General features: G+C 39.9%; 6 protein-coding genes across 33 annotated transcripts in view; 2 read left to right on the forward strand and 4 right to left on the reverse strand.

The window, feature by feature from the left end:
• Positions 1-6,059: 6,059 nt before the first annotated feature.
• LOC112992399 (cortexin-3) lies at positions 6,060-13,870 on the reverse strand. Its single transcript, XM_026115421.2, has 2 exons — positions 13,595-13,870; positions 6,060-7,063 (listed from the first exon to the last, which is right to left on the reverse strand). Exons 1-2 carry the CDS (start codon positions 13,623-13,625, stop codon positions 6,723-6,725), a joined length of 372 nt encoding a protein of 123 aa, XP_025971206.1. The 5' UTR covers positions 13,626-13,870; the 3' UTR covers positions 6,060-6,722.
• A 1,874-nt stretch (positions 13,871-15,744) lies between these two features.
• Positions 15,745-80,888, reverse strand: LOC112992367 (protein PRRC1). 17 transcript variants are annotated; one of them, XM_064500528.1, is made up of 13 exons: positions 80,488-80,585; positions 79,864-80,084; positions 72,892-73,011; positions 71,513-71,539; positions 69,952-70,335; positions 68,526-68,689; positions 64,619-64,721; positions 60,209-60,372; positions 58,235-58,338; positions 55,603-55,705; positions 47,858-47,944; positions 22,514-22,617; positions 15,745-15,992 (listed from the first exon to the last, which is right to left on the reverse strand). In XM_064500528.1, exons 3-13 carry the CDS (start codon positions 72,989-72,991, stop codon positions 15,905-15,907), a joined length of 1,428 nt encoding a protein of 475 aa, XP_064356598.1. In that variant the 5' UTR covers positions 72,992-73,011; positions 79,864-80,084; positions 80,488-80,585; the 3' UTR covers positions 15,745-15,904. The 17 variants fall into 17 exon arrangements, with proteins under 17 accessions (XP_064356598.1, XP_064356595.1, XP_064356596.1 ...); XM_064500525.1 differs by lacking the exons at positions 79,864-80,084; positions 80,488-80,585 and adding an exon at positions 80,631-80,888; XM_064500526.1 differs by lacking the exons at positions 79,864-80,084; positions 80,488-80,585 and adding an exon at positions 80,709-80,887.
• Positions 80,889-91,117: 10,229 nt separating this feature from the next.
• On the reverse strand, positions 91,118-195,469 carry LOC135324171 (multiple epidermal growth factor-like domains protein 10). 3 transcript variants are annotated; one of them, XM_064499866.1, is made up of 25 exons: positions 195,301-195,469; positions 168,249-168,381; positions 164,997-165,098; positions 163,572-163,672; positions 154,710-154,802; positions 140,393-140,639; positions 139,634-139,754; positions 137,661-137,797; positions 134,269-134,481; positions 128,693-128,867; positions 127,654-127,774; positions 124,622-124,785; positions 121,879-121,981; positions 111,755-111,901; positions 109,532-109,666; positions 108,953-109,081; positions 105,487-105,615; positions 103,720-103,848; positions 101,006-101,134; positions 100,238-100,474; positions 98,761-98,888; positions 98,465-98,588; positions 96,682-96,726; positions 94,899-95,105; positions 91,118-93,908 (listed from the first exon to the last, which is right to left on the reverse strand). In XM_064499866.1, exons 2-25 carry the CDS (start codon positions 168,362-168,364, stop codon positions 93,748-93,750), a joined length of 3,393 nt encoding a protein of 1,130 aa, XP_064355936.1. In that variant the 5' UTR covers positions 168,365-168,381; positions 195,301-195,469; the 3' UTR covers positions 91,118-93,747. The 3 variants fall into 3 exon arrangements, with proteins under 3 accessions (XP_064355936.1, XP_064355938.1, XP_064355937.1); XM_064499868.1 differs by lacking the exon at positions 195,301-195,469 and adding an exon at positions 194,642-194,704; XM_064499867.1 differs by lacking the exon at positions 195,301-195,469 and adding an exon at positions 174,654-174,750.
• Positions 195,470-199,209: 3,740 nt separating this feature from the next.
• On the reverse strand, positions 199,210-242,226 carry LOC135323534 (TIMELESS-interacting protein-like). Of its 7 annotated transcripts, none has more exons than XR_010385541.1 (10): positions 242,088-242,226; positions 239,003-239,105; positions 237,557-237,719; positions 210,721-210,783; positions 209,704-209,805; positions 208,647-208,802; positions 206,801-206,891; positions 204,785-204,860; positions 203,146-203,470; positions 199,210-201,799 (listed from the first exon to the last, which is right to left on the reverse strand). XR_010385541.1 is itself a non-coding variant. In XM_064499893.1 (9 exons), the coding sequence occupies exons 6-9, from the start codon at positions 208,798-208,800 to the stop codon at positions 201,677-201,679; spliced, it is 444 nt and encodes a 147-aa protein (XP_064355963.1). In that variant the 5' UTR covers positions 208,801-208,802; positions 209,704-209,850; positions 210,721-210,783; positions 237,557-237,719; positions 239,003-239,105; positions 242,088-242,207; the 3' UTR covers positions 199,210-201,676. The 7 variants fall into 7 exon arrangements, 1 of the variants encoding a protein (XP_064355963.1); XR_010385540.1 differs by having other exon boundaries at positions 209,704-209,841; XR_010385536.1 differs by having other exon boundaries at positions 209,704-209,850.
• LOC112992388 (glutaredoxin-like protein C5orf63 homolog) lies at positions 234,086-245,494 on the forward strand. Of its 2 annotated transcripts, none has more exons than XM_026115406.2 (4): positions 234,086-234,223; positions 239,823-239,943; positions 243,200-243,256; positions 244,035-245,494. In XM_026115406.2, the coding sequence occupies exons 2-4, from the start codon at positions 239,827-239,829 to the stop codon at positions 244,212-244,214; spliced, it is 354 nt and encodes a 117-aa protein (XP_025971191.1). In that variant the 5' UTR covers positions 234,086-234,223; positions 239,823-239,826; the 3' UTR covers positions 244,215-245,494. The 2 variants fall into 2 exon arrangements, with proteins under 2 accessions (XP_025971191.1, XP_025971192.1); XM_026115407.2 differs by having other exon boundaries at positions 234,222-234,322.
• Positions 245,495-251,375: 5,881 nt separating this feature from the next.
• The window catches only part of LOC135323522 (E3 ubiquitin-protein ligase MARCHF3-like), a 79,692-nt gene continuing 42,709 nt past the window's right edge, over positions 251,376-288,358 (forward strand). The window contains exon 1 of one of the 3 annotated variants that reach the window (XM_064499889.1): positions 251,376-251,495. The gene's annotated coding sequence lies outside the window, so the exon portion shown is untranslated. The other 2 variants (XM_064499890.1, XM_064499891.1) reach the window with 2 other exon arrangements.

The raw sequence follows: 288,358 nt of genomic DNA on the forward strand, positions 1-288,358 counted from the left end.
TACTTTAGGATTTTATGTTGTTAGCTATCTTCTTAGAAAAACTTGCCTCTATACATTATGCCATAGCACTGTCTCTTGAGGTAGTACTATCACATGTTTAGTTCCCTGTGATTAACCTCATCTTTCTTTACGTAAATGCACTGTATCCTTTTGCATTTGTACAGTCAGGGAAAATTAAGTCTTTTGACAAATACAAGTTGGAACAGACCACAAGCATTTCAAAGCATGTAAGCTACTTTCAGCCAGCTACAGCTACTCTAAAATTAAGGAAGTACTTACCCTAGATGCTAAATAAGTTTTTAAAATGTGTTAAGTAGCATGTGTGCATAATTGTTTTCTAAACACACTGCATTATCCTTGTCTTGATATACCATCCTATAATCGTATTTCTATGTTATCCATCTGTTTTAGGCAAGAACTTCCTCAGTCTATGGTTTAATCTTCATGATATATGTAGGAAATTGCAATGTGGTTTACTATTTCTGTGTCTGCTGCTGTGTGACCAGCTATACATGGGCCAACAAGTATTTACTATCAATCAAATTCCACATAGCTACTCATTTTAGTCACCTCAAAACTTCCATTGTTGCTGTTGTACATATAAGCACTCTTCTACTTTCATAGCTGCCATTTTCTATATGGGCAAGAGAGAAGGTCTGGAAAAGTTGGAAACGTTGCATCATGTAGTAACCTTACACCATATTATGATACTTGCCAGCGGGATGTGTGTCACCAACATATCACAGTACTTCACAGGGAAGAAGGAAGCTGCGTTTTTGAACACGAGTGTGTGACAATGTCTTTTGAAGTTAAGAATGGTGGAAGCAATTGGTTCATATCTACATTAGGAGCTGCAATGATTAAAAATGATATCATTGACCAGGTAGCCCCTAACCTAAACCATGGGGAGAGGGAGAACAGAAATAAAAAAAAATCACAATTTGACAGTTTTAAAGCTCTGACTGCTGCAATACTTTGACTGCATGTTTTGTTACCTTGGCCGCTGCAACACCACTTCTTGCATGACTACGCTTTGAAATGACCCTTTCCCAGGGCAGTGAAGCTTTGGCAGCAAGCAGACAGAGGGAACAGAGCTGGGATTCCCAAACAGACGAAAGAACTGCAGCAGAGAAACTAAGGCCGAAAGATCTGAAATGACAATTTAGGAAGAGAAAAAGTGACCAATCATTTTTAAGAGAAATAGCAATGTGTAACACAAAGTCTCCCGACACCAAGAAATACAGGCAGTAAAACAGAGGAGACATACCATTTTGCACATCTTGCATTTACACAGTTATGTTTTTATGGCTAACTTTTGCTGGTTATCAAACTCTCTTCATTTTCCCATTCATCATAAAAGACAAAATATCAGAGAGATTTTTTGAACAGCTGATTAAATTTTACACAAGTGAATTTTTTTTTTAATCTATCAAAATTGATTAGAGGGCACCGGCAAAGCTGGTCCAATAACCACAAATCAAGCTTCTTAAAGAAACAGGATAGTTTTCAAGTCTTTGCCAAAAACTGACCAAAGTTTAAACAAATCAAAAACAAACAAACAAACCCAAGCAAACAAAAATCTCAACTGATGCTAATGCCTAGCCAGAAGCAAAATGACAGAATAATTGTGCTATAAATGGTAAATCTAATGCCTGCTCCCTTAACTAGCAGTCAAACATCACAAAGAAAACTGTATTCTGCCATGTCAGAAAGCCTATGGAAGTGTGTTATCATGAGGAGAATGTTATGGTATTTGGGGAATCTATTGAAGCTTAACATCTAAGGATGTTACTTCCTAAAAGCTAGCTGATAAAAAAATACTGACTGCACATGTGTTAAACAGCAGTGCAGCCCAAGCAATTCTTTGAGGCAACTGTACGTATTTAGAAGCTCGGAGCCTGACTCCTAGCTACGCTGCTGTAAATCTAAGGCAGTGCAGCGGAAGGCAGTTGCATTAAGCCAAGGCAGCAGCAAAGCAGCTCTTAAGAATGTGACCCACCGACTACAGAAGCTTCACAGATGTACTGCTTTTTCTGTAGCAAGAATACCGTGACTGATATCCCAAGATTAAAGCTCTGTAAGTCTGCTTTGATTTACACTGGAGTCTGACGTGATCACCAGAATCAGTCACAGAATTACAAAGATTTGGCATTTGACGTTATGTGCAACTCTTTCTCCTCTCTTGGACTAGGGGCTAGTAAATGTGCTCTGCTCTAAGTAATCCCTAGAAGTCTGCCGTGGTTTCGGTTTTTATAAAGCAGTTCTCTGCTTAGATGTTACTATCTAATTTTCAGTATCACTTTTTATGTATTTAAAACCCCTGATACCAATTCTAAGAAGCAAAGCAAGAATTTAAACCAGTGCAGATGATGGTGGAGAATCTTAACAATCTTCCTGAAAATCAAATCCATAAAATGGATGTGTGTTCTAGTTCAGGCACAGGTTATTATGGATTGGTCCTTAACCTGTCACTCCCTGCTCCTTCTTCTAGGTCATGACGATAATGATGCAGACCCCTGAAGGCATGATGGAGATGGATTAGTGGGTGAAAAGGGGGAAAAAGAATTCCTATAAAGTGTCAGCTGCTTTTATGGTGACACTCACCCAAGAGTCACTGCAGCCTTACATATCAATGCTGCAGGAATGATACCAAATTTATATATTAAAAAACCAAAAATTTTGCTGCAAAAAAATCAGTTCTGAAGTGCTGTAGAGCTCCAGAAGCATGGAGAATAGGATGTAAAATGTGGAAAACAACTGGCTTTATTTTCATGCTAACTGCATCAGCATCAATAGACACTTGCTGTGATTTACAGACTCAGCATATTTCAATAAACCAGGGTGACCAAAATGAGATTTTGTGTTGGAATAAATACTGGTCATGGCCACAGACCCAGTCATGCTATAGATGAATGGGTTTTGGCTTCTTGCCTGTAGCCCTGGAGAGCCTGTGGACTGCTTCACAGTGGTCACTGACACGGGCAAGTTTGTTGATCTTTGCACCAAACTTACTGAGTGAAATTCCTGCCAAATAGTCTATGGATCAAAATAGAGATTGTAACTCCTGAGTTAGGCCTCTTGAAGGTGCCCTGTGAAACCACAGCTCACATGTGTGGCTCTGGTACCTCTGCACAGATCTCCAACCTGCTAAATCCCTGTGTACCAATCCCATCAGGCCCACAGGTCCAGCTCTACTTGGGACCTACAAGCCTTCTTCTAGGGGCATGTGTGGCAAAAGCTGACTAAAATGACTTGCAGACAGCTTCTTCAAAATCAAGCATTTGCTCAGAGTACATAGCAGGCAGAACAAAGGGTAAAAATAAGACAAGTTAATATTCATATTTCCTCTTATTTACACCAGAATACCTTCTTGCAAACTTGAACAAGTCCATTCAGTTCTGTAAACACTGTCTCTGGTGAGGGAGAGGAAGCTTGCCCTGCTGCAGACTACATCAGTCGGTTGCTGGGGTTTCTCTTTTCTCCCTTTCTATTAACACAGCTGTGCTTGTGGATCCCAAATAGACCTACCTTTGAAAGAGCGAGCTCTGGACCTGTGTGGCAATAGCAGACACATACCAGTGCAGGTCCAGTACAGGAATTTGCATGCAGCAGCAACCACCACGTGGCTCTTGCAGGTTGCACAGAGCTGTGAATGTCTGACTATATCACTCCTGACACCCGAGCTAGTTCAAACAAACTCACATCTGCACGAGTTACACCCAAACCCAACTGCAGTGGAGAAACAGCATTGGGGCTGCTCTTGCACGCATACACCCTGCACATCGCTGAGCGCAGGCTCCCATCTCAGCTCCCCTTTCTAGGCCGGGAGTTTAATTCGATGGTCATGACTGAGATGTATTGAGTCTTGAGATCCTGGTTGCAGTGAAAGATTCCCTCCCTGCTGCCTACCACTAAAGAGTATTCTCTCTGTCATTATTTAGCTTTCTCTGCCCCCCAGTAGCCTCCTGACTTGAACTCCTTGCAGTTAGACTCTCAAACAAACTAACATAAATGTGGCATTTATAAAGAAAAAATACACAATTCCTTCTTTCTCTACATTATGCAAAAGTGTATTTGCTTAGCCTATATCCAGGAATATCGGAATTTAGAAGCGTTTTTAAAGATTGCATGGGATTTTCTTCAGAGACCAATGTAATAAAGAAAAGCCTACACCAGCATGATGCAGCGCTGCAGAGCTGCCTGAGCACAACTGCATTAGCGCACAGATCCTTTCTTTCCAGTCTTATTAAGATTTCAGGTCATTCCATAGCGAACACCTCCTCTTAGGAGGCACAGCAATATGCAGGGGCTGCTTCGCGGGCTGGAGTAGCGCTCTTTCCATCCAAAGCCTGGCCTGCTTTCTCTGGACAAAGGGAAAGTAACCTAACCCACAGCTGAACTGCCAGCATGTCTTTATCAGACTTTTGTTAGACGTTAAGGCAAATTTCTTTGCTATGCTAGGGGAATGCATATGAATTTCTGTCTTTGGGATAGTCACCTAAAAGTAATTTTGCAATATGCAAAGATGGGATGAGTTAGTGTGACTGCCCAACAGCATTAAATTGTCCTTAGTAGGCTTATCCCAGCAGTTTACAAAAATATCTCCTTGGACTGCTGCCGAACATAACAGAGAGGCTGGCCGGCAAAGTCTCCAGAATAGCCCTCAAGGAGGACCTTCCCAGCCCCACACAGGAACCATATTACATCATGTGAACACTCTATTCCTCGATCAGGGACATCACCTCCCTCTTTAAGTGTAATTACAAAGAAAAGTGTTTTTCTTTTAAAAGGAAACAAATTTGTAGTGTCTTCAATCCACTTTCGTAGCAAATCAGCAGACCCTGACAGAGAGAGATCATAGGCCTGAGGGAGAAACATGCTGCTGCCACTTCATAAATATTGAGAACACATTACTTGAGGCAGCACTGACTCAACAACAGGAACATTTCTTGCATTCAGCACCATTGCTGCCTTTGGGAAACAATCCAAAAGCTTGGGTTTGCTTTAATCTAGGTACCCTGGTACCGACAAACAAGTAGCTAAAGCCGGTCTGTCGTGACTTTTGGCAAACTTAGTTGTGTCACCATCCCCTTCTGCCTGTTCCATCTCTAAAAACTGCCGCCCTTGCAACGGAGAGAAGCAAAGCTGTGCTCGTACATCAGCCGCTGCCGATCATAGCCCTGCTTCTTTCTTTGAACTCATGGTGAAGCCGAGCTTGCTCTAGTCGCCATCCCATGACGCATGCTAGTCGATGTGCAGAGCCACCCCTCGTTCTGCTGCCGCTGCTGCAAATAGCTGCAACCTTTGAGCAAAGGGGAAATCAATAGCTGTGTGCGCCATGGCCAGAGTCAGAGGCTCAGCCTGGGTGAGTCAGCTCCGCTCCAGCTGTACCAGCTACGGCACTGGCTTGGCTCCTCCATTTAGGGGCTGCAAGCCAAAGCACAAAGGGAGAACTTCCCAGCTGCCTGTCGTTATTGTAGTGTAAAGATAGCTAAATCTAAAGCCTTGTCTTAAAACAGGCAGTGTGCTCCTTCCCTTTCCCATGCCATGAAACGTTTAACAAGCTGGCTAGCAGTAGGACACTTTTCAAGATTTCTGGCTGTTCAGGAGTCTGGCCTTTACCCACCTGGCAGTTTATCAAATGTTGTTACCACAATGGTATTTCAGTACCACTGAAAAAATGCTTACAAACATCCATTTGGACTCTCAGTTGTTCTCTACATTTTATGCAATCTTTTAAATCTTTATCAATCATGCACATCGGTTTTTGTTTACATTGACTTGTAGGAATGGTTTGGCATTGCACAAATTCATTCAGATATTTGTGTGTAAAGCTGGGTGGTTATTCATTGATTCTTAGCACTGATATTTCAATCACCCAACTGAGAAGCAAAAACAATGAAATGCGACTTACACACCAGACAAACAGGCTGACTTAATGCTTGAAATACGCACTTTAAAATACATATAGACTGAAATTTGCTTGCATAAGCTCTTTTAAGAACAGTGCAATAACCTATCCATTAGTGGAAATCAGTTTTGGTACAAAAAGACAAAGATAGGCCAAAATCATTACATATTTTATTCACAATCAAGATTACAGCCAGTGGTTTGTCACTAATAAGCAGCTTATTCACTGTTTAATGCTGAGAAAGAGCATCTTCTTGAATGCATGGGAGAACACGAAGGAACTTTTTCTCCTGAGGTTTTCTAGAGCTCTAAGCCTCATCTTATAGTATGGGACACTTCCTTATCTGTCTTCAAAGCATGGGAAGTAGCACAAAAAGAAAGTCTTGTGGGGCTTGAAAAGTTTACCACATACAGATCATAAAATCATATTCTTACCTTATTTATAAGAGACCTTTCTCCACAGACTTTTGTTTAATGATAAAAAGGCTACCCTAGAAAAGGCTTGCTCTAGTATCTGCAAATCAAATATTGAGTTATAAGATATCACACATGCTGTGTATCGTGAAGCAAAATTCTGCTAATGCAAGCTCTGTCTTTTTTTTCCCCCATGAGGAAATTCACTAATCTACTTTCAAAAATTTAACTTGCTTTGGCATTTAATTTAAAAAAAATCAAATCAGTGGTGTGTTTGTTTATATGTTGCAACTCTTATAATATCTGGAAAAAAAAAACACAAAACAAAAAGGGAGAGACATTCCAGGATTTTTCTTTCATTATCGGTGTGCTAAATAAGCCTCCATAATTCTCAGTCTCTAAGCAAGAGCATAATCAAACTGGCCTTTCTCCAGTCCATCAAGTCCATCAGCCCAGGTTGAGGTCGGCATACTCCGGTAGGGGTCGAGGAGAATTCGGAAGCAGCGAACAATGAGGATTCCCAAGAAAACAAATAACAAAATCACAAAGACAAAGGTGGTTTTCTGTTCCAGAGTCATGCTAGAATCTGGTGGCATGCTCCCGGGTGGCACCAAAGTGGCAGCAAATATCTCTCCCTCCATCATCCAGGAAAGCTGAAAGGAATAATCCCACAGTCTCCTCCTTTTCATCATCAGTTTGCTGCAGTCGGAGTTGAGGCCATTTAAATGCACTTGGTCACCTGTAGGGCAAGGGGAAGCAATGTTAACTGTGAATGGCCCTTTTCTTTGGTTATTTCTGTACAACTTCCTTTTAATGGAGAAAAATGAGATGGAAAAGAACTTGACAGCAGTTCTGCTTGCCTCTCTGTCACATACTAGAGATCCGTTAGAAATCCCAAACGGTTCTGCTGGCAATATGGAGACCAGCCACTGGTACCAAATGTACCTGGACCCTGAGCAGGGGGCTACTGTATCATTTGGGTTAGAGTAGAACATTTCTTTTCTGCAAAGAGGAAAATGAAGGTTTTAATCACACTGTTCCAACTGATAAACTACAGAAATGGCAGGTGTGAAGCAAACTGTGTGCTTTTTGGCATGACAGAAGAACTGCAGCTGAGATACTGGTTTGAGAAGCGGGGTGAAAAACGGAATGTGATTACAGTTTTATCCATGATGACCAAAACTGTTTTGAAGTGGGATGAACCAGGATCTGCTGTAGGCCAATGAAATGCATGCATCTCCAAGTGGGAAGACGGACACCATTCAGTGCCCATAACACTGCAGCATTTACAAAGGAAAGACATAAATAATGTGTGTTTGAAATGAGAGGAAAAATTTTTAGGAAGGCACCCTGAAATAAGTACTAATTACTACCATTACTCCCTCCTTCCTTACACATCGGATTTTCCTTCTTGGGAAGAAAGCACTGCTGGATGCCACAGTTTAGATCTGGTCATTGATGCCATTGAAATCACCTGCAAAAGTCTGCTCAGGAAAAGAAAGCGTTCAAACCTGGCTGAAACAGAACTGCCATTGCCATGGCACTGCCTGCCATACTTCATCTCCTACAAATCATCCCCAACTACTGACCAAGCCTAATCTCTCCCGATTTATGAAATCCATGTGGGGGGTAATGGCTACATACAGGCTTTATCCTGCATTGAACACAATGGGGTCTCAACCGATCATATTTCATTAATGGTAAGGGGTGGGGGGAAGGAACAGAAGAACAGAATAAAGCATGCACAAGCAAAACTTTCAAGTAATTATAAATGATTTGTCACTGGACTGGGGTCAGTAATGATTTATAAGTGTGCGTCAGTAAAAAGAGTTAGTATAAGTGGATTAAGAGAGCACAGTCATACTGGTATATCGCTAGGATTATTCTAAAAGCCACACTTCAAACAACATAGAGAAAGTATTAAAGCAATACAGATATCAGAACTGCACCGCTACTATTGCCTGATTCAGTTTATGGCTGAAATGACAGGAAGATGCAAAAGATGTTAATTTATAATCCTTTGAGTGTTTCAGCTACCAGCTGATAAAAGTGCAGAGGACTGTCCAACACAGAAAGCTAAAACTTTAGGAACAACCAGTTCATAAGGCTGCCAGATTTTCTATGATGCTGGTGAGGGAAATAGTGAATTCTGATGATAAATAATCTTGTTATAAAAAGGAAAAATGCATAGAAACTGGGACAGGAGTGCAACGTTGTTGCAGTGATGCTACAACAAAAGTCAAAGATAACCATACCCTCTTCTAAAAAAACCTGTTAGTCTGATTTCAGAAAACACTTCAGCATGCACATTATGTCATGGATTTCAATGCTATTTAAGCATGTTCTCTCAGCTATACACATACTTTGGTTATTAACATGAAGACACTTAACAGTCTTTCCTAAAACTGCAGTTTCAAGATACAGTGTATTATTCTTGCTCTCAGCACAGATCCCAGCATTTTAGAAAAGCTTTTCCTGACATCTTTCTAGGCATTACCTAAATGCAGTTAGAAACTGTGGGAGAAAATGCAGAAGATGGAAAATCTGTGACTGTCAAGAATGATCAACTTTTGACATGCTGGTTTTAAATTCCAAAGTTAGAACATACGTATGACTCAGTACACAGTTTCTCTGCAGCTTTTGAAGAAACTAGATTTAAAAAAGATATGCATAATTTGTGACTGAGTGATAAGCCAACACAGCTTGTTATTTTCCTTTAGGATCTGAACAGGAACCTAAGTGGGATAATGCAGAGAAGAGCCACACTGATCTTCATACCAGTGAGCACTATCGACTGATTTTATGAATCAGCAGAGATGTCAGATTATTTTGCACTTAGCAACTTTTCACATTCAGACTGCTAATTATCACACTACAGATGATATGCGGCAAAATAATAGGACTGCATTGCAAGGCTGAAAGGAACTTAGTTTCTAGGCTTTGGGCTTCCAGACAGCCTTGTGAGGAGGCTCATTACGCTGTATGATCCTAAGCTTTCGGGGGCAAGCAATGTGCGTCCGTAAGATGGTGTACCCAGCATAACAGCATCTTTTGTCCAGTGCGGACCACTTCTCCTGCAAGTTAAAACTTAAATGAGACCATTAACAGTATCCTAAGTGACAAGATGATGTTTAACTGTCCCCACTGAAGCAGCACACAGCTACTTGAAAACAGGAGCTAAAGACTAACTGGGTGTAGCTAAAGGCACAAGCAAGTAGTTGACTTTCGAAACACTTCACCCACAGCAGTGTGGGCTTCCATGGCCCTCATTTACCCTGCATTGAGAAAGCACAGCCAAGCAAATACACACACGGGCCTCATAATGTCCACACAGCCAGCAAACAAACCAGTCCTTCAACCTCATGTGACCTCTGGGGCAACTGGGGCAAGGGAGTCCCCAAGTCCCAAGCCCTGCTCTCTGCCAGTCACCTTCTGCCATGGCAGCAGAGCTCCACTGGAGCTGGGCACCGCTGCCTCTTTCTGGCTGAAACTGTCTCCTGACTAGGGAAATATATAGAAATGACAACATAATCTTAAACTGTATTATGCTGCCTGAGAAACTCTGCAGTCCTCATAGCAGTTCCTCTAGTCTGCCTGGACTCCATCCCACCTCTGTGGTACTGACTCAAGGCTGACAGAAGACAGGAAACTGGAAGAGGGTGCGAAGTTGCTGCAGAGGTAGCCGAAAAAAGCCCTTTTCAGTATCAGAGAGATTTCTGCTTCTAATCCACCTCTAATGCAGATTCCAAGGGGCAAAAGATGAATTCATAAGCATGAAGCACATTATAGGTATCCCCATTTTAGCATATATGTATCTATACAGCCAAAAAAAACCCCTACAGATCATAACAAGTGAAGTGGTAGAAACCAGATATTAGTAATAACAATACACAGCCTGAAAGTGCTTCTTTTTAGCTTGTTCCAATCACTTAAAAATCTAGGCCAGGTTATTGTATGGGTGGAAAAGCCTCAAGGATGTTTAAAAGGAAAAGCTGGGGTAACCAAGGTCCCTCCAGGTGCTGAGCTGCTTTTTTTTTTCTTTTTAACGTCTAAGATAAAATTATAACTGATAGAACAAACGGATTATCCTTCAACTGAAGGACTAGCCCTGCTTCCTTTGAATGCAGAGATGCCCAATTCAATTACTTGCAGTAATGGGTTCCTTGCAGGTGCAGCTAATGCTTTGTTTAATGAGCACACAGTTGCACATCATTCTGTCCACATCAGGTTGCTATTATCATTTCTCCTTGCCAGTGTGCACTCATCCATTAGGTAGTTTGATTATAGATCTCCTTGGGGTGGTGCTTACAATCTGAGTTACTTAATTTGTAAAGAAACACAGAAAGAGGACTAAACCTGCATATTATTAATAGCATTAGACAGACAGGTTTGTCATTGGCACATCCTGGGGCTTAATATGCTTCATATAGTTTCAGGAGCCCATTTGCAACCGGTAGCTGAGCTATTAGCATAGGACCTGGTCAAATGTCACCAAAAAGCAGGCTTTCTCGTGGAGCCACTAAGGTTTTTGAAGTTAAAATTTCATTGAATTAATTAGTTGATAGTGCTAGCTACACTTTGACAGGAAAGATGCAAATTTTCAGGACTCTGAAGAGTTAAACTTGTTCAAAGCACCTTTTCTGTGCTTTCAGCATTTCATTTGTTTCTGAGTTGACTTTGATTAAAATTTGCTCTGTTGAAAGGATTTCCTTGCACTCACAGTTTAAAGCTTCTTGTTTTGAAAGCAATAGGACTAATGAATCATTCTAAGATCTGCTTCTCTTGTAACAGCATATTTACAATTAAATTGAGCTTCACTGTTGTTTAAGTTGCCCCATTTATTACCATATATGACATAAATAGCATTTTGTATCAATGCCCATATGTATATGTTCTTATAAGAAAAGACTATTGCACATCTGTGAGCAGCCAAAGTCAAGGAGACTGTAGGAAATCACATTTTCTCAGTTTGCTGAGTAGAATCTCACTTCTACCATTTTCCCAATTCTTCCATCCTACATGTTCATAAACTCTCCAGTGATCCTGTTCATGTAACTGCAATATAGCATGAGTAATACTCTGTGACAAGTGACAGAAATTCTGGAATTTATCTTCAATTAGCATAAATTATTCCAATATAGTCTGACGTACACACAGATTAGCATTACTGGTCCTTCATCTTTCAAAAATACTGAGGAACTGGTAACTCAACAAGTTATTGAAGGCATCCAAACTAAAATGTGACACATACAATCCAAGTGTACATGGATTTAAAATAAAAAATAAATACATTAAGAGTGAAACACCATATAGTATGTCAGCATCTGTTTTTGCTATTGCTTGACAAATCATTAGCTCTACAATAGTTCTGTGTAAATTACGTAAAACATACAGAAAAGTATTTGAAATGAGCAGGTTCAAAGGAGGAATGTGACCTGCAAAAAGCTCCTTGAGTCACAGGGATGAACAGTTTAGTGTGTTTGACCTGATGACTAGACACGAGGCCAGATTTTCTGCTACTGCAACTAGCTACAGCTCCCCTGACTTAATTGCCGTTGTACCTGCTTACACTTTTGGCTCTGTAAAATTCAAGTGGCAAAAATTACAATCACGCAATAGATGCATCAAGACTAAGATTAAACAGCGTATTTTCCTGCTTTTCTTTTTTTTTCTTTTTTTTTTTTTTCCCCTAAATCAACACCTGGGGACTTTCTTTTGCCCTTCTTATTCACTCTGGAGAGCAGAATGTGGGTTTATGTCTTCACCAGTGCTTAGCAATATATGCCTGATATGTAGGTATCCCATATTAGTGGAGCAATTGGGTTTCCATTATGGAATATCTCATGGAATGTAGCAGGCACACAATTGTGCCAAGCCCATGTGCATGATTTTCCTATACCACCCATACTAGTTTCACTGATTAGTCACTTCCTTAGCTACAAAAATACATGGCAAGTTCCTTCAGGCTCAGACATCTGTACACAAACTAGTCCTGCAAAGATATTTCCGTTCACTCACAGCTCAATTGCTGTGATAGACATTTTAAACCTACCTTAAATAAACAAAACTTCATTACAAAAAGGTACCAGGCTAACAAACAAAATTACATGTGCCCTACCCTTATATCCAAATGTGCCTCACATTCCTCTCTGCTGTATCCTGCACTGTTGCTGCCAACAGTCACTGCACAGTCTAAATGGGAATACTAGCAATGCTCTCTTTGCCTACACTTCATCCTTTTCATCTCAAAAATTTGAGATCAAACTGTCATTGCCCTTTCCCTGCAGACACATAATCTCATCCTCTTCTCAACAGCTTTTAAAAACAGGTCTTTGTGTGGGAAAAGACCACTTGGTGCTCCATTCTGCTGTTGACAGTGTTAAAGCAAGTTGATGGGGTTAACATCAGCAATAAAACAGTGCTAGAAAGGGATCTGCTCTTTTTTTCCATAGAGTTTCTCCAATACCATGTAACCTCAATTTTACTTTGTGCCCTCTGGAATGCTTAAAATACAACTTTACCTTTGAGGGGCACATACAGTATTTGGAATTCCTGTGCCTAAGTTGTGTAAGGAAGATATATACACGGAAGAGGTCAAAGCTACTATAGAAGCTTGAATTACTCCCTGCATTTGCTGAAGTATCTGCTAGCTTTATGGGATACTAGATGTGAAGATCTGAAGGTATGGATCTGCAAAGCATCAATATATTTACACTATCCAGGAATCTGTGTGATGGTTTGAAATAGGCACACAAACTCCATGCACTCTTCTTGCCAAAAGAGAGATTACAGATATACAGATATCAGTATTGCAACTCTTCTCTTCAATGAATATCTTAAGTGTGTAATAGTAATAAGATAACCAAAAATGCTAACGCTTTGAAAGCTAATAATGCGCTTAATATCTTTATAGGCTGGATCCCACATGAATCAGCAGGTAGAATTTGTTCTCTTAACAGTCACAAATCTTTACAAAAAAAACTATCTGCAACTCAAAATGACATGAGATGTATTTTATACCTCCTTTTCTTGCAGTACTAAAAGATGAATTGTAATGTACTTTCCAGAAAGAAAAAAGGGAATATACAACGATCTGATCAGTACTTAATTCATTTAATTGTTGTAGATATTAAATCTCAATGTCATTATTCCTGACCTGCCATGCAGGAGGTACTGTATATAGACAGTATTACTCAGGCATATGCAATATAAAGGTTATAACTTTAAGCAATAAATAAGTAAAATTAGACAATTTCTGTTAAACAAATACCTTCATCTAGTCGAGAGAGAACTTGACCCATTTCCCACTGCAGCAGTTACAGGTAGTTACAAGTATCTTTAGTTTCCATTCTTCTGCACCTTCCTTGAATTTCTAAGCATAAAGGATCAGGGACTGCCAAGGAACTCGGGAACACCCAAGTTCTAAAGCTGCCTTTAAAGGCTCAGAATTTCACACAAAAAACAAAGTTGAATGAGAATCTTATTTGTGTGCTAGAAGTAATTAGCTGACAATACTGTCGTTTCTTTAAAGTGAGGCTGTAATTTCGGTTCTGCCTCAGCAACTCTTCAATGGATTCTGCCTCACTGAGTGCAGCAGTAGCCTCGCAGCCTGTCTGAAACCATCTTCAGCAGAACATTAACATTCAAAAGGTGTACCAAAAGAGGGGGAAAAAATTACAGGGTATTCCCGTACCTTTGCAAAATCAAAGCTATAAATCTACTAGTGTTTCTCTCTTCTCTATTGACTGTTGTCAGCGAGCTGTCTTTCTAATGCCAATTAACACTCTTTTTATCAGCCAATCTGAATATTGATTACAATTTGTGACCTTCAGCCAAATACCTTCATCCCTTAGGAAAAAAGCAGTGGGTCTTATGGATGCCAATGGTATGCTTTCTTTAGAAATAAACTGACCTTGCAAAGGGAGAGGATATATTCACCAGCATTTACTACTGGGTTCTGGACTTATAGCTACAGTTTTTTGCCCTGGGAGTTGCATTTGTTTCCAGGTACTAAAACTACCCTTAATATAGCTGCTTTTTATGTTAAGGGAAAATAACTCACTAAAGCAAAAAGGTTCCTTTTTTCCTTTCCCTGAAGAAAAAAGAAGTTGGTTTAAAATATCATTCAGATAGACTGATTAAAAAATACACACACACACACACCCAATTTTCTACTTAACAGCAAGCAAAGACACACGCATACACCAAACCATTTTAGGGTGAGAGAGTGTTTTGATCATATGTTTTGATCTCTCCCAGTGCAACTGAGTTTCTAGACACTCCATATTGCCATAACCCCCCTCCAAAAAGTACATGGGATATTCTTCACTTCTCATTCTTTAGGCTTCTGATACGGACAATAGATTTGAAGGTCAAATCCCATCAATTATCTTCTTTTCTCTGCCCCTTGCAGATTCTCCTGTCGGTTTAGAGTTACTTCTCTCAGGGGGAGGAAGGATGGCCATGGGAAGCATCCTTTATTTTAAAACGGTAAGCCTGCCAACCCTATTGTGGAGCGCAGAGGCATGCTTTGTGTATGAAATAGCACAAAATATGCTTTCAGAGATGATGCAAAGCCACCTCCCAGACCACCACAACACAGACACCTCAGGCTGTAGACACCCACGCGGAACCCCAGAGACACCCACGCACCCTGGTAGGGCTGTCTTAAACCTATTCACAGTCTGGCTTTTCAGGCTTTATACGGTTATAAACAAGGAGAAAAGGAACACCTCTCACTGTCACAAAATCCTCTACACAGGGCTCCCTATGCCCTCATCCCTTGCAGGGTAAGCAGGTAACAGGGGCTGTCCAGAGACCCAGGCCTGGTGCACACACTAGTTCTGCACTAGTGCGATCATTTCGGTTGCCAGCATGCTTCTCCGCAGAGTACTCACACAAATACACGCCTCAGTACAAACCACAAGGTACTTCACTTAGGAACGTGTTTTCGCTCACAACCGGGTATTCCTCTGCCTCTACAGAAATGAATTTCAGAGAGGATTTTTCAGTTCCTTAGTCTCCTTGGCAAACACGGGCATAGGTGAGAGCCCAGTGCTGAGCACTGTATCCTCCAAGTCCCTGAGGATCTCAGTCCTTCAGATTAGCTTCAGAAAGGATCTTAGCCCCTCTCAACCACTTTCCTCAGTCCCATCAGAATTTCTCATTTCCCTGACTTTAAAGATCCAACCTATAATTTCTCTTTTTAATTTTTCCACTTTCTTTATTTTTTCCACTTTCTCATCCCAAAATCCTTCAGGTAAACTAGATTTGATCCATTCCTTTGTTACAGCAAGCAACCTCTCAAAGGATAATGATCAAGGTTGAGCAACCCTTCCCCCCTCCCAGTCTGGAAGATTCATGACAAGACTTGACAAAAGAGGCTGGATCACATTCCCAGAAGATTTCATGACAGAAGGATTTCATAACATCAGGCAGAAGTTTTTATTTTGCATTTAAGCTCACACATATCAAAGTCTTACAATCTTTCCAGCACATTACTACAGCACCACTGCTCTGTGATGAAGACAAGCTGATGTGCATTATAGGGGGTACCTTTGCGTCATGAAGAAACTCTTCATCACAGAGTTCCTTTTAAATAATTCTCCTTGTGATACAAGTTTTCATCTTGAACTTCAGTCCACACGGTACCAAGAAGCTGAGGAAGTCTGCAAGAAAAGAAGGCATAATTCATTTCTTACAGGAAGACAGATCATAAGAGCATGAATCCATAACCCATGAGGGCACTCCCACGGAAGGGAAGATTTGCTCCTGTCACTCTTTATGCATTTTATATTAAATAGCCATTGGATTAAAAAAAAAAATCAGAAATCGTTCTGGGAGCATAAAAGCTGGATGCTGCTGCCTCACTATTTGAGCTGGGCCCCAGAGAAGGCTTATGCAGTGCTTTTCGTAAGATCTGGTCCCAACAAGGGACAAGCAGGAACCAGGAATTAAGCAGAATAGCCCAGAGCTACGCGACACAGGCCCACAAGTGGGTCAGAGAGGGAAGACAGGCAGAGAGCCTCGTGAGCTCAGGCAGATGTTAGGCAGGGAACATCAGGGCTCTATCAGCTTTAATGGATGCTGTAGGTCAGTCTCCTAAAGCTTGCAGCGAGTGCACCACATTCCAGCTTCCAATCCCAGGGACTGCAAACTCTTCCATTTTTATTTGATTTAAAAATAGGATGCTAAGCATATGCCTTTTAATGGAAATAAAACTGATTTCTGAAGTAAATATCAGAAACACTGGTATTTCAGCTAATTTCCTACAGCACTAGTAATTAGATTCATTTGCATCTTCAATTATTTAATAGGAAAGTTCCTTTAGTGCTCTTCAAAGAAAGTTTTTCTCAGCCAGTATCATTAAAATATTTTCCATAGCCTTGATTTGCTTTGCTATAAAGTTGTACTTTACTCTTGATAACTTTTTGAAAAAGGAGACTTGAAGATAATTATGTTTAATATTTACATGGGTTTCAGTTCCAAAATCTATATCCATTTTGAAAAGTGTAAATAAAGGCAACCTCTCAGGAATCAGCCAGATTTTGATTAAAAGCCATAAATGCAATGCTGAGACATTCACTGCAACTCAAAGACATTTCTGCCAACTTTTTAATGTGCTTCTAGTTTTGTCTGCTCACAGATCTGTGACTTACTTTCTGGGGAAAGGGCTGGGGGGAGTCATCCGGTGCTGCTTCCCCCCTTGTACAAGCAGCAGGCAGGTGCCCCTTACGCAGAAGCAGGCGTCCCGCTTGCAGATCCTCTTCCTTGCACCCTGCAGCGCTCTCAGGAGTCCAGGAGGCTGGTGCTGCCATCATACTTACGGAGAGGAGAAAGGACGATGCCAACAAACTTCCCTTTTCCTCCAGAAGTTGCTGTCCCAGATCTTTTATTGAGCTCCCCTAGCCCTCCTAGCTGATGGCACAACTTGCCTTTCTATGTCAGGCCAGGCAAGATGATGCAGAGGAGAAAGCTCGCAGCTGTTTTGGCAGCATTCACACAGCCCAAACAGCCTTCCTCTTCTCCCCTGGGAAATGGAGGCAGGCCAGATGGATTTGGTCCACAGGCCACCAGTTAAGTGGCCTGAGTCTCTTTTCTGCAGTTGGCTTTAATTGCCACTGGCACCTGCAGGCATCCTTCCCTATCCCATATTTGGCTGGTCATATGAGCAGCTCCTAGCAGATGCATCACAAATGCTATAAACACCTTGCTTGCAGACGCAGAGACAGATCAGGAATCTCTTGGAGATCATGGAGAACCTCATTCCTGCTCCTTCTTCCCAGACCCTGCAGCACTACTGCTCGCACTCCCTCACATCTATCACAAAAGACATTTTGAAAAATAACTCCACTTAATACATTCATGCATCTTCTCAGTCAACTCTTCCATCCTCTCAGGGAAACTCCACTGCTTTTCTTGTTTTGTGGCCCTTGGGGAACTTTTCGTTGGCGGGCAGGTGAAGGTGCCTGAATATCCTCCTTAACACAGGTAATTCCAGAATAACAATGTCGTTTAAACATTTTCAGAACAGAAGTAGTAGGCAAGCAAAAGGACTCTTAACTCCTTAGTAAAACTATCTAGAGCACAGATTGCTCCCTGACAGTAACCTCAGAAGTAGGCCTTCACGCAGCATGACCTTCTCAGACTCTGCCTGCCCTATCTATTTAACATGCTTCTATGCTGGAGTTTCATCTGTGTCATCCAAGTATTAGCCAGCTTTTCCCATGGCAGTGGCTTGAGCAGCCCCATACATGTTCAGTTTGGCACATTAAAACTATTTTTGCAGGACTAAATAAAATGAAAATAATTTAAAGCCCAATCATTTCTAAATAGTTTCTCAGTCTACATGACAGCAAACCTCTACTGTTGCCAGGGCAAAGTGGGAATGATAAAATGTTCACGTCTGAAGTAGAAGTCGTATTTTGACTGAGATTACTCTGACTGTATAGCTTCCCTGTTCTCCTGTCCTAACCCAAGTGGTTATCTGATGTTAGCATCTGATGTTAGCATCTTTAACGCCAGCCAGCACACAGAGATCAAATCGGGGAGGCTGGGATCTCAACTTGGCCAGAGAAAACGGAGAGGTTTAGTTTTGCATTCAGTGTAAATACCATTCCTAGTCCGACCGGCAATGTCCACATCTGTTTAAATGATCCGCAGTTGCAAAGGCTTAAAATCTGGCTGAGGACAGGGTGGAAATAGCACTTTTCTCTTGGGGGAAGGGAAGTTCCAGAGAAAGTGAAGGGGAAAAAAGTGAACACTGATAGATTGTGGGTGACGGCACCGCATCTAGAGGTAACTAAAGTATCAACATGATATCAATAGCTGTAAATCAAGCTCTCCCATTCCTATTTGTCTGGTTTAGTTTTATGCAACTATGCCCCTTGGGGCCAATTCAGACCCTTCCCAAGCACTTCCATGATGATTTGGCCACAAAAGCTGACAAAAGCCTTCCTGCTTCAAACTGTTCTGAAGTGCAAATCGAGTCACTCTCCTCAGACTGACGTGGAAGGCTGCCAGCACTGGGGTGCCACCACAGTGGAGTTCAATGTCACACAAAGTGCCACATGCCCCAGCATCTTAAACCAGAGGTGGCATTCAAATACTAACTCATTGTACCCTGCTATTTCAGACTCTGTGTTTGCAGATGATATTGCGCTAATATTGATTTATTTTTTTCCTTGATTTGTATTCTTTAGTTTGCACTGCGGTGATACAAAAAAAGTAAAAATCTCCAACATTTACACAGTTCTTCAGAAAAGCCAAGATTTCAAAGCGAATTTACTTTCTTTGCATTTTTCTCCAGTTTTCCATTTTATCTTACTGCATCCCAGACGTGACACCTGACATAACATGACAGCACACTTCTGCTGTCACAACATAAATGACTGTAAAAATAAAAGTTTTCTACCTCCCTCCCTATATTTGATTTACGCAGGCAGCTGTGTAAAATTCTGATGGTGAGATAGCAGTGAGAGATGCTGCCTGCATGTAAGAGTATAGATACCTTTGTGACAGGCAGCATTAGAAAAACAACAATTTAAAGTTATAGCTCATATAGACGCAGCAGAATAAGAGTACAAATAGCTCTATCTTTAATCCATTTTACTGGATTAGCCATTAAATGAGCAATGTGCCATTTTATTACTATAATTCTGAAAATTAAAAGACTGAATTAGGATATACAGCCTTTCAAAAGACATCAGTGCAGTAAATAGGAACTGTCATTTGGTCTAAAGCATTTCAGCTATGTCAGTCAAGGAACATTTTTATGTCTAAGTCACATTTAAAAAAAATACAGAGTAATCTCACTGCACAGATTTTATTGTTTAAGAAATCAGAAACCCCATCTAATATTCCCATTCCCACATTAGTTAGCCTGCCTTAAAAGTCATCCCAACATAAACAAAAACAGAACAACATAAAGAGCTTTAAAGTGATGAAAATGAAAATATGTGAGACAGCTTAATGAGCAGAACCTGGGCTTTTTTGCTGTTTGATTTGGTCATGATTTTCAGGAACTTTGTGTAACTGGGAGCTACTGCTGAGGAGTGAGACAGGACTGTCTCAGTAGAGAGGCTGAGCGATACAAATGCTGACCTTGAGAGCAATTTAGAGTGATGAGTGGGCTTTTCCCTTCCAAGAACCTGGCTTCCGTCACAAAAGCTGCCCCTTTTCACAGAGATGTCATCTTCTGAGCGTGTGTCATCAAGCAAGAGGCAGATCCCTTAGATAAAGCCATGCAGTTAGGCTTTTCTATATACAAGGTGCTATGTAATTCCAGCTGAGGAAGCTGGTAACGCCCAAATGACTCTTATCGGCTGTTGTGGTTACATTGGGACCTTCAAAGGCATGACACTCAGCTTGCTGGCTAATCCAGAAATGCCAAAGGCCATAGTGCTTTTTCAGTAAAAATCAGAGAACTTCTATAATGAATATTTTACACTCTAACAGTACAACAGGTCACACTGACACAGCTGAAATAGGAGCTTTTCTCCCCACAGCTAATACTACAGTGCTGCCATTGATATACTATACACAAATGTCATGCATTTATATCAGAAAATAATAGAATATAATAGTAAGTAATTTAAGTAATTGTTCCTAATGATCGTTTAAAATGAGAGAATACTATTTGCACAAAGGCTGCAAACAATACATTTTAACTGTGAGCATAAGGAATTTCATGTGACAAATGATTAGTTATGCAATTCTTTTTTCCAACTAGCATAACAACTAATGTATCGTAATTACACCTCTTACAGCTCTGTCTCATGGAATTTATAATTCTTTGAAAATAAAATTAGTCTCCTTAATTAAAGCTAAAAGCCTGTGAGCCCACACAGAAACACAGACAGACAAAAGAGCTATTTAACACTGCTCTTAATTTACATTCGGTATAAATTTGTATTTTCCATAATTCGGGCAGTAGATTAAATTCTATTTTAAAAGTTGATAACAAATGTAATAGCTTTCTTTTTAAAAGGCCCTTAATGCATTAATTAATCTGAAGGATTCTGTACAAAAGGTAGGATGTTCTTGAGCTGCGACAAACAAAGGAAAAGTATGCCAGGTTCTCAAAAGTACATTGAAAAAGATATCTCAAAAGCAAGGAAGCTTTCTTATGCATTACTGCCTTTTTATATACCAATGAATTTGTCATTAACTAATAGAAATACACGTAAAAATTTATAACCTTCAACTTGAATCATATTATTACCACTAATATATCAATGAAAACCACATACATTGCTCTTCTGAAAAGCAACTGACTGCATAGCCTTCACTTTCAGTTTAGGCTAATATTTCAGTAACCTGCAATGGACTCAAATGGCACCATTTTTCTCAGCCTTTTTTACTTCACCTTAAAGTAAAAAAGTAAAGTTACCGGAATCACAAAAAGCATCCAAGTTGTTTTTGTCTGCTTTGGGATAGGCAGCAGTGAAAGGAAGGTAACCCTCCTCCTTTCCACTCACTCCCACAGTCATCAAGGTTGCCGGCAGCACTTGCTACTTTCTTTCCATTGCAGCCACCAAGCCTAAGGAACAGATAAGCTTTTCTCCTAGCGAAAATCTGTAGCCAGCCTTTTATTTTCCTAATTTTTGCTTTAAGAGAGCGGCTTCACGCTGCAGCAAAGCTGGTATGTGAGCTGGTATGTGTTTTGCCAAAAAAGGGCAAACTTGCTCCCCCACCTCTCTTCCAGCCCTGAGCATTCCCACCACTTCTTTGCATCAGGCACAGCTATCGTGCAACTATAGCATAAATCAAGTATGGAAAACTCATCTGGGGGAAGAAAAAAAAAGGAAAAGAAAAAAGCTCTAATCAGATCAGTCAGCATCTCAGGAGAGAGGGGTGCAGAGGGGAACATGAAGGAAGCAGAGCAACATCACCCCTTTCAGCAGCAGCTCATTACTAGCTTGGCTTAGCTGCAATGTGAAACTGCATCCTAAGCCTTCCTGCAAAGCTGGGGAGAAAAAACAGCCATGCAAGCACCTCTCCTTAGAGGCAGAGGAAGAAAGATTAAAACAGATGAGGAGGATCCGCGGGTGCGCCAGTGGGCTCTGGTTACCTTGAGGAGCAGATACGCAGGGTAACAGATTGGACTGTAATGGATCAAGGTTGAAAGGGACCTGGTCACAGATGGATCGGAGTGACTTTAGTGGCTTTGCAGACGAGCTGCATGCATGAAGAGAGGTGAAAAGAAGCTTTAGGAGGAGATAGGGAAGCAAAGTTGCAAGAAAGAAGGCTGAAGAGGGAGAGGATTTGAAAGAGAGCTGCAAAATGACAGCTTCTGTGCGATGCGCACAAAAGCAAGTGGAGAGTTGAATGGCTGAAACAAAGGAACAGGAGTATTTTAGGCATCAGGGTACTAGGGAAGAAGCTATAGGAAAATACTAGCTAGCAGGAGGTGTGTGTATATATACATACACACACACACACAGATATATAGTATAGTACTCAGCTAATAATCATGCTATAAGCTGAAGACATTTCTGGTAAAGAAGCAGAAATAACAGAGCAACCTACAAGGCCCCTAGCCACCCACGGTCATATTTCTCTGCACCATCTGGGTACTCCCTGTCAGCGCCAGCAGTCGCACCCATGCAGCTGTGAAGTCCTGGGGTCTCAGTGGGGCTCTGCCTTCACTTCTGCTACCACGCAAGAGAATAAAGAGACAGAAGCTCACCTTCTCCTACAGCCCCCATTTTTCTTAGATTCTCCCTGCAAGTAGGAAACTCGGGGAAAAACCCCGTGCCAGAGTCTGGGGGAGGTAGCTTCTCTATCGCATACCTGCAGAGTGGAAAACAGTTTTGTATTAGTTTTAAGCTTAATGTGATATACTAAAAGCCTCAGAAGGTTCCTTTCTCCCTTTAAAGAGAAACTAAAGGGAATAAAAGCGCCTCCTGTTCTCTACCTTTCTTAATTTACTTTGATTAAAAAAATGGAAGCTATTTGATACATCTGACATGCCCGAGATTAAAAACCAAAAACAAACAAAACAGAACAAAAGAGAAGGACAACAATGCCTGTTCTGGGAGATCTTACAACACATCATAAAGCTGCAAAAAATATCCCTAACATTTTTAAAATGTTTTTCAATACACTAAAATTGTTCTGATCAGTCTCAACCTCTACACGATATAGGACTTCAAGACTTCCAACATTTTACCCTTCAGCCTTGTTAAAGGCAGACTGTGGTCTAGCTAAAAGCAGGAACAGGCAAGGTATCGCAGCAGATTTTTGACTGTGGCTGACTGCAATGAACACTGAAAATGCTATCAAAAGAGTGTTTCATTGCTTTCTATCACACAGCCTTCAGGAGCACAAGCATTTATCAATAAAGCATTTTGATGACACAAGAACTTCATAGCCCTCAGGGCTTTCCAGATGATAAAACCACACTTAACACAAATTTCATTTAAACTTTAGATATAAAATAATACTAAAACAATTGTAAAACTTGTGAAAGAAGCTGACTTAACAGAACTGGAGACCGCAATTTTTTGTTTCTCAGGCTCTGCAGTGGTATGACAGTGTCTCTCCCATGCTGCCTATCAATGTGCCTTTACTCTGGCCTGACGGGACATCTGACGAAAAAGACAAGAGTTAATATTGATTCATTCACTCCTTAACCTCCAATTCGGTCCTTTACTGCCAACAAGCTGAGCAAGACAAATGATACATTTCACAAAATCCTTATATGATTTCAAATGGAGACCTCCATTTTATTTAAGATACTCATTTGGCTACATTCTGCATAACCAATAGCATGAATCTCTCAGAAGGTAATATAATAGCTAGTTTATTTGACAAATGTAGTCTTTTTTCTACTGACAGAAATTACTTGATATGTTTCCTTTTGAAGGGGTGAGCAAGAACAACTCGCAATTTAGCTGCACTCAGCTGTATATCATTGTCTCTTGTCCCAAACCCCAAGCACACACAGAGGTAGAGTTTCTGCCCTCTGAGCAGTCTACACACACTGTGATCATCCCTCCATGGGGTTTTCCTATTACTCATTCAAAATAACAAATCTATTAATCTTACTTTCCATTTTCTCCCTATGCCCAGTCATTCCTACAATCCGCACGCATAAACCTCCACGTCACACCCTGCTATTCTACCTCCCCTAGCATCGAAGAAGTGCTGTGTGCCACAGTTCCCATCAGAAGGTGATAATTAACCTGCTTTCCTCTGCAAAATTTTACCACTTGCAATTGCATCGTCCTCTAGTCAACAGAGACACTTTATCACCCTGTTGGTCTATGTCTTTTGCAGAGAATCACTGCAAAATAGCTACACTCAGATAGGTGTCCCCCCCCCCCAGTTTATCCTAGCTTGATTGAGTGCAGCCATCCTGGAAAACAAGCAATCTGCTGTTTTCCCATCGGCACGGCATTCCCATACAGGAGATGAAGAGGGTGCCTTCACAGCACCAACACTGCAGCACACCTCGCAGGGTACCTGAGCTTCCTTGGGGTAAGCGCTGAGGGAGACAGTGCAGCTACACTGCGAGCAGCTCACGTGAACTGATATTCTCTGACTCTTAGCAAGGCAATGCCCTTACACCACAAAATACAACCTCGATTATCTTTGCTTTGCCATGGCTGCAGTAACTTCAAATATTAGAAACAGTTGCAAAATCATCCATTGCTCTTGTTTATCCTACTGCACTGCTTGCCAAAGCGCCCATCATTTCAGTGAATTCTATATGCTAACTACACACAGAAATATCTTCTCTTTGCTTTACATTTAACGTCTTCAAGTTTTACCCAATCCTTTATCACTATTTAGGGGACATATTAAGATGTTCTCCCCGACTATTTTTCAGTTCCATCAGAAAAACCTGCTATGCAGGTTTCTTCACAGACTTCACATTTCATTTTTCTGCATGCAGTCTTAGCAAAATGTCAGAGAGGGGGCCTCTCCTGTGAGAAGGAAAAGAGAGTCCATTTTGACAGGCCATTTATAATGAGCAACTCAAACTGTGTAAGGAGTATATAGCAAATGTCTCTGGAACAGAAATTTAATTTACTTTTACAAATTTAATTTACTTTTACTTTATGAGAATTTTATGTCCTGAAGAGAATTTTGATTCTGCAGATACTGCATTTTCCACTGAAATGCACTTCCTTGAAAATTCTCCACAAGTTTTCAAAACTATTCCTTCTTCAAAACATAAAAATAGGGATGCCCGTCTTATTGTCCCATTCACACCCTATTCCCATAATTATAAACAAAATTTGAAACTGGTGTCTTTTCAGTCCCATTATTTGAAGCCAATATGAGCTTATCCCAAGGCAAAAGCAATTACACCAAAATTACTCATGCAGATGTTCATCTAACATTCAGCAAAGCATGCTCCCTCTCCTCAACCTCTTTCATTTACTGAGCCAGTAGGATGCATTTGGATGCCACTTGCCTGCTTCTCCCTGCATTTTGATGGCTAGAATCTTCCTTTTTCTTTTAGTGGAAGCTGAAATTCTCACACTATCACATGCTGGTAGAACTGGGCTTTAAATAAGACATCAAATAGTCATAAATAGACTGCAGGAGTTGGCAGCATTGTCCTTCAGAGTTAGCTTCCTGAGAAAGAGATGTAGGAAAGTTTCTGAGTAGTCAGAAGCCCTCAAGCTATGTTCCAACTTGCACAGAGGGAGGTCCTGACCACTGCTCCTCATTTTGAGAGCTTCTCTTTGCACCTTCATCTAATTTGGCAGTCCTGGGGCTCAGCTGGTTTTCAGAAGAGCAGTGTCATAAATCACTGTTATTACCACCCTCAATCACCAGGAAACAGAGGCAGCACATTAAGAAGCTACATTACAGTGCTTCTTTAGATACGAGTTTGTTCAGCAGTCCTTTAAATGTCACATCAAAAATCCTTTATGGTAACACAGGCAAGCTTCACACAATTGCTTAAAGAGCAGCAGTACTTACCCTACCCTTACTACTTACCTAAACCACTGAACCGGTGCCTGACTTCAAGATGCAGTTGCGGTGCTCTCATTAAAACCACTATATGTTTCTGCTAAGATATCCAGTGGTTAAAATATTCTGCAAACATGCTCTCTATTTCCCAGTATCCTCACGACCAAAAGTAACAAGATAATTTTGGACTTGTATGAGTTTTAATCATCACTTCCAGAAGAGTAAACAATTGGAAACAAAATTAGAAAAGGTTCACTCAGAGGAAAGAGCAGAAGAAATCAATGTAGAGAAAACACAATGTATATTAAAAGACCCAACAGGTTGAAGGAAAGTAGATGTTGGTGGAGATGGGTATAAGAAGAAATGTGAGGTTTTTTGAGGTTTATATGGAAGAAGAAAGGAATAAAATGAGTAAGAAAATGGCTGCAAGTCAGAAAGAATGAAGAGTGTGCACAGTGCATGCACATTCAAATCTACTTTGCATAAGACAGAAAATTGAAAATGCAAAGCTAATAATAATGTATTCCACATTCAGCTACTGCATGTTGCATAAAGCAAAAGCTGACATTTTCTCAAATATTATATTCTTGTTTAAAATTCCACAGACATCTTATTCAATTAATGTGAGATTGTTTTCTACCTTCTTTTGAGAAGGTAAACTCTTCAGCTGCAAATCATTTCACACAGTGAAATTTTACATAAATGTTGTAATACTTTTTCCTAGAAGTCTACCTGTCAGAACAAGAAATATGGAGCCAGCCTTTAAAGAAAATGACATCATTTCTTGGGATTTAGGGACAAAGAAAACAATAAAGACTGCTAAGGCAGCACAATACAAAGAGGTTAACTGGATGCAGATCCTGCAGGACATATGTCAACTTGGAGCAGGTACCTGATAAAGCTGCTCTTTCATGTGAACACACTGAAGTTCATAGGCTCCACTGAGATCAAAATACAGCAGGAGACGATAGTAAACCAGATATGGGCTTGCAGATGTGATGGAGACAAAGACAAGACTAACTACACAGGCACCATCTCATCTGCAGACATCTGCTGAATCAGGGGACTTTCAATACAAGACAATAAACAGAGAAAATTACTTGAGAGATAAAAACCGATCACAAAGTCAGAGAAAAATAAAATCCCAAACAAAGCAGGGAAACAGCTTGTGTTCTCCTAAGAAGCAACAAAAGACAAAGTTATATAGCAAGGAAGAAAAGAAAGGAAGTAAATCCTGGGAAAGCAGGGGCTAGGGCTCAAGAAAAGAAGAACCAGGCAGACAAAGTCTCAAGAGAGACTGCAACACAAAACAGTCTGGGAAAGAAGAACTAAGAAACAATCTAAAGTAATCTTCTGTTTTCCGTTCTATATCACATACCCTTACCAAAGGCAAGCGTAAGGACTATGGCCTTTTGCTGGCATAATAGGTTTGGTGAAGAATAAAACTGGATATAAACTCTAGGAATAATTGGGCGTGATAGTACTAGTAGCATTTCTTCTCCAGTCCGTATCTGAGAAACGGTAAAAACAGGCAAAAAAAATATGCTGATAAAATACAAAAATAGGAGAGACAGCACAAAGACATTGAGAAATAGAGACAGCACAAAGACATTGAGAAATAGAGAAGAGACAAGATGTCACATAAGAAGTGGGTAAGACTGAAGACTGAAGTAACAAACGGGAAATTCATTCTAGAAGTAGAGATCAAGTCATGCACTCAGAGACTAATAAAAACTTATTTGAAGCTGAGGATTCACAAACAAGAGAAAGGAAAGACCTGAATGCATCTACCTGATCAGGCAGGATGAGTTCAAGTGGCCGGAACTGAGAAAAAATGCCATTGTGACTCTAGTATATTTAGGATATCAGTATTTCCAGGAGAAATCAGGAAGTAGTGAAGTAGAACCCCAGTAAAAACTCATCTGGAATATTCTGGTGTAGTCATGCTACTTTACTTTAGCTGTTAACTAAGGTACTGGAATTAGGAAGCACATTACCTTTACCATACATAGTTAATACAAATTTTCCTCCAATGATTTAGAGCAGTTAAATTAGGTTCTGAGTGTCCTTTATGGGGCTATCCATCTCCAGAGAGCACAAGCAGGCCTCCGAGTCCCACGACCAAGGGTCACGGTTGTTGGTTATGAGGGAGCCCAGCATCAAAATCTCATTCCATTGTTTACTTTACTCAATCAAATTTTATGGATATCTGCAGGAGGGGGGAAAAAAAATGAAACCAACCCAGAAAAACATGTGCTATAAATCTTGTCAGTAGCTACACCAATTCCTCATTACTTACTACTTCTTTAGAGTCTGTGGAGCTCTATAAAAACACAAGACGACCCGAGAAAAACATGGTTCTAACTTAATATGGAAATGTGGGCTAAACTTCTGCATTTGACTATGGTAATATTTGATTGATAGATGTTTTCTTGGAAAATCTTGTTTGACATAGCCCATACCAAATGTTGTATTCTGTAAACATTAAATGTGGTCATTGGAGGTTACTCTGTCTCCCTGGTATCAAAACAGAAAGTTTTCAATATAAATAACTATAAATATATAAAAACAAATACAAATTTGTATATGGTGGCTTCTCAGCTTCTAAGTGCTGTACTTATTTTTGTGACATGCAAAACATGTTTGTTAAAAACATGTAGATGTCATGAAGTTGAGACTTCAAATACATCAATTACCTTGTCTTTGTCAACTCCTTGCACTGATTCACCTTATCCACTAAAAGTATAGCAAAATCTACCTAAAAATGACTCCAAGTATATTACAAACATTTTCTGAAAGCCATCCTCTCTAGTTCCCACAGGGTATCCCAGGTGTTTCCTCTTTATTATAAACTAGTCTGATTTTTTCATTTTTGCCTATAAAATCAGTTGGAATTCAGACTGCGAATTTACCATGTTGAAATTTAATGTCTACGTTTACTGTGTTAAAAGTAAGCTAACATAAAATTGAAGATGAGATGCAGATTTGTGCATTCTAATTTAGTTATCGTTGCAAGTGAATCTTATTTCAAAAATTCTGAAGAGTGTGAACATGTTAAAAACAGTAATTTTGGGATTGCATAGTTGCTACTTTCATTTTAAAATGCTGTAAAAATTACTTCTTCTTCATATTTTCCTGGTTTAAAATACCGGAATCATATTACTCCCATATTTAGCATTTCTTATTCACGGTAATATGAAGCCACCAATATTCAATTTCCAATGACAAACTATAAAGAAATTCCAGAGAAATAGGATTTTACCTCTTTGTGAAATAGTTTCTGGGCTAAAAGAAAGTGTGCATAACAGGGTATACCCAAATTCATTAGTACAGGTATATAAACAACAATAGACTGGATCAGTTAACTTATGATGGCACAAAATTCTGCCAGAATACAAAATTTATAGCAAAATTCAGCTGTCTTCATATATTTTGCTTACATTTATTTTAGAAGATTTCTCTGACATGTATTTTTCCCCAAAACTTTTCCTCTGTGTTTCCCCCCTAGAATTTTCCTCACCATCCTCCCAGCAGCTCTTCTCTTTTGTGTTGGATCAAGAAAAAAAAAGACAGCAAGGTTTTCAAAAAAGCATCTATGTGACACATGATTAAATTCTTTGTGAGAGAGAGGGTGTTCCCTCTGGAAAAATTAGCTCTCAAGTATGCGACCAGTGGCATTTTTCCCCTTAAGGATAATGTTAGAAATAGGGTTTCCTCACAACCACTTTGGGCTCACGCAACCTCTGAGCATTTGTCCTGAAGGGACAAGAGTCGCGTGTTTCCTTGCCAGCTGCGCTTGCATCCAGGTGTTTCCTCCTGCTCAATGACTGTATTGTGACTGTTTGTTAACTATAACTTACATTTTCACGGCAGTGACAGGATGGGAGTAAATATCACAGTGCCTGGAACGGTCATTTGTGTGTTGTTTCCCAAGAATCCCAGTCAACATGGAAGGAAGTGGAAGTTTTTAATCAAAGGTTTCATTCCTGAGCAGGAATAGGTATGGAGTTAATAGGAACAGAAAGTAATCTGATACTTATTTTATTTTAACAGAGAAAGAATTAACTAGGTTGATGACTAAGCTCTGAATAACATTACCAGCTAAATGTAGTCAAGTGAAATGAATGGGCTACCTCTAAACTAAATGCATGCTATCTATCTAAATGTCTTTGCAAACAGTCTGAGCACAGAGACATACTGGTCTTTGGAAGATACTAAACATCCTTGCCTTTTCCAATACTATTTGTAAAAATACTGAAAGCTGGTAACATTTTCTTTTCCTTCTGGTTTGAAGGATACGGACAGATATTCTCTGTTATATAATACTTAGAGAAGATTTTTGCAAATTTTTACGTATGATTTGACTTACAGGAAAAACCTTGTTGACATTGCGAGTTGTGAGGCTGACATCATCGCGGCAGATCCGATTTGGGGTCAATGTTGGAAAACACAGAAGAGATACTGATAAATATAACTAGTGGAAATAATGGGCACAAATCTTCTCTGCTATAGCCTCCATTTAAGAGCTTCCAGTAAATAAGCATTATTTCCAGTATTTCCTCCAGGAGCCTAAAACCACTTGTGAAATACTCAGTTGTTGTAAATTCATTATGCTTCCCTGATTTTACATGGATTTAAACTATCTAAAGACCTACAGGGCTGTACTTCAGAGTTAAATCTTAAATACAGAGAGATATTAAAAACAGCTGTTTTTAATTAAATTCTTTCGTTAAAAATACCTACCATTTTAATGCAGTAAGTTTCAACTTCTTTAGAAGCATATACTAAAAAGGCCAACAAAAAAAGAAGAAAAAAGAAGAAAAAACATTTTCAAGGCTTTAAAAAGACCTGAATGTTTCAATTAAAAGCAGCAGGAAAAGATTCCCTCAGGCAAGGAAGGATAAAGGATTGGAAGATTTCCTGTAGGTAGGAAGTGGTATGATGTTGGGGGAATGATCTTTTTGATTTTTTTTTTAAATCAGAGTTTTTTGGTTTATTTAAAGCAAAGCTGACTAAATTTAAAAGCCAATTTTACCACAAGACTCCCATGAGCTGATTAAAATTATCTGCCCAAATACCTTCAGTATTTTCATGTCTCTTTTGACAAAAATTACTCTACAAAAATGCAAGCGGGAAACAACTTTTGAAACACAAAGAGTTATGCAGAAATTACTGTACTACTAACATTAAAAGATGCTAAATGTACTTTTTCATTACCATTACTGAGCTCTTCCATTCAAACTCATGGCTGACCAGGAGATCTCAGATTTTGAGGAATCTGTCTTACAGTCAAAAAAATTGTATCTGCTCTCTCTACAAATGCATGTGTGTGAATTCTTATTTCTGCTTATATAGAGAATTAAGCAACTTATGCAATGCAGCAGTACTGTATTTATAAATGCAAGTTTCAGGTAATAATTGCACCAGTTTGAAAGTTCTATTTAGTCTTGGCTAAGTTTTCAAATGTTTCCACATTCAGAGTCTTTATGATAAAACACTTATGTTCAGAAAGTCATAGCTCCCCCTGTTCCAAGCCACTAAGGTGTTAGCCAGCTGTGGACTGGAAGGTAACTGTTAACACAAAGTCATACCAGATCTGTCATGGCTAGCTAATAAAGGCAAATAGATGCCCAAATCACTAATTTTCATGCTCCATTTAAAATGCAGCATTAGCACATTTATCTGCATTTTACACATACGCAGGCATTCTGCATGCAGGCAAACACAGACTTTTCATTTATGTACCTCACGTCAGCCTTAAAATCAGTATCTTTCTGGCTGCTTTTTTTCCTATACTGCCTTCACAAACAATTCAGACCTTGAGGGAGGGGTGAAGGGGGCAGACTCCTTGCGTTCCCCAAGTGTCTGAAACCAGTCACCAAAATGAGAGAGAGAGAAAAAAAGAAAGAAGAAAGGGAAAAAAAAGCTGAAGAGAGATTTATTTTTCCCAGACCTGCAAAAATAATTCGGAAGTACACTCAGACACATCTTGAAACTCCTCACATAAAGATTATTACCTCAGACTGCAGTATAAAATTATTTTAACTTTGCTCCAGAGTAGACAATCAAGTAAAATGTATCCTGGATCATTTTAACAGAGGTAGTGCATAAATGGCATCCTCTTACATAATGTAAACTTGTTATTGTTGAAGCAGTAAAAGTAGCAGCATTTTCCTTATAATGGAATACCTCACCTAAATAAGAGCAGAAGCCGAAACAAGTTTTCAAAATATCCAGGATCTAATCTAAACCTGCAAGAAAAACAAGATAAAGATGTGGTTTTGAAAATGTGAGAGTACCAACAGCTTCACTGAATCAGATCTGAGAATCCCCAATCTGAGAATTTTCTTTTTATTCAGACATTTCTTTTTATTCACGTGTGCATGGTTAGACCGATATTGTTGCACTTGTATAAACACATATCAAGGTATTCGCTTCTGGGCGCCATGCCTAAGAGCCAGTCTTTAGTCATTAGGGATATATAGTATTGCAATTGCAATACTTAAGGCAAGGTTGCCTTTTGTCACGGTGTCAGAGAACTTTCCTCCTTAACGTGGGTTACTGAAAGTCATTTATTGCTCACAGGGCTGGACCCCGTGGTCCCAGCTGTCAGCCAGTGCCATCATGTGGAGACACGAACCGTTACCCTCCGCGTGCCCAAAGTGCACTGGGGAACGCTAGTCCAGAGGCCCAGTACTTTGGCTTTGGAGACGTGGAGATCCTCAAAAATGGATCTTTTTTGGCTGCCAGATCTTCCAGACTTATCTTTATCACTAGCCAAGACATGAGGATAAAGTAGTACATTCACTTAAAAACTTGTATTTGCAGTAATAAAACCAGTCTGAAAAACAACAGTTCACATTAATAAGGCAACTGACAATAAAAATCTTCCTTATTCATTAAGATCATCCTCAATGCTAGAGAGAGCTGCCGTGTCTCCCTTTGAGGCTAAACTACAATGCCCATTCCTTAATTCAAGAAGGAGCCTCTCCTGCTCGCAATGTCTAAGAGGCTGTGAAGGGAGCATGCTCTGGAGCTCTCCAGCTAGGACATTTTTCAGTTGCTTTCTGCAAGGAAGTCAAAGACAAATCAGTTTATTTTCTCGACAGACAAGATAACGCCATGCCGTGAAACCAAAGCACGACTCTCTACTGCTTTCTGTAGATGCATGCTTCTCCAAATAGATGAATTTAATAAGGTATCCACTCCTTTTATTGCTTGAATCCACAGAGCGGCAAAGACAGCAGCAAGCTGCCAACAACCGTTCTGTCATCCTGCTTCTGTCTTTCCCTAAGGAAGCTTTAGCTTCTAACTCGCACCAGGAGCAGCTATAAAGATGGAAACTGATTGACCTTCCTTCCTTCCCAGAGAAATGAATAGATTAGCTAACTGTTTTCTTTTTTTCCAGAAGCCCAGAGGCTAAAGATTACTTCTTCAAGAAAAAAAGAACTTATTTGTTGTGCGAGTGTGCGTGTGTGTGTGGGGGGGGGGGGGGACTTTTTTTTTTTTTTAATTTTTTTTAAACCCTCAGTCAGGATTTGGGGGAGATGCTGAGCTTATTGTGGTCACTGGGCATTTTGACCTTCCTGGGCCAGGCTTTTGGCCTGTGAGTGTCCCAAAGTGAGGGCCCAAAGACAGATCTCTGAAGAAATGAATGAGTCAGCTTGTGCTTACTTCCAAACTGTCAGAAGCTGTGTTTCATAAGTCTCCTACAGCAACAAAAGAATAAATTGGGATAGTCAGGTGAAGGGCTAGAAAATACAGGTGTGAGTTGAATCTTCTATCAGCAAGTGTCAAGGAGACACTGCTACAGGTGAACTTTTCCTGGCCCATACATTTCCTGGCAGAGAAAATACACATTTGGCTTTTGCATAGCAAGGCATTCTTTTAGGGAGGTCAAAGTGACCTTCACACAAGCAAGCCATCAGTATTCCTTTAAACTAGATCCAATATGGCTTTTCTTGTCAGAATGCATTACAGAGACCAGCAACAGCGTGCACCTCTATTCAAGCTGATAGCCTGTGGTCCGCCTCCTCGCTATGGCTCAAACATTCAACTGAAAGATATAAACCAAGGAAAATGAATGGTTATGCTTCATCAAGTGTCAAAGAAAGGGCTGAAGGCTCACAAAGCAACCACAATTTGCCACATGACTTTGGCAAGATTTCTTTTAATTAACAAGAGAATGAACTAGGGTAAAAGTCTTTATATTAGGGAAAAAAAAAAAAAAGAATTCTGAAATTTCTACAATGCTTTCTACTTTCCCAGGACACTCCGGTATGTTCTATTAAGTTATCAAGCCTCTAAGCAGAATATGCACTGGGATGAGAAGTAGTAATTCCACATTTGGCTTCTTTTTCTGCAGATATTAACAGTATCTCTCACATCAGAAGTAATCACAGAAACAAGGTATCACCCCATTTTGCAAAGAGCCAGCCTAGTGTGACACTTTCAAGACAAGTCATTCTCGCAGTGCCCAACACCGTTGGTATGTCTGTGCTAGCCTGGTTTAACAGAAAAAAAGAAACAGAACAAATCTGGCTCTCCTTCCAATCTGCAGGAAGTTAATTTCTGCTGGAGCCAGTGGAGCCCTGAAAGGTTCTGCTACAGTTTAGCACTTTCTATACAGTGCTAATAGCCTTGGAGGCAGGGGTGGAAAGCAAGACATTGACATGAGAAAGGGTTCATTTCCCCCCTCTTTATATGTATATACATTTGTATAATCCTATATACAATATATTAAATAATTATTTAAATTATAATTATTTTTCTGTCAAATTAATAAGAAAAGAAACAACCCTACTTCTGTTGAGAAGCCCGTTTCTGCTCTGTTTTGCCCAAGCTGCTTCATTGCAATGGTGTTGCTTAGCCAGCTCTCACTTCTTCCACTGCTGGACTAGCTTAAGGCAGGTGAGTAGCTACCAGCAACTCCAGTTTATGTCAACAGTGAATAGCTTGAGAGGGTTCTTTGTCAGAGAAGCATCAGTGAACTGGTCTTTTGCCTATGTTTGTATTAGTAAATAAACAGGACCAAGGAAGAGGCTGAAGCACTGCCCTGCAGTGTGTTTAAGCACTAGCATACCTGCGAGCATGGTTTTGGCAACATACTCTGCCCCACAAAGCCCAGCGCAGCTTGGGACTAGCATGTGTGAGGGCCTATCTCAAGAAGCGATTGGGATATGACCACTCTGTTTGGGCCTAAGTGAAGCCTTGAAATATCATTTTAAGGCTGAGCTTGACGAACGTATGAACGAGCTCACGCAGTGTGACCGCAGCTAGATACAGAGGTTGGACCCAGCAGTTCCAATGTCACTTTAGGTTGTGTTCCTACGTGGCCACGAAGAGATGGCAATCCTCCCTGCACCGCGTTCCCAGAGGGGGATCCCTGACCAGCTCTCCAAGTGTCTGTCCTCCTACAGCCCCTGCGCTCCCTCCCGCCTCCTCCTCCTGCCTCAGAGTTGTGCTACACTTAAGTCTGCACACGCAAGGGGGAGTTCTGTTAAACTTCAGTAGAAATAAAATTAAGCGATGTACACTTTTCTTCTTCATCTCCTAGTCTGTCCCTGAGCTGGCTTCTCCAGTCCAAAGCCACTTAAACCTTTTTCACCTCTCCCCACCCCAGTCTTGTCCACATTTCTTTCTCCCACCAAAAACTCTTGGTTAAGTCACCTAACTCAGTCTGCTTGCCTGCGGTTTGGTATCAGACCTGCATTTATCCTCATTTTCTTTATTCTATACCATGTTTTATTTACTCTTTAATACTGCAGTCATCATGCTGATGCCAGTCTTTTGGCAGTCCCGTCTGATGAATACGTTTCCTTGAACACTTACTTTTACGATAATTTACTAGGCCTGGACAATATTTTCCTCTGCTTATTGAGCAAGCAACTGACAGATCAAGACAAGTCCATAACGATTGCAATTTAGGCCAGTTTAGAGAAGTGGCACTGCTGAAAATAAAGAGCTGGATTTGCAGTGCAACAGACAGCTCAAATAGTTCCCCTCCGCAATAAAATGAGGACAGGGCTGCCTCTTGGAGCTCATCTCATAAAATCCCACTGGAAATAGCAACTGTTCCTTCACTTGATCTTCAGGCAACAAAGCTTCTTTCCAGTCCACCAGTAAATCTCCACCCACAGTCCAAATCCTGCAGGGATCTTCGATCCAAGGGAAATCAGAAGTGACCTAAAACCGCCTTTACCTCAGCACACTCCTTTCCGTAGAGTTTTTAGTTGTTCTCTCTCTGGAAAGCGTCTGGGCATACAGGGATAAAAAAACAGGATTTCAGGTATGGGCAGGAGGCACTTGATAGTAGGAGGCAAAAGGGTGAGGGTGAGAAAAGAAACAGCAGGAAACCATGAGGCATTTGTTTTCAGAAAAAAGAAGAGAAATAAGTGACTCTACACAAGAGTACAGATATTTTGCAGAGTGCAGTAGAGTTGCAGGAAGTAAACACCTATTAGCTTCTTAGTCACTTTGGAATAAGAGCCAGAAAATAGGCTGGATGAACATTTGAGTATTAATTTTCAAGAAAATGGAGAAATGCTTGATAGCCCCCTTTATACGTCAACGCCTAAAGAGTCTTTGAGGATTTTATCAGTGGCTGTCTTGGAGCAGGAGATAAGAACACAACAACTGTGCTGGGTCAGTGCGAAGACCCCCCCGGCTAGGCACCCTATTTCTGACGGTGGTCATGAGCAGACTCGCAGGGAAATAACACAAGAACGGGTCAGCATGCAGTGATGCTTCCCTTGCTAAGGCCTCCCATTTTCTAGCAGATGCAGTTTAGAGATATGGTTGTATTTGCATCTTTGTGCAGATATACTTCTCTATTTTATACTTCTCTATTTGCCTCTTCTTCAATCCCTTTATACTTTTGGATTTGCCAAGATTTAGCCTATGAATGAATGCCGGTACAGCTGATACGTATTGCAGTGGGGCTGGCTAGTGCTTTTCTTGCAACATACTAGCACCACCACAAACCCTGTGACACTATTTCAACCCTAAAAACATTTCTAGAACAATAGTTTTTCTTAAGCTGGGTACAGTTTTCCACTATATTCTCTATGATTCAAACATGTATAAGACCTGCCACATTCTGCATCTCTTATCTCAGCTTGAGCACAAAGATTTCTTCCTTAAAGTTAAGGGAACACAAACCAACAAAACAACGCAAACACTAATGAAGTGCTTGAGGGAGGTCTCTCTCTCTTCAGCTCTTAAAAACTTCCATGCTAAAGAGATGACAGCAAAATGCCAAGTTGAGGAAAAAATACCATGCTATAAAAGGAACCCTTTACACTAAGGGGATTTCACAAACCAGTCTGTCTTTAATCAGCAAGGATACAGAATAAATGTGCTGACTTTCCCTTTTAATCACTTCCTTTGCCTGATTAACTTAAAATCCAATCCAGTGCCTCTGTGCTGAGCCTAGGTATTTCAGCTGGTCTGAAATGCAGTGACAGAAGGGAGTAAGTCCTATTATCGCTAGTATAGAGCTGCTTTGTAGTCTCATTGCACCTCAATTTCTTCAAAGAGGACAAATGTGCAACAGATGTTGTGTGTGAGGTTAAATAGATACTTTAGCATGAAGAAAATGCCACAAGACAGCTTAGTTTTAAAGGCACATATATATCTAAATACCCCTATGCTATCAATCATAGGATCCATGTGGCATGTATCAACCTACTCTTGAGTTTTTAAATAACTAAAACATATGATACAATTTTATTTTAAACAAATGCTGCAGTCTCTCTCAGAAAATTCCTTCTGCCAAGAATTGCACACTTCTGCTTTTGGAAGTTAAGTGATATGCAAGCAGGGGAAAAGGACTAGACTGGCAATCCTGGAATATGAGCAGCCCCTTGACTCTCAGCTTGGTCAGGCCGTGTGATTAGATGCTCTCTTCACTTCATTAGGCAGGAAACATTGCCTTTGGGGATGGTGCCAACTGAGACATTCTTCAAGGGAAGAACATCTTTGCTTCAGAAGATTGGTGAGGTCCCTGTTTTAAAGGGCCAAGATCTGACACAAAAACTGCAGTATATCAAAGTAGTGAGCAAACTGAAGCTAAATGTTGCTGCCGCTCCTTTACAGGTGGAAAGTCCACCTTAGAAAGATTCTGAGCCCAAAGTAAGCATCTAAATTAGGAAACAAGGATTTCTCTATAAACTCGAGAGAGTGAATCACACCCTGGAGAAGCTTAACCTAGATTCTTGCTTTGGATTGCTCTCTGAAGCCCTCCTCTTACCATCAAATACAGCAGGAGCCTGATCTTTCAGCTTTGGCAAATAACTGCCTAAAGTTGGGTCACACAAATAAACCCCTCAAACAGAGCATAAAGCAGTGCTGTTCACTGGACTGGATGCTTCTCCATTGTACCTCCCACCACTTGCTCCACACGCTCTCCCTGCTTGTTTCCAGTACAGAATGAGAAGAATAAATTTGCTATTTCCATTAAAAAAAAAAGAGAGCAAATTAAGTGAACCATCAGCTAAAGAGGAATTTGCAGCCTAAAATTCTATTCACCTCAATCATTTAGGCTCTGCACTCACACTCTTTCTGTTGAAAGATCCTGTTGAAAAGTATATCTTTACAGATACCAGCAACTGTTACAGTACTCTCTCCCCAAACCCCCCCCCCCAAACACACACACACCCCTCAAAACACATACTGCCCTGCCCATCACTTTAAGGATTATTTTCCCTTATTCTTGTGAAGCACAGAATCATTTCCTAGACTGAATTTAGAGAGAGGTTTTTTTCCTTATCACTGTTTTTGGAGAAGGGCTAAACTGTAGTTTTATAAAAAGGATGCCCCGTGCATTAGAACATAGTTCTGCAGGCTGCAAAGCCACAATATAACTTGAGACATGTTACTGATTCAACAACAAAACAAAACCAAAACATAACTCTTCCTCCTACCTTTACTTTAAAAAAAAAAAATAATAACTTACAAGAACGATTTAGAAAATAGCAACATTCAGCTTGTGCACTTATTTTCATGGTAACTAAAATAGATGGCAAGCATTTGGCTCAAAAAATGTCTAGGTAGAGACCTATGTACATCTACCCTGGAAATCCTCAGGTTTTATCTTCCAATAGTTCACTTGACAGGTTTGAAGCCCACGAGCCAACCACCAGCAGGAAATGAGTGAACACAATAAAAACATTCTGAAAATGAGGTTTTGAAATGAAAGGCACTTTCTAGACCAGAGCCTCATACAGTCTCTGGTGAATGCTGTACCACAGAGGTTACTGTGTGTGCAAGTGTCCTCCTCTGCAGGCAACCACAACTCTTCAGCTGCAGGTCTGGCTCTTTGTCTTCTGAGCAGCAGTAGTTCCTTGCTATATTTGAAGACCTCTCCAAGAAGATGACAGAAAACATCACACGGAGGATAAAAAACACGAGGAAGACCTGAAGCATTAAGTATGTATCAGTGACTGCCAGACCAGTACTCCTCACTGATAACAAATGCTGGATGCAAAGGCAGAGGGCAGAAAGGGCAAGCAGCATTGACCAAGTTGTTCCTCCAAGAAGAAGGACAAGGTGACACATTAGCAAAGGCAGGAGGAATCAGAAATTTCCTAACGGCATCCAGGGAGAGGATGAAAGACCTATGGCAGCAGTGGGACTTCCCTGAAATGCAGGTGAGCCAAGAAAACTAATGAAGAGAATTAAAAGAATTGGAGGTGAAGTGAGGGAGTGTCAGTGCATCAGAGTAGGCTGAGAAGAAATGAATAAAGAGCTGGACTAGGATGGCTGAAAAAATACAGATCAGGAGAGGAGAGTTAAAAGCACGGCAAAATCTGTTAGAAGCACAGCAATTTTTTTCTTTTTCCTGTGTTCTGCTCCTCGTTAAAGATGTTTGCAAATAAAAACTATTTAAAACCATCTCTAATACAGGGAATAACTATACAAGTTATATGCAAAGTCCCTACAAAACAAAACCCACAAAATCCGCCCCCCAAAAAAACCCCAACAGACAACCAATAAAATCAGCAGTGCTTCATGTTGACACAGTGTAACAAGTATGAGAAAGTTAAGAGTCAGGAAGAAAGTACATCCACATAACCTCCACATGTAACACATGCCTTACTTTGTCTTTATTTTCACATTTTCATCAGCTGGTCTTGCAAAATAAAACCAATATCCAACCAAAACAGAAGAAAACACACAGTGATAGATTACACATCCAAAATTTAAAAGGCCAGCTGCTTTCAGTCCTGCACCTGGTGTGTGCAACTCAACAAGTGATGAAAAGCAGACCTTCGAAGACTAGTCCCTGCTCAGCACACTGCTGTGAGATGCTCTGCCTGTGGTCAGAGGAAAGCCCAGGGAACTAGACTTGGTTTGTTGCATGAAACTGTGTGAACCTCAATGCTCTTATCTGAAAAATTCATATAAAAGTACAGCACTGAGGCTGTCACATGGTGCTACACTAAATGCAGCAAAGAAAAAAGGAAGTGAACGTAAACATCCACTCCATGTGAACTCATCATCACTCAAACAAGAGTCTAGTCAAACTGGAAGGGATTGCTGTTGTATGCACAAGTGATCCAGTTTGCTCAAACAGCCCCACAATCTGTTAGAAGAAAGTCTAACTTTTGGATACCTTTAATCTTGACTTCTCAGGAATATTACGTCTTCACTGTATGAAGTAAGAGACAAAGAAGAAAAGCCTTTAATGTGTTAGATCTCACAAGGTTCTCAAAAGGGTCCATGGGAATGACTATACATAAATACCTGGACAGATACACCTTCCCTTTGTTCTGATATTTTTGCAAGTGATTGTCACTTTTACACAGTTATCTTAGTTAGTGTGTGCAAAACCATATGGTGTTTATGACTGCTTTGAAGAGACTGAAGTTTCCAGAGGACCATTATGTTTTCCGTCTGTGTCTGAGCATTCTCCCTACAATGCCTACTGCACTGAATATATGCAGAATATACAATTACATTCTTTACCAACAAATCTTTCCCCTCACTACACAAAAATAACTAAACAAAAAGATATACACTGGAACTGTCTTATTTTAACTGTTTCTTTCATACCACCCTACTAACAATTTGCCAGAATTTCCACTACAACTCAGTTTTCTGATTAGATGCTTTGGTCACCTTCAAAAAGCAACAGAAATATGCCTTTATTTTAACAGAAAGTGAAAATAAAGGTAATTAGGCAACTCTACAGTTAGAAGGATGCTATGCTGGCAGGGGCAGATGTTCTGCTCAACACATGTTTTTAGGATGAAGTTGACAGTGACTGCAGAGATCTGTTCTTACAGAACAATGTTTATTCAGTCCCTGTTTAATACCAGATGAATTCAGTTAGCGCTACACGGGAAGGGTGGTTTTGATCACAGCCAATGAGTAGCCAGACTCATTTCAGAGGCCACAAAATACCAGGCAACATATGAAGTCTTTTCAGTTCCCCAAACTATGAGAAGTTTGCAAGCTTTGGTTTCTGTGGGTTTCATTCAACTTTTATATCTCTGGATTCGAACCCAGTATGTTTTGGTTTTGCCATAAGTCAAAAGTCAGAACAAACTGACAAGAAAACATTTTATTCTCTTCAACGAATTGCATGGAAGCAATGGTTTGGTTTTATTCAGTTTGCAGAACTTTGAAAAGTATCTAATGGCCTGCTGTTGTTTAAAGTTTCATTATGAAACCAAATCAAAACCATAAAAATGTGGGCCTACCTACCTCACCAGCCTGTACAAACTGCTACGCTTCCACTTATGTTAATAAAACACTGATGTATGCCAGCAAAAAAATCTGGAGCTTGACTAAAAACAGCCATGTTTTCATCGAACAAAAATGGGAGAGGGAAAAGGGCTCATGCATCAAGAAAACAGAGAGCAAGTTCTAGGTAATATAAACATGCTGCAATGAGTGGTAACTAAAATTAGCAAAACAAATTAAATAGACGACTCAGAAGTGTAACAAAAGTCTTCTGTGGGCAAAGTGACAAAACTTTCCCTTTCATACCGACAGAAATAGTTCTACCGGGAAAGAAAAGGGAGCACTGTTTGCTTTTGTCTGTTTTGCCTAGAACTCCTTGCACTCACACAAGTATTGTACAGGCTTTGCTGGCACTGCTCCAAACACATCACATAATAGTTAGTCTTTATTCTGTCTCATGTGTCAATCCAATATGCAAATATACACCTTTTACCATTTCCCATGCAGTATTGGACAGTCTTCCAAAAACACAGAACAAAAGCAAAATCCCTAGCACAGCATTTTCCAAACTTAGTTTGGATGCTTACGGTGGCAACATCAGAAATGGTGTCAGGTACCACAGCGAAGAATAGCAGCACTCTGCCCCTGCTCCGACCCACATGCTTCTATCCTCCCATCCTTCACGCTCTTGGTCCTCAAAACACAACTCCATCTCCATGCTTTCATGCATCCTCACCATTTTACTGTACACACCACTCCCTCCTTAACTTAAGCTACATCCCTCCTTCCACTACGTATTTCATCATTGTTTGGGTCTTCCCAGCTTCCCAGAGCACAAGTACAGTTCCCACGATAGACAGATTCCTTCAAACGCTAACAGGAAGGGGAAAACAAATGCCTAAATCTACCTGAAGTCAGGGCATTTACAGACACGAGCTTTTTTCCTCTTGTTTGCACTTGAGAACCCAGAAAGCAGAAAGAAATGAGGAGCTAACTCCCAAGCTAACAGGCTCCAGGTGGTTCGCTTACCACTAGCAATACACATATTAGTATGAGAACATCCGCTCACAGATTCATGGGATTTCTGGCACTTGATTTTTCTGAGTAGAAAAAAACAAAAAACCTTACCTCCAGTTATTTGATTAGATTTATCAATTTAAGACCACATTTTGTATGTCTGATATTACTGAGTTGAAGGTGGCTACAACATCCAAAAGAATCGGCTCTGCAGATACAAAGACTTATGGGTTGCATCTACATGGCAAAGAGTGCCGTATCAATGCTTAGGACATACTGCTTACAACCTTACAAGCATTAGGATGTCCACTTTTATAAAGATCTGCAAAGAACTATGTAACACTGCAATTATTACATTAGCAGTAGTTCACATTACATTAAAATAAATTATTCTCCTGTCCTTTCCTCTCAGGCACAGTTTTTCTTGTTTTTAATAGGTTTTACTAAAAAACAAATCATAGTATTTGTCTTGCAGATGCATAACTATATTAATTTATCCCACAGCAACATACCAAGCACACTCAATGATTTGCGGGGTAAGCTCTTATGGGGAGACTTTCTAGACCTGTTGCTCTGTAAGAATTCTATTTTCACCTCTTTTTGGATAGCATAGCTATCTTGGGAATCCCACTACTGGTCAAAATACAGCTTCTTTAGTGCCTGCTCTGCACATTCCCAGGGACTCCTGGTGCAGTCACCACTTATTTGCAGCAGTTGTTCCTGCAATTGTAAGAATTTGATCATGAAGACGATCCTGATATACTATGGATTCATGTATGGTCTATCATAAAACGATAGAGAACAGCTCTCTGTATGATCCTTGAGGAAAAAATAAATTAGCGTTTCTCATTGCAGTTAAATAACATTCCTTTGCCATTCCAGGCATTGGGACATGCCTGTCCCAGATTGGTAAATACAGCTGATCAAGAGTTTAGTCAAGCCTGTACCTCATATCTCCTCATTTTCTCACCAGGAGACAAAATTAATCAATTTTTAGCACACAAGCAGGGTAACATCTACTCAATTTTGTTAGAGTTGAAAGGAAAAATTCCCACTAGTTTCCTTTTAGATGAGAAAAGTGTCTTCCTTCATTAGGAAACCATGTCTCAGAATTCAGAGTAGAATTGATTCAGCTGCACGAGATGTGAGGCATGAGCTTATGGATACTCAAGCTTTTTCAAGAGAAAACTTCAACTTTGTAGGACAATTTTTGATAGAATACAAGGGAAGCTGAGAGAATAGTTTGACTCAGTGGTTCAATGCATTGTTGACAAAGTTGGTGCATCAGTTAATTTTAAAAGTGTGGTCTTTTTCAAACACATACTGTTTGTTTTATCTGCCAGAAACAGATTAAAAGAAGTTTGAGTCTTGATGCATCATTACTAGCACCAGATTTTAAAGTCTGTTCACTCCTATCATGGAGTGTACTTTTACAGTACTATAGAAAACACGCTTTTGTGATGAAAATCAACAAAATCTGGACACAGAACTGAATTCTACTTTTTTTTTTTTGTACTGAAGACAGCCAACATAGCATTGGAAAACTGATTCAGCTGCTCTCTCCTCAACTATGAGATACTTTGCTATTTCACAGGAAGCCCATGGTTACATTCATTCACACCTGTGAAATGCCAAGATGGTTGGAAATCACTTCCTCAACAAAACTGTATTTCTACATTTGCCTGTCACCTTTTTCAAGCTACATTTACTTTGATTCCAAGTTATGAAAAAAATCATTACATTAGTTCAGAAGCAGCAGTTGAGTGTTTTTGGATCTGTCATTCCTCTGCAGCACTGTGTATTCACAATTTAATTGCCATGTCATATTCTGGCTGCTTTACAAAGTCAAATAGATGGAATTTCTGAAGCTTTGACAGAATTCTGCATAATGAGATGATAAATCAAAACGATTGGCATTTTTTCCTTTTAGGAACTGTAGCTCTATACACTATTAATTTTATGCAAATAGTTTTCCCTTAATTGTAACTACGGATGGGACAGAGCCATGAAGTTAAGGCCAAATAGCTCCAAGATTCAGTATGTCAAAATGTGAGTTTTTGATGGATTACGAACAGACTTAGTTGTTGAAGTTAACATCCACGTTGGAAAACTAATTAAAGTTTGAGGGTATTTTATACTGGTTTTCAACTCTTAACAACTTTTGATAGGATACAGAATGTTCTCATTTTGCTATTCGTTCCAGTATCTGTTAACAGTAAGAAGAGAAGAGCAGCTTTTTAAAAGTTTGCTTAGTCTAGCATTATCAAAGGAGAAACGTAATCAGAAGCTGGACTCAAGAGCTTTGGCTTTCACAGTGAACGCTGCTTAGAGATAAAATCCAGATTTTCCATCTACAAACTCTACATCATACTATTACAAAAAAAGATGCTTACAGTACTAACTACTTTTACAAATACCCTGAAGTATTAAAATTCCAGATTTCACAGGTTTATACTGGTAGAAGTTCTTCAAAAGCTTCCCCCTTGAAAAACACACACTGAAAAACCTAGCCTAGGCTGCATGCAAAGGCAAACACCAAGGACAACTTGGTAACTTCATTAAATGCACATGTTCAGTCACAATTATGCTGCCCATCTCTAGTAGAAGACTCGCATGTACATATTGATGCTCTTCCAAAACTAGTCAAAAGCAGAAGACATGTAAGTTATTTTTTAGAAGCTTTTGGGAACAACACCATGTTTCTGTGAGCTTTCTCTGCTACCTTCTATTTCCTGCAGTCAGTGCACCAAATAGCTCTTTTCAGAAGGCAATTTTGCTGCTGTACCTTTTATATCTTAGCCCTCCTCCGCTCCTAGTTGAACATTTCTACGACTTTGCTGTTTTTTCTGACTTCTTTCATTCTTTCACTTTTCATTCCTTTCTTTGTCCTCTTCTGCTGTTTCTCACTATCTCAATCAAATTGAGCAAGTATCTTTAAAGAAAAAAAAAAAAAGGATGACTGACATGGGACAGCATTTCTAAAAAGCTTTTGTTAGAGCAGAGCATTTTGAAAAGTATATGGGTCAGTCAGAACACTGGGGTCCTCATCAAGGCTTGAAGGCAATTTGGTTTGGATTTTGGATCAAGATGTTCCACCAAAACAAATTACATTTGCTGTTTTAGCAGGCCCTACATATCCCATCCTCCCTCCACAGACATTTAGGGCAAATCTTTTATGGCAAATCTTAAGAGGGCAGTTAGCTGAAAGTTATCCAGACTAGTTTCAACAAATGGTGAAGAGTTTTATAACCAACATCTTTCTAACAAAATGGTGTGGTTCTGAATGGTGCTGTGATGAAAAAACTGAGGCCAGGCCAAGAGCAGTAACCTTCCAACTCAGCTTAGCTGCAGCCAAAACAGCGCGTGAAAGCAGCCCCAGATAACTTCAGCTGATCGTGAGCAGAGCGCACTTACTACTACCCGTTCTGCTAGAGACCTCTCAGCAGGGGCAGAAACCTCCACCAATGGGGCTATAATATCTTTAGCCCTTACAACTGCTTGCAAAGTCACTATCTGACTAAGATCACAGGGTGAGAGCAAGAGCTAGGGTAACTACACAGCCTCCAAGCCAAAAAGTGGGTCAAAGAGACTGCAGATTTCAAAAGTCCAGAAGAGGGCTTTTTTTAAAAAAGCAAAGCAGTTTTTGCACACTTAAACTTCTAGCACTTCTCTACTGATAAACCCAGTCACACCCTCCTTCAACATCCTCATTTGTGGCATCGTATCTAAAATTGATGTATGTAATCTTACAGAGTGAGGGCACACCAGTATATTTGTTCTAGGAAGTACTTTAACACATTAACAAGTTGGAAAGAATAAGTAACTACTATTTGCTCTTACTCACAGCTGCTGTAACTTCAGTGAAATCAATTAAATTGCAACAGGGCTGAATCTGACCCTGGCATGTATTCATCGCATACACCTCTTTTCTAATCTTTGTGCAGTCTTCTGAGCCATATATATTCCTAGGGTAGGTCCAGATAACAAGATGAAGGTAGAAATGCAGCACAAGTAGCCATACTTGTGCCACCTGTACCTTAGCACAATTAACAATCATTAAAAGTGGTGCCAAGGGCTTTGTCACAAATTAACAACCAGTCCAAACTTCCCCCGACCCTAATTAAGCCCTTGTATTTTTCTTTCTGCTGCCTCCTGTACTAACAAGAATAAAGGTAGCACATGTAAGCCTATTTCTGTTGCAACCCCATGAACATGTTGCTTCGCAGGTATACTCTTAAGTGGCAGGTATTAGTTCCTCCTCTTGAGAATACTATACTGAGATAGATATCTGTCTTTTCCCAAAGCTTTCAGCTTGGATCTCTGTCAGGTATTGATCATGCAGGCTACAGGTGTTCCCAATAATACAGGGTATTCTGTTTCAGCACATAACTATATACAGAAAATATCTGAGTGACACACAATGTCATTTTAACATGATGCTTGTTTAAAAACCAGTTGGGTATTTTTCCTCAAAAATATTAATTAGTCTAAAAAAACTGGAACAGTATCTTTAGGTTCTTTCTGATCCACTAGAATACTTGCAGAAAGAAACTGGAAAACTCTCACTCTTAGAGCTGGCATCACACACACACACGCGTTTCAAATTCTTCAACACACTTGCCAGAAGGAGCCAGCTCCCATTTCCTTACGGGAATGCATTAAGCCCATAAACTGTATTTTTCAGCCTCAGAACAAAATATCCAGCATTTCTCCTATCCAAAAAATCCTTATGAAGATTTCTTTTTTCAGAACACTGACCCTTCTCTTACTAGTATGTACAATTCAACCTGAATTTAGCACAGCCCTGTTAATTTTTATTTTCCACAGCAGCTACTAAAATGCTGCCATTTTACAACCCACAAGTGGCCTAAAAGAGACACCACCTTAACCCGTACAAAGCACTTAAATGCTTGGCACAATAAGAGGAGCTGCACAAAAACAGCACAGAAGCAGCGAGTGTTGCTGCTCCATAGGATACCAGGAAGCTCTGAAGTTCATGGGCAAGCCCTGGCATTTTTAAGATTTAGCCTCAATTTAAGGGTCTGTACCTGTATTTAAAAGTCTGCTTCAAGTTAACATAAGCTGGAAGGATTGGGATTTGTCTAAATAAACTCTTTGGAACAGCAATGCATTGGACTTGAGCATATTCTAACATGCATACAGGCATATCAAGGTTTTTAATCAGGGCATCTCAGCCAAGGTCCTGAAATAGCTATTCGGCAGTGCTGCTGAGAGGCACTAGCGCAATCACCTGCCATATTCCAGCCTCAGGGTCCTCAACATACCACACGCTGGTAGTGAACAAAGTTACGGCATCGTGGTAAAGATGTGCAGCAAAAGCAATCAGTGCCCCCAACAGTATAGCAGAGCATGCAGTTAAGACCATACTTTGCCTTACCCGCAGATGAAGACTCATCTCTTGCAGCCTGATCTTACGCTCCATGCTGGTTACGGTGCTGTAACTTTGGTCGCAATGAGGCAGGAGCTACAATAGAAGCAGGTCATGCCAAATTATGTGCTTTTTACAATGCTATTTAGCAGTACGCATTTCCCGCTGGGAAAACAGTACCATCCTTGAGGCAAGTATCTCCAAAACATCGTAGAAGTATTGTCCTCTGGAAAAAAACAATGTCATGAAAAAAAAATATTAGCAGCACTGTTTGCTACAAAAAATAAACAACCAGCAACAGCAACTCCAAATCTGGAACTAAAGCACAACACCTCTGCCACCCTTATGCAGCTGGTCTCCCTTCTTTCTGGAGGGACACTGGAGGGAAAACACTCGCAAGTGTTTTCTGCATTCTCCCATATCCTCCCTCTCCAAATGCAGGAGCTCTCCTGGATCTCCTTTCATTTCTCATGACACTCACATTTGAGCAAACTTACCCATTCGCAAAGCAGCAGAAATGGCTTCTGCAGCTGTAGCTACAGTGATGATCGACAGTTAAGAATTATCTTTACATATCCAAACGTCTCCTGACATCTGCTTTTCTAAGTTGATTTCAGCCTAAATTTAACATAGTGATGTCAGTGTCCTATCTGCTGAGCTTTCTCTACCATCCCGTTCACAACACTACCCAGCAGATGGTTCAGAACCTGAATATAACTTCAACTCACTCTATAATTCACTTATGTCAATGTGGCTCAGACTCTGGAGAGGGCCTTCACTCAGATGGGAAGTAATTTAGAATTTCATCAGCTTTGCAGAGCATACCACAGGCACTTATGCTTTCCTTGGCCTTTAAGGGCAGAAGCTGAACTCCTGGCCCTCATATGAGAATGTTATTTTACATACACATGAACAAACAATGCTCAGTAAAGGGAGGGAACTAATCAAAAATTATCAAATCAAGGCATTCTAATTCTCAGCTGATGACTCAGAACCACAGCAAAAGCCCTTCACAGAGCCAGAGATCTTGAATGGAGAAAGACTATCTTGCCTGACCATGCCATATCCCAGCACCCAACTCCAAGGAGAAAGTACACAGAAGAGGGGCAGTCTCCCATTTTGGAATAAAGAAAGTAAACTCCTAGAGGAGGAGGAGGAAAGATTAGAGCCCTAAAAATTCTCCAGCAAAGGTGAGGACACCTGTGGAGCTTGTCCTATTAGCAGCCTCACAACAGAGCTGGAAGACTGGTTCACTGCAGTGACACTGGCTGTTCCAGGTGCTGCAAGATCAGAAGCTTCTTCTGCCTCCAGTTATCACCTGTGAAAAACAATAAAAGCCAAGCCCAGGCAAGGGAGAAGGAAAAAAGAAATTCCACTTCAATTTTAATTTTAATTCATACCAGCACACACAAACCTACTGACTAGTTTGCTTCCTCTTCCATTATATCATCAAAGATGCTGTAGCGGGGGGGAAAAAAAGTCAAAAAAAAAGTCAAAAAAAAAAAAAAAAAAAAAAAAAAAAGCATTTCACATATTATACACCGCAAACTGAAATTACAATAAAACAAGCTGAAGAGCAAACACACCTTTACTGACAAACAGAAGTCCCTGTACCACCCTTTTAGTTTATGATACAAAGAGCAAAAGTGCTCCTAAAGAGAGACCTCAAGACTAAAAGAATCAGGTTCAGGGCTTGGTAATTTTCAGACAAGACAGACAGTTGGAGCATGTGCCAAATAAGTAACTGGACCAGGTAAATGTAATTCCAATAAACACTGTACACCAGCTATATTAAAAGATAGAGCTTTAAAATAGGTACAATCATCTAGAAAAAACATTTATTCAACTAATTTACAGAGGAAGCCAATTAAGGCAAAATATATTACTTGGAAATAGACAGGCTTTCACTGGGTACAAATACAAGCTGGCTTAACAGTATATTGTATATAAAAGTGTCCTTTGAAAACATTTAAGAAAGGTAAAGGCAGAGCAATATAAGCTGAAAAGGTTGCTTTTTTTTTTTTTTTTTTTTAAAGGCAAACAAAAATTATTTGTTCTTTGTTTAAAAAAAAAAAAGTATTTTACCAAAATATTTTCTCTCACAATTACTTCTGTATTTCTGAATAAAGATTTAAGATTGTGTGAGCATAGATAAAGGGCATTCTTAGCTATGAAAAACAGACACCAACGAAGACCTACATGAGAAACAATGAACCCATGACATCAAGAAAGGCATTTAAGATTTATAAATGTTTTAGAAAATCCAGGATAGCTAAGCAAGTGGTATAAATGCCACCATTTTCCACATTAACTTGCTGATACCCACAACTTCATGGAAGAAATTACATAATTCCATATAAAATATAAAGTTTGGAAATACCGGAGAAAATTATGTTGCTGGAACTGCAATGCTGAGATAATTTCTTGTGTATATGGTACCTGATCTAAAACCCACTGAAACAACTTGAAATTGGTCTAGTGTTTCAAAGGGAGATGAATTTTATCTCTGCTACAGAAGATCCATATATAAAAAGATGCAGCATGGAAAATAAAAATTCAGAATTATTTGCCCAGACTTCATTCAACCAGCTGAGCATGGATTTGTGCTCTTCCTCAGCAGCTCACTGTTAGATGTTTTAAAAACTCCTCAGCATCAGTCCTGAGAACTTATATACAGACGCCAAACCTGTCAGGTGTAAAGTACCACCTATGCACAGACCCAAAGAAAATATCTAACACAGAAGGTAGTCCCTCTGGATTGAAATGCATGTATCAGATATACGTTATGTTGTCAACATGTTTATATTACTAATACAGTAGTAACAGCTAAACAATAGACCCCTTCTTTAAAAACATACTGAGTAAATAAAATATTTAATATCTCAGCAAATGCCTATCAAGGTGTCAAACAACAGCACATCCCGTTTTACAAACTGTAATGCTATTTGTCCCAGTTATAAACATATCTGTTTGCTCTAATTTCCTCTTTTGTGAATCATATTGGAAATCACCCGGTTATTAAAAATTGGAACTGCTCATTTCCACTACTGGAAAGTACCTTCAATTCTTAAAAAGTAATATACAGTTACAGGTAGGTTACAAATCTGTGTTGTATCCACTGAGGATTAGAATACGTAGCTTTCATTTCCACTCCAGAAACAAAAACAGTGTTCCTTAGTGTCATGGATCAGTCTTCTTTCAAACGGTCCTGGGTGGCAAGCGTTGTTTGTACATCCCTGCTAGAGCCTTGGCTGCGCTGTAGATCATCTGTCGACGGGACATGCCAGTGAATACCATATGCCAATCAGTCCGGTTGACATTCAGTAAATTCTTCTCAAGCACTTCACCCACTGTCACCAACAGGCCTGACCATCTCAGGTTGTAGTCCTGAGGAGTGAGACTCTGAGCCTGGGTAACATTTTGAGAAGAGATTATTAAATGACAAAGAAATGAATAGTTTTGTTTCCATCTTCATCACCAGCAAGTTTTATCAGTAATCATACTCATATCAGCAGGACTACATGTGAAATAAGAGGGTATTGGAATGTAAATGTTTTTACACCATAACTTGGCTAGCCAATACTTCTTTTTGGATTTACATGCAACATGATCCAAGAGAGATCTGAACAGTTCAGAACTGAAATACGACACACTTGAAGTAAAGTCATTCTGTCATTATCAGGAAATAGTTTTCTCTTTTAAAGTATCCAACAGCTGGAATCGATAATGATACATATTCATACAATGACTCTCACCTTCCAAAGGTTTTAAAAGTGGTTAAAATGTCCCTGTGAAATAGACAAGTAACCAATGGCAACAGGAAAGCTGAACTTGGCAGAAGAGGAGACCAAGTTATTTGCATGAGATCACAGAGGAAGTGTACTGAAGTGGGCAGTAATTCCACAGAGGACTGAAGTTGGGAACAGTGGGGGAAGTATCACTGCATTTGTCTGTTCTTATGCTCATCCTAGGCATCCACCTCCAGCCACCCTTGTATACAACGAAGGGGGAGATGACTTTCAGCCTCAGTAATGCTGTTCTTAGGATTACTCAGTTCTTCATAGCAATACAGTATGGACCAAATTCTTCATACAGATCTTATTTCGACAAAGATCCCAGTTAGTCTCTTTCTGTTGTACATATGGCAGACCAAAGTTGAACAGTGTGTTCCAGCCTTGCTAAAGGCTACTGTCTTGCAGCAATAACAGCATATAGGTTTGTTAGAATACACACCCTACTCCAATATTGACATGCTTTGTTATTGACAAGATGTACATAAAAGGCAGACTTCCTAAGAAAGAGGAGAGGAAATTCAACATTTCTCTTCACTACTCAGAACATACTAGTAGTAAGAAGTAGATGATAGAGTGCATTTCACTGCAAGAGGGAACTGAATATGATTTATAATTCCCCATTATGATCCACAACTGCATGCAACTTCATAGAGGAATAATTTCAAATTTTTCACTGCTAAAAAAATCAAGTAAACTTCAAATAGAAAAATTTTGTAGTAGTTTCTCATTGCAGTTGCAACCTCTGGCTCAAAGATGACACCAGATCTCTTAACAGAAAACAGTTCTCAACATAAGCCCTCAAATACACCTTTGAAAAGCATGCAATATTTGCTTAAGAGTTACAGACAGTCACAAGTCCCACATTATGTGCTCAGAAAACTTTACATTATTGATAAAGACACATCCTCTCCACATTAACAGTGTCTGGTCACTACAGCATTTTTAGGTGACCTTGTTCACAAGTCTTAAAATCACCACTCAGATATCATCTGAATATAGCCCAGCTTCACTACGCCTTCTTTGAATATATGATGTTGAAATACCTGTATTACCCTGGAGAGCATGTAGCGAAAGGTATACTGTTGTATTAACCCATTAACAAAAATATTATCTACTCTATACAGGTGGTTTTGCCATTATTTCCATTCTATAAAGCAACAAAATATGTAGCTAGCAAGAATTTCTACAAACATAATTGCTTTTAATTTGCAATATAAAAGACTTAATATAGGCAACATAACAAAACATTTGTTGTCCAATATAAATTTCTTCTCTGTTCTCAGTCAGAAATATGAAAAACTGTTCAGTTACTGATTTTTTTTTCCCTGTAGTAATTTGGATTTTGATTAAAGATGTTGGACTTGGATTTAAAGAAATGCATGTTTCTCGCATGTTCTTAAGAGAAGTCTACTGTGATTCTAGAAAGGACCGAGTGGTAACAAAGATAACTGAAGCAACAACCAAGAGCATGATGATTGTATGAGTCACCACCACGTTACGCACAGATCAACTGAAACACATAACAGCAAGACTAAAAAGTTTAACTCTGAAGATACAAAACACAGCTAATTTTCACTGTTGACATATAGAGATAGTTTTCTTCAGACAGAGCAGAATTTGATCTAATTCAAGTTTAAAGATTTACAGTTCCACTGAATCCATATCATACACCAAGTTATATTTAATAAGTTGCATGTAAGTTAAAACAAGAATGCTTTCTGCTATTACAAGGTTAACACCACTTCTCAAAATTTTGAGTATGCTCAAAGTATGATCGAAGTCAACTGTAATCAAGAGTTAACTCTAGCTTTTAAATAACCAAATGAAGTGCAGTATGTGAAACCAAAAATTGAAGACAGCTATTATACTTAGTGTTAAAATATATATATAGATTAGTTCACATCACTGCTCCACAGAGATGGTGACAATTATTTAAGTAGCAAATTCACATTGCTATGCTTATTTCTAGGTGGATTGGCCATGGCTCTCAAAGAAGTTGCATCTGTTTAATTATTTTTTCCTGTAGCTTCACATCTTTTCTACACTCTTTCTGAGAACACTGTGGAACACAGAGATTGCTCCTGATTTCTCCTTTTGCCACTCATCAGCTTTTCAAAGTTGTAAGAGCTCTAAAAAATAAAAACTAAAAGCAATTCCTCAAGTGTTCACGCTCTTGGAATTGATATTTTTTAAAAAAAAGTAAAGCAATTAATATTTGTTTTCTCAAAACAACCCCCTGAGGAACAAACCCTAAACAGTTTTGTTTTTAAATTCTTCACAGAACCACACATTTAAAAAGAGATTTCAAACCAGAGTCAACTAATGTATGACTCATATCTGCCATCAGGCAACAGGCAGTGGCTGGACTTGGGAGCCATTCCCAGTGCATGCCCAAAAAAATTGTAATCTCACAAAGATTTCTACTGCCTATATTTAAGAAGTGCACAGTACTGTGTTATTTTCAATGGGATGAACCATGATATTTCCAAGATTTAATTTTTACATTTCAGAAACTCTAAATCTTTGTCAGAATAGCACAATCAGAAGAGGAAATCCACCTTGCCTTTTAGGTAAGGGTCCACATGTTCATGCTGGAATTAAACCCACACAGATTTGGAGAAAAGGTATCTGCTATTTATTAGGAATGAGTTTTAGGTACACTAACAAATGCAGCGTGCTATCACCTTGCTGGTAAGTAACAAGTATCTAGGTTTTACGAGCATTATTAAAATCTGAGCGATGAGATCTCAATTTATAAACTTGGGCCAAAATGAAACGTAAGCTACTTCATTGAATGGCTAATATGTACGTGTGCACACACATACACACTTCACCAGTACATCACTTTGCTGACCTTAGCTGAAACTCAATACATATGTGAAGTAAGGTAAGGAAAGGAATACAAGCCTCTACTTGGGTAAGAGTGCTTTCTGCACTCAGTGCACTTGGTTAAGGCATTACTTAAGCTGCAAAGATTTCTTCACCTGAGGAAGAATGAGTATTCTCATTTTATCTGTTTCAATATTTGTGAGGGCTTATTTTGAAACACTGGAATGGACGGATGGAAACGTTACATTGATTAAAATAATATTCCCCTTTTGAAGGATTTTGGGGGGGTGGGGGGAAATGTTAATAGAAAACTATAGCTAGTGCTACCAAGTGCAGCGATTTGCAAATGAGAATCTTGAGCAAAAATCACTTTGCCATGAATGCCTAAAGATTTTTAATTAATACAAAAACATGACTTAAAATTCAATACAGAACCTATTATGTATAATCTAACCCAAGCATCTGCGTTAGGCTACTGGAAGTGAAGTAGGCTGCATTTTGATTCCTTCTCCCCTCCCCTCTATTTACCATCTATAGCAAAATTGAAGCTGCAGCCTAGAGTGCCAATACATTCTTCTTAATCCATCCAAGTCTGTTACAACTCAGAGACTGCCATCCTTCCCAGCAAGGCAAAGAAAATGATGAGAAAATATAATGAATCAGCAATAACCTGAAAACTGTATTTTAATAATTTCTTTCAAACACTTTTTTTTTTTTTTAAACAGAGAGCAATTGTGTTTCTCATACACACTCTAGAGCATGATAAAAGTTGGCTTTTAGCAGTAGTAATTCAAATTTAAGACCAGCATTTATATCCTTTATGAAATCATATTTTCAAACTACCATGCACCTACATGTTCCCAGGCTATTTTTCATATTTTTAATTTTAAAAGTTAAAAAATTTTCTATAATGATGTTTTTCTTGAGAAAGTGGTTAAGAGCAGTTAAAAGCAGTTAATAACTACCTTTCATATTTACAGTGAGGTAGCTTTTATCATCATTTCATAAATTAAAAAATTTCAGGTGGAGCACCAGCATCACCAACAAGAACTGGCATCATAAATGAAATTAAAACCTAAGTCTTAGGCCTCAACTGGTAATTCTATGTTAGTAAGAAATCAGAAAACTCACCTGCTGAACATATTGTAAAGGCACTGGTGTTGCTTGGGTAAAAGCCTCCAGATGAATTCCATGAACTGGATCCTCAATAATCAGACATCCTATGTCAAACCACCTGCAAGAACATGCAAGTTACTTCTGAGCAGTACTGAGTATTACCTGATTGAAGAACAACAAGTTAGCAGTTGAATTCTGACTTGCCCGTTTTACAAAACTTCAGTAGGAACTCCACAAACACGCAGACATATGTAATAGTAAGTTTCAATGTGTTCTGATACTTTTTCAACTAATATAAGAAAAATATTGCAATATACATTTATTTAAAATACATGCAGATGACAAGGAAGCAAGGGAAGCTGGTGAGGGTATATACAGATAAATTCTTTCAGACATTATGCCACAGTCTTCAGGCAATCTTTGTATGAGTAAGTATTTCTCGTTAAGATAACCTCTAACTTTCAAAAAACCCTATTTTCCATTAATGTTCTATATTCAGAAGATGTTATTGCTATGTCTAATCTTATTACAATCATTTAAATGGTCTATTCAGAGAACAGTTATGCATCTTTCAGAAAAGACAGTGCATGTTCCAGTAAAGGCTACTGAAACAGTATCTGAAATGTTTCCCTGTCTAGCTTGCAGAAACATTAAATCATTCCTCCCTATCAACAAACACTGACATGATCCAAACAAAACCAAAGCCAATGCATCATCATTAACTTATTTTATTCAATTCCCATAACAGAGTTTTACAGCTGAGATGCCACAGGAGAAATATTGTCCAGGGAAAGCACAAGCACAAAAACAAGACCAGGAATCATTATAAGATTTAGAAAGGAAAATATTATCGCAGCTGTTATTTTATACATACTATATACGTGTGCCCATATGAATGGTATTTTATTCTTTAAAATGCCGGAAGCTGGCTGCTGCTATTATGAAAAGAAATAGGAAGAATCCAATTTTAGTAAATGATTGGCTGTGTCACATTAGAGTAAGTGCTCAGCAAAGTCAGACAGGAAGAAGTATTTACTCGCATCTTTGCAGGGAACAGAGCACTGGAATGCTCTGTGACAGAGGACTACTCTTGCATGCAACTAAGAAAGACTGCTGAGAAAGGTTCATGGTTACAGAAAAGTTGCTTTGAATTAATAAAGGAATTAAACTCTAAAGGGAAGTATACACATAAAAGACTTCGCAACCTTCTTTGCAAATATATTTGGGATATGAAATTGGAAGGAGAAGTAATAGCCTTCAGATAGCTGAAGCACAACTGACAAGTTCAGCTGCGAGTAGTGACTGATGCATTAAGTGTTAGGCAAGGGAGCTCTTAGGACTGGTGGGTAGTTACCTGAAAACTCTTTCCATCAAACATGCATAAGTACAATCAAGAATATAAATAAAACACAGACTGAATCCCCAATATTAAGACTGTAACACTACAACACCCATTTCAGAATCACTGTTAATCACTTACTAGCACCATGACCTATCATTTCTTTGCAGAAGCAAAGGGTCAAAAATACTCCAATTGTTTTTCATAACACTAGGCAAGGAAAGTTTCAATATCTTCTGTCATATGAAAAATCAAATCATGCATTAAGTTACTCTTTGTTTCTATTGTAATTAGGACCAAACTTAGAAGATTCTTGGGGCCTGTAATCTGTGGACAGAAGAGCTAGCATTCCTTCCAATGAGATCAAAGTCCTGGGTCAGCTCCTCCATTTTGACTACTTTAGACAACATTTTTAGATTTACAAACAAGTAAATTCAAAGGAAGAGAAAATTATTTTGAAACACAGATCTTGTTGTAATAGTTACTCCTTTGTGGAAATAGGACAAAACATCTAAATCAGACTGGAACATGGAAATAAATACTAAACAGAAAAATTAAAACACTTCCTAATTCCATTTACTTCAGAAAATCCACTATTCATTTCCACTGAGGATACTAAATGTACCTTCAAAAATGGAGCAAGAACACAGTAAGTGTTAAAAAAAAAAAAAGAAAAATGCAAAGATTAAAAATATTATTTAAGTTTGTGTTTTAAAAAAAATGGTATTAAGAAAAACATGATGTTGTCCTAAATGTTTTGGAAATTGATTACAAAACTTCAAGAATTGTCTGTCAAAAAAGGTGTTAAGAAATCAAGCTGTCATATGATATTTGAAAAAACAATTATGTCTGTGCAGGAAAAATGAAAATAGTACATACTTGGTGAAAGGAAAACGGATCATACATTATCTGAAAAAACCACGTTACTACAAATGCCAGAACATCTCCCAAAATACTTTCTGAATTGAATACAATTTGAGAGAGAGTGAGTAAAAGAGCGAGCTACTAGCCAATTTCCAATTTTTACAAGTTCTTACTTTTGTCAGTTCTGTATAACTTCATCATGTTTTCATACTGTGAATCCTGATAAATCTGACAGAATTTTGTTTACTAAACTGTCAAGACTCTCCAGACAAAGAGCTGAACACCACCACCAAAATCAAGTCTGCCAAAGCAGTACCGTAGACAGGCTGTTTCTCTCCTTTCTTCTGCCTAAAGTGATACTGCTAACAACTGTTCGTAGGCCCCCTGAGCCAATAAAGAATACTTCTTTTCCTTCCCTCCCAGGAAAATATGCAAGGTTCTCACTTGTCAGGAAGCAATTCCTCAATGAAGTTTTCTACGGATACTGCAGGCTGTTTTTCATGTATTACTCCTGTCCGACGCAAGCTGTCTATTCTTTCTTGGGCTCCCTAAATGATAACATAAGCTGTTAGACAACGTTCTCTTTGAAATCCAACGCAGTACAATACTTAAAGCAGCAGAAATTTAGAGGAACGTACTTTTCATGTTAAGCAGAACATATATATCAGAGATTTGGAAAAATGACTCTTATTTTGAAGTAAAACAAAAGAAGTATGAAAACACAGCTCATTCTGGAATTCCAAACACACACACGGAAGGATAAAACTAATTAAATATTTCTAGCTTGTTATTTTTTCCATGACAGAGACTTAGATTTGCATGCAAAGAATTCCCAATCTGTAACTGTACCAAGTTGCACTATCAGTTAAAGTGTCAGGATATATTTCTGTTACTCACACAGACATTCTTATAGTTTACGATTTGGCTGTTTTCAATCCTTTACAATGCGACAGCTTTGGATCAGCTTTGTAACACTAGAGAGAATCTCTTTGTCTCTCCAAATAAGGTTTAAGAATCATTCACCCCAAACCTGTTGTCATCTGAAGTTGTAATAGCGATACTACTACCACAAAGAAATGGCCAGACTGGTCCGGAAATGTATACGTTATTCTCCTTTACCTCGATACAAAATCCGATTGGCTAACACACTATCACGTGGATGGGGTTAACCGAACACTGCCCCAGCTACTAGGAGAATATACTTCCTTGCAAACCTTTAAGTGATTTGCTTGCATTTAAGAATCAGGATACTAAGTAGCTTTTGCAGGTTTTTCTGGCTATTGGCCTGGAGGCGGTTGCACTTAAGCATACCCAAGGAACATCAACTTTTTAAAAGGCTTAGTGAAACAGCCTTTGCTAACCTCTGCTCTGAGCCAGCACAGCTGTTTGTGCAGTTGTGCAGCAAGTTCCTACTTTTCAGGATTACACCAGTTCCATAACCCACTTTACCCTTGCAGCCACACAACCAGCAGTGACAGGAGACTGCAGAAGGCAACGAAAGGTAGGAAAAAGCAGTCAGAAAACATAACAGACTTCGGCTTTGCCACTGAAGAGACACTGTTTGAATCACTGTTTGACATGCTTGTTCCTGGAGTAAGATCCTATCCAGAGGAAGCAAAACTCAGGGGAAGGACCAGATCTCAGCTACAAAAAACTGTGCATGCATTTTAACAGCTTCCCCCCGCCCCTCCTCTGTATATCTGTTTCTGAACCTGATAATTCTGAAAATCTTGCACTATAGTAAAATACATTAGTTTTTACCTATACCCTCACACATGTCTAAAGGTAAAAAGGAAATCAGGGTGACTATCAAAACACAGGTATTCAATTCTCATTAAACATTCCATAAAACAAGGGCTTTCATCAACTTTTCTCCGTGTCCGTTCACATGCTGATATTACAAACCAGCCATAACTTCATTAAATTACAGGGTCACTTTACAGACTGGTAATATAGCTCTGTTTCAAAAGACCCTTGTGACAAGCCTTGCAACAAACTATGTTAGGTCTACAGAATTAGTGGGGAGACAGTCTGAACCTCAGGGTCTCCTCAAGTTTCTAGTAATCCCAACACACTGCGCTGACAACAGATTGACAAGAAGTCTAATATACTTTGAAACTACAGTATTATGACAAAATATGCTAAATGGAGTGGCAATCAACGACAGTACAAAAATGATGACATATTTCCACTCTTCATTTGCTGTGAATGAGTTTGCAGCAAGAAATAAACCATTTCAAAAAGCAGCTTCAAAGAGATCCAATGATCCAGATGGCACAAAAAGGAAAGATTTACTATTCCTCTAAACTGATTTTCCTTTTATGGAAAATATGATTCCTCTGGGTGAACTTTTCCACACTATTTGCATTGGAGCTATTGTCTTTTCAATGCCTTTAGTGGTGCTATATGTCTACTTACTTTTAATCCAGCAGCATAGCCCACAGGCTGTGGTGCAATGTTAGACTGCGCAGCCTCTCCAGTAACAACAGCCATTCCAAAGACTTCTTGAAAGGCATCTCTAATTGCTGCAACTTTTACTTCTTTATTAGAAGTAACCACTATGTCTAGTTCTCCCCCAGTTCCTGTAAAAAAGATAAACAAGTATATTTATCTATAAAAAATGGAATGGAGGAAATATATATTATTTTATTACATTATACAAACACACACACTCCCTTGTTTCAGTTACAAAGCTAGTTCAAATACATTCTGTACCTTAAATTATGCTTCAGTTGGTCTCTCTCATGTACCATACAAAACTTATTTCATGAAGCAGAAGTAACTAAAGTTAAGAAGCAAAAGTGAGGTGACTAGTTAGATGATTTATACATTGAAAGACAACAGGAACTTAGGGTTGCTCAACATTGAGGGAAAAAAAGGGGTGTGGGGGGGGTGTGTGGGGGGACACAAAAAGCCAAAAGCCAGACCACTGATTTGAGAAGGCAATTCATGACTTTAGGAAATAACTTTTGCATCCACTTCTGAAGGTTCTGTTTTCATACTCTGCAGAGTGGTAATGAGTGTTGGTGATACAGAAACTCTTCCTTATGACAGAGACCAAGAACACAGATTCATTTCACAGAAGACCAGAAACAACTGTCAAATTCCAAAAGCTCATATTACTGTCTAGATGTCCTTGGACTGTTAATTCTGTATCATTTTATTGCTTTTCTGCCTCTCTAAAGATTCCACAACTTTGTGCCCCCTCCCCCCCCCTTTTTTTTTTTTTAAGACATGAAACCAAAAAATTGACAGTATTTCCAAACATATTGAACCGTAAAGAAGGAAGAGTTTTTATTAAGCTTTTTACCATAAAACGTAAAAGCCCATAAATTAAGAAAAATCTAACACTACTCCAAAAGACTCAAACTCAACTGTAATGCACATTCGTCTATATTACAGTTGGATCATTTTTACTGTCAAACTAAACTTATTTTATCCAAAAATCTTGGAAAACATTGCATTTAAACTCTGATTGTCCTTGCTGTGACAAACTATTTCTCGAGAGCAGCTTAAACATTTTTCAAACATAGAATATGTCACCACAAAAAGTTCCGTAAGCAGATTAGGAATCAGACAAATTCATGAGCAACAAGTTCACAAACAGGTACTAAGAGTAATAGGTAGGGATGTACCCTTTATCATCCCCTGCCCAACGACTGTGGATGAAGGAGGAGTCCAAGCAGAACGGACTACAAGAGCCACCAGATTGACCAATATTTCCTAAATAGCATCTCCTGCTGCTGGAAACAGAATACTGAGCTACAAGAACCACTGATCTGACCCAATAGGGCATTTCTTATGTTTTCACAGTGCATTTGATACTGTTTAAACGGTGAAATCAACATTTTGACAGAAGTAGCAGACCACTAAAGAATCAGTCTTTTAACCTGTTATTTCTCAGGCCCTCTAAACATATAAAAACAAGTTAAGCTACATCTTAAAGAAAAAAAAGGACAAAAGAGACCAGTGGTTTTGCTTCTATACACTAACACTCCATCTAATTACACCTGCTGATGAAATCTACAGTATTTATCCCAATCTAAGAAAAATTCCCATGTTGGTAGTAATAAGCCTGAATCTTACATTCTAAAGAAAAGAACAATTTACTCTTTAGCTCATATTATTCAGCACACCTCGATTTCAGGAAAGATTTTCTTTTTACTAAGAATTACCAGAGGCATGACAGAACAGTAATAAGACATTATGCAGGGGGTTTTAGGTTTTTAAGTATCAATTGCTTTGCTGAATGGAGTTGCACGTACACATCGTTGAACATTGGACGATTACTTTAAATACTGAAGCAATAGAACAAAAAAGCAATACAGAAATTATTGCAACTATCTCTTTTCACCAATTCCTTCACGATAAAACCAAGACAGTTAATGTAAGTAAATAAATGCTTAACATTGGCCAACTTTTTTTCTTAAGTTAATCTTGTTTGAGTGCCCTAGGACAGAAACCGCTAAGAATTTTTAAGGCAACTAAAAACTAACTCGTAACATACATAAGAATGGTAACTCCATCCCTACTTTCTGTTCTGCACTAGCAGAACATAATCTACATTCTTCTGAACTCAGGATCGCCACATATCAAAAGCATGCCTTCTTTCATCACAGATACTACAGATGAGGAAGGAAGGTATTACATGCACAAAAAAATTTCCGACTGGATCTGTCAGGCACTATGGTAATACAGAAATACTAAAACCTAAAATATATGAATTAGATACTTATAAATTCAGTTGTCACATCAAGTTAAGCTGTTTCCTGAGCATGGGATTTCATTACACCTTAGATATTGTAAGTTGAAATGACAGCTCCACATATAATTCAAGATTCACTGTCCCCTTTCATTACAAAGGCATTAGTTTTTATGTTTATGCTGTAACTAAACTTCTTCTGTGCAAACCAAAGTCTTCCAGTCCAGGTGCCTGCCTCAAACTGAAATCCTCGCAACGTGACATAGAGAAAAGTTCAGCTGTTTTCAGAAAAGAGATTTCAGAAAAAATATTTGCTCACATTAAAACTTTCTTTCAACCACCTCATCCAGAAGCTTTAGTGCTTCCAGGCTTTGGTGTTAGGAATCTGAGATTTGTTCAGAAACGCAGCAGCGGTGAGAGAAGGGAAAGAAGCCAAGTCATTTGCTATAGAGGACATGACCTTTGCTGATCCCAGAAATGTTTTCTGGGAGGAAGTGAACACTAAGTTTTTGAATCTCTGCCCTACTCCCACAGCCTGCAATTAAAAACTAAATGCAGTATACTAACAGTCAAGATGTATACAGCAGCTTTCATTTTCAACATGACTTGAGAAACTTTGAGAAAACCACAGAATTCACTTACTTGAACCGAATCTTACAAGCAAAGCATTTTATTAAAGACTTCCTACTTTAGGTAATGCTATCCTGTCTGATGAATACTGTGTCAAACTACCCAAAGATCTCTCATCCGATTGTGAAAAATCCTACTTCAAAAAGCAACTGTTAAGGCAAATGTTAACTACAGTTCCCTGAGCTGTGCATAATCAACATTTACTGTAGCTTTGCATTGTCCCCAGCTCCTCCTGTCAGCAAATACTTTCTCAATTGTTGGCTGGCCTTCTCAGTGACTTCATATCCCACTATCTCTCCATTAGCAAGCTGCTGGGATGTTTTCACTTAAATTTAAGACCATTAACTACTATTCAGTAATTAGGTCACCTGCCCCTTTTATTTCACATATTGTCTGCTGCATTAGTATGATAGTGCAGCCACATAGTTGGCTGGATCACAAAATAGGTCCAGCTGAAAAACTGCCCAGAAAAACAAAAAACAATAAAAAAAGTTATAGTTACTTCTCAGCCAAATCAGTTTCCTGATCTGCTTCACTTGCATCCAGACAAAAGGCTGTACTGGCACAACTAAGAGGGAGGACTGCTTACACTAGTACTTACAGGGTAGGGAGCCACTCTGGTCAAAGTACGCCTTTACTTCCATGTATTAATGAAGCAGCAATCTCAGATCACTTCTAAAGTGACATAGAATATATTCTAATCACACACACACACACACAAAGTACTGAATACTACAGCTTCTCCTTCCCAGAAATTTTCAAGCTGTAATGGAAATGCAGTGCTTTTCCCTCCCAGCTCAATGCTCGGCAATGCTTCAGACTTCATCACACTGTTTTAAAATTTACAACTATTCTATATATATAAAATCAGGTACTATTTCAGACTTGCCAAATTTCCTAAAAATATTATAAATACTATCGGACTAGAAAAGTGGAGCAGCTGCAAGACAGTTGGAAGCCTCAAAAGCAAGGTAAATACCTCTGCCCTATGCCTCTCTGAGCTTGTCTACTGCCTTTTGGATTCTTTTAATCTTAATGTGGTGACCCACACAGTAGTATTCAAGCAGGCCATCTGATAAGATTGATTGAGATGATGTATTTTAAACTCAACATTGTAAGATGACAACAGGCTCAGATGGAGCAACTGTGGGAGAAAGGTAAGAGTATGGAACTTAGAGGCAAGATCTCTTCACTGTTTTTCTTTAGAATTTCCTCATTTTTCACAAATTGTACTAAAGGGGTAAAACTGTGCAACTGTCTAAATTGCAGTGAACACAGAAACCAAATGAACTTTAAGAGAAAGTGGAAGAGCAGTAAGCCTTTACTAGAGTGATGAGTTGGAAAATACACTTGAGAAATCAATACAATATTGTGACTTCAAATCGACACACCACATATGCAAGTGTACAAGTACTGTGACCTATTTATCATTTACTATTACTTTGACCTATTTATGATTTACATTTGTTACTCAATGGTTTGTCACAAATACTTACTGATATATGGAACCATGCCAGGATCCAGCGTTGTGATCATGGTCTCTACTGAATGTTTGGTTTTATCAAGAACAGACTTCACCATGGGATTCCCAGCTACACCCTAAATTTAACAAACAGATTTGCATATTTAATCTGCCTTTTCCCCAGAATCCTAAAAATATTAGCACCAAAAAAAGCCCACCCCCACCCTTCAAATATCAAGCTGCTTTGGGTTTTCCTCACCACATGCACACTCTGTAGCACCTATTGTATGGCGCTCCTCAGCACAAGTGTCCAGGAGGTGACTATCACTCTATATGACTCTTCAGTTAGAACACATAGTTCAAACGTCATCTTTATTATCTTCTGCATTAACACATTACTTCATAAACAAAACATCCCTGTCAATGATAACAGTCAGCACACTTGATCTAGTCATATTCTGGTACCAGAAGCCTCAAGCATAAAGTTGTAGGTTCCCAATATTCCCAACACTAACTATAGGTATCATCAGGTTAAGAGGCTGGATCTAGTCACTGCTAACTTAAGTTGAAGAGTCTCTTTTTTAACCTTTTTGAAGACAATAGGATCTATTTTTGAATGGCCCATTACTAACAAATATTTCTGGAGTAACAGAGCTGAAAGTTCTCAATTTATAAATAGGTTCTAAACAATACTGGAAACATGTCCTATACTCTTCAGCCAAATCGTAGGTGGAGCTGCTGACAGACTTAAAAGTTCATTAAATACGAATACAAACACTGTCCTGTGTCTTGCAAATAATCCTAATGAATGTCTGTATCTCTTCACAACAGTTTATGTAAACTCAGATAAGATCACAGGGTGAAAGAAGAAAGACACCAACACTGAATCACTAAGACATAAGGCACTGGAACCTGTTTTAGAGAAAAATTTTTTATATAATTTCTTCAGTAAATAGATTGCTTTAAATCTCATATTAAAACTACATATGCTTATATTTGCTTAACTAAAGGGCAAACATTACACAGGAGAGCACTGTACACATACATTTTTCTGCAAAGTGCTTACTTAGTATACCTACACAATATTTCAGGGAACAGCAGAATTAGAGAAGCTATTTTGAGATAATTAAAACTGCCGCTCAGCAAAGCTTCCCCCCACCCCATAAGTATGAATGTTTTCTATTTCTTTGTTGCAAGTTTAGCAAACAAAAAAAAACGCACATTCATAAAACTAGCGAGATATTTTATAGCTAGTAATAAGGATTATCATATCTCATGCCTCACATTGAAATATTTTGCTACTGGATCCAGGTATTCTTCTCACCATTGTGCAGAGCACTAAGCTTGAGGGCCCAATTTGGTAAAGAAAACTAAACAATTACTAATCTTACCATAATTATGCTTTTTCAAGCCAGACCCCCCCTGCAGGCACTCACTCCTCACGCACACAACCCCCAAAACTTTTCTGAAGGGCAGCATTCACTGCATAATACACATATTCTTGTGGTGTCCCATATCATTCTCACACACAGGAGGCCATTGAGCACAGGGTAGTTACATCCCTCCTTCAGTTCTCTCACAATTTGAAGTCTGCCTGTTATTTGAACAGAAACCAAGGGCATGCAGTGCCCTCAGCCTCAGCGAGATCCACAGCATCAGTGAAATTAGGAAGCTCCAGCTCTAGCAGCTATCCAACAACGCAAAGGCAAGCACTACTCCAGTTATCGCTTCCAGCCTGGCTGCCTAACTAATCAAAAGTATGTTGTTACACATCTCCCAGATAATCAGGTTCCTGAGCAGCTGGAAAATGCTTCTTCTCCCTGTGGAAGATGCCTTCATATTCATTAGCCTACCACAAGGAGGCAGAAATAATCTATTTGATACCAATGCAAAAAATAAAGTTATTGCAGCATTGCGAGCTGATATAAATCCAAACTTCAAATTCAAATGGAGAACGCTTCCATGTTGGCAGACTGCAAGCACAAATCTTTTGGAACTTGGGTCCTGACTACCTCCTTTCCTCCAATGGTCAAGTATAGCATCACTATCCAAGCTTCTCTTTGATGTTATTATGCCTAAGCAATTTTGGAACTGCTGTGAGACTGCTTAGCCATCCTTGACAAATCCAAGGTACTGAGACTGCCTCATTCAATTCTAGTCCACTCACTTGTCAATTTTAGGCTTTCAGAGTCTTGGATATTACCTAGATTGAAGGAAATCTGGAATAAAGATTTATAATTTCTTAAGAATGGGGGGGGGGGAGGGGGGAAGAAAGGGTGTTCAGATTATTTCAGGAGTAGAAACAAGGCTAACTGTGCTAAAAACTTTAATATGCAAGTTACTCAATGAGGAATCCAGGATGAATTTCTGCACTGAGTACTAGTTGGTCTCCTAGATTCTGGCCGATCTTTGGAAGATGCAGCATCTGATATGTGCTGATTACACACATCAAGAACCTGATGCCTTCAGTGTAATTAACAATTCCTCATTCTCCCACCCCGGAATTTTCAAAAAAGAGGTCAATGAACACTCCAAAGTGGAATGCTTAATACTTAAACCCAAATTTAGTTTTTAGTACTGATGTTCAAGATATGCATTTTCTCAAAGAATAAAGACAAGATACCTTTTGAATCTTACTGGTGTCTGGGCAACAGTAACGTGGATAGGATTGGCTTGTCAACTAATTTGTAATTGTGAGCGCTAGTACTTTCAACAGGGCAACAGAATCATGTCACAAGAACAATGTTCCCTTGTGGAATGTCACCATTCACTGCAAACATCAAGGGCAAGATGATGATTGAGAGAAATATTCTCTCTTCTATTAGCATCAACCACAAATTTCAAGAGAACATTATTAGAGGAAGAAATAACATATATTTTCATTATCATGAGAAGACATCTCTCCCTGAAAAGTGCAGTGTGACAACTGTGCTCTCATTGTACTGATGAAAGATTTATTTAGCTCTTTAAGACTGTATCATTGTCAAGAGATGTACTGCTGAAGCCAGGGCTAACAGTCTACCACATCAAAAGCAGCTCTTTCTCTCAGCTTTGCACATTCTAAAGGTCTTGAAAGTCCCTCAAAGACTTTGCATTCCTGTTGGGACATCAATCTTTATTCTCCCTTCACATTTAGTATGAGTTAGTACACAAAATGCTGTTGCTTTCGAACACAATTCAGTGTTCATGCATAGCCCTTAGATCTTTTTGCCACAGCTTTCATGATACTACTCGTAGGTGTCATTTGTCACAGCTCCAAATAGGTAAGGCCGATGGAATTCTACTAGTAAATTTTGCTGTTTGTTTCCTCAGGATGATTAAACTGCACTGTAAGGAGTATCTGCTTTGTACTCTATAATTCATGCCTTCTAGTAGAGGAGAACAATCTTAGAACATATCTTAGACACTTTCCACGTAAACTTCCTTTTGGCAGAAGAGATATTTATTTGTCTCCCACTGAGGAGATTGATCTGCAACAGAATAGGAAGGACTTGTATCCCACAGAAATCAACTTAAGTTCACTAGGAAGTGATAAATAAATATCTAAAGAAATCTGACCAGGTAAATCAGCTTACTTCACAGTGACTGGATTCACTAAAAGATAAGAATTAGTTCTTAGAGTCTTCTAGAACCTTAAAGAGTTTCTAAAGCTTCATCTGATTTAAGAACCAGTGATAGAACCTGTTAAGTATGCCTATCTTCTTGTCACAAGCACTAAAATGAACCTAGAACATCTATATTTATGCAGTCCTTCTTCCATACAGAGGAAGGGCAAAAGCACAGCCTCAGCGAACACTACTATTAAAAAACAGCCGCCTTGCACATGAGGCATAAGAAAAAATAGGACTGATAGACACACACACAAAAAAACCCCAACTATGTCCTATTACAGTCTGTAAAAAGTGGTGTTTGCTTGTGAACAGTAACAGATTTTAAAATACCTTTATAAATCCCCACAGTCCTCCACCAGGAGCTCCACTCTGGGCTGTAGATATTCTGGGGTCTTCATGCTCCTCAGGAAAAGTGATTGCAGAACCACTCGCAGTTCCAGGAGCCAAAGGTGATGAGAAAGTTGCTTGCTGAGTAACAGGATCTGCCAGAACACCTAGTAAGAGAAATAAAGCACAAGTGTTCATTTATTTTACTGAATTTAATTTCTATAACGAAGCAATGTGCAATTGTTTAAGAGGAAAACGAGCAGGAAGAATAGAAGAATACTGGGCTGATTCATTTTCGTTTCTTGAAGGACCCAGAACAATTCTGCATGTTAAAGGTTAGCAGATTTAACTACTGTAAACAAACTAGACAATATCTACTAACAGAACTGAGACTGCCCTGCCTGCACATTATGTATAAAATAAAACATTATTTTCTTAGCAGGTTAGTTTAAGAGTGGTGCTTTTTACTGTATTCACATTTTAAGAATAATAATTCCTCCACAGAGGAATGGGTTGCTCTCTAAACAAAGAAATAGGAATGTTCTTATATACAATAAAAAGAGAGAAGCAGGAAATGTTCTAAGCCTGAGTGCTGAAAATTAGCAGGAACAGAAAAGGGAGCAAACAAATGAAAAGATTTACTCATTTTAAAGGGAAACAAAAGAAACTCAAATACTAGAAAATTTAAGCATGAGCCTTTACCCCATTACTCAGACCTATTTTAATAGTTTTTCCAACACTAGCCTTAATTGGGAGTTATTTTTTATTTTACACTGCACAACTGATAGACCTTTTCAAACACCTTCCTAATACAGACCACTTCAAAGAGGTATCACTAGTAACAGTAAAAGCCTAGCCCAATCACTACTGCACAGACAAGTTTCCATCCCATTAGCAGAAAGTGACATCAATTCAGCAACTACAGCAATGGCTTGCATGGAAGGCATGTATTTTTAGCGGTCCTAAGGCAATTTAGTGGCTGGAAAAAAGGAAATAGAAACTGGTGTCATGTGACAGGCGGTCTGCTGTAGATAAACAAAAAACTGAAAATGATGAGATTATGGCCTAAGGCATCATATCATACTACAGAAATATAATGGCTGAACTTTACTCTCTGTTCTAAACAAAAGATGTATACATAAGTACAGTTGGGCTCTCCTGGGTAAGTTAATCAAAAATACAGCTCACAAACCAAGATATTTCTGTAAGCCCAGACCGTGGGAGAACTCTCTTAAAGGAGAATCTCTATCCTAGATCATGACTGTATTTTAAAGGCTACTCTCACTTCTGTGTGCAGTTACATTAACCAGATGTACCTGGAACAATACAGCAGTTGAATTTGCAGGAGTCTAGCACAAAGGCAGAATCAGCCACCCAAGAGATCCCTCATCCTCTCTCACAAACACAGAGAGCATGAACAAAAGGTTACCTGTGACCGGAGGTGCAGAAAACGATGGCATCAGTGGGCTCTGTGGTGCTCGACCAGAATGACCTCTGGTAATGTCATAGGTTGAACTCAGGGAAAATCCTGAAATGGGGGGACCAGTAGGTGGTGCAGGGAGACCAGGACCAGGAGTAGAGCTTAACGGAGGTGGTGCAGAGAACCGGGACACAGAGGTACTAAAAGCTGAAGGGGCAGCAGGAGTTGGGGCAGGAGTCAGAAGTGGTGCAATAGTAGAAATGGTTGCCGAAGGCACAAATGGAAGAGGAGCGGAAGTCATCATAGGAGGAACTGGAGACACTGCAGCTGGTAAGGGTGGAGAGTATGCAGAAGACGACGACATGCTTGGTGTAGCAAGGGGACTAGACAAAGCTGGCAAAAAAAAAAAAAAAGGCATTTTAGAAAGGCTAAGACTTAATCTCAGAAATCTAAAATATCTGAGTAAAAATGTCAGTTTTGCTCTAGCCTGCTTCCCCTGCCCCCCTTAAAATGAATTTCAATTCTGCTTAAAGTCGCATACAGCACTGATTCCACTCAATTTTTGGTGATAATATCTTGTAAGCCATGTCCCTTTCTTGCATGACCCTATTTGTCATAAGCTAAAAAAGAACAAGATGAGTCAACGTTTGACTACTGAATTCATAGTAGCTAAAGTCTGCCTAGAACTTTCTGGTTAGTACCACTCTCTCTGAGTCACTGCTGAATAAATAGGAATTATGATGATGGAGGAAGTACCATCCATAATAAGAATATTATGACTTACTTTTCGATTAGTGCTGAGATGGAATAGTCAAAGAAATCTCATCTAAACAGAAGCTACCTGAATTTCATTTAAGCTTATAAGTATGATGTATACTGCTGTATGTTCTGTCTTGGACTTCTAGACAGTATTGTCATAATGTTAACTGTTGCCGTGTTTCACTTCAGTGACTTTTATTTCAATACTGCAGAATAATTACTCTTCATATGAATGCCATAAAAATATTAATATACAGAAGAACTATAAAAACAGTAAAAGGTGACTTCAGTGAAGATCTTACAGTTGAAAAATAGTTGAAAATGCACATATCTGAGACAGCTGAAGATTTAATTGGGAAAAGGCAGTGTCATTAAGGAGCTCATGATTGTGCCTAGTATCATGACCTCTACTTCTGTACTGAACTGCAGTCTCCACACTTTTTCAGACACCATTTCATTTTTCTCTCCATAAAGTGAGCTCAAAAGCAGTGAAGAGGTGGGAAGAAAGTCTAGTACTTTAATGAGACTGAATGATGGAGGACTGTTACAATTTGAGATTTCATTAAACTATCATTGACCAAAGACCTGGCCAAATCAAAACAGGTCCTGTCAAATTGGCAAGGGATCGCTTAGTTGGTATCTTTGACCATCTGATGACAACTAAAGGTCAAGAGTTTTGAAGTTTTGTTTTCACACCCACACGCACAAAATATATGCCAAGGTTATTCAACTATTTCTCCAACACATCTGCTAAAGCCAAGGCAGAGGAACTTGCTGCAGAATCCAAGAGACAAGCAAAAATCCTGCTCACCAGATTCAGGTGAATCTTCAAGGACTCCTAAAAGAAATACAGGGTACAGCAAGGAGCATAGCATGGCATTTAGATATCTGTCACTTATCTAAATCATGGATAATTCTCTTTTGTAATCTATGAATAAAGTACACATTTCATTAGAAACACCTTTCCCCCCCCCCCTTCTTTTAAATGGTGTATCGGTTTGCTTTAACCAAAGAAAAATGCCCACTAGAATAGCCAGGGTCAGAGATCTAGGAAAGTGGGAGGAAGTAGGGAGAATGTGGGAGAAAAATCTACTTTTTGGTGTCCAGTAGTTTGATCACAGGCTAGCTCAAAGAAGGGAGCTATAAAAAGCCAAAAAATACACCTCCTATATCCTGGGCAAATCACCTGGGCTGCTGTGTGAAAGGAGAATGCATTTGGGCAGGATGTGTGTGTACCATGCACACTGCTGACATCATGAATAATTATTCAGAGAAGGACACCAGCTTACCTCCTCCAAATTAACAATCAGAACTACATACTTTCCTAAAAATTAACAAACTTCCTTTTCTATATATTTGGAAAAATATAATATATACTCCTATGTTATCTACAGGGTTGGGGGAAAGAGGGGGAGTTACTTCAAGGATGTGGTTGTCTGAGATAGGCTGAGCACTTCTCATCTCCTGGCACCCAGCTTCGTATTCTCATTCCTTTCTCTGTTTCAGTCTAGCCTCAGCTGATCCTTGGATGAGGCAATTTTGCTCACTAAACAAAATTTAACCAGAAAATTAAGCCAGAAAAACAAAAACAACTATTTTTCATCATAGTAATGTTTGATAGGCTCAAACATCTCACAGGTCACAGTCTGAACATCAACTACAGAATCAATCTGTAGAGTCATACTAGTGTAACCGGAGGTAACATAATACCAGATGTGTCAGAAAATGAAACATTTGGTATTCAAAGTCAGCTGTCTATATTCTTGAAAAATCAGGCCAAGTAGCTGCATAGCTTTGATCTCCACCCACAATATTTGAAAAAAGCGATTACCCAGGTTTACTGCTATTCCCTACAACAGTGTAATTTGTTTTCTTTTTATTCTTCATCTATGCTCACCATCTAAGCGTGCACTGTAATGAGAGGGATTAATTCTTTGGTCCCCCATCCTTAAAAAAAGCACAAATGCACCCACATAGCTTCATTAAAAAGTTTTAAGAAATGAATGTTTTAAAGTATTCAGGTAGTTAGATAAAAAAGCACACTTCCACAATTAAGAAACAATTTAAAATTTTCAAATTAGTCTGGAGAACAGCAATGCAATTATACTGATTACAACAGTTTTTGGATGAATTGCTGTGCTTCAATACACGTGAACAAATGCAATCAAGTTGATGTGGAAGTTTCTGTACCTAGTGAGACGGGTGTAACAGAGGCAGCAGCAGCCGCCCCTCTTGTGCTTGGTGGGGGCGTGCCAGGTGGAGTTGTCTCTATTCCACTCTCTTCCATCATTTTCCTTCAGCTACAAAAACCTGCAAGGAAAAAAAAAGTCTATCTTGAGAAACAAGACAGAAGATTTTTAATTAAAGCATGAAGCTCACACAGCACAGTGATCTATATTCCTCAACAGGACTGGTGAATCAAATACAAACCTGGGGGGAGAAGAAAAAAGATCTGAGTGGCTTCAAGCACAGTATGTCTCAGTTCCTCTGTGTCTTCCCTTCATTTTTAGCACTGTGACAATATTTCAAACTCCAAGCCTCTTTCTAAAAATCTTACTGCACACGCTTAGTTACTGTTACTAATATATTCTGGTGGTATTTAGATGAGCAACACTAGAGAAGTAATTACACATCACAAAATCCAATCCCATTTTAAGGAAAATCTAATACCTGGGTATTTTGTTGCATTAGTGAACTGTAGCAATTTGAACGCTAATGTGATATTTTCAGAGACAGGGCATGGAAGGATGCAAGCTATGACAAAAGGCAAGAGAGGACCAAAGCCTCCCTCTTCTGGCAGCAGAGAACCACAAGACGCTCTACTACCCAGGAAGCTGCAGCCTTCTAAGGCCTTGCAACTTCACCAGATGCTGCTGGACACCACACCTCCAGGCCCCAGCACCTCACGAAACATCACGAATAGCCTCAGCAGCACAGCTGGAAACCAGTCCAGGAGTCCTGACTTTGACCTAACCTTTAATCAGGACCTTGCCTACCTTAAAGCAGCAGTGCTTCTGGGTCAGCTATATTAATCCCCAGAAATGCCACAATGAAACCAGCTGAAATTCATTTTAAACATGAATAAAATTGCACTGAAATTGATTTAACATGAAGGGCTAAGAATATCACACTGAACGAGTTAAGTTTGTTCAAGTCTTCCATACAGACGATTCCTATGAAATCCAAATACCTTACTAACCTAGCAACAGCATAAGAAATTAAAACAAATGAAAAATTCAGGTTTTGTTTTGCAGGCCACATTATGGTGGCAGTATCTTAACATCTTAGAGAAATCCACTGCTGCTAAAAAAAGTAAGGCTATATGCTTATTTTAAAAAATGAACATATAAAGGTGTGGGTGGAAAAAAAAAGGGAGAGAAAAAAATGAAGACTTTTTTTCATTAACACCTGGAGATTTTTGTTCTTCAGTGCAGAGGCCGCAAACAAGAAATCCTGCCTCCTCCCAAATTTTGTAAACTGGACAGCAGTGATTTAGACCCCATCCGGAGGTAACAATTCTTAAGGGAATTCTAATGAAATAAAAATCCTATATAAAATAATTATATGTAGGAAAAATAGAGAGGCTCAATAAACATTTCCCACAATATCCATTACGTCAGTGGCCACTGAGGACTGCCAGCTTATTCCTTTAACAATTTAAAGAGGAAAAGGCTTAGATAATGTTCTGAGTAAAAATACCCGTGTGTGTATATATATATAAAAAAACACCACTTTAAAAAAAAAATTAGTTTTTTTCCTCTCTCTGACAAAAAAATCCTCATGACCAAAGGTTTTTTTTTTGGCTGTTGTTGTTCTAAACATATATGCAGCTTAAGTTTAACCTGAAAAAAAAGTTCATACTGTTGTTACCACACTGAAAAAGGCAAACAGTAGGATGTCATTAATAGTATGCATTACAAAAATCCTCAAAAACAAATGAAAGCATCAAAACCACATAGAAGCAAATTCTAATCCCTCTGACAAGTATACTTTGCATAAGTGATTCAAGATTAAATGTTTGAGCCAAGCCCCATGAAGCAAGTAGGTACAGCTTATGTGCAGTACCTTTCATGTAAGCTCTATGACAGATAGATTTTAGGTTGCAAGAACCTCTTAAAGTCCATTTAAAAGCTTCTCTTCAAACAGGATGGATTGAAGGAAGGGTCAGTAATTGCCTTGTGGGGAATGGATTGTTGTTTCAGGATTTGTACATCTGTCTTATTACACCCCCCTAGTAAGGAACTGCACTTGGTCTTCCATTAAACTTTACTAAGCAGAAGAATTTGTAATGATAAGATTGTCTTTTTAATCAAATTACATGAGTTTACATTCCCCCATAAAAGCATTTCTAAAGCCATTTTTCTTCCAATTATGCACTGCAAAGCAAGAAAGAATTTTCCATTGTGCTACTGAAGTCATCACTGACCAAAAACTCCTAGGAACATTTTATTTTATCAACGCTCCATGATCTGTTACTTAGTTTCAGCTAATGCCATGATTAAAAGCTGTTGATAGGTGCTCGCTTCTTAAAATAAATACTGTGTCTACGTGGAATGACCGAAAAGACTCCATGGAGCCACTTTTCAAAAATTCCACACGGAAACTTTTTCAAAGCTTCCTAGAGAAATTAGAGGTTCAAGGTCTGGCCAGCCTCCACCCCAAAATCCCCCCCGCCCCAAAACTGACAGCTGGAAAAATAGGAACAAGTAGAAATGTAGCTAGACTCTGCAGTTCCCTTTCTCTTTTGCCTTTAACAGAAGAAAAGTGAAGTGAGTATTAAATAGATACAGCACTACCCACCCCAAATGCGCAAAATTTGGAGTCAGTTTCTAAAATACAACGATTAAAAAAAATCATGGAACTGACTTAGGAGTTCAAATTAAAAAAAAATGATAGTTTCATATTTTCCTCTCTCATTTGTAAGCCTTTGTAGGAAAGTGCAGCCCAGCGAGGATGTGGAAGGCCGAGAGGGGAATCCCAGCAACTGCGGGGCCTACTTCTGTTCTCTTGGACTTGGCAGCTCTGGGTACGCAGCACCGGGCAGCGTCGCCCAGTAAGCTGGGGACATTCAGAACAGTGTCCAGCCAGAAAGGTATGTTGTCTCCCTACTGTCTTACATTTTATCCTTTAACCCTAACACACAACTTCATGTGCTGTCCAATACATTTGTTTTTTCCCCAGTAGCTGGGGAAGAGAAGACCTTTCCCTACCCTTCAGGTGGAAGGGCTTACAGATTCCTTTGCTCTCTCAAGTAACTAACACACAACCACACTAGCCTGTAATATTTTCCTCCCTCTCTCAACCTTCTTCCTTCATTCATTCATTTCCCTTTCCATCCCTCCACTCCAATTAGAGGTCCCTGAAGCCTAAACCCTCTTTATGTTCTTCCCCATTTAGCTTACCCACCATCTTGTATTTTCTATCAGCTCCTATTCCTTGATTCACCCCTGCCCCAAGATACTCTTTTGCACCTCTTTAAGCAGTTTTGAGATAGAAAAACCACAGTGAGTGATGGATACAGAGAAATGAAGATCTTTGAGAAACTTCAGGCACCAATCAAACGCATAGTACAGTTATGAGCTGGCAGGAACTAACACTGAACCCACACAAATAACAGGTTTCTAAGCACAGAATTCTCAACATAAGACATTCGTAGTTTGCATGTTCCCCATGAACAGACAAACAAGTCTAAAAAATAAGGTTAAGGAGAAAGACAAGTCATAGGAGAGGGGAACACATGAAAGTAAAGGAAAGCAAAGAGTACAATTAATGTAACTGATAGCTAACAGCCTCACAATGTCAAAAGAATTCAGCATTATATACCATTAAAACCAGTTCCGCAGGATATATGGCTTAGCACCTAAGTCTAAGCAGGCTACCCAAATCCAGTTATATGCGAGAGAGATACTGGGAAGCATAACGGTGGGAGAAGACAAGGAAGAGAACAAGCAGACCGCAGACTTAAAGTATTCAGCCCACAACAAAGTTTCCAATGAGGATCCTTAGGGGAGCTGCAGAGAAGAAGTTGCCCAGTTAAGTTCAGCCTCCAAATCCTTAGTGAGTGCTGGGTCTGGAGCTGGCCTGTCGTTTTAATGATTTCATCTCAAAAAGCGTATCATTCTTATTACCCCAAGCCACAAACACATAATTAGCAGCCACTAGCCTCTGAAAATTAAACTTCACTTCTTAAGGAGGTGAAGCCTTTAAACACTGTGATTCCTTAAGTCTTTACAGAAAGGCACAGTAAGAGTTTCTGGTTTTATACAAAAAAAGGTTTTTATTGCTTCTAACTTACTGCAAAACATTGTTCATTATAGCCAGCCACGCTACAAGTCTGCAATCTACTTTGTTTAGTCAAAAAACACTGAATTTCTTTGTTAACGTTCAACTTGCCAAATTCTTAGTTATTTCTCCCTTTCTCATTAATGCTGCTTTTTTTGTCACCAATGATTTTCGAACAAATATTGTCACTTAATGTAATAGATACAGGTGTAAAACTGACTTAAAGCCAAAAAGCCAAAAAAACCAGAGTCCCTTGTCGCCAACTAGAAAACCTCAACTTACTAAATTCAAAAGACAAAAGATTGAAAATCTGAGAGGAGCAAATTGAAGCATGTACAATGAGGTGAAAATTAGAGCAGCACTGCCACCTACTGATCTGTGATCGGAAGTTCATGAGTTTGATAAATCTCACATTTAACTAGAAGAAAATCTTGTCTTATGCTTATATGGAAGTAAAAAAGAAGGGATATGGTAAACAATAATAGAAAAACAGAGAAAAAGCACATTCCAACTAATTACTCACCCTTAAAATAATCCCTTTAAGCAGAAGAAGCATGAATTTTGCTAGGCTTCCATCAATTAGTTGGCAAAAAAATCTGTCAGTACTAATGAAGATGCACTAGGGATGACGTTTAACCTTCCCATTACACTAAGAAATACGCCCTATGGACAAGGTTGCACTGATAACTATATTTTAATGATTCTCACCAGCCGAATTTCGGTCATAACTCTACTTGTCAGAAGTGGAACCTGCGTACACTCAAGGAGAAAAACAGGCTAAAGTTCAGACTGGAAAAGTTTAATAGAGATTGTATTAAAAGCAGAAAAGAAATAATTTGATTTAGAGACTAAATGGCTGAACTGGCAATTATTCCTCTTTTGATTTCGGTTTAATGTGAAGTGATTAAATTTGCTCTAATATTTTGCAGTAATCTCAATGACATAACCATACTTCAAAAGCATTCTTCAGGTTATTACTCTAAAATATAGAAATTGACAGTTAACAATAAGATTACTCACAAATGAAGATTAGCAGATTTCACAGGGATAAAAAGTACACCATCTACAAATCAGTCATACTTCCCAGTTTACGGTGAGGCCATATTTTCAACAGTCATCTTTAATTAACCCCTTTTTGTATTTTAATAGATGTTCCCGCTAATAAAAACTCACAATAATCTTAAGAGCCCTAAGAGGCAAAATTATTCTCCAAACAGAAAGAGATGGAAACGGACAGGACAAGACAGAAAAAACACAGAAGACTAAATTAAAATGCTGTTAAATTTCTCATCTTTCATCGTAACAGCATAACTGAATTAAACAGAAGTGCAAAACAGTACTGCTTACACAGTCTGGTAATGGCTAAACAGAAGTTGACAGCTTGCCAGACTAAGCAGCAATCATGTATTTATTTATTAGAACAAATCAACTGTTAGGAGCCATTCCCAAAGCAGCAGCCACTTCAAATAAAATGTTATGTCCTAGGTCACAATAACTCAGAGATAGGTCCAGAGTCACGTACTTCCAGGGAACAGGAGAGAAGTCAGAGAGGGGGAAAAAAAGCCTAATGTATAAGATGTCAACAAGAGAGACTTAAAACAGTTACCCAGAAGAAAGCAAGAAAGAAAGCAGACAAAAGAAGATAGCAGCTATTAAAGATAATGTGAAGCTGACTGCCAATCAAAGAGGCAACATGCACATGCATACACACAAAGAGCCAAACTGTTAGTATATTAAAGTTTCATGTGGAAAACCTTCACACTGGTTTGTTGTATTTTAAAATGGGACAGAACAAAGCAGGGGATAAAACTTTCTTCAGCTTCTTGTCTGTCAAACACAGGCACATCCCAGGGAATACACAAAGCCTCACGGAAGCCAAAGGACATACAGAGATCATTGGTTTCACCACCTGGTGACTTGTCCTAAAGTCCAAAGCCTTAAAGAGAAGCAGAATAAAGTGAGAGCAAAATCTTCCTATATTAGTTCTATTTTCGTAGCATATATGATGTTTAGTTGAGACACCCACAACACAGTTTTTTTGAAAGGTGTCAGTTTACTAAACATTATCCAGTAGGCCTTAGACCTATGACAGTACTAGGAAAACCTGAAACACCGGAATACCAGAATGACTTGTCCCTTTCTCAAAGACTATTACAATCAGAGATATCATAATTTATAGCTAAAAACTAGAAGTTCAATTTCAAGGGATATACAAATTAGTTATTTTTACATTTCTAAAAGCTTCCTAATCTGAGAATTATTTTATTTCCAAGATTTTTTCCCAAGTACCACATCCAATGTTCATGACTTGTTCCAGATCGCACGCACATTTATTACCAAATTTTTACTGGGCAGTATCACAAAGATGATTTGGCTACATTGACCACTTCGTTCCAGAAAGTTGATGACTGCAGTTAAAGAACTGCTGATTTAGTATACAACAACATCACGTATGACTCTACATTATACTATCAAAGAAGCAGCTAAACAAAACCATGTACAACCTACCAATTTGCAACAATAGCTATACCACATCATGTGATGTTACAGCTTCAGCACTTTCAGGTTTTCTCTCCCCCCCCCCAACACCTTTTTTATGTGCCAGTGAAAATTTTGAATGGATAAATCAAGGGCAAAATCACTTCAGTGATGCCTCCAGAGTCCAAAATAAACCTGCTGAAGCATCGCTTCTATCAGATACCAATAAATCCTCGAAGGCAAGAACTTCCACTGTCAATCACACAAGCTGAAACCGCACGGGTTTAGCAGGATCAGCACTTCCGTGCTTAGCTGCGAGGCAGGAGCGCAGCCCCAGGGCCAGGCATCCAAGCTCTCCACACAGCGCCCGGAGGAAGTTACATAGTTCACAAGGTGACTCACAAGAGCAGAGCAAGATACCCCGCCTAGCAGGATGCCACGAGTAGCCAACGGGAAGTTCTGAAGAGGGCAGATATGGGCGTTTGCAATGCCACCACGCACTGAGGCAGCGAGGAGACGTGCCCCGCTGCAAGGGGTCAGACCTCCACTCACAGCCCCCAGCCTTACGACAAGCCCCTAAATGCGCTCTTTCAGCCAGGAGGACAGGGGTTGCTGCTTCCCTTCTGAAGAAAAAAGAGACGGGTCATAACAGGAATAAAACAGAGGGCCCGGGGCAGGGGCAGGCCCCGGTCCTCCCCTCCCTCCAGGGGGCACAGCGAGGGGCACAGCGCCCAGCGGAGCTCCCAGCACGGCGCCCGGGGCCTCTACACCCGCGCTGACACACGCAGAGCCGGGCCAGCGCGGCCCCCCGCCGTCCCGGGCCCCAACGGCTAAGCAACGGCCACGCCAGCACCCCGCGCCCGGCACCGGCACCGCCGCGCGCCGCCCGGCCGCCCCCTCGCCGCCGCCCGGCCCTCCCCGCTGCTCCCTCCCTGCCTCCGCCGCGGCCCCGCAGAGCCGCCGCGCCGCGGCGTCTCCCACCCCAACGGCCCGAGCGGCCGCGCTCGCCTCGCGATGGAGCCGCACCCCAGGCGCCGCCGGCAATGAATGAGGCGCCGACCAGCTCCGCCGCGGACTACAGCCCCCAGCAGCCGTAGCGCCGGCGCGCACGCGCACCGCAGCGCCGCCACCGCGCCACGCACTGCCACGTCTCCCGCCGCCCGGCGTACCTAGCGACGCGGCGGCCGCCGGCCCCGGCCCCGGCCCCGCCTCGCCGCTGCCTGTCCCGCCGCGCTGCCGCCGCGCACCTGGGTGCCCCGGGCTGCGGGTCCTTCAGCCCCAGGGAGGCGGCGGTGGGAGGCGCCGCGCCGCGGCCAGCGTGTCCCCGGAGCCGCTCGCTCCCTCCCTGCTTCCAAGATGGCGGCGGCGGGGAGCAGGACGCCCCTTTTGCCACGTTCGCGGGCGGTGCCGGGGAGGGGCCGCGGTGCGCGCGGCGGTGGCGAGGGACGCCCGGCGCGCGGGGGGGCGGAGGGGCCCAACAGACACTGCGCGGCGCGTGGCGGGGGGGCGGCCCAACGGCCGCTGCCACGGCGCGCGGGGGGGGCGGGGCGGCCCAACGGCCGCTGCGTGGCGTGCGCCGGCTGTGCCCCCCACTAGGGTCCCAACCCCCGTCCCAAATGCAGGGGGGGATACCGGCACGGAGCTGCCGAGAGGTGGGGACCGGGTGTGGTAGCTGAAGGGAAGCTGGGGCTGGGCACCGAGGAGAGCCTCTGGCGACTGAGGATGGCCTTGCGGGCCCCGGTACCTCCGCGTCAGCTAGGCCGAGTGGCGGCGGGGAGCTGTAAGCACACCTGGAAGAAGTGCTGGCGTGGATAGGGAAGAAATCTCCGCAAAGCTCCTCTGAGGGAACGTGGAGAGGAGCTTGGAAGGGAGAAACATCCTGTTGAAGTGCCTGAGCAGCAAACTCCTATTTCCCAGTGGCAGTTCGAGGCGTTGTGCCAACAAGCATTTAGTTAATGCAGACATGAAAAGTCTTTCTTACATTAGTCTTACCTTAGCTCATACCTAGATAATGTCAACTTCATGCATTTAAGTAGCCCCAATGCCTCCTTTCTCCCACTTCCAGTTGCACAAAATTAGATGATGCAGTTGAATTTTACAGCTGCTATAACAAATCATCAGACACCTTATATTTTACTTGCATTCTAATTATGAGAAATTAAATTTTAGTTATTATCGTGGAAAAATATAACCATGGACGGTTGCATAATCTAATATGTGAATAATGAGATACTAAAATTATATCTGAAGAGCCTCTTTGCTGTGTCTCATCAGTAACACAGCTTGGACATGTGCCAGCCGCCCTTTGATTTGAATTGCAGTTCTGTGTAACTTTCAGCAGTGGGGCATAATTAATGTTGATCTTCCATGTTGAGTTCTGAAAGGCTGGAGAAGGATATCCCTTGCTAGATTGCTACACAGTAAGGTAATAGGAGGCCTAACAATTTGGTAAAAAATTTAACTCATTGCCTAGTCTGCTAGAAGTTTGTAAAAACTATTGGTTTTAATCGGAAAAAAATAAATATTGCCACTGCGGATATTCCTCGGAAAAAGACTGAGGAATCTGGAGCCATTGAACCAAATGAAAATCTTAACATACTTTTTATTTCTGTAAGAATTGCCATTACTTGTTCTATCTTAGTTCAGTAATAAAAAACTAGCAATGTGCATCAGTGGAACTAAATTTTACTTACTCCGTGAATATTTCCCTTTTTTTGTCTGAATCAAATTGTGTCTGTCAAGTGGAAAAGAGGATGCAAAAATATAGTCTTCCTTACAAATGCTATATGGAAAATCCTGTATTGTATACAGAGTTTTAAGGGACAATTCTCTGCCTCTCAGTTCAAAGCTTGCCCTTCGACTTTGCCCTAGCCCCTGAGAACTTGCTCTCTCACTTTTTTTCTGAGGACTGACTATCAGTGCTTTTGTTACTATCTCATGTGTCCAAGCTGTTTTTTCTGTTGTCTTCCATACCCCCGCTCCCCCTTGGCAGAAGGCCAGTCAGTCAAGAGCCACTGAGTTGAATTCACCCTTGTCTTTGGCTGCAACTTGCCAGTATTTTAGCTAATCGCTAAATAAAAGGCCATTTAATTACTTCCTCATTTAGCCTAAAGGGAAGGCATGCCTATCATTTTTCAGCATGCTTTGTGATTATTCAAAGGTTAAGTATAAACTCACCAGGAACTTCCCAGAATTCATCATGACATTGATGAGATGACTGAATAAAATAATTTTGTAAATCAGGACTTTGCACACTACATTTTTAGGAAACCATTCCTAAATCTTTTATTTGATCACCCTAGATCTGTCTCTCTATCAACTCTTTGGTAACCAGTTTAATTAACAGCATGTCCTTGAAACAATTTCCAGCATTAGGAATGTAACTCTTAAATTTGCTTAGTGTAGTTTTCTTCAAAATTGCTTCCATACTTTGGAACTTATCTTCATAAGTCTTGTCATTCCCATTATGAAGTGGTATAGTGAACACAAAAAGAAATGGTTATGATTAACTCTATAAAGTACTTCACAAAAACCGTACCCTAGGGCAACTATCAATTAAATGGTTCAGGAAACATCTTCCCTCCCCTTCTCCCCCAGTATCACATTTTTTTCTTTGATTTGCTCTAATGCAAGCAGGCTCTTCAGTACTTTGATGACAATGGTTTTGTGATGGTCCAGATATTTTGTGGGAATGAAAAAATACAAAAGCTAACTGCCACTCTGTCTAAACCGCTTCAAGAGATAAAGCACTGTATGTTTGTGTTAGGTGCTGCTCATAAATGCAGATACACAGCTGAAGGAATGACCTAAGCAACATCCCTCCATGCTGCGTGGCCTCCCACATCTCGATGCCAGGGCTTCCCTCTCTCCTCCCAGTGAGCGGATGGAACATAACCGGAATGGTCAGAAGGACAGCGGCTCTGACGCCTCAGCAACGCACCCCCCAGCACAGCTGGCACAGGCTGAGGTATTCTCTTACCTTCCCAAAGCAAGTCGATGAGGGGAGCTAGAAGAGTACTTAACTGATGATTGTGTCATCTGTCTTGATTTTATGCGATAGACTGTAATTTCAGACTGGAGCCTTTAGAGATTTGACATTATTTCCTTCATTGCAGCAGTTGAATGCCTCCCATCTTAGTTGGCCTGGGACAATGATATTCCTCATGGACTTAACTTAGTCTTTGGCTCTCCTTGCTCCTCTGGTCATCGGAAGCTTGAAGCATAATCAATTAAGTATTCAGGAGGATATTTTAAAGCCGTTAATTTAGCACATTTTTAAACACACCAAAAGCTATAAAAATACGATCTTTTTCAATATGTTTGTTTGCCGTTCTGCTCTGTAGAGGGAGCTTATGTTTTTTTCCTTCTCTTTCTGCCACTGTTTACATTAGTGGTTCTGCTATTGCAGCTCAGAGGAAGAAGCCTCAACTGCTTCTTTAGCAGTCTCTATCAACTTGTATTTTCATTCTTAGCAGAAACATTGAAAACTGTCCCACCGAATTAATTAGTGCATGGTTCTCTAACGTTTGGTTAACAGTCTTCTGTTTTATTTTAATGAGGCACTCTTAAAGAAATCTAGAACATATTTTTTTAAGTTCATTCATAACATCAAAATATATACAAGGCAGTGAGATTTGTTGAAACATAAACTATCCTGCTGACCACATGGAGCTGCAGAAATATCTCAAGGAAAGTTGGGTCAATGATGTGGGCAAGTGCAGAGGAAAAAAATTTACCTCAAAAACCTCTAACAGAATCTCTAGGCAAATTGTTAGAAAATAAAGTTATATGCTACTGTAAAATATGGCATGAGTAGATTGCATAGTACTAGATGAAATATAGCTTGAAATGGGAAAAGAATCCTGTTATGTTCACAAAATGACAAAACAAGTAATGATTTAGAATTTCTAATTTTAGAGAGAATATTATTTTTTTGCAGTTTCACTTCACTCCTGTCCAAGGGTTGGACTGCATGGTTAGTATAGCCATAGAAGAAGGCCATACATTCTTCTCTAGTTCTTGAGTCTTCCTCAGATAAATACTCTGCTTTTATTTAGAATATATTACAGGTTCTCTTGAAGGAACACAACTGTATTTTCAGATTCATTTGCATTTCATTTTCATTCACTTGGTAGTTATTTATATTTGTAAGCCATTGAGAGATGATTAGGTGCTGTATGCTGTATTATCTAGACTGACTTTGGAATAAAAGATTGTAGAAAAGCCATTTATTTCAGTTTCATTTGTAAACATATCATTTGGAAGTATTTACATGAACCGATTAAATAGATGTATTTGTGTGTGTGTGTGTGTGTGTGTGTGTGTATGTATATATACACACACACATCCATACATACCTATTTAATTGCCTTCTATGCCCTAAATTCATTGCAATTTCTTTAAGCGTGGCATTACTCTTAATTAAAGGGATGAAGGCATCAAGGTTGTACTTCTGCAGATAAGAAAGCAATAAAAAATAAGGGAATGTGACTAGAGTCCTTGGTGACTGGAGAGAAATTGAGGATGAAGTAGAACAGTTGTTTTTGGATGTTGAGGAACTGTGATGAGTCATGAATCATTAGGAGTCTTCTTTAGCTAGAATCCATTTTTAGAGAGCTGTCATATATTCTAAATATAATCTAAATAAGTGCATATACTATTGGTGTTAGGCCCTAACCATCAGCTGTTCCACTCTACACACCTGCTGTGATTGCACTATGCTACTCGCCAATGCAGACATTTCCAGGGTTTTTGCTAAACTACTTCAGTTTATAGCTTACAGAGGAATACTTAATTTTTGGTCCAGTTAGTTTTTTGTTGGATTAATTAGCTAATTGAACAGTCCAAGGATGGCATGAGAACTGAAAATAATTTTGTCTTTTAGCTTGAATGGTTAGCAAATATTCATAGATTTGCTAAGAGGTTTCCCTTTGGAGGAATAGAGGATTGAGACTACAAAACAGGGAAGTTTTGATGCAAGAAACATAAGAACAGCATTTCTTTAAATATAGTGAGATTAAATACCTGGAGCTTGTTTAATTGCTTTCAGATCTAAGCCTCCTTTCCACCTTCACCTTACCCAGAGAAGTTCCTGCTATGGTTCTTCCCATGGCCAAACATCACTCACTCAAATATGGCTCACTTTTTCCTACAGTTCTAGACCAGTCTGCCTCTGGCTCACAGAGGCATGAAGATGCCACTGAACTATGCTCTTAACCGTGCACGTGCAGTCAGCCGAGGGCAGTCGTGCTGGGGGTGGGAGGGCGATGACAACCTTGGCAGGTGTAGCAGCTCCGCACGTGCTGGAGCATGTGCCTGTGCTGTCCCTGAGGAGCTACTGCTCAATGAGTCGCCAAGTCAGTCTGCGCTTGCCAGCCAAGGAAAACCTTTTTTAGTCTCACCCAGTCCAGTGCCATGGGCAAATACTTCTATTTTTAGCCTTCGCCCTAAACAAAGTAGAATTCAACTGCTATTTTTATTTCAGGCTAAGGGAAGTATCAGTAGCACGTAGCCATCAGCTTCCAAGCCCGTGATAGCTGTTGATCAAAGACATGCCTGCTGGTATCTTCTAACACCCACTAATACAATAAGAGTTTCTTGCAGAAATCAGCCCATGCCAAGGAATAGATAAAAATACTGTTTTCTCATTTTTAATGAATTACTGCACTTTACATTCTATTTTGTGTACAACTTCTGCAAGATCAGTATCATCTTTGCATGAGGTAAGAGTGATGGTAGCAGTGTCTTCATACAGAATAGTTATAAAAAAGCAAGTAGAAAATTACAATTTTTAACCTAGGTCTCAGCTGAAGTTTGGAATGCAAGATGGAAAACCATTCAATGGGCGTTTAGAAGGCTGCTCACATTTATATTGAGTCATTTGCTACATGAAATAAGCGTTTTATAGTTCTGCTGAGAATTAATGTGAAATGGAGAAGTATTTTCATGAGATAAAAAGAAAATATGAAAATATACTCTGGCCTTGAAGTTTTTGTGACCTGCCTTTAATGTGAATTACTTGCATTCGGACTCATGAATTACATGAATATCAGTAACTCAATGAAATTTCATCAGATATTACTTAAGAATATTCAGTGACTTTTTCCTATTTAACTATATGTTAAATATAGTGTTATTTAACTATATGTTAAATATAGTGTTAAATATATGTTTCCTATTTAACTATATGTTATCGAATAACTTCCCTCACTTAATCAAGCTCACTCATGGGAGATCAAATAGTAAGTTGTGCTATAGAAGTTATGGCTATCTTTTTATTTTGAAGAAAAGAAGAAAGTGCTTTTCTAGATCATAGCTGGTTAATACCTTAATTTCCAGGTAATTTTTGCTACTTGTTTTCAACTTCTTCATTTTGTTTTCCAAGTGTAAGTAGGAGAACATATTAGGCACAGATCAGTTTCTCTCTCTTCTCTCCACTACTTCAGTGCCAAAGTTAACTCTGGGACAATTCATATGTGGAATAGGTATCAATCGTGGGTTTTGTGCTTCGCTAGCTTTCAGTTGGTGTATTGTCCCTGGATAGTTTGCTCACAGATTAATTTATATTGGGATCAGTACAGCTCAGCCACAGATTCAGTCATAATCTATTACTCGATGTTCACTTCTCTCAAATCTAGCACAAAAATGAATCTCAACATAAATAAGCAATTTCAGCAACCATGAAGGACAACTGGGAGAGCTAAAGATAGGGAGCTTAAACATACAAAGTGCTTCTTTGTACAGAAAGAGCAAAGTTGTTTCCCAGAGCTATTCAACTAGAGCCTGCTTCAGAAACATATGACCTTTAGTTTACATACTAATTTCCCTAACTATCAAAGGTATAGGAATTATGGTCCCAGGAAACTTTAATCAACCATGCAGTGTTACATGGTACCTCAGAGCAGTCAGTACAGATCACTTCAAATATTGATAAAATATATCCTTTATGCATTCACAGTTGCTTAATACAAAATAGTAAAGAGAAACCATTTCATGATGCCCTGAAATTGCACCCTGAAGCCTAAATACTGCGTAATTACTGAGTACACTAATAAGTATATTAATAGCTGATAAAATGTGTCTTCAGTACTCAGGACACATTTTATCAGCCATTAATGTGGCTGTATAAACAATATTTTTCAAATTTTCTGAAATTCGTGACAAATTCTCCATTTATTCTACTAGTTTCTAATAGTCATCTACAAACTACCTGTAGTTATGATTTGTACACTTATTTTGAAATAACCCACATAGCTGAATCAGCACAGTAACTTCGTAAGGCGGGTATGTTTTTAAACTCAACCATGCATCTCCCTACAGTAACATTTTACATAGGAAAAATAAGATTTCATTTTCTTGTTAAGCCAGCCAAGACATCACAGGTCTTAGGATCCAAATTCAGCTGTTGACTTTTAACTTGGAAAACACTTAGATGAATGATGAAAGAAATCTTCACAGAGTACAAGCCGTGTATTGGTCCATGCCAAGTAATCCTATGAAAGAAGTAGGCCTTAACCTTAGTAGTGCACAGAAATTGCTTGTATTCTTCAGAAGAGAGCAGCATACCTTCTGCATTGCCATCCATTAATGCTGATGGTTTCGCAGACTTGTGACTGCAAATTTGAAGGATAGCTCTTGATGTTCACATGCCTTGTAGAGCATATATCAGTCACTAACTCCATGGCAATAAAATAAACACACTGCTAGAAAAAGTTTGTATCCTGTCTGTTTCCTTGTGTCGCTGCAGTTTTCAAAGTGTATCTTTCCCAGTTTTCATTTAAAAATGCAGTTTATGTGGAACAAAATCCTACACACACAAATCCCACACAAGAAGAACATGAATGGAAATAAAGTTTTCCTTGCATTGTCTCTGATAATTATTGTTGATGAGAAGGGAAGAGCCAGAGGTTGTCCTAAATAGGACAGTTGTTCAAGTACAGTTGATCTGTGTGAAAAATTAACCTTGAAACGCTGTCGAGGTCAGCTATGTTTTGGCTGATTTGCAGTAGAAATGCTGATAACAAAATTAAGATGCTAAAGAGGTAAATTAAATCACTCAAATGTTTCAGGATCCTATCATTTTTTGAAAATACATGAAAGGATGTTTAAGGTGTTCCTCTTCTGTTGCTCTTTATGGATAGAAAATGCTTTTACTATAAAAAATCCGCTATCCTGTTGAAGGTTTGTTCAAAGCTCTCAATAGGACTAGAGCATCCATTTCCTTTCCCTTCATAGGCAGACTTTGTAAGCTGTGGTGTAACCCATGTAATTACTCACACCTCTAGGACGTGATCCTTAGATTAGATGTCATGATAACTAGGCTACTACTTCTGTGCTTAAGGGCATAATGTAATTAATTAAGTCCTGAAGAATCCTTTGGGGGATGTAACAGACTTTTCCATTAGTACTTTATGCCAAATCCTTCATCTCTGAGCAAACTGCAGTAGTAAAGAACCGTTTCCTACGCCATCTATCTATAGCTAATGTTTTAGATCTGTCTTAGATCCATCAAACTTACAAAACAGAAATGACAATATATTATCTGCTTTCTTCCCCCATGTTTGTACTTTTTTTTTTACTAGCTTTTTAATGGTCAGTCTAAGGCTGCTGTTATCCTGCAAAAAAAGGAGAAATGCCTTGCTTTTGGCAACTTGTCGCCCCATCTTTCTCAAGAGTAAAGCCTTGAACTGTCAAAAATTCCTTTTGCCTATTTCCTTGAAGGAATCACCCAGACTATGGAATTAAATCCTGCTGGATCTGACAGTAGTCAAAAGCTCAGCATTTTCAAATCCAAAATCAGCTTTGATTTTCCACAAAGCATCTCAAAGTTCTTACTTTTTAGATGAAGGAAAGTAACATACATTACTTACTGGTCCAATATATGTGGAAAGAAAACATTATTTACATTTCCAATGCTACTTCAATATGCATCCTGAGAGAATGGAAACAAAGCAAAAAAATTCAAAGCATTTTTCCATCTTTCATTAGAAAGTTTATTACATTAACCTACAAGTATGTGAAGTGAAATAAATGGTAGTGAAGGGCAAAATGATGAACATCAGTCATCTTTGGAAAATAAAAATATTTTTAACAACAAAACACTTTTTTGTTACAGCTAAGAAAAAAAAGCCAGACATACTTGGTAGGTTTTCTTTAAAAAATATATTACAATTCAATCATATCAAAGTGAAGTCTTGTGGGCTAAAAAACTGAAAATAGAAGAGTTAGGTCCAGTGCTCTAGCACTAGTATAAGTGTACCAAACACGGCAAGGTTTTTCTGTACAGTAATTAATAAACACGCACCCATTCATTTTCAGTCATTTAAACTACTATATATACAATCTTTAATATAAAGCATTTTTGTCAAAATTAGCTCTGTATTCTTCAGTCTGGATTTTACAGCTGCAGTGTAGAGATTGTTATTTGGAAACATACCTAATCAAAAATCCAATTTTAGTCACAGTACTTTGAAAATCCAATACATTTTAAATAACACATTCCCCACTTTTGATTTTTATTCTAACTTCACTTCAATATTAATTTGACTTTGCAGATTGTCTCAGCAGAATGTACGAGTACAATGTAATCTGCTTTCCCCTGTAATCTGCATGCGCATCTACAATTAAGATTAACGGGAGTTCTCTGGGTACATCAAGTTGAGGACAAAGTTTATGTGTAACGGTGTGTTGTGATTAAAACAAAAATCTTTGACAAAGAACCTTGAGGTTCATTATGCTTCTAAGTGGCCAGAATTAATATGCCTATATTATTTAAAAGCTCAAAGTTTATCATCTCTACATACTTTAAAATCAGCTATTGACTTTGTGCTGAATTTTGCACTTTATTAAACTGTAAGTTGCTAGGGGATAGCCATCTCAGTTTTAAATGCTGTATTTCTCTCAATTGTAAAGTGAACATATAGAGACATAGGGAGTCTCTTTCCATTCACGGCTGTGGTGAAGCCAGTTCTCTATGTAGATAATCATTACTAAATTATTACATCAGCTTATTTATGAAGTTTGCACCAGACATAGTATGCATGTTGAGAAATGTTTAAGTTCTTTGAAGAGCATACTACGATTTACGAAAAGAGGTTTGAGTTGTGAGTCTCTGCCGAGTTAAGAGCAAAGTTTACTCCAAAAGAAGCCTATCGCCCACACAGGAGACAGGGGGATGGCTAACTCAAGTCCAATGTGCCTTTTCTCTCTCAAATGATACATAGATATCATTTAACAAGACTATATTACCCCTGCAGGCAATCGGTTTTCACTGAGCATCTATCTAGATGTATTACAAATACAGCGCTGATATATGCAGACATTACTTACACTGACTACACAGCAAGAGTTGTACCCAGGTATAGATGGCTGACTTTGGTTGTGTGTTTAATTAGAACATATGCAATAGGCAAAATTATCAGAAACTTATCTGTTCTCTTGCGTATTTGGCTGAATATATCACTTCAGGATGTGACCTACTGGAAATTTTCAAATAAGTTAAAAATCATTTATTCAGCTCTTCACCACTGTATATCCAAAAGGACTGTTTATATTATGAAGAATACTTGACCTAGTGGTCTCCAAATTACACACAGAGCAAGAAAATAAATTTTTGTGAGCCCACAATTGCTAAGTACAGCATTTTCTATTCACGGCATCAGAGAAGAAAGGTTTTATTTTAAAGTCCGTCTCACACAGTACAAACACATGTATATATCAGTAGCACTACATGTACCTATGTGCACACAAACCCAGTCAATACTTTGTCTTAAGGAGGGATTAAATGGTGGTTGGCTTTTGAAATCTTGTAGGTAATTTCTATAATTGCAAAGTCCAAAGCTCATCAAACATCTGTCCAAGGATGTGCAGGGATTTCCTAGGGAATTGCAAAGCAGCCACTGCTTATGTCCATCAGGAACAAAGAACATCAAGGGGCGCTTCATATAGCCACGTATGTTCTCAGCCTTGAGCACGCCCACAGTGATGTCTTCAGATGCAGCACTCTCATTTCTCACCACTTTAATGATAACAAACAAATGCAAACTGCATTGTATTTCCATTTCAGCCCTGTGACTCTTTTTCAAACAAGAAGGGTTTTTTTAGTTTTTCTTACAGTTAATCCTCTGTGATGCAGTTACCATTCCAAAAGTAACTGGTTCTGATTTTCCTAGGAATATGTCAACGCCATCACAATAATAATGATAATTCTTTGTCTCAGACTGTATTGCAATCCAGACTTTCAGATAAAAGAACTGTTCTGGCACTCCTTGTGCTGAGCTGGAGAGCACATACACCAAAACGTTGACGTATCATCTGCCCTTTACATCATATATATCAGAGTTCTGATGTGCCAGAACGCAACCCCAGTGCAGAAAGGAGGGAGGACTAATAGGACTTTATGCTTCCCATTATATGCAATCTCCCATATCCTATCCCAATCAGTCAGGGATGCACCAAGCCTTGGGAGAACCTACTGATGACAAGTGACAGAGTTACCACCTGGGCAAGGTGGAAAAGGCTGCTGGGGCTGTGCTGCAAGCACGCTAGCAGATAGCCTCACTGACATTATCAGCAGTTGGAACCAGTACTGCCACAGCTTAGACTTATTTTTAGGTTTCTAAAGGTAACTTCCCACTGAAAGAGAATGGCCGGTTCAAAAAAAAAACCATTATATTTTGGGGCTGCTATTTTTGATGCAAAATTTTGCGTTAAGGGTGAATTCCTTGGCAAATTACATTTCCACTGAATTGCACAGATCACAACTGGAGAGAGGAGACAGAGAAAGGAGCCTCTTGGAAGGATGGGCTCCATCCACGTAGTCCACAGAATGAGCTAAACTTTAAAGACAGAGTCTGCTCTTTCCTTTTCTTTTGCTTTCTTGTTATTATCCTTAACAAAAACATCTTGCAGTTTTATTTTTATTCCAATTAATTCATTAATTTAAGCTATTATGTATTTGCTAACCACCTGACAGATATTAGTATTACATTAGTCCTTACTTTAATCCTCTCCCTCCCCGCTCAGAGGGCTCCTTAACCAGACAAAATAAAGGCCAGTTGGCCAAAATGAGGGGAAAAAAAAAAGAAAAAAGAAAAAAACAGGACACACAGTAAAATATTTTTGCAATTATAAGCTAGGTCACTCGAAACATAGATGCACAGTTTAAAAAGGGAGATACAAGTTAATGAAGAATGGGGTACATGTGTCACATTATTAGCAATGCAAAAGACCAGCTTAAGCATATTTTTCCCTACATCAACTATAAAAAAGGTGCCTTTTTAGCAAATATGCACAGAGATTGCTTAGTTGTTTCTAAGAAAAAAAACCAGAACATTTTACTATTTTTATCTATGTTACAGTCCATATTACTACCTGTTTATAAAATTTAAACCGTTCCTTGCACTTCAGATTTACAGCATTCATCATCTTTGCCCTTTCACACTCAGTCCATGCTGACAAAAATAAACTGATTTATTTTACATATTTTATGAAGTAGTTACTGATATGATATGGATTATTAGGTGTGTATGGCAGAAGTAGCGGTCAGAACTGCAACATATGGAGCTGAAATGTAGCAAATGATTTGCTGAGGACTGGTGCTGGGCCTGGAGTACCCAGTGATCTTGAGGCATCATATAATATTGATGTATGTAATGCTTTTATCATCTTCAAACCTATTCAAGCAAGGTATTCCCACAACCAGTAACAGACAAAAATCTGATGATGGATTTCCCAAACAACTGCAGTATTGGGCTTTGCTGTACTGCATCCGATCTTGTTGCTTAATGTCTTGACTAAAGATCAGAATGGAAGGCAAAGTTTGGCAACACAGTTTTTCTTCTACATAACTGTGAATCAGATCACCTGTATGAAGTGGCATTTGGTAAACTGCACTGTCCTGCGAGTTCTACTCTGAAAACATGACAAAGTAAATTATAAGCATGAAGTCCGTATTTAAAGTAGCTGAAATGGGAGCTGTTACCAGAATTGATCTGCAAACTAATATTTTTAAGCCAACATATTACAGTTTAAATGTGTTGCATACCTGTCTCTCTAAAATTAACTGCCATGAAAAAGAAACTGATCAGGATCTCCCCAATGTGGCATCTGTCCATCTGTCACTTGTATATACAATGCAAACCTCATCTTGAGATTTCCGGTTAATGTATAGCAATTGTCTACTGGACAGATTAGGAGCCAAATATGATGGTAAATTAGAGGAAGGGGCATAAACCACGCCACTGTTCTCCTTGAGAGTCCCACTGGGCTACACATTAGCTTTTGGGGTCATTCACTGCCGACCTCCTTCGTAGAGGACGTGGGGCTATCTCGAACCGGTAGCAAGTCATAGTGACATGGAATGTGGCTGTTTTTTGGAAGATCATAAGGATCCTGGCTGAAATGTCCACTGTTACTGAACGCTTCCTGGACAACGCTCACCGTAGGTTCTGCGGCAAAAGAGAACACGTACACTGAGCAAGAGAAAAGGCAAACAGAAGGCAAGCAGAGCATTTTAGGTCAGATTGCGTTACAAAATATTCTCTCCCTGCTGCTTAAATATAAGGATTCTTTGTCATGCTGAGTCCTGAAATGAAACAAAAGTTGATGTTCAAGTGTCTTGGCTTTATTCCAAGTAACACCTGTGAGCTGGCATCAGGGCTCTGCCATGAGTGTATTTAATGATAGAACCAAGCAGAGTAGCATCTGTGCTTGGTGTGCAAACAAACTAAAAAAGCCATAATTTTGGCTACATTGGCCCAAATTTGGGGCTTTTAATCAAGATCTTACGAAAAATCCTTAGCACCACAATGGAGATCCTGATGGATTCCAGAGGAATCTCTAATTGGGAACAGAAATAGAAAATGAAACGCTATAATACGTGTGCCATGCAGGTTATTTCAGTCCAGAGATCATTAGGATAATTACCATTTCACAAGAACCCCAAAGATTTCTCAATAATGCAGTAACTACACAGGACCCACATCAGTAAAATACCACTTTTGTGGGTGAAGATGCTGTTTTTTCTGATCAAGGAGAGGAAAGAGAGCTCTTCTATCCCTCATGTACACCTAGTTCAGCAGTTAGTTCAGCAGTATTCAGTATTTCACAGCCTAATCCAGGGCTGAATTATACTGCAGTTAAATGCTGAGCATATCTTCTGCTGTTGTTTAAAGAAAGGCTTTCAAACCAGGGAAATTTAGAGGTGCCTTTTGGTTATAGAACAGAACTGAAGGTATTTCAAACTATCTTCATGTGAATTACACCGCTTTATCTCAGAACAATGAGTTTGTTATAGCTTTTGAGGAAGAGTTAGAATCTGAAAGCATCAACATTTTTTAGTGATTTTCCATGTGTTTTGACTAAACTGATTCAGAAGAAAAGTCTTGTATTCTTTTTGTCATTAAATTTCACAATCTAAAAATACAATTTGTACTTACCAACTTCATAAACATTCTTATTGGCTGAAGCAGAGTTGGCAATTTCAGCGTATGGGGAATCCCTGCGTGCTGGTGACTTCATTTCAACATATCCACATTCTGAATTTTTTGGCACAAGAGCTGGTGGGTCTTTTATAGTAGCATATGGGTTTTCAGAACTACTTAATGAGCAATTACTTAAATTGTACTCCGAGTTCTTCACTAGATCTGAAAGAGAAAAACGCAGTACTCTCAGATGTGCTACTTAAATATGGACATTGCTACTAAACAGAGCAAAATGCATTTTCATTTCTAAGAACACTGCTGTTCTACAGACCTCCTGTAATTTTGAGTTCTAGAAAGTCACTCATGAATGAGTATTTAAATGGCAACTAGTCACAATGCTTCAAAAATTGTCTTACACAGCAATTAACAAAGGCACCTCTACCTCTCTGCTCTTTTACAGGCCTGATCTTGCCACAGGCAAATTCTTGTTACAAAGTTTGAGCACCTTCAGTTCCCATTAAATACAGGTAATTTGCAGAATCAGGTTTTAATAGGCACTTCAGAATATTTTTTGCCTTTGCAAGTGCTAGATTCAGGACACTATTAAAATAGCTGATCTAACAGACTGCTCCCAATAGTAATGGCTAGGCTGGTAAGGTGACTTCTAGGAATGACCCCAAGTTTGAGTATGCAGCCATTAAAACACATTAACCAGAAACCAGTTCCTCTTAAGTTTCCATAAGGCTACGCATAGGCGAGTTGAGAAGGAAATGTCACATGGCTTGTCATTTTGGGATTTGACTGAAAGACAGATAACTGTGGTTTGAGAGGTATTTTCTCATGCTGGGAGGAGATTTTATAGTATCCTGCGTTACTTTGTATTCTGTGTTATTTTGCAATATTCTATGTTATTTCAGCTTTAAAGCTGGGACTTTCTCAGCTGGTTCCTGCTTCTGAATATCCAGCTCAAAATTGACTTTGAGGAACTGGTCGGTAAATGTTTGCTTATAACTTTATGACACCTTTAAGGTATTTGAAATTAGGCTTCCCCTAATCCTCCAAAACCAGGGAATGTCAGGTAGCAGTTGCTACATATTTAACGCATTATTCTTTCAGATTTAGCTACACTTTTTTCACTGTTTGGATACCTAGACATTCTAGTCACCCTGGCATACCTGAATCATGTAACAAAAATAGGGACACGCACCAGTACAGTCCAGTATAAAGTCTCATGCAAATGATATAACTAGAAAGACCAAAAATATCATCGCTTCCCTGAATTTCCTGAGCTTTTCACTCCTCTCTATACAGTCATACTTTGATATACTTTCCAGAAGCCCACACTGAGCTCCGTGAAGCACTGCAGCTTGTGGCGGCACAGGCCTCCATGAACCATGCCAGCTGCAAGAGGAATTGGCTCTCCCCTCAAGCCTTTCATCAGAGGCAGCATGAATCCCTACCTGGCTGACTGGGTTGAAGTCCAGGGCTGTCCCCCTTCTGCTAGTCAGAATACAGCTATTTTGTGATTTGGATAGTACACAAATGGATCGTGTATGGAGAACGAGGGGCTTAGAAAGGCTTTTTTTTTTTTTAAGGGAAAAAAACAACAAAAACACCCTCTCCCCTCAAAAACAAAGCGACCCCCCCAAAATAACCCTTAATGCATTGATTCAGTGACTAGGTACAATTTAGTCCAAAATTATTTTATATTCTCTGCACACAGAAACCAAAGATGATTCAGAAGATGAACTTAAATATCTGTATCATTTCATTTAAATACATCAGAAAATACACTCACCTTTCAGGGATTTTCCCAAATATCCCCTATCAAGTCCAAAAGCACCTGAGAAAAATGGTATCAAAAACATAGCAGTTTTAAAATCAAAGTAAAATGAGTAGGTAACAGCTCCAAACCCTTTAAAAAATTGCTTTGTGGTTAATTTCTACCCTGACAGATGAATGCTCCTATAAGGACTGTGCTACCCAGTACAGGGTTACAAAAGCATTGGCATTACGTGCTTGCACATTTTCACATAGTAGCTCCCTGTGCAAGGAAGGTGTTTAAGGTCATAAAGGACTATTAAATTATCTAGTTTGACCTCACATATGTCACAGGCCATTACATTTCACCCTGTTACTCTTCAGTGAGCCCAATAACTGCTTTTTGATTAAAGCATATTTTTTGTCTGAATAAAACGTATCTACTAGAAAGGCTTCCATCCTGACCTGAAAATCTCAGGGTATGGCAAGTTCACTGCAATTCTTGGTACTTTGCTCCCAAGGTCAATTAATCCTGCTGTATTTTCCAGGGTCACTCTTTTCCAGTCCTCTGGCCTAAAGAAATGGCCTAAAACTCTTTATGTCTAGGTCTACAGCTTTGCAATTGTCTGTTATTAACAGATTTCTCTCAGTATAAATCCCAATATAAACATCAGCAATCAGCAACGACCGACAACTGGCTTTGGAGATCTGGCACTTATCTGGTTGCTAATCCATTCAAATAGCTTTAACTGATACTGTAAAGCGCTAATTTTTTTAATCAGAATGTATTGTGGTACTATGTTAAAAGCCTTATAAAGCCTAAAACTATGATATCTAATACAGTATCTTTATCAACAAAACTCATACTGACCAAGAACAAAATTATGTTATTTGAGAACATCTATTTTCAATAAAACAATTGGCATAAATTGTATTCCTGTCCCATACATCTTTATTAATTAGATGCCACATCAGCCGTTCTCTTGTTTTTGCCTGGGCTAATGCCGAGGTAACCAGCTCAGAGTTACCCAAGCCATCCCTTTTGCTCTTTTGGAAAACCAGCATGTCATCAGCATTCATCCAGTTCTCCGGAATCTCCCTGTTACTCCATGATTTATTACAACAGGTTAACCACAGCCAACTCTCTTAGAAGTTTTGAGTAGTAGGACAAATACTCTAAGGAAATGTAGAGTTGACTCTCATTATCACGACTTTGGGGAAATTTCTCATCATAAGAACAGTGCTCTGTCTCTTGGCAAACAGGAGTCTTAACTTGGAAGATGCTTTTAGAACTTATACCTAAAGCAGTTTAGATGATTAGAAGCCATTTTTTTACGCATCAATTCTGTATGGTGGGGACTAAAACAAGAAAAAAAGAAAAAACCCCACAGAACTATGCAATCTCTCATTGGTTTAATAAGAATCTGTGTAATTTTGCCAGAGTAGATCATTACTGCATAATACCCACTGTCTTACAAAATAATTAATAAGCAAATGTTTTTATCAAAATACTGTGTTATTTTGCATATCGTATCTACACTGGGCATCAGACTGGTTCACTAGTCCTTTCAAGCAGTTGTATTTTGTCTGAGGGTACTGCCTTAAAGGAAGGTCAAACCCCATAACCCTGATCTTCACACACTGCCTGACAAACCTGGCACTGCAGGTTTTGCTATTTTCTGTGACATAGTGTCACAGAAGAACCATTTTGATAACACCTGACTGGAGCACCAACCCTATACAGGCAAACAAATCTCTGCTTTCCAATCCATCACAACCACAAAGAATAACATGCACTTTGTCCTACGTTTTTTCCTTACCAAGCTCATTGAGGTAACCACCGTGTTTCCAGTCTGCAGGCAACGTTCCCGTGTAGTCCATGACAGTGCCTCGCTTTCCAGGTTCCACATTTTTGAGATTCACAAACAGCTGGTTGGGTTTTGACTATTTCAAAGAAAGAAAGATAACAGAAACTGAAAATGATAAAGGGTTGCTGAATTTCTACAAGGTGATAATCAGTGAAAGTAAAAATAAATTCAATATAAGACATTAGGGAAGAAAGTAAAAGAAATCAGAGGCTCATCTACACAGAAGCATTTAGATTTTTATGTTTTACCTTTGCCAGGGTCAGTCTGTTCATGTTGTTGACATGAGGTGGGGTGGTGCACTGTGTTAGAGTATGATAACTAGGGTTGGAGAAGTAGTGACTGTTAGCATTTCCACCATTACCATGAGGGATGGTTTCTGAAAGGAAAGAGAAAGGAAAATGAACAACCTAAAATAATGTGCCGTGTCCTTTTAAAGATGTGTTCTTGATAGTGCTGCATTAATTTCAGCATTTGCTCCAGAGTTTCTTGAAAAACTGAATTCTAAAAATTTTGCCCCCATTTAAATAAATTAAATATACAGAGCAATAGCTGAGTATCCATGACTTCACTTTCAGCAAAGAGCATTCTCAGGCGTTACTGGCTGGCGTCCCTTTCTGCTGTGGTCCCTTGCTCTCTTTTGCCTCCAGTGTCTGTAGCTGTGGCATTGTCCTGATTGTAGACACTTTTCTCACCAAGGCCACAGCATTTTTTGGTGCTTCTACTGCACCACCACCTCTGCTGGTATTTTCAAAAGATGTCTTTCTCTGCTCTGACAACTGCTTCTGCTGGCTTCTTTACCTGCCCACTTCCTTAACAGCTGGGTGCAAAGGATAGCATTGCCTGAAGGTTCATTTAACCCTCTCATCCCAATTCACACGCACCTTCATAGGCTGAAAACTCCTGTTTTGGGAATGTAGCTCCTTCCCTTCATTGGTTTCAAACTCTGTCATCCACTGATCTACAGAATCTTACCATAGCTAATGTGAAATTCTAATTTTCTATAGCTATAGCAGTCTTCCTGTATTCAAGCTATTGGCACTGAATTTAAAATCTCAGCACAAACCATGTTTTGCCACACTTTCCAGTTCTGTTTAAAAATAGGCATGGAGAAATAGAAAACTCTATACTCCCACTGTTTAATGCAGAGAAACATTTGGGGGTGCAAAATGTTACACAGTAAAGCAAGGTGTCCGTATGGTCAGCTTATTCCTTTACTCAGCAGGAAACATTTTATCAGTGTAAGCCAGCTTTATAGCGTCAAATGCAGAGGTTAAAAGACTGTGATACAGAGCAAACTAAATGGCTATAGATGCTGGGCCAGCATCCTTCTGCACTCGGATGAGCCACCTCTGCTAGCTGAGAGGCAAGCACACAAGCCTGCCCTTGCACCCCACGGGCCTGGTGTGCCAGTGGCACTGCCAGCAGGGTTCCAGTGGCTGCTGTCCTGGAAAGGGGCACTCATAGCCGCAGGTCTCAGCCTTCCTCCTCTTCAAGAGGGAAAGCCTCCTCTGCCTCTCCTTCCAGTGAGGCTTTCAGGGCAGAATTTCAGACACTCTCTCTGGAGTCAAATATGCTCCTGCTCACAGCAGCTCTCGCTAATGCAAAGAGGTTCAATGTGCACACTTAAACACTGTTAGGGCCAGATGTGAACCTCGGTTAAAAGCACAAAGTCAAGGGTGGGGGGAAACGCTCTGTTCTAAAATCCCTGCACAGGTTTGCACTTACCTGCAATGGAGTAATCTGCATTGATGACCCTCATAGCAGGGGTATAGGTCACTGCGGGCATATGTGTTTCTTTCCCTTTCTGCTTGTGTCTGTAGATGATGAACAGCACTAGCAGGAAAAGCACAACCAGGACAAGAATGATGATGCCTGCTATAGCCCCTATCTGGTAAGAATCAGCAGGGATCGCAGTGCTGGTACGGCTTAAACTGTTCAAGTTTCCCACTATAATTACACCAGCTGAAATACAAGAAGAAATGGAAAATACAGAATAAATGCATGCAGAGGCTCATGTGTCAGGAGTAGAGGACAGTATTTCACTTCTAAATCTTTCTGCTAATTCTAATTGTATTTAATAATGCAGAAATAGAACTATGTCAGAAACCAATGTAAAGACAACCCTAGTCTTAAGGAAAAGCTTTCATCTTCTTTATAGAAAGAGGTATTTCATGGATTTGAAAAAGACAGACCATTCTCTAGGCAAAAAATATGGAGCAGATAAAGCACATGCTCTATCAGCAACTTTGGACAGCACTACACTCTAAAAGATTTCATGCAATCTGCACTTGCATGTGTTACTCCAATAAACTATCACCAAGGCATCTAATCTTTAAAAATCTACAGAGTACATCTAACTTAATAAAACAGACTATTTAAACACACATAACTTATCAGGTTAAATTAACGACTGATATAGACATGACATCTAATAGATTGATCCTGTTTTTAGAGAACCCAACCACAACAATTTTATTGCGTCTAGGCTTTTACCTTGATCACACCTGGCCCCCTTCCAGCCTGGGCTGCAGTAACACGTTCCTGTGATGTGGTCACACGTTGAGTTGTTCAGACAGTCGCATAGCTGCCGGCATCCATACCCATAGGTACCTTGAGGGCATTCTGCACAAAATAAGATGTAGATGTAAGTTAGTGTTTCTGAAATGTTTTGGTATTACAGACCTACAGCATCTTATATGCCAGCACATGACCTTGTCAAACCAGGTATGTTTTTCTAAGTGACCACCAGGTGGCAATATGTTATCACTGGTAGAGCTCTGTTGAAAATATTTGCACAAGACAAGGGTGGGTGGGTGGGTGGACGCGTGCATGTGTACATGCACACACACGTGCAAAAGGAGACGGGCAATTATATTCAGAAGTGATTTTCCATTATCCATAATCTTGGTGCCTCTAAGGAAGTGAATATGACATCAGAAAAACACAGATTAACAGGGTAGAAGACAGGGAAAAAATGGACAAAATATGACTAAAGTGCCAGTTTTACATCAGAATGTCAGGTCTCCCAAGTTACCCAAACCCAATGCTCGAAACATGATGTAACCATGTAAGTGGTGTCAGATATGTAGCTGGTGTCATTTTGTATCACAGATGTGCTAATGTGGTAATAGAGCATAGAACCATAAGAATGAGTCTAATATGCACCATATATTTATAAAAAAAGAATGAAACTCATCCTACACTGTCTATAGCATATTTTGATATCATAAAGAGAAACTACCACTGAGAAAAATGTGAAAAACTTATGAAAAGTAACCCAACTGGAAGAGTTTTACAGGAACTTGTCTCTCCCCAAATGATTTGCATTACAATAATTAATTACTGATCAAAGTTTCTGCTTCACCATGTAATTAATATGGTAGAGAATTATCCTACACTGATAACAATGATTCTTTTGTATTGCCACCTCTGTTAACATGTGGCTTGTTGCATTACTGTACTACAGATGGTTTGAAGAAGTGTGGTGTTTCTTCTCCTCCTGAGACTCAATTTTCTGAATCTCTCAGGGGTTTTGTAATTGGATTGATTTGTTTTCCTTTTCTTTTTTTTTTTAACAATCTAACTCATCTTTTATTTATTCCTACATTAGAATAATTTACAAGATAATGCAACACAATAGGTGCCAGAGAAACTTTTCTGCAGTCTTGATAAAACCAGATACAAGTGCAATTTCATGCTTATCCTTCTCTTGGTTTCGTTCAGTAAAACAAGATTAGCACTGCTGAAGACCATGGCTGGCCAAAAAACATTGTTCCATAGCATATTTTGGCATTTTGAAATCTGAATTGGAATGAAAAGTCTATTTTTTTTAAACTAAAATTCCAATTCAGAAATATCAGAACATTTTAATATTGTTGAATCATTATCAGATCATAGGATAAAATACCAAATCCGTGAAATATAATAATAAATGTAGATTTGCCAAAATATTCAAATAAGTATTTTGATTTGACAACATCAAAAGATCTTGCAAAACAGTTTATCTAAACATTATTGCTCTTTTGAAGTTAAACATTTTGAAAACAGAGTGGAGCAAGAAAATTTAAATATCTCATTGTAACATGTTGCCAGCTATTATTTCATTGAAATAGATATATTCCTCTAAAACGTTCCAATTTTGTTGTAACTGTATTTTTCTAAGGAAAAACACCACTTTGATATTTTTAATGGTTCTAACATAAATGCCTGTTAGTCTTAGAAAAGCAACACGTGCTGCAGCTGGGGCTAGACTCACAGCTGAGGGAATAAAGTGTGCCTACAGCAGAGAAGTTTAGTATATGGTAATGCCCCCCAGCCCCTTCTGTTCCAGGGCTGCCAGGTGTGGCGCCTGCTATCCTGGCCACCGTGCAGCCCTTCAGATCAGACGCAGCTAAACCAGCCCTGGTTGTAGGTGATAGGGACTGTGCTCCGCGCTGCCCCGTGCACACTGCTGATGCCAAAGACCCATTAAGCCTTCAAAATAGTAATTAAGTACAACATCCGGGGCACGTAGGCCTTGTGCTGAACAGATTGCTTTGCAGTGCAGTGTAATGTGTGAAGTATGGGAGCACCATTCAGTAATCTTAACAAAAGCTGGACTACCCGGATTCTCTGCCTAGGACCCTATTAGTCTTTTAGTGTTTTATAACATCACACCATCATTGATTTCAGCGGCATTACTCTTGATTTAGTGTTATGCAACTGGTAAAAGAACCACCCATGTACGAAAACAAAATGCCATTTGCTGTCCTGTTATAATCCAACTGTATTATAAAACCACATTACAAAGAATTTTATCCACTAGGATTGATGTGGTACATCTAATTGTTAGTTTTCTAACTATTAATTTTCATTGTGGTTTATGCTAATGACAATTACTTGGATTCATCTGTTACTTTTACATGTCAGGGTTGTTGGAGTTTTTTTAGCATTATGCCCAAAGAAACTAGAATGTAGTGCAAATGTCTTTCAATTTATAGCCACATTTAAAAAGAACAGCCATCACAATCATAATCAGTCTCAATAATTAATTCTGTGGGTTTTTATGTTTGGATAAAGCCTTGGACCAATTCCTGAAGCTCCTGCTCAGCCAAAATTCCCACTGAAGCCAAGAGGCTGTATGAGACACAGGCCAAAACAACAGAAACTTGGCTCAAGATTTTAATATTTGCTGTTATCAAGCATGACCAATTCCAGTTGCTACTTACTCTGCTCACAGTGTTTCCCCATGAATCCCGTGCGGCAGGTACACTGCCCCGTTATGTGGTCGCAGTCAGCCCCATTCTGACATTGGCAAATCAAGGCACAATCCTTCCCATAAAACCCGAGGGGACATCCTGCAACACAAGGAGAGGGACGGAAAACAGTGAAAAAAATGCTCTAGAAATAACACTCGAATATTATTACTAAATATGTTATTGAAAAGTCTTTTCTGTAGACCTGCTATGCAACATGGCGTTCTACAAGCACAACAGATTAAGACCTACCCTATTCTAAGCGGTTTAAAATACATATTAGACAAACAACTATACAAAAACGAGAATGGGAACTTGTGGGGACAGCAGATGAAGGTAGCAAGAAGGGCTGCTTGAAGAAATGGGTTTTATGGAGATATCTGAAGGAGGAGAAAGAGGGCACTTTGTGAACCAGTACAGGGAATCTGTCTAGTGATGAATGGATCTTTGGACATATTTTCAGCACAGTCGATGTTGAAGCATAAAGAGTAAAAATAATAACATATTGTATCTCCATTCCTCACAAAGATGCCATTTCAGTATGAAGAAGACATATTGCTGCAAAGAGATCATTATTCACCAGCAGGAAGCAAAATAACCACGCTAGCTGACAGCTAACCAGTATAGCAAATGTCTTCCAGAGCTGCATCCATAGGGCCCTATAATATATGTGTTATTTCCTGCAACTATGACATTGTTCAGTTGAAAAAGGAGAGTTGTGACTTTATGAAAACTGTGTATTTAAACACTGAAGGCAAAACAGTTACCTATTTTTTTTTGAGTTCAAAGATAATACTTGTGCCTGGATTGCAAACAGTGGGGATGCTTGGATTGAAGATAAGCCAGATAGGAGCCATAAATACAACTATTTATGATAAAGATAGTAAGAAACCAACTTTTTCTCTATCCATATCTAAATTTTTCTCTCTCAAACTTTGTATGAACTATTACCCAGCATATGAGTGCCATATACCTATTTCCAGTCCCTGCACTGCTGGTATTTTTTGTTCTAATGAAGAAGTCTTAGAAATGTCAGTAATTTAATGTATTAATTACACAAAGAAAATGCCAAAATAAATGATGAAATAACAACCTCATAAAGTTTGGCTTCTAAATTCTAGATAAAATAGTTTCTATATCGGTATTTGAACTAAACGTGCTGAGTGAGAGCTGTTGTTGCAGTCCCCTCTGGGACATAACAATTACAGATAAGAGACGGACAACATGATCACTTTGCAGTGCTGACAGGGACTGTGCCTCAGTAGAGCACAGCCACGGCTAAGGCAGAAGTTATCCTCATGGCTTCAGTCGGCTCTGTGTCATGTAATAATCTTGGTTACCGCATCCCCAAAGCTGGACTGTTTCCTGGGGAGGTTTCAGAGAGGGAAGGACTTGCACGGTACCAGCACGCTGCCTGCACAGCTAACGGTGTCCACGCTGTACCTAGGGCCACAAATGCAGTGGTGACACATGGGGACACCTGGCTGCAGCCAGAAGTTGCCTTCCTCTGCAGGAATGCCAGGGAGGAGCCTGAACGCAAACGCACGGTCGAAGATCTGCTGGGGCTTACAGGTGTACCTCCCCAGTGACCACAGAGGCAATGCAGTACACCTCCTGGGTGTGAAAGGGTCAGCAGCGTGGGAAGAAATCAGTGAATAAAGTGGTTAAAACACCAAAAGAAAACTCTGTCACTGATTTGCAGGCCATTAAGAGCATGAATGGACAAGAAGGATCACTTACTCTGGGTACAGTAAAGGCCAGTCCATCCCGGGGTACATTTGCACTCCCCGTCGTAGGCACTGCAGTAAGCTCCGTTGTGGCAGTTGCACGTGTGGATGCAGTTGGGACCCCAGTGAGAAGGTGGGCAAGCTAAAATAACAAATCAATTAATCTCATATGACAAGGATCCTCACTGCTCATTAACATAGAGCATTCATTCAAATAGGAGCATTGCTTGGTTTTTAGGGTTTTTTTTTTTAATATCTATTAGGCTGCTCCATTCTGAGCAGACAGACAAACACAGATTTTGTTTTTTTTAAAAACTAACGAGTCATTTTACTGTAGATAAAAAGTGCTGAAAAAGATTAAATATGTGAAAGAAACCAGTGGTACATATTTGATACTAGGTAACTAGGACACTGTTATCTTATACCAGCTTTCTCATAGATCAGATGACAGAGCAACAGAAGTTTCTTTTCTTGACTGAGTTTTTCATGTGAAGACAGTTCAGCTGCACACCATCATGGAGTAATAAGCATTTTAAGTCACAAATGTGAAGAGGAACGGAGAAGGCTGAAACGTATCTTGTAGCCTGACACAATAGTAAGGTTACTTCCTGTATTTCCATTGTTAGATTCTGTATTGTTGCCTAAGTGTGGCACACAACTTAAGGTACAGTTTCTTGACCTAATAAGGCTTCTGATTTACTCAGTTGTTCCCATAGGTCCACTGATCAATGTATTTCTGATAAACAAGCAATTATAAATGAAGGAGGAGATTTTTTTCACTCATAATCATGTCTAAAAATGCTGAGTTGCAATTTTAGTGATTACTTTGAAAATGTCATGGTGAATGCATCTGATACCGAATGCTAACATTACAATAGTGAAGTAATCCCAAAATGCTAATTATTATTCAGAGACAGCATCAGAAAATTTTCTCTATGTCAGAATACCACTAAGTGCAGACGGTGCTCTAAGAATTGCTCCTTTCTGTGAAAACTTAGGATTTACGTCTTAAGGTTTTTTGTTTTGTTAGTATAGAGTTGTGACATTCAAAAACAGTTTTTTGGCAGATAAATTGAGTATTTTACAGTAGAAGAGAAGCAGGCTAGATGCTAAAGTGTGATCCTTACTTCTGTATTAGTTTAAAAAGACTGATCTCTCCTCATGATTGTACACTGGATTTGGTTGTCCAGAGACTTGTCTTGGGAGCAAGAGAAACTTTTTGATCCTTTAAATGTTTGCATAAGCAAAGTGATTCATATATGTGTGGTCTGTACTCTTGCAAAGCGTTACCCTTGCCCCAAATTCACTCTGCGAAGAAACATATTGCATTTTATTGAAAAAACACATTTTATAATAAGTTTGTTGTTGTTGTTTCAATTTTAGTTGTGATTTACAATGATTTTTATTACTGTTATTTGTTGTATGATATTAGTGGTCAACCAAGAAAGAATGTAAATCACATACAGAAAAAAGGTTAGGTGTTTCAAGAAGGTCAGTAGTTCCAAAAGAAATTAATGGAATCATTATTTTTCATGGGAACGAAAGGCTGTTATATAAAGCAAATAAACTTCCTCTCCTATAGTCCATGAACACAGCCTTAGCAGAAGCCTCCATTCATACTGCTGGCACCATTTTCTTATATTGATTCAGTGATTAAGTCTCTCCTCTTCCCAAATACTCCTGTACTGCTACTCTTCCAACAACCTACTTATTTTATCATAAAAATATGGACCCACCACCTGTGTTGCTACTGGCTTCCACAGGAACAGACCCAAAATTTATTTTAATCTCACACAGAGTTGTGGATGCTAATCACTTCTCAGAATTTAGCCAGCAAAGAAGGTTTTTTTCCAAACTGACCAGATGTTACATTGCATTGGTACAGAGCCAGTTAACCTGGACCAGTCAAACTGTGAATGATAGAAACCAATGAGGCATGTTATTAGGAAATGCACCTCCCTGGAAACCCTAGCGCAATGTCTTTTGAATTTTGATGTATCAGGGTCTGATATAACTACATTTATTCATAAAAGCAGATTGACTGAAGTTTTTGCACACATTGCAGGACTATGTGCATTGTAGTACTTTATGGAATTGGTTATGCTTCCTTTGAGAATTTTGTTTCAGGTATTTGTTTCTTGTTATTGTTAATTCAGGTTGACCCAGGAATGTATCAGGACAATGCATTATTATTTAATAAAATAACTCTGTGAAGCAGAAGAAAATTAGGGCCAAGTCCTTTTCCTTTTCAAGTTAGGAACAGTCTTCACTTATTTTAGCATAGCAAGACCATATGTAAATCAAGTGGAGTGTAACAACACTAAAAATGTGCATCTCTGAAAATTATTTTTAAAAGGAAGGAGAAAAATCTGTTAAAAAGTGGTAAGTAATAATAAAAAGTCATAATGCAAGAAATTCTTAACAAGAAAACTTAAATGTTTGACAAGAAAAAGTGTGCTCCTGCAGTCAGAGCACTAGCTTGGGTCTTGGAAAATTGCGACTTTGTTGTGAGCCTTGCCAATAACTCTCTGTATGACTGCAGTCAAAACAACCCAGTATCTCAGTGCCTCAGTTTAAGAAGAAAGCATCTGTAAAATATTACCTCTGTCATTCGTAAGTGTCCTGTGGATAGAAGCTGTGCCATATTCATAACACTATTGCGACAAGGCTACAAAATTACACAGACAAGCAAACAACTAGTCATGAAGCCACTATGCAAAGAAAGACTGATGGCATAGCAGAATACTGTAGGCTGGAAGAGAGCAGTTAACAACTCCTCAGATAAGGTTTTACAAAGGAAAAAAAGATTAAGCAACATAAAATGCTCAATAATTAGGGATCAAAAGTTGGGCATAAGTGATGGCTGCTTACAGAGACCTGGTACTGAATGAAGCTTCGTGGACCTAGGATACACTTCCTGTGGAGCATAAGATGGATATAATCGTAGTCTCTGCTATGGCAAATCCAACAACACCCAGAAGAAAATCACATGAGCTAGAAATATACACACATAGGCAAAATGTTGGAGACTTCTTATGCAGAATTTTGAACTCTTATCCTTCTTCCCACCAGCAGAGCCACAGGCACTACTGATCTGGGTCGCAGGCTTCAGAAAGAAATAAAGAACTTCACTTCTGGCAAAACTGCCATAGCAACAGAAGAAGTTTACAAATAATAACAAAAAGCAGTTGCTCTTCTCTGTAACACTTCTTTGGGTAGTGGAAGAGTGCAACTAGATGCCCCTTGGCCTCTCCTTGCATGCCCTATGCTCCAGCCCCCTAACCTTCTTAGAAAATTCACAGTACAAATGAGTGTGTAATAATACAAATGAAATGCAAAAAAGTGAATCTCTCTTCATTATACACAATGAAGTCTTCACTTCTCACTTAGAAAGCATTTTTTATCAACAAGTAGAGAATTTAAAACAATTAGTCAGAGTTCAGCTATTGAAAAATAATGGAAAAAATGTTGATACTTACGCTGAGAGCAGTCACTACCAATCCAGCCAGGGTAGCACTGACAAGACCTGTCAATAGGATTACACGTGCCATTATTGGTGCAGGTGCAGATTCCAATGCAGTTCTTGCCAAATCTGCCACTGGGACACACTGAGAACAAGATATCAGTATTAGAATTCTTTAGGAATTAGCACATAGATTGTATCTTCTTTATTTTAAGAAAAAACAATGGATGTTTGGATCGAGAAAAGTATTTATTTATATTTATTATATTTATATTTTTATATTATTTATTTAGTATAATACTGTAATACTGAAGCAAGGCATTATAGATTCTGGTAAGCCCATTTCAATTACTCATTTTACAGAGAATACATAGAAGAATAGAGTGTTGGTTTAAAGAGAGGCACTTTTCACACTTTCCATAAATTTTCAAAAAGCTTAAATCTGCTTAACATTCTACATTTATAAACTTTACATACTACAACAGAAACCATTTTTGGTCTAATAGGTATCCAATAGATAAAATGAGAATTATTAGAATTCTTGGCGCCTACCAAGCATTGTAGTAATTACAGGAGTATTAATTAGCGCTTGTACCTTCATTACAAAGGGCTCCTGTAAATCCAGGTAAGCAGTCACATAATCCAGTAATGTGGTGGCAGGGACCACTGCTGTGTACGCACTGGGGGCATGTTTGGCTGCAACGGTGCCCATAAAACCCAGGGGAACAAACTGGAATCAGAAAGAACAAACTGTCATTGTCTCCTGCACTATCTGTACAGTCATGAACTACTCTTCAGTGGGTTCATTGCTAACTTCAATTAGCTCTACTTCCTAAATCCACAAGGATTGCAATGGTGGCGCTTATTATTCATATAGTTCCAATAAACGTAGAATGCTTTACATGCATATAAAGGAGATTTGTGTATTATGCGTCTTCTATAGCATGAACGTATTTTAAAAACATATTTGAAGAAAAATACATTCCAAAAAAACAGGGTGATAGTTTTATCTGTAGATGAGTAGGGTCACCTTAGACTTCAACTTCTTATGCATCTTCTAGCTCGGTATACAAATCTAGACCACTTTAGCCATTACTTCACTGAAAAAAACGTATTAATGTTTTCAAGCCATCCTTTCGGTTAAGTATTCACTGTACTCATTACATAAGACAGCTACACATCACCTCCCTAGCTTTTACAGAACTTGAGACCAGAAAAATATAGTCCTCCACTTAATTCCTGTGCCAAAGGCACTAGTCCCTTCTTATGCAGAACACCACTATCAGCCAAATAAACAGACAGAAAAAAAAAGGCTGTTGCATGTAATCTCTTTGTTTCTCTAATCCCTTTGGGCATTCTTTTTTTCCTGATAAATTACAGTATTATATAAAGCTTCAAGTGAAATATCTCTTGCACAGCAGCAATTAGCACTCACGAAAACTAACCTCGTATTTTTTCAATATTTTAATTTCATTCACAATTCAGCCTTTCAATTATATGTTTGATATAAGTTATGTTGTCAGATCTCTCTAGAGATCTCAACTTTTCCAAGTGAAACAGTGCCGTAAGATCTTCCTGTTTACTGAAAAGGCATTTTCTGATTGGGATCCAAACTATTTGTATGACCTCCTGGCCTCAGGACCGTGCACGAGAGACTGGCTCCGAAAGCCATTGGAGGGGAAGCCGCTTGCCTTCGTTAGACGCATTAGTTCCAAGGCACAAGGAAGTATTACATTTAGTCTACCTTCGGATTAGCTGATTAACTGTAAAGCCTTCAGAGATTAGATAGTGAGAATAATTACTGCACTTAGTTAGAAATGCTTAAGGGAAACTAATGCTACAGTAATGCATTTAGTAGTACCAGAGGCAACCACACTCTTCACTCTGAAATGCTGCCATGCCTGGACTCCTCTGGTTCTCCCACCTTTTGGTAATCATTTGCCAGGTCCTTCTTCCTTTTCTGCCTCTTTTGGAGGACCCAGTAGCCTCTCTGCTTGGCCTTACTCCACCTGCTTCTTGACTCTGTTTCTGGGAGACCTCCTCTGGAAACAGGGCTGGCCTCCCAGCGTGGAGGAGCCGTGTTGCTTTGCTCTGGCCACCTTGCCCTCCTATCTGCCACAATGCGAACTGAGCACAACTGGGCAACTGGCAAGCTGTGACAAATCCTCTTGGATAGGTGGATATTTTGCACATCATCTTATTTTTGTCTCCCTGTTTCTGGTATGATTTGCCTCAGTTCATCTCTCTTCTCCTGGTAACATTTAAATTTTACAGAGACGAATTTTTAAAATCCAAGTGTGCGTACATATGATGCCTTTTATCTGCAGTGAGGCCTGATCTTATCGGCCATTCTTTGCTGCCTCAAAAGAAATGTTAAATAAAAGCAATAATTAAGCTAATGATTCCTACCAAATTCAATGGGAAGCTAAAGTTTCTGACTTCTGAAACTTAGGCACACTTTAAGTAGCTACCAAAACGTGTATTAAAAAAATGTTGGTCAACCACATTTGGAAATGTTAGCCTTAGAAAGGACTCCCCTACTGTATTTGTTTCTTATAAAGTCATACGCACAACTATGTCACTGCACAAATAGTAAATAGAAGTAAAATCATGCAATAACTAGAAGAGGACTGTTAGTTGAAACACTGTTAACTCCAGGTAAGACTTATTTCTGTACACTCGTACATTCTGACCATTAAAATGTCCAGTCAAGAACTATTTCACAGTACAGTTAACACAGTACTACAGTATTATATCATACATATTCCAAATAGGGGAGAAAGAAACTGAGATTTTAAGGCATGTATTTTGTGCTTACTCCTCTGACAAGTGGTGCCTCTGTACCCCGGCGCGCACTCGCAGATGCCGTCATCGGGAGAGCACGAGGCTCCGTTTTTGCAGTAGCAAGACAAGGAGCAGTTTGGGCCCCACTGTCCCTCCGCACACACACTGTCACAGTGTATGCCTGCAACCAGAAATAAAGAGAATGGTCATCACTGGTATATCAAGAGCTCTTATTAAGTCATGGCATGCGCAGTTAGTTTAAAACTTTGGTTCTCAGAAGGACTGATACTTAAAACCCTGCTAACGAAAACTATTTATTAATACATCACTAACATCAGGAGAATAAAATAAGAACAAGGTAAACTTGCATCTCTGCTCCTGCCTTCCCTGGATCCCAGAACAGTGAACTTTTCAAATTCCAGTTTTGAGGAGAAGTACATAAGGACTGATCCTAAGCTCTGTAACAGGAAAGCTTTTCTGTAGCCAATTCACGTGGGAAAAAAGAGCTCCATGGGATTCTACCTCCAGGCTTCTTGCCTGCTGATATTTTAAGTTCTACAAAGATGAATGCAAACCCCTCAATATTATAAATATCTCAATCATTTTCCAAGAATTTTTTATATATCTATATCTATATATATCTCCCTGTATTCATCTCACTTTCACCATTGGTATATGCTATTTAACAGCTATAAACAGAAACGAAAAGCAGAAAATAATTCAAACACAGCAAAAGAACGGCTTTTGCTTGCTCCATAGCGGCTATTTCAAAACAGCAAAAGCGTATTCTCAACTTTGTTGTGCGGGGAATACATGACAAAGGGTACTGCAGAAACTTTTCCTTCTGAATGTAAAAATTCTTAAGGTCTGAGATAATTTAATGTAATAATGGGCAGCAGGATGCAGAATGACTTCTAATTAGTAGTGAGCTGATTACTGCTAAGCCTCATACCAAATGGAAAAATGTAGCGGGCACAAAAGGCTCGCAGACCCACCATGTGAGCATTCCAAAACGCTGAGCCGCCACGGTGTTAAGGATGCCGGTCAGTCGCTGTTTTGTCTAACCGCTTTTGGCACAAAATTGATTATCAGATCACCATGACCTCAACCCCTATACATCAATCATAATGCATGCTGTGGATTGGAATTGCCCAATCGTGGGTTGTTTTTTTTTTCTTTGCAAGGCAGCAGTGTTAAATATAACTTTCTTGTTTGTTTTTTCCATTAGCCGCTTTTTTTAAAGTACGGTGCATGCTAAATGCCAGCAAGCACCACTGTGGCACTCAGACCGTATTGTGTCTACAGTACTTTGCATTAACAATTAAGTATTATTGTAGTGCCTCTACTGAATGAAGCACTTCGCTAAGGGAAAAGTGGACTGAATCCAACCACAAGTATGACCTGCTTTGTAAGTATTTCCAGCAAAATATGCCACAGGTTCACTGGCTGACAGAGTCTTAGAAAAGCAAAACAGTTTCACATGTGACAAGAAAAATAACCTCTCAGCTTTGAAGAGCAAAACCCAGCATTCGTAAAAACACTGAAAAATAAATTATCCTGTTTATTCATAGACCTGACTCGGAGGTAATTCCCCAACCCCCACTGCCTTGTAAAGCTGCCTATAGCCAAAGACCAAGTCTTTAATTAGAGAAAAGGTGAAACTCCAAACTCTTAGATTGTTTGTTTCTTTGTGAGACAATCAACAGCTTGCATCATTGAACCGAATATGTGATTCAACAGATCGCACCAAATAATGCCAACGATAGAGAAAACATTTGGGTTTTAGAATCCACATATTGAGCGGCAGCTGACAGTACAGAGGTCACCTACCAGCCCTCCAGGGACACTGATCATTTGGTTAATACTAACCTGAAATGAATTGATCGTCAAAAAAAGAGAGGCTCCTTATATTGTTATTAACCTTTTCATTTTTGCCCATAAGAGGGAATGTCATTCTCTCCTTACCCACATTTAAGGGACAACATAAACCTACTTCTCAATAGCTTGTGTTGACTTTTCAATTTCAGGTACTTAAGTCCCTATTTGTGCAAAAATAAATAAAAAAGAGTGGTCTGAGAGATGCTGATGTTCCCCTGGTGAAGCACGTGAGCAGGATGAGATTCTTGCATTTTTTTAAACTTATTTCAGATGCTTAAAATTGCTCTGCTTGAGGTTCCCAAATTTGAAAACTTGTGTTTTTAAGCCCGTGAAAACACAACTTCATACATTCATGGGATTTCAGAATTGAGCCTGACACTCTGTTCGCGTGAGTATTATTTGTCATATCATACATAGCTTCGCTCAGTGAACCCTGCTAGAGAAAAGGCATTTTTCACTCAGTTTTAATGGGTTTCTGTGGTGTTCAATATACAATGGTCACTATTAACAAGTCAGCAGTTGCCAAGAGTTACCATAGTGCATTATCTGAGATTATGTAGAGCAGTGACATACAATAACACCAGGCTCAATTATATCGTCTTGATCTGTGCACAGAGGATGCTTTATGACAGTGCAGTGTCAAAGGGTGATACTGGGCGCACTGGCATAGAAAAGACAATGAGCCCCATGCTACTTAGGACCGTGATGCTTAAAAGAGCCAACTACACCATTAAAAATGAGAAAGAAGCAAGCTCCTCTGGTACCCATCAGGGAAAATCCTCCATAAAGGAAACTGAAAAAAAAAGATCATCTCTTCTTCACTTCCACACCTCATGAGGAGGTAGTCAGGTGAAGAATGATATTCCCCTGCTTAGCAAAAGGAAAATGCATCCTAAATACCACTGCATAATTATTATGGCAATCTAATGTACTCAAACAGTGCTGAATATTGCATCCTTTTCACTATAAAAGGGATTTTATTATATCTGCTGTTGATCACAAGCACTCTCAATTTCACCCGGTGCGCAAGAGTGTGTCGGGAACAACTGTGGCAGAGCAGCAATACAGACTGGTTCAGTGACACAGCGTATCTCTATATAAACAGTTTTAAATCTCGTTCACTCACTATTATTTAGATAAGCCCAAAAAGCACTTATAAATGGAAAACTGTTTCACATTTTATAGCTGTAAAAATTAAATACATATGCTTTCTTGAGAAAGAGTAGGTCAGAAATATTAAAAGGATTAAAAAGCAGAAAACGAATTTTCCAGAGCCAGATGCTTTATATTAAATTTCAGCAGGGAAAGCTATGCTTTTACAGAAAAGCCAGAAATTAGCAAGGGCGGGGGTGGGAGGGGGGATTTTTACCAAAACTTGGAAAGGAAGATTTGGCTCGGCCTTTACAACAACGTCACCAACGGCGCACTAGCGTATCATCGCCACGATTTTAAGTAAGTATTAATTTCTTCTGTGATAAAACTACTTTTGAAAAGTTTGCATGTTGATTTTGCTACTGATAAGGAGATGTGTGAGGAAGTGTTTTTGCCAGAGCCGGGGACAAAGAGCTCTTTGACGGCCTCCCCAAGTTGCTAGGCAATCGCTGAATGGGTATGATAAACTTCAGCTAAGCTGCTCTGGAGAAATGCTCATGCATTTAATGCCCAGTGCTTTATGCCAGGGGCCTCGCATCTAAATCAGCATTCCCCCGGCATCTGTAATTGCATGAATGAAGCAAAATAATTCTTGAGGGATACCAGTGTTTCTACCCATGCTAGCAGAGTGTTTACGTACTTCCTACGCTATATATTTAATATGTTGAGACTCAATGATCCATCCAAGTCAGTTCAACAGAGAGCAAATTTGTTTTAGCACTTAAAAGGGGAAAAATCTACAAATTACTTCTTATGATCTTGCAAGGCAAATTTATTATTGGACTACGCACTATTTTCCAGCTTATTATGTTTCCATTAGTCTGACAGAAAGTTATCCAAACTTTAAAAAGTAAAGAATTAATTTATCTTGTAAAGAACATGTATTTGCTATACCATTTGTCTTCATGGCACATGGAGCTTTCCAGTATCGCCTCAGAATGACAGCCTATTTTTATATTGCTGTACTTCCCATATAACAGCATAAACACGAGGAGGATCAGGCCCTCAAAACTTGGGAAAATCTTGGTCTCATTAAAATCAAGGATAAAATTCCATTATGGTCCAAGATCTCACTCTTTATATTTAGTTATTTGAGAAAAGCTCTGTTAAACACTAGATTGTTTCTGTTCAAGGAAGCTGAGACTTCCGATGGGAGAAAGCTAGGCGAGAATTGCTTCTCTGCCAGATGGATGAGACAGCCCAAAGAAAATGGAGCACCAGCACAGGAAAGTGGTGCAAAACGTCAGAGGCGTTATTTAGAAATACCCTCATTGCCTTAAGGCAAGAAGAGGCTTTGCTCTCAAGTTGAAAAGAGCCAGAAGAATAGATAGAAATGTCTCAAATTAAGGAGCTAATGAAAGGATCCAAGATTTTTCTCCAGAAGTTTCAGACTGCTGCTTCTTCATGGCAGCAGAGGAAGAGTATGTGCCTGGGAGTTTTGGTAGGAAGCCAGCTACAAAAAATTTCTATACAAAAACTGTGTTGTGTCAGAGATTGAAGGCAAACAGCAGCATCTATAATTTTTAGTGGAAGAATCACTTGTGAGATATCCCTGCTTTCTTCTCAAAGACTGTATTGTTGCTGCATGCTATCATCCAGCCCAGCTATGCTATTCTTTTCACCTATCACATTTTAGGTAGCCACAGGAAAATAATACTTCTCCTTTTCTTGCCTTCTTGGCAGGTAAAAAACAAATGTAGTTAATACCGATCTAAAGTTGTCCCATAAAAATAGTGATATTTCCTTCACACAAAGGCTCATCACAGTGCATAGGCAATAGAGATGCAGACACAATGAAATCCAGTGGTAGGACAGGCCAGCACCCTTACTACATAATACAGAATCTGTCTCCCTCGTTTTGGGAAGTAAATACGAGTTTTATCATGACACAGCGTCCACACGTGATTTCGTTTTGTGACATTCTGAACATTCACGCTCCAGAAGCGCAGGCAGAAATCAGCAGCAGCAAAGGGGAATCTCTGTCCCCAGCGGCCAATCTAGGACAACAAGGGGACCGGCTCGGACGCGCGGGGGCATTAGCAGCACATGCACTGTTCCAGCAGCAGCTCATTTTTCAGCGTTGAGGAAGACCTATGACAGTAGTCTTTTATGTCTTTTTCTTGTATGTAGCAGGAAGAAAAAACCCACGCCCACATTAAAAGCTAGACTTCTAGTCCGTGCTCCCCAGGGGACTGAGTTATTTACATGGACGAGGCGAGGGCAAGTCTCTTGGGGACAATCCAGCAACAAATGTGCCTCTTGGAAATCATGTTGGGAGCACGTGGGAAGACAGAGCATTTCCTTGCAGAAACAGTGCATCCAGGGCTGGAGAGTCTGACTAGCGTCAGCAGGTGGCCAGCACAGCAAAAAGCCACCAACACCCATTCTGCCGCGGCACACGGACGAACCCTGTGCGGGCTGGTATAATGTAGGCTGAGAGTGCTGCATCTGTCTTTTCCATAAAACAAAGCTGTTGTTTTGGTACAGACAGCAGACTAGTGGTATTTCGTAATCCCCGGCATCACATAACCTTTCAACTGATTTTTAAAACTACAAATGTGGTATCAGCGTGACATGACATTTCTTCAGGACCTGAAAGGTCCAACAAAACCATGTCCAACAAAGCACAAGACTAATGTTTTATCACTAATAAGCAAAGTGTCTGGAGGAAAACCTTGGCCTTTTTTACAATGGCTTAATGGGAAATCTTGGTTTGCAAGAATATGAATTCTCTGATCTTTTAGGCATCTTTTAGTTTCAGTGTAAACTACTAGGAGATTTAACTATCATTATCTATTGGGAGAACAAGTTTACTGTTTCTTCTGCTTCATGGCTCTCTGTTTTAATGCTTCTTACTCTTTTCTACTGTCTAGCTGTTGTGACCCCACCAAATGAAGAAAAGTTATTTATAAATTGCAGTTAAAATGTCAAGGGACGAAGAGTGTTTTAGGGCAGACATCATCTTCAGTGTGGGAGGATTTTTCTCATTTGTACCATCATGTCATGTGGCTCCTGGAATGTGTTGGAATAGTGAGATTGCCAGGAAAAACCACCACTGTTAACGCTTGCTTTTCTAAGCAAAATTAAAAGCTGCTCTATAGTGAGCACTGTTGGTGTAAATCAGAGAGAGATCTTTAATGGGAGTCCTACAAACAAAACAACTTTTTTTTTTTTTTAGGATGAAAAATCTAAGTATCCCCTTTGGTAACAGTAGAAGACAGAAGAACAGTGTAATTTTTTTAAAGAAACAATTCTAATTATTTCTTGAGTTTTATGATCGCTCATGACATAGTCAATAATTGAATTTACAGTTTCATTCATAAACTGAGAGGATTTCCAGAAACAACAAATAACATGCTTATTCAAATATAAGGAAAAAATTCTTTAAAAAACCTAAACCATACAGCATCTTATTGGTGACCTAATAATGCTCAACTGCAGCTATATCTTGACACCAAAATAAAGGGTAGCATGTTAGCTAGGCTGCCTTAAGGTATCCAGCTATAACCCTTGTGCCTGCTTCAGAAGCACCGAGTCCCTCACTACCAGAGTGAGCGTGGACTGTACCAGGTCAGGGTCTCATGCAGTGTGTTCCCAGTTCCCCAAAATTATGGCGCAACCATGTCATCCAGCATGGGAAAGATCTCCACCCTCAATTTATTTCTGTGAAGTTACATAAACCATTGCCGCTCATGAAATTCCCTGGGGAAAGTACAGACAACGAGGTCTGGGCAAAATATCACATTCAGAATATCTTTCTGGAAAATATATATGTAATTTTGGTAGCACCAAAACATTTGGGGAAATTCATAATCGATTCATCAACGTCATCAACATCTGACCCAAAGTCAGATGTTTTTCTTAGTTTTATTCTGGAAAGTACTATTAACCACCAAAAATGAGCAAGTCAGATGGTTATTTTAACAAAGCTAATAAAAGAAATGTAAGCTAAGTTAACATCATTTACTGCATTGTAGCACCTTCCTTTATTTTCACAAACTCTCCACCTGCTTCTCCACCTATTGTGCATACAAGTATGTATACAATCAGCCTTCTTAATCCTACAGTCTAATGCTATCTCTGCAATGTAATGTTACAGTACAGCTATTTGAGAACCTGTTTCTAAAGTATTTTTTCCCTTATCCTTCTAAATATAAGTAGCTACATAAATAAGGACAGATTCCTCGTGGGTATTGCTCTGACATGTGAAGTGTGGGAGGAGGATTTTTCCAGACACTGAGTATAAAGTTAACTATCCTGTTTATGTCATATTGTGTGTCTAGACATCATCAACGTGTTGAAACTAGTCTCTGATACACACGGTGTTGTGATGACACTGTCCAGGGATGGATACTCAATTTTATCTATAATCATGCATGAAGTCTCTTTCTACTGAAATCTTTTTCCTTTTTAAACACAAAGAAAAAACAAGCTTTCATTAGAAGCAAAAACACTTCTTCCTTTTCATTACCTGAATTAAAGTACAGTCAAGATTAACACTGTATGTAAAGTCCTAAGTCACATCTTAGGTTAGATATACTACATTGGCTAAGTCATGGGTTTTTTTATTCTGTTATAAGAAGTTGTCAGATTTTTACTATAGTCTCTAAAAAACTTCCTATTTTAATTTGACTTTATTTATTTACACACTTTTGGTCTCTGTGATGATTTGTCTCACTATTAGAAGACTAACAAGACATATTTTGAACAGTACTCGTAGAACCTGTGGAGACCTCTGACTCAATGCACCAAAGGTGCTCAAGATCAGCAACTCTTCACATACTTTTATGTGGGTATTTTTCTTCGATAGATTTACTAGTTTAGGAAAACGTATTTTGAACAGATTCAAATGGAAGTTGGAGAAAGTATGTTCATACACACACACATAGACAGAATCACAGAATGGTTGAGGTTGGAAGGGACCTCTGGAGATCGTCTAGTCCAACCCCCCTGCTCAGGCAGGGTCATCTAGAGGACATTGCTCAGGATTGTGTCCAGATGGCTTTTGAATATCTCCAAGGAAGGAGACTCCATAACCTCTCTGGGCAACCTGTTCCAGCACTCTGTTACCCTCACAGTGAAGAAGTCTTTCCTCATGTTCAGAGGGAACTTCCTGTGTTTCTGTTTGTGCCAGCTGCTACCAGTCCTACCGCTGGGCACCACTGAAAAGAGACTGGCCCCATCCTCTTTACACCCTCCCTTCAGATACTGATACACAGTGATAAGATTCTCCCTAAATCTTCTCTTCCCAAGGCTGGAGAGTCCCAGCTCTCTCAGCCGTTCCTCATATGAGAGATGTTCCAGTCCCTTAATCATCTTAGTAGCCCTTCTGAGACTACCTGAAAATGAGGAAAACAGTTATAAAAGGCTGTAAGCTTCATAACAAGATAACCTAAAAAGACAAAGTAGTGTCTCCAGAAACAATACTGGGTTGGATAATGCAAATAATATTTTTTCAGAATTCACTCAAATTGCTTTTATTCATATTTGCACTCTTGTGGTCGTCATTTCCCAGGGACATTTGAATGCCTGAGTTTCAGTCACACTGCACCTTGTGGGAAGAGAATAAAATCAACAAATTTCTAGCTCAGTTAGGTGACTGCTTTCACTAGAGGCCCCTCTTTCACACTGAATAGGGTCACAACAGGGAGACAGCCTGCTTCAAAGAACCTAACAAAAGCTGAATATACAACAAATTACACAGGCAAGAAATGGTTGTTGTCTTCCAAGGCAAAGCAGGAAGCCTTCCTGCTTATGTTCATATCCTCCTCAGATTTTTCCCACACTTACAATCATAAAAGTCACATTCATCCAAACAGGGAGTAGAAATAACATCATGTGAGCTGTGACCAGCTACAATCAATCAACCTGAAATTCAGACACTTGGAGCAAAATGCCTCTGATCCAGTTACAAAAATTTAAAATATATATCTAAAAAAATAAAATTTAATCAAGCCTTGGGAAAAAAGTCAATAGAGATTATATCTGAGGACATCACAATCTCTTGGCAAACCTTTTGTGAGCACAACAGTTTGCTAAACTTGTCAAACAAATGATTTGCTGCAGCTTATCTGCTCACCTCCATCTAATATGCCTGGAAGCACCAGAGAAAAAAAGAAAACACTTATATCATAGATGGTAAGTCAGTTATGAAAATGTTAGCTTATAAATGAGCTGGATTATAACTGAAGTCACAAAACAAACTCCTTTTCTATCACAGCAGACACATATTTGGTTCATCTAAAGTGTGTTTCTTCATGCTGACTTTTCATTATCAAACAGAATCATTCCATAAACATGGGGGACATGAAACCATACCCTAACCATAGTATGGTAGTGAGATACAAAGTCCAGAACACACGAAAAGACAAACTTACAGCATGAAGTAATGACAATTATCGAAGATGGAAGAGTTTTTCCAGTAGTTAGAGCTTAGAGATCCGTGTGGGAAGAAAAACTACTTTCTACAGATAAAGGGAGCATTTTTGTAATAGCCTACCCTTCTGCATAGCTTAATTGTTTTTTTTAAAAAAAAAACTTGCTTTCCACAAACAAGACCATATAAAACCAGCACCAAATACAATTCTGATGAATAGTTACATATATATTTCTTAAAACCACAATGAAAATGTTGGAGAAGTGATGTGAAATGTGAAAAGAAATGTGAAAAAAAGCACAACACTTTTCCTACAGAATAAAATATGTGCAGAGAAAACCATTTTTTGCAAAAGTATCTGAAAAACTAAAATAGCAACTCAGCTTCCACAGGAGTTACCATCTTTTTCGCTGCCTGACCAAAGCTTCCCAAGTTCCTGGATGTGATGCTTTCCCTACCAAGACAGCCAGCAGGACCTTGAATATCCGCAGTTATTCACCACTTTCAGAAAGAACCATCTTGTGGAGGTGCCCGAGTTTCAAGGCTTCCCTTTCTACTCCCAGTTTCTGTGGATCCCACACCCATCAAGAGTTTCAGTGCCCGTGATTCACAGGGACGCAAGAGCCACAGAACTGCTGTTTTTCACCTTCCAATCCCACATACCGCTCTTAGACCCCCACAAATGAAAGTTAAGATCAGGTCCCATCACACTGGAAAACTCTCATCATCCTTCACAGCGGTCTCTTTTGTACCTGACCATCCTGGCAGGCAGCGGCAGTAACCCGTGGTAGGATGACACCCATCTGCGTGGCTGCAGTCACAGCGCTCGGCACAATCCATGCCATACGTGCCGTCCTGTGGGAATAAAAAAGCCCAAATGAGAAATTGAGAGTTAAAGGAGAATAAGTTCTGGTCAGTCCTGCCTCACGAAACAACTGCAGATCTCTCCTGAATTCATAACCAGCTTGCTTACAATAAAACACTTCTGGCACATGGTAAATTATAACATTCTATCTTTTCTTTTGTTTGTTCAGCTACATCTCAATATTTGAATGTGTCTTTTGTGCTTCTCAGTAGAAGTTGGCACATACATTTTAGGGATAATTCTATATGAAATCAATCTGAAAAACTGTACAGAGCAAAACTTCTAAAATTGTTTTCTCAAAAGAAGACAAACAGTAAAGTGAAATTATAGAAGGCAAGTCAGAACCAAAAGAAAATCCAGAGAAAACCAGGCAATATAACACATGATAATGTTTTGGGGGCTACCTACACCAAAGAAAACAAAGAAAAAAGCACATAAGGTTTAAAACCCAACAAAGCACAATTGTTTAAATTCAAGGCTAAAAAATGGTCACAGTTACATTAGAAATTGGAATAAAACCTGCATTGAAATTCATCTGCTGTTCTCTGAGGTTCATGTCTACATTTCTACAGAGTTCCACAGGATTTAGCCATTCAAATCCCACTTTTTCAAGTCTAAAGTAGAACAAAATCATATACTGCTCAAGAATAAGGAGTGTTTTGCTTATCTCAATAACCTATTTTAATACAAAGAAAAAGAAGAGAGTAAGTAAAGCAGTCCTTTGCATTTGATCAGATTTGGAAAGAAAGAAAATACTCAAATATATTGTTGAAAAGAGATCATTTTAGTCTGCTATATATTTTGTCGTAATTTCACTCAACTCTTGAGTAGTGATAGGGCAGTAATATTAATTTTCTAAATGTATTGAAACAAACTGAAATACATTGATTTAAATAAACTGTCTGCAACTGTGGCTCAATGGAGAAAAAAATGCAGGAGGCATAGGACACATTTCAATTAGTTTTCTGTTTGCTGTTCTGGAATTTTGAGACAGAATACGCATTCAAAATACGTAAATGCTTATGGTTATTGTTTGACACAGAGAGAGAGAGCAGGCGAGCGAGCGGGCACACACACGTGCAAGAAAGAGCACGAGCACACTGAAGTATTTGATATAGAAATGTTTTATAAGCATTGTTTTCCTGGCATTGAAACAGTGAAGCAAATGCCATGAAACAATACCTTGCTCTTTTAATATGCCAGTTTTGGAAGAGCTAATGGATTTGAAGATCTCATCATCCTTCAGAATCAGACACTAAGTGATAAACAAAGCTGCCTAAAAAACATGATTTCTGTTGGAGATGCATTCATGCTTATGTTGGAAGCACTGTATAAATGTGCACTGACAGTATTCTTACCAGCTTTCCAGAATATTTTAGAATTTGTTTGCCACTTTATTTACTATATCAGGTCTAAAAACTGAAAGCAAAAAAAACCAGACAAGTTTGCCTCTGAATATTCTGAGAGCAGTGCAATGGATCAGACTTCCATTCAAAACAAAGGTGTGGCCTTTGGTTATATGCTGTAATTCGGCTGCTCCTACCATGTCATTGCTCAACAGAGTTTTTCCAAAAGCTGGGATATGACTTGGGCAGGGAACCTACAAGGTTCATATTCGGTTCAGGTGATCCCTTTGCAATTAATTACATTAACTCAACAACCCGCTATATGGATAGTTTTGCAGATGTGAAAGGAAAAGAAAAGAGAGGAAAAGGAGCAGGGAGAAGGGACAAATTTGTTAAAAGGTGAAGTTTGTTAAAATATTTCCAAAAAATTCAAGTCCGTCATGGGAAAAGATGGACTCTGGAAGACCACACAGAATATTTCAGTTTTGTTTAGGAAATGTATTCAAAACAAAACAATCATGGAATAATGCAAATTGTTTTTGAATCATCCCATTTTTTCATTTTGAAATTACGTGTTTTTAATGGCTTCCCCAAGCTACAGATTACAACATGGAGCTGAACTGATTAGAAGCATGCCTTTGCCTGCACGGTGATTTCTACTTTTTGTGTTTCTCAAAGTCTGGGAAATAACAGAAACCAAAACCCTGACACAAAGGCAAAGATCTGCCACAGGATCAGGTGATGAGGGGGCCTTGCTATCTGATTGAGAAGGAAAGTTCTTCATTTATGCTTTGGCACAGGTATAAGCTACTTTCATTAGATTGTGTTGCTAAATGTGGAATATTTTTTGCTACATTTTTCTCCCATCTTTTCCACTTAAAGTAGCTTCATGGAAGCACTTTGGATAGCATGTCATTTCTGATTAACAGCTCAAAGACAGGGAAAAATTTGGCACTAAGTTTTTCAACAAATTCTAAAGCAGTTGGTGAAATGTCCAAGGTCAACCTTTCGAGGGTGAAAGCAAAAAAAATACTTATCTGTGCAACTTCATTTTGTGGAGGCATTTCTTGGATGGTCGTCGTCTCCACATGCTCCAGAGTACTGCACAGCAGAGCTCTTCCCGAGGATTTCCTGGGGCATGTCCCTAATCCTGAACCCCACCAGCAGGTGCTGCCAATCAGGCGAAGAGCTCCTTAGGGGACTTATCCCTGTGAGCTCAGAAGAATCACAGGAGCGTCCCCTTGCCCCACACCCTATAGTGCTCAGTGAAACGTATGAAATTACCTGGCAAGGGAGTTCACATTTTTCTCCTCTCCAGCCGGGGGCACAGGTACAGGTTCCATCCAGAGCGTTGCAAGCCCCTCCGTTGAGGCACTGGCAAGTCAAGTTACAGCCAAGTCCCCAGGTACCGCTGGGGCAATTTATTGAACAATCTACACCGTGCCAACCTGCCAAAAAGAGCAATTAAAGTGACAAATTAATCAACTTCTCCCCCATTCTTTACTACAGACATGTTTTCCTCTACCTCCCATTTAAAATCTCTTAAGCGATTCACAATAATACCACACAAACATTAACTATGGGACAATATTATCCTTTCCAGCTGAAGACTTGTCTGAATTCATACAAAGGTGCCCTTGAGCATCTTGTAACAGCTGTGCACAGCACACACATTGCAAATGGCTGCCAACATTTGAAAGCAATTGATGGGAAACCTGAAAAGAAAACACAGACACCTTGAAACTTTGCCGAGAAGCGCTAAACTATCTTGAAAGTTTTAAGGGATAGCCTGAAAAAATTAGCGATATTTTCCCTAAACTTATGCTGTTGCTTTCATAATTCTTCCAGCAGCATTCAATGCAGACAGTTCTGTAGTACGGTAGTAACTGAAATCTTAGCCTAAAACAATACAAAAAAAGACCATAGAGAAAGCATAACAGTGAAATAGTGCATAAGCTGGATTTCTCTGAGGATACACAGAAGATCTTTTAGATGATTTCTGTACTCCTTTGCAAATACAAAAAAGAATGTAATGCAAAATGTTTCCAAAGTACTGCATTCACCACTATGACTGATAGAAATGATTCGCAGATTAGCACTGGATAGACAGAAATGTAAATAGGTTTTCAAACATTTGATCATCTATTGGGCATGAGAGAAACCAAGTGAGCGAGTCATATGTTATCATCAACAATGACAAAAGCCAAGTTTCTAATTTTGTACTTTGTTTACAGTAAGTGACAGGAAAAATAATTCAGCACTAAGCCTAATCAATAGGCTATCCAAAACACATGCACTGAAATGAATCTGCCTCATGCCCTGGATTGATTACTTCAGAATTTAGGGGTCATTTCAGGAAAAAACATTACACTGTTGTAGGTAGAAAAACAAGACACTTTCCAGGATTTATAAGTTTCCTTCTACCTCTCCTTAAATAGCTTCCCATAATATAAGCATCATTAAAACAGGCAATTCCATGAAGGATAACTGAGCTTTGGAATGTGTCTATGACAGACGGCGTATATTCTCCAACCATGCACTGACCCACCCACACAAACCTGTTTTGTTCAGAGCTACAGCGCTGCCTTGCTCCTAAACCACCAAGAAGACTGAACAGTAATATGACTATTAATTCAAAATGCAGAAGCAGGGTTTTCTGAAGGAGGGAGTGAAGCAGGGAAGACATGTAGTTATATGCAACAGATGAAAAACAGAAGGTATCCTCATTTCATTTAAATTAATGGGATTTTTATCACTGGCTCAGTGGTACAACTCAGTCTTCAAAATGCTAGACACCTGAGATATTTTCTGTGTGTGGGTAATATTCAGGGAGAGACCTTATGCCATTGCTTTCGATTTAGTGGCTGGATCCAACAGCAATTTTATATGGCAAGTGTTTGATTTTAGCTTAATAAATCCATTTCACTATTTGCTGTCCTTTTTCATCCTAGTATGATTAAAATCTGCGTGATGCACAAGCAGATAGCATTATGCATGGCTTAAGAAATACAGTTTTTTTCCTCACAGTCTAGCTACCGAGCAAAGACACTCAGCAGAGTTACATCTGCTCCGTTGCAACTGATGGGAGGAGAAGCTGGAAACACTGCACATTTGCTACATGACTGATTTAATAGTACCAATCCCTGGCTTATTCTGTGGCCATTCATGTAGGTAGCTTGATCACTTCTCCCCCACGCTCAACCTTCCTGTATTTTCACAAAATATATTTGGCCGGTGGGGAGGGGGTGTCTATAACATAGGCTGGGCACAGGATTCACTCAAGAGTGTTCAACAGCCTGCCCGCTCTCTTCTCAGCAATCCAGCGTCACAGCTGAGAGATGCTTTTGACTTTAAAACCTTCCCCATCGACAGAAATGAACAAGAGAACAACAGACCCTCAGTGTATCTCTCAAGAGCATACCTTTCAGTGGAGCTCAGTATTATAGCTCAGGTTGAACAGGACTACACATGGACCTGTGGACCTTTACATGAGAAGGCATCTCTGCAGAACCTGTGCTGGAGGATGACTAAGCTGGCCTGGTTCCTGCCAAAGGCACATTAACCAGCACATGCTATTGAAAGGTGGAGAGGTGGGAAGGGACATACAGGTTCAGGTGGAAGATACACCGACCATCAAAGTTATTGCTGGCGGGGGAGAGGCAGGCAGAGGAGTTGAGAGAGAGTCCACTCGGGAAATGCAGAAAGTTTCTCGAGGAAACATGGGACAGCACTGTGGATGGTGGTGGCACAAAGCAGCCTCGAGGCTGGGAAGGAGGTCACACAAGTTGGTCAGGGAATCGTTGAGGACAGGTGTATTCAAATCGAAAACCATGGGGGGAGGTATCAATGCAAGCATTAAACTGGTGGGGAGAAGACTGTTCCCCTGCGATGCCGAGGGGGGTGAGGGTGGCAGAGGGAGTGGTGCTCTGCAGGCTGAGCGGCAACGAGGCAAAGTGTTTTCACTAGGAAGGTTGCCATGAAATCAATTGCATACCAGTAGCCATTTTAGCAGGTCCTGGCACTTCCACGACAGCCAAGTGGCATCCTGTCTGAAGGTAAATACTAGTAATTCACCCAGCCACGGCATCCATCTTATTGAGAACTGCACAGAGCAAACACAAGGTATGCGCGCTCTTCCCTGAGCAGATGTTTTCCCATTTGTCACCTCCCAAGACAGCAGAAGTATAAAATAGCTTTCAAGGTTGGCTTTCAAGGTTGTTTGGTTTTTATTAAGTTTCTTTCCTTTTCTCTACTTCAAAAACTCACTTTGATTTTATGATTATAGAAATGGGGAATTAGTCTGAAGATATTCTTACCTGCTTTGCAGGTACAAGAACCATCCACTGGTGAACAGATGGCTTCATTTTTGCAGTTGCACACAGAAGAACAGTTTACTCCATATGTTCCCAGAAGACAAGGAGTACCACAATCAGCACCCTGAATTATACAGAAATAGATTCTAGATTCTAAAAGCTATTTGAAGAGGTTCAGACAATACAACAAATGACCTACACTGAGGATTGACCCACTGTGAAGTTTGACTCAGGTGCTACAAATACCAGAAAGCCTACAGCCCATGACTGTCCTAAGCTGCCATCAAATTATGCTGAATTTTACGGGAAAGCTTTTTGCAGAGCTCTTCATTGTCTTTAAGACTAGAGTAAGCATTAGTTTTAGATTAGTTGCTAGGAAAGCGCATGTCACATATCTAACAGCACTTGGTTAGCCCAATGGTTAGTATTTAAACTAACAAAGCAGCAAATTAAGAAAGCAAAATCTAATATAAAATAGCAATTTAATGGAAAATAACATAGTCACATAAAATTTTAAAAAATATAACACAGTTGAAGTTTGCACAGCATTATTGCTTAAAGAACAGCAGTACTATAAAATGTTTTCTGTGTTATGTTATCCAATGTATAGGTAACAGCAAAGGTGCATAAAAGCTAATAAACAACGTGAACTAAATTGTAAAAACAATTGTCTTTGTCTAGGGCATCTCTGGATGGAGCATGAGGAACTGCTGCAATAAGATAGTAACCGAAACCCATAGAGAAGTATCCTAGTTCCTCGCCTTCTTTACATCTTTATAGCACACCCTCGGTCTTATCACTCCCTTATAAAGTATTAAAAAAAATAAAATAAAAGAGTTTAGCAGCTTCATTTCAATACTGAGAACTAATCAAAAATGTTGCTTTTTCTGGGCCTTATGCTACAGTATGCCAAGCGGTACCTGCATATCCTTAGCTCTCCTTCACTTCAGTAGAGAAAGGACACACAGTATCTTGAAGAACTGTAGACTTAATCAGAGGCAGTGGAGTCAAAAAAAGGACTGTGAAAGTGAGACTCATTTACCTTAAATCCAGGGGCACAGATGCATTTTCCAGTCACACTGTCGCAGTCAGCACCGTTTTGGCAGCTGCAAATCTGCTGACAAGACTCGCCATAAAATCCTGGCGAACATGTCTCGTTGCAGTAGAGTCCAGACCAGCCTGGCTTGCAGGAGCATTCCCCAGACATAGGGTGACAGCTGCCAGGAGGGGATGAAAGGATAAATAATTCAGGACTAAATATGACACTGATACTTTTTTTTTTTTTTTTCTCCAGAGAACAAAATGCTGTTATAGATAGGTTGCATAAAGGATCTCACATACTATGTGCAGAAATGTTTTTCTTCCCTCGAACCACAAAACATAGGGCTATATATATGTATACATAAACTCATACCAATTAATAAGAGAAAGAGTAGCATCATACAAAATAAAGACTTTTTGGGTGGATAGGGGAAGAAAAGAAGAGGTATTACTTTTCTATGGCTGGATTAAAAAAAAGAGCAACCCTATCTGTAACACAGTTCTAACGACTGTAAAATACATAACTATGATTATAATATTAAAGTGATGAAAATTTAAATTCCCAAAATGTCTCTCTTTTTGTACACCAATGAAGTTCAGCAGCATATTGCCTGAGAAACACGCTTTGCTAAAATCACAGCACCATATGCAGTAATACGTGTGCTCTTTCCGTGAAACCCTTGGCTGAAAAAGAGCACAACTGGCATCTCTCCAGGAATGCTACAAAATCAGTTGTGCGGGGAGGAAGTCGGACACACCGCGAGGCCCGGCGACCTTTTGGAGCGCATCTCCCCCATGTCGGCCATACCTGGTGGCAGCCCAGCTGTCCCTACCTGGAACAGCAGCTGCATTGAGTGGCCAGCCGGCCAGCTGTTGCCTCATAACAAATGGACATCATCAGCTGTGCAAAGATATATGTGCTGGAAAAGCGGACACAATGGGGTACTCTGTAGTCCTCTGGCAGACAAAGCACTTGCTTAATTCTCACCAAAGGAAAGCCTTAATATCCAAATCCAATATATCTACAATGGGAAGACTGTTTAAAGATCGTCTTCTGCCACTGATTGAAGTGAAGTTCCTTTAAGCGTGCTGGAAAAAATGTGCCTTCGTCCAGACACATTAAATGACCCATGACAACAGCGCAATTTTGCAAGATTTGCTGACTCTTTCTGTGGGCGTGTGTATGAAACCAAGCACTTTTCTAACTGTTTTAAAGTTTGAAAAAACTCCTACTGCACTTTTAGGTGCGTAAGTTGTAACAATATTCTTGGAAATAGTTCCAGCACACTAAGGAATGCAACAGTAATTGCAACTGCTCCTGGACTCCAGGGCTGCTCTTGTCAAGTTAAGAGTTTCTTATTGCCAAATACAGCCAACTGACAAGGTACTGCTGATCGAGGAAAACATGATTTATAAAGGTATGGAATGTCATGCTTTTTGCATTTTGCTCTCTGTGTATCATTCCATACACTACAACATGGTAAGAATTTGGGTTTTTTAAATGTATTGAAAACTCTCTTAAATGGGACTAGGCTGGTTATGTAAAAGTGACAGGAAAAGTCTTAATCTTTTCAACTAAATGGCAATGGAGATGGTTCATAACTGTATTGTTTATTCAGTTATTGGTACACCTGCAGCAAAAGAAGCTGAAACTGAACTATTCTCACATAAAATATAGGCTAAATTAGGAAAACACATCATGAGAATCAGATTTGTCCCCCACTCCTGCTTTCTTCCTGTATACATCCAGTGGCATTTTACATCCAGTTCCCATGTTTACTACCAATGGAGGAACACAGGGCTGGAAATATGAAAAGATTTTTCAATCCACAACTGAGCAGTCATTAGAATATGAATGGGAAGATATTTAAAACATAAAATTAGTAATATTGTCATTGTAAGAAATAAATACTGGGGTTGTTTGTTTTTTTTTTTCTTTCAGGAGAAGGGGAGACCACATGCGTGAGCAAGTCCTGGTTATGAGGCAGACAGAGGCATTGATATTCTGTGCCCCCCAGTGAGTGTTACTAAGGCATACTTGCACATATATTGATTGACACCAAAATTAGTATTCAGTAATTTGTAATTAGAGGTAGGAAGCTGGAGCACTTTTGAAGCTTTTTGATGGGTCCTCACACAGTTAGCTTAATTGGCAATAAGATTTATATATTAAAATAGGGAAATAAAGAGAAGTTGAGAGACACTGCTGGTATATCCGCATTTAATCCTGGCCTTTTGTTCACATTTTCTTGCAATATAGACTGACTTTGTACCAAGACGAAAAAAGTATTTGTGAGAAGTTGACAATATATATTAGGAAGATTTAGATGGACTTCATGATTCACAAGATTCATACAGGTATTACAATATCCACATAAATGCTGGAGCACTTCATGCAATATAAGGTTCCCATGAAAAATGAGAAATTTTGGAAAAATCCAAACATGGTGCCCTAATTTTAACTTTAAAAACACACTTAGGCTATATGAACTAAATATGCATCATATCATAATTCCCCTCAGCCCTATATACCCATCTCAGAAAAAGCGTGAGGCAACAGAAACCCCATTAGAGCTAATGTCATGAATAAACCCTAATTCCCACCTGAACTACTGGAAATTAGTTAGAGGTACAGAATGACCCCAGCTGATCTTACCTACCAGAGTGAACCAGCGATGGAAAATCACAAGGAGGAGCTTAAGAGAACAAAGAGAGTGACATCTCGAATTTAGCTCAGAAATCAACCTGAAACTACGGCACTTGCTGGAAAACAGGTGTAATGTACATCCTTTTTAAAGTTTCCAGCTAAATATGCAGCTACAGCCTGCTGTTTTTAGCTTTTCCAAATGATCATTAGGTGTCACTTGAGTAAAGGAATGATGAAACCCAGCCCAGAAGTCACTGAGGCTGAAGAAGATTCTCGTACAAAACGAAGAGAACAACGCTGACACAGGCAGATGAAGAAGTCTTTTTTGCTCACTCCTGCAAACTGGTTTTTCAAAATGCCCAGTGACCACAAGGCCCCCAAAATGCGGATCTGAGTGACAGAGGTACATGGACCTGCTCAGCAAACGGTCCTCGCGCCAACTCCCTGCACTGCTCCCTGTTCCTCACCAAGGAAAACATTACTTCTGTTTCATGGGCTCTTTGCCTCAGCCAGCAAACACCCATTCCAGTTTTACTCTTGACTAGCTAGTGAAAAAGGGAAATATCAATAGTGTCACCTACTCACAGAGAACAGAGATCTGTGCCTGATTTGCACTCTAACTCAAATCCTTTTACATATGTGAGAAGATGCAGTAGGGAAGAAATGTTTGTGAAAAAAATATTTGGCACAAGAGAGCTGTCACCTGCTGTTCCTCTTTGAGGAGAGCATCTAAACCGGTGGACAAACACAGATGAAACAAGCCTTTTCAATACTGATTCGCTAGAAGTCCTAACAGAATCCTCGACCTGTAGACACATACAGTCGATCCCAAGGAGGACATGCATCCCCTCCTTAGTGTCCTGGGATTATTGGTTGTTATGCTGCTGCTAAAGGGGTTAGTGTCATGATGAAGATCCTTCAGCCCAAATACTACCTATGGCAAATGAGTAAGGGACAAGGATATTTCCTGATATGTTTAAGCTGTCTCTTGGCTGACTGATACTTAGTCATAGGTGAAGATACTCATACACAAGCAGACTATCAAAAGCGTAAGGGAAAGCGTCTGCGAGGGAGCTCTCTTCTACACTATTACCCAGATACCATTTGATTTCTATTATTTGGTGGTCTTAATCATTTTCTGACACAATATGTGAAAAATATACTTGTGAAGTCCTAAAAATTTTTGTTTTCCTCCCAAATTATCATGCATTTACAGATAAACATGCTCCCACACCACCTACAATGTTGCTAAGTCCCTTGTGATTTGTCATACAGAGGAAAAAATGTTCAAAAAAAGGCCAACCATATGCTGCTGTTTACATGTGAACATTTGTGATCCAATTCGACCACAAACTGTCTTCCAGCGGTATAAATGAAGGAACAGCTGTGTTGAACATGAATCAGAAGTAATCCCTGAAATATCAGAAATACTATACAACATAATACATTCCTGTCAAACAAAGCTTCGACAACAGTCTGCAGACAAATTTGCAGGAAAGCAGCTAAACCATAATTCATAATACAATAGTATTTGGTCTACAAGAATAATCTGAGAGTTAGGTTGGGATTATGGTTCCACTTGTTCTTGAATGCTCTGCCCAAAGAATAAATTGCTTCATTCTATGTCAAAAACCCAGTATTTTTTCAGAACACATTTCAAGTAAATGGAATAAGCAGAAGTACAAGCACATGACTGCAAAAGCATATGAATGAAAAGTGAAAAGAATTCAGTTCACTGACACATGGTTTGTCAATGAAAGATATGTTGAACAATCCAGATAATCCACAAAGTAATTTTTCACAGAGGCCTAAAATATGAGATATTTCCATGCATGTGCCTGAGCACTTTAACATCACTTTTAAATTCTGACTCAAGGCTTCTGTTTGATCTATGAGGAAAAGTGCACCTTAGATACAAAGTACAGCAGTATTCTGTGTAATAGTAAACAGTGTCTGCAAATTTCTTTCAGGACAGTTTGTGACAGCAAAACATTTGGACTATGCTTACAAAACTCATCTAAGGTACTGTGACTGATTAACAAAATTATGTGTAAGCAAATGCACAATGACGAAATATTTCACAGAAAGAAGCATTCTCTGTAGTAACAAAAAGCTGGCAATGAAAATTGTTTTATAAATACACGTTGGCTTGTCTTAACTGACATTCCTGCTCTGCAGCCAAAAGATTGTCTCAGAATAGCTAGTTCATAGATTTTTATCACAATATGTTAGAACACTATGGAATTTATAAAGATACAGAAAACTTAGGAATTGTGTCTTGTGATTGCCTGAATAAAGAGAGACAGTAAAAGGTATGCCAGTTGGAAAAGTACTTTCATTCTATTTCTAGCCATCAGATTTTACCTGCTTTCTGGAAAATTAGTTTAAATGACCATGAAATCTACAGTTATAACTGGTAAGGCTTCAGAAATTTTGTATTAAAACAATCACCTACTCCAATTTTATAAACATACACAGAGAAAGAGAAATTAATTCTCCTCTGATGCCAGGCTCATAAGAGTATATATCCACTGATTTCAAATTCAGTTACTTCTCATTTACAGTACCTCAGAATACATGAGGAAGGTATAAGGTCTACTGACTTAATATGATGAATAATATAGAGATTTTTTCATGTGGTAAATACAGACAAAGGCCAGACTTTGTCTTAACCTTTACTTCATGAGTCAGTAAACAAATATAGAAGTTTAATATTAAGATCACATAAGGTTGCAAGCACCAACCATCAGAAGCTCTTTGGGGTTGATATTTTCTTTCTTGCTGTGGTTATAAAATACTCTATGTAAATCTTTAGCTGCTTTAGTTTGCATGGATGTACTTGGAAGCATCAGGAATTATTTCTTTTCAAGATTATATTCTGGCTTCAACATCCCGTGTAGAAAGACTATGCTAAAGAGTGTAAAACTTACCTCCAGGTATTCAGCAAGTGACAGGGACACTTTTTGTCACACTTGAGACCATAAACTCCCTCAGGGCAAAGCCTCGTTTCACAGTGCTCTCCCGTGTATCCTGGTTCACAGAGACATGCACCACTAATATGGTAGCATTTCCCACCATTCATACACTGGCAGGTCTCGGCACATCGTACTCCAAACGTCCCCACTGGACACTCGTCTTGGCATCTGCGAGAAAAGAAAAAAAAAAAAAATTAAGTTCATGTCCCATGAACTAGTGCTTTTAGAGATTCAAGGGTAATACAGTTTATGAAGAATCTCTGATACAGTTCTACAACTCTTCACAAGTAGAGCAGGAATTTGTATTTATATAACTCTGTATTTAAAAGTGGCTACCACTCTAGTTTCTTTTGTGGCTTATCACAGGAGGACAGGCTAAAAACACTGACTCTGCAAATTCCTTTTGAGAAAGGTCTCCCTTCTCTCCTATAGGGAGACAACAACCACACAGGCCACTGCATTTCTTATCCAAGAACAAGAACAAAATCAAACCCTCTTAAACCAGATCTTAAGTTTGAGAAGAAGGAATGAAGCTTCAAAAGCCATCCACCTGTACCATCGTTGTTGTTGTTGTTAAAGTGATCCAGATTCTCCATTTGGCAATACTGAGAACAGCCACCAGGCATCCACACTCCTGCGGACATCTGGGCCAGGAGATTCCCTGGCACTGGTTCCCAGCAGAATCCAAAGACCATATTTTCTAAGTGTGTTTCCAAACACATGATGTTTCCAAAATACCTTTTTTTCCCCAAAAATTTCATCTTAGACTTTTTTATATTGATTTTGTCCTCTTTCATAGAATGAAACACAAAATATTTAAGAACCCCAAACTTTACTAATTTTCACTTTCATGTGTTAGAAAAGACTTGAATTTAACCCATATGGGAGAACAACAATAATTTTTTTTTTGCTCCTTAAGCAAAGTATTTCCTAATGAAAAGACTTATTCTCCAAACTTTTCTTCTTTCATTCACATAGCTTTTATAAGATAGCTTCTTTAGCTAACAATCGTATTTCCTAAGTGTTACATATGAAAGACATTATTTATCTTGAAGATCAGACGGCATGTTTAGCTATCAACCTAAACACTAAAAACCAATTTCCAGTATTCTGCTTCTAAACCTTGCAACTCATTTCCTAATGAGTTTCCTTATAGCAATTTGATTTGGTGGTTTTAGGAGAGAAATCCATAGCATCAGTTTGGTATTTTCCACCTTAACTTCGCTGTGTTTTATGAGTCAGCTGTTAAAATCTGGAATGACAGTGGTACTACAGCATTACTGAAGGCTATTGCTTTAAGTACATCCTAAAAGATTTGATTATGTGTTTCAAAGCAGACCTCTCAGGTGAACAGGTTCATGCCTCAGAGCCAGGGACAAAAATATTTCATAGCTTATGGGTCAGGGAAAACTCCCATATTTATAAATATAAGCATTCTATGAAATATGTTGATCAGTTCATGTAGACGGCAAGACAAAAGAGCTAAGTCCCAAAGCCTCTACCCAGGACACGCTGACATTGAAGTCCTGAGGTGTGCTGTGAACCCATTAGGAAATACTACACACATAACATCTTCTGCAAATTGGGCACCTGGAAGTTTAATCAGATCAGAGACTGTATAGAAATAGCACTTGACAATATGGCACAGAGTTTTTAGCTTTCTTATTCACTTTGTATTCTTTGTAATTTCTTGTAAGCTTAATGGTTTATTTTAGGAGAATTTTGAAGACTGGTATGGTTCGAGGCACCACCAAATGTAACAGAATTTAGCAGAAAATGTGGATAACATGTTCATTTCATGCTTCTGTAGCATCTACCTCAACCTGAAACTGTTATCTAGAAGTTTCAAGGTATCTGTAATTCTGTTCTCACTGAAGCCATCGGTAAAATCTCTTTTTACTTCAGAGTGGCAGCATTATAATGCAGCTGATAGAGCTAAATATTTCCTAATGAGGTTATACAAAGAAAGCTGAGAATTAAATTTCCCCAAATGACAATCAGGAATACCAGCCAAATTAGACAAAATTTAACCTTGCAGAATTGTGTCCTCATCAACTTGTGAAAGAACTTCTTCCATTTTGCAGTGAAGATGAGTATCAGTCAAAAAGTACTTGGTAGAACAATTAGCAGAGTAATTTAAACCAGATTACCTTGCATTAACTTGCTGCTGACACATACATGCTAGCTCACCCAGTGCCCATGCTTTTCTTGTAACATTTTCCTCTCTTGCCAGTCAGCTGATGTTAAACAAGAAATGGGCGTCTCTGACCTTGTTTATGACCCATTCCTGCCCTTAGCAATATCTTGGAAAACACAAGAGTTGCAAATACAGCCTGTTTTGCAGCAAAGAGGAAGCTCAGACTTGAAAAGGGGATCAAAATACTGCAGCCTGCAAGGCATTTCAGATTATAGTAAGATTTAAATTCCAAGACAAAAATTTTAATAGCTTTTACAAACACCAGAGTGTGTGCAGATTTGCATATGGATATGCCTTTGATTTTCCTGCTGACTTGTCTGTACCTTTTTAAACGCATCTACCATCTTCTGCAGTGTTTCTTCACAGAGGCAAATATTTAATTTTGGCAGTCCAGTGGCTCTGGACTGATTGTTTTTCTTCTTCTTCATGATTTTTTTTCCCCTCATGTCTGGCACAGCTCTCCCCATGTCCTGTGAACACTTGCGTGGGAAGTGCATATGGTTATAATACCTACTACTGTTGGCAGAGATCCCCTGGATTGACCCCAGTGATTAAGCTACTGCTGACTTCAGCAAATGAGTTGCTATGCTGCTTAAAATATATGCAGCAAAGCACTCCTACCATCACTTTCCACTGCATTCAAAAAGGTAAGTCTTGCTATTCTTTCTTTCCTCTGAAATCTACCAAGAAGATTTTTAATGGCAAAGTCAGAAAATAAGAATATTTAGTTTCTTCATTTGAATGAAATACTTCAGGAAAGAACTCACTTTGAAGAGGAACTGAATGAGCCTCCCTTGCTACTCCATCTGCCAAACATCTGCGCAAAACCAAGAGCTTCCCGTCTTACTGCCCTGCCATACCTCAAACTGCGTCATTCTTCACACCGCTCAAATGGAGACCCACAAGGCACTGGCAGTGCATGGGCCACAGCACAAAAATCCTGAAACTGAACAATCCTTCACAGAACATCTTCCATTTTTGCACTTTTAACTTATGATTTAGAGTCAGCTAAGTGACAGCAAACATTTCACAAAACTCCTTTAACTGTATCACTGACATTCACATTTGGCTTTCTACCCCTTCTTAATTTTCTCTGTTGCAGTAGACCCTTTGCAGGTTCGACACTCTCGTGGAAATAAGTTTTCCTTACCGTTCGCCCGTGTAACCTGGGCTGCAATGGCATTGACCTGTCGCCGAGTCACAGGTCCCTCCGTTGTGGCACTGACACTCCTGGGAACAGTTTTTCCCATAACGACCCTCAGGACAAGGCTGACCACAGACCGTGCCCTGCGTGTGCAAATGAATTTTAACATTAGGCTCAGAATTGCAGCTCAAGCAAACAGGGAAGAAAGAAGATTTGTAACGAAGGAAGATCAAGAAGATCTCCTGTCACGAGCCTAGTGCTCGTCTTGGAAATGCTAGACTCTTCTCCAGCTTTAAACAGGGGTATGTTTCAGCACTGGGGGGATAATCTTCTAGGATTTCCATTCTGGAAGCCAAATCTAATGAAAAACATTATCTCTAAGCAACAGTAAACACTTAGACATTTAAGACTAATTGATGGCAAGTTCTTCCCAATTTCTTTATCAGGAGTAGAATGTATCAAGACATCCAGAGATGCCCTCCGGTGAATAGCGGTGTAGAAAGCAATAATTACTGTAATGCGACAATTATACTACTTCATGATCAGATGGGTTTAAAAAAAAAAAACAGGAAAAAAAAAAAAGCTCTATAATTTCATTGAAAAGTAGCACATCTTAAAAGCTTAGGTATGATTTGTGCTTCCCTTACACAGGTCTTGAATTTCTGCAATGCTATTTACCTCCTTGGAATTAATTATACCTGTGCAATAAGAGGAGAACAAGATCTTAAGACTTTCAAGAAGCCAGTTCAAGAGGAACACACTTACAGGCATTTCATCAGAACTAACATAAGATACTGCAGATTTTATGCCTGGCTACTTTATTCCAGCCTTACATGAAAAGCAAAAAAGGTTATAGTGACAAAACTGCAGTTTATGGAATTGAAAAATTTAAAACTAACGAAGAGTTATGCTTAAATAACCACTTGGAACAGAAAATTAATCAAAGAGCTAATTAGAAATACATTAGTTAACACACACTACTACAAAATTGTCAACACATGTTTACATGCGACATCATTTTTCATTAGCTGTACTTAGGTCAATAAAGAGAATCAGGAATTCATGCAAACACTTGTATCTTATCATCATTAATTTATGTTTTTCTGCTGTTAAGTAAGAATTGCATAATGTGAGTTAGGTATCTAAGTGACTAGTGCTATGCAAACGTAAAAAGAGATTTGATCCATTCGTAACTATGCTCTCTAGCTGGTGAAAACCTGATCTCTATTACAGAAGTCCTCCTATATCATGAGCTAATTAAAAATTCAAGCATATTTTCACCCAGAACAGACATTTTCATAGAAAACATTTTGCTATTTATGAATACTATCTAAAAATGTATTTAAAAATGTTACTTAGGTTTTGATCACCTTCCTACTCCATTATTTTCCAGCTCACAATGGGCAGCTGGTAGTAGGGGAGACTACAGGCAAGCGAGGAGTTTCATTTGCAGCTCAGAGGTCAATTCTTTTCCTGCCCACTGACAAAAGGGTAAAAAGTCTGAAGAGAATGTCAAAGTTATGATGTCCTATTTCTGTCACCACCACAGTATCTAAAAGTTTGGTGTTTTTGCAATATATACCATCCACTTGGAAAGAGGCACAAAATCCATCTCCCAAATATATAGTAGTACTACCTCCCTATAATATCACATTATGTCTACTAGCAAATGACTTCTAGACAAGTTTTAAAGGATGTGGTCTTTTCATAGTATGAATCATATTCTTGTCTCCCAGAATCTGACGTGGTTTAAAAAAGGCAGCGCAGAACTGGGAGATATTCAATAACAGATGGTTTTGCGAGTATTTTACTCCAGTCCGTTGTAGGAGCAGTGTATGCTAAAATAACATTTCCTATTATTCCTGGCCACAGGCAGACTGCCTTTGCTATCCTAATTCGCTATCCATTTCTAACACTGCCCAAAGTCTACAAATGCGGATCCTTTGGGGGGTTGTGTTGATTTCGGGAAGTGTTTTTACCATCCATCCGGGTGGGCAGGCACACTCGCCGGTGACGTGGTGGCACACTCCTCCGTTCTGGCAGGGGCACCTCTCCTCGCACTGCCGTCCGTGCTTCCCCGGCGGGCAGAGGTCCTCACAGCTAAAGGGTTGGGAAGATACAATCGTTACTTTGGCATACTCTCCCATCTCCAGCCATCTCTATTCTAAACACTGTAGTTAATTTTCCAGACAAGAAATTTGAAACAGAAGGCAATCCACACTAAAAGGGGAGCAAACTGAACAGTGTATAGTATCCGTGCAACAAATCTAAGGAAACAGACCCAGCAGTTCAGGAATTGTAAACAGATATATATATTTTTTTTTAAAAAAAAAAGATATCCCTTCCTACACTAGTTCGGGTTGGTGCTGGTACATTGTTACTGACAAAGCTCAAAAATATATTCTAGAATGAGAAATCCAAATAACTGTACATTTCAATGCTATTTTCCAGACTTGCAGCCAAACAATTTTCACGTTGGCCATAAAGAAGCTCCCATTGCTACTTTTTGTAGCTTTTATTTGGCAGTCCAGATCAAGGGGGCTTTCCCTCAACTGCACTCCTGCAAATGCACGGAAAGAAGGTTTGCCCAGTTTCTTCTTAGCCAGTCCTGCTCCTCTGTCACATACAGCAGCCAGACCGACAACACAGTGTTAAAATTTTTTCTAAATTTAATTTCTCTTGATAGCACTAGCCAAATCTCATACCTCCCCCCAATTAATAATGTACACGCTGCTTACAAGGCACCAGTGTATCCAGGAGGACATCTGCACTCTCCAGTCACATGGTCGCAGGTGGCTCCATTTTGACACTGACATTTTTGATGGCAATCGTTTCCATATGTCCCCTGGTCACAGCGTTCCTCGCAGCGCCAGCCTTTGAAACCCGATGCACAGTGGCAGGCTCCAGTGATGGGGTTGCATAAGGCTCCATTTTTGCACTGGCAACGGCTGCTGCAGTGAGGTCCCCAGTGGTCACTGTCACATGCTGAAGGGGTAGAAGGAAAAGTTTACAGCAGTTTTATAATAGCTCACATTACAGCACTGAAGATATTATAAGTCATCTGGAAAAAAAAAAGTTATAAAGGAGAACAACTTATGCAGTGCACAGTAGGAGAGACATCCTCATCTCTCCCTGGTCCTCAAGGATCTTGAAAGGCAGACAGAAATTAATTTATGCTTACAAATTAATTTTTTATGCATAAAGGAGAACACTTTGAAATGGGAAACTCAAGTAAATGCAAGTTCCAATCTCTTCACTGTAAAGAGAAGTCAAGTCTTCATTATGACTCTCCACCGTCAAGAAACAGTCATGGCTGTGGTGAGCCTTCATTTACACAAACAAGTCTCAATGACTTAAAAAATAAAAAAATATAGTCTAGATCTATAAGCAATGATCTGAACTCCACAAGGAAGTTGCAAAGCTTACTTATCATAAAATTATCATACTGCATGGCATTTCTTTTTCTGAATTCAGAAGTTTGTACTAGTTTACATGACTGCAAATAGTTCCTTTTCAATCTTGCAATACAATGATAGTGCAAAAGAATGTGCAATAAATAATATTTCACCAAGCAATAAAAACTATGATGTAGTTAAACATCATGTGGATGTTACCATTTTTGTTATCCAGTGTGCTTTTACATTCATTCAAGCACATCTTTTTTTGTCTGCCCCAACGTAGTCCATTAAAGCCCTATAAGCAAACCACTCAAAGAGCATTTCACTATCAAAAGAAAAACCTTACTGTTTAGGAAGATTTTTTCTTAAGTGAGAAACACAGGAGTTCTGTAAAGAGATGGAAGATTAAGGTCACCTAGAGTTCAATAGGAATGTGCTCATCATATGGTCAAATGATCTGCTTTATATTTTTACATTCTGTTGATAACAACAGCACAACAGCAAAACCTCAGCTGCAATAGCTGGAAGCTCGGGCTCTGCCCTTAGTGACTGACAAGCATTGTTCTCTCGGTCTTCTCCTGAGGCAAAAAAGCCAGGCAGAGAGCAGACATATTTTCTTAGAGTGAGACAAAATAATTCAAGATACCTCCTCAGGGTAGGAATAATTTTACTATAGGAACTGATCACTCAGGCTACACAAATGAAAAAAAGGATTAGGGTTTTTAAGAATTTTTTCTTTACAATTTTTTTTTCCAGTAAAGGACACTGGAACATGCATCCATAATGTAGACACTGTGTCCATCTACACACAATACACAGTAACAAAAACATATGTATTACAAACACCCAATACTGCCAAACAAACTGGTGGAACTACTGCCCGCTTTATTATTGTCTTCTCTCTTCTCCATTTATGTATTTGAAGACGCGTATTTTCTGTTCTGGGCTACATGGGCAACTCACTACTGTCCATGCCACATCGCATCTCTCTCATAAGATGCCTTCCCCCATGATAACCCCCATTTCTTCCAAACTGCTATACATTTCTTTTTAACACGTCTGTGTGGAACAAAGTGTAATCCTCATGCTCGTGTCCTCAGTTTTTCTTCAGGAAACTAGCTATTTTTGGCTTTAAGAGTGGTGGATTTCTGAGACAGTCACATTTTCTCTCAGGACCCCTCCACTTTTTTTGTTTGTTTGTTTTTTGTTTTGCAAAGACTCCTACACTCTTTTTGCTTAATACCTCAGACTGGATTCAGATAACGGTCCTCCTTCTGCTCCCAGATTAAAAAAAAAAAAAAAAAAAAAAAAAAAAAAAATCAGCCATTCCTCATGGAATAGTTTAAAAAAAGATGCCCTGGGATGTCTGATGAACTGAAGTATTCAAACTGACCACCAGACCACAACTGTTCCCAGCGCAGAACTCAGTCAAGGATGAACCTGGCCTGAACCCACTTTAGATATAAAGACATGACACACAAGAGAAGACTTATTCTTGGCTGATAAATTCCAGCTCATATTCTTCTACCAACACCTGGAATATCTGACGCAGTCCAGCAACATTCACGTAGCTGTTTGGAGAAGCAGTGTAACGAGTCTCAGAGCCATATAGATCAAAACCACCTACTCCCACGTACCTGCCGCGGCAGTGAGCACCCAGGTGCCAGGACTGCCTCGCTAGAGGCTAGTTCACTTGTGGAGCCGCGGAGGCCTTGCACTCCCTCCGCTCTTTTCAAAAATCCCATCTCCAGCCTGCCTCCCCGGGATGCTCGCTGCTGTCTCTTGGAGATTTACTGACGTCAGAGGTGAACAGGCTCTGTCTCTGAACTTGAACCTTTCTAGACTATTTTACTGCAAGAGCATGTACCGCGCAGTACATAATAATTTATTAGTTTCCTGGCAAGATCTTCTCATTATGTTTGCAGGAAATCATTAAAATAAAAAGCATCGTATGTCTGCTAATAGGATTTCCAGCCTCCTGATCAGCCTCTTGGCAATGGCCAGGTGGGTAACAAATATTGACTACATAATTATTTCACTCCAGCACAATGCCAAAGCACTCTACCAGAACAAGCCTGGCTGTATGACAGCCTGCCTGTACGACAGTCCATTACGCAAGGTCTGTCACCAGCCTACTATCTAACTGTGAGTTATGGGCAGAGCTGTGGGGAAATTTGGAGGATTAATGGGAATAAATAATATTTTTGAACAAGATGGATAAATCACATATTTTGCCTCTCTGTCCCTTGACTGCTAATCGATAACGTCCCCCATAGGAAATTAAAGTGATTTGTCAGAAACTGATACTTAGATTATTGCTAAGAAAGGGGGCAAGGGGCAGCAATGTTTCCTGTGGCGAGTTCTGTTTATTTTTTAATTAGTTTTGGAGGCTAAATTTACCAACTATTACATCAGACTATTTCTGCTCCTTCCTAGTATTCAGAAAGCCAAGCTGGAAGTTGCACAGCTGCTAATCTGGTGGAATGGATAGTCTTGGAGTTAATGACTGTCGTCGGGTTACAGACTGTCAGCTGGGGTTTAATCAGAATAGCTGCTACGACTGTCCTGACTGCACCAAGGTCACATACACACGCGTGTATGCAAACACACACACACGCACACACGCACGTGTCAGCTACTGACTTCTGAACAGAATTGAAGTTGTAAATCATCTGTCTCAATGCAAGCTATATGTGAAAGGGAAGCAAAATAGGAAGACAAAAGTCTTATGTTCTGAACAGTTCCAGCAACAGATAATGTAACCCAGCCCCACTAATTCCTGGAAACAGAGCAAATGCTGCAACAGAGCCCATAAACCAGCAGCTAATTTTCTATATTTATCATATAGACCGGCCGATCCTGCTTTGTTTCATGCAAAGTAACTTTCTTCCAAGTCACTCCCTTTCCTTTTTCACATACGTTATATTCACCTCCCAGTTTTTCTAGTTTAAACAGGAGAACAAGTTAGCTGTACTGCCTGCTACCAGCTTTTGCGGGAAACTCACTGGGCTCTTCCCGCCTTCATTTTAGGCTGTAGAGGAGGGGAAAAAAAAAACAAAAGAAATGTTTAACAAACACTGTGTGGTATTGATGTCGCACCTTGTTGTCATTTTTCTTTTTATACATTCTGTTCATCTGGGAATATCTTTTTAGTTACCACAGTACATGCTGTGCACAGCCCACAGTGTTACAGATATGGGACAGAAAACTTCTCTCTCAAAAGGCTGCTCCATGAAAGCGAAGGCTTGCCTTTAGGAATAAGGGCATTACATTGTATAAAATCTCATTTAAAATAAATACCATATGAACCTCTAAGACAATACCAGTCTACAAACATAAAAACAAATTAGAAATGCTCTCTGGAGCTCAGTGCCAAATGACAACTTTAGGAACAGACCAACCCAAGGATTCAAGCATAAAAGAATTACCTTCAAGAAAAAAAAGAAGAAATGAAATCTGTGATGCAAATTGGTATCATTCTTGGGCCTTCTGTAGAATCTTTGAAGATTTAAAGTTGTGTATTTCATATTATAATAAGTTTAGTGCACATTGTTACTGTGCTGGGCTGGTCTCATTTTTATGCACATGGCTTCTGTGAGCTGCTGGCGATTTGCAAATTGGGATGCAGGGAGCCCTGATACTTTACACTGTAAGATACAAATTTGTATAATGATTTAGAGGCGCACCTGAAGAGTTTTATAACTTCTTTCTTGCTCCTTATAAACAAAGGCATTATTAACAAAATGTGGTCACACGTGTCAAGTTTTTTCCTGTTTTTTTTAGTTGATTTCATTGAAAGGCAACAAAAAGGGAAGTGCAAATGAGCAAGTTTATTCCTGACGAATCCACCCTAATCACCTACAATTCTGTACATCTCTAAAGAATGGCACATAATGAGAACAAAATAAGGCTATCAAATCAAGCCAAAGACCATTTCAGAAGAAAATTCTCCTTAGAAACTCTGACTTACAACTACCCCTTAAGTATGCTACAGTTGCCTTTATAACATGATATTCAAGGTAGAAAATGTTTATTACAGGGTTTTTTTTTAATCTGTCTTCTCTTTTTGTCTTTCTTTCTTGCTAATGGAGAGGTAAAAGTGAAGAGTCTCAGCAAAACTAAAATGTACTTTTCTCACCATCGTTTTTTGTAGCTGTCCTACATGTAGCACCAAGACAACGGAATGAGATTTTATTTTGGCTTACAGATCTTTTTGCCTTTGTACAGCAAAACACTGTTGTGTGTTTCTGAAAATACATACCGCTGTCGCCAAAACAGAGGAGACATTTATCAGAGTATTAGCCTAATGTAGTTTCATGGGCTTTTAAAACAACTAAAAACAAAATCCTTTTTTTCTCCCTACCACAATCAGCAGAAACAGAGTGAACTGCTCCCTCACTTGGAGTGCAATATTGTCAAGTATAAATTTAACTTAGATAAGCAGTGGCAAATATGCAGAATTCCTATCCCCCTGTCTCCTCTAAACTCCAACTTAACTTCTTCAGATAGGTTCAAGGGAGTAACAGCCTTTAACAAGTAAAAGTTGATTTTCTTTGTTCCAGTGTGTAAAACAAACTTAAGCTGCCCATAACTTCAACATCATCTTTGACTGACCTCTCTTCCTTTGTAGGTTGTCACATCAAGAACAAGTCTAAATCTTTGCGCCACCCTTTGCATCCCTCCTTTGACTCTTGGATCTCTATTGCCTTGTCCTTACTTTCAGGGCCTTTATCGTCTATCGCTCATCTATCATTTCTCATTCAGTATCCAAGTAGCAACCTCCACATTTAAACCGCCCATGACACCAGCCCCCTTGTTACATTTTCACACCATCAGCTTTCCTGCTTCCCCTCAAGCTGCCTCTAACACTTGGCACAAGCTCTCTGTAGCCCACCCATAAAGCTGCCACGTTGTTCTCCACCTCCCTACTGTACAACTCCTCCTTGCTGTAAAGTCCACAGAAAGCTGATTCTGGTTAAGCAGCAAGTATGCTGAAATCACAGCTTGCCATACTGATTATAATTGTTTCCTTCCTCATCCCCCATGCATTTCAAGCTCTGTGTTACCTTTTTCCTTTTCCTTCCACTGCAGGCTCTTTGGGACACAGGCAACTTTCTGTCCTGCATTTTTTTTGTGGAAGGAGACCATGAATCCCCAGTAGGGACAGCGATGAGGTCCGCCATTATTCCAGTCATCACCATCACCTACAGCTAAAATAGACTGACTACAACGTGCTTTGTTAAAACCTGTTCCAGTCTTTTTGGAGCAGAGGATATAAATAAGAAAAAAGGAATGTTTCTGGGAGGTCCACAGGTGATTTGCATTATCGGGGATAAAAAATACACTAATGGCCACAAATAGCCAGCAAAAGTAAAATCGACCAATACTGAGAAAACTTTGTTTTATCCAAAGGAGTAGCCCATTGACAGGTTTGTTATTATAAATTGTCCTAAAACTGTCCGTAGGTTAGAATTTCTTCCTTCAGCTCCTGAAACAAGAAACATGCTTGTTCTAATATAAATACACATTTCTGGAACTAATATTTTAGATATCCAAGCAGTAGAAAGTAGAGTCTGGTGGATCTCAATAAGAAACTCACAGCAAAACACTATGACTTTTATGAAGGCTGCATTTCAATTCACAGGTGAAAGGAGTCACTCACCTCATCTCTTATTCTGAGGACCTCAGTGAGGAAATACACCCAGAACAACTCTTGCTTTTTCTCCATAAATAACATATGCCCCATCTAACTTTCAAGTGTCAACAGGAGAAGTGAAATTCAATTCTAATTTGTGCACTGGATACTCTTGTATTTTCCATGCATGAAAATGTTTTCGCTGCTTTGCCCGAGTAGAATGCCACAGTTGCAATGTGAAGGTTTGGAAAGATATGGCTTACACCACACTCTAGATTAAAATTTTGTCAGAAAATGGAATCAATGTCCTTCTGGCCAGCAAGAAAGGTTTTCACATACTGTAACAACAGTCGCATAGGTCATATATTACATTAATGAATCATGTACCTTTCACCTACACAAAACTAAACTGGGATAGTATTTTATTACTACATCAACTACTGATGTGTATTCAATACACATCAGTATATTCAATTAGCTGATGTGGAATTCTCAAGCATAGAATGAAATACCAAAAAGCTCATAGCCACATAGACACTCCTTTTAATGGTCTTAACTTTCGTTTGTGTTCAGAACAGCACTCATTGATTCACAAAGTGAAATTCATAACAAAAATATAAATGTTGCCACTAATCTAAATCCAGACCATCCTTATTGCAAAGTTTACAGAATATTCTTGCAATTATTCTCTGATACTATGGTTTGATTAGTTGTAGATTTAAATTGATGGCATTATTCTCCTGTAGGATACACCTACAGGACAGGATAATTATTCTTCCAACTTGAATTTAAACCAAATAAAAGTCAAGCTATGCTGATTTCAAAACCGAGCGAACTCAACACACTGAAGTGTGTTCGAAATTTGACAAGATGCATTAAGCCACTAGTGACATCAACCACTATGTCAGCTAGGGATACAAGACAGTAAATTTGGAATACGGCAAACAAATTTCAAAGATGAGTCTAAAAGGCTGGAAAACAAAGCCAGCTATACTGAGTACCCCAGTAAAAATATCATTTGGAAAAACTTAAATGTCTGATTTAATAACATGTGATTGTTCTCTATATATTTTTGCATATGCTCTGTTCTGGTCACCTCAGGATGTTATGACAAATATATGCACATGCATATCAGAAAATAAATCTTTTCCTGCTGAGAATCATTTTTAATAATTACAAAATATCAATGCCTTTTACTAAAGTACTTGTTTTACCTACATCACAGACACAGAAATGCATAGTGCTTTTTGCAGAACACGCTTTCTATTAAACCTGGATTTCCTTTGAATCTTTTGTTTCTGTGTGATTTCATTTGTTACATTATAGGCTTTTTACCCTGTGGCGTATTTTTCATTCTTTCTTATTGTTTTGTATAAAAGAAAGGATTTTTTTTCAAGATGTTAGCTTTAATTTAATTTAGATTTTAGTGGGTTTTTCTTTTTTTTTTTTTTTTTTTTTTTTTTTTACTTTGTAAAAGCCTTTTGATCCGTGAAGTGGGAGAACAATGAAAATGTGTTTTTCAGATCCCATAAAAGACTGGAACTATATGCCTTTCACAGGCCATATATTTCAGAAGACCCTTTAAAGTGCTTTGGACATCAGAACACAAGGTTGGATAATGGCTAAGAAAAACACACAGATGGCTCTTGGTGTTAATTTTATCTTGCTACTGAGATGAAACTTGTTAAAAATAATCATTATTATAGGGAAAGTTACAAAATGATAGGAATTTCATTGTACTGAGTAAAATGGACTGTTGTCTGTGATCCTGAATTTGCACAGATCTCCTTGCAGGACCATAAATTAGCCTTTTTCCCTTTTTTCAATGATTTGAAGGTCATCTTCATTTTTAAATTAACAACAAATGTTATTCTTCATATCCCTGAAAACCTACTAAAGAAGCCAGTGGCCAGTGACTAAATATACAAGGCAGAATGAAATAAGAGTTAAGCAAAACTGAAAATACTTCCGCACTGTAATTAAAAAAAGAAAGAAAGAAAAAGAAATGTTATTCAACAAATTAGCTTAGGTAAACACAAGTTTACTGATGTAAAAAAATGGTCAAAAGTGGAAGTGAAAAGCACCTCTGCTCCAGAAAATATTTACAAATGAACGAAACTACTGCCATTTCCTGCAATACCTTCCTTCGGTAACTTCTCTGTTTTGCCTGTTAGCACCTGATCTAGCTTGCCGGTGGGGTTAATTTTTCAGCCTGAGGACACTCAGTCTTGTTCAGGACAGAATAAAGAGTTCAGGTGGCAAAACTAAGGAAAATTCAGTTAGGTGAATTACAGCAGTTTCAGCTAAGGGAACTGGAGTGCATGAGAAAGATATATCCAACAAAAAAGTTTAAGATTAATGTTCATGACTTGCTGTCAGCTTTTGCTAACTGGACATATTTGCATGTGTGGCCATTTGGAAGCTGGGGGGAGGAATTTTACATTACTTGAATAAGGTATTTCTCTGCATTGTCCATAAAGCAAGTAGCTCTGCATTTGATCTTTCACTAGCACGTTTAGCAGTTTAAGTTCTGTAAATTAAGCACTTTCTATGTGAGCACATGGTTACAACCAGTATCTATTCTTAAAGCCTGTTGAGTGGCTTAGCTTTTAAAACTTAAAGATCAGCAATCTAAGTGTATCTTGCAAGCCCTGTAAATCAAAAAGCTTTTGGAAAAAATAATAGAACAAAACAAAACAAAAAAAACAGAAAGCCCCTTAATCCAAGGGGCATTCGAGATTCGCAGGCTGTGCCTCCAGAACTTGTAAGACTCTCCCAGGCACATTGCCCATTACCTGGGCTTATGGGGCTAATTGAGTTCTGGGTGCAAAAATACCCGAGGTGGTGGTGGAAAACATTCACAGCTCCACCTCCTCAGGGTTAATGGGTACTACACGCTCCACTGAGAAACTGGCAGCGTTTGTAACTCACGTGAGTGTCTCACAGAAAGTATGCCAAGGGATCCAGTTTCTGCCATAAGCAGTCTCTGCCAAGTCCCATGAAGAAAACAGTGAGATTTTCACGGAATTTACAAACTTTACAAACACCCGCGACAGTAAAGGAAATCGGACAGTAGCAGAGCTACTGTCTCCTAAAAGTTTCCTTAACAAGTGCATTTAAAGGTAAGAAGGTATCTTTTCTGAGGTGCTAGCTTTAAACACTCAACCTGAAATATTAGAGAAAGGAGCCAGGCTGTTTTCTTCTAACGGTTTATAAAATCCTGAACCCAAATGATGCCTTAGTGGTACCTGCTCTAGCTCCATGCCATCAGACTATAGTCCCAATGAAACTCTTGTAATGACCAATAGAATGAAATTACAGATGAAAATGCAGTAATTCACACAAGTTTGAGATTACTTACATACAATAAAATAGAAAATGCTTATTCACATTTCCACAAACAATCCTAACATACTTGTCATGGCTCAAAAAGGAATACATGTCATTCCCTGTTTGCCTTATTGCTCTGGCCAGCTGGGGATCACAAAGGCTATAACCTTTTCAGAGGAGCCAGTGTAAAATTGATTTTGGCATTTTGCCTCTGCTCCAGCTTATACAGAAGCTGTCCTATTGATTTTGGAGGAATTATTTGTGGACTACTAGGCATAAGAAAAACAAAGCGAATGTCCTGATTTCTTATTAAGAGTTCTCATCAGGCTGCATGTGCATCTAACTTTCACGCACATCCAAAACTGAGCATCACGTTTATATATTAGGTATTATTGCAAATGCTGTTCCAACAATGAGGACAGAAAACGAGCAGAAAATGGAATCTACAAGTGGGAAACACGGTTTGATCAACTCTGCACATCTAGAGAGCCAACTATCATTACAGGCAGCAACTTTCACAGAAGACTGCTTACACACAACCTGTAGTCAAATATGCTCTTACAATATATAAAAATCCAATCTGACATATCCAATTTAAAAAACTGATTTAAATAATAATCCAATTTAGGAGGCAAAGGCTGTTTTTTTCTTCCTTCAATCAAATCTATTTGGATGTTTTTGTGTTTAATCTACAAACATACCTATCTTTACCATTGTGTCCTTTTCTAAATTTTGTCCCTGTCCCCAGCCCAGAACTGATAAACTTATATTCCCAAAGTTCACAAAACACTTTTTCAAAGCAATCCTGATGGCATGGTGGCCAGTTCACTCACTCCAAGGGATAGGTTCAATGTGTCTTCTGTCCACTCTTTTGTCATTGATCTGTATACTGTGTCCAGTCAATAAATCTATATTAGAATAACTTATTTTGCCTGAATGTCATCTCTTCCACTAGAATGGAAGTGTTTTGTAAATGAGTGATGTCTCACTCCAAATAGTATTTCTTTGCAGATATATATCTATTATCACCATCTCTTTCATCACTTCCCACTGAACTTCACTGCAGGCAAACACTATCTAATACAGTATAATTCCTGTGCTCAAAAAGAAAAGGCCTGATGAAAAAATACATTTCCTACAGAAAACATTCCCCAAAGAGATATTATATGATTAGCCAAACTCTGAGGACACCACTCATATTTTACTCACAGAAAAACACATCCATTCGTATTTTCACCGGTAGGATGTAAGGTTTTCAGCAAGGCAGAGCATGTCAGGGGGAGAAGAGTTACGAGTTGGGCTAGAAATAAGCACTGAATGAGGACAGCTTCAGAGGTACTGATACAGTGCTCAAACCTTTATCCCTCTACCCCTAAACTGAAAGCGGGCACTGATCCAGGCAGTTAGGAATTGGATAAAACTCACTGCAGAAAGGAGGTAATGGTTGCCACAAAAGGAAATAAATTAGAGTCTCCCAAAAAGTTTAGTCCCCAGAAAGGTTATTAGACCATATCACACTGTGGTACACTCGCAAAGATAAGGAAGGAAGCTGCTTGTACAGCTTTTACTGTATAATATACCAATTTAGTCCAGGCAATCACTCCGTCATTTTTAGAAAGAACATCACAGCGCTTAGGAAGCACTTGTCTGCAATTACCACCCAGAAAGCCACCATCATATAGAAGTCATGGCACACAGTTAAAAAAATATCTGTTAAACAAAGCTGGCAAACAGAGTTGAGAAACAACAGCTAAAATCAAGCTCAGGTTGTAGGATTTGGCAGATGGATCGATGCATATTATAGGCTTAACTCTGTTCACAAATACTTATAGATGAAATTCCTACATAAGGACAATAATCAATCCTGATCAAGAAAGGATAGTATTTTGGGAGAAGGTTCAGGACTGCAGTTTTACGAAAAGTTTAGTGCTTCTGTAGCCCAGTTGCTTCCAACATACTTGAGGCCATGAAAATGAACTGAATATTAAATCAGGGAGTTTGCCTAACACCTCTCTCACTTTGAGGAGAATATCTTCCTTTCAGTCTCAGCGCTTTGTTTGGTCATCAGTAACCATTTAAGGCCTGAGTGCCTGCCTTATGAAGACATAGGCTTGCCTTGTAATCTTTGTTCCTTCTCCACTATTGAGTTAGGCAACAAGGTGTTTGTATGATACATATTATTACAGAATGACAATTTTCATGGATTTTTGTTCAATGAATAATTTGCTAGATCAACAAAACTGACTGTAAAATAAAAATATCTCTATTTTGTCTCATTGTACCTTTTTGTTTACTAAAGCTAATCAAGTGGGGGATGGAGAAAATATAGTTAAAGAAAAACAGGGAAAGAGTTTATCTCCTATATAGGCCAAGCAGTGATAAAAGTCAGCTCTAGAGAGTCAGAAAGCTATCACTTTGTCTTTTCGATACTATGCACTGCACTTTGATTTCATTGCCACTGTAGTTCTCACACACACATGAGAAAAATCACACACAGCTAGCAACAAACAGCATCACTCAAGTTCAGCAGGACAATGCAGCAAAAGTAACATTTTACTCAAGTTTTGCCTGCATGGAAATGCGACAGATTCCAAAATGAATCTCCCTATAACAAATGAACGAAAATACCCTCTTCCTCATCAGTCCATCTCCCTTCTCCGAGGACTGCACTAACAATCTGTAACAATTTTCTGCAGTTCCAGTTAGCTCTAATGTCATGCAGAACCTTTTAGAGGACCACAAAACTCTCAAGAGATGATACTGTTCAAAGGCACACGAACAAAGGCTCTTTCAGTTTTGGCCTGTCGTGTATACACATCAGAAAGTATTTTTGCCATTGAGGCTGCTGGGACAAGCAGTCAAAGGCAGTGAACTGAGGAAGAAGCACAGGAAGAGAGCTGCACATGTATTCAAAATGAGTTATAACACGTAGGTGAGCGAAATGGACTCTAGAAAATCCTGTGAGAGGAAGGATTATTTCCAAAGAAGGATTTAGAGATTCCTGTCCTATATAAAATGCCCTTTCAGGGAGTTCAGAACTTGGAGATCTCAATAAGTAACAATATCTCCTCATTCTACGCTGCACAATAATACACCTTTCTTCTGTATATTTGGTTAGCTACAGAGGAACTCAATTTATTAGGCTTTCAGAGAGAAAGGTAACATGCAATTTCCATTGACTGTATTGAGCACACTAGATAAAGATCAGTATTACTGTAACATTGCATTACCAACCTTTCCAGTTCCCCACTTTATACAGTACTTGCTGTTTCTTTAGGGCTGTGCATGAAAATAATCACATTTAAGTATACAAAGACCACATACCAAATTAACATTTTTAAAGTGGTAAGTTTACCTTCATGTAGTTTATTACTACTTCCCCACTTGCTGTTAGATTTCACAAAACAAGCTACCTAAACGAGAGACCACTTCCGTAAAAAGAAAGCTGTGACAGCTTTTTGTTTTCAAAAAAAGAACATTTTCCTATTTTGAATTAAGCAGAAAAACAACTGAAGCCGAAAATGGTGTACTGTAAACCACAATTACTGTTGTCCTGCTGATGATCTAGGTTTTCAATTGTTGTTTTTACAGAAATCCTATATTAAAGAAACTGATAGTAAACTGTCTTTGCAAGACATCAGCTCTGTCTTGCGAATTGACTTTTATATGGTCTGTGAAGTTTAAATTCTAAACACAGTTTTTTATCACTGGCTAAAATAAATCCCTTTCAAATGGATAGTCACTAGCAGTGACCTACTTTGAACTTGAGTGCAATGACATATATGGCTGCAATGTTAGCCTGAAGATGACCTCTCCAAAGACCGTACATACAGGAACAGAAAAGATGGAATAACTAATGTATTATAATGGGGGGGAAAAAAGAATTATTCTGTGAAATTCTGTATTTCAGGTAAAGGGAAGAAAAAGATGTAAGAGAAAGGCAACAATTCATAGCATCCACAAGTTATTACCTCTGACAGAGGAAGGGATACTATGCAAAGAAGCCAGCGTTGCCACTGAGTGATTTCTGCCTGCCCAGCAGATGAAGATCCTCTGTCAGGCACCACAGTAGCGCTGCAGCCTGCCACCGGGGCTGCAGCGCCAGGTTGTTACTCTCCAAGAGTCCAGAAAACTGCAACGACTGAAAGGCCAGCTCTTATTTCAGGACTTCACTTTGTGTTTTTGATATTCTGCATTGTTCTTGTACCCCGTATGTAACGCCTCAGCCTTCAGTTTTTTTTATTAAGCCTGCTCATCGACTGGCTTGTGCGCAGCTACAGCCATAGGCTGAACAGGAAGGTGCCAGCCCATCCCTGCCTACTGCCCCATGTGGTTGTGAGGAAGACTTTGCTTGTAGCTTTTAAGCATGATCTTGCACCATCATCTTTTGCGCACAGAAAAAAAAATAGAGATAAATTTACAGATCAAATGTATTTTGTCTTCTCCAGATACTAAGTTCTGGACTATCTGGCATGTTTCTGAGCACAAAATAGCTCACAATTTTTAGCGCTGGCACATGATGACATCGTTCAAAAGTAGATGAAGAAAAATCAGATCATGCAGACTAATCCAATAACTCAGACCAAGACCCTTGACTAGGAGCCTGAGCAGAGGATCAAAGGTAATCCGCCCCAAAGGGAGAACAACGCCAGGAAAGGAGCACAAGATGGGCAGAAGCAGGTGAGAACTTACCACTGGAGCAGTTGGGTCCTCCCCAGCCGGGCTCGCACTGACAGGTGTTTGGAGCAATACACCGACCATGGACACATTTATCAGCACAGTGAGCTGCCAAAGAAGGACATAAAAATAAACAAAACAAGTAAAGAAAACTCCTTGCCCTAGGAAAAACGTGCCCAATCTGATGGTTTCATACCATTGGCTCAAATGTCTTTTAAAAGCAAAATAAACATATTAATGTGTGATGGCCTCTCTTCGAAATACATTCTCTGACTTCCACCTCTTCCACTTTCCTAATTCTGAAGGCTCCAACTAAAACCATGTTGGGCTGCTCAAATACTTTTGCATTTAAACAAAGAGAAAATAGCACACATTCGAAGCAAATAACAGAGTCATGGAATAATACAGGTTGGAAGTGAACTCTTGCACAAAGAAAAAAAGAGGGACTTCTGTATCCAAAAAAGGGGGGGTTCTCGCGCTCTGATTCACAATACACCAGTATTTTGGTAATGATCTTTGTGAATGGTCACACAGTTCAGATAAAGCACAATGAAACAATGATGATAATTAAGGTAAGTCATAGAATATAAAACTTATGCATCACTGCAACCTTTATTCTAAGCGCCAAGTAGAGCATCTTGAAATATTTCATGAGAATATTTATTATTATTTTCAAGCATATGCTTTTTCATAGTTAAGCTTATTTTGAAATAAGGTGTATGTTGGAAACTTCAAGGGAAACATGAAATGGCTTCTATACCAAGTACACAGATGTAACTAAATCAGAACGCAATACACTGAAGAGGGAAAATTCACAACTAGTAACACAGATTGCTGGCATCATATTCATCTCGAAATCTTGTTAATTTTGCAAAATACATAATAGTAATAACTTTTTATCAAATTCAAACAAGAACAATGCTTTAAAAATATACACAGAATGAGAATTTTCTTTGTACCTATATTTCCAGAAAAACTATGACAGGAATCTGATCGGTATACCAAAGAATGGGAAGCGAATAATGGCGAAAAATAGAAGGTTGGTCTGCACAAGAAATTTAATGGTGCTAAATATGAATTATTTCTGTTCTGAATGTATTGAAAATGCTCTACAGTAATTAGGAAAAATACTTTGAAAGTTTCCTCTGATTTTTTCCTAATTAAACATGATGAGGCAGGACGGGCATCTTTATATTTTATGTGGCCAAGAAAAATGAAAGCCTCATAGAGATCAATCATATATATTACGAAAATCTTCAGTTACTTGGGATCCAGGCTGTTAATCACATGTCATTATAACCTTTAATTTTCCTTCTCAACTTTTACTTCTAATCAGCTGCTTTTCAGATGTGCATTAAAGTTTTCTTCATTTGAAATCAACAGTGAGAATATATGTTTTGAATAGCAGAATATCAATGCAAAACTATTTCATTGTTCTCTATTTATTATGGAAAGAATTAATTTAAACAATGCAGCACAATTTTCCATTAGTCTTACAACTAGACATGAAGTATTTTTGCATCTTTGAAAATTCTTGCCAAATAAATGCTGCTTTGGGCACTGAAATGTTCCCTAAACCAAATGCATTGTAAAATCATCCCTGTAAACCATAAGATAGCACAAGGTAACAGTTCACACGCACGTCTTTGTGCATGTACACGTGGGAATAACTTTGTGAATACCAACAGACTGGATTCAAACTCCTGAGCACTGAGACTAAACGCACTAAAGCCACATCCCATTGCACATTTTGTGACGTAGGCGGAAGAAGGAAACACAAAAGCGAAGATGTGTAAAACCAGAGCAGCCCGTTTCCTAGGTGGTTTTAGCTCTGTAAACGTAGAGACGCGCAGCACTTGGGAAAAGGCACTTTAGCAAAAAAATAGAGTTGGCTTTGAAGAAAAGTACAACAGATGAAATTTGGGGGCAGCGTGTTTGCAATGTCTTGAATTATAGCTGTATTCTTAGTTTAGTCATAACAGGTTAAATCAACATGAGCTTCTCTTAAGCCAATGAAGTGGAGTTTCAGTTTTCACCGTAGTAGAACTTAGATCAAATGTAACTCTTCAAAACATGATCCTCACTACTAGGTCTCTGCAGAAGTTATCTATGAGTAATCATCTTGGGTTTTTTGACAGCCAAAACTCTGCTGGCTCTAACAATGTAAGAAACACATGATCAGGTCCACTGAAGGATGTGATACAATGTAAATATTACTGCTTCCAAATAACTTCAATAAAGATCTTGTGTATGATACATGTTTATCATTTTAAAAACACAAATATTTCCATCTCGAAGAAGGGGTACATGTAATTCTTTACTTTGAAGAGGTAAAACTGAAGTATATTTCAAAAAATGTACAATGTATATAAAAATATTTAATATTTCTTTCTTAAACTTTCTCAAAAATATATCTGATCAAAGAATGATTTCTTCCTGCACTCTGGACACAAGTAAAAATCTATTTTGAAATTAAAAAAAAATTATTCTCTAGACATCTTCTGGGACTAACCACGAGATTTTTGGCAACTGAATCCAAGTGAACATTCATAACACCCAGCCGCTATTGCAAAATTATTGCACTGAACATGGAGATAAGAGAATCAAAATTTACTACAGGACCTACAAAAACATGTAAGATGAGAGCAATGTGAAAAGCAGTAGTGAACACGCTGAAAAGGTATGAGTGACATCAGGGACAGAGAACCTACTTTATCTGGGTTTCCTACAGAACAATGAGACATAAGAAAATATTTATGCGCAAGAGCAGGTGACAAACTTAATGTGAAGTCTCTTTGGTACTGAGCAGTGTAAAGAAGTACCAAAAATTCACTGACACCAGTAAATTGCAAAAATCCTACCTTCTTCCTTTGTCAGGAAAATCAATTACCATGTGAAAAGAAACCTGAACTTAACTCTTGCATATTTGCTTTTACATCCTATTTTCCATTTTTTTGTATGTCTTATTTATCATTTCCTTCAAAATCTTCTCTAAAATCTTACCTCGTCAAACTTGCAGGTTGATATGTTAGTGGATCACATCTTCTCCTCTTTTTAAAAAAGAAAAGGGAGATTTGCCAGTCTCTGATTACAGAGTACCAGCTAACTGAAGTTTCTATAAAATACCTGCGAGTGCACCTGCAATTCCCTGTTCCAGCCCTTTTGACACCCGGGTGGGAGGCGCGAGGCTCCCCGAGATCTGTGTCTATCCCACTTGCAGTAATTGGTATTTTGTAACCAGCCGAAGGAAAGCGCCCTGCTGAGGCACGTCACCCACCCAAAGCGCCGGCACCGTTACGAGAGCAAGCCGAGCGCGCCGCGAGGCAAGCTCTTCACCAGCACCTTCGCAGACGGGCCACAGCTCCACTGCGTCAGCCGGGCAGCTCATAGCAAAGGGATTAAGCTACAAGCATAGCGCGTGTAACACTGTTTTAGATCAAGTTGCCATTTTCAGGCACGGGTCACATGGCTCGTACTGGTATCAATGGAAAGGAGCTCAGGAAAGGCTGCAATTCAAACACCTACTTGTACGCTGCGGGGCTCCCGCGTACCGCCCGCGGTGTGAAGGCAGCGCGCGCCTCCATTCTGCCACCCACTAAAAGCCTTGCAGCCGCGCGGTGCAAGCCACCCATCTCGTAAGGCTTCCACTTCGCAACTACAGCGTATACGAACGGTGAAACCTGATAAGACTTGAAATTTCTGAATGGCATTTTATGAATCTGCTCGCTGTGATTAAGAAAGTGATATGGAGTTACTTAATCATAAGCCACTACAAACGACATTTGAGCAGCTGTGCGTAGAATTATCTGAGGTTAAAAGAAGATACGGAAGAATTTGCAATAGCAGATTTTGAAAAGGAATGAGATTTTTTATCTTTAATAAAAGTTTATGCATGCCTTCTTACAGCTCTTTTTTCATTTTGAAAAGCCAGATATAAAACAAATAACACAAATAAAAGCTTGAAATATTTTTCCTGTAATTATGCGCGTGAGTAGATGACCAGGAGAATTAACTACATTTCCACAATTAGACTTCCAGCTTTTAAGGAAACAAATCACACCACTGGATGAGCTAAAACCTAAAATCTCCTATTAAATAAAATTCTTATCAACTTTACAGAGAATTCCTATTAGTAAGAACTGAGTAATATCCAAACTGGGTCTGTTTTCGGGTTGTAAGTATATCTCTATTTTAGTTCCTTTAGTTCCAACAAAGGAAATCACTCTGTGTGCATGACTGTGTTTTCTGTTTCGTATTTCTGCTAATACTATACTACCCTAATTTGGGTATCTAGAGTTTTCAGAAAGAATAATTTGCAGAGATTTATCACTTTCGAAAAAAATAAGCTTCTATAGCTGTTGAAATCCTCAAAATTTTGTAAAGAAATTTGAGTGCATAAACCTTTTTAAATTAGGAATGGAAAAGAACTCATCTACATACTCTACAAAAATTAACCTTAACTTGCTAACAGTTAATTAAAATACGCACCAAATACTCAGCACTTTTCTTGCAAAATAAAACTCACATATCTTTAAAACTCCATTTAAAATGTGCATTTTCACATATAAATAAATTTTTCACTTCTGTATTGTATGCTAGACTATATCTTTTTGTTAATTATTTTCTTGTATGCATTGATATTCAGTCATGTATTGAGACAGATGATTTATTTTCCATTCTCTGTCTAGAAGAAATTCAACACACATATTCCTGTGCCTTAGAAAAAGCTGCAAACAAACAATAGGTGTAACATTCATATCAATTTAAAGTATTTATACACATCTTTAACTAAACAAAGACGTGAGTCAGAATCCTACAATCCACATAAATATCTCGACCTAAATATAAGGTGTGATAGGATCTCTCTGCTGTTGCCATTACCACTACCTGTTTCTGTTACTGCCCGTGCCATTACTGTTACTTGCCTGTCCGTTTCTCAGGTTAAAGGTGTGAAGATTCATTCCAGGATATTAGTGATCATATTGGTACTTGAAAGGCTGACTGTTCATATTGTAGCATGACCCGCAAGCTTATCAATGGTACTAGTTAAAGGATGAAGATGCTAAAATTCCGTATCAGAGTCTAGGCAGTTTACAGTGCAAGAGTTATCTTTTATTTAGAGTGAGCTATAAGAAAGGCCTGTAGTGTATTCACCATATAGGAGGTTACCTACCAAATCCATAGCCAAAATGCAAATGGAATTTTTACCAAAAAGCGAAAACTCAACACAAGCTTCAGCTGTCAAAAGTTTTCAGGAATGAGTGTGAAGGTTGGAGTTACAATTCAACAAAAACCTTGTGTCTTGACATGAATTCAAACTCATCTTTTCAGACCGGACTCAGACAGACTCGAAAAAATAAACCCTTTAAATTCTGGCTGGTGCTCTTCTTTGGCTGTTGGTCATTGATTATCCCTGTGAATACAATGTTTAGAGGCTTCAGCAACATGAGGCTGCCACATTCTTGCAATGCCTTTAGGTAGCGATAAATAATTCTCTTCCCACCACAACCAGTGAAGTGCCGCTACCACTAGTCAGTGCTACTACTAGGTGAATAGTAACCAGTTGGTATTTGTGCTGCAGAGTCCTAATTAGTATTTTAACAAGGAGGTCACGTGACTTCATTCGCCACCACATGCTTTGAAGTCTTGTGCCCCACCAAAATCATCTGCCAATAGAATTTTCTAATTGAGCTTCCGAAATTTAGAAGCCAAATAATCAACTGCAAAACAGCAGCAGCACCACAAATGTTTTACGCTCTTTCCATACAAAAGCATTCTCCACAGTCTTTAAGAACTGAGGAATCCACATGGCAGGAAAAACAAAGCCACCTAATGGAAATCCTCTATGCGTTGAGAAGCAGCAATGACAAAAGAAGGTATCAAGAACACTTCTAATGGTTCCTACTCTCTTTTATCTTTGAGCATAAAAAAGGTGGTATGTACATATGTACATTTTTCAATAGGATGCCAATTTTCTTTTGGAGAATTCTTTTGTGTTAGCTTTTTGCCAGTGATATTTCTGCTAAGATGATCTAGAAGAGTCTTTCTCATAACACTATGCCTTACAGGATGATCTCAGTTGACAGCATCACACTTGTTTTTCCAATTGCACAAACAGTATAATCGCACCATATGCGGGTATCATCTACTCTAGTATGCACAAGTTCATTATGAAAAAAGCTGGATAAAACAGCAAAAAGCCTCAAGTATTTGCCTTACTGTATTAGCTATTGAGTTCCTCCAGTGCTATGAATCCTCAGCTCCAACCGAAGATCACGAGGACAGAGGGGGTCTCAGTGCCTTCTGGGATCAGTCATTACAGATCCAATGAATGCAAAGCTAGCTCCACTGAAGGACCTGGCAATCTTTATTTTTATATACATTGAAACGCTCCAAGCTCTCATTTTAAAAGAAGACATAATCATGGCATTCTAAATTACTTTGAAAGTCAGAGCAGACATGTCCTGAATATCTGACATCTTTTTATGTAATATCAGCAAAAACTAGTAAATCCAACGTAATCTGAATTTATTATATTTTGGTGATTATTATATTTGTATGAAATGCAATATTCTATATAAATATTAAATTATTTATAATTATATAGTATAATTATATTACAATACATATTATATAATAGTTATATAAATATTTATAATCATTTACAATACTATATTACTTAACATTATATATTCATATATTAATACTACTGTCTTTATATAGAATGCTTATACTATATTATCGCTTTGTAAAAGCTATAGTCACATAAGAGGCTCATCATCATAACATTTCTCACGTGATTAGTCACTGTTCTATACTTCAATTAATAAAAATATAATCATTAATATACTATATAATAACCCCAATATAGTTAGAATTCATGTTAGAATAAAAAAGGTAAAAAAGAAATTGCTAATCTTATTTTAGATGAATTCATTTTTTTAAAGCTTTTTTTTTTTTTAAAAAAATCATTTTGACCTTGCTTTTTCACATGCAGAAACATACTTTATATCAAAAATCTTACTGTTGCACTTTCAAATTCCAGGAAGTGCTATATAACAAAAATGTAAATGAGGCTCCTGTGATGTGTTATGATATTCACAAGGTATAATTTTCCAAGATATAAATAAATCTATTACGTCACTTCCAGTATGCACCTCCCAATATCAACAAAGCTACCTCTAAACAGATTAATAAAATATTTTGCGTTTGTACAGAATAAATAAATTTAATGTACATACTGATGCTAATTTTCAGGCTCCATTTATTGGTAAAGACAGAAGACTTATCCATTGCACTGCTTTCTCCTAAAACCAGGCTGCAAACTCCAGTGACAATGATACATCTTATTTTGCAGAATGTTTTCTTTCCAAAATGTCTCCATACATCGAATATTATGCTCCACAACTACCACTGTATCAGCTGGGGACACAATAAAGCAATGCACGTGTCTCCATTTTTCTCATCCTTAATTAAGAAAAAACAAGGAGTTTACCTTACAGAATTAGGCTGAAAACATGCTGTAGCAGCAGACATGACATGAAGCAAAGCTTCACACAAGAAGAGCCAGCACAGTCATCAAACCAGCACACATGCTGTTGCTTTTCCAAAATCCTGGGCTTTTCACTTTTTTCACTTAGCTGAGCTTGTTCAGGAACAGTGTAGCAAGACCTGAGGGCAGCCCCTACAACCCAGAGGCTCCATCCCTCACCAAGCTGCTCTGGTAAGGCCTCACATTTTCAGGAAAATTCAACTGCTACCTCAGCGTTACTTTTAAATCTCACCATTTGAGCAGCTGAGGTAAAAAAACTGAGGGGATACAGCTATTTTCCACTGTAATGTATGCACATTCTCTCCCCACAAATTAATAAAGCTATACACACAGGTCAATACAGCAAATGACAGTTACAGACATAAGACTGTCTCCGATGAGCTTAGCTTTTCAAGGAAAAGAGGTTTGATGCACTGACTTCTCAAAAACTGGCAACTGGAGTCCACGCTGCACACATTTGCATTCAGGGGAGAAAGACGTGGCTAGGAATTTGAAATTCTATTGAATTTATTTCATTTTTAGCCCTACACTCTTGCATATCTCCAAGGATAAGCTGCACTGCAGAACCGCTCACCTATCACAAGCTCCCTGCTGTCACTCCTGCCCATACGAGCAACCAGCTGTCCCCTCCACTGTACAATACTGAACAACCTTTCAGTGGGCCTACATTAAATCACTAACAACACACTTTTAGGACTCTGGATGAACACATCCACTATTTTTGTTCTGCCTTTCTTCTATATTCTTGGATGAATATCATTTTCAGAATCAGACCTTTCTAGCCTGCGCAAGGCCATACACGAGGGAGGCGCAGAACGGAGCCCTGGTCACCACCCGCCTGTGAGCACAACCATTCCCCCTCCAGACTCAAGGAGGGTTGGACACAGAGGGATGCACCCCCCGAAAAGGCATTCTGCCTTCCAACAACTGTTACAGTCACTGCATCCTCAGGGCAGACTGAATAGGGGGATCGACCTGGGCCCCTGCTGAGGAGAAAACTCTTTTATCTCCCTTTTGGTCTTGCACTTAATATTTACTTATTGTGCTGCAAAATACACCGATACTTGTATTCTGAGGTGAAACATGCCATTTGATCATTAGTAAGAATCACGTCAAATTTAGTTACTTAGACATCTGAGGTCCAATTATCCTGTCATTTGCATGTGCACAACACCAATTGACTTCACTGAGAGTTGCACGTGCACCGTTGATGGAATAATTGATCCCCTGGTAACTCAGCTCCCACAAGTCTTCCTCCAAAGAGGAGTCAAACCAGCATTGCGATAAAGGTACGGAATTTCAAAGCAAAAAGAAACTACACTTACGGACACACATTTCCCTGCTTTCATAAAATCCAGGACAGCACTGGGATTTACGTCTGTACATTGTTTTTTCACCATGTCTGTAGGCGGTACGGTAACTGATTCTGAAGAAAAAAAATGAATGGTTTTTGCATACATTTTACAGCTTGGAAAGTAAACAATTTACATTTTTACACATTCTAGAAAGTCTTTAAGTATCAATAAAAGGACAGGGAAAAAAAACCTTCAAGAAAGCAAGAGACCTTGATTTATGTATTGTTGAGTTCAGTCTCAGTGGTTTCTTCTGGAAATTCTCCATCACAAGCCTTATTTCCATGGGTGGTCAGACAGCAGTAAAAAAAAGTCAAAAATTCTGGGTACTTAACCAGTACACAAGCTAGAGTGCTGCTGCCGTAGTCATTAGCATCCCCCACAGAGATTAAAGGCTGGCAATACCAATTAGTTTGCTAGATCATTACAGGTATCAATTTCTGAAGAAACGACTTCTGGGGATTATCCTCATGAAGACTGCAGGACAGTGGTGAGCAGCACACAAAAGGGAGAGAAATCATCACATAAAAACAGCAAGGGAGTGCACAAACCATTGCTTCTTTCTGCCATGAGCAAGCAATGTTATCAGAACCACATTCTGCTCTGCACTCTCCCTCTCTGCTCTTCACTGTAACCTTCAATCCCTTCCCCAGGCTCTCCTGGCTGCTCACTACATATTGCACACAGCAGTAAACACATCCTCAGAATACCTAAGCAAATTTGAACTCTCAGCAAAGAGCAGCACGCATCTAAATGGCACCATATGCAAATTAAAAAAAAAAGTATAATCTCTCTTTGAACTTAGTATCTGCTTTTCACATTCTATTCACACTGAGCTGTTTCCTCTCAGCTGCTTTGCCCCAGGGAACCTTTCCCACTGCTGATCATTCATACTTATAGGCATATTCCCCTGAGGAAAATGGCTTTTACAGCTGTCTAGGCCAGTTTTGAATCATTCACTCCTTGCTTACTTTTTACAATGCCCAAGGAGGAGTTTCCTTTAGCAAATCTTTTTATTTTTCTATCAAGTAGAGCACACTTTCCCCAGAACATACAGTTACGAGCAGCAAGGCAGAGATGTCTCATACAATATTTCTGACCACATACTCCTTGCAGAATCTGGGACATTTATTTTAGTGTATTGCATGTTTTTTTTTCCTAATCTGTCCTTCTTCTGTTAGCGCTCCATGGGATGATGCACCCTGACCTGCCAATAAAGCATATGTGATACTGCTTGGCCTAGACAAATGCATTTTCCAGCTGACACAGACCCTAAGAGTTAGACAGATTAGTCATTATAGCTAAAATATCCTATATACTTTACTTGATTTTAACATACAAAACTCTACAAATGCCTAAAATATCAGTAGTTTGGCAGTATTAATAATTATACATCACCTGTGTCGTGTGCACTTAAACCAGTTTAGGATGTCAGTACAACTGGTGTAGTAGATTTGATCAAAAGGATGTGGATATGACTCTTGTACTGTAACTGAATAACTGGGGAGAGAAAGAGAGCAAACAGATTATTGAGCAAGTCTTTTGCAGTACAGTCTGATTACAGTAAGTCTTTTATGCTGTCCTGCAAAGTAACTGTAGACCTGACAAGTCACATATTTAAGCACATCTTTTAAGCAAGTCCAATGACACCCAGAGGTGCCCACATTAACAGCATACATAACACTATAAGACTCACTCTGATAGAGATTTTTGGCTTCCTAAGGTGAGGAGCCTGTTAAAAAAGTGATCCACGAGCCCTCAGAAGCAAAGCTTTACAGTCAGTTTCAAACTAATGCTACCCATTAAAAATGATCTACTGGAGTCTGTTATTTACCAGCTATACTATCTACTGTCTAAATGTTTATTATTTCTTAATTTCCACTTTAAAAACATAGGTATAAGACATTTACCAAAATTCATCAGAGAATGCTTCAACAGAAAGGTACAAGAAATAACAAAATATTGATGTGCAACCAAAACTCACCAGAAAGTGCAAGTTTAAGTAAAATATGAATGAGCTAACTTTATAAAATGCAAACAGAAGATATGGATTGAAAGTCTCTTCCCCCCCCCCCCCCCCCCCAAAAAAAAAAGATATATGCAGAAGGCTAGGATTACTCTGTCGTGTAATGAATTTGATTAAAAGACATTTAAAGAAAAATAACGTAAACCTAAGTAACAAAAAGCTTTGTCTCAAATGAGGGGCAAACTGAAGAAGTAAGGCAGTGAGATCTGTAGCACATTTTCTCCTGTGGCAATAAACTTTTAGTAACATCACTGGATGCTCAAATACTAGTTAGGAGCCACAGAATTAGGTTTCTTCTACTACTATACGAAACTGAAAAATCTCACTGGATTTTCTGAGAAATTTCTTTTAAAAACTCTATCTATATCTGCAGCAAAACCTCTCTACTGGTTCTGGAAAGCTGTGTTAATGTACTGAAGTGAGCACTAAAATAGAAATATACATAAGTAATAATTATTGAAAATAGAGGAATTATGCCACGTAACAGTATATTCAGCAATCAGAAATTATAAAATGTTGAGTCTGTACTTTTTGTTGGTTTGACTGGCTAATTTTTAATAGAGAAATTTTTTTCAGCAATACTATACTGAACTCCTATTACTATTTTCTGTTGGGTTACAAGCGTAGCGTTGTAGAAATACATGTGCTCTGGAACCCACAGGCTGCAGAGAAGTCGGCGAGGCGAAAGGAATAGAGCTCCATTACAAAAGAGAAAAATATTGAATCATCTTAGAAAACTCTTAAGCAGACTGTTTGTGCTGGCAATAACTCAGGCCTTGATTGCATAACGGGGTTAGAAAATATGGGAATGCATGGTACATTTCTTCTCCAGCACTAATTCCCAGGACCAGTCAAAACACTCACTAATCATATAGCCCATCTGGGTTTTGCTTACAGTGTCTTTGACCTCTTAGCACCTATTCCAGGGTAATAGCCACAATCTTGTCTTCCTACTGTCATCACCTACACTGAGAGAAAACACGTCCAGATCAGCTTGTCCTAGCTGCCCAGAACTTACTCCCTGTTTTCCCTGTGTCCATATAAAGGCAAGCAAGTCTAATCCACCCAGCTGTCAGATCGAGTCCAACAAAATGCTTGTGGGTTGCCGACGCCTGCCCGAGGCTCTGTGCTTTTCGTTTTACTGAGGGCCTGCTCTTTTCATCCTTGCTCCGATCGCAGTTCGTTTGTAAGGACTATTTTATTAGTGGGTGGGCTAGATTATTTAATGTGTACAGGACTGCCAATGACAGAAGCAGTAATGAGCTTGTACCTTGTGGTTCTACTCTTTCAAACTCCTGTACTTTTGTCACCTGCTCTGAGCAACAGAGGAAGTGTTTCAGTAAGTTTATTTGAAGCTCCTCCTCATTTTTAAGCCTCATGCAGTGGCAGAACAAAAAAAAAAAGTTCCTTCAACAAGCTGGACATGCTAGCTAAATATATATTTGATTAGTATGTGTTAAAATACATTATGCAATGTAAATAGTTATATTTTTTCCCCTGTTTTGCTTTCATTATTTTGTAGCTTCCCTCAAACCCACTTTTCTGGACAAAGACATAATCAAAAAACATACAGATCTTGGAGTAGCATCCAACAATATCCTAGACTTTTGCCTCAATATTGTAAATAGAATTAAGCAGGTAAAGGGCAATAAGTATTTAGTATGGTAACTACTTGATATACATACTTTTGTATATGGCAAATTATAAAAAAAGGTATGGGCAGAGACTCCAAATACTTCACGTGAAGCTCAGAGAAATTGCTGGGGAAAATCTTTAAGGGCTCTTTTAGTATACAGACTTCATGAAAAATCAAATACGAGTTTCAGCTTTCCTTGTAAAGATCCAGCGACAACAATTGCACCTGCACAGCAGCTCAGGAGCACTCCCAGTGTTTAAACAGAAAATATTATTTACCCCAAATTCAGGAAACATATGCATCTCCTCAAAGGAACAGTTAGCCTATCTCAAGGACCAGCTGATCAGTTATGGGCGTAATTAAGTAATAAAAACAAGACTGTGAGGTACGATTTCATTATTATAATCTTTACACAAGAAAAGAAGTACAACAAATGCTTACGGTTTCATCTTCCCTACCCATTGTGCACATTCTACTTGCAATTAATGTGAAATTGGGTGAAGGAACGGACTAACTAGATTGATGAATTTATAGTGGTACATTATAAATTTCTGAACCTCATCAAAAAATTAAACAACAAGTCTTAATTTAGATTCAGGGAACATTGTAAAGGAAAGAATCAGCATAATCAAATTTGGCCAAACTCCAATATGGCTAATTATATTCTGCATATGTAAAAGGCTCCTTTTCATTTAAATCGAAAACAGCTATTTTTATTCACTTCTTGTCCCTGGATGGTTCTGTAATGTTGCTGGTGCCACTGCAAAGTTTTTTGCACTGTACCTCTACCACAAAGATGGCTACATTTCAGCGCTGTGTGAAATGGTCTTCTACTTACCAGTGAGCTTATTTTGTCAATGTGGTAATGCAAAATTTTATTCCCAGTTCACCATTTGACTACAAGCTTTAAATCATTTGAAACGCACTAACTAAAACAGAACAAAATAATCAGAATTTGTATCATCTGTTTTATAAAAGAAAATATTACCTTTCCCAGTGGCTACACACATTTGGATCCTCAAGATTCAAAGGCAAAGTTGTCCCCATCCAATGGTATAGAAGTACGACAGGGAAGCAAAAAAAGCAGTTCAAATGAAGAACCATCTTTTCGAAAAGGTGATCTAGAAGAAAAATAATAATAATGTATTACTGGTATCATACAAATGATAAAGGAGTCAAAACTATCAGTCCGTTATACTAGGAGATATATAATCCCAGGTGAGAGGATATAAAGCAACAGGTACTTCACAAGGGCATTGTGATTGCCTATGCCCATGCCCATGCTGGTAGGCAACTCGAATTCGGTAGTTTCCCATAAACGGCAAGGTAGTGAGCAAGTGACGCTTCTGGAGACACTGCTTTCCCATTAAACTGCAGGTAGCCAGGCTCAGTCTGTTCCGTGATGGCTTGTGCATAACTAAACAACAGACTCCAATGTAAAATAAAGGCTGGCATTGGCTCGAGACAGCGGCGGGGGCCTGAACAAGGCCTGCCCTGGCGCAGGCTGGCCACAGAGAGGCAGCGAAGTCGGGGGGCAGACGGGCACTGGAGGAACAAAGAGCAGTACACAGATGTGTCACAGGCAGGGTGTCTGTGTTTATTTTTTAAAGGAAATTTATAATTAAAATTAGACAGACACATGAATACTCAGCCCTTCGAGATGCTAAATGGCACCATTAGCAGGAGTAAAGTGTGCTCGAGATTTGCAAAAAGTGGCACAGCGCTTTTTAATAACTAACTTACAATTCTCATGCAAGCCAATTAATCAGGGGAAGGATTTAAATGACTTTGCTTTAAATCGTTAACAGAGAGCATCGCATTGCATTCTGCATTGTTCCTGCTCTTTTTAAGTTGAATTCCCAATACAGTTTGCATAAATACCCCCTCCTGTGCCAGCTGTACAATTACCATATAGAGAAATCATTCTGCTCATCACAAAAGTTATTATAACAACATAAAACCCTAAAAGGCTATCCTAATACTTTGACTAGGTCTATCTCTTTTTTAAAGCACATGATTTTAATTTGCATATTGAAACACTTTTAATCTAACCTGCCATTAATCCATGAAATGCCAGAATGAACACTGGTAAAGGGTTAATTTTTTGTGACTATACTACTATAAGTATACACTACTATAAGCTATACTACTTTCCTCGCAGTGAACATCTGACCCTATGTCTCCATTTTTACACAAATTTTAATGTTATGCAGCTTCTGAGATCAGGAAAAAAAATCTCAGATCGATGAAACTTATTTGTAGTAAATAATAAAATAAATTTCTAATCAATGTGTTCATTTTAAAATAAAACAAATATATTTAAAATATTAACCAGAATTAGAAATTTATTACTTCAAATGCTATGAAACAGAATAAAGCAACACACACAAACAGTTTATTTTAAGAGAAGAAAGTTGACTGGACCATGGAAAAAAAAATACCATGCCATAGTCTTACTTTTCAGGACCTTCTTAAGAAGTCAATATAAAAAAAAAATCATGAAAGGAAAATATTATATTTAAAAGAGCTGAGTTTCTTTTTAAAGAAATGGTTATGAATACAGAGATGATTCCATTTTGCTAAATCCCTCTTGAAAAATCAGGGCTGCTGAAAAGCATTTCATGCTCTGTAACTGTCGTAACTGTGTCTCTGCACGTACAAGGCATAGAAAAGTAGTCAAAGTGCAGTGGTTTAAAAAGGAATTAAAGCAGCTGTATTTTCAGTTAATAATTTAAGCAAAGTGGTGATTTCCCTTACTAAAAGCAGTCATTTCGATTATATGCAGACAGTAAACTGTATTCCCTTATTTTAATTTAACTTCAGTAACTTTCCTTTTGGATATATTTAACAAAACTTAAAATGTATATTAAAAAAAAAAATCATTTGCATGAACCCCCTAGTGTAAAACTTGATTGCATTCCAGATCTTTTGCTTAATTATTAAGGAAAATCAAAACAGAAAATCAGTACAACTGATTAGCATTGCTAAAGTGTTTATATTAGCAATAAAAAACATGGATGACTCATTTAACCCTTGCTATCTACAGTTTGCACTGAAATACCCTGTTCAAAGATTCACTTTTCTTATTATATATTGCTTCAACTATTTCATACAACAATATACCAGCATCTTCACTGTCTACATATATATAGTATATGGGGTTTCAGTACTGAAAATGCTCACACAGAGTGTGCCTTCTGTATGTAAATTAGTGATTAGGAGACATAAGAGGGAGTAAATAACTCCAAGTTGGAACCGAGAACTCGCCTGACCTGCAAGATACTGTATAATTTCTGTCTCCAATGCTGTAAACACATAAAGCTTTCTCCTCTGAGTGGCACAACTGACCTCAGTGAAAGAGAACTTCAAAGAAGCAGATGGTTCCCAAAATGCTCTCAACTATCCAGCAACATGTCTACATACACAGACAGAAACATCAAATTTTTCATACTGCACCTAAAGCAGCAAAATTGCAAAACTGCTGGCTGAGATAGCAGTGACAAGACCGTGTGCATGTGTAAGTTAGCAAAATGTATTTTCAGATCACTTTGATTCCCCACCAGCGTGTACAGCTCTTTCAGTGCAAGTGGAGTCTCTGACTTCATGATCCGATTGAACACCAAATTAATTTAATCCAGTCTAAGGCATTTTCCTGCCAGGTCTTTTTTTTCCCACTAAAGTATACAAGAGAATCAATATGTGTCCATAGAAAACTAAAATCTTATTGCCCCTTAACATTTCATATTACTCCTATTGGAGGCAAACACTTCAGGTTACAAATGTGCATGGTTCCTCTCACTGCAGCAGGATCTTTAAGGCAAGAACTGTGCAATGTGAGGTCAAGGGCTGTTGAACTCACGGACTTCTTCATTTCCACAGATTTTGAGTCAGGCGCATGATTTCAAAATGTAGCAGGAAAGTTATGCAGCTGCATGAAGCAACAGTAGATTACTCCCCTACATTTATGTAATCTAATTAAAGAAATTTAGCTCATGATATGTTTATTAAATCAAATGGAGGTGTTAATAGTCATCAGTAACAGCCACATTAAAACATTCAGCTGACAACCCCAAGACATAATTACTGACAAGCGTATTTTAAGATGCAGGTATAACAGGTGTGCAGGTATCCCAAAACCATACTCCCATAAATTACTGGTACTCCCCTAAATAATGGGAGCAAACACATGAACTACATTTTTCTCTCTAGTAAGTAGAGGAAGAGCCTGTACATGCACTGTATAAATACAAACCATTAACCACTATTACACATTATCAACACTGTTGGTAGGCACAGAGAAAATGCCTACATGTCAGATAGTTTTGCACACTTTTTGTTGCGGTGTTTTTTCCTAGAGTCCAGGATCAAAAGAAGAAAAAAATAAAAAGGCAAAAAAAATGCTTCTACTCTACGTACTGAAAACCGATATATGATTTCAAGTGAATCTCTCAGCACTTCCAGAGCAGAGCCAGGAGCACGACTCGGCACACACGGCCCCCCCCCCCCCGCCCAGCTTATGCTCTCTCTTAACAAAATGCAAATATTGGTGGAATTGGGAGAGTGAGGGCAGATAAAGCAATGCAGAACATAAAAGAAGTAAAGGTTGCTCAAGGCTGTGAAGAAATATTTTATGGTCAGCAAAACCAAGTGCTGTTGGTGAATTAAGCAGGATTAGACCTGCATGAGCAACAGAGAATACTATGATACAGTTGCTAACATGACATAAAGGACCCAAGACCAAGGGAAATGCTGATGTAGCTTTTCCATTACTGTTGTGAAAGCATTTTTAACACTGCAACATAAAACATGCAGCAGAAACATGCCATTTAATTAGAAGAGGAACTTCAGGATTGTAAGATCTTCTTGCAGTCTGCCATCGTATCTCTAAGGTTTTACAATGGTCATTTCGGTCTTTCTGCAGCGATATGGCACAGGTATTTCAATTTGCTCTGGGCTGTACTGCCATGGATTGTTTTTAATTACATTTATAGTGCACTATCCTGCATATATGGCAAATGCTGTTTTTTTTTTTTTAATCTTCCTTATATTCATCATACGTAAACTTTCAGACTGAATTTGTGAACTACATGGTCATTCCTGGAGCCTCCCTTGCAGGTCTCTTCTGCCCTCACAACCTCCAAAGCAGGACAAAGCTGGCATAACAGACTCAGTGATTGCTACCAGCCAAAGGACAGGATGGCTCCAGATGAGATACAGGCTTTTTGCACCATTTAAAGATTTTCTGGTGCAGAATTCCTTGGTTCTTCTCTTCACTTCCTACTTGGTGTTTTTCAAAACATTATACTGTTTTCACTCCTGATGTTGAACTCCTTTAGCAGGGGCACAATTTGTTTATAAAAATCATCTCTTAAACTCCTAGTGCCAGACAAAAGCAAAATTTGAACCTGACCTAATCTTGTCAATGATGATTAGTCTCATGTTAACTTCTGACTATGAAAAAAAATGATTGCTTTTATTGATTACATTAGAGAATTAATGGGTGAAGAGCAGAAGGCTTTTTTCCTTTGGAAATTAGCAAGTCAGCTTGACGCTGTGTCACATGAAACCTAACTCAACAAAGCTCGTATGAATTAACCTGAATAGCAGCGTTATCACACAGACCCTAGACCAGCTGAAGAACTATAAACAAGGCAAATGTAAATAACCAGTAGTTTGGTTAAGTTAAAAGGCAGTCCTCCTGTAGGAGACCAAAATCAGTGTTAGATTTACAGAACAACTTTATCAACAATCTGTAGAAAAGACATAGGCAACATACCAGTGTTGAATTCACAAGTGATATTAAGTTGAGCAGCACGTCTGATAATACCAGGAGATCGAAAGGTAGAAAAATAGCAGAATGAGATTCACAAAAATAAAAAAAAGGCTAGAGAATAATCTAGAACAGAGACATTCAGTAGAAGAAAGATACCTGCAAGGCAGCAACGTCTAGAGAGACCTAGAGTCATACTAGACTGCAAATTACATATGCACTTGCAATATAGTCCAGCAGCTAAAAACCTTTCTTTTTTTGAGCAGCAGAGGCACCTCACCACAGGACAAAGAAGTAATGGGCGCTCTGGCCACAGCCCTTAGGACAAAAGATATGCTATACTGTGCACAGTTTCAGAAAGATGAGAGCAAATTGGAGGGAATTCAAGAGAGACAAACAGAATGGTTTTATCCGAGGGTAGGTAACTCGTGGCATTATGAGCCGGGTGTAGAAAAGCAGGAGGGAAAACAGGATACATCCTGACAAGAGGTGCTGCAAGGAGCCACCCCCCAGAAGAAGTGACTGGTCTTCTCCCAGACCCTCCAAATCTATCACTCCAAAGGCATCTCCTCTGAGCTGGGGGCTCCCACAGAGGCTCAAAAGAGATGAGTACAACTCATCTGGCAAAACTGGGACTTCGCGTGACAGAAAATGTCAAATCTAACCCTCTTAGCTTGTGCTTCCTTACTTACAAACCTTACTGCACATCTGAACATGCACTGACAGGTAGGTATGCCTTCAGCTATGCACTTACTGACAACTTCATCTTGCTTGCTGAATTTGCTAAATATACGACTAACCATAAAATGCAGTAACCCAGTCATAGAACCCTCCTCCCCAAAACAGAGTATTAATTTCCTTATCTCACATTCTAGCACACAAAAGCAACAGCGCTTCCACTTTTCCGCTTCACGTATGTTTAGCCTTCTACTATGCTTTTTCACCTTGTAGATCTATGGCAGCCGATTATGCCAATTAAGAAAAGTTTAGGCCTACAAGACAAGGCAGGTATGTCCCAGGTGTCCTTTCCCAAATGCTAGAAGGTTTTTTATGAGAATGAGCAGCTGCAAGAGATGCTGTTCAATGGTTGTATTGCAGAGACAGTCTCAAACTTGAGATCTTCATACAATGCTGCTTTTCTTTCTCCAAGCACCATGTTATTAAGAAAAATAGAACAGTAATGAATTGCAGTTTTTCTTCAGTTTAAACAGCCCAGATTATTTTTATTTTTCTGTCTTTTTAATTAGCATCTGTATCTAAGAAAACAAGGCTTATGTAATAATAGTATTTGTATATGTGTATATGCATCCTCATGTCCAGTAACTCCCGAATCCCCTGGCCATTTCAAATAAATTTGACAGAGGAAGAACTTTTGAAGTCATTAAGTTCCAGAGAATCCACTGATAACCCACAAATCTGTAGGAGATCAGGCTTTATTGGTTGCATAGCTCATGAAAATATCCATTCTGGAAGCTATGACATCAGGATTTTTTAAGTAACGGTATCATTTCACAGGCAGCATGTTTATGCTGTTCCTTCTAAAAATAAAAACAATAATTATTATTTTATCCTAAGCAAAATTTTATCCTAAAGCACCCACCTATTTCAAGGGAAGGCACTTACCTTCTACTTAAACACGAAAACTTTCCGGTGGAAGCCTGGAGAGGTCGGCAGGTGTCACACAGCACAATGTTTCACAAGAAGTGTCAAATAACTTCTCTTACTGCAATTATAAGGAAATTTCCATTTCCAGAAAGAAATCAGGTAATTATGCAGGTTGGAGTCGGTATGGGAAACAGAAAGCCTTAACTCTCAGAAAAGGCCAGCCTTGTACTAGCAGCGCCACACTGTGCCGCAGCACAGTCCCAGGTGGCTGGGCCCTTGCAAGCCTGCACCCCCCAGCATCCTGCTGCGGTGGAGACCCAGGAACACAGCGCTATTCCATCACCAGCACAAACTGGGTCTGCCAGGGCCCAGCACTTCCCTGCAAGTCACTCGTCAGTATCTTCTACAACATTTATTCTCACCGTAAGAGATCAGATGAGAGTTTCCCTAGCATCTTCTGGACTGCTGAGAAGTGAGACTCTCTTCGGTCTGCCAGATTCCCTTAGTGCCATGCAACGCACTCTCTGTACAGCAGGTTTCCATAGGTGCTAAGCCAGCAGAGATGATAAACCCATTTATCAATCCCCTTCTCCTCCCTCAAATCAGTATTAAAAGGAGAGGGAAAGAAAGTTCAGTGGAAGTCAAGTTTGTATGGGGCAAGGAGGCATGGCAAAGACAAATATCAGTGTGCCAGATCCTTTGCAGATGGACTCATTATTATTCCTCTGGGGCAAGCTGCCAAACATCGCAAGTATGGGGTCACTTCACTGTAGCTCTCACTGTCCACTAAATCAGAGCTCTGTTTGGATACAAAGAAAAATTTTTCAGACAGACAAGTATTGGTTTTGAGCATATCAACTTTTGATAGCATAAGTTACCAATAGCATGTGGAACTGTATGCGTAAGGACTATTCACGTGGGAAGTCTGCAGCATGAATGGCTAACAAATAAATCTTCTGGACAACCTTGCTGTCCAGTTAGCATCCACCCAGATGAAAAGTTACCAAATAAAGACAGTCAAAGCTGTCTAGAATTCAAACTAAATTATCTGAAAAGAACACTTTCAGAAAATGAAATGCCAACTAGAATACAAAGTCTGATATATCTTCTTTAGCACAAGAAACATTAAGTGACCCATATAAAATTACATCAAGTAAATATATTTATTACCCATTTCTGATCTGGGCATTACAGGAGAATAATCCGTTATTTGAACATTTGGAGCTCTGGCCAAAAGAAAAGAAAATTCCTCAAGATGCTTAATGTTCCTTTACCCCAAGCTAAATAGTGAAAGAAGAGCACATATGATTGGACAGAGAATCTATATGTGGCATGAGGAGGGACAAACAAAAGAAAATTTGTTCATGAAAAGAATTTATAATTAACCATTTCTGTAAACAGAGATCACTGAAAACCTTCACAGGCTGTCTCAGGGTCAGATTTTTAGGTAATGGCAGTCTGCAGCTTGTCATCGAGGGAAAACTTGGAATCCAGAGCAGGTTCCCTCCTCCCCTCCTATGGGTAAAAGGCATGCAAGAAACCTGGTTTTAAAAAGGCCACCCTGAACAGTCATGTCTTACTTTTTGTCAAGTCTGGGCAGATTTTCAGAGAGCAGAGTTTCCCAGCAGACTGCCTGTATGGTGGCAGGCTATTTTTGCTTGCCTCTGAATGTCCATTTTGCCTTTTTTTTTTTTTTTTTTTTCCACTTGGTAACAGCATAGTGACACATCATCTCCGCAGCCATGTGTTGCTTTACCCATTAGGCAGACCTCGGAGCTCTTCCTCCTCCCCATGCCAGCCCCTCTCTCCACAGCTCCCTACGGTGCACTGCACTCCCCCTGCCATGGTCCCAGGGCTGCACAGCTGCCACAAGGATGTCTCTGGCCACGTATTTGGAAGAAAACGGAGAAGGGACACAGGACAGGGTGCAGTCGGGGAAGATGCTGGAGCTGGCTGGGATGAGGCGACCAACACAATGAGCTGCAAGGGCTGGGGGCGAGATGGCGGGCATGAGCTTGCAGGGCTGCTGTGCGCGTGGCGGCATAGACACACACCAAGAGCTTTCAGCCTATACACACATGGCACCTCTCAGCCCTGCACATCTTTCCCAGGGCTGCCGTTGACAGTCAAATGTAATGAAAGCAAATAAAATACGTTGTAAGAAAGGCTGTAAGGTGCAGGGCTTGGTCCAGACATATCCACACACATGGACTCCTCCCTCCTCCTTTTATTATCAAATAATGTATTTTGTACCAGCCCCTCCGCCTGTATATTAAGCCTAATGTCATTTTAATGGTACCTGCCATGGACGGCTAGAACACTAGATGTACATGTTTAAGGAAAACATGGCCAGATGCACATGTTTAAGGAAAGTTATTTAAATTATTTCTCATATTAGATGTTACTGGCATGTATAAGAAGGTTTATTACAGAACAACAAGATTAACAGAAAAGCCCCCCCCCCAAAAAAAACTGTATCCAATTTTTAGCACAGTCCCTTAATCAGATAAAATCACCAGGATTTGAGGATACCCTTTACAAAAGCAAATATGAGAAAGGGATACTGTACTTATGGATGCAACTGTGAAAACTTTGTGGTTGCTGACAAGCTGCCTGGGACAATCCTGTGGTTGCCTAAACGCAGATTCCTTGCTTCCATTTCTGCGGAAATATTCATTTATGGCTTCATCCTCTCTTGACCGTAGCTGTTGTGAATCTTATTTCTCTGTCATCTCAAGTACCAGCTATATATGTAACATATCACTTCCAATTTTCTACCATTGTACAAAGGAGTACAATCACAGGTCTTTGACAATTCCTTTAGCTTCCTCTTTATTTTTGTACCCATTTCAAATGTGTCCTCCCTCCTTTAAATGTTTTTTGCTTTCTTGTTTTTAACTCTTTTCAAATGCCTCCTCTACCTTTTTCCTTCCCCCATTATACACATTCTCTCTCTCCATGTACATTTCCATCACACGTTAGTCTTCTCCTAACCAGACACAGGCTCCATTATCACTGAAAAAATCCTTCAGTCTGCAGTTCCCCACACTTATGATAGTCTTTCCCTGGGCTCTTTCATTAAAAAAACCACACACATAAACATCCTCCATTTATACCTTCTAATTGCTAATAAATGGTTATAATTTGTGAACAGTGTTCACAACTAACAGTGTTTCAGAACACTTAACTTTGTAAATCATCCAAGGAAATTCCATTTGCACAGAACGCACTAAACAAAAAGTTGTTATTCCAGTTCGCTCCTGTTTTCATGATTGAGACTGAGCATTTCACTCTTGTAAATTCTGATCACCGTGCTTTGTTACAGACTTCAATTTCCAAAGATCAGGAAAAAAATAAAGTTAATTAACTCCGATGCCATCTTATTCTAACAATCTATGTAGCCTCTGAGCATTTCAATGTATTGCTTATCAGCTTTTATTTCCACCTCCAGCAATCTAGTTCAAAGCATCCATGATTCATTGCACAAGGTCCTCCCACGTCAAAATAAGTCCAAAACATACTGATAGAGGAACAGGGAACCCAGAAATGTTTTCATCCACATAATACTCATTAATTTCCTCTATCTTCTATTCTGGCATTTGCAAAGGTTAGAATGGATAGCATTCCTTCATTTTTCCTCAGAGAGGAAAACGAAAGACTAGAATGCAAAACCAAAGAGCATGGTTAATTCTAATTTTTTAAACCAAATCACAGTTAAAGGGACAAACTCTATTCCGTTAAAGTCAAAGGGAATTCTGCCCTGAACAGCCTGCACTGAGGCTACACACTGTGACCCGATGAGACCATCCTAGAGAGTGAGCAACATACACGACAGTGATGTTTCATAGCAAACCGGCCTAACACTGGGAGCTCCCTTCAGTGCATCTTTAGGGGGTTGCTCCTAGCTGGGGTAAATGAAAGGAGCTCTCTAGACCATCACATGCTAGATCAAACCCATTTTATTTCTCACCCCTTTTCCTCTCTCTCCTCACCACACTTAATATACTGCTGCTAAAAGCCCTGGTAAGATGCCATCAAGTGATCCCACTGTGTGCATTTATACTGATGGCTGCTCTATCTCGATGCTTTTTCCCCAGGGGAATCGGGGCAAGACTTAGTTTTATTCTGATGGTATGCCATTCATAACGCTTACGATCTTCTGCAGTTCTGAAAACAACGCTCATGTCTGTGAGCCTCTCTCTACAAGCCCTGACCTTTCCTTACTAGCTTGTTTGACTTGCACTGCTCCTTGATATTACCGGGTGATGACTTGAATTGGTCTCACTTTCCTGTCTGTGCCCTTTAATACCCGCAGACAAATAATAATGTGAACAACCACTTAGGGAGTAGATGAACATTTAGGATATCTAAACCTCAACACTTCTTTTCCTCTTTTAAAAATCATTCAAAACAAAAACTTTGCTTGCAGATGTGTAATTTTAGTGCTTAGTCTCCTTATTTAGTCAGCAGAGACAGAAATTCAGCTTGCCCAGAGATCTGGAACAGTCTCTTGCACATTTGCACGTGTATATACGCATGTACATGTACACAGACACAGTCACAGACTCACTATACTCTTAGCTAAGTAGTTGAAGCTGGAGGAAAGACATTGTGCTTTAGTGAATAAATATAAAGCTCTACAAAATACAACTGCTGCCAATACTAGTGATCGGTAGTAATAAAATATGTTCTTTCCAGCAATGACAAAGTAAACAACTTTGCACTTTATACATAGTAACAGTCATTTCATATTGAAGTTTCCAGTTGTGATTTATATCAGTCTCAGTTTTCTCTTACCACAATTCCTTAAGACATCCCAAATCACTAAATGCTTAAATTAATTTCTTTTAATGATCGACCAGACTCTCCTTTAAAAAAGAGTGCCTGGTTCATCACTAAAAGAAACTAATGAAGGCAATTGCCTTAGAAACTGTAGCAATCAAAAGAAGACCTTTTTGGTTGTAATTAATATTTTTTTCAAGATAATTTCTCCTATTAAAATATGTTAATTCACTTTGGTTCCAGGTTATCTGAAACCTTCCTAAAAGTGCTGTCTGGTGCTAATTCCCGCTGTAAGCAGTGTAATTTGAAACTAGAAGAATCAAGACTGCATTTTTATTAACTTGAGCACAGGGCCCTAAAACCCCCAAATTATGATCCTTTAGGACACATGTTGCATTCTTTAAATCTGTATCTCTTTGCAGTATGGGATGTAAAAGGACAGCAGCAGCATGAGCACATATCTGTCATTACAAAAACAGTCTATTCATAGCACTGTCTGATAAAGCACCTTTAGTAACAAGGCACCCTATTCAGAGATCTGATTTTTACAGACATTTGTATGCCAAACTCAAAGAATCTCTATGATGGTGGGTTTAATGAGGTACTTTGTTATTCTCTGTAATAAAAATTAAAAGAGAGAGACAGAGTTCTTCAGCTTAATTGCCACATCTGTTATTAGGCACTTTACTGTGATTGACTGGAGAGTGTGTATCAGAGACTGTGCCAAAAAACAGGCAAACTTTGTAAGGAGACTTACAGCCCAACTGGTATTAGCAGCATCTTTGTTACAAGTTCTACTGCTGCTCAGTTAAAACTACAGAAACACTGGCCTTGGTTCAATCATTCATAAAAAAACAGATACTGTGAGCAGTGTGCAATTTTTTAAAAATGGAAATTTAAAACACTGGCCACTTACAGAAGGAAACAGAATGGTCATTTGAATGCACATGTAAACATTTCTTAATTAATGAGAGATATAAGCAATCCACAGTGCCAGCCAGGTCAAAATTTCATGTTCAGCAATACATCAATGAACAACCAACTGAGAGAACACTGAAAAACACTGTAATATTTGTAAATGGATTGGACAGCAGTAAGGAAGCTGCTGTGAAGAACAAAAATGAAACGGACCTCTTCTGATCTGTGGAAATTTGGGATGAGACCTGAAATCATTCACAAAACCACTTGCTTCTTCTGAAAAGGAGGATAGCCCAAGAGTATTCAGGCCATCCCGGCGGAGAGGGTGGCTGCCTGGCCACCTTGGCCAGCAGCCGGCATGGTCGTCCTCCCAAGCAGCACCACCAGGTGCTGGGTGAAGAACCAGAAAAGCAGACTGCAGCAGAGGTCAACGTAAATGGGTACAGGAATGCAAAGTCTGAGCAGAAGGGAGTGATTAGAGAAGCCACCCTGAGGCATCGCCTCATCGCCTGATGCCAGGATGAAGTGAAGTCCTCCTCCGGTCTACTGGGGTAGGCTGGATGGTGCTGACAGTTGACTTTTCAGATTCATGGTCATGACACCTGGTGAAAACTCCATGCCCAGGCTGGCCCATAAGCACTATTATATTCTTTTCACTACCAGCTGATCTTCTTTTGGCTCTAAAACCCAAGCTATTAACATCTACCAGTCCTGACATAGCAAAATGACTCTGAGCTTATTCAGGCATTCTCTCTTGACTAACAACTTCTTTCCAATTTCACGCAGCCTTTTTACTAAATGCATGGCAATGTATGTTGCTATTGTTAGCAAGGAAGATGGACAGGCCAGCTGCCATATTGCTTAAAACTACATCTTTTCATCCGGTAAAGAGCAAGGGATTATTTCACCTTCCTTACCAATTTTCTGCATAGCTCTAGAGAGCGAAAAGAAAGGTAGGAATGCGTAAAAGAGCAACAAAAACTGTATCTATATCCATTGCATCCGTTCTTGAAAGGCGGAAGGATGCCCTCTCGATGAAAGCCAAAGGAAAGCTGTCTACTGTGGGCTGGGCAAAAGACGGACGCTTCGTCCAACTTAACCTGTCAACTGCCTGGTGAGCTAGTTCATGAATAAATCTTTCTCCTCTCTAGAGGGTAGACTGGGACACTAATCCTCTCCCTCCAGGAAGGCAAGTGACCATTTTCTGGGAAGAGTCTCCCCCGCTGGGGGAGATGAGCCAGGGCAGATGCTTCTCTGCCACCCTCTGAAGGTCTTTGTTGTGCACTCGGGGAATCCAAGGCTGGTCCAAATTGCAAAGAATTCTAGCAAGTTACGTGTGGCTCCCTGTCTCTTCCCTCCTCTCCCCTCTTTAGGGGTCTCTTCCCTCTCCTCTCTTTTGCAAGTACCTGATCTCCCTGAATCTCTGTTTTAGCAAGAGATAGGATTCACTTACTTAAACACACTTACTTTCAGGTATACATTATGTAACAATCTCACATATTGTATTTTTATCAACATAAAAGCATAAGATCTACAACACTTTTTTTGATATCATAAGGCTTTTTGCTCTGCTGGCCACTACTCATAATGACTCTGCATAGATAAAATACAAGGAATCTAAATACTTTATCTACTTTCATAAAACAAATCAGCTGCAGAGCTGGAAACAGTATTTAAGTCTTCTAATCTACATTTGCAGGCTACCCGTAGGACCCCATTGTCTCCAATTTTGCCACAGTGGCAATAATCACGTGCATAGTGCATACAGTGCATACCATGGGTGTAACATCATTATCAGAATTATGAAATGTATGTTTTGGGGCTTTAGACATTTACAAAGACATTTACACAGCATCACAACTGAGAATTTATTTTTAACAGATTGAGGCCATCTCGGAAGAGGCCAGTAATGCCCTCTTATCTGTCCGCTTTTCCATTTCTTTATTTTTCCCATTGGTACTCTTGTTGCAAACTGTACGGAAGAAAAACACACATATAAGAGAAAACCTGGACGTACTAAACTTTAGTATTTCCCTGGAGATAGGCAATACAACAGAAAGCAGGTTAATTTTTGGAAACATACTAAGAGACTCCCACAGGAGGGGAAGAGGAAGCTTCAAGTACAATCTAGGATGCAGTCTCCAGAGATGTTTCTGAATGCCACTAGACATTTTCAGAGTGACTGCAGCATATTTCTACTTCACTCCAAAATATTCCTACAAAGAACAAGAGGAGGAAAGCTAAGACTGCTTTGCATCTTCTCTCATTGTCAGAGGAGAAAGAGCATTTCCTTCCTGCATCCCAGCACTACTTCGCAAAACCAAAAAAACCACCCCCACAAAAACAACACTAATTTCTGAAGTTGATCCATTGCCAAAACAGAATTGGAGTTGTGAAAGGGTGGGGTATGCATAGAAAGGCTGACAGTCTGCAAAGGCACAAAATATTCTTAAAATATTCTTAAACATTTTAGGGGTGCAGACCAGAACCCCGAATCTGGATGTTTATCCAAATCACTGCATCCTTTGAGGTTCATTCATCATAAACATGTATCTTGGCTGTTGTTATTCAGACATAATGTGAATTGACAAGAACTGCTGTTGAGCAGGAAAGAATGGGACATATCTTAAAATTCATTAAAGTTGCAGAGGAGTAATACTGTTTCAGTGCAGAGATGAAGTCTCCTGACTCCCTGAAGTGGGTTCCGGGGATGGAAAAATCTACTGACAGCAGCAGGGATGCTTAAAGCAAGGAAGTATCTCTTTCGCTGTGATTTTGTTTTGTTTTCCAGTAACTACTCACTAAGTTTTCTTATACAATAATTAAAAATACACTCTTTGTGTGTGCCTTTAATGTAAAACAACACTAAAGCATGAAGTGCGCTAATGCTGCTATGTATTTGCAGCAGAATTCATTACACAGTTGGAAATTCAGTTTTTTCCTTTTGTAATCTATTAAAAGAGACCAGTTGCTTTGGCTTTGGAAGCAGCTTTGGGATCTGGACAACACAGTCACACAGTGCTCACAGTCTACACAGTGCATTACCTAGGCACAAGTGATCTGTGTGTGTGTTTTGCTTGCTCCGTAACTCCACTGATTTCACTTGAGTTATTCCTGGTTTACTCAATGCAAGTCAGAAAACCAGGCCTGCAGCCTCTGTTCATATTTCTTTAATTTAAAAGAAATAAAAATAGATAAGAATAAAAACACTCCACCCCTTGCACACAGCATAAATCACTGTGAAATCTAGCCCTCAATTTAAAACACGCATTTCAATCTCACTGGCAGGTATCCTTCAGAAACAGTTGTTATTTACAATATCTGTCTGGAGGGGGGAAAGAAAAAAAAAGATTAAAAGATCAAGTTACTCTTCGCTTCCAAACAAGCCAGGCCACAGCTGTACGTCAGATTCGGAGCAACTGTTCCGCATGCACACAACAAGGCCCTGTCTTCCCACAGGGTTTACTCAGGTCATCCGCATGTGGCGCGGATTAAAGGAGCACTAAAGCTCCATTATAAAGCACACTAAACAGCAAGTTAATGCACCAAACTTTGGTGCCACTGGTAAATTCCTCCATCTGACACCGTCTTGCGAGAGGTCTCCCCGGCTGCATGGGGGAGCAGTTCCCCATTGCTCCTCTCTAATGCCCTCGGGGGGTGTGGGGGGGAAGGCCCAGATTGGTTTTTCAGCCTTTACATTTGTACTCATCTAAATAGAAAGAATTAGGAGGGAAGTCTTTGGGGGGGGGGGGGGGGGAGAGGAAGGAATACTTAAAGACTACCTAAGACATAGACTATGATCATTATATTAACAGAGTAACAGAACTAGAGAGCTTGTGCAAGTTATGCAATTTTCTTTAGAAGTACCATTCTCAAAATTGGAAAGACAGAGGAAAATGCAGTCTCCTCATGGAACAACTGCGTAAGACAGTCCAAAGGCTCCCTTACAGAGACGTTTCCTAAATTTCCCAGGCGGGCAGCGCTCCTCCTTCCACAGGGGCCAGCAGTGCCTCGCAGCCAGGGCCCCCCAGACAGCGCCGGGCTCCCCTCCCCGTGGCACGGCCCTCACACCCCACCAAGGGTCAAAGTCCTCCCGGATCATCCCTGCTCTCAGCACCTTGCTCCTGCCAGAGTGGACCACAGAGATGCCTATGACTGAAGCCCAAGAGGAAGGAAAACGATGCTGAAGGTGCTCTGAAAGGGACAGATGAGACACTTGCCAGTCCCGTTGCATTTGGCAGACCATTAGCCTCGCTACACCCCGTACACACATATAAGTTAGCTAGAGAAAGCAGCAAAGCTCTCACGTGCAACGCGCTTCAGAGAGCCAGCGCTGGTGGGACCAGGGAGCAAGCTTTGCTCCTAGACCTCTTGTTCATAAACATAACCTTAAGAAAGACAAAATATTTAATACTTTGCAGTTTCTCATAGATCATACGCAGAAGATTGCCTCACGCACAAAGCAGCGGCAGCAATCTAGCCACAGGTGCTTAGTGCTGGCAGATAAGTCAGTATTTAATTTAAAACAAAATTCTTATGCATTCACAGCAATTACCTAGTTAAGCAAAATCTACTATAGTAATAATTGTGCACTGCAGCGTACAAAACACTCTTCCACCATGGTATTGCCAGAACTTGCTCCAAAGCGCTAAGAAATGACGGCATTAGTCATTTGTTCCACCTCTCCTCCACAGTCCCCAACCAACACTCAGTCAAACTTGGATAGATATTAATTACTTCTTAACTATTTCACTTGTCCCATCTCTAGGTACGTAACCTCTGTCAAGGAAAGGGGACTAGGAAGAAGCAGTAGGGGACAGGTAGTCTGATGGAAGAATCTTCCAGGACTGACGGATATTCACTTAAAAATGCAAAGCACATGAGAGAGGACTCTGGAAGTAGCGTCACGAGATTTGGGGCACATAGGAAGATGGTATCTTACCAGAAATGGGTAAATGGGACTCCCATTCTAGAGTCCACAAAAACTCCGTTTAGGCTTAAGTGTCTGTTTATTCCTATTACACTTAACCAGATTTTCCACAAAAGTAAGAGCTACTCTAGAGCGGATACAAACTGAGAATATTAGTGCATCCTAACAGGAGAATTGTTGAACACAATTGATTCAATGCTTCAAAAAGATTTCACGGAAAGATGGGAAAGAGTTTAGTTTGCTGAGAGTCTCCTAGTTGCAATATAAAAAATGAAGATTTCAAGAGTTTCAAAGTTCCCTGTATTTTTGATGTCACACAATACAGTAATTTAGACACTTTCAGTGTGTCAGAAAACACCAAGGACTGGAAGACCTGATGGCATCAAACAGGACTGTGGGAGCTCATGTCATGAGAGCTAGTGATGCCCATACCAAATTGCAAACAACAAGCCAGAATCATACAGCACCATTTCAACATTATGCCCTACCCATACTTTTTAAAATACAGTCAAGCATCCTAGTCTTTTGTGGTCCCAATCACAAACATGGTACAAGCACATGTGATCTGAACAGTAAAACATACTTTGGACAAAAGTTCATTTGTCCAAATTTAAACACCACTATTTGGAAATAACGTCCTTCAGCTGAGTAAAAAGGCCACATAAGAAACTGTGGATTTCAGAATCCAGAGGCTGTTTGCTTTGCTATCTTTAGTAGAAGGACAATTTCCTGTTTCATATGACATGGATTTTTTAAGACATAAGTAGTGACATTATAATTGAAAGGATTCTTATGCACAAAAAAGTAATTATATGGATAATTAAAATCCATTGCAGTACTAAGGCTGTGCTGTGGCCTACAAACATTCCTTACCTACAGCCCAGACAGAGATCACAAGCGTCATTTCCATAGCGCTTGCAAGAGGAAAGGAAAGCCTCGCTTCTATGTGGCCTGACACTGTTCTAACACAATTTAAAAAAAATGATTACTGATCTTTTTCTTGAGGACTGTTGGAAAAAGCAGCCTGTCTAACCCAGCTCTGCCCTTGGGAAGCATTTATTCACCTAAATTACTTGGCTGCGCTCTGCCAGTGCGATCGCTCTTCCCAGAAGGTTTCTCTAATCAATGAGATTGGTCTCTCTTTGACACCAGCTGGGCAATACCCTCACTATTTTCTCTCCCTTAAGAAGATTTACCAAAACATACAATTTAAACCTTGGAGAAAGGAGCTGGTCAGGAGTCGAATTATGCCAGCCTCAGTCCCCGAAGCCAAACACTTCCTAGTATTTTCCCAGGAGTGGTGAGACTCTGCACTGTCCCTCAGGCACACCAAAGTCAAAGAAAGAAGCCAAATCCACCATCCCAAGCATCAGGCCAAAATTGGTTAGGATTTTTATTGTCATGTAAACTTCAGACAAAATCATTAAGCTAATTAATTCTGACCCTTGATCACAACTTGGCATAAAGAGCAATTTGTGAGTGCAAGTGCTGAGGCCATACGAACCCTGCACGCACTCCTGAGGGCCGCATCGCTGGAGCCAGCAAAGGGCTCACTGCCGGGAGCAGCAAGCATACAGCTGGATGGAGTGGGAACACAGCCTGGCCCTCTACTCATGCAGATGGAGGTGACAAAATCATCCGTGTCTAAGGCACTTACACCATGTAAATTCAAATAGAACTATCTGCATACAATGTTTTCTGATGTATCGTTTTTACAACACACACAAAATACAGCCTAATGTTCTTCAGCTTAATTTTTGCTAATATGAAACTCTTAATATGGACGTAAGTAATTTTGGTGTCTGCCTCTCCCAAAAGTATAGACAGAAGTCCTCCACAAGCAAGCCTAATGACAGAGGACTGAATAAATAACAAGATGAATTATTTAATACGATTCTGTTACCAGTTGCAAAAAATGCTTTCAGATTTCTCTTACCACTTCAAAAGCTTCTCTAAAGTAAAATATTCACTAGGAAAGTGTAAACAAAGTGGGGGGAAATGTGTCATTATAAACAAAACAACTGCAGAATATGAAGTAACAATGTATTTTGAATTTCTGTATTCAAAAAGTATAGCAACAGTCACAGCAAAATGAAAAAGCGTATTTGGACTTTCAGCGAAGTTAAAGGAATTTAACTTACTGTACCTTGATTTTATACTATTACAACACATCAAACAAACAAACAGGCAAAGACCTCTCTGTAAATCACATTTCCCTTAAGTGTTAGGAGAAAGTGCCATTCAAAAGCAAAGACTAGACAGAGTCCTCAATCAGAATAAAATAAAGGAAACATAGAAAACGTAAGGCAGTAGTTACAGAATGAGGTGAAAAGCCCTCTGCCCGGTGTCACCCCAAATGGCTCTGGTAGGCACCGGGTACCACCTCCTGTGCACCGGAGACCAGAATCCAGCCTCCAGGGCAGCAAAAGAGAAACAGTTGTTTTTAAACAGATACATTTCTAATTGAAGAGCTTTCCGCTCCAGCTGCTTTATCCTATTTTTTAAATAGATTTACAACGGGTGACGCAAGTACACTGCCTTTGGGGCCAAGACTACCACAGCTTACAAGTTGTGAGGGACTTTTCTTCATGTATCAAGTGCTCTGATTCTTGCCTTGTGGTCTTGAAGCCTTTGAAGAAGATTTTTTTAAGTCACCAAAAAAAATGCTCCCCACTAATACACATAAGGATAATTTGTGCCTACGTTCTGGTCATAACAAGTACGTATTGACAGGGAAACGTAGTCTAAAATTTTGTAAACGCTTTAGCAGAAACTATAACTCAATTATATAGGCTCAAAAGCACTTTGTAGGAAACAGTCTTGCTGGAGGAAAAGGAACTGAAAGACCTACTTGGTCTGTTGACATATACTGTCTTATTTTCACCATGTTTGTTCCCAATTCTACATCATCTATTATCTCCTGAACCTTGAGAGCAGATTAAAGACGTACACAAACCTATTCTATCATTTTGTAGCTACACCGTAACTGGACCCTGGCACACATGAATGCATATACACACGCATACATGCCCTTTCTTTTTCAACATGGAGCTGCTTTCAGTGTACTCACTTTCTCGGGGCTACCAAGTTTAGTTTGACTATTGGCTTTGGGAGGATCTGCCGCTGGCCAGCCATGCATAATGGCCTCTTTGTCTAGCTGTCACATGAACAGTGTTGTGTTACAATTATTGTCACTTCAGGCTTAAACTGCAAGGCATGCTTTCACACAAAACATTCGCTCTCGGGGCTCTTTTTGGCAGAACCCAGTGATCAAAACTCTTTTGCTCCTTTTTAGTTAGTCGGTTTGGCAACTCTGAAACTTTAAAAATAAGTTTGCAAAATCTCTGATCCAAATCAACTGATTCTAAAACTTCTCTATAGGTCACACCAAGAAACAGGCAAGTAACATAAAATAGCCACCGTTTAAATCATTATGCATGAATCAAAACCAAATGCAAATGTTGAGCCACATGGTTAATAAAAATAGACTGCCAGGGTACAAAAGGCCTGAATGAAGCCAACAAGAGCAAAACACAGAAATAAGTTGGATAGCCATGCTTAGTTCACCTTTTGCAGTATGTGTGGTCATAAGCATACCACCATGGTAGTAGGATCTCCCTAAAAACAGTTTAAGACAAGACATGTACAGCATCGCAGCTGCAAATTCCTCCTCTTCTGTTCTCTTAGCTAACCATACTGTTCAGCTGTATCTATAATGCAAGGCAGATGCACCCTGCAGTCCTGATATTTAGATATGAATTATGACCGCATCCCAATTGCATGTCAAAATGAGATTGCATTGTGCAGCTTCCCCTGGCGCCCACGGGCTCCCTGCGGAAGAAAACCCCAGCACACAGGCAGAGCGGGAGCCGGGGAGCTTTCGAATAGCTCCCACACCATGGGCAAGCACAGTAGCAGAACCACAGAGTATACTTGCCATGCAGTATTGCCATACCCCCTGCATGCTATGGCTGGTAATCTCATTATTACTTTCCATAAGCCCTTTTGATAGAGAAGGATTTCATTCCAAATAGCAGTGGGGAACAGGAGAAAAACTAAGTCAAAGTTACCTCCACCTTGAATATACAGCTCAGAAAAGTGTCTGCAAGAAAAAATTCATACCAAAATATTCCTACAAAGTATGAGTAACTTAAAAGATGACAACAATATTTCTATTTAAATTCTTTAAACTCACTGAGCTCCATTGCTACAGGTTGCTGATGAGACTGTCTCATAAGAAAGTCCCCAAATTAGATAAACAAGATTTCTATAAAGGAGAAATTTCAAAACATGCTGTGAATATGCTGAACTCCTTGAGACTCTCCACAGATGTGTTTGTTTTCATTAATGCAAAAATCTTCTCACGGAGCTAAGACCTAGATATGTGAAGAACTACATCCTATTGCCCTCTCTCAAGCATTCTGTGCTGCACATATCTCCCTTGTACAATTACCTGCAGAATGAAGTGCTACTTGCTTTGGAGAGGACTAACAGAATCTGCCCCTAAAGGAGATAAGACTGACTCGGCAAGAACTCATAGCATAATGTCTGCAATGTATGCAGAACTTTAAAAAGACAATGTCTTCTTTAAGAAAAAGCCGGCAATATACATCAAAAAATAAACTATCTTTTTTTTTAAATTGTTTCCTGCCCAGTTCAGTTTTCTTTCCTTTGCAGTCCTCTATTAAAGCAACATATAAGCTCATCTGCTGAACTGATTCAATATCCATCCTGCTATTGCTCACTGACCTGTCAGTTGCCTTAAACACAATGCATCACCCTCTTTGTTTTGATCATGTTTTCTTTCTTTAGCTGCCACGATCTCTGTGTTCCTTACCTCTTCTGTTGTCCCTTCAAGCACATCCTCCCAAAGGTCGTCTCGATGCACACCGCAACCTCAGGCTGGTGGTGCTTGCAAGCAGAGCCACCAGGCTGGGGAACTGGCCCCTTGCCTCTCACCTGGGCAATGCCACCCACAAATACAGACCCCACCTTCCGTATGCCTCTAAGGTCATTACTCCTCTGCTGTCACATATTGTTTTATTTACCTCTCTTTGGAACCTGAGTTTCAGTTCACTGCAGCCGTATACTCTCCTCCCTTCTGTGTGCCTTCCCTGTCAGTGTGGACCACCATCCTTGCAGTCCTTCAGGCCAGTAACAGGTGAATCACCTCAAACTTAGCCCCCTGAGTACTCACACATTTGTACTTCAGATCTTCTGAATATTTCCTGCAAATATCCAAATTATGGCTTTATATCCACACACATATAAGTCTACCTATTCTGTCACCCATTCGGCTACTGCAGCTTCTTTTTCACTGATCAGTAATTTGACTGATGCCTTTTCATGTACCTTCAGAAGTCTCCTACAAAGATTATCTTTTTTCCATGTGACAACATGTCAGTTATTTCACTGGCCACACTATCTCAATTGCTTCCTGTTTTCAAACCCCATGTCTTTCATGGCACCTTCCCATTTCCCTCTCATTTCTTGTACTTATCAAGAAGTTGACTCTTTCTTCAGCAGAACCATGATACCAGCCCTCACTGGTAACAGACTAATTTTTCAAACGAGTATGTTGGTGCTGACTCCTATTTGAAACCTTCTGCTTGGCAGAAACAACTTGTTAACACCTGAAAAGCCCTTTTAACATTTTCATTTCTATGATTTTTGTGAACAGTAATACAACTGTAGCTTGACAGCTGCTGTCATGATTTCATCATCCTTCTCTCTTTCTGTTGTCTTTTGTCTTAAATTTTAGACTATAAAGTCCTTAAGGTGGGATCATTGTTAAGCTTGTTCTTACTATTGCTTTTGGCTGTTCATACAACTCCTGTAACTGGAGTGGTGGGACACTACAACAGTACCACAGCTGGTAGCCGTCCTAGTGTTCCTACCATAAACAGAACATATTATTAATATAAAGTCTTCGTATTCACACTACTTTGCAGGAGTTAATTTGCATCTTTGTGTTCTGTAAAAAGAATTCAGTAGCATTAGAAGAACTCTTTTACAGCAATAGAAAAAAGATTAATCATCTTTCCTGAGGTCATAGCGAGGCAGGGCAAAGTTAAAATTATAGTTTCTGATTCCCAGGTCCATACTCTCTCACTGTCTCGCACATCAAAAGGGCTCAGAAATAGTATCTCATTGGTGCCTATGGACTACTTTCTTTGATAATCAGATACAAAACACAGATAAAACATGCATGAATCCTGTAGGATGTAGCTGCCTGCCTACATTTTAATATAAACCTAATGTGTACATTCAAAGGAATCAACCTTAAACCCTTACACAGGCAAAACATCAATTAGAGACCAGACAGTCTGAATGAGTTAATTAACAGGAATGCTGACACAATCAATAAAACTGTTCTAGTAAAGCCAATCTCACCCCCCAGAATACTCTTCCTGTTTTTCTGACAGGTGGCTTAGATGGTACATACTCATTTCATCGGAAAAATATTTAGAATAATCTGTGTCTTGATACTCTCATATATGAAAAAAGAATTTAATTATATTTAAGCTTATGATATACTGATTCTAACACATATTTCAAAGGCAAACATAAGAACCAACTACTAAAAGACTAATCTTTTAAAAATACTATAAATCAGGATCAAATTCTATTAGGCTTGCTGACAATGAGTCAGTAACAGCTACTAAATAGTGCAATCTGGTGCCTCTGGGATCGTGTATTGAGTGAGGTGCTACTTAACAGGAATAAGGATATAAGAATCTTGTCCATAATTCCATTACTCCATTTCATTCCAAACCTAAGAAAAGGTTTATAATTTGATTTTTTTTAATAATATGATTTTTATCACTAAATAGCGTATTTCATTACAAAAATGAACACACTCAATCACATGAATGTTATGGTGTTTTCTACAGGCAAAAATCAACATATCTCAGTTTTTGACTAAAACTGTAGTGCATATGCAAAGAACCTGTTTTTCTCCCTTCTCAAAAGCTGCTTACTTTCCCTAATGAAAAGAAGTGCAAATGCCTAGACAACAAAAAGGTACGTAGAGGCATGGTGCAAAACTCCTGCCAAGTAATCTGAATATAAATTCAAGAAACCCTTACCAGCTGCAGTCAAAAGCCCACTCCAAACTCTGTTAGATGTTAAGCAAACTTAAATATGTTAATGCATGGTTCCTGCGTTCTTTGCATAGCTGAGTTAACTGCTTTTGTTAAACTGCACTTGCTTCCCTAGATGTATGCCCTCATTTATTAGAATAGGTCCTTTTGTGAAAAGCGTGGTTAAGAAAGTTCCTGACAGACTGCTCATTAGACCAAATTTTTCTGTTTACCTGCAAGTCAAGAACAGCTCGTTCACCACTATCAGCCCTGCACACCCTCCTCCCGGCGCTCCCGCCCCGAGGAAACGATCCCGCGCTCCTAATTACATTTTAAGTGCAGGCATTAGCTGTGCATATTTTAGCTAGAGCAGCTCCACTAGGGAAGCAATGGTAAAACTTACGGAATAGGCAGGGCTAGGACGTCTTTGCTGTCCCCGTCTTTGAGGCAAAGGCAGCTCAGTTTCTGCCACCGGTGTTGCCTCTGGCGAGTCACAGCTAGCACGGTCGCAGCACAGCCCCTGGAGAACAGGGCAGACTCCGGACCATTTCACCACCTGACACTCAACACATACCAGCTCTGATAAGCGATTTCAAGGGAAATTACACAGATACAACCAGCTCACTTCACACAGGTCACTGAGCAGCCAGCAGGTGAGAGCTTCTTGCAAGGTATGGATTTGAATCAGTGAGCCAGAGGGAGCAAATTAAATCTTGCCAATCCTGTGAACTACTCAGCTTCTACCTGAGACTTATTTCAACCTGTAAGACTGCACACTTACAAATGCACCTTTAAAGAAGAGGAATTCAATACTGCGCTCTCTCCAGAGTGTTATTACCAACCAGTACCTCCACAATACAACTAATCCACGTCTTGTGGAAGCAACCTACATTTAAATTTGATTGTACAAGGCACATGGTGATTACAGTCATCTTTGTAAGAAAAATGAAATAAATTTTACTAGATAAGGTCCCACATTCTGAAGCTGTGCACGAGCGTGAGTTATATGAACAAACACATAGAAGTTTGGGTGTAAATTACATTGTTTGTCCAGCTTATTAAGAAATTCCGAAGCACATCTGCCTGCCTGGCATTTCTGACCTGAGATGGAAAACAAAAACAGGCCTCCTAACTCCATTTTATTTACAGTGCTATTGAGTAGCAACCAATATAGATAATTCGCCCACCCTGCCTGCTACTTTCCTGAATGCTGTTTCCAGCTCAGACAGTTGCACTGCTAGAAGAAAGTACATAGCTAATTATGTATGCTTTCCTCCCGTTATTGTGTTAGGGGGCACAAATGCCATTCAGGGGGGCTGACTAAAGCCAGCCTGCAGTTTCAGTCTCACATCAGACATGCTGCTCAGTCAAAGCACCCAAGACTTCTCAGCATAGATCAGTAGCTGGGAAACAAATTTTACTCTCCAGCCTTGTTTGTTGTTGTTGTTGTTTTCCCAAGTTGCTGGACACTAACATTTTCCTAAACAAAGTCACTACATTAGTCTGCTTTCCAAACTGCTGCTGCCAAAGCTGAGTTAAAAACCTAAGAAAATATGCTATGGAATGTCTTCAGCACTAATGGCATATTCCAAATTGAGGTTTTAGACCTCCCCTATAATCAAAAGTACATACCTGATGAAAAAGCTGTACATGATACACGAATTACACATCTGCTTTGACTATGTGAAAGTACTCAGTGATTGGCAAGCAACATCTAAGAAATTTGTAAGCTTACAAATGAATTTGTATTCCCAGCTCATTCAAGAAAAGGGAGCTGCAGTTTTTTCCCCTAACTTTTCCGCAGTTTGAGCCTATTTCTTGGCTGAAACAAAAATAGGAAATATTTACACTGCAATGATCGTAGCCAAAAAGAAAATCCGTACAGGATACTACCACACAACTGAGAATTTTTCTAGGCAGCTTGTGCTGAAAGACATATGCTGGACCGAAGTCAAGTTATTAAACAGACGGGCATTTTCATGTGCAGCTCACGCCTACTTACGGGCAGGCACAAACATCGCTCGCGGCAGATATACCTTTAGGTCCACTCTGCGTTCAGGACGACCCAAAGCTTCCCAGGAAAAGGAACCGCAACCTTAAAAAAGGCATCTTCCGCGCAAACCCCGCGCCCCGCCGCGACCTCAGCTTTGCGGGGGAAAGTGGCGCGGCCCTAGCGCGGCGCCCCGCGACCCCCCAACAAAGTGGCGTTGGCGCGCGGCCGGGTCGCGGGGGAAGCGCTGGCCGCCGCGGGCAGCGCCTGGGCGAGGGACCCGCCCGAGCCGCCCCAGCCCTACCTGCGCCGCGGGCCCGCGCCGTCCTGCGGGGCGCCGGGAGCCGCCGGCGGCGCGGCCCCTCCCCGGCCCCGGCCCCGGCCCGCCCCGGGAGGCGAGGCGAGGCGAGGAGAGGAGAGGCGCGGCGCGGCGGCCGCCCCCGCCCGGCGCCCCCTTCTCCCCCAAAGCCCCCCCTGCACACCCCGGGGGTCCCAGCAAAACTTGAACGGGGACCTGAGGCGAGGGAGGTCCCGCGAGCGCGGCCGGGGCTGGCGGCGGCAGCAGCGCTCGGGGCGCGCCGCGCTTCGGGGCTCCGCCAGGGGCAGCTCCCGCGGCGGGGGCTGCCTGAGCGAGGAAAGACGTCACTGCTTCTCCACGCCGATGTATTTGTGCATAATTAGGTGGAGATGCTTGTCCCCCCCCCAGATAGCTCAGCTATAGGCGGGCAGGCGAGCTGCTTCGCCACGCAAGTTGTAGTATGCGGCACGGGAAGGAAAAGGGTTCGTGAAACTACTGGTGTCTCCCCACAGCAAAGAACCCCAAACTACTGAAAGGCTGGTAAACGTAGTCCCACCCTCACCCCCATCCCCGCCCCTATCTTAACACAGCTTCTACATAACAAATGTTAATGTATTTTAAATGTAAATAGCAATAACAAATAACGAGGAGAGTAGCTAACTTACCAAATTAACTGCTACCAAGGGAAATCTTCCGCCCTGCATACTCGAGGAGGACCATTTCCACCGGGGGGTAGCTATCTCGGCTCTTTGCTCTCCGCACGCGGGCAGCCTGTGCCATTAACGACTCCCCGGCTCCACAAGAGAGCAAGCGGGTGTTATTACTGGGGCTATCTGCTGGCGAGCCGCGATGTGCGAGCAGCACTCCGTCTGCGCCAGTTTGACAGCAGCGCAAGGCAGAGCGCAGCGCTCTGGCGGCGGCCTGCGGGGGGATTTCCTGGGAAGCAGTGACACCTGCTGTTCCCGCACGCCTCAGCCTTTCTGCCGGGAGGCGTTTAAAGACAATAAAGCCGCTGTATAACCGCTTTGCAAACGTTAGGAAATTTGATGCACTGTTTCAAGGTCTATGGATAATATCTTCATTTCATAACAAAAAGATTAACCCAGATCTTCTGACACGTATGTTCCTATTCCTTGTATCACATCCTGTTAGACATCACGGCAGTTTTGCCCTGATCGCAACCCTAAATGACTAAAAGCGCTGAGAAGTAAGAGTAAAATGGTAAAACCTGGAAAATAAATGAAAATTTTCATGCTGATTCAAATGTTATGGTCAGATCTTTTAAGGCAAGCCAGAACAAAATGGGAATTGTATACCCAAAGAACTGACCTAACCAGCTAAAGAAGATCACTAGTGTCTGTTGTAGGCATATTACTTAAATTCCGTTAACTTCATCATCCTTTAAGGGAGAATTTATCTGTGTTTTCCTTCTCAGTATGTGAGCTTTAACACTTATTAGGGTTTTAAATGCCATGACTTATCCAAACAATGGTATGTTTGTAATTTAGTTGCATATCCTTGTTCCTCCAGTTTTGGCTGCAGAGAGAGATACTCTTAGATATTCATGCTCAGATCTTCAGTTAATATAACAAATGAAGTTATGCCAGTTCTTTATTATTCCTTTTTGACACCTCATAACAGCTTGAAGGGCTTCCTCTGTGTTTCTTTTAATCATCCATTCATCTGTAATGTATTCATAAAGGTGAAATAGTAAGAGAAGTGATTATATTCTTCATGCCCTTTTGCAATAAGGACCACATTTTCTATGAATTGTCTTATTTTCTTTAAGAGAAGTTATGGAGGAATAGGGAACCACTCTATAAAAATATGGCCCTAAATAAGTTCCTCTTTAGTACTCTCGCCATGGAAATACACATACGAGGGAGAAAAAGAACAACTTCAGCAACAAATGATCATGTGAGGAGATGTTCTACCAATTAACTGCACATCCTTCTGCATATGCAATTCTTTTTTTTTTCTTTTTTGTGTATCTCTTCAAACTACTATCTTCATAGTGGTTAGTCTGAAGCCAATTAGAATGTCTTACTATCAGGATATGAATTAGTGTCCATTTTAGAGATGCAAGGGATAAACAAGTCAGGGTCAGAGACAGAATTATTTGCTTCAAAAGCTAGTCCTCACTTGTCTTCACAGTCTTATGGCTCACATTGTCTTCCAGTTATTTGGAACATTTTCCTCATGGATTAACAAATGAAGAACAACAGTGTATTTTCATCTCCATTATCCTAACCTGATCTTCTTAAGCAGATTATAACATTGTTCAGGGAATATGCTCTAAATCAATTTGAAATACAATTCAGGTTTTGCTATATAAATTGTAAACCTGCAGAGTATCACAGGTAATGCCAAAATATAGCCATCCCTAAAAGTTAAACATCAGGTTAAGCTAGTTATCTTGCAAAGGGCAATTAAACTTACCTGTTTTAAGTCATCTACCTTGGGATGGGATGAACTGGCCTCTGCAGTGCCTGTTCATCTCTCGAGTAGGCCTGACTCAGATGTTGAACTTTCAGACTGCGATTGGTGGGTGAGACAAAACCCACCCTACGCTGCCACCAAACTGACTCAGGGTGTCCTGGGCAACGTTCCCAGACTGCCGCCAGAAGCACGCACTGAGCTGCAAAATCTTTCTCTGAAGAAGCTGCTGTCCAAAAGTTGTGAATCTCAACAATTAACTGCAGCAGTCAAGAAGTAATACCTGTTCTGACTGTAGCAGAAGCTACGTATCTTGAATACTGTTAGATGACAAAAATACCTGACTTGTTAATGAAGCCTGAGCACTATTAATGATTCTGAGATGCTATAGGACAAAGTACGAGACTTATTATGTCTGCACTCTGCTGGTATCATGAATGCTCTGCATTTACAGAACCTTTCAATTCAGCCTCCAAGGCCTAATTTCAAGACACTAAATGTTTTTAAATATTATGATGTCCATATATGGTCCATAAAACTTCTATATAAGCATGAATATTTCTCCATTTAAGTAATATTTTAAAATAAATAAAAGTCAGCCACATTCTCTGACTCCTTAAAAAAATTAACTGTATAATGACCTAGTTTCTCTTTGAGCCTATGGAAAAGTTTTTAATTGTTATGTGAAATATCTGGATCCCAGATACTGAGCAGAATTCAGAGGGGATGGTCTTCGACTACGTCAGCATGTCAAGTTCTTTGAGCACCCCCATAACACAACATGGGAGGTTATGAACACATCTAAGTGATACTGAGTAGAAGCAAAGCTTCGACAGGAAGAGCACAGGTCCAGAGAAGGGTACTGAACACTGTCTACTGAGAAAAAGAATTACACAGAGATAAATAGAACACCACAGAAAGTGTTATCTATAGATATAACTAGCCTATATTTTCCAGTCTGAGATGACTTTTAGCACTCTGTCAGCCTAATTATTTGACCTGAAAATATTAAGATGTGGAAAAAACATGACTGATCCAGCTGATATACAGCAAATTGCATTAGAACACAAACACTGCGCTCATGGTCCAGATCACGTACATAATTTCACATGGTTAGGATTTCAGGATGAGATATTCTTGCTAGGAAAATTAGGTCTGAAGGAGAAAAATGGTGTGACTATGAGGTTGAAGTGCTTTCGTCATTCCTTAATTTTGATGGAGCAAGAGCTCAGAGCAATGCTGCTGTATTCCCTGAGTGGTTCAAATATATGCTGTTTTCAGATAATAATGGAAGTGTTGTTTGCCTTCAACCCATAGGAACAGGGAAGGGAACAACTGAAAAAAGGGGATCACTGAAATCGGGCTGTCTTCTCCTGTTTGTGCTTTGGCCTTCAGAAGGAAAAGATGAAATGGAGGGATGATCGTAGGCTCACTATGGACTTGGAAATAAAAGGTTCTGGGGAATGGAGATAGGAGAACAGAAGTAAAAAAGGAAAGGAAGGCAGGGACTGAGTCAGAAAGCAAATGGAAAAAAAACAGAACAACAGTAATCCAAAAAGCCAAAACACTAAACAGAACAAGGAAGGATAAACAAATGAGCAAAATAATATGAAAGAGAAAACACAAGAGTGGTTTTTGAACTGTCAGATTCTTCCAAGACATCTGTGCTGCATTTCAAGACAAGTAATATTTTCAACCACTCTTCAAAATTTTATAACATGTATTTTGGACCTAGTTCTGTGCATGACCAACAGTGGGAACGCTGCTATGATATGTGATAATGGTGTGTTATCAGAGAGAAGGATGACAATTAAAAAAATCACTGACTTCTGTTTTTGCCATAATATTCTACCTTTTTTCTTAAGAAATCTTTCCCTTTCCTTTTGGTGTGGATTTGAGGACATACCATGACTGGTTTTCAAATAAATCTGTAATTGAAGCAATTATAAAAAATGTAAGTATGCAAACTGAACTACCTATAATTGGAGACCTAGGCAAAAAATAAAGACATTTAGTATCAGAACTCAGACTTTTTTCTGATGTGTTGAGAGTTAAAATACTTTATACATTTACCTTGAAAACAAACTTTCTTCACTTCACAATGCTGACCTTGAATAACATCCAGGGACACAACCAGGTGGAAAAAATACCTGGTATTGCCAACAGACAACTATTTAATATTCCAAGCACAGCAACATACATACAATAGATACAAGCAGTCTTTAAGATCATCCCATCAAAACATATTAGCTGAAATAAGACATAACTTACAGTATCTGCTTTTGAAGGTGTACAATATTTACTATATGCAAAAATTACCTTTATGTTGCAATGATCCTCTTTAGTAAAACAATAACATTACCCCGCTTGCACTATTTACAGAAATGTAATAGGAAAACCCAGGATTGTTTATCTTACCGCCAATAAAAGGACAAATAAAATTACCTTAAATACAGATCTCTAAAATTACTCTTTACTTTTTTATAACATCATTCATTTAAAAATTCTCAGCTCCTTCTAAGCATTAATTCACTAAGTCTTGAGATATTTGTATTTCTTATATAGATGGGTAAACCAAGGCTCAGACTGGCTATGTGACTGACAGAGCTTAAAACAGACCACAGAAGTCTTGAATCCTGGTCCTCTACTTACTAGTACCAGATCACACTGTTACACCATCACAAATATCCCTCTCTCCCCAGAGCTCTGATTTTGGCTCGAGTTAGTCCTCTGCTCTGAAATCTCAGGATGAAAAGTAAGTTGTCATGTATACTTCTGGGCAGACCTCAACCTTTTTACTAACTGATGTAAAGAACAGCTGTAACAACACCTTAAGGCTTATTGACAGAGATGCTTTCTATTTATAAAATACTCCAGCAACCTAATGGCAATGCTTTTTCTTTTTAAAACAAGATTTGGTTCTGTAACTTTCCAGTATGCAGAAACAGTACTGCCCAGGAGAGGTGCTATACATCAATCAGAAGCAGCACCGTTCAGGGACACTGGCACCTTACATCAGCCTCTCCCCATGCTGTGTGCGGGGATGCTCCCCACGGGCATGGCCCCTTCCTCACCTTCTCACTATCTCTGCCTTGGACCTTCTGAACAACGAGCTCTGAGCAATTCAGATCACCCTCATAAATGATGCAGCCTTTCCACCTGTTAACAGCAGCTCCGAGGAGAGCATCAAGGCTGGGGACAGAAGCCAGAAAGTGGTTTCTTCATATCACTCCAAAATACAGTCAAGTATAGATGACAAGTAAAGATACTCAAAATATATCAATGTAATACTGCATTTATCTCCAGTAAAAGGCAGGCAGCGATAGACAGAATAAAATAAACAGCTAATCTGAACAGTTCAGCATTAGCTGTGTTGCCAATTCTTCAAACATTTCATCTTTAGCAAAAATGTTTTGATGTTTCTGTTTCTTTTCTTTGTCTCAAGCTAAAAAGTCATTGTCACTTAAAAAGCTAGACAATGCATTTGAAGAATATGCAGTATAATGCAGTATAATGAAGTTTCTCCACTCTAAATGGCAATACAGTCCCAAAGCATTCAAATCAGCAAGGTACCAGGTTCTGCTGAGCTACCACCACAAACCATTCAAGCATTACAGCAAGCTTTATAGCTGTACAAAAACTATTTATAATGAGAGGTTTGGGGAAAAAAGTTGACTAGAATTATCTTCCTGTTGACTGGCTATTCAGTCTCTGAAACCTGTTTAATGCAAAAAAATGAGTTCAGTTCAACTCAAGTTCAGTACTCTGGTTTTACATGCTAAAAGTCATGCATCCATTTTTGGAAACTGAACATCTTTCAACGTACTCGATTTTTTATTTTTCTCTGCTAGATTGTAAACCAGTTTGTGTTGTACAGAACAGTCAAGTCAATACAAGCACAGAAGACTTGCATAAGAGAGAAACTGTTCAGAGCTTATATAACCAACCTAGTTATACCCCTTGGAACAATAAAGGCATAAAAAGCACACAGCCACCAACATAATCAATCAGATACGCTTTACCATGTTTGTACATACTGCTGAAAGTAGTGTTACAGAAATCACTATCCATAAGCTCCAAAAGTCCACAATAATTTGCTTCAAGGTCATAAGAACCAAAGACAATGAATACATGGGCAACATTTCTGCAGAGAATTTCTCTCCTTCATCAGTGCAGCATTGATGGATTTAAAATTTGCTTTTGAATTCAGAGTCCTGACACAGAAAGGTATCATTTTGAAGGAAATAGCTGCTTAAACAGTAACTAACTACATGCAGAATACAAAACAACAGATGATCAAAATTTCAACAGTCTTTTTGGTAAGTTTTTATTTTGAGCCTCTCAATCTAGAAGAGTGACTCTGAGGTTACATTTTAGACAACTGCATTCCACAGTTCAGCTAAAATCCATATTTATTTAGGGACAGTATCATGTAAGCCAGCAGACCATTTAGTAGGAATTAATATAATGGATTATCATCACTGGAGGAAAAAACGACTTGTTTTTTCATTCAAAATTTTCCAATATCACTTCTTTAAAACAATTCCCCCCATATTACAAGTACATTTTGGAAAATAACTAAATAGCCTAAAGTTTCTGTTGCACCTAAATCCAATCTGTCACTTCAAATTCTTCAAGTTTGCTAATAAAATCTTCAAATTTCATTTCTGGGAAAATGCTTTGGGCCCAGCATTCAATCTTCTGCAGCAACAATTGCAGGTCTTCAGCCTGTTACATTATGCATAAAGAAAAAAGAATAGATATGAAGGTGAATCCTACCAAGAAACAACTCCAGTCCTACAAAGTAATTTTTATTAACATGATGGCAACAGATGAACCTCTACCCTCTGTTCATGTACTCTAGAAGAACTGCTTACTCTCAGAACAGTCATGGGAAACAATTTTGTTAATCAAATTCTAGTATGAAACTATAATTTCTCCTGTTCAAATATTAGATCTGACATGTACAAATGGCATATATATTAATATATTTGCTTGAGGTGACACAAATAAGCACTAGAGTTTTCCAAAAAATCTGGTTTTCAATGTTGAATATGAAGTTAATGTTGACATTTTAGCATTTAGACTCCACTGTAAGGAAAAAAAATCAAAGAAATGAAGAGCATTGTTTAAAGTTAAATCTGATTTCTGTAAGTAAGGTATTTAAATGATTAAGTTCACTTCACCATGTAAAACAAAACCTTTCTGAACTCTGTAGAGGAACAGAGCTCTTCTCTGGCAGGTTTTAGTACCTTGTAAGAAAAAAAGAATTAAACTTTCCAGTTCACTGTGACCTCTTGATAAGGCAGATCACATTAGCATATGGCAGCAAAGGAAACTGAGGGTTGGTTGCAGAAGTATTCAAGGAAAAAGCTTAATACACAATGTTCCTACAAAAATCCTGAGGCTGATACATTGATAATTTAACATTCTAGAAAACACAGAAAAGAGATATATATGGGGCAAACTCACTGAGCGACTATGCAAATTGGCTGTTAAGAATTCTCCAAGTTATGCTTAATTTTTTTAATACAATCTGTTTTTACAGAAAACCAGAAGCTAAATAGTAAATTATGCCCTTTTACACAAATCCATCCTCAGTGTTTGGAGCACAATATGAAGATGTTCAGAGCCTCATAAAACTAATCTTCAAATCAATCAGCCCTTTATACGTAGCAAACAGAAGCAAATTTGCCACTCAGGTCCACAGTCAGTGGAATTCTATATGCTGCCTGGCACTGAACACCGACCTACTAGCTTGTACTGGGAATCATCAGAGATCCCTTGTATCCTTAGCTCTGAGTTTAAATAGTAGCACGAAACAGACTTTGCTCCATTTAAGAGTGGAGGTTTTAATTAACCCTTCTTAAAGACTTAGTGCCGCCTTATTTACTTCCTTAAGGAAAGCATGTTGTGGAATTACTTCTTTTAAATTGCAAATCGAGTTTAAACAGGTTATTAGTCTTCCTCACTAGAAGGATGTTCTTCAAATTTAGTGCAAGCTGTATTTTCAGCTACATTTTCTGGCAGAGTTGGGAATTAAAAAAAAAAAGCAAAAAAGAAAAAAGTCTCACCAGGCTAGAAAACTGAAAGTGGGAAATGTTGCCACACTCTTTCCAATGTAATTCCATAGCCTGAAGTCCAGTTATATGCAGTTGGTTATTTGTTACCACCATTCTGCTTTAAGTCAAGTCCTGGATGCTCGTTTCCATTATGGAGTTGTGCATTCACAATTTTTAACATGGTGGAAATGCTGCCCTCTGCCCTGAATGCAGCGCAGCGGAACGGCTGTATTGTAAAGGGTATGAGGAAATAGGATTGCACAGGACTCATGCAGACATCGCCTGCAACCCTGAGACACTGCAGACGCGTCTGTGTTCTGCACAGTCTCTTCTGCTGCTGCACAAATGGATATTTAAAAAGAGAGAAATCAATAAGGTAATTAGATGCAGTCCTGATAGCAAAATCCCTACGGTGTTGAGTGCAATACATATGCCATAGAAGCTTCAGTGTGTCTCAGACTGGAGAGCAATCACACAGAAGTTCAGTGGGCATTTATAGCATTTTTAGTTAGCTTTGGGTTTTATTTATACATTTTTTTCTTTTTTATGATGCAGTCTACCCTCTCATCCCACTGGAAACTGAGCTACATTTACTTTCTTCCATATAAGAAACAAAATGCCCTTCACTTTGTTGAGAAGTGTTAATGTTTACTTTACTAATTATGAAGATCACTTTAAATTAAGTGAATATTAACTGATTTAGAAATGACAAACTATTTTTACATTTCAACATTTGAAAAATGCAGGAGCTGATGTGACGTCTATTAATGTGTGTTATGTTAAGCACATTATAGGAGAGAAACAGTTTCACAGTGTTTTATTCTACAGTTCGTTGTATTGTCTCAAGAGCAATGCAGCCACACCACACACTGATGTGTTTAAGCACATGCATCTGTAAGGAAATGCAAATCACAAGTTTTTGGTCAAAGGAGACACCTTCTGTGGGTCTTTCCAGGAAAAAGGAGTCAAAGCTATGAAAAAGCAACTCTAGGCAATTCCAGAGATGATATCACCTCACAATCAACACTGCTGTCTAAAGCATCTAACAGGTAATAAAGTCAGTGTGAATATCTGCGTGTTGACTTGTAGGTATAAAATGACCTGTACTTAGTAGCAAACATTAAACCAAAGTCATTCAACTCTGCCTTTGCAGGACACTGTTACAGTGGGTGACCCCATACCTTCTTTCTCCTGGCCATGCTCTTGATCATGGTTTAGAAGAGGCTAATATAAGGCTGTTCAAAGTATGTCTGAACTACACCTTCAAGTGTTGTTTAGATGTAAAACAGCTTAGGCGCATCAGTATAGAGGCTTGCACAAGGTGCTATCTCCAATGGGATGTATTAGTCTAAGCAGCGCACCAGATGAAAATGAAAATTGTTAGTACACAAGCATGTCCAGAGCTACCTGAGGGATGTATGGAGGGCCCTGAACTGACTATGGAAAATGTTCCTAGATCACTGTCCACTGCAAGGAGATCAAGCAAAGTGACAAGCCTGAGCTAAGTCCAGGGTCAAACACTCACCTGACAAGAAAAACAGCACTTACCTGTTAAGGACTTCACAAGTGCCCACATACTCCCAGGCTCATTTCATCACAGCCTTTTCCACAGTCTAACCAGCAAGAGTACAATCAGAATTCTAAAAGTTACCTCATGTCCTGGTCCTTTCAGCTGTATATCTTCCAAAATATGCTTCAAAGCAGGTATGCCTGTCTCATGTATAAGTCTAGGGGAAAAGAAAAGAAAAAAAAGAGCTCTCATTTCGAGAGCAAAAATATTTCTTTAACATCTTGATACATACAGGAAAAGGATACTGATAAAGCTGTAGTCTCTATTCTCTGCAAGGGATTATGAACAGAATATTATTATTCATAAAGAAATACACTAATGTTTATAAAACTATGGTTATGGTGAAGCATACAGTAAAGAAGGAATGAGTCTACAGATAAAATAATATTCTGTTAAGCAGCTATTTACATTTTACTTCTGCAAGATAAATTCTTTCCTCTTGAAATTTCTGAGGTGTAGTCTTCTACTGAGTAAAATTTCTGTGGAGGCATTTTTTAAATGAAGACAAGACTTCTCAAGCTACCAGAGTTTTAAGGAGTGTTTTTTTTTTTTTTTTTTTTTAACACCTTCAGAAGTTTTCTGTACCATACACTATTCTAAAAAGAAAAGCTGATTCTGTGTTTCTAACATTTCTAAAATGTTTCTGTGCTTTGCATGAACAGAGGTTCTGGTGAAACTTCCATCTCTTTCATTCAGTTCTTTGTTACCTTTCCTAAAACCAAAGTTCAAGACTTGAATGATGGACTACTCTCAACTCCAGCCACAAACTGTTATTTACAAGTATATAGACCTCTTCCAGTTGTAATGTCCAGAATAGAATACAGTAATATTTATTTTGATAACCAAATTAGTGAGATGGTGAAATATTACATAGCGCAAGATTTTGTCCATAGAATAATGTGTTCAAAAAATAGGTGAGATTATGAAGGAAGGAAGGTAGTAATGCTTCTGTAGTTTTATTATTTATCAGGAAATTTTCAGACAGAACATTTAAGATAGAAAGTTTATAAGTATTGTTTCCATTTCTAAAACAATTGCTGGAAGGTCACAAAGCGGCTGTTAGGTTTATACAACAGATATATAAAAATCCAAAGTGATAATATTTCTTCAAAAAGTAGGCTTACACATTAGACAGTTTAGGAAACTTCATTTAAGCTTTCAAACACACATACAGTAGCCTAGCCAGCCTCTCAGTTAGATACCTCCGGCATGCCACACAGCACAAAGTTATACATACTTGTAAATGATAAAATATCTTCTACATTGAGATATAACACATACTTTGAAAAGACAACATATCCTGCACACCATTTTTGGAATATTTGGATTGGTTTTTTGAACTTCATCATCTTTGTACATTCAAAATTAAATAAAAGTGGATTTGACCTAACACCTAAAAGCTCATCTATACCTTCTGCATCATTTTCAGACTTTTTTTAATGTTCAAAGAACCCATTTATACAAGGTCTTGAACTGCTGACAGCTCCATCCAGCACTGACCTGCAGACAGGATGTAACACAGTTACTGAAATGTTATACTGCCAGACTTCAGAATTTAACCTAAGGTTAATTTTAGAGGCCAAAATCATTCCTTCCTTTCACAAATCCCCTTGAAAGGTAAAGACAATGCAGTATTTCCATAATATTCACTTCATTAAATTTCCTGCTATATAGTTCTACCATCCTAAAGGACTGGAGTTGGCTCCTAAGCCTTTGACAGAAAACCTAACAGCTCAAAACTGAAATACAGTATTGGTATCAGTAAGTATTAGCAATATGTACCTGTCAGTACTACTGATAAAAACACTAGGTATTTATTAGTACCTAAAAGAGACATACTCATTAAGGCAAATTATTCCCCACTAAACTCTATAATGATGCAGCCAAGCTGCTAGATATTCAGTGCAGTCAGTTTAAAACAAGTTCAGGCATCTCTAGTCACTTGCTGCAGTCACTTTTTTGCATAAAAGGTTAATCTGATAGATAACTGTCAAAGAAGAAAAACAAAATAAAAGGATCTTTTTTCCTCTCATTCGCACACATGTACACTCACCAACCTTTCTCTTTTCTCTGCCCTCTCTCCCATTGCTTTCTTACCTTTGTCTGTCAAGCTGCTCTGGGATTTCTTGCTCTAGTACTGTTGGTATTGCCTTCATTGCAGCCACAGTTTGACCATCAATTGCTCGCTCTGAAATGGTAGCATCACTTAAATATATCTGAGAAATAATGTTTGTTTGCAGACACTACTCAGTTCTTGTTTCACTAAGGCAAAACCCTGAAATGTGGGTGCAAAATTAGCATACATTGGGTGTGCGATATGAAATAAGCACCTCAGATATTACCACAACGTAAATATTACAACAAAAAGATATTGCAGGAAGTATTTCACAGAATGATCTGGTTCTGAGCAATAAGTTCCAGATATGCCCTATTTTTACCTATACAAACAAAATTCCTCCAAAACTCAGTCCAATTAATACCCTTTATATGTCTCTGGGTGCTTTAAGCACACCTCACTCATCAAGACATTGTTTGTACTGCATGACCAAGACCAGGTCTGTGGTTCTGGAACAAAATCCATTACCTAGGATTTCTGTTGTTTGAGCTCTGCAGAACATTGAAAATTTGGTGCCTAGCAACACAGAGCCAAGTCACTGTTTCAAATTCTTCTCAATAAAGTACTTATCACTAGAGTGATACTAAGAGGGGCACATCATGACATAAGGCTGGGAAAAACACTGCAGTGATTTTAAGGTTGGTTTACAAAGAATCAGTAAAACAATAGTGTAAAAAAACTCCAGAGTGCAAACAATGGCCACCTTTGTCATTATTTCATTGCCTCACAGTCGTGACAGTTGTGGCAGACTTTTGCCCAAATGTCATGGCTAACACAGACACTCAAAGGTGCCACGGAGACCCCTCCAAATCTGGTCACCGCAGTCGGCTGCCAATGTACAGTAGGACTGATACGGGGAGTTGGGCAGAATTTGGTCTCATTGCAGCCCTCCGCACAAGCAGAAAAGGAGTACACAGAGCATCCTGAAATCATACTACACCCTTGCATATTATTCACTATATAATGGACACTCAGTGGCTAGCAGGAACCTTATTCAGAACCGCACTTACATAATACATACCAGATTTCTAAATATCAAGAGTCTAGATTGGCAAAGCACTACCTGAAGCACTACTAGAGACCCAGATCAGTTTGGTTCATTATGGTCTCTTCACTTGGTCATACTCAGGACTTTTCTGCTCTGTATGGATCTGAAAGATTTCAGTCATTGTCCATCATAGTCATGGCCAAGTGATGTCCATCAGTTTTCTATCACCTATAGGGCATGCAGATGCCCACTCCCATCCACAGCCTCACAGCTGCAGCACAGACTGCTCTCTGCCTTCCACGTGGACGCACTCACATCGCACTGACATAAGACTAACACAGCAACGCATGTCATGTGACCTGTGGTATTTTATCAAAAGGAGAGCATTCTCCAGCAGCCTGAAAGAGTTTGAAGCCTATTGGTGGGTCAGTTTTCTTCGAAATAGCTTTGAATTCCCTTTGGCAGAGGAGAAACTTGAAAGCAGGAATTTCACATCTTTCCCTACATCACTTTCTCATTAGTCCCCCCCTCTATAAGCTGGTTTCTGTGGATCCCACTGAGAACACTACATTCAGATTTCTGAATTCCAGTAAAAGGGACAGATAGCTAAAAGTCAAGCATTGCAAAATTCATATTTAAGTAGTCAAGCCCTTTTGAATTTGTCCCTAAGCACCTACTGATATCAGAGAGGCAAAGCTAAAGCCATAGTGTGGTACAGCCTCTCAGAAAATAAAGGATAAACATCTTTGCATACCTGCATGGTCACACATGTACACATGTACAGAACCATGCATATTCATGCACGTGTGAGCACATACACACAAATATATTCCATTTACCCTCTTTGTCATCAGTTTGTGATAAACTGGCACATATAGCGTTTGTGGCTCTTGAAGGTGAAGAGACAGGTGCAGGAAAAGAAAGAGACATCTCACTGTCCAGCTCTCTGCAGCTTGCTACTTGAGATATGATGTCTTCTAAATGATCCATCATCTCTATCAGATTATACAAAGACAGATAAAATTATGAGGCATGTATTTCTTTTTTGACTAGACTGTTTTTATATGCCAGATCTATTCCTAAACTCAAACTAGTGACTGAAGCTTTAGCAACCTGATATCCGAGCAGCACTATTATATGCTGTTATTTTCATACGAAAAATATGAGGATTTTTATATGTTAATATTTTATTATGGTGCATATTTAAAAATATATTTATATTGTTAGATAAGAAAATATTTGTATATATTTAAATATGTTTATATAGTTATATAATTCTAAAATACATAATATACTGAAGAAGCACACGAAAATCTACATATGTACAATAATGATAATATTACATGTATCTAAAGACCATTACATGAGCTTCAGAATGATGGAATTTGTTCTTAACTGATTAGTACTAGCTTATTCCAGCATAAGAATGCAGTTCCACTGCCTAAATGAACTTTTGAAAAAGTCAGAATAAGCTATTAATTAAATTAATTTCTGCCTTTTAATACCAATATAATAAAGTTAATACTAGTACTAATACTGTTTAGTTTCCTTTAAGATATACTATAATTAATGCTTGATTCAAGGCAAGATGTGAGCTAGAATTTTTCAACAATTGCTTCTTAGCAAATATACATGAATGTTTTGAAACCTGGAAAACTTTTAAAATTTATTTTAACTGTTTTTGTTCCAAATTCACATACCCAGATGGAAACAATCTTCACTGAGTGGTAGTTATGAACAGCAGTTCCTATTCTATGCTTCTGATCTTCTGACACAACTCTCTGTGAGCAGAAGAGGTTTGAAAGCTCCCAGTGGATAAACATGAGCCATATGATTATTAGCAGCATACTAATACAGCAGAGACTTTCATTTCTACAGTTATTTAAAACAGCTTACTTTTTGTTCAGCACAGCACCCCAGAGAAATCCATGAGGGAAGTTTCCAGGGCAGTGGTGCAGCAGGCTCGGGAGAGGTTTCTGCCGCCCGGCTGGGTGACGACTGCACAAGGCAATGTCCTGAAGTCACAAGCAGCCCCTGCAGAGACTTAACAGAGTTCACCTTTCCCACAAGATCTAAAGCAGAGTCAGTGATTTCTTTGGCATGCAATTGTGTCCCTTAGTGAACAGTTACAAGCAAAGCTATTGCTCTTGGAGCTACTACTTTTCTCCTCTACTCTGCCTCCTTAAAATACATATTGAGCTCAGAGCAGTCTTCATAGCTTTCTGTGAAAAATGAAAACAATGAGACACAATGTAGTGAAGGTCTAAGTTGGAGCCATATTCTTGCTCTAAATATACTCCATCTTGTACCCAGATAGCCAAGGTTTCTAGACTAAAATCCTCCATCTTTCATGAGCTACATTTATCTTCAGGTGTGTTATTACAACCAGCACACAACAGAGAGAGGCAGGCAGAGATATTTTCATGTAATATTTGAAACATTACAAAGCAAAGTCAAACATAATCCACAGGGTGCCGCTATTCTCACTGTGAAAAAACATTTTCTGGGTTTTACTTGCCTACTAAAGGGCAACAGGAAAATTCATAACCGATACACCTGGAAATACAGCTGGAAAAGCTAAGAAATTATTTTGTACTCTCATGACTCTCCTTGAGGAATTACGAGCTATGTTATGACTGCTCCACTGCAATCAGAACAATTACAAAGAGGAAAGAAATTCAGTATAAAAGAAGCAACAATAAAAAGGGAGTACAATGCCAAGGTACAGCAAGACAATTTCCAATTAATTCTTTGTTTCTATTCGCTCCATCATCACACAAAATTCTGACCAGATGCTTTAGTCTATGGTATAATTAGTTTCAGCTGTATATAGACCCGCTGTTAGGATTTCAGAGTTGATCTCATTAGATCATGGTGCTCCACCTGTTATGATACCATCCATGGACCTCTTACCTTAAAATCCGTCCTGTCCTTCAGTTACAAATGCTTTCTGGCAGTCTTCTTGTCTTTCTGTATCTGTGAAGTATATGAACTTAAGTAGTTAATGGCTCTTTCCAGCGCTTGCTTCAAGACAAACTGGTCTGCACTGATTAGTTTAAAATCTATAATGAAATGGTCTTGCCTGAGATTAACTCTCCTTGATCAATAGAAATTATTGATTCATTTGCTTTGTAACAAAAGGTGCAGGAACCTTGTTAAAGGAATTATAACACTTCACAGTTGCTTCTTGTAATAACCCTGAATTGCTTGCTAAAATGTCTGCTGACTTTTTAATAGCCTACAGTGATAATCATCAAGAATTACAGATTCTTCTGTATTTTAGTAGCTACCTGGTTAAGAATTTCATTCCTTCTCTACCAACTGCTGTAGAAACATCACAAACAGAAGACAACCCTACTTCAGCTAACTGCAGTACTAGGACCTAAATTCTTTGAATTTATTACTGTTGCTCATAATCCTTTAGCTGCAGGTCTCTTATTTTCTAAAATAAAAACTGGAACCTATCTCCAATACCAATGCAGCTTTATTGAGATTTTGACATCAGAATGGAAACCAGTGATCAGCACCTCCACGTGGAAATACAAAGCCAGCAACAAAGCCAAATATAAAATAACATCAGTACAGATAGAGCATTGCAATATTTAATACCAAAACTGCTGCTTAGAAGGAATCACAGCATGCAGCTGAGAGAAATTAGCCTGAATAATACACCAAAAGCATCTACGTACGATCTACTATTAAAAAAAAAATGGTGGTAAATACTACAACAAGTAGAGAAGCATAAACTGATAAAATTCTTTTAGTTTTGTATTCATTCTTGTATAATCCTCATCTTTACTAAATTCCCTCCTGTCTCTGTAACTAGACACAAACATCATTAGGAGAGACTATGCTTTGATTGCATTCAGGTTAATACAATATTTTCAGTATCAGTCTATAATGTTAGCTAGGCCTCCAAAGCTATTAAGTTGTTAGAGTACTATTACTAATAATAACAAAAATCATAATAATGCATTAGAGATTTTGTGTGACAACAATTTCACTACAGAAATTAATCAGGGCTTGGGATAATCATTAACTGGGAAAAATGTTATGCCACTGAACTACAGTGCTTACTATACTTGCATACAAGCTCAAGAGATCACTAGGGAAAGATGGTAATCGTACCATCAGTTTGTACCAAAAGATGGTAATCAGTACCATTCAGATTTATTGTCTGGCTTTATAAGGGCAAGCCTGTATAGGCCTTAGGCTCATTGCTTAGGTTTGCAAAGAGCTGATGTGATAATTCTTACCATACAGTTATCACTATATAATTAGGAAGAAAAAAAAAAAAACTATTGGGGATCCTGTGAGCTTAATTTTGGGTTCCTGCTTTGGCACAGGTTTAAAGAGATCTAATTTTCAGACAAACTGTAAAATACTTAATGAAGATCACTCTTAGAAACCTCAGGTAGGTACTCAAAGATATCAATTCTCTTGGAAAATTCTAGAGAAGTTAATGTTTAAAACACATCTTCAAAATTAAGGCTGGTGAGAGAAGATTTCTATATTTGACCAAATTCTGCTGCATTTATGTATTGTATCAATACATTACTCCAAAAAGTAGTTCTAGTCTTTCAATAGAATTTGTTCTAAAAGGAAACACAAATAGGTATGATCAGAAGTGGCAGAATGAAGCCCTAAAAACGTAACATGAATCAAGTGATTAAATACTGTCAAAACCTTACGATATCAAAACATTCTTTAGGCCTATCTAGCTGACGAATTCAAAAGGGACAAATCTGCGATAGTTCATCAGGTGTGCAAACACATTTAAATTTTCACTTTGAGTTATGATACTGTACATTGTTTTGGCATGGGCACAAATGCAAATTTGCTGATCACATGTCAGAATGAGAAGACTTGACAGGAAAGGAAAACTTTTAGAATAGTGGGACAGCTACCAACTTCTGTTACATTGCCTATACAAAGTCAAGCACCTAATTAATTTGTGTCTCAGGAACAGATTCTTTTATCTTTTACCCTAAAATGACTTTTTTTCCTCCAGACCATCAGTATCACCAAATGAACTGCAGGTAAATTTGATATGTCAAAAGCAATTATAAAGAGAGCATACAAATTCTGAAGTAGTAGGATGTAGGTTCTATATGTTACAATAGGAAAAACATTGAATCTCTTTGTAGTTGCCATTTGAAGGCTTTGTTTGCAACCGCTGTAGTTGCCATGTGAAGGCTTTGTTTGCAACCGCATTCATGCATATGACTTCACGTTGGCAGATGAATAAAGCAACAGAGTACCATCTCTTCTCTAATATTCAGTGCTAATTCATGAGCAGTATTTGTGGGAACTTTACCAAACAGAGCCGGGAAGCACTGACAGTCTTTCCTCAGCTGTTCTAGAGTTTGACAGCAAATGGTTCAAGACACTTTAGGCACAAATAAAAGTTTAGAGAGACATGCTCAGTTTGGATTTTTTTTAATGGATCCAAAATACATTTTTAAGGGAATTTAGCTGCCAGACGCTAAGAATTTAGCTTAAAGAAACTGTTCTGTTTTGTTTTCCAATAGGAGATTACCTGACTTGATTGGACCAAATTTCTCACAGGGATGGCAAAAGGCTCCCCAAATGCTTAATTTTAATTGCCAAAGCAGAACAGTGTCAGAACTTTGCTAAAACTACTGTAATGTTGATAACACAGCTCAATGTATTTCTCAGGTATCTCATTCTCACAATGTTGAGCCATTTCTGTTAACAGTTTAAAGAGGAACGCAGTTTAACACACCCAGCGTGCAAAAAACTTTGTTCAAAGAGTTATAGTTTTGCATCCAGAATATCTTCTTTCATAATACAGTTTTCAGAACCCCTTCAGTTTCAGTTTATATAACTACTGATGGGATATTGCTTACACAAGGCCAAAACTTCACATTTTCTTTTAATTTGTCAACTGGTCCACTTAATCTTTTAGATTGTAACTCTTAAGGCAGAAACTCTGTACCTGACTTTGTCTGAAACAAATTACAATGTTTCAGATAGTTTCCACAAATAAAAGTAACAGTTTCCAAGGATGCTTTGGAAACAGGACGAGAGGAAACCCTGTTCCTCTCTTCCAGAAAGTAGTTCTGAGCCACATCACAGTATCAGGAAGGAGCACTGCATTTATTTTAAATAGTAGATATCAGAAGTCTTTTTCTGATTTTTCCTAAAACTTTGCTACAAAAAAGCCTGTTATAATTTCATCATCCTGTAGGAGTGCCTTTGAATTTTTTTTATAAGTTATATGGGGATTTTTATAAATCAATAGTATTTTTTCAGGCTTTCAGCTGACAAAATTTTGCTGATTAAAGTAACCAAAATGCACACATACTGGTTAATCATTTGATTAAGTAATATTGTTATTGAACTGGTGATTTTAAGGATTTAAAAATAAGTATTCGAAGACTTTCAAGACTATTTCATTGCCAGCTATTCAATTGTCCCATTTTTCAGACACTGCTAATTTATAGCCAAAGTAAATGTCTGCAAGTCTGCTGTCATTCCCTGTCCACATTAGCACACTGTAATTATGATTAAACCTAAGATTAATAGTAAAAGTACTTAAAACTTTATATATCTTTATGGAAACCTGAAAAATACTAAAAACATTCTGAGGGTCATTACAGTGAAGAATTGTTAATTAAAATGAAATATTACACCTGCAAAATTTGACTGCTTGTTTCAAAATCTTTGATTGATTTATACTGTCTGTCTGAAGAATCACAGACCCACTTTAAAAGAACCAGATCTGTACCAGTTATCGCCTTTGAATCACAGTGTGATTCAAACTGGAGATGCTTGAACAAATAATTAAATAGAAAATCTCGAGGCTCATAAGCACTCACCTTTGCTGAAACCAAAAGAACATCACAGTTTACCTTCAGAATCAGAGCTGAACTTCATTGAAATAAGGGAAAATTTTGAAAGAAAGTCTGAATGCTGCATCCCACTCCACCAGGTTAGCACTTACTTTTTCAGAACAAAGGAAGTGACTATATTCCATCAATAATACTGCAATTCAGTTTATCAGCATCACAGCAAATCCCGATTTGTTATTTCATCTGTTGTTTCATTTCATTGATCAGATAATCTTGGATATATTGACTCCATGCAATAGGTACCCAAGCAGGATTCTTGGTGCCCGACTATGAATTAAAAATACATAAAACAGCATGAACCCATCCTGTCCATGCTTAACACTGATTTTGCAAAATACTAGTCTTCCTCTGGTTGACAGGAAGATAACAACATAGCACCAGAGCTCTTCACCCCTCATTTTATCCAAAATTTCATCCAAACGGATAAGTTTTGCAGCATGCCTGAGAGAGAAGTTCCCTAAGTCAAGAATTTTTCATGAGAAAGCTTTGATGGAGCTCCTTTTGTGTGTAGGGCTGATTCACCAAATCCCTATCTACATAGTCCTACTGAAGCCAAGGAAAGTTACACGTTGCCTTTAAAATTTTCTGCCTGTTCTGCTCGATAAAGCTAGCTTCTCCTTTGTGTTGCAGGACTGAAAATGAGTTACTCACTTTTATTTCCCTATTTAGGAATCCTTTTACCTTATTCAGAACAACTTTTCCAGTATCTTTTCCTCTCTTTCTCTGACTAAAAATAAATAAAATACAAAACACCACACTGAAACAAAGTCTCCTAATTTAACTGCAAGAAGCCTCTGCAGGTGTTCCCAAAAATCAATTTTGCTGAGTATCTACTTTATTATTTAGATGCTTGTGCAGCGTGTAGTCACATCCCAGCTGTGCTTAGCATTATCCTGATGTGTCAAGGGTATACCAACAGTTTTTCTTAAGGCTACAGGTTGCTTGACCACAGGGTCCTTTCCTCTAGAAAAAAAAAAAATTGAAAAAACATGGAAGAAAAGCACAGAAAATGAGGAAGCATGCATAAATAGCAGAGGTACCTATTGACAACGTGTTGGGTGCCCAGTGCATCTCTGAAATAATGAAAACAGCTGTCTTCAGCACAGAAGTTTTCTCTAGAAAGTCCTTCTTACGAACTGTATCATTGTCTTGGGCTAAGTTGAGAGCCTAGCTGTTGTGAAAACATTACACTGTGAACACATGGATCCCTCTCTCGGCTGTCAGTGTACAACAGTTAATACTAGTCATACTGATATTGCTGTAGTCTCTTAGGTGACCCAATCAAGAGTCCAGGCTGACTCATATATAAAGATGCAATATAATGAATTCTGCTACAAAGACCGAACCTAAGTATAAGGCCAGAGATGAAGACAGAGTGTCAGAGAAGCTTGGCTGATCACTACAACTAAGCAGGCCATCATCGCAGGAAAGCAAAAGCAGGAATAGGTATCTTAAATTGTAATAGAAATGAGGGACAACAGGTAAGCTTTGAGGGCTGTGCAAGTAAGGGCATTTAACTTGCATTTGATATGACAGAGAAGTAAGAGTCCTGGGTAGAATGAAATTAGAGAAGTAATATGATGAAAGTGATCAGTTAAGAAAATGTTATTTACATTGACAACAGACACATACGAAATGAGACTGCATCTTGTCTCTTCTCAAGGCTGAAAAAAGGCTTTTGCAGTAACAAGTTGGGGCTCCAGACAAGAATCTTTGCTGCAGATAGGAAAGGCAAGATCTAGGTAAGGCTCAGAAGTGACAACTGAAAGGGAGGACTGAGCTGAAGAGTTTGCCCAGTTCCTAAATCACAAAAACAATGGTGATATTCCACAAGGACTGAGAAAAAGGGTGGCAAAAAAGAACCAAGAGGGAGACTGATATTCTGTTTTAGCTCTGTAGAAGTAACAACAACATAACCAGGAAAAACTTAACGGGCCACATTTTCCTTTGGACAGTAGAGACAGGTCCAGAGTAAAGAATTTTCAGATTAAAATGGGAGCTAAATTTGTGTTTGAGGATTAAATCACCCGCACAGAAACAAAGTGTAGGGGAAGAAAGAGGTGCCCAAAGGTGTGTACTGTGGAACCGTGCCTACTCTACCTGTTTTCCACCTCCTACCACACACAAAAGTTGATCAAGCTAATGCTGAAGGAGTGATTCAAAAAAAAAAAAAAAAATTATTTCTTCACATACTCCCTCAGGTCTAGTGAAAAAACACACATGCTGCTGAATCTAACTTTTGGTTAAAATTTTAACATGCTCACACAGAGTACCTGCAAGCTGTCCTCATAATCTGCAGAATCTCTGATTTAACCAAATTGTTCAAAGAATGTACAGAATTAAGTCAAATAAATACTGTGAAATTAGGACAGATGGAAAGAGTAAGAGGTTTTGATGTTACTAAGTTGATTGGGAATAGGACAAATAGCCTCTGATTGATGGCATCTATGCACAAATTATCATACAATTATTTTAATTGGGAAATGCTGATGAAATAAAGCTAACATCCTTTTTGGCTGTTTATTTTATTAAGATCCCAGGGCAGTTTACAAAGCCCGGAGAGAAGCTTCGCATCAGTAGCACCAACCAAACGTCACGACCACAGTCATCTTACAACTTCTCTGCCATGTGATCATAATTACAGCAACTTCCAGAGTATGAACCCATCACCTGTCTTCTTGCCACAGCAGCAGCAGCGCTGCCCTGCAATGCCATGGAATATGACACTGCAGAAAAGATGATCACCTCTTGTTATCATCCTGTTTGGAACTGAAGCACATCTCTATACCCATCTCTCTATGCTGTTTTCAGGACACCAGATCTCATCCAGTCAGAACTTTTAGTAAATCTGGACTGTCAACTCCTTTTCATCAGCAGTCAAAGGAAAAGTCATGATCAAAATAAGCAAAAGCCTGGGTCTACATCCAAACATATCCAAGGTTGGGAGTTTTCCTGGGTAGTACTTAATTTGGCCAGCAGTAGGATTAGAGTACAAGAGAAATTCAATGCTGTCCATGAGCAGCTCAATATTTATTTTGTTTGATTTATAAAATGCATTTATTGAAATCAGAGTGCATGTGCATAAAAATGAGAAAGTAGGCTTTTAGGATATTTCTTGATATTGATTTCAGTGTTGCATAAACGAGACTAGAGCTATACAAGTAAATAAGTTGGCCAAGTCTGCTCTCCAGCTCTGAAAGCAAGGGAACTCATATATAACTGAGGTTTCTTTTTCAGAGAAAATGGCTTCATGCCCCAGTCCCTGGTTTGTGCTCTCACCTGCCCACACCTAGCATTTTTTGGAAGAGTCCTCAAAGACATGAGCCAAAAAGGTGGCAGGGAGCAGGCTAAAACGCAAATAGTATAGACACTTGTGTGCCAATACTCGAGCTGCTGCTGGGGCCCATTTTAGCTTAGCAGCACTGCCATGGCCTAGCAGCCTTGCATGATGATAGCAATATGTTTGGAGCTGGCACCAAACCACATCCCAGTAGCAGAGACAAGATTGAGTGCAGCTTCCAAAAATTTAGCAGTGGAAGGTTTTGGAGAGGGGTTGTTTGTTTGTTTGTTTCTTAATCTTGACAAGTAAAAACAGGAAAATGAGAGCATATTTATCCCCTTTCAAGGAACACCATTCTGAGGCTTCACTAATGTCTGCATAGCACTTCAGTTATATTTTTTGTATGATTCCATATTTTTGTTACAAAATGAGAATGTAAATTAATGAGATTACCCAATTCTTAAAACTCGGTATATATCGGATAAGTGTTTTACTACATCAGATTTACACTCTACAATGCTCCTCTATATCTTGCAATCTAAAGCCCAAAACACTTTTTAATTGTTTTTAAATCAACACAAAACACAACATTACTGCTGTTATGAAATGACAGACAACTCTTATCTAATAAAATCCATGGCATCAGAGGAGATGGATAACAATATGGATTATGCTGGTAGCAAGCCAATTATTTACATGTAGCAAAGGAGGAAAGAGTACTGAGGAAGGGGCAAAATGTCCTCAAAAAAATATGTGGATAGAAGTATTTGTATGGTACATCTAGCTTTTAATCAGTCAGTTAGAATTAAAATACTTATAATTGAAACTGTAAAAATAATGCTTTACTTTTCTATTCAGCTGGCACTGAAATTCTGCTGTTTTATAACATTTCATATTAGCTTTTTAGCAGAAAGACACAGTATAAATGACTCCCTTGCATCTGTTATGCAGTGACTGGCTGGGAACAGCAGCAAAAATCAGGCTTTGCATGATGGTAACTATATTTTGGGTAAATTTGTGTAAATTTGAAAGGCAGTAAGGGTGAAAAGGTATTGGGAAAAAGAAATATTTCCTTGAGTAATCTGAATCCTCAGAGAGGAAATAAGAGCAACAAATTTTAAATTAAATTGTGCATCATTACTTAATACATCATTACATAGCACATCATACCCTGAGAGAGAAACTGTTTTCTTCTTCATTTGGTATTTGAGAGGAGGGTACTACAGTCTCTTGCTCAGTCTTTTTTCTCATTTTCTGAAACTGAAAATGTTTTTTCATGTGTAAAAGCGATGTGTTGTACTAAGATACAAGGCTCTTTCTGGTCAATCCATGTAAAACACAGGAAGACATTTTTCTAGATATTTCTAGATAGCCTAGGGATTTCTAGATAGTATATGAATGGGTAGTAGTTGAAACAAATCTCCACTATTCACCTTCTAATGCCAGACAACTGCTACCTGTCTACATGTCATTTGTGGGTGGTCAAAGGCATAGAATGTGTCAGGAACATTTTAGTTAGAAAAATTATTGCTGAGACCTTCACATAATTTACTGAGGACACACAGACCAGATTATACACATTATTTCACTGCCCTCTTATTCTTCAACTATATGATCTTGGAGGTGAGGGGAATGGGACATTTACAACAGACGTTCTTCAGAGCAGCCTTAAAATGGATTGAGGATAAGGCTAGTGCCCATCCTAGCTCCTGTAAAAACATCCATCTGAGCTAAAATTTGTGTGAATAAAATGTTACTACTGAAAAAGCTGTTAGACGCAAGCATGCTCAACAGAAAAGTCTTTTTTAGCACTTGGAACCAACATACCACAATTCTTTTCTGTGCTACATGCAAATGAATGGTCTGACCCAAAGCTTTCTGAAGAGCATGGAAAGAATACCATTGATTTCCAAAAGGCTGTTGGTTAGCCTCTAACGAAGTGCTCTATTGGTGCTCAGTAAATTAACGTGCAGATACCATAATAGTCATCACAGTGATGTCCCAGTAGGAATGATTACGTGTAAAAATAAAGTCAAAGTACTGGCCAAACCACTGTTATGAAATGTGTAATTTATGTGTCACTGTATCTACAGTTCAGATGATCACTGGAATAACAGGCAATGAAAGTTCATATGCAGACAGTCCTCTAGCTTCACTTATATAGGTCATTCAAGAAATGAAAATGCTCTACAGCCGACATTCATCATTTAAATAGGCATGCTGAGTTTTTTGAATGTATTACTCAGGGTGCTTTACTCACTGCTATGATCTCAAACTACCATTCCTTGCAGTTACACCTTATTGCAAGAGTTTATTCTAATTTTACAGCCAAATTTACTTCTCTCTAATACGGCTCCGATGTTCCTCCACTCTTTATTGTGCATTATTGGTGTCTGTGCCAGTGTGATTATTTTCGAGGCTGTTACTTTTTATTTTTAAAGTATTTGAGCATTCAGAACCTCGCATTTAAACTGAGGGAGATGACTCCAGGATACGATAGCTCGTTATACCATACACGAAATGGCTTCCTCTCAAATAAGAAAGAAAAAGAGATGTATATTTTCAGCTACCTACAACAGGCAGGAATGCAGCTGTGGCTGGGAGGAAGGGCTTCTACCTTCAGGAGCCCTCTGCCCTGCACACAGATATCTCCCAGGGGCACATGGACATCCCCCAGGAGCACACAGCTGCCCATCCTTTGCCCACGCTCCCAGCTGGCAGAATACAAGTCAGCTCCAACCCAGAAGCCCTCTATCTACATCAGCCAGCCCAAACTATACATCCTCTTTCTACACAGTGCCTAGTAGCTCAGCCTAAGCCCCACAGTCCCGTAAGTTAGCTGTGGTCCAAAGTTGTTTTTAGACAGGTTTCACCACTAGCTTCCCTCTTCCCGACCATACTGCAAACACAGCCTAGGCTAGCCATACAACAGGCACCTCATATAACTCATTATGCCGCAAGGGGGTGTGAGGCTAAGAGTCAATAAAGCTGGCCATGGTTCTTGCCCATGGCATAGCCCACACCCATGCAGGCTCCCTATGCTGCTTACAGAGAGCAGTACCCAGCCTGGGCTGTGCTCATGGCACACAGGACTATCTGGAAGACTGCTGCTTGGCAGAGGAGACCCGCCAACACATACAATATGGTCAAATGCATGCCAGTGTCAGAGTTCGTGCCTGACCATGCTTTTCTTACCAAGGTAGATGTGGCCTGGGAGTGCCATGCAATCGCTGCAGCCGTAGCTTCCAGCAGAAGGCGTTGGGGAAACCTGAACGATGGCACCAATGTACTAGAAACTCCCTGGAGAAAAACACTGAGAATTTCAAAGAAGGAAAATCCATATTCCTTTCTACACTGTGGCATAAAGTTCAACAGAAAATACCACAGCCCAGAAAGTTTATAGCCAGAAAGTATCTCACTACAAACATACCACTATACAGACTTCAACACATTTTCGGTGCTATTTTTTTTATTTTCTAACTTTTAACCGTTGACCATTTTCAAGTTTGGTTATTATGTGTTCATAGAGCTACTTGCAAAACACAAATGACCCAACAGAGATCACAATAAGTCCACAGAAAAATCAGATTCTCTGTTGACAGAGCTGATTCGCTCTTTCTGTGCCGGAGAGCATAGAAGAAAGTATCAAGAGCATCATGATATCTTGAGTATAGTCTTTTTTAAAAATGCAAAATAGCAAATGTAAATGCTATTAAACTATATTTAAAACAATATTGAAATTTAAAGTCATTTTAAATCCCCCTCACAAACACTGCACCTGTTTTTTCTACTATCTGTTGACTGAAGAGAAGAATGCACAATACCTCTTTTAAAAGTGCTGATTCACATTTTAAATTCAGTTTTTATTAAGTGTCCAAATAAAAACAAACCATGTAAAGTAATGAAAAGCATATTGTGATATATACCGGATATAAAAACGTGAAGCTGCACATAAAGTCACAATACTAAGGAAGTAAAAAGAAATCTGGAAGAGAACCTAATTGAAGGCCATTAGGAACAGAAATCAATCACAACATGCGTTCTTTTTGGTCCAAAATTATGGAAGCAAGCCCACATGTTATTTAAGGGATATGCAAAAAAAAGATAGGAAGACTTGTGCACCATAGCAGGATGTCTACACAGCCAGTTTAACCGCTGACTCCTAGCTGCCCTCAATGTTCAAAGACATCCTATGTGCCACAATGAAATATAGGATGGAATCGCACTACTTTCAGATCTCAGAAAACATTTTAAAATAGTAAACCATATTCCTCTATGCTTATTCCTAAGCATAGAGGTAGTGATGCAAGTTCTAAAATTCTTTCAATTCTGTAACATTTTTCTTATCAAATCACTACAAATATTAAAGAGGATTAAGCACGTAACTATGAAGTATGTAATAAAACCAAAGCTAATATTGTGAACTGTCCACAATGATGTACCAGAAACCTGCTTTGAGTAGTTAATTATAAAGCACACTATATCATAAGTTGTTTGCAGAAGGTAGTAGTATAAGGACTCCTCTTTTTTCCACATATTTATCCCTGATTATAAATAACCTCAATCAGGCCTGAAACCAGCCTTACACCAGATACACCTAAACACCAGCACAAAATAAACACAAGTGGCAACAGAAGACTGAAAGCTGTTGAAAAATGTTCTATTGAAAACAGCACACAATGAACTGAACGCAGTTCTGAACTAACCAGCTACATCACCAGAGCCAATTAGTTGTTTGGTTAATTGCTGGACTGCGTTAGGCAACATGGCAATCACACTGAAATCAGGAAGGGAAAGTGGCCAGAGCACGGCTTGGCTTCAGATGTAATTCTGTCTGAATAAACTGACCCGTTTGGGAGCTGTGTGCCCAACCCCTTTAGGTTCCTTGGGAAATCCTAGACACAGATCCCAAGGTGGGCTAGACTTCTTTTTGGAGGAGAGAGATAAAACTAACCTGGTACCTGAGACATCAACAGTATGCTTATCTCCTTTTAACTTTTCAAGTAGCCTCTCCTGAAAACATATTCTGTCTTTGCCCCAAACCTCTTCCTTCCACCTCTTCTCAGAAGTTTAAAGGCCTCCCAGCCCTTCCTACCTCATCTCTTACTAAGGTTTCCTAAATGAATAGTATTGGAAATAATTCAGCACACCCCTTGAAGCTTTACTGTGGGATCTTATAACTACAAAAAACAAATGCCTGCATCTGTGCTGCTCTTGGGGTAGGCTTATGTCAGTCCATTTGCTCGAGCACTCACAGGCAATACTCAAGCGCGGTGTGGCCAGGCGCCTGGTGCACAGAGCTGGCAAGCATCGCTGCGGGGCCACCTGCCCGAGAAGTGGCCACAGCTCAAAGCTGCCGTGCGAGCACTTATGAGCTTCCCCACGGCCCGCCGGGGCGCAGCCTGCCAGGGACCGAACCCAGCCGCAGCTAAGTAGAGGCTCCTCTGCTGCCCCGTGATGTACAAACCAGGTGCAGACCACAGCCGAGACCTGCTGGGCAAGAGTCGCATGGGAGACAGTGACCTGGCTCCCTACCCCCAAATGTGGGACTTGACAAGTCCAGTATATACCACAAATGCCAAAGTCTGATACTGCATTTTCTGCTTCTGACATTAAAATGAACAGCCCATGTCAGCCGGCTGCATTACATCTCTGTTCAACAGAAGGGATTAAGATAGCAGTTGAAAATGAGTCACTAGGATCCAGAGCTGAGTAATCCTCAGCAGACACATTAGTTTACTCTGCTAGTTATTTAGATACACAGCTGAAGCAGGGTAAGACTGCTCTCCTGGAGGGCCTTCTGTCGCGGCCCGAAAGGAGTCGTTCAGGACGACCTCCCTCCCCTTGGGGCCAAACGACCAAGTTCGTGATGCCCTTGGACTGAATTAAGGTGAAACGACACCAGCCAACCGGTTTTAAGATTTATTAACACAAAGATAAGGCATGTGGTCAAATAGGATAATTCAATGGCGAATACTGCAACTAGCTAGACAAAACAGATCTTACCAACATTCAACAAAAGAGAGGGGGAAAGAGAGAGAGAGAGAGAGAGAAAGATATCACCACCCGTGGATCCAGCGGCGTCCTGCTGGTCCTCTTCCTTTGGGAGTCTCGGCAGTGGGGGGGCTCCCGTCTGGTGGTAGGTGGGTCCTCTTCACCCTGGGTGTAAGTTTCGGTGGTGCGCGTGCAGTAATTACAACTCGAGTTGGGTCCGACCCTAGGTTAGCTCGGAATGACACGCGTGCAGTGGTTACAGCTCGAGTTGGGTACCTCCAAAGAGGGACCCTGAACAAAGAGATCCCTGGGCAATTATAGCTTTTTCAAATTAAGTTTCCCACCCCCCCACGTGGTAGTTCAGACCAATAGTAATTTTTGAGTCTGGGGTCTCCTGCTCCTTATTGGATCTCATCGTTGTTCCTAGGCAGGCTGTTTCTTTTCTCCCTTATCTTTTCTGTTGCAGTTTCTGCAGACAGGTGTGTCTTCCTTCCTATAGGTGTGTCTTCTTTCCTCGGGTCCCACCATCATCTCTCAAGGTCTTGACAAAGAGGTGGTAACTCCAGCAATTAGCACTGTTTCAGCAGTGCACAGGAATGCAAATTGCTGGTAACTCCCTTATCATTCCCGCCTGCACCAGCTCTGGGGCCCTTTCTCACCAAACTAGGGAGTGCGGCCTAAGGCTTCAGCAAATTTAGCCACTCATGCCAAGCAAGTTTTATAGAAGTTGTGCTAAAAACAGATCCCAAAGTCTCTGCCCGACTGTGGTCTCGTTCAGTGCAGGCTCGGTGTGTTCCGGGTGGTCGCAGGGAGACCATCTCAGGGGTCGCAGCAGCCCAGTCCTGTTTCCGCCAGGGACAGATGGCTTGTTCGGGGTTATGGCCTGCCTGCACCCCATGCACCAAGAAATGTTTAAGGCAAAAAATTCATTCATCTGTCCGCCACACCACCCCGTGACTTAAACATTGATTGGTACGTCTCCTTCCTGAAGTCTTCATCCACAGTGGTGATATGAGATAGAGAGAGAGAGATATCAGAAAGAAGTATAGAAAGGGTAGAACAAGTCATGGGAAGAGTAAAAAGAACGATACAGGTTCAGGTAAAAGGTGCTTAACAGTGGTTACACAGAGGTGTTGCCCAATGCAAGCTCATGCTTTAACAATTTTAGCAACTTTTAACTTCACAGAACACACATCAAAATTGAGTTAACGAAGGTAAGTGATTGTTACAACAGGTATAACAGCTGGCAAATGCGGTATGGATGTCAATATGCAATTTCCTCCTTCAGGGTAAACTGGGAATGGGTTTAAATGATGGGTACTGTGGTTGGCTGTGGCCAATAGATGGCACAGATTTTCTTTATGCCGTCGGGTGAGGTGGTAGGAACAAATTGCATGTCGGATTAATTGAACAAAGCAAGGAATTGTACAAGGTAAAAACATTAAAGCGGCAACTGCACCTAACAAATACAATATTAACTGTTTCACCCACGGTGCCCCCGGTAACCAGGACCACAAATTGCCACTCCAGCCGTTCCAGGTTTGGACGGGGACATGGGCTATTTTTCTGATATCTTTGGTTAACTGGAGAACTACCTCCCCTACATCATCTGTTTCTAAACAACAGTTGGAAATATTTAATTTCCCACACACCTCTCCCTCTTCAGCTAACAGATAGTCTAAAACCATGCGGTGCTGAAGGATTGCCATGCGCATCTGTTGGGACTGCAGAGTTAAAAGATCTTTTGCATCAGCGGTTTTGTTGGTAATAATTTCTAGAGCCACTTTTAGGTTGTAAATTGGTTCTCTTGCCCCCGATATTAGTTCATTAGGATTCCAGGTTGCAGGCCCGTAATGTTGAACTATTCGTTCAGGAGGCCACTCATTATTTCCCCATTTTTGCATCTCACCCAAATCTACCTTAATGGATCGCGTCTTACGGGCAACCCTTCTGTCTCCGAGGTTATCATATACTTTTATGCCTAACCAAGGTCCGCCTGTTTCTGGTAAAAGGAAAAACAAAGGTCTGATAATCCCTGTATAACAAATTCCCGACCACCCCGCGGGTAAAAATTTATATGCCGTGTGTCCACAGATCCAATAATGCCCCTTCTTAGCTCCGATGCCCTGAGCAAATGGCCTGTTTATCCCTGGTGGGAATTGAAAGTAAGTTGTGTCTCTGTCACCCAGAGGGCTGAAAAATGTGGTTGCCCCATCACCTATTCGGCCGGTACAATACCAAGCCCCAGAAGTGTCTTTCCATTCGCAGGCTCGCTTGTAAGGGGGATAATTGGGTCGTTGGTGAGTTACAGTTTCATTTTTGTTTGACCAGTATCCCCCAAGTCCCCAATTGTGCCCTGTTTCATTGAGCCACATCCATAGCTGGAGATTCCTGTCTTTATCGAGTAGCTTACAAGTGAGTGTCCATTGACTTTCCCCCACTTCAATCCCTCCCTCCTGGGTACAATTTAAACAATATTGTCCCATGGCTGGGAACTGAATTGGCCAGGTCCCACCGTCGTTCCACGTGTCATCCGCGGTTTCGCTGTAATTGCTTACGATCTGGTCTGGGGTGAGGGATGTGGACATCCACGGCCAGCTTGATAACCCTAGCGGTCCTCCGCAAACCCAGCAGTGGCTTAAATTGAAAGTTTGGCTTACTGCTTTCACCAGCAACACGAACTCGTTGTTCTCGAAGAGATTAAATGAGTTGGGGGAAGGTAGAGGGAGTGGTCGTTCGTTGCCCTCGTGGATGCATCCTTGAATCAGGATGGTCCAGAGTAGTAGGTGCATCTTGGTCAGACCACCACCCTTGAAAACATAAATAAGAACAAACTCGCTCCTCAGGTCAGAAGGAGGGAATAATCCATTTTGTGTGAATCTTGTGGGTTTTCCCACTAGCATCTTTTGCTCTCCAAGTATATTTATTATTCTATTAACCTCCCAGCAGTTTTGCTCCCAAAAAGGAAGCCATTCCGGGCAGCCTTTGAACACCATATATGAGTCCAAGTAGATGTGTACAGGGGAGGTAGCCTGGCCTTTGCATTGGGATACGCTCCACACTGCAGCCAGCTCTCCCACCTGCGCACTGCCCTCTCCCTCTGTAATGATCTGCTCCTTATTCCCCACTTGCAGCGCCACAGCCTGGTATCTCCAGGTTTTCCCTTTCTGCTTTGAGGAAGCATTTAGGATCTGATTGGAAAATGAGGGAGCTACTAGAATTACAGAGGGGAGTTGGGGGGTTTCTTTATTCAAGTCTGCCTCATCTTGTATATTTAAAACTTTAGCAGCTCCCTCTGTTACGGAGAAGACTTTGCAATAGTGCTGTATTTGTGTGTACCATTTTCGTACAGAGGCTCTCTGAGCCACCCCGTCAGGGGGCGGGGTCCCTGCCAGGACCGCTTTGGTCACCTTGAACGGACCTTGGAGAACTATGGGTTGCTTTCGAATAGTTCGTTCAGCCTCCCTTAGGGTGAGGCTGACTACAAACATCCCCTTCTCCCACGTAGTGTACTGTTTTTCAGCGTCATATAATGGTCTGGCAATAATTGAAAAATCAGGAATGTGCTTCCTCCAAAATACGAGCAGCCCTAGAGCATGTTGCAGGTCCTTTTTGGACTCCAGCATTTTAATTGAGTCTAATGAGGACAGGGTATCCGGGGGAATGCAGGTCATTCCCCCCCTCCACCAGATTCCCCAAAGTTTTACTTCACTGGAGGGAGTTTGGATCTTTTCAGACGGAATTGTCAGCCCTGTCTGCTCTAGGTGAGCAATAATGTTGCACTGTGTTCTCTCAACGTCCTCTACCTGGCTCCCTCCCATGAGCACGCCATCTATGTATTGATAAATTTTGACTCCCACCTGTATGGGGACAGTTTCGAGCTCTTGTGCTACCGTAGGGGGATGCTTGTACCCCTGAGGTAGTTGAGTGAACTTGTATTGCTGTCTCTCCCACGTGAAGGCAAAATGCTCTTGGTCCTCAGGCTGCAAAGGGACCATAAAAAACATGTATTTGACATCGATTGTTGCCATCACGGGGTGGGACTTCTCCTGGATAGTCGCTATTAATTCAGCAATATTTGGCACAGCAGCCGTCAGTGGGCCTGTATTGTTATTCAGATGCCGATAATCAATTGTCAATCTCCACTTTCTGTTTGGTTTACAGGCTGGCCACACAGGGGAGTTACAGGGTGAGTGAGTGGGAATAATTATCTCCTGTTCTCGTAATTCAGTTATTACAGGGGCAATTCCCTCCCTTGCTCCTAATGGCAGAGCATAGGGTTTGACATTGATTATTTTTGAAGGAGGAAGTGCGGGTGCTGACTGAAGCAGCCTCGTCGAGGCTACAGGGAGGCCAAACGTCCATTCTTTTCCTCCCGAGTCTACCCAGGCACGGCCTTTTAGTAGGTCAAGTCCCATAATATTTGTTGGCAAATCTCCTAGTATCATTGTGGTTTCAACTGGAGATTCATCACCTGGCAGCCAGCATTTAATTTGGGCTGTCGGTTGTGGCTTAGAATTGCCAAAAACATCAGTGACCCAGATCGGTTTCTTATCAGCCACTATCCCATTGTTATCAGCAATATCCTTCCGAAGAGCTGATATCTGGGCCCCAGTGTCTACTAAGAAAGTAACTGGAGTTTTAAAGGGCCCTAGTGGGAAAGTTATCAACAAGTCTCCTCTGCTGTTTTCTGTGAGCCTCCTTAAGTGGACCCACTGGCCGTTCCCCGGCTCACTTAAAAGGGACAGCTTGGGGGGTTTTCCCGACTCCGGGCTTTTAAAATCAATCAGATCAATGTCCTGGGGTGCAGACGGGGTTACTACTCTAGGTTCTTGGGATAAGGGAGCAGGATCTTTGGGATTTGAGGAAGATGGGGTTCCCCTTATCCTGTCCCAACTTCTTACCAAACTTTCCAGGTTGGGAGTTGGTAACCTATCCATGACTTCTCTGGGAATTCCCTTTGAAATGCCTTCTGCCCACAATAATTGTCTCCTGCTACCCGACACCCGTACCGGTTTCCCAGGATGTGGGGGTCGCGGCGATTTATGTTGCCTCCCACCTTCCTCAACTCTTCTTATTTCTGCTTTATGCTTTGTTTCCCCCTGGCCAGTGAACCCCATACGCCTTCCGTAATTAATTAGTTCCTGTGCCACTTCCCCCCAAGTCATGTCAGGGGAGCCTCCCCTTCCCCTCGGTCGGAGAGCTCGTAATCGGTCTTGCAGCTGAACAGCATATAGCTTTAAAGCATCAGGAAGTCCCCTGATCAGAGGATGTAACCTCTCGGGGTCTGCCACACACTGCATGGGGGAGTGCTGCTGCGGAAGCAGCAAACGGTCATGCATCAATTGGAGGCAAGCAGTTTTCTGCACGCTTTCCAAAATGTGGCCCGCTGTGGGAGTTTTAATAGAAAAAGGGTCTCCTCTTTCCATTGGGTCTAATCCTCCTGCCCAGTAGGCTACCCTCTGGGTCAAGGACCATGGTTCCCTATTATCATTTGTGGTTAGGAAGACTCCGGGTCCCCAATATCCTCTAGCCTCATCTTCGCTCAGCAGAATGCGATCCCCCCCAGTGAGGGAGACTCTCCACACATACTCAGTTTCAGTTTCCCGGGAGCCCCGGGAGTATTTTTCCTGTATTTTAGCCAAGTCCTGAGGGGAATAGGGGATAATACGCGTGGTATGTTGTTGAATACCCCCTTGACCATTATCAATGGTTTCAGTTTTAATCAAGGGTCTCATTACTACGTTCCCATCTCCAGGATAAAAGAGGTTCCTGCTCTCTTCTAATTCTTTAATTGGATATATGGATTTTAGATCAGATGCCTGTTTTCCGTCTAGTTTTGCCAAATTCGAGAATCCCAGTTCACTATCATCACACCCCCGCCTGTTTTCTTCCAGTTCAGACCGCAGGATTCTCTCTCGGTCTAATGAGTCCGATAAGATTGTTTGAAGTCGCTGAGTATGGTTGCGCTCAGCAGCGAGTTGACTTTGCAAGTTTCTCACCTGTTCTTGCAAAGACTCAATTGTCTCTTTGTCTCGACTCCGCGAGTTTCTTATCTGTTCTTGCAAGGACTCAATTGTCTCTTTATCACCTTGCCTCTCCCTCTGGGCAGCAATTAGTGCCGCCCCTAAAACAGCACAAACTGTTGCTTTTCCTTTCCCGGTTTGTAGTTTTCGTTCCTTTGCCAAAAGAGTGATCCTATCTGCCACCGCCTTTGAGTCATGCCAATTGTTTTGGGCCCAAGCCATGCCAGGAAGAGAGGGCAGGGCTTTATAGCCCTTCAATTTTTCAAAGAGAGGATTATCCTCCATTGTCGGATCCTCAAATCGATCCCGACAACAACTATCACACAACACAAAAGGAGACTACTCCAAATTATTCAGCCTACTGTGGGTTCACGTACCCAGTGTGGATCTTTACAACAAGATCCTCTGTACTCCAAATTATTCAGCCTACTGTGGGTTCACGTACCCAGTGCGGATCTTTACAACAAGATCCTCTGTACTCCAAATTATTCAGCCTACTGTGGGTTCACGTACCCAGTGTGGATCTTTACAACAAGATCCTCTGTCCCCGCTCCTGGCAGGCACTTCCCAAGGAAGGGGCCACGCTAAGGGCCCTGGTCCCTTCTGGTAGGTTCAGTATCTCAAGGGCATCCTGCCGACTACGCCAATTATGTCGCGGCCCGAAAGGAGTCGTTCAGGACGACCTCCCTCCCCTTGGGGCCAAACGACCAAGTTCGTGATGCCCTTGGACTGAATTAAGGTGAAACGACACCAGCCAACCGGTTTTAAGATTTATTAACACAAAGATAAGGCATGTGGTCAAATAGGATAATTCAATGGCGAATACTGCAACTAGCTAGACAAAACAGATCTTACCAACATTCAACAAAAGAGAGGGGGAAAGAGAGAGAGAGAGAGAGAGAAAGATATCACCACCCGTGGATCCAGCGGCGTCCTGCTGGTCCTCTTCCTTTGGGAGTCTCGGCAGTGGGGGGGCTCCCGTCTGGTGGTAGGTGGGTCCTCTTCACCCTGGGTGTAAGTTTCGGTGGTGCGCGTGCAGTAATTACAACTCGAGTTGGGTCCGACCCTAGGTTAGCTCGGAATGACACGCGTGCAGTGGTTACAGCTCGAGTTGGGTACCTCCAAAGAGGGACCCTGAACAAAGAGATCCCTGGGCAATTATAGCTTTTTCAAATTAAGTTTCCCACCCCCCCACGTGGTAGTTCAGACCAATAGTAATTTTTGAGTCTGGGGTCTCCTGCTCCTTATTGGATCTCATCGTTGTTCCTAGGCAGGCTGTTTCTTTTCTCCCTTATCTTTTCTGTTGCAGTTTCTGCAGACAGGTGTGTCTTCCTTCCTATAGGTGTGTCTTCTTTCCTCGGGTCCCACCATCATCTCTCAAGGTCTTGACAAAGAGGTGGTAACTCCAGCAATTAGCACTGTTTCAGCAGTGCACAGGAATGCAAATTGCTGGTAACTCCCTTATCATTCCCGCCTGCACCAGCTCTGGGGCCCTTTCTCACCAAACTAGGGAGTGCGGCCTAAGGCTTCAGCAAATTTAGCCACTCATGCCAAGCAAGTTTTATAGAAGTTGTGCTAAAAACAGATCCCAAAGTCTCTGCCCGACTGTGGTCTCGTTCAGTGCAGGCTCGGTGTGTTCCGGGTGGTCGCAGGGAGACCATCTCAGGGGTCGCAGCAGCCCAGTCCTGTTTCCGCCAGGGACAGATGGCTTGTTCGGGGTTATGGCCTGCCTGCACCCCATGCACCAAGAAATGTTTAAGGCAAAAAATTCATTCATCTGTCCGCCACACCTTCCCACTACTTCGTGTTGTACTTAAAGCACAGATGAAGAGAGGAAGCTGAGCTGAGTTTATACCCCAGATTTGTCTCCCACTCTCAGCATAGGAATGACTACAAAAGCACAAGTAAAATCTTGAGAGGAACATAGCAACTAATAGAACATGACCCTGCAGCTTCCATTCTCTAGCAGTCAACACTTGTTTTTTGTTTTTGTTTTTTAATTTAAAACACTTTTCCTGAGAAAAGCAAACCAACACACCTGACACCTAAAACACTGCACAGCAGTCAAACTAGGTATCAGGAGCAGAGAAGGACATATTACTGATTTTTTCACACAGAAAAATTTCTAAAGATCTTGGGGCCCTCTCCTGTGGCTAAGTATCTATCACATATGAAGGGACAAAAGGCTCATGGTTTTGGATGAGGATGCAACAGTTCATTTCAGCAGGAAAAGAGCACTCCCTGGGACTTAATAACAGCTTGATAACTTCTTTAAACTAATCTTTGTCTTGCTTTTATTGAATCCCACCGTGTTAATTTGAGCCCATTTCCAATTTAATTTCAGTTTATTCCTATACTCCAAAATATTCTCGTTTGATCCCAACTTCATATCATCCACTAATTTGCTTACCATACATACCATGTCATGCCTCAAGCTGTTAATGAAAATACTAGAGACTATTGTGTTTAAAATGGATCTCTGTAGTTTCCCACTCTTTTTCCCAGCTTCACACTCAGTCATGAGTATACTTGTTGTCTGCATTAAATTTTAAAAAGTAAAAATAAAAGAGTAGAGTATCACATCTTTAATAAAAATATTTTATCTACATTGCTGTTGCTTGAGCCACAGGGAAGTGGATAGTCTCACTAAAACTGAAATACAGACTGACAAAAAGACAAACTAGTTCCACTGCTTTCTTTTATTACATTAACCCTATTTCACTTTCAAAAGATAGAAATTAAATTAAGGCCCACTTATTCCATTTGAAGCCAATGGAAGCAGCATAAGCAAAAGAATTACAAGACTGGTCCCTTGCTTAGGAAAAATTTCTTTCTTTCAATCTAACAATGCTGCCTACTATTTCTCAGTATATTTTTCCCATAAGAGGAAAAATTCTTTCTCTTATGATCCCTGTCTGCTTTGCTTATCCTGTTCCTATATGCTTTATTGATACATTCTAGTAATTTTGTTTTTTTCAATTGTATCTGAAGGTATTCCTTCTTTCATCCAAGTGGGTTGCCAAAATGTAGCTCCTGTGCATCAACCCAGGAAGGAGAAGATATAAAGGTAGCTGGCTACTTTTTAGTAGAATAGCATTTGTTTGCAGTTAGATATAACCCCATTTTCTTTATGCATAGAAGAAATCAAACAAGAGGCATTACCTGCTCGCTGTTCCAAGCTTCTTGCAGATAGCAAACACTTTGTCTCAGGTCCACACTCCTAGCCTTTCTATTTCCTCCATGCTTTCTTCTCCTTTTTGGTAACTATTTTATGGCATTTTCCTGTTTCCCTTTACTACACAATTTCCCTTACACCTGAGTGTACCAGAACCCTATTCAGGGCTCTATGGCTAGCACTTTATATGAAATATTGTGTAGGGCAGAGGCCCACATATGGAAATAATAATAAAGGTGAAAATAATAATAAAAGAGAAATAAAATAAGTAAATAAAACAGGCGGGGGGGGGGGGAGGTGCTCAGGGAGAAACACAGTAGAAGTTACAAACCAGAAACCTTTTCCAGGAGGAAAACGGGGCAACCTGCTCTCACTGAGCACCCAGTTTCTCCACACTCAGAAAGTGAGGGCCACCCCAGCGAGGAGAAAGAGGCCGCACCAGGGGCCAGGGCAACCATCTACTGCAGGCAAGGCCTTCGCAGAGCTGCCTCTGGCAGAAATAAAGCACACCTGGAGGAACCCAAGGGGGGCCAACAGAGGACAAAAGCACCCCTCCACACATGCTTCACAGCATCATTTCATATAGAGATAGCACAAGACAACACGTTGTCCCACCCTTACGATAAACCTCATTTCCCCTCGTGCGCGCCTACCTAGGGCACAACACCACTTTCCAGCTGCTCTTGCCCTGACAGACACTAAGGCTTATACACTAAAACCGAGCTATTATTTCCCCCTCCTGCTCGGAGCCACGGCCCAGCCCGCTCCTCCAGAAACTCATCCCCACCGCCGAGTAAGCGCCGCAAAGCTGAGGGCGGCGGCCCGAGCGGGCCCGCGGGGGCGCCAGCGCGGCGGCGGCGGCGGGGAGCGGGGCGGAGCAGTGCCCGCCGCCCGGGCCGTGACGGCGAGCCGAGGCGCGGAGGCTTTCGGGCCTTTGCGGCTAAGGGCAGGCGGGGCCCGGGCAGGTGGCGGCTGCGGCCTCGGCAGCCCCCGGGTGCGGCGGCGGCGACAGCGCGTCCCCGAGGCTAAGCGGCAGCTGCGGGCCGGCGGGAACCGGCTGGAACCGGTAGGAACCGGCTGGGACCGGCGCGCCGCACCGGCCCCGCGGTAGCTAGGGCCCGGCGCCCCCGGCTCTGGTTTAGCTGCAAGTAAACGGCGGCTGCGGGTAACTTGCTCTCTAAGTTGTTCGCAGCAGCAACGGATGAACTTTTTTTTTTTTTTTTTTTTTTTTTTTTTTTTTAAAGCGGTCTTTGACTCTTCCGCTCCGTAGAGGACGTTACTGATTTAGAAAGTGTCCTTAAAGGAAATGAGGCTTTCTCGTAGCAGCAGATAATGAGAAGAGTTGCCACCGCCGCCCCTTGAGGCCGAGTGGGTCGTTTCACTAAAAAGTTTCCTTTGACAGCTCAAACGGAGACACTTAAAACGGGCTTTTAAGCGCTGTTATATCTTACTTCATGATAGTGGGCCACTGCTTCTGCAGGTTCTTTAGCCTTCAAAAATGATTTCATGGCGGTTACAGCAACCTGCCAAACGTTTCCAGAATTTGGAATGTGTGCCTCAAACCACAGCCCAGAACGGGTGCGCTTGTAGCAGTACCACTGTACTGACCTGTATTGCTGTGCATCAGGATGAAATTATACCTTTAGTCTTTTGTGGGATGGAATACGATGGGTTTACGGCATTTACCTCAGATTACTGTAGCTTGGAGGAGAAAGTGTATAGGAATATGCATGGCTTGATATTCAGCACCACCTCACAGCAGCAAGCAGTATTCCTGAACACCTTTGTAAGAAACTGTTGTAAAAGCTGGTTCTTCCCTAGAAACACGTTAGCGTTTCTACTCCTTTTCAAAAAGGATTGTTTGAGATTCTCCTGTATTTTGAGAGCCTCCTCTGAAAGGCTTCTGGGGTAAAACCCCTGTGGGGATCCAAGCAGCTATAGCACACAGTATGCTACTCGCACGCGCTCCTTGGTCTCTTGCTGTGGCTCCCTATTTTATCATTCAGTATCTACCTGATAAACACCAAATTAACAAGATCAGCCCGCCAGCAAGTGCAGCTGTCCTTGGTGACCAGAGCTGGTTTTGAATGAAGAAAGGCTGTTTTAATGGCACCACTGACCTGGGCCATCAGCATGTATTCTGCCATTTGCATCTATTTCCCATCCTGTTTCTGCTTCAGTTTATATCCCTTTATTGTACTAGAAAGCAGAATAAATGGAGAGTAGGAATCAGTTTAATAGACATTCATAAAGCTCCTTTAAAGAGCTAGAAAATGTTTAGGGCAGTCCTGCATTCCATTTTATTCAATTTTAACTGTTTTCATGTTTCTGATGTGTTACTGTTACCTTGCAGAAAGAAATTTGATTTGTCCAAGCAATTCTGTTGCTGTCAAATCCACTTTAGGGTTCCAAAATCAAATATTATTTGCAGAAATGTATATAGACGAATGCCTGTGAGTTCATAATAATTTCATCCTCTTGTTTATGGATACAAAACTATGGAAATCAGGACATAATCATGTCCAAATATGTTGATAATTATGCATATAAAACATCCAGAATCAAAGAGCTAGAGTATGCTGATGACTTGAAGTTGAGATTATTTAAGAGTATATAGCATCATTAAAAGGTATGTAGTTGGAAAAAAAAATCAGTCATGCTTATCTTTGCGTGACTGATGCTAAGATGAGGTTTTTATACAGCTAATTATCTAGCCTAAATAATGGCTAGTTTTAGTGTCACATCTTATTTTTGCAGCAGACCAGGATTTATTAGCCAATGGAAATTCTATTTATAGGAAATTAGTCCAATTTGGCTTTGTAAAATACAGCACTGGCCAAGTTTAGACTTTCAAGCATCACTTATTAGATTATTGTTTACCATTACAGTGTGAGGGAGGGGGAGTTTTGGAGTTTCCAAGCTTCCTGGCTTTCCATTTACATATTAATAGTGTCCCTCAGACAAGTCTCTGCAATTACCTGGGGGTAGGTTAAGGAGAGCTGCAGAATAGTCACGTTGAAAGGTTTTTTGTGTGTTGTTATCAGTTTAGTCCCTTCATAATAAAATACAGATATGATATAGATTCTTCCATGGCATGTGAAAGCTGTGGGGCATCTTTGCAACACTTCCCTTTTTTTATGTCAGTGGTGAAATCCGTATGGAAATGCTCCATGATGCTGGAGCTCAGCATTACAGAAATTTTGCTCAGCCCAGTGCAGGCCAACGTTTGGGAACCCACTTGGCACACAACGGCAATCTGCATGCAGTAGACACCCATGTGGCTCTGGGATGCTGCTCAGATAAACTGAGCTGCTGCAGTAAAACTGCCTGATGAATGATTGGATTTTCCATTTGATCAGCTTCTGATCGACTGCAACTATACTTAACTCCTCACAATATAATTAGAACCCTCCAGTATGTATGCAAAGCCACAGCGCTTTGGTTTTATCCAAAACCTTTTTAGTTAACCCAATAAATAGGATTAGTGAATCCTGCTAATTTAAAAGCAGATTTCTGGAGCAGAACATTAGTTGTGTTCCTGTGAAGCTGAAGTTGCTCTGTGCTAGGACCATGCTTTAGCACAGGTTAAATGCAGCTCTTCCACCCACCCTCCTTCCTAATGATGCTTTCTGGCAACTGTGGGCTTCAGAAGCATAGGGAAGCCAAACTGCATCTCCTGTACTGTGGCAACACGATGCTGTCTGACAACATCTCACCCTCCCTCAGGGCTAGATGTGTCAGACTGCTTTATGGTGGTGCAAAAGCACAGAATGATGAGCATGGAGTGAGACTGGGGTCATTTTAAAAATCAGGAGTAGTCCTTTGAATCTTTCTGTAATGGGCAAAACAGTAGGGCCTTAGCCTCAGTCTATATAGGTAAATAAATTGATAGCCAGGACTCTATTTTCCTTAGGTTATTTTTTAAAAAAGTGCAAATTTCATGCTAACATTATTGGATGCTAATTTGAATTTGCAAGGGAAAGGCAAAGTTTCTTTAGTCCTACTGGCTGCATCTGGCATCTGTTAACAACTAACAGTGTTTAGGCTCTGTAATACACCTCTTTACACATAAGTGAAATACCCAGTCCACAAGTGTGAATACTCTGGGAACTGCAGCCAGTTGTTTGGTGAAGGTTTGTTCTTGAATTCCAAAGACAGTGTTGCTTATGATTATTTAAAATTTATAAGGATGTGAGACACTGCACAAGTCTATTTCTTTTTGTGACATCGTAAAGCTTAGGTACTGGTATTGTTTTATCCATTCCCCTTCAGCTGCTGTTTTGGCTGGAGTTAACCACCAGGCTCAGTTTTATCAGAGGGTAGAGATCTCCAAGAGGCTGGTACAATTTATAGGTACTTTGAGAAAATTAGAGCAGAGGAGGAAGATCCAAGTAAATACCTCTCCTGAGAGGAATGCTTCCCTGTGAGCTCAACCGTCAGCCCGTGCGCACAGCCTGCTGCTTACTCTGTCAGCTCTGCACATGGCTGTGGCTGCCTTGTACTCGTCCGGTCACTGCATGTGCTGCTCTTCTCAGACAGTATTTGGGGCACCTGGAAGGTACCTGAAAAGGGGGGATAAAGAAGGGAACCAAAGTCATTTTGTGCACATATATGTGTATAGGGGGGAATAAAATCCATGGAAATCTAGGCTTTATTCATTCTGCTGTTCATACAGCAATTCATTTTTTTCCCCTTGTTTTGAAGGCACAAAATTTGGCCTGCTAGACTGGCAATAAAAAATATTCATTTAAAAACTTGCCAGAATGCAAACTATTTATTTTGACATTTTTATCTTGCATGTGAACGAGCCCACATGCTGCACTTTGTTACGCCAAAAACACATCCATTTTGGGCAGCTATTTATTGTGGACATAAATTTCTCTAAATATGACTAAGGCTAGTTACTGTCATCCAAATTTGCATTTTTACAAAAGGTTTCAAGCTTATTTTTGTATTTAGTAGGTAAAATCCTGGACAATTAGATTTCCACCTGGCCAATTAAAACAAATTCAGTAGCTGCCAAGGACTGTCACCAACAGCAGCCTGTCCTGTACCAGTCACCTGGAACTTTGCAGTGCCAGCAAGGATCACACTCAGCTGCTGCAGCTGACTCTCTTAGTGGTATAAAGCATGACACACACATCTGAAGAGCATTTACTGTCCCAAGCTAAACAGTATGGTACAAACCTAACAGCCTGTTCATTGCTGTATATTCCATTTTAGGCTACGTATTTCATGTGGTCAAAGAAAAAAAAATCAGGTTCTTTCCTAGCATCTGAAATTTCGCCATTCAGTTATAATTTTCAAAGGGCAACACCTTTCCTTTGCACTTGTTCTGTTGAAACTTCTGGAAACGTGGCAAGTTACCCTTACCTTAGTCTTCTGGAGAAAACGAGCATCTTTGACAGTGTAATAAAGCTGGTGGGGCAATGTCCTGTCATCAGTTTGATATTTTTGATAGTTATTGCTTAGAAACATATCAATTAAGTAGACTTAAGTTCAGATTCCACCGCAATGTTTTGTTCTTCCTTAGAGGGTAGATTGGCAAAACTGTCTGTCTAAAAACAAAATTACATAGTACTGAAAAATTCAATGGATGCTTTAGGCTCTTTTTATTGAACATCCTAAAGCATGCTTATCAATTGCAACTTAGTCCTGCTTTTGTTCTGTATTGCACATCACACTTAAAGAGTCTAAACTTGGGCAAATACAATGTGTGTTTGTGGTCAGCTATAGTCAATGAAAACACAGATAAGCCATTCCTGAACAGAAGCTGTGAAATTTGGCTTTATGTAAAGGGAGTTGATTGTCCCAGTGCAGACCCTGGTGACAACTTTTGACTTACAGAGTATAAAAACGGTCATCTTTGCCAGCAGTGCAGACTCTTTTGCTTCTGTTTCTTGCCTTTCCATTCTAGAATGTCTTGTAAAGATCCCAGTAAGATGCATCTGTGGAAGAAGCACTGCTGTTATTAGTGTTATTATGAATACATGACTGCAAGTCTCCAATATGACACCCTTCAGCAACACTAAATGGACTTAAACCTCCCCAAAGAAACCACAAACCCATCACCATCTTTCATAAATTAATTTGCTGTCACAGGAAGGGCTCAGGGTAATGTGCATGCTTTTAATATTACAGAGTTAAATCATCTTGACTGCAGCTTTTTATTCACTGCAGGAAGCATTATTTTAACGTTCTGATTAGGTACAGATTAGTTGTTTGATGGAATAATTTTTAGTAAGTAGAATATTTATGCCAAGCACTGCAGTAAGATTACTGAGGTTCAAAGCACAGCACTTTGCATTTTGTTAGTATCATGTAATTCTTACTGGCACATGTCTAGTTGCAACAGCGCAATGTATTTATGTCAGCATTTATGTTAAAGAATTTAAAAGAGGCATTTCAGCAAGAAAATATAATATTCTTTTTAAATGGAGCTACACTTCTTCAGCTACCCGAGATTGTTTCTGGCCTGCTGCATAGTAAACTATTTTTCTGATTAATGTGTTGAGACTGTGAACATAAAAATGTTGGGAAAATGGTTTGACTGTGTGTATTTTAGAACTACTATTGAAGCACGACATTTACCTTAAAATTGAATTTCATGAGCTATAACTTACCACAAAACAATTAAACTGTACATTTCATTTTTGCCTTAACAGGACAATGGTGCTTCGTTTCCTGAGCAGAACAGTGCAGCTGGCAAGACATTCATCTAGTCCACTGGGGAGACAACTCTGTTCAGCCAGCACAAATAAACCAGTGTTGACTTTGTTCACCAAGGTAAAAGTTACTTTACAGAATAAAGCTATGCAAGAGTGTTTATGTATCACCTTTGATGTACATGAATCCCACATGAAATGGCTCAGCCTTACCTTTTTCCCTTCCAGATTTGTGAAGCTTAGTATTATGCATTTTACCTTGAGCGTGTCTTTTGCCCTGGGCCTCACCAGTCACTGTGCCCATAGCAAGCAACTAGTTACAAGCAGCAAATGGAGATTTCAAGTTTGCTGCATTTCAGTGACACTACAGTCCATTTACTAGTAGAAAATAGTTCTCTAACTGCCAGTGTTTCATCCTGGAGCTGGAGGACAAAGATGAGTTCCTCCCTTGTCACATCTAATCTGCCCGGGACAAGCATGAGTGGCCAAGGTAGACTCTTCAAAGCATTCCTATTCAATTTCAGCACTACCTATGAGACTGAAAATGTATCAAAGTAGTATTAATAGTGCAGTAGAAAAAATAAATTCTGGTTCACTCTCTTTTTGCTTTACTAGCTGTGTAAAGCTAATGGCAATAAAATGCAGGCAAAGGTTCATGGTGTGAACAGAGGACTCTAAGCATACGTGGAAAACACATCTGATGAGCAGGAATGGTCATTTGTAGACTGTCACTTTCCAGGATGGAATTATCATTGAGGGTCAGTGTTCTCTTCAAAGCTCTTTTGCACTTTTAGATGGAGTGGCACACTTCAAAACCTAAACTGCCCTCCTTCTGCTTCACAGCATGCTGGCTGTGCTGCATTTATATAGTTTACATAGCGTTTGGGGGGAGCATAACTAGAAATGCAAAGTACTGTGAACTTTGAAATCAGTTGTTGGAAATGCATGCGATTAAAGCAATTTCCTCATCCTGCACAATGTTAATTTATTCTATCCCTAGCTATGTTACCTAGGAATAGGTTAAAAAAAAAAGTCAGCAGTTGTTTCTTAATCAGTGGAGTACATGTTATATGAAGAACCATACTGTTAAGTTACAGCTCTCTCTCTGCTGGCTGGTTCAGCATCAACTCATTCACAATCCAAAGGTGATAAGGTAGGCAATAATGAACTTAGCTTTAGAGCTGATAATTAGAAAAAAGCTCTTTTGTATGATTTTTGTGTTATAAAAATTTCAAACTACTAAGACACTGTGTGCAATCAAATTTCTGTGAGCAGAGCTCAAGTGATTTTCTAAACTGTCCTTTTCTTGAATATATGCGTAACTTAAAATGCTTTTCATGTCTGATATCACTGGCAATTGCAGAGCAAAATGCAGACTACTTTATAACAAATCTAATCTGCACTCTTAGTTTATGCTAATCAACTCATTTTTTCCCTCTTTACTATTTTTAAAAATAAGGAGAGAAGAGGATGAGAAGAAGGAAGATGTTTGCAATCTTCAAATGGTTTTCCCCTCACAGACTCCTTTTATGCAGTATGAGCATTCATGCAGGAACTGATCCAGGTTAAAAATCATCCACCCCCCCAAGGTTACTGTTAACTCAGATCAGTTCTCCTGTCTAGCTGTACTGTGCAGCTGCATGAATGCTTATGCCAGCACAAAAGAATTGGTGGCAGGAAGATGGGTTTTCTTCCTTCAGTATCAGTGCCAGCTTAAAATGACCATAAAACTGCAGTCTAAGCCTGCAGGATAAATGGGGATTATCTGTAGAAATAAAAATGTCCTTTCCACCTTGTGTATTGTCTAACAGGTTTAGCTATCAGCACAGCATATGTCACTTTGGCAAGGGCTTTTTCACCATCTCAGCAGTAGGATTCCCTTTTGCTACTGTAACATACATCTCAGATAGGAGGTTGTCTAAGACAGCTCTATCCAGGCAACGCTATTACAAAATAACATAAAGCGTGATAGACCCCTACTGTTACACTGCTCTACTTTAAAATATATATTGATTTTAAACCAGTTCCAGTTTTATTAGTACCACATGCATGCTTAGGCTTGCCATGAGAGCAGGAGCAAAATCATTTTCTTTCTCAAGAGTCAACTTAGTTTTTCAAATGCTTTTGTGTAACTATTACACTAGAAAGCTTTCCTCAATCCTAGGAGAACTGAACATGTCCTACTTTCACTGTAAGGAACCTGGCACATTCCAAAAGTGATGTGCAGGATTCTGGGTTGTTCCTCTCAGTCACTGATATATGTACCTTCAGGTCTTTGGCACTTCAGTCCCTCCCAAAGTGACAAAACACTAGCAAGAAAGATACAGAACTGTTGATCTTCAGCATCTTGCATAGGTTTTCAAAGCACAAGGACTTGTCTATACAGGAAAGACAATTTACATTAGAGTGTGAATTAAAAGTAGAACATTTAACCCCCATTGACTCAAACACAGGAAGAAAGTTGCTTCAGATTAACTCCCTGTTTAAACAAGCCCCAAGAAGGCTTTAAGGTGAGGGGGGAGCAGTATTTCATGGCATACAGACAGAGCCATCACGTTCATCACCATATATTTTGTTATGTGAATTATAGGCCAAATTGTTCCATGACAAATATGGAAGCATGTGCCTCCATGTGAATCACATTTTCAGACAGGCACTTGCTCTAACAATCACAATGCATGATAGCAGAAGTCAGCTGTATAGCTATGGTAAAAGACAAGGGAGTTTTCAGAAAGGAGGCTTTGGGATTTTTTTTTTGAAAATTCTGACCACATAACAGGTCAAAATACTGCAGCTGTTTGTCACTTCCCTCTGCTGAAAGTTGCTGTTCCTCCAACTCTGCAGGTAGAAGAGATCATGCTTAATCCCTTTTAGGCAAAATTAACCAGGTTATCTCAAGCCACCTTCTTGTGCTGTTTGAACTGACCCAAGTGACTCAATCTGAAACAGATCAGCAATTACTCACGATTCCTGCACTCCCCTTCCAACAAGAGTGGTACTGGCAGTTGTTTCCAGCTGGTGATGGCAACATCTTCAACAAGCACTGCTGCTAGCTACACAAAAGGATCTGTGTATGACCTTCCAAGCCATGTCCACGAATCAGCTTATAAAAAAATCAATTGAAAACTGTTAGTTTGTACCATTAGGGAAAAAAAAACAAACAGCAAATGAGGAGTGCATAAGTTTTGTGGCTGATGCAAAAAATTTGTTCTACGTTAATCCAGGCTGCACTGATAAAGTGGAGATTTACAAAGCACAAAGACAGAAATGGGGTGGAAAGGGGGAGGGAATCCACATTTACAGTAATGATCACGCCTCTCTGTGTATGCTACTTTACAGTACAAATGATGTGCATATTTTGCTGTATTGTCCTTTAGGAACCATGCCCTCTATGCGATGAAGCAAAAGAAGTGCTTGAGCCACATAAGAAAAGGGTAATGTATTACAATACTGTATACATTTTATATATAGAAAGAATAATCAGGATTCTTTCTTTGTAAAAGAAGATTGCTTGGATTTATTTGCATCCATTATTCTTTCATGGGTGACCTCTTCAAGACAATTTCAGCACTGATTTCCATAAAACTCATTATCCAAAAGCATCCTCCAACACTGCAACTCAAATAAGTCTTAGCAAACTAAACCAACATACACTTCACTGCAAAAGTTTTTAAAACCTGTGCTTCTGTAAATACTCTTCCTCTGGCCTACAGCAGCGTTTGCAACTTTTATGAGGCAGGTAACAATATTATTTGGGAAGGATGTTGGAAAGAAATTTCCGAGGGACAAGGAACTACAAATGTTTGAATTCATGGCACAGTTTTTGGTGCTCAATCAGTTTTGATCTCTGTCTTGAAGGAAGAGGTTGTTAACAGTAGTATTGAAAAGGTGGTGCACTCTGCTGCTTAACAAGAAGCTGCTGTGTTGCCAGCTGCATTTTGGTTGTGGCTGATGGTCACAGGAGAGTGGTTCTGCACAGGGGATCAAGTATCTCTTGCTAGACTAGGCAGAGGATCTTTGCAGACATACAAAGTTTGTGGCTATATGTTTTATGTCGACAAAATGGGCAATTGTCTACAATGTGGAAGAATACAGTCAAAAGCCCAAAGAAAGTGGTATTGCACATCTAAAGAAAATCTTAATCAGAAAGCAAGCAGGTATTGTTTTTTCAGTGTCCAATATGTACTAACATATATTTCTTGTTTGTCACAGTTTATTTTGCAGGAGGTGGATATTACCCTTCCAGAGAACTCATCATGGTATGATAAATACAAATACGACATACCTGTTTTTCATTTAAATGGGAAGTTCCTAATGAAGCATCGAGTAGACATTCAAAAGTTTGAGGACCAGCTAACAAAGCTGGAGCTGCAAAATGATGGAAACCAGTGAAGAAAACACAGCTGTTCTGGTGTGGATCTGAAAGGATTTTGCAACATCAGTGGTGTGAAAGGGCAGTATTCATTATCAGGCCTTACTTTTCTTAGAAGTTATGGTACTTGTTTCTTGAAAAATTTGATGACCTGTATTCTATTTTGTATTAATAGTCCCACCCAGCTGCCTGAGTAGCAACCTTTCCTGTACCGTTCATCTGCTGCTATGCTAAATTGTTTGACTTTTCATTGACAGAATAAATGCTGCTCCACAGCACCAGACAAAATGAAATGTGCTTCGAGATTGTTAGTATCTGTAAGCTGTAGGTCTATTAGATGCCTCCTTGTAGAAGCTCAACAATGTATCCTAAGTGCTCATTTTGAAATGGAGAAGAGGGCAGTTACTGTAAATGAAAAGGACACTTAATTAAGGACAGAACACTAGCTGAAGCAGAGTCATAGTTAAACAGTCATCACAATTTGATATAGTTATTACTCATATATGAGCACTGAATGGCATATTTTTCTTTTAATGGGATGAACATGTTGCACTTAAGCCTGTCACATCTACCACAGTGAGCTTTGAGTCCTTAAGTACTTGAGTTAACTCCAGCCACAGCTGAGGGGAGGGAAGAAAGAAAAAAAGAAAAGAAAAAAAAGTGAAGTGTAATTGAGCCAACAGAAACAAACCTGTAATGGAAACAAGATTTAATAACTCCAAACATGACTTTCTAATTTCAGAGTGTAAAACGGAAGCAAGAAAGCTAAAGAGTTTCATTAAAAATTTGCTGGCCTAAGACAATGAAACAATGCAACTTCTCCCTTAGAACTCACCTATGTTCTTAAAAAAAGCTAATATATGGTCTGTTGCCATGTGTAGGGATGCATGTGGCATAATTCTCTGCCCTCGCATGCCCAGAAAGCAGAGAGTTTCTCTAAACCCATTACGGGAATGGTTCTTGGACCAATGGGCTAGAGTTCTGTGGTAGCTCAGCTTAGTCTCCATGCTTTCTAACAGACAGGAATCACGTTTCAGTTTACTCTGCAACACAACCGCAAATCCATTTAGCAATTTCAAGGATACTCTTTTATCAAGGGATACTGCAGTTCCGTTACTGCTTCACTGGAAGGATGTAAGGTGTGCAGACAGAATGCCGATGTTGAATATATTTTCAGGAGGAGACAACAGACATTAAGGGACAGTCAACTGTTTTAGGCTGAATAGTCTGTAATAAACACTGAAGAAAGGTGTATTTTTGGTCTACTTAATAGATCCTTCTAAACAGAAGCTAATCCACACCTCTTGCATGTCTGTTCTTTCTGTCATTGTGGTATTCGATCTTGTCTTTTTATTAGAAATGTAAACAAGGATGCTTACCCAATGCAGTCTTCATATTGCAAAGAATCCAGGCACAACAGCCAGTTAGGCCAGCAAACGGATTCACTAGGATTCATTACAGACTTTAGCTTTTGGGGTATGGTTTGACAGGAACCCAGGTTTTGATAGTGGACAGTTCCACTCCCTCTCTTTTCTGTGGTCCTGTCCTGCTGTGGCTTTAGCCTCTGGCAGATCATTTGCTAAGCCAACTCTGTTGGATTCTGCAAGATGAAAACTTCCTGGGTAGATGGGGGTGAGACATTAAAACCTTGAGTCCAGTCTGCAAGGGATCTGAAAGTACTTGAGAGCTCCCAGAGGGGAGAACTACACCCTTTTTATAGCAGAGCGCTTTAGGTAAGTTCAGCCACATCATCTAACTATACCATGAGGTTTATAGGACTCCAGAAACTTTCTCTTCATAGCACCTCACCTCCTGAAGAAGTCTGCAGAGAGAGTGGCATCATATGGGAAAGCTTTACTAGATTTGCAAGAACTCAAGATCAGCCCATCAATTTAAGCACCTCCTTAAACCTATTTTGAGGTTTCCCATCAGCCATTCTGATTAGCTGTTTGACCCAAAACTGAAATTATAGCCAACTATTCTTTCTATAGAAAAACCCCCTGTATGACTTTAAGTAATTTGTTTGTTTATTTTGTAACCTTACTTTTACCTCCAGAGCCTTCTGTTTTACCTCGATGTGGTCATATGCGCTGTAGTGGAAGAGTAGGTGGAGGAGATTGTCAAAAAACAAGCTGAAACTTCCCCGGGGTAAGTGACTGCACCCAGGGTAACCCAGCAAAGCATTAAATATGGTGCTTTCACCAACAGGAAACAAACAAGCAAATTGAAAAAAAAAAAACAACAGGCAAAACTTGATGTAGCAAGATGCTTCTTGCATTTTATGCTGCAGCATAGTTTTGCCTTACCCACAGTGCTTTTCATCACTTTTGAAAGGGAAGGAGGGGTGCCTAAGGGCCAAAACTTACATACTTTATGCAATTTATAATGCTACAGTCAAATTTTTAAGTTTACCACAATTTACTGTTAACTAATAGGTCTGAATTAGTTCTGTAAGAGCAGGCAAGTGCCATTCTCTTCCCTCCTATAACCTGAGATGGTTTCAGAGTGACCAGTTTTTTTCTTATGAAGGTTTTGTAATAGATAACCATGACATATAGCACTTTTCATGCGTAGTTCTTCAAGTGCCTTTCAAAAATACCATTATTATTGCTAAGATATTGAGGACACAGGTCATGGGGTCTTGCCCTACTTCCCAGTGTGCATCACTGACAGAGGCTTGAATAGCCATTAGAGAGCAATTTTCCTTTGTTTTATTTTTAGTAAGGTCTGTTTTGGGAAAAAAATTGGAAGCCAAAACCAGACGTCTTAATCATACAATAGATGATAAATCCCTTGTTCCTTATTCATTCAGACTGGGGCAGTTTTCTTTTATAGCTAGTGCCAGATTTTCTTCCTTTATTTTATAAAGTGAATGATAAGAGGATTTTTATAATAGCTTTTGTCTATGGCCTAGCCTTTATCAGTGAGATAGACATTTTCCATTAGTTTTGGCTGTGAGTTCTGTTTGCGTATAATGTAGTGAGAAGGGGCGACTCTCTTCCTTCCTGTGTAGGATCAAAAACAATCCTGCATTGTGCATGCCCCAGCCCGTTCTCCTTGTCAACATAAGCAGCAGATTTAGGTGTGCAAGAAAGGTCATTATAGACCAGTGTGCACACAGAGGGCCTAGACTCGATAAATTGGTTAGTTTCTACAGTATAGAAAGCTCTTTTTCAGCCAAACATCTTCAAACACACCCCATCGTTCCAAAGCCATAAAACATACATATGGGATATAATGCCAAAACCTTCCAGCAGTATCTGAGAAGATGTTACTGTTCTAAGGGAGGGGAAGCCCTCTTCCCATCAGTTTGGATGCAAAGACAGGACCTGGAAACATCTGAATTTGGAGCTTTGATGGCAGATCTCAGGGAAGAAGCTGTGCTATAATCATTTCCAGATGGAAACACTGCAGCACAAGGTGACTGAGCAAGGGGCTGCCAGTTCATTTTGGCCCACAGGTGCTACTGCAGACTTCTCATTGCAGAGTTAGGTTGTGTTAAGGTTGCAAAATATGTTATTCCCCTCTGTTACATTCATTAGTTCTCCTTGGGGAATACTGAAACTAAAAACTCCAGCAGGCTACCTGTTCTTCTGAAGCTGCTCTCTGCTCAATGGAAGAAAAATTCATTCAATGACTGAGACTTCACATGTTCTAAGTAGATCAGACAAGGAAGTGTTTGAGTCATCTTCCACTTCCCTGACATTAGCAGTCCTAAAAACTGTAAATTTGTGGTCCCATTTATATTATGTGGTCCCTTATTAATTATATTAACCTCAGTGGGACCAGAATTTTGCCTCAAATAGTTAACTATTTCCAATTTCCTTTGATATTTTGAGAGACTGAGCAAGTGACATTGTGACTTAGCATAACTAGCAGATCTGCCACCCTCATCTTCCAAAAACAAGAAGGGAAATATCGTATGTAAAGTTGAGCGCTTTTTCTTCTTTTTGTATGTAATAAACACAGTAGACTCTCAGTACATGCATGTCTCTAATCACGTGTTAAAGTGCAATTTTAAAATGAGAAGGCATATGCCCCTGCTGAATATATACTTATGGAGACATATGCAACTTCGTGAAAACTGGCAATTTATTCTTTTGACAGTGAATGTTGGCAGGAATGCAAAGCCTCATAATGTACTATCTCTATAATGTAGAAAGAGCTTGAATACATAAGGAAGGAACCTATTTCCTACTTCTGCCCAATTAAAAAACACACACTCAATGCCCTATCTTCCTCCAGTGACTATAAATAACAAATACCCACCAGGCTTACTTGGTTATGTGTTCTACTTCTCCAATAATTTGTGTGTTTAAATTGCAGACACTCCATAGTAGGGTTTATCTAGTATAGCACTTCTAGCACAGTGTGCTCCCAGTCCAAACTGGGCCTGTCCAAATACTCCCAGTTTCTTAAAAAAAACATTTTCCATAAAACATATGACCCTTTTGGTTCCTGGCTTCTAAACTGTATTTTTCACCTATTAGCATCTAATTCCCAGAGTAACAAAAATAAATGAATCTTTATGTAGACTCAGCTGATTCTGAAAGTTATGAAACTCTATTTCGGTCTTGTACAAGCATTTAAGCACATGGCCATTTTAAGCACATGGCCATCTATATTATCTACAAGTGTAGCAACACGTGGAAGCAAACACAGGCTCATATGCAAGCATTTGCAAGATCATAGCCCATATTTTTGCTCAGTGACAGCATCAGTTTCTAGTCAGCTTTGTTATACTGTACCTGTATGACATGGGTTTTCTACCACATCCTGCTGTTGAGGAGCCTCCATCCGTCCCATCCTTGTGAATAGTCACTGGACCTTCAGTGCTCAAACCTGTTTCTGCTGGGCAGGGCAGGAGCTGCGGTACACCTGAACAGGAAGGATTAGGGAACAGCCATCAGGGGTGCTCAGCTGAATACACTGACTTGCGCCTCCCTGGCAAAAAACACCCTCCGCCCTCTACCCTCACCTCTCATAGCATTTCAAATCAAACTCTAGTTTTTGGTCTTTATCTTCAGGTGATACATGGCGTACGCCCAGGATATCCAGAAGCTGTGGAAGACTGCAGAGAACAGGTACACTCTTGTAACTCGCCGAAAAAGGTAAAGTGAGTTTGTCCAGAAGACAAACGTTTTCAGGTGTCTATTTTGACTGTGAAATGAACTGCAGGAACTAAGGCTACTCAAACCTTCCATGTTTTTCCTTGATAGTGCCTTCTGGACTGTATATGATTCATCAAAACTACACAGACAAAATATAAAATAAATCTCCTCCAGTCATATGCACACACGAATCTTACTGAAACCAAGACACAACTACACCCACTTCTGAGGAGAGGATTAAAGAACAGCATGTGACATGCATTACTGGAATACACTTGAGATACTATGGTGATGAGTGTATGTAGACTAGAACTGTCAAGTTTAATTCCAGGATTTATTATAGGGCATGTATTTTTAGCCTGTCTCCTAAAGATAGGAGACTAGGACCATATAACTATGTACCAGCCCAGTTCTTTCCCTTCCCTTCTGCCTTTCCTCTCCGACACCTTCCCGGGAGCTTTTAACCCAATGACCAGTTTGACAAAGGGGTCAAAAACTGAGCATAAAGTTATTGCATTCCTATGAGCTTCCTGAAGATCTGCCTTCAGGAAAGTGACAGAAATCTCTCCATCAACTTCCCGCACTGGGGAATACGCAGGTTAAGCCATCATACATTTTGGCCAGCTGGTGGCTCCCAAGCAACCAGCAGAAGTGTAGCTCTGTCCTGGCTGTAACATTTAACATCTCTCATCCAGCAGGCATATCACAGAAAACATGCAAAGGAGCTACATTGCTGCAGTGGAGGGAAGTTTATGGTTATTCTGTAAACTTCCCAACCCATTGGTGACTAGGCTCATTAGTTTTGTTACTCACAAACTACTTGTTTAGTTGGAGACCAAGTGCCTGAAAATGGTGGTACAACTTCAAAATTCAGATGCTTTAAAAAAAAAAAAAAAAAAGCAATCAGAAACCATATTTTTACACATAGCTTTGATGTGTGTAGAGGTCTGTAGGCATATTTAAGCATGGAGCTGCGGCATCCATTTCAAGAGGGTCTACATGGTGGTAAGCATCTGTCACTGCAAATCCAATTGCAAGACCAGATCCTAAATGATTTTATTAATGTTCCTATTCAGTGAACACCTACATTTCTGCTTAATTTAATTCACCTGCTTACCCCCAAGGTTAACTGAGTGGTTCAAATAACTACAGTCAGGCTCTTTCCATTTATTTTAATATACAGGTAGCACCTGTATACAGCTTCCATTTTCACCTGGAAGAGCACCAGTGTTATCAGAGGCTAGCACATAGCCAGGTGCAAAGCTTGTTTATTTTCCAGGTGAGCAGAAAGCAAACCAAGGACAAAACCCCCAAATAATTAGACATCTAGCCAAATTCAGGTATATCTTGGTGGTTTTTATGTAGAAATGTATTAAGAGAAAAAAAGGAGAGTTACAAATATGCAACAAAAGAGATATTATCTCAACCCTGCAATGTGCATTTATTTTTGAACAGGCAAATTAAGCTTTTTGGGGAAAGATTACCAAATTGAGCACTATACATACACAAGAAAATATTAGCTTTTAATCATACAAATTTTCTTCAGGTCTCCTTGAGATTAGCCATTGATAGCTTATAGAACCTGGAACTGTCATGTTTAGACACAGCTCTAACTTACTTTCAACTGCTGAGGGATTTTCATGGATATCAATAAAAGCTTCCCAAGCCCACAGATACAGCACGCTTCAGAGAAACTTTTCTCGAGAAGATACTTTGAGGTTTCCACTCCTTTACAACAAGAAGCTGCTGGGAAGGATTTTTTTCCCCCTCCTCTCTTGCTTTTAATCCAGACATAGGTCTAGCACCGTTCCCATTAACACCAGAGCGCACAGCCCTGTTAATGCCTCCCTGCCCGAAGCCCTACTGCTGCCCCAGCACCTCTGCTTAGCGGGCCAAGAGCCCCCCGCAGGCCAGGGCTGCGCCCCGGGAACCGGCACCCCCGGCCCGGCCTCCCCGCACTGCGGCGCGGAGCCGCTGCCGGTCTCACGCCCGCCGCCGCCTTTGTCTCGCCGCGGCAGGGCCGGGCGGGGGGCGGGCTCGCACCGCCCCCCCGCTGCCGCCGCCGCCGCCGCCGCGGCGCGGGTCAATGAGCGGTGCGCGGCGGCGGCACACGGCAGCCGCCCGCCCGCCCGGCCCCGCGGCGGCGGCGGCGGCGCGGGGAGGGCGCGGCGCGGCGCGGCGCGGCGCAGGGTGAGTGCGGGCGGCCGCGGGGCCGGGCGGGCTGCGCCTCCGCGGGCGGCACCGCCGCTCTGCGGGGGGAGCGCCGTTTCGGGCCGAATAGATAGGGGGCGGGGGGCACCGGGGCCGGGGCGCCCCGCGGTGTCGCCGTGCCCGGCGCGTAGGTGCGCACGCGGTGCCTCGTAGTTACTTTTTGCGGGCGGGGCAAGTTGCGCCGTCTCGCTGCTGCATCCCGCCGTCTCGCTGCGATCCCTCGCAAAGCCCGTCCGCGCCGTGCCCGCACCCCTCCGGCCGCCGCCGGTGCGCTGCCCGGTTACGAGGGCGGCGGGAAGGTGGGGAGCACCCGGCGGCACTTGCGGGGCGGGGAGGGGAGGCCCGGCAGCGCGGCCCGCCCCGCCGCCGCCCCCGGCCGCCGCTGCGGTGCAAGGCGTGCGCGCCCCGCCGGGCACAGCTGCACGGCCACAGTAAGGAACGGGTTATCTGCGTGCCGAGGGACGGGGGGCCGTGGGTTGGCTGCTGCCTTCACGCAGCTTGATGGGAACGGAGGTCTCTGAATGTAAGCCAGCCGGAATAGATGATAAAGTGGTATGTTCATTTCTTTGCGGTCTCTGGTTGTGGCTTTTTATTTATTTATTTTTGTTTGGTTTGTGTTCTGGAAGGGCAGTTGAGGGTCCAGATAAATGAAATAGGTATAATTAGACACAGACAAAAATGGCTAGCTCTGGGAATACTTTATCTATACTGGGATGAATTATTACTTTTCTTTTTTTTTTTCTCCTATTACTGAAGTGTAATTTTAACTCTATTATCAGAAAAAATTGCAGTAGCAATAGTAAAATGTACGGATTAATTAAAGTGCCTGTTCTAGCTAAAGACTCTTCATTAGAATTAAACTCTCTAGCTATTAGAATTAAGGTTTCTTCAGGATTTGTTTAAAAAAAGAAAAAACACAGTTCTTCAGAGGTCTTAAGCAAACCCTGACCATCTGAGATTCAGCCTTGGAGCTTTGTATCCTTTTTCTTTTCTAATTTTTTCTCTCTTTAATAGCCAGGGATTGCATGGCTCTTTGCAGATAGAAGGGATTATGAAACTGCTCAATAATCATGTCCACATATGTCAGAAGAGTTTAACTTTCAATGTCAACAAGTTTTTAAACTTAATTTTAACCCTGTGTCTCACTCATCCTTAGACATACGGCTGATAATACTGTGTATGCAGGAGGCAGGCAGAGTAATCGGGCAAACTCTGCCTGCACGTTCTAGCTGTTTCAAAGTTATCAAACCAGTGAACACAAGGGATACTTGTCTATCAGAAGTGACTTTTTTGACAAGGATATGTACAGCCCATCCGATGCCCACTGAAATAACCAGAAAACTCTCACTCATGATTCATGTCCATAGGCTTCAGATCAGGCTGTTGGTGCATGGTATTGGAAACTGTCTGGTGCTGATCCGGCACAGAGTACTCCCATAGATAAACCTTGTGCAATCCCTGCGTATTTAAAGGGAAGGATGAGGTGTGAAGTAGACAACAACCAGTGGGATTATGCCTTGATTTGTCTAAATGTATTCAACAATTAAAAATAGTCTGAGATAGGCATTTTTTTAGGTTTTAAATGTTGTTGACCTTTAATTAATTGGTAATGACTTAGTCTGTTGCTGTCTATTAGGTTGATGAAGCAACCAATTTGTTTTTCTGGGTTAATGGCTATTGTGAGAGTACCCTGTGAGAGTGCCTGTTTTGAAACTTTAAGATGATGGACTGGTTGAATGCAGTAGTTACAGGCTTACTCAGGTAATAACCTCATTTTGGAACGTAGGGATTAGTTGGTTGCCAGATTTCTAAGCCTAGAAGGAACATTTTTCTATCATCTATTTTATCTCTTGCTTAATAGAGGCAGTAGAATTTCACAAGTAAATTCTGTACTGAGCCCATAACTTCGGTGTGGTCTTCGCTTGCTGTTAAAGACAGGCTCTATCCGGAGCAGGAGTTCAAGCATGTCTGAAACTGTCTTGTGGCTCAGAGGTTTGAGCCCTAAATGAGTGGGTACTATCTACTGCTTCAAATATCTGTAATTAGGATGAGAGTTATTTTGGTCTATCAAAATATAATTTTGTACATAATGCTTATTAAAACACATCAGCATAATTATACTTCTTATGGCATACATACTGGCAGAGCCTCCTTCTCCTCTCAGAATGAGGAGGAAACAGTCTGATAAAGAGGTAGACGTGGCTCCTCAAAGTGACTTAAGACTTTGCTGTGGAGAAGGGTCTTTCTTCTCTCTGAGCAGTGGTGTAGGTGCATACCCTGGTTGATGACCATTGTGCTTCCTGTGAGATGGACCTTCTCAGACAGTTGCCACTATTTTTCCCTCTTGGATGGACCTTGCCATAGAATATGCTTCGAAGTCACCAGGCTGATGTAACACAATGTCTCTGGGAGCAGCTAATTAAGACTTCGGAAGCATGTCGAAATGGCATAGGGCAGTGAGTGCTCTGATGCCCGAGAGAGCTCCTTCAGTGTTAGCACAGGCAACTAAAGCAGGTATGATGGCTCATCCTGCTTTTTAGCTGCAGATTTCCTTCTAAAATTCCCCCCTCCACCACTAGTTAGGTGCAGATACCAGCCTTCAGGACCTTGTCCAGGATGAGTCAATCTGTCTGCAGTGGGACAACTGGAGCATAGACAGGGATGTTATTTATTTTGCATCCTCCTTTGACGCTGCTGGAGTTGGATTAGCTCTAAATGTTCCATATATAGCTAAAGACTAATATTAAAGAGGTAACAGTGACTGTACAACAAGGACCTGTAGTAGTGTCATGAGGGCAAACAGACTAGTATTACAGTGCTGGGAGGGGGGTAATACTGCCTAAACGGGAGACAAAAGGGGTAAACATGGAAAAGAAGGGGGCACCTGGGAGAAAGTTTTCAAGCTTGCTCAGGCACTCTTCCCCATGGCTGAGGGCAGGTGTGGTGTGTGAAGGAATTAGGACCTAGTGGAGAGGAAAAAAGCCAGTGCTGCTTGCCTGATCCGCTGGCTGCAGCGCTAGGTAGAGACAGGCAAGCTCAGGTACTGGCTGTGCTTTTGCCATGGTGATACTGATTTTCACACAGACTAATTTATCTTCTGTACTACTGTGCCTAGACTGCTTCTTGTGCCCAAACTGACTCACTCAACTCAGTCCTAATGTGTATGTTACACTATGCTGCAGAGCGGAGCTGCATTGAAGACCATTAAAAGGAAAAATAGGAGAGAAAGAGAAAACAATGAAGACAGTGGAGAAGAGGGGAAATCTGGCATGTTGCTACCGAAACATGTGGCTTATCTGAAAGGAAAATCAATATATGTTCTGCTCCCTCTCTGCCAACACATTTCAGAATTTATATGGAGTATTATTTCTTCCTTCTCTGCAGCAGATATAATCAAACTCTTTCAAAAGGTATGCATAGCATTAGAAACTACATCTACATTTGAAAACACATCTGGTGGTTGTATAGCTGTTCTTTGCGATTAGTTTTTCACTAGATCCCTCGGTACAAACCTTAGAGGATTTTTTGCCAACCTTTTGAATGGATTCATCCTCAGACTGGCATTGATCGAATGATATATTACCCTGAAGATGACTCCAGCTAACCAGAACAAGCCCAGAAGAGCCATTGTGGGCATCCTTCATTTAAAACAGAACATAGATTGTGGAGTGAGGAAAAGAAAGTGCGAGTGTTACAATGGTATACACAACAGATTTACACTGCTGAGGGGGTGTCTTCTTTCCTGCTGAAAGTTGGCAGGAAGAAATACTGCTGCTGCTTAGAGCCACAGTATTAGAAGGAGGAAAAATATTAATGAGACTGTGCAGGAAGGCATGTCACAAAATCGAAGTACTGAAAATCACCAAGGTGATAATACAAAGTAGAACACTTATCAAGGAATTCTAGCTATACCCATATGTCATCCTTGCTGTGGCAGTCCACTGTGTGCTGTAGTTATTCCTTGTTTTCTTTATTATGATACCCCCTCCCACAGTACAGCATCTCATATCTCTCTTCCTCTTGATTACTGAGCCTACTTTCACGTAAATATAAAATAAGAGGGAGGAGGAGTTAGTAACTCTCACTTTGCACTCTCTTAAGCTTCATGCAAGGCACTCTAGACCAGAATTAATTATTAATTCCAATTATATTTTGTGTCTTGAAGATATTGATGATGATTTCAGTTCCAGATTGATGCCTCTCCAATTTCCTTTTTTTACTGCAGTAACAAAGCCAGCAAAGCTCTTAAACACATGCCTATTTTTAAGCCTGCCAGCAGTCCCTTTGACTTAATTCAGCTGAATGGCCCGGGGTGGCTAAGGGCAGTCATTTAGTATAAAACGCTGGCTGGCCTGATGGCAGTCTAAGTTGTTGTGGTTTTGTTGGCGTTTTGTGGGGGGAGGAGGGAAGGAGAGAAGGAGGAGTTGTTTAACTCTGTTTGTTGCTGGAGACTAGCATGTCTCTGCCATAGCTCTTCTGTGTAAATTCTCCAAGCAGGGACGTTTGTCATGTTAAAAATTCTGGTATCTTGATACTGCTTTCTGTTCTGAAACCAAAGTCTTTAGTGGAAAGAAAATTCTAAAAATTTCACTTCTGAAATTTCAGAACATTTTGTTTTGACATTTCTAAAATGAAATATGTAGTTTCCAAACTTTGCATTTGAGGTCAGCACTAACTCCTACATCCATCTCAGCCCAACATGGTGCTCCCAGTCCTCTTGAGTGTCTGCTTGCAGCAGCACTCCTCAGCAGGGCTGCCTCTGCCATGGGGCACTGCCATCCCAAAACTTGGGTACTCACAGGGTAATGGTGCCCAGAAACTAAATGCTGAGATTCAGATTAAGACCGGAAACAAAACGCTTTGTGAAGATTTTCCCAGTACAAGGATCTGCCAAAAATGCATGGTGTCCTGTAGGAAAACTTCATTCTGAAAAGCTCAGTTTTTGACATGAGTATCATTCATTCAGAATAGTTTTACCAGGCCTTGTTCATTCTCATCGAAAAATCTGAAAAACAGCAGATTTTTAAGATGAAATCTATAGTAGTTGCGCCCACACAACACTTAATTATAATAAGACCAGATGTTAAATCTGTCTCAGGTATGTCTGTTTCTGGCCTGGAATAAGTCTATATCCCCAGTCTCACCACCTTAGCATCCTTCCACATTTCCCTTTCTTAGCCTTTTCTGTCTTAAGCTCTTGCGCTTTCCTGTTTCTCCATATAGCTGCTTTACCTTACACTTTTTCTTCCCCTGTCAGCCTCCCCCTCCAAAATGTAGGTGGTAGTGACAGTCTGTTTGCTGCCATCGCTGTTCTGCTTTCGTGTTTTCCTTTTCTCTGCTCAGTGCCTGTCCAATCACTCTAAACAGTTCAGGGCAAGGATTTAAATCATCGTTCTATATTCGTACAATGCCTCATGCAGTAGGGCCCCATGAGTGCACTGCTGTAGTAATCATGGTTAATGGTGATATATCTTTGACTATGACAAGGACATTAATAAAGTGGATAAACTTCCATGTGAAAGTTTTCTGTATTTCCCCTCATTTGCTATTTATTTTAAATGGTCTTCCCCTCTCAGCAGGGTGCTTTCTTTAAAAAAAAAAAAAAAACAACAAACCTTTATTATATAGGGAAAATAGCAAACAGTCATGACACAGAGCTTGTTGTGTTTGAAACTGTTGAATGATATGAACAGCTATACAATGCCCAAGAAATTCCTACTTGTCAGGTATGAAACAGGAGTGGGACAATTAGGCTTGGCATCATGAACTGACTGGTGTCTTTGTCTACATCACAGCAAAGAGGGCTTTCAAGGGTGGGAAATGCACTTTCAGAACTGTTCACATGAGGAATTTCTTCTTCCAATGATGCAGAGAAAGGAATGAGAATACATGGGATATAAGCTGATGGAGAAACTGGTAGGAGATGCTTATACCACAAGAGCAACCTAGGACCGTCCTTTAATGTCTTCCCTGCAAAATCCTTGTTTTGCTGGGATGGAGCCAGTTTTGAAGCTTTGTGGAAATTTGAATGCTGAGTGTGCCAAGCTCAGCACCATGCTCTGCATTTGTCTCCCCTCGCCTTGGTGCAAGGAAGTCATTGAGCATCACCTGCTCTTGGGAATCCTTCACCACTGCCTCTAGAAGGAGACCCTCCTCCCTTTGGGCCAAGTGCTCAAACAAGTTAAAGCAAACTGGCTCTATCTGAGGCTGGTGAAAAGCTTTGCATTTGGTGCGTAGAGGACTCAGAGGGTTGCTTACAAGAAGCAAGGTGGCCTGTTGTAAGTGGGAGGTTTGTCAAAGGAGCTAATCTGGAGAAATGAAGCCAAGGGTGTTCATCTATCCTCTCTGAGGTCAGCTATCTTCCACTCCTGGTTGGACAGTGGATGCTGAAACCTATTGCTCTAGCACACTAGACAAACATTTCCCAGAACAAAAATCATTTATCTTTGACTCAAGCTTATGCCTCTTCACAATCACTCTCCAGTGACCAAACGGTTGAAATTCAGAGAAGTTGGGGTGGTCAAGAAATAATTATTGATTGACATCCCATGTACACTGATTCATGCGGTATGCATTAAAGAGAGAGGACTTTATGTAGACTAGCCCTATAAACATGCAGTTGTTAAATGGACCTACTCCCATAGTAATTGAGAACTTCAGAAAACTAGCAATATTGGAACGATTCAAACCGTGGAGGAGAGAAATGCCATTTGTCCCCATGTTATGCATGACAGGCAAAGGCAGAAGGAAACTTGGGATACAGCTCTGTGTTGGTTTAGATCAGCCTAGCCAGTGATGCTGTGGTCCTACCACTTCTGGCCATGTGTACCTGCCTTTTCCTCTGGACCAACTCAGGTACTTGGCTGCCCCTGTGGTGAGCTGGCTCAGGGAAGCCCACCAGCAGAAAACCACCAGTTTTCTAATTTCTAATAGGACTAGTTTGGGGCTAGTTTAGCACCCAGAACTGGGTCATTGTAAGTGCCAATGAAAGGGGGAGAACAAGAATCACTAGCAGGATTAAAGGGGAAATGGGAGGGTGAGTAGTCATAACGCTGTCCTAAGGTGGCTTAAATTGTGGAACTACAGCCTGTGTGATTTGCTGAGTGTCACTTAGGAAATCTCTGTCTCCTGGGAGCTTAGCGCTCTAATCGCTAGCTACACCATCCTGTTCTTACTTTTTCCTCTTAGTAGTGATGTTATTTAAAATTGAGTTGGAGCATGCTGACAAATGGAAAGGCTGTTCTCAAATTTATACTGCTCAGTGCAAAGTAGTGGCTAATAGTGTCATCCATAAGGTAGTCATGGATAAGGCAATGAGAAACCAGGCTAGTGAAGCTTAATGAGCCTTGCCTTTTTCTGTTAGCCACAGAAAGAGAGACTGTGGTGACAGCTCAGATGTAGAAGTCACTCAGCACTACGAGAGGCAGCTCTTTGACGGAGCTGAGCAAGCTCAGGCCCTGGGTGGGGGTTAGGCTGGGAGCAACTGTGGCGTACTCAAGCTTCTGAATCTCTCTTCCAGGTTTTGGCCAAACAGGAGAGGAAAAAGCCTTTATTTGCTGGTGAAAGCCACAGCTCGCTTAAGAGTGCTGCCAGTACAGCTGGTGTGTAGGACCGGTGGGCATGGGTATGTCTTGGGTACGGACAGGTGTCTGCTCGCTCTCCCCGTGTCTGGAGCCGGCAGGGAGAGGCCAGTTCTACTTCAGAAGCCGCATAGCCGTATTAGTTTGCAGCCCTGTCCAAACTAATGAGTCCTGTCCCTTAGGGCATGCTTAAGGAGTTTTTTGCAGGTAGGAGCAAAATTGCTCTGCCTTTACTCCAGGCTGAATTAGAGCTATTAGCTGCTCTTCTCCCACATGCCAAAAGCCAGTCATACAGTTGCTTGGCTGGGAGCATAGGAGGAGCAAGGTTCCCCTTTGCCTGTGAAAGCCTGTGTAAACACACCCTCCTTTGGAGTCATCGCTGCTGGCGGTGTCCCATGGTGACCCTGCACTGGAGCTTTTCCAGGCTCCTGCAGCCTGAAGCACCACCACCACCAGCACGTCTGCATCTGCGTCTGCCCACGAAATAGGCCTACCGCTGCAAGCTGTGATGCATTCACCCTTTGGGGAATGTGAAACTCTGCTAATCTCGTCACATTTGGCTGGACTAATGAAATATATAGTAAAGGGACAGGGCAAAAGGCAGCCCTGACCACACACAGGAGAAGTGACAGTTTTACCTGTAACCAAGATGGACTCTCCATATCCCAAATCCATAAAACAAGATCCATGGCATGCCATATGGTGCAGGTATACGACACAACATTGAAATATGTAGAGAGCGCTTTACAGTTGTCATGCAGCCATCAAATTACTTGGAGAGGGGTCCCCTACATGGACATAGAAGTCACTGTTGGTACATCTCAGCACCTGTGGTAGCAAGATTGGACAACACCATAACCTGGACTCAAGTGTTTTCCTGGGCCATGCTCCAATGCAAATAAGGTTTTTTGTTGCTGCTGTATTTTCCTCTGGTTGTTTCACTGTGGTATTGTTGGTTTGCTGCTGCCAGACAGATTCTTGTAAGCTGAATTTTAAAAACAGGCCACAACTATGCAACTGTGACTTGATATGTGTGTTGTAACAAATTCCCATCTAACAACAATGCATTTGTTATATTTCATTCCTGATAAGTGCTGATTACTAACATGCTTGTTTCCGAAACAATCAGCTGTCTTTTCTAGTTGTCCCTCAGTCTGATTTCCTTTTACTGCAAATCAGCATTAACAATATCAGACGCGTTCCTACTGGTGAAATACAGTGCTTGACACTACGTCGTGACATCTCAGAGTAAACAGACAGGATGTCTGACAGACAAATAAACAGGGCACTGTTTATAAAATACATTACAGCCAAAGGTTTGTAATCAATGTGGACTGACAAAGAAAACAAGGCACACTTGAAAGAAGTGGTGGCAAAAGCATCTACAGGATATCAATTCTTGAATTCATTATTTTCATAAACAGAGGTTACGAACAAATCTGTTCTTGATAACTGCCACGTAGTAGTGTGCATGAATACCTGTACATCTTTTGGCTCATTTGTAATGTTCTTCCATTTTTTAGTAAAATCTTAATTAGGCCTGAATATTGAAAGTATTATCAGCATAAGAGAACTGTATCAATATTTAAAATATCTCCATTCATTTTAACAAACTAAAATTATTTTCTGAGAATGGAAATTATTCTTCTGGAAACACTGCTCTAGAAGCATGAACTAGATTTTTACCCTTTTGTTCCACAATATCTAGCAGACTGAAACCGTTTCTTCTGACTGAGAATAGCAAATGCATTTTTCCAGACCTTGACAAGTGGAGTATTTTCACTTCTCTCCAGATTCCTGAGTGTGTTGCCAAAAATGATTATATATGTCTCTTACCATGTCTGTCAGAGCAGTTTAAGGAATATCCTCTTCTTCATTAACGTCACAATTCTGGGAAAGTAGAACCGAGTCCTAAGCAAGAGAGGAAGAGTTAAAGTCAATTGTCTTAACACATGTATTTTGCGTTATGTATGAGAAAATTTCATGCTTATCATGATTTATTTTATTGCCAAATACCACATCGGGGCAATTTAAACAAAGGCCGCCAGAACATGGTTTAATTTCTACAGGTTTCCTGGTGAGAATTTACTGTCATTAAACATGCTATGTAAACAATTTTAAAATCTGGTTTCCTACTGAATGTTATTAGAAAAGGCAGATATCAGAGCACCAATAATAACAAAATGTTTTTGCTCAAGATGACTTCAGCCTCTATTTGCATGCCTGCGTGTTCATGTCTGGTGAGATAGCCCTGTAAAGTTTGACAGGAAAGCGTTTTTACTTCACAGGCAGCGTGGGTGGGAAACAGCATGAGCTTATAGAAAATGTATAGCAGAAGCAGTTGCAATTAGAAAGAAGCCATAATGGTTACACACACATAGCTGAAATACTTCTCAAGTAATATGAGCGAGTCTTCTCCAGAGCTGGGCATGTGCTTTTCCGTGTGTGAATACTGTGCTTTGAAAGCTCTTTTATGATTCACAAAAGCAGCTGCTTTGGAGCTGAAGTGGCCATAGAGTTTTTGAAATACATTTAAATAGGTATATTGCAAGCTGCTCCCATCTGTTTTGAAGATTTGGGAGAGCCAAGTTTTGGGAATGCATTTGTTCAGCAGTAGCAATGACACGGGAAGTACAGCGCTGTTAGTCATTCAAAGTGTAGTAGTCCTTTCTCAACTCACTTAAGGTCTGCAGATCAAAGCCAGCAAAGAAAATCAAATTTTGAGTAGGCTTTGCTAGATAAGTAATCAATCTAATTTCTGCAAAGTCTTCAGAAAGGTAATTTACAATTAACCGGGTATTTCAAAAACAGGGAGGGAGATTTCTAAACTACAGTTTTTCAGATTTTTCTGATAAAAGTTATTAGCACTTAATGCAGTCTTTTAATCTCAGTGATTAATTAAAATTAGTTTTTAATCCCTTCATTTTGTTTTCCATGATTGTAACGATTACTTTTCTTTATACTTCTCTCCCTTTGGATTACATTTTTGCTGTCTGTAATTTCAGCGGCTGTACGAGGCAGTTTGCTTTTGTGCAGCCATGGCTAATGTAAATGCATGTGACAATTTTAGGACAGTTTTGAACATTGTGCCCATACTTTTTATCTAAAACACATGAAAATTTAAATTCTACTATATCCATAAGGATAATATTAGCAGAGCTCTCATCTTCTTTACACTGTGCTTACTTGGGTTTTAGCTTTGTGTTAAGAGCTCTGGTGGAAGTATCCTATAAAACCAAACAGAGATGAAAACTAATTGGTTTCTATATAAATTACTGTAAAAATCTGAATAACAAGTTGAATAAATCACCTTTTCCGTGAGTTTTTTTCCTACTGTAGGAAAACTTTGTTACAGAAGAGTTGTTTTCTCTTATATTCTGTAAGACTTTTCATAAAGGGAAAGATCATGCATTATGCATTTAGAAAAAAAAACTGAAAAACAATGGAAATAAGAAGTGATGCAGTTATTGAGAATCATTTGTATCTTCAAAGTTTCAACAATGCAAAAGCAAACTACAAGAGCACTTCAAGTATGTTAGGTGAAGATTTTGCTGACATTGTCATAGTGGGTTTCTGGCCAAGGAGTAAACAGATGTAAAATGCAGTTTTCAAATTTCAGATCTGAGCTTTAAGCTTTGAAAATCCCATATTAAATTGAACAAGGAGGTTACTCAGTGGTGTAACATGAGACAGGAAATGTCTCAGTTAAGATTAGAAGCCAAACCGATGTATCTTGCCACTCTATGCTATTGTCCATTGTGCATATCTGAAAGACTGCACAAGCTGAATTTCTCAGTTTAACAGCTTTAGGAAGAACTTCTGTTTGTCATTCCCCATTGTCTCCAGACAACTCAGTTCCTCAGTGAGAAAAGGTAAGAGTGGTCTAGGCTTGTCCACTGCTGACAAACTCTCTACAGCAGTATCTTCATTGAGTATATATATTAAGCCTTGGTATGAAAACAAAAACTAAGTATACCAAGTGTGTAACGTAGACACACACACGCACATGTATATTACTAAAAGCATTCTATGAATGAAGGAAGGGCAGTCCTCAGGCAAAGCGGAGGACTTAACTCAAAACTCGAGGTTTCATGCAAGTCTCCTCTGCCTCTGTTTACCTGTGAAATAGCTGAGCCTTATTATTCCTATCTGAAAATACATTTAGGAAGGATTAGTTAATGCATGCAAGTCAGGACACTATTGAAATGCACAGCATTATCATCTGAAATAATTCTATGCCCTTGTAAAGAATAGTTTTTAATTACTGACTATGAAAAAAATGGAATATTCTATCAAGGGAAAAACTACTTGCATCTAATGGGATAAAACTTGCCTACTAGCTAGCTACTTTTATTTAAATTCCCAGGTTGCTCAGCATACTGTTTTACTTAAATGATCTGCTGTTAGTCTTCTGTTGTCTACCCCAAGTATTTGGCTCATATGTAATAGGGTTTAATTCCAACATGTTGACTATGAATAATTTGTCAGTGTTTTGTTTGTTCACTGTTTAATCAGAGAATCTCATGACTATTCAGCTATTTTTTTCTTGAAGATGTATGAATCCTGAATTGAAAAAATATTTGCTAAAAACTTATTTTTATATATAATTCCTGTAATGGATTACACACTGAACTGTGAGTCACAGAAAAGGAACAGGCAAAAGGCACGTACTTTCACAAATTCATGTGAATCTTCAAGGTTTTATAGGCAGGCAAAAAAATACCGAAGAGTTTATCTTCGAAAATTGTAATTCTTAAAAGTGTGTGTGTGTGTGTGTGTGTGTGTGTGTGTGTGTGTGTGTGTATATATATATGTATGTATGTATGTATGTATGTATAAATTTAAGCTAAATTTTGGAGCAGAACAAAGCTTTTCTGCATCTGATCTGCTTATAACACTAAATTTGCTGGTGCTAGACTGAGACTTAACTTTGGGCACTGATGGAAACCATCCCCTCATGCTAGATTAAGCAGTTGAACACATGCCCAAAAAGCCTGGGGTTATGTGGATGAGTAGATAGAGGCATGCAGCGATGATTGAATTTGAATCTGTTATGAGAGCAAGTATTCATTCACTCACTAAAAGTCCTGAACAGAAATAACCTAAGCTTATAAGTATAGGGTACACTGCACAGATGGCTGCTGCAATAATTTACAGAAACCTCTAGGCTCACATTTTTGGGGCAGTTCTATGAATTAAACACTTTACCTTTAGCCAACAGGATTCAGATTACTCTCTCACAGCCTTTTTAAAGAAGCTTTTAGAGGACATTTTACTTGCAGGGAAGCTTCAAGGGGCATGTGACCCTTCAGTTAAATTTCAGATCCAAAATCTTTGTCAAGACTATACGCATGACCTAGAATTCCCTCCCTCAGCAACAGCTTCTTTTTAGGACTGATAGAGGGTACGGAGGTCTCGCAGAAACCAGCCTTGTGCGACATGGTGGTACGGGTCATTGAGCAACAGCGGGATTTTACTGCTTGTCTTAATCAGGTTTCTCCCAGAGAAAACAGAAGACAGATTGGTTGTGCTGTGCCCATGAAACTCATTTATAGCCTGTCATGACATTGTACCTTACCCCATGCGATTTGGGGATGCAGTGTGTGACATAAAAATGCTCTCTGCACAAAATGATCCTAATTGGAATGGGGCTACTCAGAGTCTGTGGCTGGCCACTCGACTACTTTGTCACGTTATTTTTTGTGTTGCTTGAAGGAATTGGAAAACAAGCCCATTGTGGAGGTAACGAGATTGGTCTCCTGGGAAGATGCCAATATTTCTGTCTGGTGATGCTCTTTCCTAATGGAACAGAAAGTGGTGTGGATGATGGTTTAATTTGGGTAAGGTAGAAGGCACAGGATTTCTCCTCGAGTCTAGACGTTATTAAGTGGGTTACATGATGCACATCTGGATTCAAGCCCTGTCCTGGGATCTAGTGCAGCCTAAGATCCTGCCAGCCTTGGCAGCATCTGGGAGTCACCCCAAGAATGTGGAGATGAAACGAAACCTGGGTTTTCTTTGCTCTAAGTATTGCAAATAAACACAAACTAAAACCTGTTTCTGTTCTGTTTTGCGGAAGTGAAGTAACTGGATGACAAGTAGCTAAATAGATGAGTTAATTTGAATGCTGTCCTACATAGTGTAAATATGCATTTCCTAATGAGGAATTACTAAATTTTCCCTTTGGTATATATTGCAATCACACTTACTATTTACAAATGATGCAGCATTTTGGAGTAACTGTGCCTATTTAATCAACTCATTTTTTGGTTTCCTTATTATGAATTTGCACAGAAGACAAAGAACAGAGCCTTAATACATGTACCTAATATGCAGTTGCTGTAAATGAGTGATTAATTTGATCTATGGCTTTTGCTGTGCTAATGATCTCTTTAAGCTACAGCACTGCCTTCATTTTCCGTACTTTTTCACTGGGAAATTTCTCCTTAGTTAGTTTGGTTGTTTTGACCTCCTAAAGCCTTTGACATTGTCCCCAGGTTTAAAATCAGAGCTGCTATAGTTGGCTAGAGGCATTTTGTGCTGAAAAGTATGTGCCACAATAGATGAAGGTGACAAAGTAGGAAAATAAGTTAAAATGACTGCATAGGCCCTGCTCCTTCCGGGAAGGAAAGGTTTAGAAATCTGAAGCCTTGTGCAGTTTATTCCTTTATGAATGTACTAAAACAAGAGATACCAAATTGCTTAACTACTTGGAAGGAGTCCCCAAACTTGTCTTTCTGACGTTGGTGTCACCAAAGCCTCATGGTAATCGCTCCGTTTTCAACCAAGCTCTCAAATATATCTTGTAGGCAACTCCTACCCTCCTGTCCTCTCTGCTTCTCTTGATTATATTGATTGCATCTTCCTCCTTGACAACACATTGATATGACTCTCCTGGGACTTCTCTGGGCAATCCCACTGTCTTGTCTTCTAACAGGCTGTCTTTTTTTCCCCTTGGCTCTGTATATTTGTCTGCTCTGAAGGACAGTCCTGGTTCCCTTTGGACAGAAATTTTGGCTGCAGGCAGGGGGTGAGGGCCAGTGTGGCAGGACTACAGGGAGTCCCTGTTTGGCCATCAGGCTGTGTCAGGGCATGCGCAAAGAGCCTAAGACTACAGGGCAGAGCACTTCTGCCCTGCTCTGTAGACGTAGTCTGTTTTGAGTCCTTTATGGCCTTGTCCTTTTCCCTCCTCAGGATTATTTAAGATGACCCCTACTGTCTTCACTAATGAATAATGATTAAACCTCTCCCTCCATCTCCTTTCTTAGTATTTAGCCTTCTATCCAGTCTTCGTTAGCCCATCTCTCTGAGGCTTTCTGGATGAGGGTCTTTTTATAAACTTGAGCATAAAACATTAGACAGCTCTTCTTTTCCCTCCTATGTGAACTGGGCTGTTGCCTTTCCTTCTCCTTGTTCTCAGTCTAGATCGTCAGACCCCTAACCAAGACCAGTAATCGCCTGCTCTCTCATCCTGCATACCAAGCACCATGCTGTTAATTCTTCTTCCACAGTCTTTGTGTCTGTCCATTTTCTAACCCTATGCTTCAGCAGGCACTTAACTTCCAATTGCTCTTACCTTGTTCTTCCTGATGGCACATCACTCCTTGACACAGATTTGTCACTTCCTCTTTGGATGCCTCTCCTGAACCAAATTCAAATCCTCTTCAAAGTCCCGTATTACTTCACCTCCCTGCTCTGTCCTCTGTACTGTGTTATACCCACTTCTATCATCTGCTTGACCATTCAGGCTTGCCTCATTACATCATTTGACTGAGTCTCTTGTAACCATTTCTGTGTTTTCTTTTATGCTTCCATCTGTGGGGAAACCGTTCTTGACCTTGTCCTCAGAGGTTCTTTTCTCTCCTCTTCCAAACCCTTCGTGAAGATAAATGTCTGCCACAATGCCTACAAGGAAACTTGCTGACTGATAATGACACATGAAGGGTAATTGCAAACAGTTCATATATTCCACTTGGAAGAACTATCCTTGACCACTTGTGCAGTAGTTCTCAACATTAGCTATATATAATTAGAGCTCACAGTCCATTGTAGTTAAACAAAAGCCCCATCTCATAAATGATCACTGTAGCAACACAAAAGGTGAATTGCCTAGATGTGACCACCCTCTACTGAAGTAACTTTTCTCATATCTTGTTCTCCTCTTATTTATGCTCCGTTGCTTTTTTGGATTTGAATGATGAATACCTCAGGAGAAGGAGTCTACCCTTCTTTCCTGTTTGGAAAGTACCTCATATATTAGCATAGCCAAATGCAAACAAGCAACAAATCATCTTTGATTGTAATGCCACTATTAATATAGAATAAGTAGACACAGCACTCCATAGGCGTTCTGTTGTTATTCTGCATGTGATGTGCTTGTTATCACATGCTGCCAGATTCTGGAAAGCCGGAACAAAACTGCAGCCTCAGAGCTAATCAAGGCTAAAGGTCTGCACGTGCACTGTTACTCATTATGCTGTCAGATAACAAACTGCTTCAAACCAAATGGGTATTTTGAGACTCTGACTTCATATGTTACCAGCAGGAACACCAAAGCTAACAAAGGCCGATATACAGCTCTGCAAATGGTAAAGTTTCCTCTTACTGTCTAGAAATTTGAGAAGTCATTGAGGCAAAAGAAGAAAAATGGAAGAAATGGTTTGGGAAGAGGGAATTCTTATTAATGTATGTGTCCCATTCTAAGTGCCTAATGTTTTTGATAGTAAAAAAAGACTGTGGCCTCATTTAGCCTGCAAAAGGAATGATTGCATTGTGTCTGAATTGCTGAGTATTCTGTTTAATATTTGAGATGATTAAGTAGCAACACAAAACAAGAAATTCAGCAATAATTCTGAAAAACACAGCTTTCAGGGCTGTTGACTTGGCTTCCATGGCTCTGTTTTCAGTAACTACTGCAAAAGGCTGAATATGGTTTAAGTTTGCTCACTGAGGGAGTTTGTAGTTCACTGGTGTCTATTGGTGATTAACTCATATATAGAAAAAATATATAAAGAGGTTGGTAAAGAACTAAACATAGCTTTTCTTTTGCTTGTTTACTATAACAAAAACTAAAATCATTATCTGTTTTGCTTCATTTCTCTACTTATTGGTAGTGCTAAAAACAGTTTTGACGTAGTGGCATTTGTTACAAGGATAACTACCAAAGGGGAATCCTTATTGAACAAACTGCTAATACTCGTCTTAGGATTTAATGTGTTTCTCAGCAGCAGGCGTAATACTGAAGAATACTTGCTATTTCCCTTGGCTTTAGCTTGAACTGTGAATCATGGGCAACTTTCTGATCTGGGCCTTTATTGCCTCAAAGTATCTTCAAGCAGAGATCAAGGGCTTTGGGGGAATTTGTAAATATGACAGGGCAGAGTGTTTTTTTATTTTCCCTAAGTAGCTGAGAACGTAGCCATATGTGAAAACTCTGTAAGAATTTCAACAATAAACCTTTTCCACAGTATTCTCACACCTGTGTAAAAGCCAGTTTGTGGCCAAATTTGCAAATATGTAGAATTTACTGTCACAGCAGCTGCAAGTTACCATACAAATAAAGCAATATGTCCCGCCTCATTAAATGGGCAGTTTTGTTTGTTATGTGATCCAGATGGTCTATTAAACGAAAACTGTAACTCCTCCCTTTTCATGTCTGTCCATTTTTTTTGCTTCGTATTTGAGCAATCACCAGAGAATCTAGCACTAGAGACAATGCAGACTTTTAAAGCGGGATAGGAAATCTCTAATAGAAAAGACTTTCAGAAAACTGTCAATTAGTATAAGAAGAGATCCTGTCAAAAAAAACACCCTAATCATTTAGGAAAGATTAAATTCTGACTCTGTCCCTGATCTTCCCATCGATTTATTGTGGCTTTACAAACAACTGTCAGAAACAGCAGAAGTTAGGCTTTTCCTCCCCTAAACTTTTGTACATAAACCTTCTCAACCCTCTCTGCCTTCCTCTTTATGTGACAAAAGAAATCACCAGGATTGAATTTGAGCATTTGCAAATGTCTTTTTAACACACAAAGTAAAATACCAGATATTTTTCCTTCTCTATCCCCTTTCTGTTCTGAACCTGAAGCTTCCTTGTGAAAAAAGGGCTTTAGATCAGACACATACAGTTTGATCCCAGAAGGAATATGAAGCAGCATGTTAGGACAGGCTAGACTGGAAACTAGAATTCAGCCTTAACAGCAGAAACATTAACTGTACTCAGCAAAACTTCGTGTGGAAAGCAAGGCGCTGTCTAGAGACACTTTGGATTTGATCCTGTAACATTTGTTTTACCATTGATCTCAATGGGTGTTGGATCAGCTCTTCACAACGTACTTCATACTTAATCTTATTTGGCAAGATGGAAGAGATTGGATAGAAGTCTAAATCTGCTAGTCTCATTGATACTTCCTAGCAAAGGGATGTTTGGAATCTGCTCTTTTGTCCACCTTCATATGCTTTAATGCTGATATCAAGTTAAGACACCAGATACTTTCTGTTTCGACTCTCCTCCTCCCAGTTCCTTTCTTCAACCAATATTTTTGCAAATACAGACTCTATATTGTCTGGCTTAAACAAAATTTTTCATGTATCACTTGCTTCTGTATCAGTGTAGACTTGGAGAAAACATTGCTGCCTGAAGTATACTGGAAATATTTGAGACTTCTGGAATTGGTGGCAAAATCTTAGGGGTTTTTTTGAGTTTTTGCTGTGCTGTTCTTTTACACTTCATGCTGTTCTCTGTCCTCCCTTGTGACATGAGCCTTTTACATGCAGCGCTCAGTGCCTTTCTCTGCAGCATTAGTAAGTGTTTTACAGTCCATTCACCCAGCATTGCTTTTTCTTCAGTTGGTTTTTGCATGAAGGGAAAAGGTCAGGGTAGGTGACATCTTCACCATACTGGTATAGATGTTTAATCGTCAGTGGTAAATCTCTCTGCTGTTTTGCTAATGAGAACAGCTGAGATTAAAATAGACCTTTCCTCTGAGAGGTGCCTGATCTCGCAAGATTGGGCAGTATCTTGCTAACATTTGTCGTATTACAATGTTTGGAGCACAGTGCAGGAACATGTATACCTGCGTGGTGCTCTCCAAGGTGCAAGCAATGAAAGTGATGCCAAATGATCCCTATGAGTTGGCAGAGCCTTGCCATTGTACTATCCCACTTACTTTTAAACTTTGGTTATATTGAACATTGCTGCTGTGGTAGCATAGCCTCTGGGAAGATCAAGTTCAGTCTAGCAGTTAAAACAGGAGACTTGGCAGGCAGGACTTCTTATTCCTGCTACCGCCACTTGTTCTCTATGCAATCTGGAGAAAGACAGGCAATATTTCTTTCCACCTCATTTTTATTATTTATAAAATGAAAATGATTGCCTTAAAGTGATAATTTGAGTAATATTTTAGAATTGAGATTTTCCTTTGCTAAAAAGGAATTGTAGATTTTCCTACTATATGTAATTTTAATAAAGTGAGAATAGCAGTGTTCTTTGTCTGTAATGGTTGAAGGACCAGATTCCTTCAAAATATCTTCTAAGGTCATACTAGGTAGGCCAATTTCCTTCAGATAGCCTGCATGACACATCTGCTGGTAGATGATAATCTCTCTTGGCATTGATCACCAATCGTTAGATTTTCCTTAATGGTAGCCAAAGGGAATGGTCATTTTTCTTTTCATTAGCTTTGCGTTTTACTTCCCTAGCTGATTCAATTGCACAGTTCTTTTCAAGGTTGCTTCAGTACTTGTATGCAAAATGATTGTGATCAAAAAGCTTCATTTCAGAAATAAGTTTAAAAGGGTCCTTAACAAGGATAGACTACAATTTCTTGATTTCTAAACTTTGCCAGATGTAAGTTGATTTTTATAGCTTTATAAATTGATTCCCTCCCCCCGAAAAAGCAAATTTTTTACTTTTTCCTGAAGTCTAGTTTGCCTTTTGTAATTGATGAGATACTGTTGCTAGTTGATTTCACTTTTATTGTCTTTCTTTTCCTCTCTGTATCTGCCTTACTTTGTTATATACACTCTCTCCTGCTTTTCTTTATCTTACTTTTTTCTCCTGTCCTTGGTGGTCTCCCCATCAAGGGAGCCCTCAAGGCTTATAGCACCAGATGCTACCAGCAGTTCTCACTAACTCCAGTAATTCCCGTTGGGCAGATAAGCACTAGAATTAGATGCTGTCCGTAAAACCGTACCACGGCATTTTTCATGCTGACAAAGAGGCTCCTCAGATGAACAGGGCATTCACCCATGAAGTCAACTGCATATATCATGAATAACAGGAGGTAGTAGCCCTGTGGTCTTCATGTCTTAGAGTCTCATAGACAGAGCTCTGGAACAGCCTTTGCATACTGCTAAAGTTGTACCAAGAGAAGTAAGGACATGTAAGCTGTAAGAGCTCATCATTTGATTTCTGTTTTTTAGCTGAAAAGAGTCAGAAGACTTGGAAGGCTGAGGCAAATCTAACAGCGAATATGCAAGGTAGATAACGTTAAGAGGCTGTATCTTTAGGAAGGCAAGGTGCTTACAAGAGGTATTGATGTGTCTTTTGGGTCAGATGACATGCAGTCTGGGAGAACAAACTGGCAAGATGGCAACCTAGTCTGTGAACATTTCAGAGCTGATAAGTAAACCATTTTGTAGAATATGCTAGTGCCTCATCCTATTAGAGACAGTGCAGAAAGCAGAATTTACTGTATTATCTATTACCAAAAAAAAATGTCCTCTTTAGCTGTCTGCTTCTGATAAAATCCTGTTATGGATCTATGGATCTTTCAGAAACTGAGTAGGAATACGAGCACAATGTATTTTTCAGTGACTGTGATCATGGATCCAGGCTATCCTCTGTGGAAGATTCACTATTTTATATGTAAACTCCTGCCATCTGCAGTAGGTCTATCCATAGTGAAAGCAGATAAGACATCTCAGAGCAAGGACTTGGCCAGTTAGAGATGATGCCCTTAGATCCACAGAAGTTGTCTCAGCCCACCTGCTTTTTGTCAAGGGGGCCTTGTCCCTGCAGAACTGCTTGGCACACTGAGCCTGCCTCACACCTGCTGGCAGACTCCAAAAGTACAGTTAGATTTTTGGGCCTTTTTACTTGAAGGAAGGAATGACACAGGTTACCAAGTAAGAATCTGCTCTTCTATAAGGCTGTTACGAATGTATATTGAATCCTCATTTGAGAGGGTTAGGATTTTGGTGCTAATCTGTAGGTTTTATTATTTCCTCTCAGCACATGAGAAAGGCAAGCTGCAGATGGACATGCTGTTAAATTTGTTATCCCACTGGAGCAAGCACATCAAAAGATTGGCAAGTAAAGGCAGTATTTGGCATGTTTTCAAAACTAGGGGTTTTTTGCTGCATTTTGAATACAAATTGATATAAGATAATTTTTTTTTCTTTGTGCGTATCATGCTTCTGTGTTAAAGAATGAACTCATTCTTGAATCTCAGCTTTGTCTCTCCTCCTGTCTTGTGCCACCTTCATGATACATACTCCAGTACGGAGGACATGGACGCAGAACAGAAGCTCCTGCTTTAGGACACATGAGCAAAAGTATTTTGGATACCACTATACTCTGATCCAGCCTGGCTAATAGTCTTTCAGCACATATTGTTAAAGTATATGGCTGACAACCAGGAAGGAGATGGGAATACCATTTGTAAGGGGTTCTGAATTGTTTACAGAAACAAGAATAACACTTACAAATCCTAGGTGTTAGAATTGAAGTTTACAGACAAATTAGCAGTAGTGTGCACTTGCTGGTGTTTGGTTACCTCTGATTATGGATCTCAGACTGAAAATTTGTAGTAGATCTATAAGGAGCCAAAGCTGGAGTAATTAGCTTTGCATCATACGCACAGATAAAAATAATTGTGTGCTCATATTGACTATTCTGGCTCAGTAATAGGAATGGAGCCATTTTATTACATTGCAGGTGTTGGATGAGGGACAAATACTCTTCTTTTATGCTTGGTAAACAGTTTTTCTAGAACTGTTAGTGTTTTCCCAGGAAACAAAGTATATGGCTTCTCTGGATATCAGGGGCATGAACAGAGCACCATGGGCACAAGCTATAAATCAATTCTGAATGGTAGTTAGTACACTGAAAAAAATCTTAGGGGAGTTATGTTAGCTTGGTGTATTAAGCATGCACTGTGCTAGACACATTTGTCACTCTGGGGAATGTATTTAACAAGGAACATAAAACAGTACTAATGAATATGAGGAAAAGAAGCAATAATGAAAGTAGCTGTCAGCTGTTAATTTTTATTATTTAAGAAAGACAAGTTTATACTATACTGAAGATTTTTAAAGTGTTATGCGATAATATAGGGGTGTTTAAAACTGTATGCGAGGATGCTGTGCTATTGCCGACAGCATTTTCATGCCAACAGTATTTTTTCTTCCCCTGTGTGCATTACATTTTATGGTTTGGTTCACTTTATCAGTGCTACTGGCAGCTCTCCAAGTCCTGCACTCCATCCAAAAGAAGCAGCCAAAGTGAAGCTCTGCCAAACCACAACTAATGCAGCGTTGGTTAGTTCAGTTTTTTTGTTGTTGTTGGTTTTTTTGTTTTTTTTTTAAACAGGTAGAATTTACAGTATTTAGCAAGCAGTCATTTACTGACATTCACAGCAGTGGTTGAGTTTCTCAGTATATATGTTGGGGGGGGGGGGGGAACAAACAGACAGGAAGGGCCTAAAGCAAAGCCTTGGACCTTAACACTACCTCTGTCTTTGGTGTGATCTGAACCTGAATCCATTCTGTGCATTTTGGGTCTATTCTGCTTTCGTAAGGGAAGGAAAGTGAGATTTGGGAATTTCTGCTTGACCTGACTTGTTTTAAATGCTCATTTTTTGTATTTGTTAATATGGTATCACTTGTAACCTTGGGGAAGGTGGGGTGGGATGCAAATCACTCTCTTGAGCCGTATCTTACCCCTCCATGTCTCCATGCTACAGCTGCAGTCACAAATCAGTAAGATAGGAATGTGGATCCAAGGTAGCATATTGTATATGTCTTAGATATTTTTAATAATAAAAATATTACTTGAAGAAGCAGTGACAGGTTTTGTCAGAGTTTGAGAAACTAATTACAATATTTGTATATTCACATTTGAGCATTTTGCATCTCTGGATTATTCTATACAAAATTGTCTGATCTAATTTAAGGAAGGAGGGAAATGTGCTAAAAACAGACACAGGGAAGTGGAAAAAAAATCACCCCCAAATAAAGGTATGAGACTTAATTCACAGGCTGCCTGCATTTTGGCAATCGTTCTGACAAGTGCAAATGGCAGTATGTTATACCTGCTTTTCACATACATGATTATGCAGAGAGATGTCAATGGTATCTCTAACCCAGTGTTTGTTTATGAAGAAAGTAGCAATAGGTACATGAATAATTTAAGAAACCACCTCCAGTTTTTCTCTTTGAACACTGCAAGGTTAAAATTGTAAGTTGATGCTAATTTTCTCTCATATTTTCAAATTAAAGGCCTTGATATCTTAATATCTGTGATTCAGTTGTTTGTTCCCCCCCCTTTTTTTTAAAATGTGTGTGTAACCTTAAATAAAGTACAAAATAAGTGATCAAAGCCTACAGCGTTCACTGTTTAGTTCTCCATTCTCTGTTAAGAGAACCCTAATGCCTCATCTTTTTATGCCTTTTGTAAAATAGTTTGTCTTAAGTCTGGTAATACTGTGATATTGCTACTTGCTAGAACAGGATTATAGGTGAAGTGACTCCTTTTGCACACTGGCCCTCCTGCCTAACCCCCTTCATTGAACTACACAACAGTAACGGGCAAGACTCGCCGCAGAATTTGCATGGCCTGGCTTTAGGGCGAGCAGCACAGGCCTTTGGAGGCACTCAGGAGCATAGCAAGAACACAGTGAAACAGAAAAAGGTAGAAGGGCCGACTGTGAAGTTCAGGTAAAGCAAGTCTTTTGTTTTATACCAAACTCTAGATGTGTGCAAAGGTTCAGACCAAGTTGAGATGTTGGCTACATTTTGGCTGGATGTGCGTATCTGCTGTAGAAATATATATAAATATATATACCTATGTCTTTAAACCTTATGCAAAAATACTTTAAGCTGGATTTACAGGATGACGCAGTATATTGAAAAAACAGAACTGTGCAACAGAAATAAGAATATATTTGAATTCCCATGACATCCTGGTCCTCATACTTTTTTTTTTTTTTTTTTTAAGGAGGGAATTCAGAACTATAATTTGGCAGGAGATAGCTGCAGATCTGCAATACATGCTAACAAAGAAAATTCTTCCCACACACAGACGTAGTGTTAAAAGAGAAGCAAGGAAGTGTTTTGTCTCCTTACCTTCTTCTCATGCTTAAAAACAATCTGAAAGGGTTTTTTAATTAAATGTCTGGGGTGGAGATGGGTATTTGTTTTCAATTTCCTCTTGCATTACTTGTTCTCAGTGGAGGATTCATTGAAATAGTCTTAACCTAGAATAAGAGTTCAGTCAGCCTCTGCTTGGAAGAGCAGGGAACAGTCTTTCACAAAGTTGTCTCTCTGCACATTTTTTATTAAAGGCTAGTTAGATTTAAGAAGTCCAAAGCCAATATTTTAAATTCATTTCCCCTCCTATTTGCTTGGGTTTCATCTTCAAAATGTTATAGTCAAAGTAATTTTTTAGTTCTCTGAGGATTTCCAATTCAGAAACAGAGAAATCAAATGTCTATTTTTTTCCCCCCTAAAAGCAGAGAAGTACTCTCACAGTGATATTGCTAGGTCTTTCTATGTGAAAAGAGAGACCAAGTGCATCAACACATTTTCTTCTCATTTATGCATCCGTTTTATGGGCTGACATCCATACTGGCAGCCTTCCATGTCAGCCTTAAGTCATGGGTAATTTCAGTCTTGCCTTAACTCTGTTTTCTCTGGAAGCATTAACATTTTTCATTACTGTAATGAGGGGCAAAAATTTTCAGTTGCTTGTTAGAACTTTTCTAACATTGACATGTAGATTTTAGGAAGACAAAAAGACAACTGTACAAATGTAGAAAGATTTATCAGACTACTTTCTCTGGTTGCAAAGACCACCCTTCAGGCGGGACAAGGTCGAGCAGCTCTGCCTCCCCATGCCTTGGACAGCTCCAGGGCCACTAGCCCAGCTCACACCATCCCTAAGCCTCTGCCAGATATTAACTATGCAAGGGTAAGGATTTACAGGCGTGGTGTGTTAAAAACACACGGCAGCGGTGCAGCCGACAAGTCGGTCATTCTCCTGGCTGGCTGTCCAGCTAAATCGTGTCCTGCTCTAACACAACCAGTGTGAAGCTCCCTTTAAGCCGAACTAAGCTTGGCAGAAGCTGCAAGCTGCTGGTTGTTTTTAATCATTCACCAAGGAAAATCATTAAAACCAGCCTAGGGAAAGGCAGTGTGGTGGAGACCTGTCCTCCCCCCGGCAGCAACCGGAAGATTATGTGATGGAAAAGGGATGTGGGGGGAGAGAAAGAAATGGTCTGTGTTACGATAGTCAGATTATGATGTGGGAGGTTTAATTTTTTCTTAGAAACTTCCTAGCTGGGAGCTTCTGGGAAAGAGACTTGAAAAGCAAAAATCCATGGATACAGCTTAGGTTCAAAACCTAGTATCTTGCTCCCTGAACTAGATGGTGGGAAAGAGGCTTAGCTTTACATATGTTTGTATACACCTGTTTTTTCATAGCCAAATTGGTTGAACTCTGACTCTAAGATGCCAGAGCTCTTCTGTGTACCACAGAGATGGAAAATGGGAGGAGAGAACAGTTGGCTGTCAGTAACGGGACAGAAAGGCCCCTTACAAAACAGGATTATAGCACACAGAGGCAAAGTTTACACTTGAGAGGAGAAGGAACTGGGTGGGGGGGGGGAAGAGGAGGACACAAAAATAAAGCAGAGAAAAGGGAAAAACGAAGTCCGCTGAATTCAACTGGGGAAGAAAGTCACTCAAAAAAACAGGGGAGGGGGAATAGGAGCAAGGAACACCAAGGGGATAGAGTAAGTTACACATCTGGATTAAACTGAAAGTTGATTTACACAGTGTTGTTCAACATGCTACAAGTAAGCCTTTAGACTTCAAATTCTTTAAAGATATTTTTGTCCTTTAAACTAAGAGCAGGGAAGATTTTAATAGGAATGGCAGCAGAGATGATTCTAGCTCTTTCACATGCTTACTTCCCAGGCTCATAGGAACTAGAGTCACCAGTCCTTCGTCACTCACTAGTCCCAAGTATTGTGTTAGCATTACTGCTTTGGGTCATTTTTAAGGACCTTCCCCTTCCGTGTGCTTTACAGGGATGCACAAGTACAACAGTGTTCAGCATCAGAGCACTTTCCACTGAAAGAGGGGAAACTTCCTCACTTCATTTTGCTTATCTGCTGGGTAGGGACATTGCACAGGGCGGCTACTTTTCACTGCCCCTTTGGATTAAGTGTTGACATTTATCAAGCGCTGGTCTATCAAAATCAAGGGAGAAAGCATTGCACGTGCTCAGTACGCTTGAAGAGAACAAAATTTTACCTTGTGTCTGGGATTTTTCTCTCCTCAAAGAAGTGAAAGGCAAAAAAATAACTGATAAGAACTCTAATTTGTCTCCAGGTATAATTTTTACAAGTATCACAGCTTTTCATCTGAACTTTTTTTTTTTTTTTTTTTTAATAACCACCTCAAAGTAAGCCATGACTGCTTGCTATTCAGTAGCTTTTGCATGACTTAATCATTTCCTTACCTTGCTAAGAGTGCTGTACCTGTGGTAGTCTTCAGGGTAAATTATAGCAAGTCAAAGTTGCTGTCCAAATTAAAAACAACATGAAGGTTAACAACCTATTTTGAAAAATGTCTCTTTGGCCATCAGTAGGTACGACTCACTGCCTTGTAAATGTGTTTGTTGCAAAGTGACCTGGCAAAATGAGTTATTTTGGTTGAGTTGCCATCTTTCCCACTGTTATTGCTTCAATAAGGTGAAGACAGACAGGAAAGAGGATTCTCAGCAAGCTGCCAGTTCTGTCTTGTGATTTAAGACAGATCTACACATGCAGTACTGCCTTCATGTGTAAATCTGTGAAAACAATTAAAATCAGGATTTTAACAGCCAAAGATACACGCATTTCCTAGTACTTCCAGGGTATGATCACAATGCATGAGATAAAACACCAACTCGGGGGACGTTCATTCAGTTGCAGGAAAATACACTTCTGAGCTTGGCATCTCGATCATGCAGCTGTCTGTACTTTATGTGCATTTCCACCATGTGCGCTGGCTCACTGGCTAGATTATAAGGAAGATGGGAGATGAGAGAGTAAATGAAGCCAGCAGTCCCAAAGCATAAAATAAGTTTCGACTCTAATTTATCTGCTAGTGAAACTTAGGCTGACAAGCATGTATAGTAAATGGGCTCTATACAACAGTGGAATCTCTCCATTTTCTGAAGCATGTCTTCTAGGGCCTCAGTTAAAAGAAAACTAAAGGTTTTGGGGTTCCAAAAAAGATGATGTAAAACTTTGAAAATTCAACTTCCTTCAAAGGTTGGTAATTTGTAGCTGTCATGCAGTCACCTGTGCAATATACAGAGTCCTTGGCATGACAGATCACCGCACTCATGACTGGATACACTCTAAGTGGTAATAATAGTCTCCAAAACATGCTGTGAGGCTTTGGGGGTGAACTGAGGCAGGGGAGGATTTGTGAAGAGGCTGAAAAAGCAGAGAGGACTTGCTTTAACCTGTTGTTCAAACTGGATAACGTGACTTGTTTTATCAGGATGAAGTGCCACAAGCAGCTACGGTGTAATATTTTGGCTATGGTTTGATGTTTAATGGCACTAGAAAATACCTGGCTGTGAATGTGGCACTTCCTCCTCCCCCACCACCCTTTTTTCCTCCTCCTTCATAGAAAGGAAGATAACCAAATATTACAGATCATGCTACAAGAGATGCACTTACTCTCTGGGATGGTAATGCTGCAATTGCCTTTTGCCTTTTCATAGCCATCTTTCTGGCCATGCAGTTTTCTTAATGGATGTCACACATCTAACCCTTTCAGCTGAAAGAAAAATTGCAGCCTTAATGACTAGCAAGGAGCTAGAGCTTTGCATGCACAAGCGGGGGCCTTAAGAATATAGTGGGAGGCAGATGTAAATGCTCAGATGATTGTGGCTCTGCTAAAAGGGCAAGAAATCTGTGGAGATGAAAGAGGATAACAAAATCTTAAGTGTTTAATAAAATAGCACAAGATGACAGTTAACTTCTGCTTCCTCTACCATATATGTTGGTACAGCACAGAGATCTTTAGTTTATCAAATATTTTAATAAATACTAACACAAGCTAGATATCCATAAAGAGCCTAAAACTGCTCCCAGCTGGAAGAATATACTCAATTGTTTCATCAGTTCTGTCCTTTCTGGATTTCATTGTAACTGAACTCATTGAGCCGTTAGTTGAGACATCTGTGAGCTAAAGCAGGTAGAAAAATTTCTGTAGTAATATGCTTTTTCAAAATCCCAAGTTATTCGAAAGGGTGATGCAACTCATGAAGAATTAATTTTTCTGCATTTGAAAACCTTTGCAGGAACAAGTTTACAGCCTGTACAGTTTGTATGCACAATTAGTCATTGCAGATGTCTCACAGGTATGTTTTCTCAGGTGTTTTAATGCACTTAATTTATAAAACAGCATGGAAAAAGTTCCAAAAAATATGAAAACTTATCAGGAAAGCATATGTTTGTTTTTGAACTGCTAATATCCAGAGGTGCTCAGGGCACTAGAGCATAAGAATTGTCTGTCTTCCTTTGGTCCAGTTGGGGTTTAGAGGAAAAGAAAAAGAATAAAGCCAGGGTGATGCTTGCTTCTTGGTTTTACTTTGCATACATTACTTTTCAGATACGAAGTATGTGGTTTGGAAAGCAAAGGATTTCCATCTACAGTATTTGTTCTTTTAAAACTTTAACATATGAAAGAAAATGTGTTATATGAGATCTTCCAAGACAGCTGGGAGAGGAAGGGAAGCCGTTTCTGAAAGCGTAAAGTGCTCTTTTTTTAGGCATGCTAAGCTTTGAAATCTCCATGCAAAGTTTTCATGCCAGTATTGTCAAGATTTTGTGGAAGTAAATGTAGTAGCTTTGTAGGACAGGAATGGTGATTTCTGATAGCTGTGGCATTTGAAACTTCAAAGTTGAAAACCAGACAGAGATATGACAGTGATAAACCTGTGTAAGTTTGACTATATATTATCTAATAATTGTCTGTGTTTTGCTAGAGTAAAATTTCTGTTAAAGCACATCAGCTCATGCAGAGTGTATAACTGCAAAGGTAAGATTCCTTGAATGATCGAAACTCAGGAGGGCGGACAGGATAACAACCTCATCCTGCTAAATTGTTAGTTCAGAGTCTCCAGAGTTACATAGGCTCTCCTCTTAATTATAATTAAGAGGAGCAAGAAACTTTTTTTCCTGTAGGTGTTAATAGCAAATTTATTACTAAGCTTCTCAAGATGCATTTTCCAGTTTTGAGGTGTCCTTTGTCATATGATATTTAGTAGCCATCTCATCTGCTCAGAAGCATAAAGAGCTCCCAGTTTAGTACATCACAAACTTATGCAAAAGGACTGGAAAAGACACATGCCCAAAATCGCAGACAGACAAGAGCATTAGATCCTCTCCCAGTAGGAAGTGGTGCATCTAGATAGGAGAAGTTAATCGTGTATCCCTGCATCATGTATTTGAGTTCTATATGGTGAGCACTTCACGGCATAAACAGGACCTCTGTGTTTGGCCCTATAGTAACCTGAAGAAAACAGTGCTTTGGAAATGCCAGGTTATACAAAACTAAATGAAGGAGATCAGTTTTGTGCAGTGCCGGTGTGGACATATGGGGGTATGCCCAGGTGCAGACACACAGACACATACTCAATGCTGCTGCAGCTGTTTGAGCTTGTCAGCGAAGACTGCTGTATCCATATTGTATTGGGTTTTGTTAAATAAATGTTATTTATACTGAACTGCACAAAGCTTTGTGCGAGCATTTGGAATTCAGCTAGTGACAGAAAGAGCCCCCACAACATCGTCCTCGTCCACATGCGAGTATCAAGTAACTTAGTTGCAGCTGGCAAACAAAACCTCTCTAATTCTGTGGGAAATGCAAAGCAAATCATCTTTGGATTTTATTGCCATGAGTTCAGTAGATGCCATTTAGCAAGGATGGGAAGAGTTCAAATAAGTAAATGATTACAAGTATTTGGCGCTTTCTTTTGCATTACGCAACTGGGCACACACTTCTGCAGAGTTGACTTAGGATGTTCTGGTAAAGCAGGATACATTCATAAAGAGAGATACTAATTCAGATTAAATCAGCTCTGTCCTTTTAAACAAACTGTGGTCAGGAAACAGTACTGTTCATAGTTTCCAAATGCTTTTCTGCTACTACATTACAATTTCTAAACAAAAAAACCCCAAGTATTGGGTATACCAGCCTTTCTTGCATAAAAAAACCTGAAACTCCAATACAAAGAAGAGTAGCCAGCTGTTTTTAAAAAACCCTCCATGGTTACTTGTTTAAATAATTAGTCACCTTAAAAGGTTTAGGTTTACCCACAAGTCTGTTCTTCCACTTGCTATTCTAAGGATAGGCTAAATGTAACATGACATTCATTCCCAAGTTCTTGAAATCTTGTATCTATTTTACTGAGATTATGATCCATTTTTTCCTCGATTCATTCATTCGTTCATCAGAGCTCCCTTATCAGTTTGTAAAAGGAGTGCCCAGCTGATGTGCCAGGTATTTTCTTGTGGGAATATTCTGGAGCAGAGGATAGGGAATTAATCTTCCCAAAACAGCATCTGGCTTTCACTTTAGTACCTGCAGAAGATCACACCGTAGAGCCAGTAGAAGAAGTGATTTTTCTCAGCTACATCAGCAAATCCCAGCATGTTAAACTAAGGAAGATTTCTCTTTTTGGTACTAGATATCTAGTCCTCATTTAAAAGTTTGAGGTGATGGAGATGAATAAAACCCCTTGATAATAACCCAGTGGTAGTCCTTGTTCCTTAAAACACTTCTCATTTTGAGTTTGAATATTTTCTATCTTTAACTTGCAGCCAAAAGATCTTGCAATATCCTTGTCTGATCTGCTAGAGAGCCCCTCTCTGCAGGGGGTAGGAAGCATGATTTTTCCCCCCTACATCTTCACCTTTTCTACAGTTTTCTCTCCTCCCTGCAAAGGCTTAGCCCACCCCAAACAAGACCCAGAGACAGAAATAAGTCTCACTGGGAGGAAGTTCTTCAGCTGCTACTCTAGTAATGCAACCTACCTTGTCCTCAGCATTTTTTTTTCCTGGTAACATCTAACCAAACAGACCTGGACGTTCCTCAAAGAGTAACAGGGTCTCTGACGCCAAGGGGACACAGGCCACCACACGCACAAAGCGGCTGCTTCTGTTTTAAGCTCACGGAGATGCAAGGGGGTTGGTTTAAGAGCCTTTAACAAAGCAATTGCACTGGCCTCCCCAAGAGCCAAGTACTGCTGTTGCTCCCCATTTCTGACAGTTGCCCACTTACATTGGTCTCAGTCTATGGATTTAAGGGCCTAACTTTGAAATGGGTAGCCTTCATGCTTAGCAACCAAACAGCTAGGACAATATCACAGACATACTTCTAGTGAATGTTTTTTTGGCTGTGCCAGCCTTCTTAGAAGCCCTGTGACTAGTTACTGCGAGCATCGGGGGAACACGCACAGTTCTTCATTTGCGTGGAAGTGCAGTTGAAGTAACGACAAATTTCTTTTCATCACCAAATGCTCCTACCCTGGCATAGAGCGGGCTGCATTCCCACCTGCACACAAGCGGCCAGCACTTGAAATATCCCAAGCAATGCTCTCCATTGCAACCCCGGTACCCCTTGGGAAAGCAAAGGCCAAATTAACTGCACAGACCTGACACTTCACCTGGGACTAGCCACTTACACTACAAAGTTATACCTCACCAGCATCAAATAAAGTAGCTACTAAAACTAAGTATGTCTTTTGCTGAAGATTCCAGAAACATTAAGGTTATTATTATCACTTACCATTATAGCACCACCTGATGTCTCCACATATAAAGGTCTCAAATATCACTCCTTCCCCAAGGGGCTTCATCCTCCAGAGAGAAGAGGAGCACAGCACTCCCAGCTTACTGGGATAACAAACATCCTCTGGAGACCCCAGCAGTGAAACACCCATCCTGCAGAAAGGAAGGCAAGGCAGTGAGCACATCCTTTAGGTGCTTTTCACCACAGAGGCCCAGGCCCAGGCCCAGGCCCAGGCCCAGCGTCCCCCTCCCCCCACCTTTGCATTCCCAGCTTTCCAGGTGCTTCCCAGTTACTTCACTGATCAAATGTAGTTGTGCTCTGCACCTCAGCGATCCCTGAAGCACCTGTCCCTCTGCTGCGCAAATGCTACTGACACAGCTGCAGAGCCAGAAGAGCAGAAAGCTACATTTGGCTGGTTTTTTGCAGGATCAACTAGATAGTTAGCTAAATTGTATTGCTACAAGTCCCTGTCCCACTCTGGAGCTGTGGCAGCTAATCAGTAGTTTGGCTGCAGCATAACTTTAATTTTGCTATTCTCTGACCCCACAGAAACTGCTAAAAAGATACTCTGTCTGCCTCAAGCCTGGTACGTGCAGTTTGTGGCTGACTTGGAGTTTCTAAATATTCCTAAACTTTCGGGTAGTGAAAGTAAAAGTACCCACCAAGTATTTGTCGACACAAAACAGCTGAATATCAAGGGCAGCTACAGACAGAAACAGCATGCTATTAATTTAGTCAGCTGGCACAAAGGAACTAAGTTAATCTGGTATAAATTCCATTTTTTAGGATTCTTAGCATTTCTCATTAGTTTAGTAAACTGTGTTTCCAAGCATATTCTGCAGGTATCCAGAGTCTCTGATCGTGTCAAGAGGCTACAGACACACAGGCACAGCCCCATTAGAAGCAGTAGGACAATGGTGACCGATGTAATGAGGCCTGCTTGTCAGTGGGGAAACACTGGCTGAACCGAAGGTTGTACCAAATCTCTCTTTAAAGTCAGTAGGGCCAGAGTTTAATTGCAGACGCACAGTCAGAGCTGATGTTTTCTAGCTATTCCAGTAGAAGGGAAGATGTAATGAGAATTCTAGGGAAAAGAGATGTAGCAGAGGAAGGACCAGCATGACCAAGGTAGCATCTTGGTGGTTGGAGCTAATGGGGAACATTTAGGAGTCCATGGCCTTAATTACAGAGCCGAGTGAGCAAAGGGGCTTGCTAGGAGCGAGCGAGAGCCAAAGTTAGCATTTAAAATATTCAGGACGTCAGGCATGCAGAAGAGTAATGCCAGGGTTTGATGGCGGTGCTTCTTAAATTAGGCGAGGAAATGACTGGCAGCCTCCTGCCCTGGTGCCCAGCACATCCCTCCAGGGATGAAAGCCCTGAGGGCTCTTGCAGGGAGAGAGGAGGATCCTGGGGAAACAGCTAGACTTTGTCAAGTTGGTCACCAGAAAAAGAAGGTTTTATTTGTTCCCCTCTTCTGCTTATGTTACCTCATTGGATTTGTGCCTAACTAAACCCTCTCCTGCTGAGCATGCCTCAGTGTCTGCTGCTATGCTTTGTTCCTGTCACGCAGTTCACAAAAATCTGGGTTTTTCCCAGTCTGGAGCTTTAAAAAAGCTGTCTTTGTTTTCAGGTGTTATTTGCCTCATGCTGTTCTTGGGCCAGGCCAAAAGCATGTCACAGGGCCAAGCTGCCAGGCTTCTCTCAATTGCAGTGAGCTTTGGAAACAAGCCAGGCTGTTGTTCTGTATTCTATTTTATTGTATGGTGCCTTGGGATGCAATTATTTAAAAATTTAAAGTCTGAAATTAAAAATAGCATTCTTTTTGTTAACTTCAGCCCTTGTGGAGAGCAAATAAGTACTTACATATGCAATCACGTCAAAGACTGTTCCTGAGAAATACATACATCTGTTTTTTAAAGAAGAGGATAAAACAAAGGAAAATAAAATTAAAAATCTGTGCTTGCAAAAAGGACTGAAACAATGGATTACACCAGATATCAATTGAAGAATATAATACTAGCAGAGACATTATTGAAACTAGTCCCCCACAACACCATAGCAAGCATTGAGGAGGAAAGACACCAAAAATCATGCATATAGACAACCGCTTGCCTCTGCCCAGCTCAGACTGCTTCCACCACTCTCTGACAAACACAAAACTTTTCATACAAGACACTGAAAGCCTCCCAAAATGCCCAGAGAAAGTAGATTTCTCTCTGAAAATAAATAATCCTTATTAATCAATTAAGCAATAAATTACAGCGCTTACCAGTGAGGGAAGAAAGCTAATACTAGTTTATCAGATATTAAAGGAAAAGCGGGACATGATAACTAAGAATCCAAGTTAAGTTAACTATTTTATCTGCTTTTCAAGCAAGCTTGAAAGTATCCAAATGTGAAATGCTTTATTCTTTCCTAAAACTTGGCATACTGAGATTCCAGGGAAGTACTCTAAAACTGGAGCCAAAATGAGTGAACTGGTAGCTTGATGTAACAGTCCCATCTCTAGCTCTCTAGACTCCGCTGGGTTTTCCAGGATAGCCTGTCTTCTCAAAAAATTGCGTGAAAGTAGACATCATGTTACCAAAAGTCCTAGTTTTGCATCATGTCTTCCTTGTGGTTTAACTGTAAGTGCTTCTAAAAAGTGGTGAAAGTGAAGCATAAATAAGCGCAATTTGGCTTGAGAAAACTGCCTTTCTTCCTTCCTCTATTATCCTTTTAATTTAAATACAAAAGTTAATGTCTACCAGCTAGGGTGTAACAGAAACAAATGTTCCTGTATTGTAAAAACAGGTTCAGAGGGTCTGTGTGAAAATCCCGTTGACCGTAGTGGAAGTCCTGTCTCAAGGTCATTACACATGACGGCATTATGAACAGTGGGATAATGCACACATGCTATTTGGACGAAGTATACTGATCCTACAACTTACCTCTTAAATGACTAAAAGACTGTAATCAGTTTAGACTCAAACATGAGGTTTTATGGGAGGGAACCAGCCTTTTCCTCTGTAAATGCTGCTCCATTGATACATGGCAGAAAATATACTTTACGAGTGTCCAAAATGCCCACTCGGGCTAACTCAGAATCAAGCTCTTTCATGGCAACATCATCAAGTTATAAGTTTCATGGATCTGGTATTTGATCTTTTAATAATAATAATGAATAATCAGCAGCTCACTGAATTAAGGATTTTATTATCAGCAGTGTATGTATGTGCTTTGTGGATGAAAAGCAGAATTGGTAATAGGTGCCATTCAGTTTTATTTAATAGAGTTGTGAGGTTTTTTTGGTAGCAGAAGGCAGTAAATGAACAATCTTGTTAGTGTGACCTGTTATAATTTGTTGGTTGTCATTGCAACACTGTTCCGCCAAGGATAAAATAATAGAAAATAACTTAGGATAACATAGTCTTTAAATTACTTTCACCTGAAGAGTCAGTATATTCCTACTCTGAACAGATCCTAGAAGAATGAGTGTTAATTAACTGGCTGGAGGACATTTATTTTAAAGGACGAAACTAGCAAGAGAAAATAATGTTATTAAAAGAAAACTGAAATATCATCTGGTTTTAATTATTGAACAGTTTTTAGTGGTGATTAATCATTGCTGACATTACCAAAGGAGAAGCAAGACAAAATATTTAGTCTAACACTTTCTAAAAAAAAATCTGAAAATGCTTAGGTCACTTCATCTTTGATCCTTTTTCTTTAATAGTTGCAGATCTTTACCGAGTTTTATCTTACATATCAACATTGCTAGTGAAATAAAACTCTCACCACTCACGTACATGACAGGAATCAGTGTGATATTATCCTGGAATTACATATTATCCTCATGCTTAACTTTCCAATCTCATGTTTGTTTTCCAAAATAATGCATTGATTGATGCCTATAACAATATTTCAGGCGATGGCATGTTCCCGTGCCAATTTGCTCAGCTCCTGCAAGGAGTTTCGCACTGCTCATCCTGTGAAATTACCAGCTGCATAACATTGCGCTATTTCTGCTCCAGACCCAGTGACTCTCCAGCCCGCAAAGCCCTTTCAGGGTAATCAGGTGAATGCTTTCCGAGGATAACACAGATTTCTGGCTGCTGCTTTCGTCAGTATTTTTTCCTGTGTTCGTGTACCTGGCCTAAGCTGTGGAAACAGTGAGCATCCTTCCCCCCCGCCCCCCCTTTTTTTTAAGATAGCATGATTCTGGGTTGATTTGTTACACAAAACTTCTGAATTTTGAGAATCAAATATCCTTGTCTAACTACCGTGGCTATATGCAGAAGCAGCATAGTGGCTTGGCTAGGGCATACTGACTCTCATGGTGTCTTTCATTTGATTTTACTTACTATTTTTACGTTGATTGCTCTGTGGGAGAAGTGGACACAAGTCATGTCCTGGGGCAATCCCTGCAAGACTGATGGTTGCCAGAGTGTAGGAAAATAGTCAAAGCCATAAAATAAATCTGCGCGGGTCATGCTGGTTGCTAGAGGACCTTAATAAGTTTCTGCTTGAGTGCTGCATGTCTTTTAGGAGGAGCAGTTTAAGGAGGGAGAAGCAGCTCTTTCCTTCCCAACAGCAGAGATGGCCACTGGTGTCATTTGGCCCACCTTTCAAGTGCACGACCTCAGAAACGAGCAGGCACAAACACCTCTTTGGGAGCAGGGAGAAGAGCTCCTTCAGATATAGCTGACCATTGCTTTTGTCAGTAGTCTGTTTTATTTTTAATAGTTTGCTACACAACTGTGGTGAGACTGGGCATGTATTAAAACCTTTACACATAAAAGTTGTAAATGTAGTTTCTGCATAGAAGTGCCTATGATGAAAAAAAGCAAGCAAGAGAGAGAGAGACTGTTTCCTGGCTTAGCAGTGACAGTGATGATGAATATGCAAGCCCCACACAAGGTGAGCCAAAGGATACAGACAATTGGCGTAAGACTTTTATTGACTGTGATATTTATTAGGATGAGACAGTAAACAAAAATGAATAACTGCTGTTATGAAATTAGTACAGACCAGGCAGTAGGAAGTATTTTAATTTTGGTACTTTATAAAAAGCTAATATAGTACAAAAGTACCATATCCCCTGTAATGGGATTATATCCTACATTTTAATCTTTATCCAGTGATCACGATGCAGTACCATGCAGTAACTGTCACTCTTCACTGGGGCTTTCTTCCTCATTCCTC

This window comes from Dromaius novaehollandiae, chromosome W, assembly GCF_036370855.1.
Source record: "Dromaius novaehollandiae isolate bDroNov1 chromosome W, bDroNov1.hap1, whole genome shotgun sequence".
NCBI classification, from domain to species: domain Eukaryota; kingdom Metazoa; phylum Chordata; class Aves; order Casuariiformes; family Dromaiidae; genus Dromaius; species Dromaius novaehollandiae.

Excerpts from the sequence above, each read along its gene's own strand:
- LOC112992399 (XM_026115421.2), bottom strand. The coding sequence starts at position 13,625 with ATGGGTCAAGTTCTCTCTCGACTAGATGAAG. Across the intron at positions 7,064-13,594 it reads TCTCTCTCGACTAGATGAAG|GTGACCAAGTGCATTTAAAT; the intron begins GTATTTGTTTAA and ends CTTGCCCTACAG.
- LOC112992367 (XM_064500525.1), bottom strand. The coding sequence starts at position 72,991 with ATGATGGAAGAGAGTGGAATAGAGACAACTCCACCTGGCACGCCCCCA. Across the intron at positions 70,336-71,512 it reads TGAAGATTCACCTGAATCTG|CTTTGTCTAGTCCCCTTGCT; the intron begins GTGAGCAGGATT and ends TTTTTTTGCCAG. Across the intron at positions 60,373-64,618 it reads TGGCATGGTTCCATATATCA|GAACTGGGGGAGAACTAGAC; the intron begins GTAAGTATTTGT and ends TCTTTTTTACAG.
- LOC135324171 (XM_064499866.1), bottom strand. The coding sequence starts at position 168,364 with ATGGTTCTTCATTTGAACTGCTTTTTTTGCTTCCCTGTCGTACTTCTA. Across the intron at positions 134,482-137,660 it reads CCAGGTTACACGGGCGAACG|ATGCCAAGACGAGTGTCCAG; the intron begins GTAAGGAAAACT and ends CTTTTCTCGCAG. Across the intron at positions 95,106-96,681 it reads TTTGGGAAAATCCCTGAAAG|ATCTAGTGAAGAACTCGGAG; the intron begins GTGAGTGTATTT and ends TTTCTCTTTCAG.
- LOC135323534 (XM_064499893.1), bottom strand. The coding sequence starts at position 208,800 with ATGATGGATCATTTAGAAGACATCATATCTCAAGTAGCAAGCTGCAGA. Across the intron at positions 206,892-208,646 it reads ACAAACTGATGACAAAGAGG|AGCGAGCAATTGATGGTCAA; the intron begins GTAAATGGAATA and ends CTACCATTTCAG. Across the intron at positions 201,800-204,784 it reads TGAAAGGACCAGGACATGAG|GCTGAAGACCTGCAATTGTT; the intron begins GTAACTTTTAGA and ends ATAATGTAACAG.
- LOC112992388 (XM_026115406.2), top strand. The coding sequence starts at position 239,827 with ATGGTGCTTCGTTTCCTGAGCAGAACAGTGCAGCTGGCAAGACATTCA. Across the intron at positions 239,944-243,199 it reads TGTTGACTTTGTTCACCAAG|GAACCATGCCCTCTATGCGA; the intron begins GTAAAAGTTACT and ends ATTGTCCTTTAG. Across the intron at positions 243,257-244,034 it reads TTGAGCCACATAAGAAAAGG|TTTATTTTGCAGGAGGTGGA; the intron begins GTAATGTATTAC and ends TGTTTGTCACAG.